The sequence below is a fragment of the Trifolium pratense genome, linkage group LG4 (genome assembly GCF_020283565.1).
Source record: "Trifolium pratense cultivar HEN17-A07 linkage group LG4, ARS_RC_1.1, whole genome shotgun sequence".
Classification (NCBI taxonomy): domain Eukaryota; kingdom Viridiplantae; phylum Streptophyta; class Magnoliopsida; order Fabales; family Fabaceae; genus Trifolium; species Trifolium pratense.
Genome location: NC_060062.1, coordinates 17394159 through 17679353, shown reverse-complemented (window position 1 = coordinate 17679353; position 285195 = coordinate 17394159). Strand labels below are relative to the sequence as shown.

The 285195-nt window shown below is 34.2% G+C and overlaps 30 protein-coding genes, 5 long non-coding RNA genes and 1 pseudogene across 47 annotated transcripts; 18 read left to right on the top strand and 18 right to left on the bottom strand.

The window, feature by feature from the left end:
- Positions 1–1955: 1955 nt before the first annotated feature.
- Positions 1956–3273, bottom strand: LOC123922198 (probable glutathione S-transferase). The gene is made up of 2 exons (XM_045974944.1): positions 2965–3273; positions 1956–2075 (listed from the first exon to the last, which is right to left on the bottom strand). The coding sequence occupies exons 1-2, from the start codon at positions 3271–3273 to the stop codon at positions 1956–1958; spliced, it is 429 nt and encodes a 142-aa protein (XP_045830900.1).
- A 7331-nt stretch (positions 3274–10604) lies between these two features.
- On the top strand, positions 10605–11710 carry LOC123919979. The gene is made up of 2 exons (XR_006813373.1): positions 10605–10786; positions 11534–11710. It is a non-coding gene; the product is annotated as an uncharacterized LOC123919979 (long non-coding RNA).
- Positions 11711–12653: 943 nt separating this feature from the next.
- Positions 12654–14221, bottom strand: LOC123919978 (fasciclin-like arabinogalactan protein 12). The gene has a single exon (XM_045972044.1). The coding sequence runs from the start codon at positions 14011–14013 to the stop codon at positions 13171–13173; it is 843 nt and encodes a 280-aa protein (XP_045828000.1). The 5' UTR covers positions 14014–14221; the 3' UTR covers positions 12654–13170.
- Positions 14222–17294: 3073 nt separating this feature from the next.
- Positions 17295–20422, bottom strand: LOC123919977 (chromatin accessibility complex 16kD protein). The gene is made up of 4 exons (XM_045972043.1): positions 19974–20422; positions 19798–19882; positions 17668–17709; positions 17295–17547 (listed from the first exon to the last, which is right to left on the bottom strand). The coding sequence occupies exons 1-4, from the start codon at positions 20340–20342 to the stop codon at positions 17474–17476; spliced, it is 570 nt and encodes a 189-aa protein (XP_045827999.1). The 5' UTR covers positions 20343–20422; the 3' UTR covers positions 17295–17473.
- Positions 20423–39425: 19003 nt separating this feature from the next.
- On the top strand, positions 39426–50367 carry LOC123919976 (beta-galactosidase 8-like). Its single transcript, XM_045972041.1, has 18 exons — positions 39426–40234; positions 40535–40630; positions 41007–41119; positions 41210–41369; positions 41448–41591; positions 46653–46741; positions 46880–46985; positions 47275–47362; positions 47514–47632; positions 47739–47897; positions 47972–48174; positions 48267–48361; positions 48470–48579; positions 48712–48825; positions 48974–49075; positions 49157–49368; positions 49527–49863; positions 50094–50367. Exons 1-18 carry the CDS (start codon positions 40070–40072, stop codon positions 50199–50201), a joined length of 2520 nt encoding a protein of 839 aa, XP_045827997.1. The 5' UTR covers positions 39426–40069; the 3' UTR covers positions 50202–50367.
- A 17186-nt stretch (positions 50368–67553) lies between these two features.
- Positions 67554–73209, top strand: LOC123919970 (beta-galactosidase 8-like). 2 transcript variants are annotated; one of them, XM_045972036.1, is made up of 18 exons: positions 67554–67998; positions 68293–68388; positions 68765–68877; positions 68968–69127; positions 69206–69349; positions 69485–69573; positions 69714–69819; positions 70109–70196; positions 70348–70466; positions 70573–70731; positions 70806–71008; positions 71101–71195; positions 71304–71413; positions 71546–71659; positions 71808–71909; positions 71991–72202; positions 72361–72697; positions 72928–73209. In XM_045972036.1, exons 1-18 carry the CDS (start codon positions 67834–67836, stop codon positions 73033–73035), a joined length of 2520 nt encoding a protein of 839 aa, XP_045827992.1. In that variant the 5' UTR covers positions 67554–67833; the 3' UTR covers positions 73036–73209. The 2 variants fall into 2 exon arrangements, with proteins under 2 accessions (XP_045827992.1, XP_045827991.1); XM_045972035.1 differs by having other exon boundaries at positions 67780–67998; positions 69206–69573.
- A 468-nt stretch (positions 73210–73677) lies between these two features.
- Positions 73678–75312, bottom strand: LOC123919973. The gene is made up of 2 exons (XM_045972040.1): positions 74768–75312; positions 73678–74584 (listed from the first exon to the last, which is right to left on the bottom strand). Exons 1-2 carry the CDS (start codon positions 75198–75200, stop codon positions 73854–73856), a joined length of 1164 nt encoding a protein of 387 aa, XP_045827996.1. The 5' UTR covers positions 75201–75312; the 3' UTR covers positions 73678–73853.
- A 6981-nt stretch (positions 75313–82293) lies between these two features.
- LOC123919972 (serine/threonine-protein kinase GRIK1-like) lies at positions 82294–86847 on the top strand. 2 transcript variants are annotated; one of them, XM_045972039.1, is made up of 13 exons: positions 82294–82732; positions 82925–83078; positions 83410–83787; positions 83879–83953; positions 84029–84073; positions 84205–84279; positions 84615–84702; positions 84822–84946; positions 85217–85312; positions 85748–85814; positions 85913–86028; positions 86226–86304; positions 86378–86847. In XM_045972039.1, the coding sequence occupies exons 3-13, from the start codon at positions 83470–83472 to the stop codon at positions 86539–86541; spliced, it is 1248 nt and encodes a 415-aa protein (XP_045827995.1). In that variant the 5' UTR covers positions 82294–82732; positions 82925–83078; positions 83410–83469; the 3' UTR covers positions 86542–86847. The 2 variants fall into 2 exon arrangements, with proteins under 2 accessions (XP_045827995.1, XP_045827994.1); XM_045972038.1 differs by having other exon boundaries at positions 82304–82732; positions 83879–84073.
- A 4822-nt stretch (positions 86848–91669) lies between these two features.
- Positions 91670–97455, top strand: LOC123919971 (zinc finger CCCH domain-containing protein 24). Its single transcript, XM_045972037.1, has 14 exons — positions 91670–92296; positions 92857–92949; positions 93066–93326; positions 93418–93490; positions 93718–93850; positions 93925–94078; positions 94192–94272; positions 94586–94708; positions 95042–95209; positions 95293–95427; positions 95612–95707; positions 95874–96128; positions 96797–96840; positions 96930–97455. The coding sequence occupies exons 1-14, from the start codon at positions 91766–91768 to the stop codon at positions 97174–97176; spliced, it is 2394 nt and encodes a 797-aa protein (XP_045827993.1). The 5' UTR covers positions 91670–91765; the 3' UTR covers positions 97177–97455.
- A 10933-nt stretch (positions 97456–108388) lies between these two features.
- LOC123919975 lies at positions 108389–111631 on the top strand. Its single transcript, XR_006813372.1, has 5 exons — positions 108389–108656; positions 109370–109537; positions 109988–110056; positions 111031–111159; positions 111269–111631. It is a non-coding gene; the product is annotated as an uncharacterized LOC123919975 (long non-coding RNA).
- Positions 111632–119992: 8361 nt separating this feature from the next.
- LOC123919966 lies at positions 119993–135463 on the top strand. 7 transcript variants are annotated; one of them, XM_045972023.1, is made up of 9 exons: positions 120140–120480; positions 121717–122235; positions 122319–122484; positions 122590–122890; positions 123126–123198; positions 123357–123447; positions 123860–123939; positions 124153–124247; positions 134716–135463. In XM_045972023.1, the coding sequence occupies exons 1-9, from the start codon at positions 120382–120384 to the stop codon at positions 134873–134875; spliced, it is 1584 nt and encodes a 527-aa protein (XP_045827979.1). In that variant the 5' UTR covers positions 120140–120381; the 3' UTR covers positions 134876–135463. The 7 variants fall into 7 exon arrangements, with proteins under 7 accessions (XP_045827984.1, XP_045827980.1, XP_045827978.1 ...); XM_045972028.1 differs by lacking the exon at positions 134716–135463 and having other exon boundaries at positions 119993–120480; positions 122593–122884; positions 124153–125023; XM_045972024.1 differs by lacking the exon at positions 134716–135463 and having other exon boundaries at positions 119993–120480; positions 122593–122890; positions 124153–125023.
- On the bottom strand, positions 126204–129145 carry LOC123919964 (pentatricopeptide repeat-containing protein At3g16610). Its single transcript, XM_045972020.1, has 2 exons — positions 126560–129145; positions 126204–126441 (listed from the first exon to the last, which is right to left on the bottom strand). The coding sequence occupies exon 1, from the start codon at positions 129010–129012 to the stop codon at positions 126646–126648; it is 2367 nt and encodes a 788-aa protein (XP_045827976.1). The 5' UTR covers positions 129013–129145; the 3' UTR covers positions 126204–126441; positions 126560–126645.
- LOC123919968 (yrdC domain-containing protein, mitochondrial) lies at positions 129598–133968 on the top strand. 4 transcript variants are annotated; one of them, XM_045972029.1, is made up of 5 exons: positions 129598–129754; positions 130527–130761; positions 132542–132717; positions 132932–133223; positions 133601–133968. In XM_045972029.1, the coding sequence occupies exons 1-5, from the start codon at positions 129673–129675 to the stop codon at positions 133662–133664; spliced, it is 849 nt and encodes a 282-aa protein (XP_045827985.1). In that variant the 5' UTR covers positions 129598–129672; the 3' UTR covers positions 133665–133968. The 4 variants fall into 4 exon arrangements, with proteins under 4 accessions (XP_045827985.1, XP_045827989.1, XP_045827986.1 ...); XM_045972033.1 differs by having other exon boundaries at positions 129605–129778; XM_045972030.1 differs by having other exon boundaries at positions 129605–129778; positions 130519–130761.
- A 4393-nt stretch (positions 135464–139856) lies between the features above and the next one.
- Positions 139857–140720, bottom strand: LOC123919969 (early nodulin-20-like). The gene is made up of 2 exons (XM_045972034.1): positions 140604–140720; positions 139857–140571 (listed from the first exon to the last, which is right to left on the bottom strand). Exon 2 carries the CDS (start codon positions 140565–140567, stop codon positions 140097–140099), a length of 471 nt encoding a protein of 156 aa, XP_045827990.1. The 5' UTR covers positions 140568–140571; positions 140604–140720; the 3' UTR covers positions 139857–140096.
- Positions 140721–142712: 1992 nt separating this feature from the next.
- Positions 142713–147969, bottom strand: LOC123919965 (protein disulfide isomerase-like 1-4). Its single transcript, XM_045972021.1, has 12 exons — positions 147259–147969; positions 146565–146694; positions 146198–146363; positions 145987–146105; positions 145793–145873; positions 144228–144314; positions 144034–144105; positions 143853–143921; positions 143696–143776; positions 143471–143605; positions 143305–143361; positions 142713–143191 (listed from the first exon to the last, which is right to left on the bottom strand). Exons 1-12 carry the CDS (start codon positions 147819–147821, stop codon positions 143018–143020), a joined length of 1734 nt encoding a protein of 577 aa, XP_045827977.1. The 5' UTR covers positions 147822–147969; the 3' UTR covers positions 142713–143017.
- Positions 147970–149912: 1943 nt separating this feature from the next.
- LOC123919963 lies at positions 149913–152525 on the top strand (annotated as a pseudogene).
- Positions 152526–154072: 1547 nt separating this feature from the next.
- LOC123919962 lies at positions 154073–157091 on the top strand. The gene is made up of 3 exons (XM_045972018.1): positions 154073–154215; positions 154325–154432; positions 156792–157091. Exons 1-3 carry the CDS (start codon positions 154195–154197, stop codon positions 156906–156908), a joined length of 246 nt encoding a protein of 81 aa, XP_045827974.1. The 5' UTR covers positions 154073–154194; the 3' UTR covers positions 156909–157091.
- Positions 157092–158073: 982 nt separating this feature from the next.
- Positions 158074–159231, bottom strand: LOC123922196 (UDP-glycosyltransferase 79A6-like). The gene is made up of 2 exons (XM_045974943.1): positions 159225–159231; positions 158074–158501 (listed from the first exon to the last, which is right to left on the bottom strand). The coding sequence occupies exons 1-2, from the start codon at positions 159229–159231 to the stop codon at positions 158074–158076; spliced, it is 435 nt and encodes a 144-aa protein (XP_045830899.1).
- Positions 159109–161161, bottom strand: LOC123919961 (agamous-like MADS-box protein AGL29). Its single transcript, XM_045972017.1, has 2 exons — positions 159785–161161; positions 159109–159712 (listed from the first exon to the last, which is right to left on the bottom strand). The coding sequence occupies exon 1, from the start codon at positions 161159–161161 to the stop codon at positions 160646–160648; it is 516 nt and encodes a 171-aa protein (XP_045827973.1). The 3' UTR covers positions 159109–159712; positions 159785–160645.
- A 2993-nt stretch (positions 161162–164154) lies between these two features.
- On the bottom strand, positions 164155–164768 carry LOC123919960. The gene has a single exon (XM_045972016.1). The coding sequence runs from the start codon at positions 164631–164633 to the stop codon at positions 164220–164222; it is 414 nt and encodes a 137-aa protein (XP_045827972.1). The 5' UTR covers positions 164634–164768; the 3' UTR covers positions 164155–164219.
- A 6876-nt stretch (positions 164769–171644) lies between these two features.
- LOC123919958 lies at positions 171645–175391 on the bottom strand. Its single transcript, XR_006813371.1, has 2 exons — positions 172019–175391; positions 171645–171926 (listed from the first exon to the last, which is right to left on the bottom strand). It is a non-coding gene; the product is annotated as an uncharacterized LOC123919958 (long non-coding RNA).
- A 3-nt stretch (positions 175392–175394) lies between these two features.
- LOC123922195 lies at positions 175395–176337 on the top strand (the record flags this gene model as incomplete). The annotated part of the gene is made up of 1 exon (XM_045974941.1): positions 175395–176337. A coding segment is annotated over one exon (882 nt), but the record flags the coding sequence as incomplete, so codon positions are not given.
- Positions 176282–178193, top strand: LOC123922194. Its single transcript, XM_045974940.1, has 2 exons — positions 176282–176309; positions 176401–178193. The coding sequence occupies exons 1-2, from the start codon at positions 176282–176284 to the stop codon at positions 178191–178193; spliced, it is 1821 nt and encodes a 606-aa protein (XP_045830896.1).
- Positions 178194–183831: 5638 nt separating this feature from the next.
- On the bottom strand, positions 183832–185150 carry LOC123919957. Its single transcript, XR_006813370.1, has 2 exons — positions 184206–185150; positions 183832–184113 (listed from the first exon to the last, which is right to left on the bottom strand). It is a non-coding gene; the product is annotated as an uncharacterized LOC123919957 (long non-coding RNA).
- Positions 185151–190553: 5403 nt separating this feature from the next.
- Positions 190554–191676, top strand: LOC123922193. The gene is made up of 4 exons (XM_045974939.1): positions 190554–190723; positions 190906–191038; positions 191135–191539; positions 191659–191676. The coding sequence occupies exons 1-4, from the start codon at positions 190554–190556 to the stop codon at positions 191674–191676; spliced, it is 726 nt and encodes a 241-aa protein (XP_045830895.1).
- Positions 191677–196082: 4406 nt separating this feature from the next.
- On the bottom strand, positions 196083–198141 carry LOC123919956 (aquaporin PIP2-7-like). Its single transcript, XM_045972015.1, has 3 exons — positions 197745–198141; positions 196945–197381; positions 196083–196595 (listed from the first exon to the last, which is right to left on the bottom strand). Exons 1-3 carry the CDS (start codon positions 198049–198051, stop codon positions 196482–196484), a joined length of 858 nt encoding a protein of 285 aa, XP_045827971.1. The 5' UTR covers positions 198052–198141; the 3' UTR covers positions 196083–196481.
- A 12370-nt stretch (positions 198142–210511) lies between these two features.
- On the bottom strand, positions 210512–211252 carry LOC123919955 (60S ribosomal protein L12-3). Its single transcript, XM_045972014.1, has one exon. The coding sequence runs from the start codon at positions 211176–211178 to the stop codon at positions 210678–210680; it is 501 nt and encodes a 166-aa protein (XP_045827970.1). The 5' UTR covers positions 211179–211252; the 3' UTR covers positions 210512–210677.
- A 4860-nt stretch (positions 211253–216112) lies between these two features.
- LOC123919954 (60S ribosomal protein L12-3) lies at positions 216113–216804 on the bottom strand. The gene has a single exon (XM_045972013.1). The coding sequence runs from the start codon at positions 216731–216733 to the stop codon at positions 216233–216235; it is 501 nt and encodes a 166-aa protein (XP_045827969.1). The 5' UTR covers positions 216734–216804; the 3' UTR covers positions 216113–216232.
- A 2777-nt stretch (positions 216805–219581) lies between these two features.
- LOC123919953 lies at positions 219582–220477 on the top strand. Its single transcript, XM_045972012.1, has one exon. The coding sequence runs from the start codon at positions 219774–219776 to the stop codon at positions 220278–220280; it is 507 nt and encodes a 168-aa protein (XP_045827968.1). The 5' UTR covers positions 219582–219773; the 3' UTR covers positions 220281–220477.
- A 4296-nt stretch (positions 220478–224773) lies between these two features.
- Positions 224774–227225, bottom strand: LOC123919952. Its single transcript, XR_006813369.1, has 3 exons — positions 226923–227225; positions 225913–226080; positions 224774–225145 (listed from the first exon to the last, which is right to left on the bottom strand). It is a non-coding gene; the product is annotated as an uncharacterized LOC123919952 (long non-coding RNA).
- Positions 227226–228698: 1473 nt separating this feature from the next.
- Positions 228699–234335, top strand: LOC123919951 (vacuolar fusion protein MON1 homolog). The gene is made up of 14 exons (XM_045972010.1): positions 228699–229345; positions 229429–229508; positions 229601–229672; positions 229777–229816; positions 229908–230009; positions 230183–230304; positions 230393–230525; positions 230598–230689; positions 231100–231181; positions 231274–231338; positions 231453–231743; positions 231868–231959; positions 233695–233759; positions 234104–234335. The coding sequence occupies exons 1-14, from the start codon at positions 229001–229003 to the stop codon at positions 234197–234199; spliced, it is 1677 nt and encodes a 558-aa protein (XP_045827966.1). The 5' UTR covers positions 228699–229000; the 3' UTR covers positions 234200–234335.
- Positions 234336–245882: 11547 nt separating this feature from the next.
- LOC123919950 (double-stranded RNA-binding protein 2-like) lies at positions 245883–250171 on the top strand. The gene is made up of 3 exons (XM_045972009.1): positions 245883–246581; positions 247974–248193; positions 248964–250171. The coding sequence occupies exons 1-3, from the start codon at positions 246336–246338 to the stop codon at positions 249875–249877; spliced, it is 1380 nt and encodes a 459-aa protein (XP_045827965.1). The 5' UTR covers positions 245883–246335; the 3' UTR covers positions 249878–250171.
- A 1047-nt stretch (positions 250172–251218) lies between these two features.
- Positions 251219–252107, bottom strand: LOC123922192 (aluminum-activated malate transporter 12-like). The gene is made up of 2 exons (XM_045974937.1): positions 251723–252107; positions 251219–251575 (listed from the first exon to the last, which is right to left on the bottom strand). Exons 1-2 carry the CDS (start codon positions 251765–251767, stop codon positions 251219–251221), a joined length of 402 nt encoding a protein of 133 aa, XP_045830893.1. The 5' UTR covers positions 251768–252107.
- LOC123922191 (aluminum-activated malate transporter 12-like) lies at positions 251766–263278 on the top strand. The gene is made up of 3 exons (XM_045974936.1): positions 251766–251781; positions 252316–252716; positions 263066–263278. The coding sequence occupies exons 1-3, from the start codon at positions 251766–251768 to the stop codon at positions 263276–263278; spliced, it is 630 nt and encodes a 209-aa protein (XP_045830892.1).
- A 1675-nt stretch (positions 263279–264953) lies between these two features.
- On the top strand, positions 264954–272073 carry LOC123919949 (homeobox-leucine zipper protein REVOLUTA-like). 2 transcript variants are annotated; one of them, XM_045972008.1, is made up of 18 exons: positions 264954–265936; positions 266027–266186; positions 266568–266653; positions 266749–266839; positions 267201–267296; positions 267371–267484; positions 267562–267645; positions 267778–267933; positions 268010–268084; positions 268167–268273; positions 268406–268589; positions 268680–268868; positions 270270–270350; positions 270511–270645; positions 270894–271231; positions 271334–271439; positions 271573–271722; positions 271837–272073. In XM_045972008.1, the coding sequence occupies exons 1-18, from the start codon at positions 265701–265703 to the stop codon at positions 271984–271986; spliced, it is 2538 nt and encodes an 845-aa protein (XP_045827964.1). In that variant the 5' UTR covers positions 264954–265700; the 3' UTR covers positions 271987–272073. The 2 variants fall into 2 exon arrangements, with proteins under 2 accessions (XP_045827964.1, XP_045827963.1); XM_045972007.1 differs by having other exon boundaries at positions 265056–265936; positions 270894–271439.
- A 2034-nt stretch (positions 272074–274107) lies between these two features.
- On the bottom strand, positions 274108–278493 carry LOC123919948 (CASP-like protein 5A2). The gene is made up of 4 exons (XM_045972006.1): positions 278333–278493; positions 277707–277999; positions 274720–274852; positions 274108–274565 (listed from the first exon to the last, which is right to left on the bottom strand). The coding sequence occupies exons 2-4, from the start codon at positions 277937–277939 to the stop codon at positions 274374–274376; spliced, it is 558 nt and encodes a 185-aa protein (XP_045827962.1). The 5' UTR covers positions 277940–277999; positions 278333–278493; the 3' UTR covers positions 274108–274373.
- Positions 278494–285195: the final 6702 nt, after the last annotated feature.

Below are 285195 nucleotides of genomic sequence, written 5' to 3'. Positions count from 1 at the left end.
ATGATTCTTCAAAGAAGTCAACAATTCGATTTGCTGATAGTAGAACAGTAAAATCAGAAGGAATTGGTGATATGTCAATCAAGGGAAAGGATGGTAATCAAGCATTAATTACTGGTGTAATGTATGTACCAAGTGTGCATACAAATGTCCTCAACATTGGACAATTGGTTGAGAAAGGTTTCACAATGACCTTAGGAAACAATCAAATGAATGTGTACAATGAGGAAAGTAAGTTGGTACTGTGTGCAACATTATCACAAAGCAGAACATTCCAAGTGAAACTTGAGAGTTCAAATTCACATTGTCCTGCTAGTGAAGCTATCCATGACGCAGCTTGGTTATGGCATCTAAGGTATGGACATTTAAATTTCAAAGGCCTCAGTAATTTGAAAAATAAAGAGATGGTCCATGGATTACCAGAAATTAGAGTGTCTAAGGATATGTGCAGAAATTGCTTGGTTGACAAGCAAGCTAGAAAATCCTTTGCTGATCATATAGCAGTGAGAGCTAGGGGAAAGCTTGATATAGTACACAGTGATGTATGTGGTCCTTTTACTGAATCATTAGGAGGAAATAGATACTATGTGTCTTTTGTTGATGAATTCAGTGGAATGATGTGGGTGTATCCCATAAAAACCAAAGATGAGGTGCTGGTAGTTTTTCAAAGGTTTAAAGCAGTAGTTGAAAAACAAGCAGGAAGGAAGATAAAGGTATTGAGAAGTGATGGAGGTGGTGAGTATACATCTCATAACTTCAGAAAGTTTTGCAAAGAGGAAAGTATCTCACATGAATTTACACCTCATCATAATGGAGTATGTGAAAGCAGAAACACAACCATTATGGAAATGACAAGGTGCATGTTGAAAGAGAAGAAGCTACCTAAGTCATTTTGGGGAGAAGCAGTGACAACTACCTGTTATGTGTTGAACAGAAGTGCTACCAAATGCTTAGACAAAGTGCCAGAGGCTGTATGGAGTGGTTTAACTCCATCTGTGAAACACTTGAAGGTGTTTGGTTCCCTGAGTTACAAGCATGTGCCAGATTCAAAGAGAAAGAAACTAGATGAAAAAAGTGAACCTGTGATATTTGTTGGATATCATAGAACTGGTGCATATAGACTGTACAATCCAATTACTAAGAAGACCACAGTCAGCAGAGATGTGTCAATCAGTGAAGAAGAGCAATGGGATTGGGAAGTCTGCAGTAGCACAAGGTCAGAACATGTCTTACTACATGCTAAGAAGAAGCCAATAGCAGCAAAATGGGTGCATAAAGGGAATCACTTACCTAATGGCTCAAGTGTAAAGGCAAGATCTGTGGCCAGGGGACTCTCACAAAAGTCTGGCATTGATTCCAATGAAATGTTCTGTCAATCAGGTGTAGTGACAAATGCTGAAGCAAGATGTGGAGTATATGTTCATAGTGTACCAGAAGTTCAATTGGAAAACTTAGCACCAGCTGCAAGACTGGAAATAGTAAGACCTGTGGTGGCAATAGAAAACCAAGTGAATTGTCAAAGTGTTCAACTAGATTTCAAGTCTGCAGTAGAGAATGGCAAACTTGAGAATGAAGTATATGTTGAACAACCACAAAGTTTCAAGGTTGAAGGTACAGATGATAAAGTACCTAAGGAACAAGAAGAACTTGAGTTGATGGTTGATATATTGACCAAGCTACTGAATATTGAGAGATTTAAAGACCTGAAGAAAATGCTGAAGCTCACAAGTTTGGAGCATTTGAATAAAGGGGGTGTGTTGAAATGTAATTCAAATGCCCTATCAGATGTTGAAAATAAGACAAGGTTAAATTGTCAGCTTTGACAGTTTGATTTAAGGAGGAGTATTGGTTCAGGAAGAGTTTGAATTAAGGAGGAGTATTGGTTTTGTAATTCAAACTCAGAACATGTTCATCCTCTGAAGATGTAGAGCCTCTGAAGTGCTTCAGCCTCTGAAGCATTATAACCTCTGAACCAGCGCTTCAGCCTCTGAAGCAACATAGCCTTTGAACCTCACAACCTCTGAAGCTGATATAAGTTCTGAAGCTCTGAAGCTCTGTTTTGGTTCTGATACGCGTTTCTGTTTTACTTAGCTTTTTAGAGTTAGTTAGTTAGTTTTGTACAGTTGTAATTCAGTTACGTTTTGTTTGTCCTAGGTAGTTATGCAGTTACTTGCATTTGAAGTAACCACCTATTGTATATAAACAATTAAGGCCCTTTGTGGAAGAATAAGATTTTTTTTTTCCTTTATTCAATTTCTGCTTATTCTAAATTCATTCTTCATTCATCTTTCATCCTTCAGTGCTCTTTGTTTTGGGTTAATCTCCAACATTTATGTGGTCTAGATCAAGTTAGGGTGGACCGTTATTATATAATTTGAGTATTAAAAAAATGGTATTACACAAAAAATTATACATATCATATGAGAGTGCGCCTAATATTTATAGAGTTATATTCTGCTTAATAACTCATAATAAATATTAAATTTTACTAATTTAACCGTTAAAATTAAAAGTATCTAGTGTACTATACAAACTTTTAAAAAAATTCAAAACATTTTTTTTTTGTTTTACAAATAGAATTGAGAATCGAACTCATAACCTCTAGCATACTATTCATCTCAAATCTCTTATCGCTAGACTAAACCTAGTGGCTTAAATTTCAAAACTATTTGATAATTTCATTCCATTAATAACTTCAATTGAACGTACATAAAACATTTTATAAATACTATTAAATGTCGACTGTTAGGACCAACAATGAATTAGTCCAAATGGTAATGTCTTGGTTTCCTTAAGTATATGTTCAGAGGTTCGATTTATGCCTCATACATATGGAGAGAAAAAAATGTCGACTATTAGGTATAATCAATCAATTAAGTAAAAGTAGACCAAATGAAAATGAGTGCAAATGATCAAGGATTCAAAATTGAAAAGTTTTAAAAATATGCATATAATTAATAAACTTACAATATCATCAGCATATTTAACCCAAAACCGTGCCTGAGCTCTCTCATAAGGATCAATAGGAAGCAATGGATATTGTGGCCATATCTCATCAATATATTCAACAATTATCATAGACTCACATAGAGGTTTTCCATCATGAACAAGCACTGGAGTTTTCTTGTGCACTGGATTGTATTCAAGAAGTTGAGGACTTTTGTTGAAACGATCTTCTTCTATGTTCTCATATAGTATACCTTTTAGCTTAAGGGTCAATACTACCCTCAAAGTAAAGGGACTATACCAAAATCCATGTAGCTTTACCTCTGCCATTTTAATTAATTTGTGTTATCTTATAAGTTGATTCTGTCTGTCTTTATATAGATATAATTAAATTAATTGGTCAATATGCCTTGTTCAACAAGCTCAAAATTTTGGAAATTTTGGAAATAAAATATTCATTGCCTATAAAGAATTGATAACTTGTTGGTATAGTTATCAAAAGTAGGACAGATTCAATATATTCAAGAAGCTTCTTTCTTGCACCAAGGTGCCTTGCGGACCGCATAATTTGATGCAATCATATCAGACCGCATTTGTGATGTAAAGTGAAATCACATACCATGATCATACGTAGTATAATCATTGATTTAGTCCCTAAACTGTTAAAATTAATTAAAAGATCTTTAAATTATTTCTCTCATCCAATCGACCGCATTGACACCACCACAGACCAACAATCTCGAATATGACATTTTATCTCGCGTAATTATTCTCGGGTCATTCTCAGCCCTAGTAGTAGTTAATTAAATAATTTATACAGGAGGTATTATTAAGATATAGTATTTACTATTACACATTTTAATCGATGAATGAAAAATGAAGAACTATGTATATTTTCTTAGATAGATTTTATTGCATTTCTTAGTGATAGTATAGTTTTCGTAGTTTCCTAGCTTAGTAGGTTTAGCAACCTATCACATGGATTATTTTCTCCTCCCGCTACGTTGAATGATAATATTTTTAATAATAATTGTTGGAACAAAGAACACATTATGTGTGAATTGAAAATAAAATGTTTGAGTCCCAAATCGGGTACAAGAGCATACTAGTATGTATTATATACTAGTGTGTATTTTGAGAATAAAAATAATGGAAATAGACTATGTTGCAGAAACTCACTTAAGTTACTAGATAATAGGAAGAGCAGTAGAAAAGGTCACAACATATTTTCCTATTTACACGACCACCTCACTGATTTTTGAGTCATTAGCATCATCACCTTTTTTATAGGAAATAAGTTGGTATTAGAAGCACATGTTATATTCTCTTGATATAAAATAAGTCTCTTAAGAAATAACCCTTAAGTTACAACTGCCGCCAAACCTCAACATATACATATGAACACTCATGTAGACCTTTTGAATAAGATGAACAATGAAGTGAATAGAAATCCTTCAAACATACTTATAGTGGCTTGTGAAAAGAGTTCATCACATTAACGATGAGATGTACATGGCATGAGATCGACTAGGCTTGAAAGAATGCGTTCATGTGAGGAACAAAGTGTCAAAGTTGCAGAAACATCAATATTAAGAGAGGTTTTGTTTTCTTTACCTTATTGCACTTAATACCACAAGATTTTATATGTCTCTTAATTGTGTTCAAAGAAATTATGTGCAATTTCCTTTTGGCCGAGCTGTCAACAAAGTTGTGACAACAATAATTATCTTATTGTTATTGTTGGAATTGTGTTATTTTAAAATCAGAATTAGTATGAATCAATTAAACATATTAATTGGTTTCTTTATTTGGATATGCAAATTAGAAAGATTTGTTTTAAACTGTGTTCATAATTATATAGAAAAGAATAAAGTCTATTCTTTGTATTGTGCGATACTAATACAAGTTTAGTATTAATTTGTTTTGAGAAGTGATCATAATATCACTAGTTCCTTCAAATTAAGAATGATGATAGTATCATTATCCCTTTGATTTAAGAATGGTCCAAGTACCATATAAGAATGGTCTCAGTACCATATTAGAATGGTCACATAGTACCATATCAGAATGGACTTAAAACCATAGCACAATGATTTTAGTACCATATTTGAGGGTGTAATTCTTGCCTGATATCTACAGTGCAGTATTTATCGGTATCAGTAGAACTGGGCTGTTTTATCCTGGGGACTTCGTGGTTGATCGTCTGCCTTGCACAATTTTGGGCAGTGCCACGAAACGTCTTAAAGAAAGCGTATCGACCCGCGACTCAATCCAGTAATATCTTCGGTGGCTGAAAATTATTTTTAACGATTTTGAACCACGGAAACAACAATTTTAAGACGTTTCTTTTCTACCATGTCTACCGAAGAAATTACTGGCTCAGATTATGATATTGCGGACTAGAACAAACCGTTTCGGTTTGATGTAAATCACTTCAAATATAGGCAACAAAAATTATGGTTTTATAATAACAAAAGAGTTGCTACTTTTGAAGAAAGTGATTTCAATTTTACTTTAAAATTGAATAAGCTATAAGGATAAAATGACTAAACGATATTCCCTCGAATTTCTGATAACATGTCTTCGTTTTGAAGAAGAAGCTAGAAAGCAAAATCAGAAAAATGAAGTGCTTGTTGTCTTGAACAACAACACTAGAAAGAAATTCACAGGTCTGAAGCCAACTGGCAAATTATTCAAGAATCAGATACACAATGTGAATTAAAACTCTATTAGAAACAGAAAATATCATCACTTTTATTGATGACTGTTCAAGTTATATTTTCATACATCTTATGAAAAATTAAAATGAGTGATGTTTTTGACATGTTCCAATTATATGGAACTGAAATTGAAAAGTAATTCAATGAGAAAATCAAATGATTTTGATAGAGGCACAAAAGTATGATTCCCACAATTTTCAATGAGTATGAAATTATCTTGAAACAACTGCACTTTACTCTTTTGAGATGAACGGTAAAGCAAAAGAAAAATTTTATTAATTGATTGTTTTGTGCTATGTAAAGTGCCTAAGCACAGGAACAAAATTTCTACTTTTGAAATTTTGAAGAAAAGACAATTTAATTTGTCTTATTTTTGAACTTGGAGTAGTTTGACGTATGTTCAAATTCCTAACTCCAAGAGAGTCAAACTCACTAGTAGAGCCTATGAATGTGTACTCGTTGAGTATATAATTAAAAGTAAAGCTTATAGGTTTTATGACCTATATGCTAAAGTGATCATAAAATCAAATGAAATTGATTTCTATGAAAATGAATTTCTCTTTAAATTGAGAAATAGTGGGGGCACTAGTGGGGGTATTGCAACTTATCACACTCTAGTGATCAGAAGCAATGATGAGAACATCGAACAAGATGTTATGAACCTCGAAGAGGTAAGATAGCAATAGTTGCTAAAGAGTGTGAACCTTGTTACATGGTTTATACATTAGAAGAGAATCTATAACTAGTTTTCAAGAAGTGTTGTCTTCCTTGAAGGCTTATATATGGCAAGAGGCCATAAAAGAGAAGATAGATTCTTTAGGGTCTAACAAGACCTGACATTTGATAGACTTGCCTCCTGATTACAAACTAATGGGTTGTAAATGAATTTTGAAAAAAAAATCTAAAACATTATGGAACTTTTGATAAATACAAGGCTCACCTTGTAGCCAAGGGTTTTAGATAAAAGAAAAAATATAGATTTCTTCAAAAAAATTTCTCATGTCACAAGAATAACATCCATAATGGTACTAAAATCTCTTGATTCTATTTATAACTTAATAGTACACCAAATGGATGTCCAAAACTGTTTTTCCATTGTTTTTACGGTGAGTGGAAGAAGAAATTTATTTAGAACAACCTGAATATTTTGTAACTTATGGGTGGCAAGAAAAAATTTAAGTCTATAGTCATATAGTACTTTATATGGTCTTAAATAAGCCATAAGAAATGTCATGAAGAGTTTGACAATTTGATGATATCAAATGAATTAAAAGTGAATGAAAGTGACAAATATATTTACTATAAACCGGTAAATAGCATTTGCATTATCATACGTCTCTATGTAAATAATTTACATGTTTAGAGCAAACATTCATATTGTGAATAGATTGGAATCATTGTTGTCTAACAACTTTGATAAGAAAGAGTTCGAAAAGGTAGATGTAATCTTAGTCATTAAGATTACTAATTCATAAATGAGAATTTCCTTAAATCAATCTCGCAATGATGAGAAAGTTTTAAAGAAATATATTTACTGACTGCAAACTTGTTTGCATACTATATGATCCAAGTGTAAAAACTATGGAAGAACACTGTTGAAAGTGTAAGACAATCAGAATATGAAAGCATTGCCGACTGCATTCGGTATGTCCTTGATTGTACTAGACCCGACATTGCATACGTTGTGGTACAGTTGTGTAGGTTATGTAAACCTTATAATGAGCATTGGTGTGCTATTGAGAGGTTCATGAAATACCTTAAAAGGGTCATGAATCTCAGATTACATTTGCAGAGATTCTCTGTCGTGTTTGAAGAATACAGTGATGTAGATTGGAATATATTATCATATGATTCCAAAACAACTAGTAACTATATTTATTATAGTAGAGAAACTGTATCTTGGAAATAAAAGAAATAGACCATATTGGCTCAGTCCACTATGGAAGTCTGAAATGATAACATTAACGATTGTTAGTGAAGGAGCAAGGTAGTTAAAATACTTGCTAGCTGAAATTCCTTTAAGGAATAATTTATGCCAGATGTGTTGATCCATTGTGATAGTACCGCGGCTATTGCATAAATTGAGAATCGTTATTATAACGATAAGAGACGTCAAATAAGAAGTAAACACAGCGTAGTGAGAGAGTTACTCTCAAAAGGAGCTGTAAGAATGGGTCATGTACACACTGATGAAAGTTTAGCAGATCCTTTGACGAAAGGAATAGCTAAAATGAAGTCCATAATACATCCAAGAAGATGAGACTAATGCCTACTGCGAATTACTTATGATGGTAACCCAACCTAAAAGACTGGAGATCCCAAGAATTAGGTTTCAATGGGTAAACAACAAGTCGTGAGTAATAGGGAATGATCATGCAAATAAGAGGCATGAATCCTGAAGCGAAAAGGATGAGGTAATAGAAACTCTTAATGAGATCTATACTCTGGATCAGAGGAGTACCTAGCTTCAGGGGTACTTTAGATAGACTCACCTATATGAATGTGGAACTGAGGCCGGTTCCTATGGAGTTTTGGGGCGAACTCCTAGAGCGTTCATGAAACTGGGATAGACGTGCAGGGCCATTAAAGCACGGGCTTTTAAGATACACCTTAGGAAAGGTTGTGTGCGGGTTTGAGAAAAATCTGAGATAGAGTTCAAGACAAGCGTCACTCTTGTTAAATCGGGCTCTTACTCGCTATGTGAAGGTTCAAGACAAGCGTCACCTTTGCTTATGCACAATCTTATAGAAGCATTATATGCTACTTTGGAATTTTCTTTCAAATTCAAGTGGGGGATTGTTGGAACAAAGAACACATTATGTGTGAATTGAAAATAAAATGTTTGAGTCCCAAATCGGGTACAAGAGCATACTAGTATGTATTATATACTAGTGTGTATTTTGAGAATAAAAATAATGGAAATAGACTATGTTGCAGAAACTCACTTAAGTTACTAGATAATAGGAAGAGCAGTAGAAAAGGTCACAACATATTTTCCTATTTACACGACCACCTCACTGATTTTTGAGTCATTAGCATCATCTCCTTTTTTATAGGAAATAAGTTGGTATTAGAAGCACATGTTATATTCTCTTGATATAAAATAAGTCTCTTAAGAAATAACCCTTAAGTTACAACTACCGCCAAACCTCAACATATACATATGAACACTCATGTAGACCTTTTGAATAAGATGAACAATGAAGTGAATAGAAATCCTTCAAACATACTTATAGTGGCTTGTGAAAAGAGTTCATCACATTAACGATGAGATGTACATGGCATGAGATCGACTAGGCTTGAAAGAATGCGTTCATGTGAGGAACAAAGTGTCAAAGTTGCAGAAACATCAATATTAAGAGAGGTTTTGTTTTCTTTACCTTATTGCACTTAATACCACAAGATTTTATATGTCTCTTAATTGTGTTCAAAGAAATTATGTGCAATTTCCTTTTGGCCGAGCTGTCAACAAAGTTGTGACAACAATAATTATCTTATTGTTATTGTTGGAATTGTGTTATTTTAAAATCAGAATTAGTATGAATCAATTAAACATATTAATTGGTTTCTTTATTTGGATATGCAAATTAGAAAGATTTGTTTTAAACTGTGTTCATAATTATATAGAAAAGAATAAAGTCTATTCTTTGTATTGTGCGATACTAATACAAGTTTAGTATTAATTTGTTTTGAGAAATGATCATAATATCACTAGTTCCTTCAAATTAAGAATGATGATAGTATCATTATCCCTTTGATTTAAGAATGGTCCAAGTACCATATAAGAATGGTCTCAGTACCATATTAGAATGGTCACATAGTACCATATCAGAATGGACTTAAAACCATAGCACAATGATTTTAGTACCATATTTGAGGGTGTAATTCTTGCCCGATATCTACAGTGCAGTATTTATCGGTATCAGTAGAACTGTGCTGTTTTATCCTGGGGACTTCGTGGTTATTTTGGGCAGTGCCACGAAACGTCTTAAAGAAAGCGTATCGACCCGCGACTCAATCCAGTAATATCTTCGGTGGCTGAAAATTATTTTTAACGATTTTGAACCACGGAAACAACAATAATAATAACTAATTAATTTTACCTGCTAATGTATAGAAGAATATTTAATGTTTAATTCAAAACCTACTACTTTTACGTGTAAATAAATAGAAGAAAAATCAACGTTGAAAAGTATACAAAATCTACTACAGTTTTTTTTACGAATTTTTATTTTTGACTTAATCGTAGTATTTTTTTTTACAAAACTTAATTGTAGTGTTAATCTTCTTATTTTTATCATTTTACAGATTTTGTCCTCTATTTTAAATTAAGACGGTTCTGATTCATCCATCATTTTTTTTAACAAAAAAAAATTTTGTGATATGATATGTTGTGCTATTTTATATATAGATGAGGGCAAAGACCAATAAAGAAAAAGAAACTACACATAAATCATCCTAGTGAGTGGTGGTAATTCCTATTGCATCAGCTAGCGATAAGTCCCTAATTTAAATCAGACAATCATCATAGAGAATAACACATTGTGATCAACCGAGCAACCAATAGATGTCAACTCAATTGATCACTAACGTTAGTAAAAAAGATGAAGTCGAATTAAGAAATTAATGGACTTTGATGATCATCAAAATTCAAAAGTATCATATTTATGAATATTTTACTAACGTTAGTGATCAATTGAGTGAGCTAAAGGGATACACACAACATTTTTTTATTTTACTTTTTATACACTGATAAATCACTTAATTTTTTTATTAAAGTTAACTAAGTGATCAATTGAGTGAACTAAAGGGATAAACACATTTAAAATCAATACAAATTATATAAATGACTTCTAGCAACTCCTAAGTACTAAAAGCTATTTATGTTTCGTAAAAAAAAAAAAAAAATTATGTTATTGCCTTTTAAAAAATTATTTATCTGAGATGTAGACAAGCATGAATTTTTCGGTTATATAGTGATAAAAAAGTTTATATTTATTACATGCAAATCAGAAAAAATATGGGTCAAAATATCATGTTTGTTTATTTTTTCATCATTTTTCTTTCTTTATTTCTTTTTGTAAACAATGCCTTTGGTATCCCATTTGGTTTTCCACCTCCAGGTAAGATTTTTAATACCGCATCCACATGCAGTTGATGTATAATCTCTTGATTGCTATAATGGGTTTTGGTCTAGTTCTTCAAGAGTTCATGTTATAGAGCTCCTCTGTTCTAGATTTTTTGAAGAATGATTTTTATAGTGTATTGTTTTCTTGTTAAAAAAATTAATAAATAATTTTTTTTATAAAAGTTTCAAATGAGAAATTGGTTTAAATTTTTTTTTTTGACATATGGTTTAAATAATTCTTAAATTATCTTATTTCATCATTTTTTACAAAAGCTTTTGGATGATGAATAGTTCTCTAAAATAAGAAGCTTTAAATAGTTTTTCATAAAATTCATTTTTCAGAGATATCCCTTTTAAAAAAGTGTGATTTTTATTAAGCTAAAATCACTAACATCGATATTTAAGTTACTAAATATCTTTGTCTTAAAAAAAATTACTAAATATCAAAATCACTCTTTTAATTTGTAAAATGATGAATTTAAAATAACTTTTACTATTTTTAATTAAGTTATCATAAAATGTATTTTTTTTAAAATACGAGGTTTTTTTTTTAAAGCTAAAACAAAAGGGCTCATTATATCATTGTTTTATTTTATTTTAATAAATTTATTAAATGATATATAGTGATTTTGAGGTGCCAATATAGTTGAAATCTGAAAGCTCATTTTTCACACCATTTTTTAATTTATTTTATACACAATATTATTAATTAACCTTTCTTTTTCCTTATTTGACAATGCAGCTCCAACTTCCTGCAATTCTGATGATGATTGTATAGACGGCATTAATAGGCATTGCGTTGATAATATATGTCAGATGATACTTATTTATGCAGATTAAAAATAATTATGTTACTACTAAGTGCAATTTTATTTATATGTAAGTTGTTTTATATATAGCGTTTCTATTTTGTAGACAATCTCATATGGTCACTTACTATTCGTTCGCCCGAGCCAAAAGTCAAAATTTTGATAGATAGATAGGAATCCCATAAAAACTTGTTTCGAGCAATGGGCAAAACTTAGTCATTTCTCGAGAACAATAGCTAAGAGACCTGATACTACTACTTGGATCTGGAACCTACATCCTGATGCTCATGATTTCGATAGCCATACTAGCAGTAACGGAGCCAGAAATTTTGCAAAGTGGGGGCACCATAGATACAAATTTATAGCACTAAATGTATAAATTATTTCATTTTTGAGAGAATATATATGAAAGGCTTAATTACATATATATTTGATCATTTAGGTTTGTTTTAGGTTTCAATTTGGTCCCTTAAGTTTAAAAAGTTTTAAGTCAGTCATTTTAGTCAAATTTTGGTTTAAATCGTCCATTTAGCTAACAAATTTGTATACGTGGACAACTTAGGAGGGTGTCACGTGGAAGTTTTAGACGAAATTAACTCAAAATTTAATAAAAAGAACCAACTTAAGTTGAAATAAGTAATGCATGGGATTAAATTGAAACTTTTAAAACATAAAGGACCAATTTAAAATCTAAAATAAAGATATAAGATACCAAATATGCAATTAAGCCTACATTGAAATATATACTTGACCTTAAACCATGAGTGAAAGAGACAGTGGAGCGTGTTTGATTTCTGTTGTAGTGAGAAAGAATGAGTGAGGGGTGTGGTTTGTGTGTTGAGTCAAAATGAATGAAACTTTGTATTCGGTGATATGTTGATCTGCCAAGCCAAATATTTACATATATTGTTATATATAGAAAAATACTTCCTCAAAAATTAGTGCAGGCATGAGCCCCCACATCCTTGTATGTGGCTCCGTCCCTGCATACTAGTATCATTACATAATGCAAATTTGTACTTATTGTTTAGTAAATTCATAAAAGTAAACAAGGACTCTAAACCAATTCATATATATATGAAATCACAATATAAACACAAGAAAACCAATATTCTAAAGTAGCTGAATTAACAAAAATAAAACATGCAACATAATCAAAGTAAACAACTCATATATGGTCACTTACTTTGTATCATTACATAGTTAAACAAATACCATACAGAATTTCAAACATAATTGGTCTTGGAATCAATTCATCCCACTCCTACTCTCATAAGATTTTAGCATAATGTAGTGGTGGTCTTGTACAAAATCAAAAAAAACATATATATCATTGAGATGATTTTTCCTAATAACATAGGTTCTAGATATTTAATTTTTTCATATGAAGCTTTCTCAATTTTGCATAGATTCATTTTTTCTTATAACACCAGCATACATATGAGAAATAAGAAATAAAGAAAAATTAACAACACAATCATTGAAAGAGCATTATATATAAATCTGCAAAATGTAGATCAATTAATCCACCCCAGTTGCATGATCTTTAAACTTTGATATATAATCTTCTTCACCATGAAAATAATGCTACTATAATTGTAGCAACTGCAACAGGAACAGAAATGAGACACCGCTGTTTCACACTAGCAGCAGAAGTAGAATCATCGTCTCCTGCAACTACATCGTTATCAGCAGATTTCTTCTTAGACGACGATGCCTTAGCTTTTTCAGGTGCTGGAGCCGGTGCTGGAGGTTTAGCAACAAAGAAATCGCGAGGAAGAAGCACTTTGTCGACTTCATAAACCGCGAGCTGGCGATCGGTGTAAACAGTGCCGCCAACCGTGGCATTCACAATACCTGTTGTTAAGTTCACTTGGTTTCCTGAACTTGTTACATTCAGTCCCAACCTAAAAGTGTCATCACCAGCTTGTGTTCTCACAGGGTTGCTCAAAGTATCGAAATTTGCCGTGGATACAAATGTAGGTAGCAAGTGGAATTGGATCAACTTGTTCTTTTGTTCATCGCTAAGCGAATTGAGAAAACCAGGTTTAAGGCTCGAAAAAGAATTGTCATTCGGCGCAAACAAGGTTAAACCACCGTTCGAGTTTAAGAGTTGAGAGTCGATTTGGGTGGACACTTGTGTTGTCTGGAGAAGACGGATTAGCGTGGTGTACCCTCCGGCCTTTTTGAGGATTCTGATAATGTCTGTTGGGCCTGCATCCTCTGGTGCCGGAGCAGGTGTTTTCTGAGCTAAAATGGTAGTGGAAGAGCAAAAAATCATTACAAGAAGTGGGAGAGAAAGAATATGATGTTTCATCATCACCATATTTTGTGAGAAAGGAGTGGAAAATAGAAGGGTGATTTTTAAAGTGAGTGTGTTGATGCATGTAGTAGTATAAATATAAGTAAACATGAAAGGTTTTTTTTCTTGAAGTTTGGTGAAAAGTTTCTTTAGAAGCTTAAATTTTCAGCATACATGTTTATACATCAATGAAATGAAAGGTAGTGTGTCAAAGGCTACTTTAATTGGATATTTTGCTTGGGAAGGAAGGAAAAACAGTGAGATCTAAATTGTGTGTGTGTGTGTGTGTGTGTGTGTGTGTGTGTGTGTGAGGAGGCAAAAAATAAAAGAAGAAAAAATGAGCATTATTGCTTAGCATCTATGAAGCACAGACACTCTTCGGATTAGGCGTGTCTTCGTGCCGGACACGCATTGTTGTCCACCACCGACACTTATGATTATATTAAACTATGTCATTTTTTCAAATTATTATCGGCGTGTTAGGGTCCGTATTGCGTTCGGTATCTATGGCTTCATAGCTTAGCATTTACTTGTAAATTGTAATTCAAGTACTTGCTTCTAACTCAAGGAACAAGTCTCTAGAATTTTACTTTTAAAATTTTGAGTAATTAAGTTTCATGATGTTTATTAGGTTTGTGTGAGAAACTTGATGTTGGTTACTTGAATAAACTCTGTTGATGTTAGCCTCTGAACTACGATGCATTAGTAGTGCTTCTTGGTTGGTGTTTATTGCTTGTGGGATTCTGCTAATTATGTTTATTGCCATTAATGTTTGTTGTGGAAGAGTGATGGATTAACAGATGATTACTTTAGAGGTGATAGAAATTTCTCTTACTGTTTAGTTTCTAAAAAGAACTGTGTTACTATAATAGTTAGATGTTTTTAATTAATTTCATGAGGAATTGTGAATGGATGTAATTAACTTCAAAATGAATGATGGCTATTTTAATCCACACATGATTTTATTTTATTCTATTTTTACTTTGATGCATAATATAATATGATTTGTTTTATTATATCATCATAAAATATCAAGTTAGATTCTCTTTGATTGTGTTCCCATGCTCTTCAATTCTCTGATATTTCAGTTCTATTGAGATCTGCAAGTCTCAAGGCATCAAGCCTACCTCCACTCCGGCACCAACTTCATATTTGTCTCAGTCCCTGTGGTACTGCTTGGACTGTTATGCTCGAAAGAGCTACTATGCATGTTGCTTTGTTCATGAGATTGTTTGTACATGGATCTTGTTTTCGTGTTGGCGATCGATTCATTTCCATGTTTTGAACCCTTTTTGATCCTTACAGATTCTCACTCTTCATCTTTTTTTTGTAACCTAGTTTTGCACCCGTACACGGGTTTGCTGGGTTGTGCTCGTGATGAGTGCTTATTTTGTTAGAATTGATTAGGGCTGATCCACCTGGTTTGTATTATCACGATGTATTCTCGATTGAGTTGTACCTGAGTCAAGTCTAATGTCCCCAGGCTCTGTATCTCTTTATTTTTATTTAATATATATTTTCCCTTTTGTTTTAAAAAATAAAATCAGGTTAGTTATTTTTGTTCCCCTGTTTGTTGTGGCCATGAAACCAATGAATGTGAAATTATGAATCTATCTTAAAACTACCAGTAGATTAATTGCATTAAATTCCTAAACTCATTCACACATAATTTTTTATTTTCACTACGGTATGTGAGAACTGCTGAAAGGTCTACTTCAAGTATAAATAGCTATTATTCAATTAAGAAATTGGTTGCAGAAAGCCATCACCATTGACATTTAACAATCTTCCAATCTGGACCACAGTCTCTATCTCATTTTTCAGGTCTGGTTGAATATCAAAGTTGATTGATAGGCTTAATTTGAAAGAAGCTTCGAAAGAGCAAACTTATGGTTTAGCAGTTCATGTTCTGGAGGGAGCGGATATGCTTTACTTAGTCTATTTTTCTTCTTTATTAGAGGGAGACATAACTAAGCACAACATCATGATTCTGATTTATCGATGAAAATGGAATTTTCACAAACAAGAAAAATAAAGAGAAATGTATCTTCATTTTTGTGAAAATGGAAAGGGCAAATGAGCTTTCCAAAACTTGTAAAATTGTGTGAAGTCCCCATACCGGATATGTACCAAGTACCGGTACACGTACCGTAAGTCTGTAACTGTCGAATACTCAATTTTCTCTCATTATTTTGTTAAAAGTTGGAATATATGTAAAACTTTGTATCTAGAAGATCACAGACCTATTTATAATGATGCTACAATAATTACATTAAATGTTTAGGAAGTTGTAATAACTAGGAATACTAACAAATAGCCTAAGATGTTGTAACGTACGTCAAGGAATAGTAAAAACACACTGACTTTTAACACTCCTCCACAATATGCTTTAAGCTTGTTACATCAAAACATTTTCTCACAAAAAAATGAAAATAAGTTTGACAACTACTAGGTTTATGGAGGCAGTGGTAGATCTGGCGCTAGACATGACCATCTAGGCAAAAGAACAAAGATTGTTGGAAAATCACCAAAAAGTTTAAAAGTACCTCTGAATGTGGCAGAGGGAGTCCTGCAGTGACTTCCCTGAAAGAGAGAAGCTTACACGCGGATTTGGGAGTTGCGTGTGGGACCCACTTGCACGAAAGGCATTGGCGCACAGAAGCACTGGTGGAGGCGGTTGGTGACAGGAAAAGCACCGTCAGGCTCGGTGGACTATTCTGTGGCAGTTAGTGGTTGTGTGTAGCTAGCAGACGGAAAATCTATTTGAACATGGAGATGACAAAGGAAGGTTGCTGGAAAGAGGGTGCCGCCGGTGGAAAATCTATTTGAACATCCTAATGTTTGTTTTGTGAATTGAACAGTTTAATTATCGCATGTTATATAAAAAATAAAATAAAAACTCGTGATTTTTATCGGCGTACCGTACCTTGATTTTTTTTTCAAACGGTTGTGTCTCATACCAGTACCTATGCATCCTAGATTAACACCATTGGAAGATGTGAAAGTGTTTCTACATGACTGCAAGGTCATATTGGCATACTAATAAATAATATAAGTAATCAGCACAAAAATATAAAACTTCCCATACAAAGTACAAACTCCTCTAGAAGACCACTGCACTAACTGTCTAATTCGGTAATTCCTGCTAATGTTGTACATGGTACACCTGGTGGAAGATATTGATTTTGAGGGTCGGAAACAAGTCATTTTATTCTAAAGCTTACTGAAAATAACAGTTCAACTCTTAATTTAACTTCAACTCCTAACCAAGGGAAAAAAAATTCGCCGCTTTTTCCTTTCCTTAAACATCTAACTCTATATATATGTTTTTTATCTTCCCATGGAAAGTGTAAATGAAAATAACAGTTGCAGCACGCTGACAAAGCAAAGTCGAACACTAAGAATGCACAGTAACTAAAAACAATCAAGCCATATGGGAATGGGAGCTGTAAATACACTACAGAAATGTAAAACAGTGCATTACTCACCATGATTCATGTTTCCATTTCAGAATGTGACAGATTAAACAAAAGTACAGACATAGATTCTTCACTATTTTACTTTACATTCCCTAACCTCCTCTATTTCCTCTTAAGTTTGTCTCTCTTAATGCATCCTCAGCTTTCACTTTCTCAGGAACAAAATCTGAACAAGCAAATGAAATGCATAAACTCTTTCAATTAGTGTTAAATAGATACATGGAAATGTGAACTTCAAATATTTCAACGGTTACTGGATAGCGTTTCAACAGGGATAAGAAATTACCAGACAGAAAGTCGTATCTACTTTGCTTACTGACAACACGTGCTGAAACACAGAGCAATGTCTAATCAGTAATTGGGAAATATTTAATTGTCTCAATGCACAAGCAAGCAAGCAAGCACACAAATAAACATGCACAAGGATCAATTCCCGTGGACATACAAAGTAGCAATTCTACAACCCACTTGGGCCATAGGTCAAATATTAAACACATCCAATTGCAGACCAGAAACAGAAAAGGTTATACAAAATGGAGTACAGGGAAACTTAAGGCAATATTTGCAATAGCTTGGAATGACAACGAAATTCTACAAAAGCAGGGATAAGCCATTCCATTTTCTATTTCAAAGCACTGACGAAGTTGAATGATATCACATACCTCTGTAAATCAGAATATAGGTTTCTGGAACCAAGTGTTTGGTGATATATTTATAAGTGAAAGGGTTGAAAACTATTCAGAAATGAATAGAGGAAACAGGCCAAGAAGAGAGTTATACATCATAACTGAAAATTCCTCACACTTTCATCAGATGGAGAGAAACTCAACATAAAAAGCAAATTGCTAAATAATATGAACAGAATTGATACTACTATCCCACGACATGTTTTTCTCCTTGTTTCTTATCACACATGCCTCCTAGGCCCCCCATGAATTGATAGGCTTAATGTGATTGGTTGAATAGATTCCGTAACATTTTTGTGTGGGAAAAAACTCCCTAGTGAATTCACTCAATATTTACTATTACTGGATTTTATTTGGGACGGCTGCTAGATTGTAAGCCTCACTGTACCAGAACAAGACAAGTCTGATATATCCCCTACCTTAGAAGCCAAACCCGTATAAAAAATTCACCTCACACACACACATTATTCACCTCAGAAGTGAAACCACAAATGCCTAAAAATTCTACTCAAGCAGTTCAATTTCAAAATTACAAAACAACAATGTCAAGCTATAATTACATTGTCATGAATGACAAACATGTTTGCAGAAAAACACAACAAAATTGGTAAAGGGCCAATCACAAGGTAGAAAATGGTCAAATACAATAAATGGACAGATAAAATCATACATAAAGAGGTAAAAAAATTGATAATTGATTGTCACGTATCAATTTGCAACTGTTCAAGCAGAGTACATCTTGCCCACTCAACAAAAAGTAGGTGACTATAATTATGGTCATTGATGTGTGAGTCTTGTTACCGTGAAATTAAAGAAGCTATAAACTGCAGCTTGAATTCGTCGCGCATCTAATATTATTCCACCATGAAAACATGTACATAGCCTAATAGTTACAAAACCTAAATGTCGAAGTCAAAACTATTCAAAGAAAAACATCCTTCAAGTTCACAGAATACAGATATATAGATATAAATACAAATTTTAACAGTGGATAAGCCACTAGATTTGGGCTAGTGCTAGTGTGGCGAGGATTTTGACTGGTGTGTATGAGGTTATAGATTACAATAGCAACAAAAAATTCTAGTAGCGGATACATGCAGTAAAACAAAATTGATTATGGCTAAAATTGAGTTAAATTTGAAGTTATTTATGTTTGCATACATTCATGTAAAAGCGAGTTGAACAATAATTTGAGACTAAAAAGCAATTGTAGAAGCAAAAACTTCAAATTCTAGCTATAAGTTATAATCAATTATCGACTTTAATCAGTTACAAATGTCATGCACTTCAACTTCTACTCCATTGCTTGAAGACTAACCCTAACCTCCTATGAACCACAGACACTCCTCGGATTAGACATGTCCCAATATCGGACACGCATCGGTGTTCAATACTGACACATATAATTACATTGAATTATGTTATTTTCTCAAATTATTATCGATGTCGACTGTCGGTGTCCGTGCCATATCGGTGTTTTTTATACTAGCTAACCCTAACCTCACTAAACTCACTAATTGATTAAAAATCAAATCAAACATATCATAGAAAAAGGCAATCACATAATTTCAAACAACAATAAGCAACAAGCACAAATGTAACGAGTTGAGATCCTCTCCATTTCTTATGTTTTCCATTTCTTCCATTACCAAAGTTTTTAAATATTTTGGGGTGTATAAATGACATTTGGACAATAAAAAAAAAAAAAGACAAAAAGAAAGGAACATTACATAAATGATTGTAACTCAGATATTTCTTACGATCCTGAACAGAGTAAACATAAGCTTCCTCCGCCAATTGTTCAAGAAACTTCTCCTACAAACATAAACACTGAATTAAAAACACATAAAAATAATCATTAAAAACTATAACAAACAAAAAAATACACAAATGTTGATAAATCTACCGCAGCATTGTTAATAGCCAATACAGCTTCCTGAGAAACACGCAAATCGGTAATTTCTCCTTTTAAAATCGTTCTGATTCGACTCATTGGAAACACGTTCGTTTTCGCTGCTTCTTCATTTTCGTCATCGTCGTTGTTGTTCTTATGATGTTTCTTTCCATTGACTTGTTTTTCTTTGGAATTTCCATTTGTGAAATTCAGCTTCTTCTTATTCTTATTATTCTTGTTGTTGTTGTTCTCTTCGTTCTTCTTCTTCTCTTTGGATTTTTGTATGGATTTTTCCTTTTTGATTTTACTAGTAGGTGTTGAGGTTTGTGGTTTTTTTGTTTTCTTGTTGTTTTTAGCTATGGAATTATTTGAGGAAGCCATTGTGTGTTGATAAGTGATTATGGAGTAAAAGCACTTTCCTTTTAAACTTACTGATTCTAGTTCTTAGTTCTTTCTCTCACGGTTTCAGACACGGTTTATTTTGTTTTTCATATTCCGACCGAACCGGGTTTGAAATGAAGTGTATGGGTACCCGTTTGAATTAATGCGGCCCAATTCGACCCGAAATTCGGTTACAGGCTTATTATAGGAATGTTGCTTTCAAACTTGTTTTATTTGGGAATGCTATTAGCACCCTCTTTTTGTTAGCTTTTGTTTTCCAGGAATGCCTTACAAACTCCATACAATCCCATAAAAATAAAAAATATAAAACTCTAACTAAATCCAGGGAGTATAAACTAAATACTAAATATTGTAAGATAAGGTGTAGAGTCTTGAGTCTTCAACTCTATTATCCCAAAACAATTTACAACTTACAACGTGGAACCAGAAAAAATTAATTGGATGGGTGACTATAAAATTTATGGCTTATAATTTGTAAGTTAGTATTGAAAAAATAATTAGGTAACATTTTTTCATGAACTTATAGTTTTTACTAGTTTATATATTAGGGATGGCAATGGGTGTCCATGAGTGCGGGTTTGATACTATCCAAATCTACACTCATATATTCGGGTGCCATCCAAACCCAAACTCAAATGTTGTTCGGGTGGAAAAAAGAAACTCGCACCCACTGGGTTCGGATTTTTTCACCCAAACCTGAAACCCGTAACAAGACAACGCATAATTGATTATCTGCTCAAACCCGATCCAAACTATATTTGATAAAATACAAAATGTACCATAATTTGGTAATATAGTTTGTAAATTTCAAAATAGGTTTTTTTTTTGCTAAACAATTCATCAAATGTTATCATCACTACATCATGCACCAGTACAACATTCAAAAACTTAAAATGGACCAAAATACATAGGGGTAAATAGGTAATTTAATATATAAACGGGTGGGTGAATGAGTTTCGGGTGTGGGTTTGATACTACTCAAACCCACATCAATATATTCGGGTGCCACCCGAACCCAAACTCAAACACAATCAACTCGGTTTCGCCCATTGATCTTAACTGTTGATCAGAACAGGTAGAAGGCCAGCTGGAAGTCCGTTGAGCAGCAGAGAGCAGACGGGCTTCAAAATTGGTCGACCCGTATACCCGGGGAGGGTGAACGGGTGTGCTCGTCTTTTGGCGGGCATGATTTCGCTATGTACGAATTTGTATTTAAGGAGATGGGGCTCAGATTGCCGTTCAGCCCCTTTGCGGCCAGCGTGCTTAAAGCCTTGCAGGTGGCTCCGTCGCAGCTGCATCCAAACTCGTGGTCTTTTATTATGGGGTTCGAGCACCTCTGTACGTATAAAGGCGTTCTTCCCACTCTTCCCCTTTTCTTTAGAATCTTCAAGATTCAGCGTAAACCGACGAGGGAGGTTGGGCGAGCACCTCGTCAGAATTGGGTTTCATTAAAGCATCACGAGGATGTTAAATTATTCAACTGATCTTAACTGTTGATCAGAACAGGTAGAAGGCCAGCTGGAAGTCCGTTGAGCAGGTGATAGGCAGCAGGTCCGAGCAGATGATCCACGGAGGGGGGGGTTGTACCTGCAGGTGCTCCGATGCCTAAGTCAGTAAAGGTAGAGAGCAAAAGAGATACTAGAGAGAAGTTAGAGAGAGAGAGTAATTGTGATAATGAATAGTGTTCTACCTTGCTCTCCCAAGAGGGAGAGTATTTATAGCCCCCAGCTCTGGGCCAAAGGTCCTCTTAGTGGGCTGGACTAGCCAAGGCCCATTAAGAGGGACTGCCAAGATATTACCCTTAGATAGTGGGTAGAGTAGTAATTTTACCCTATCTTGGTGGAGAGGTTGTGCCATGCTGACATGGAGGTGGTTAGGCAAGCCATGTGGACTTTGTGAGGGTCTAGGTGGACTAGCATTAGTCTAGTCCAGAACAGGAGCCCCCCAAGTCGTTGCTCCTAGGCATAGGAGTGATGACTTTTAGATGTGTGCCCAATCGCAGAAGGAAATCTCCTTGCAACCTCTCTTGAACAAATGTGGACGAGGAAGGTGCTCGTCAAAGCCTTGCTCGTAGCAAGTACTTGCAATGTTTTGCTCAAATGTGTTGCTCGTATCTCCTGCGAGGAGATACTGTACAAGATGGAATAGCTGCTCGTATCTCCTGCGAGGAAATACTGCACAAGATGGAATAATTGCTCGTTGTCATGGCGAAGAGATAACAACGAGAAGTATACCTGCTCGCGACTATGACGAGGAGATAATATCGATTGTTGCTCGTTGCTGCACCTAAGAAGTTAGCAACGAGGAGGTTTTTGTAAATATAGCCCTTTTGCTTGAGGGCTTGCTCGAGTGAAATTCGAGGAGCTTTTTTCATTGGGGATGTGAAAGGGTGCATTTACTGCTTTGATTTTTACGAGGGAGTGTATGGACCATTGGATCAAAGCGTCTCTTCACTCCCCTGGCTTGATCTATATAATAGAGGGGAGTGAATTTCATTTTTACTTTTCACTCTCTCTCTACAATTGTGATTCTCTCTGAAGTTCTAATTTACTAGTCAAATCGTTCTTCAGATTTTCTTCATATTCAAGGTAATTCTTCCAAATTTTCTTGCTTAGATCTATCTTTTGTCATTTCTGCCCAGTTTTGGGCGTTTTTTCATGAAGAATGTATGAATTTATGAACATTAGGATGAATATGCCGGGCACCATATGAACTTGGTACCGGGGAGGTTTCCTCCCCTTTGAAACTCTAGGTTAGATAACTAGTGACGGGGAGCCTATCTCCCCGTTTCAAACTTTAGATAGTTTATTTAAGAGCCGGGGAGCCTATCTCCCCGTTTGAAACTTTTAGATAGTTTGTTTAGGTGACGGGGAGCCTATCTCCCCGTTTGAAATTTTAGATAGTTTGTATTGCTGGGGAGCATGTTCTCCCTTTTTAACTTAGGAATTTTTTCATGAAATTCGTTGTTTGAAATTCAAACTGGGAAGCTTATCTCCCCGTCTTTCACCTGGGCTACCCTCCTCGGTTTGATTTTAATTGCCATTTGAAAAGGGCTTTGGTCGGGGACAGCGTCCTCGTCCTATCCTGCGCCCTTTCACTTGATTTGCGGTGAAAGGGTGAATTTGATCATCGAATTCACTTTGTTTTTGCTGCATTTCAGGTTGTAAAATGTCAGAAACCGAGGAGGTTGTGGAAACGCAGGGTGCGGAGAAGTATACATTGGTCGACTGCATAACCGATCCTGCGCTGGATTGGGTTGCTCCAGAACCCCGGGGAATAGCCTCGTCGCTTACTTCCCAGGATCCAAGATTATATATGACCGTCGAGCAGCAGAGAGCAGACGGGCTTCAAAATTGGTCGACCCGTATACCCGGGGAGGGTGAACGGGTGTGCTCGTCTTTTGGCGGGCATGATTTCGCTATGTACGAATTTGTATTTAAGGAGATGGGGCTCAGATTGCCGTTCAGCCCCTTTGCGGCCAGCGTGCTTAAAGCCTTGCAGGTGGCTCCGTCGCAGCTGCATCCAAACTCGTGGTCTTTTATTATGGGGTTCGAGCACCTCTGTACGTATAAAGGCGTTCTTCCCACTCTTCCCCTTTTCTTTAGAATCTTCAAGATTCAGCGTAAACCGACGAGGGAGGTTGGGCGAGCACCTCGTCAGAATTGGGTTTCATTAAAGCATCACGAGGATGTTAAATTATTCAAAATGTTTGTGGATTCCGTTAAGGATTTCAAAGAGAGGTATTATGTTGTCCGGCCAGAGTCTTCATCTGCCCGGGAGAGTTTAATGGAGCTGGAGGAAGATAGGGACGAGCAAGGTGTTGCCCGTAAGGATGCCAGCGGGCAAGTTATAGTTCGGGCAGTCCTTAAATTCCCGTTAAGCTGGTCGTACACCCATTTCCTGAAGGAGCCTAAGGAATATACAACCGGGGACGCAGACTTGTCTCCCGAGGACATGGCTGCCTTCGAAAGTCTGAAGACCTTTGTGGCCGGTTTTACTCCCGGGGTCTGGACGACTCGTAAGGGAGTTACCATAAGAGATGAACACGGGGTGCCTAAGGCCTCTCCTCGTCTTATTAATACTAGGACCCTCCTCAAGTGCAGAAATGCCGGGGAGGTCAAACTGTGCTTGGGTATTGCTTCCTTTCTTTTTAACTTAGAAAAATTTATGTTATTGTTGTGCGTATTCCTCGTCTTTTACTAACTTGCTCGTCATTTGTTTGCAGACGAAATGGAAACTATTGCCGAGCGCATGCTGAAGGCCAAGCAGGATGAGAAGGCGAGCAGGTCTGGCCGAGGAAAAAAGAAGGTTGTTGCCAGAGCTTCCCAGGAAGTGAGACCGGGGACCCCCTCCGTGCAGGTCATTGGGACCTCGGCGGGCACCCCCTCCTCAGCTTCCCGGCCTCCTCCAGCAAAGAGGATAAGAGAAGAAGATTCCCCGGTTGAGGAGGCGGGCATGGGTGCATGCAGCAAGTTTCCAGTTCCTCGGTGCTTTACCGTGGATAAATTTTTTGAGAAGTATCCTCCGGAGGTCTTTGAATCTGAAAGGGCTGCTATTCTCAACCAAGAGCCTGAGGTCCGTAAGCAGCAGCATGCTCGTGATATGGCTGCTATGGTGCGGATGGTTTCGAGCTCCCTTGTCCTTGGTGACGAGCGAGAATCCTTAGTCGAGCAGCTGAACACCGCCCAGGCCAGGCACGAGCGGGCCAAAGGTCGGATCAACCAGCTCAAAATTGTTGTGGATGACCTCAAGGAGAAGCAACAACACTGGGGTGACCAGCTGGATGAGCATCGTAAAAGGGGAGAGGAGTTGGAAGCTGCTCGGGTTGAGATTGAAAGGCTTAATGCTGCCATGGCTCCGGGTGAGAATGAGCACAAGGCTGCTGAGGGGTTGACCACCCGAGCAGACTTGGTCAAGGTGATTGCTCAACTGTCCCATGATTTTGTAGAGGGCACTGAGTACGCCTTTGAGAATGTCGTGCAGCAAATTAAGTGTCTTAATCCTGACGTGGAGCTGGTGATCCGGGGAATGCATGTGAACGGGCAGGTTAAGGATGGTCAGATTGTTATCCCGGCTGGCCTGGCCGACTCTGATGAAGAGGAGGAAGATGCTGAGGGGGTGTTCGAGGAGGGTCAAGAAGACGAGCAAGGCGACGGGCACGAGCAGGAGGATAGGTGCGAGGAGTAGATGTCCCCGGCCTTCTATTGTAATTTATTTTGTCTTTTTGAATTTTGGGGCCCTTGAGCCATGGTTTGTAATATTGGAACAAGTGGGCTTTTGTCCCCGTTATTTATTTTTATGACAATTCTGGGCAGGTGCCCGTTTTATTATCTATGCTTGTTTATAACTGCTCGTCTATACCTGCTCGCATGTATGTTTACATTTTCTGCTCGCGTGTATGTTTCCTCCTTTTTTTAACTTAGAAAATTTTACAAAATTTTGTTGTTTAAAATTTCAACCGGGGAGCCTCCCCGTCTAATGACTCAGAAAATTTTTGATGAAAATTTGTTGTTTAAAATTTCAACTGGGGAGCCTCCCCGTCTAATGACTTAGAAAATTTTTGATGAAATTTGTTGTTTAAAATTTCAACCGGGGAGGTCTGGTCCCTACTTTTGGTTTAGCCAAATTTTATGCTAATTTCTTGCTCAAAATCTGAGCCGGGGAGCTTGTCCCCATTTTTAACTTAACGAAATTTTGCTGTTAAAACTTTTGTGCCGGGGAGCCTACCTCCCCGTTATTGAGGTGCTCGTTTGGGCATGCTGGTATGCTTATTCGAGCAAGTTGGTGTGCTAAGTTTTGCCTGTTTATTTTTATGCCTGTTTTGTATACTTATCATATTTTTGCATGTATGAATGCTGCGCTCGTTGTTATTTTGCCGGGGAGGTTTCCCCTGCTTGATACTGAGCATGTTTTATTGAGGGTAGTCTCCTCCGTTTTGACTTAAACAGTTTAGGGAACTGTATAAGCACTTAGAGTTGTTTCTAAGTTACGCGAATACAAGCACGCTAGTGTACCCTTCTTCGCAACCTGAACCTCCCATCGCGAGCTGGGTGCTAGGTCGTGGCACGGGGACGATGGGCTCGTTTCAAGAGTTATCCTCGTCTAGCAGGAGTTCCATTTCCCTTATGGTGAATTAGTTCCCCTGCTATGGTTTTAGATGAGCACGTGTGCCATGGTGCCCTCCGTTGTTTAAGGTGCTCGATTCGTTGTGTTCTGAAGTGCGAGCAGCCTTTTAGTGTGGCAATAACTTAGCTGTAATATTGTTTCAATTTCTGGGTATTCCAAGGTCGAGGAAGTTTCTTTCCTCGAAGGTCCTCGAGATAGTATGCACCATTCTCTGTTTTGTCAATGACGCGGTATGGTCCTTCCCAATTGGGTGCAAGTTTGCCATCCTGGGAGTCTGCATTGCGTCTTAGGACGAGGCTGCCCACCTCGAATTCTCTTTTGATGACTTTGGTGTCATGACGGGCAGCTATTTTCTGCTTCAGGGTGGCCTCCTTTAAAGAAGCTCCTGTTCGAATTTCTTCGACGAGGTCAAGCTCCTCTCGAAGTGCTTCGTCATTTTGCTCCTCGTCAAGAGGCTGCTCAGTCCGACGAGATGGTTCCCCAATCTCTACGGGGATAACTGCCTCCGTTCCATATACCATTCGGAAGGGGGTTTCTCCAGTTGTGGAGTGTGGGGTTGTTCGATAGGCCCAGAGTACATTGTCAAGCTCTTCGACCCATTTCTTTTTGTTTTGGTCAAGTCTTCTTCGTAACCCTCTCAGGATCACTCTGTTGGCTGCTTCAGCTTGCCCGTTGGTTTGGGGGTGCTCGACCGATGTGAAGTGCTGCTTGGTGCCCAGGGCAACAAGGAATGCTTGAAAATCTTTGTCTGTAAACTGTGTTCCGTTGTCTGTGACTACCACCTGTGGTATTCCGAATCTAGCTAGCACATTTCTTTTGAAGAAGCGCAGGACTCTGAGTGATGTGATGTCGGAGAGGGGTTCGGCTTCCACCCACTTCGTGAAGTAGTCCACTGCTACTATTAGGTAGCGATTTTGATAAAGTCCTTTGGTAAAAGGACCAAGTAAGTCCATGCCCCACCAGGCGAAGGGCCAGGGGGAAGACAAAGATTTTAGTTCTCGAGGGGGAGCTAAGTGCATATCCCCATGCCTTTGGCATTTGTCACATTTTTTTACGTGGTCTTTGGCGTCCTGTTGCATAGTAGGCCAATAGTACCCTGCTCGTAGAGCTTTCCTGGCAAGTGACCTTCCTCCCAGGTGTTGGGCGTTAATGCCCTCATGGACTTCGCGCAGTATGTAATCTGCTGTGTCCTCGTCCACACATTTTAGGAGAGGAATGGAAAATCCTCTCCTGTATAATTTTCCATCAAGGATGACATAGGAGCAGGCTCTTCGTCTGACTACAGTTGCTTGTTTCTGGTCGTCAGGGAGAGTTCCGTGCTCGAGGAAGTTGTATACTGGAGTCATCCAGCAGTCTTTGTCGCCAATGACGTTTATGTCCACAACCTTGCTTGGTTTTTCTATGCTTGGACGAGGGAGTATCTCTTGGATGACAGATTTGTTTCCGCCCTTCCTTTTTGTGCTTGCCAGCTTGGACAGGATATCTGCCCTTTTGTTATGCTCGCGGGGAACATGTAATATTTCAACAGAGTTGAACTTGGTGATCTTTTCCTTTACTAGCACTAGGTATTCAGAGAGGTTATCATTCTTGGTCTGATACTCTCCTAGCACCTGTGAGGCGACCAGTTGCGAATCTGTGTAGATTTTTATCTCCTTGGCTTGCAAGTCCTCGGCCAAACGTAGTCCAGCGAGGAATGCTTCATACTCTGCTTGGTTGTTTGAAGTTGGGAATGATAGTGCTAGGGAGACCTCGATTAGTAAGCCATTCTCATTTTCAAGAATGATGCCTGCACCTGCTCCTGTAGCGCTTGATGCTCCGTCCACAAAGATTGTCCACTTATCTGCTCCGTCCACTGTAGGGGAGGAGCTCGTCATCTCTGCGACGAAGTCAGCTAGGACTTGGGCTTTTAGAGCTTTTCTGCTCTCGTAACGAATGTCGAATTCTGAGAGTTCGAGGGACCATTTGAGCATCCTGGCCGCCATATCTGGTCGACCAAGCAAAGACTTGATTGGTTGGTCTGTTCGGACCACAATTGTATGGGCCAAGAAATAATGTCTTAGTCTCCTTGCAGCATAAACTAGTGCAAGGGCTATTTTTTCAATTTGTTGGTACCTTAGTTCAGGACCCTGCAAGGCTTTACTCGTAAAGTATACTGGTTTCTGCCCTTCGTTTGTCTCACGAATAAGAGCTGCACTTACAGCCTCTGAGGCGACGGAAAGGTACAGGTATAATACCTCCTCGTCACTTGGTCGTGAGAGGACAGGTGGCTCTGATAAGGCCTTTTTCAGATGTTGGAGAGCTTGCTCGCATTCATCTGTCCATTCGAAGACTGCTTCTTTCTTTAGTAGTTTGAAAAAGGGGAGTGCATGTTGTGCTGATTTGGATACAAATCTGGAAAGCGATGTTAGCATTCCATTAAGAGTTTGTATGGACTTCTTATCGCTCGGAGTGGGGAGCTCGGCAAAAGCTCTGCACTTGTCAGGGTTGGCTTCAATTCCTCGCTCGGTTAGGTAAAATCCCAGGAATTTACCTGCTCGGACCCCGAAGGTGCACTTTTCTGGGTTGAATCTCATGTTGTATTTCCTGGCCTGCTCGAACACCTTTCGAAGGTGCACGACATGGTCGAGTTCCTCGGGGGATTTTACGATCATGTCGTCCATGTATACCTCGAGCATGTCTCCTATTTGTCCTCGGAAGACTTTGTTCATCATTCGCTGGTATGTAGCTCCTGCATTTTTGAGACCGAAGGGCATTACGTTGTAGTAATAGTTGCCCGACTCGGTCATGAAAGCTGTTTTTTCTCTATCTGCTACTGCCATCGGAATTTGGTTATAACCTGAATAAGCATCCATAAAAGACAATAATTTAAAGCCAGAAGAATTATCAACAAGTCTATCAATGCAAGGTAAGGGATAAGAGTCTTTAGGGCAAGCCCTGTTAAGATCGGTATAGTCGCAACACATCCTCCACTTTCCATTAGATTTTTTGACGAGTACAACGTTGGACAGCCAGGTTGTATACCTGGCCTCCGAAATAAAATTTGCCTCTAGGAGGTCTTTTACACATTTTTCTGCAGCCTCCGATTTCTCAGGAGACTGCCTACGCCTACGTTGTACAATGGGAAGTGCAGTGGGATCAATGGTCAGCTGGTGACATGCTATGTTGGGGTCCAAGCCGGGCATCTCGGAAGCGTGCCAGGCGAACAGATCAGCATTTTCCTTCAAGCAGGCTTCAAGTTGCTTCCTAGCAAGTTCGGGGAGCCCGGTCCCAATCTTCACTGCCCTGCTCGGGTCTTCTCCGAAGGGCATCAGCTCGAACTCGCCGTCTGGAACTGGACGACGGTGCTCTTGTCTTGCCTCGTCGTCTTCCTTCTTCTCCTTGCGGAGCTTCTTCTCATCTTTGTTTTCCTGTTTGGAAAAGCGGCTGTCGAGGTCAATGGAGCTGATTTCTGGCAAGGGCAGGGAAGTTGTTGCCTTGGACTTCTTGGACTCGGGGAGCTGCCCGATATATTCATTTCCTTTGGAGGATGCATTGAAGACTCTCCTTGCAGCTTCAATGTCTCCATGCAGTGTCGCAACTTGGCCTTTATGAGTATAGTACTTCATCTTGAGGTGGGCGGTTGAAGGGACAGCCATTAAGTCAGCAATAACTGTTCGGCCCAGGATGCACTGGTAGAGAGAAGGGCAGTCTACTACCAGGAATTTCACTTTGATAGTTTTTGCAGTTTCTTCAGAGCCAACGGTGACTAGCAGGTCTACATAGCCCCATGGCTTAGTTGTTGCTCCGTTAAATCCGGAGAGATCAGATCCAAAATAAGGAGTGAGGTAGGTTTCATCTAGTTGCAGAGTCTTGAAAAGTTGGGAATACATGATATCACAGGAGCTTCCTTGGTCGACCAGTACCCTGCGGACGTCCATATTTGCCATGTCCACTCTGATGAGCAGGGGTATCTGGGAGTTTGCAGTTCCACCGGGCAGCTCTTCCATATAGAAGGCTAAGGGCTTTGATTGCCCTTTCGGTTTATCCAAAGTTGCACTCAGGTTGGAGGAGCCATCTATCAATTCTTCAAATTTTCTCTTGATGGATCCCACAGTCTGTTTGTCAAAACCTCCACCAGAGATGACTATAGCGTGGGCAAGTGCGTCCCATTTGCTCAGCGTGGGAGCAACATAGGTGTCGTCCAAGTAGTCAGGGACAAAGAAGTCTTCAGTTCTGGAGATGGCAAGGGCAACTGGCTTGTGCCCGGATTTTTCTGGTGCAGCTTCTTCAGTGTTGCTGGTCTCAGCAGCTTCTGCCCGGGGAGCATTGCCCCTCTTCACGTACTGTTTGATTTGCCCATTTCTAATCAAAATTTCAATGGCATCCTTCAATTGGATGCAGTCGTCAGTCAGATGGCCGTAACCTTTGTGGTACTTGCAGTACCTGCTCTTGTCTTGGCCAGGCTTTGTGGGTTGTTGTCTTGGAAATTTAATTCCTGCTTTAGTGAACTCAGCTGAGTTGCACTCTTTCCAAATTTCTTCCTGAGTTTTGCTAAGGGGAGTATAGTTGCTAAACGTGCTGGGAGGTCCACGGGGTTCCCTAGGCCTTTCGCCTCTTCGTCTTCCTCCTCCTCGGCTGGACTGTTCAGCATTTGAACGAGGAGCAGGTTGACTGTTTCCTGCTCGCCCATAACGGGCAGCATCTGCAGCTTGTTGCTCTTCATATTGGATATAGGGTTGAGATTTGAGGAGGAGGTCGCTAAAGGTGCGCGGTTTTTCGATTCCAACGGCTTTTGCAAAGTCAGAGTTTGGCCTAAGGCCCCTTTGGAGCAAGTATTTCTTCATATCATCAGTTGTTTCTACCTGGACGGCTTCTTTGTTGAACCTCTCTATGAAACTGCGGAGAGATTCATTATCAGCTTGGAAGATGGCATCCAGGACTGCCTCGGTTTTTGGTTGCTTGCGGGAAGCAGTGAAGTGCCTGCGGAATTGGTCGGACAGATCCATCCATGAGGTTATGGAGCGAGGAGCTAGGCTGTGGTACCAAGCCATAGCTCCCTTTCTCAGAGTAGTTGGGAATATTCTGCATCTAATTGCTCCGCTGACCCTTAAGAAGTTCAGGGTAGCATTGACTGATGCAATGTGTTCATCTGGGTCAGTAAGTCCATCATAAGCAGGGAGAGGAGGTGGTCGCTCACATCCCTTTGGAACGGGTGCTTGAAGTATGTCGTGAGATAAAGGGCAGCGGGGATCATCCTCGTCACTCTCATGTGAGTTTAGGGGAGGTGAGCCCTCACGATCAGGAGTTGGGCTCCTGGAGAATTGGTCAGTGTGATGGCTGCGGCTTGCTGGCTGCCCTTGTTTGGTCATCAAGCTGAGTCCCTGGGGAGAATGACGACGAGGAGGTGTTCGGTCCACAATTTTTCCTTTTTTCACATTTGGAGAAGATATACCCTCGCGGGGAGGGGAGACATGGTCTCTTTTCCTGCCAGGTTGCTCAATCCTCTCAAGGGCAGGTCGTCGTTGTCTGACAGTTTCCTGACGAGGAGGGGATTGAGAAGTAGGAGTTCTCCTCGGGGGAGAGTTGTTCCTTGAGAGTCGCTGATTCCTTTCCAAGCGATCGAGTCTCAGATTCTGCTCGTCCATTCGGCGATTCTGGCCTTGGAGAGCCTCGGTGGTTTGTTTCAGGACAGCTATGAGTGCTGCTAGTTCAGCATTGGTAACTGAAGCAGCGGACAAGTCGGTCTCTGCTGATTTGCCCTGCTCGGACTGAGGGCGTTTGCCTACCTGCTTCTCAGTCAAGACGACCAAGTCGCCATCCTCAGAAGTCCAGGAAGTGGCCTGCCCGTCTCTAGGGTCTGACTCGGGGAGGGCCTGGAGGTCAGTGATGAGAGCAGGAGACAGACGGGGAGAAGATGGAGGAGCAGCGTCCTCAACGTCATTGTTGAAATGAGATGAACTGGCCATGACGAAGAAGTGATTGATTGGTTTTGTTCTTTGGTTTTCTTGCTCGAAACAAAGAAGGGGAGAACTCAGATCCCCACAGTCGGCGCCACTGATCTTAACTGTTGATCAGAACAGGTAGAAGGCCAGCTGGAAGTCCGTTGAGCAGGTGATAGGCAGCAGGTCCGAGCAGATGATCCACGGAGGGGGGGGTTGTACCTGCAGGTGCTCCGATGCCTAAGTCAGTAAAGGTAGAGAGCAAAAGAGATACTAGAGAGAAGTTAGAGAGAGAGAGTAATTGTGATAATGAATAGTGTTCTACCTTGCTCTCCCAAGAGGGAGAGTATTTATAGCCCCCAGCTCTGGGCCAAAGGTCCTCTTAGTGGGCTGGACTAGCCAAGGCCCATTAAGAGGGACTGCCAAGATATTACCCTTAGATAGTGGGTAGAGTAGTAATTTTACCCTATCTTGGTGGAGAGGTTGTGCCATGCTGACATGGAGGTGGTTAGGCAAGCCATGTGGACTTTGTGAGGGTCTAGGTGGACTAGCATTAGTCTAGTCCAGAACACCCATTGACTTGAGTTTGGGTTCGAGTGGGTCTATCGAATTTGAGTTTTCCTGTCATCCCTATTATATATAACTTATAAACTAATATTTTTATTTACACTTGAACTAATATGTGCACTGAGTGACTTACAATTATTAATAATAAACTTTAAACTAATATTTACATTAATATTTGTAACATGTATATCGAATAACTTAAAATAAATAATACAATAATACACTTAAACTAATATTTCACCTATAAAAAAAATTGGGGGTGGATCGTGACCCACTTTAGCCGCCCCTAGTACACACACTACAACTTACAATTAAGTGATTTTATTTTAGTGGTTAATAAATTTTCTCAAAATTATAACATGTCACCTTTTAGAATTGAATTAAAATCAATCAAAATTTTAACAACACCATGTACGTAACTACTAATTTCTAAAGAATCTAGAATAATAGTAGATTTTCTAATCTCCAACATATCTACAGTTATATCTTCAATATAACCTATTCACATAGTACATCCTTCGACTTCGAGTAGGATATCCAAGTAGGTTTAAGTTCCCTTTATGTTTTAGATTTTTATGCTATCCATTCTCTCGTCTCACACTAATGCATTTAATATTTTTTTATTATTACTATCCATCTTAACTAATTAAGACAAGTGGTTAATGAGTTTTCTTCAAGACGAATCGTAACATCGTTTGAAAAATTTGAGTTTGATTTCTCGTGGAAATACTTCTTGACCAAACTTTATTTATTTTACGGCCGAACTTTCTCTGAGTTACGGCGTCCTTCTCCTAAGAATTTGATGGTTAAAAGAAAATTAATACTAGTATATTCTCTATTTTCCTTTGTAAAGAAATAATGTGTATCGCGAGACACCACTTAGGAGATTTTTCTCCCACCAAAGAATAAAGGACAGAAGACAAACTTTTTTGGTTTATAACCCTCTTGTTCCTAGGAGAAAGGGGTCATAGGAGTCCAGAATTCGGCCGTAAGGTAAGTAAAACCTGACTAAGAAATTATTCTATCCAGGAATCGAACCCGAGTTGATTACGTTTTCTTGGCAAATTGTTCACCAAATGCGGTATAGCTTGTTTGAATCGCATAATGGAGCAATTAGGAATGGTTTACTACGTACCTACTACCAACCTTCATTTTTGGAATGAACGAGTGTCCAATAGCACTATGCATTTACTATATCATTCATTCACTATCACATGTTAATGCTTCCCCACTTTCATTTGTTTGGGATAAGTTGGAGCACATAATTCGCGCATGGTGTGTCTTAATGTTTGGTAGACATGATGGCTCTATTTAGCAAAATTAAGTTATAAGCTAGCTGATAGTTGAAAAGTTACAATATAAGGACATAAAAGGATTGATAAATATAAAAAGACATAAAAAGACGTGTTTAGTGGGTAGATTTTCTCTTTAGTGGGTAGTTTTTTTATTTTATAGAAAATAATAAAATTAAATTAAAGGTTATAAATTGAAAAAACTGTAAAAACTATAAGATATAAGATCAAACGCTACTTGAAATAGCATTTCAAAAAAAGCTATAAGTTAATGAGAAATTTTTTTTACAAAACACATTTATTTTTTCCAAACAAGCTTATAAGCTAGTCCAATAAGCTAGGAGCTAGCCTATTGGCCTTACCAAACACCCCGATATCGTTTTTTTATAAATTTGAAATTATCGGATCGTAGTTGTGAAGATTAATTTTTTAAGTCGGATAAAATTGAGAGGGCGACAAAATTTTCTATCAAGAGATTTAACACTTACATTCTCATGATATTAGATTCCAACATATGATCTTTAGTTAAGCTCAAATTCTTCTTTCTTTTTTTTTTTTATTGAAAGAGAGCTAACGCCCAAATAAAAAATAAAAGAATTATAGAGTTATATGAATATTTTTAGGCATGCAATAAGTCCTAGAAAAGTCGTCAAAAAGAAGACTCGAAACCTCATTTGGAGGAGTCTCCATAATATGAATGTTAAAAGAATTCAGAGAAAAACTAAAGTTAGCCAGCCAATCAACACTTATTTCCCTCCGCCAAGTATGATTAAACTGCACCTGCCAGTTCAACTTTAAAAGCTCTTGTGTATGGCAAGGTAGGCAGATTACCATTGAATTTAACTTTTCCCGTGATCATGTCAATCAGACTTTTTGAGTCACTTTCCACTTGAAGATTGTGGAAACCTTGTCTCCAAGCAAGTTGCATTTTCCACGTTTCAGCGGAGAGAGCGTCACAAATTCCTATTTTACGCGAGTATCCTTTAATCCATCTATCATATGATTTTCGAAAGAATTCACAACAACCGGCTAAGGCCAAAGAATCCTTATAGGCTCTATCACAGGTAAGCTTAATCCACTCTTCTTTTAGATCATTTCATCCAAGTGTTGTTGGATGGTACACATGAACATGATATCTATTAATCCATATCTACATCTTAAAAAAATACGGCCGGAAAATTATTATTAATCACAAGGATATCATTAACTATTATTGTTTTAAATGACATTTGAACATTATTTATTATTGAGTGGACATGTCTTAGACTCTATATCTACAACTATATATAAAGAGAATATCAAATTTTGATGTAATGTTTTTTTCCTTCTAATTTTACTTTTTATTTTAATTGTTTTGCTTACAATTTTATATAACCACTAGTTTAAAGATCCGTGCATTCGCATGGGTCATTGACTTTTATTCGATATTTTAGTTTGTCATTATATTATGGTAGAAAATTTATTTAGAATAAAATATTTAATTTTTTATATATAATATTGTTAAAATATAAGTGAAACTATTGTACTATTTTTTGTACAACTTATTAAATCAATAAATTTGATTATAATTATCAATGATAAAGTATCCAATTTTTATGCATATGTCACAAATAATAGTCCCGTATCTATTTTTTAATAAAAAATTATAAATATTTAGGATAATTTAGTAAATTTGATAGTAATTAACTTTATTGTATTATCATTATTAATAGTTAATATTATTTTATTTTTTTAATGAAAAATATTGTTTATGTTTCTATTTCTATATTCCTAATTCTATGTATATTTATCTTATTTTTTCTATAACTTTTTTTATTGACTATTTATTCTCTTTTTTCTTTTAATATATTGTTGAGTTGATCGTATTAATTTGTTTTGTTGCTATTTTTACGAGTATTGTATAGATTATTCTGTTTTGTTCCCATCTATAATCTATTTTATTTATATTTTTAAGCATTTTTTTTTTGTATTTATCTTATATTCTTTCTATATTTTTTATTTTTATTTTTTTAGTGAAATTACAATGAAGGATATAAAATTTGCAACATGGTTAAAAGCAATAAGGATAAATTAGTAACTTTGATGGTAATTGATAATATAAAATTTGCAACGTGGTTAAAAGCAATAAGGATAAATTAGTAACTTTGGTGGTAATTGATTTTAATATATTAGTAATAGATATGCATACTATAAAAAATGAAAAAAAAAAAATGAAAAAAATATAGGAACCGTCTGGGAGGTGAGGACTTCATAGGGCTAAATCCATATTTTAAAAATATATTTTTAATGAAGAAATAATCAAATAATATTTCGAAGCAATCACACCTATAAATTGAATTTGAAAAATATATTTTATGTAGTTTCAATAATTTGAGAGAGAAAAGTAAGTTTTTTCATCCAATATGATCAACTTTAGGGTCTTCTACTTCTATCTAATATATTAAAATTAATTACCACCAACTTTACTAATTTATCTTTATTAGTTTTAACCAAGTTATAGATTTTATATCTTTCATTGTAATTTTACTAAAAAAATATATATAAATTATAAGATAAGTACAATAAAAAGATGAACAAAACAGAACAATCTATACACATAAAAAGATGATATGCTTAAAAATATGAACAAAACAGAACAATCTATACACATAAAAATAGGAAGAAAAAAATATTAATAAAAAGATTATATATATAGAAAGATTGATCAATAAAAAAATAATTATAAAAAAATATAGAAAAAATAAAAAGAAACTGCATAAAAGTAGGAATAAAAAAAACAATGCACTCTATAAGTCTATATAAAAAAAAAAGAAACACAAAAAATATTTTTAACATTCAAAACATGGTCGACGATTTAACGTCATGCTTTACTTCTACTAATGGTGATGCACCGATTGACAGATTCATTAAATGAAATAACAATAACCATTCGGTTATCTTGAATACCAAAATTACTGGTGATAAAATTTTATGTGAATACAAAATTTACTCTTGAATACCAAAATATTCGTCATAAAATTTTACATAATGTTTTCTAGATTACAAATTTACAACTATAATTTTATAAGGAAAATGAGAAAATCATTTTTTATCTACCCTACCTACCCAACTCCACTTTAGGATAAGAATTTACTAGTCAAGATATCAAGATATTAAAGTGAAAGAATTGACTCGTTATATTTTGGTAGCTCCACGAACACTAAATTTAGAATTTTAATTTACAAAAATTAAGATGGGAATGGAATATCATAAATAGGGGAGTACTTACTACTTGCTAACTACCCTAACAACATTCATTTATTAAACCCGATAACGAAATTAATAAAAAAATGGGTCATGCTAACCGGTGCCCCCGGGCACTGGTTAAGGAAACCAAAAAATAAAATTTTAAAATTAAAAATAACATTATTTACATTTTCGAGACGTTGACTGCACAAACTTCAATGTGATATTACTATATTTGGTTCCTTAAACAGTGCCCCGGGGGCACCGTTTAGCATTTTCCTAAAAAAATCCAGTACAATAGCTATACTAAAATGCGACAAAAACAGTGACCGGGTAGGCAAGAATCATAGGAAGAAGACAGCACCAGATCTGAGGAAGACGACGATGACACTGACAATTATTTTTCATTTTTCTTTCGGTTAGATACTTTATAGTATTGTTACAATATATACTATTATTAGACGTGCCGTGCCCTACTATACGGAGAATAAAAACTCCATGTATTAATCACGTTAGCATCACTTAGTTGACATAGATATTGCACATAATATGTACGAATTTATTTTATATGTGAAGTATTGGACAAAACAATACATGATAAGAGAGAGCAATATAGAACAAGTGTTTAAGGTATTGAACAAATTTTGTGTTGTAGGATGTTTGTTGGACAAAATGTTATTTTTATATTTTAGACAACTTGTGCAGAAGACACAAAGTTGTCTCGTGGTTTAGTGAGGGACAAAAATTTCAGTTTTTGTTCTGTCCCTTGACCTACAGTTTGTCCAGTACTAAAAACAGTTTTAAAATCAAACAGAGTACTGCTGTAGTTGTACTATTCAGCCTCTTATTTCTTAGTCGATCAAACGCACTCATAGTGATCAGGGTTTAAATTTTGATATTCTTACTTATTCACTTTAAATGATGAAATTTTAACTATTAAACTACTTTAAAAAATACTCCATATGTTAGTGGCGGAACTAGGGGTGGTTGTGGTGGGTCACGACCACCCCAAAAAAGGAAAATTACTTAAATACTTGTATTTATACCTATAATATAAAGAGAATTTAATACAAAAAAATTTGGTGTGGACTTTTCATAATACCAACAATACCCTTAACTTTTTTTTAGCAACAAAAAACTTTTATTAACAAACTCACCACCTATAAATAAAGAGGATACACAAATTTTTAGTGTGGACTTTTTATAATACCAACAATACCTTTGATTTTTTTTTTAGCAGTAAAAAACTTTTATTAACAAACTCACCATAACATAAGGCATGTCTTTTTATTTTTTGGGCAGCAAAAATCTTTTATTAACAAACTCAGCATAACATGAGACATGCATTTCTTTTTTGACATAAATTTACATAATAGACACAGACAGTCTAACCGCTAGTTTTTATAAAGTTACAAGTAAGAAAATTAAGTTTGTTGTTTTAACAAACTCATGATTTTTTTTGTAAAAAAAAAAAAACAAACTCATGATTTTGTTATGTTATACCTGTAATATATACCTTTGATTTGTTATCAATTGTTAAAATTATTCACTTTAGACTCTACTCTAAAGTGAATTGCGCACTTTAAATGAGTCGGATTTTCAATTAGTAAACACCACTTAAAATTTACATACACAATTGTAGAAGATTTCGAGTTCACATTCGAACAAAAATATTCAGTTTAATAATATAGACTTTCTTAATTTGGTTGGATTTTTATAGACCATAACTTTACTGCTCAACCTAAAAATCTATTACTTAAATATAAAAGGAATATTTTGTCCGGTGTAGCAGTGTTTTTTATTATACTACTCATTTAAACTATTACATTTAAAATTGTATCTTTTTTATAATATTATTTAAATTTTGATTAAAAAATTAAGTTTTTTTTTTTTACTTAAAAAAATTAAGTTAAAATTCGTTACAATTATGCGATAATACCTTAGTGAAATGAAAATAAATGGAAAAACTTATGTATTTAATTAGCTTTCTCTTCTCTCATTTGGTATGATTCTGTTCCCACTCTCCAAGTTTTATATGAATTTGAAGCTACAATCACTTTTAATTCCATAGTTATCTTTTTCACAAAGCGGTTAAGCAACAACCTCTTACACTTACACGCATGTGATGATAAAAAAGACACCACAAACTGATCAATAAATCCAACTTGCGAGGCATTCTCGTGCAAGATTTTATTTTTGTACCAAGAAAGCAACATTTTTTTATCATTTTTATTTTATTTTTGTATTAAGAAAGCAACCTCATTTAATATTTATTTTTGTTGTTTTCTCCACAACTGTGTCTCAAACCCAATCTCTGTAAAAATCATTATAAACTCACACACATAAATGGAAGAGCCGGAGTTCGAACCCCCAATTATGACTTTTAGTCTAACAATTTCCACATTTATTATCGGTTGAGATATGAGTTGTGGATATTTTTATTGCATTTACTTAAAGATAAATGTGTCTTAAGAACACAACTTTAGGCCTTTAAATACAAGAAGCAAGAACAAAGGTGGAATCATTCTTTCATTTACTTGTGTTTGTTTTTGTTTCTAAACTTCAAAAAATAATAATTATGAGAGTGACACAAATTGTGTTGGGTTTGGTTTGGTTTCTTGGTGTTTATGTACTTGCTTCTTTTTGTTCCAATGTTACCTATGATCATAGAGCATTGGTCATTGATGGCAAACGCAGGGTCTTAATCTCTGGTTCTATTCATTATCCTCGTAGCACTCCACAGGTTTCTTTCTCTTTCAGTTTTTTTTTCTGTATATACACATGTTTAACAAAGACACTTCAAATTGAAGACGTATCTGATATCAGGAGTCATGTTTGGTGTCGTGTCCGAATATGTGTCTGTGTCAGATACCAACAAGACACGACACGACACAAATGGTTACATTTAATCACTTTGATTTTTCAAACTATTATCTGTAGTGTCAGGAGTTTGTGTCTGTGCTTCGTAAATATACACTCCTCAATGGATTTGTCTTTGATGTTTGAACTTAATTATCAACAATGGTAGTATTTGTTATTGTAGATGTGGCCAGACCTTATTCAGAAATCCAAAGATGGAGGAATTGATGTGATTGAGACTTATGTTTTTTGGAACTTACATGAACCGGTTCGAGGCCAGGTTCTAATCTTTTCCATTTTCATATTGTTCTTCTGTCTTCCCTTTTTTTGTCTCTTACATTGCATTATGTGAGTTTTGCAAACTTCAAAAGCATAAAAGAGAGTTCTTTTAAGAATGAGATGTTTATTGGCTACTCTCTCTAGTCTCATATATAAAAGATTTTGTTTTCAGGTATATTGAATAACTGATGTATCTGATTCATATTATGGACCAGATACATCAATTATTGAATGAACCTGAAAAAAGAATCTTTGTTTATATATGAGAACGGAGGGAGTAGTTTCTTAGAACTTAAAAGCATGAATTTGTGAAGACTAGTTCTCAATTATTCAAAAGGCATCAAATTAATGATGGAATATATATTTTGCATTGGCAGTATAATTTTGAAGGAAGGGGGGATTTGGTTGGATTTGTGAAAGCAGTAGCAGCAGCAGGTCTATATGTTCATCTCCGGATCGGTCCATACGCGTGTGCTGAATGGAATTACGGGTAAAATTGGATCTTTCAAATATATATTAAGGAAAGTTTCATAATCATATCTAATCCTTGACTTTAATTTATTTTTTCCTTCTTAAACAGTGGTTTCCCTCTTTGGTTGCATTTTATTCCTGGAATTAAGTTCAGAACTGATAATGAACCATTCAAGGCAGAAATGAAGCGATTTACCGCGAAGATTGTGGATTTAATGAAGCAAGAGAATCTCTATGCATCACAAGGTGGACCAATTATTTTATCTCAGGTTAGTACATGGCAATTCTGGTGTGGATTCTTAATTTGGTAGATTCTTAATTTGAAAATTTATACTTTTTTATTTCAGATTGAAAACGAGTATGGAGACGTCGATTCACACTATGGTCCTGCGGCTAAACCCTACATCAATTGGGCAGCATCAATGGCTACATCTCTTGATACAGGTGTTCCTTGGGTTATGTGCCAGCAGGCAAATGCACCTGATCCAATTGTATGTTTTATCCTTTTAGTTATCTGCGCCGTTTTATGCAGTTTATGTTTTACTCGATTATCTTATTTCTTTTTAGTAAAACGCGAAAGAATAGTTTGCTATGTGATTATCACTCGGTTTTCTCTATGCTCACAGTGTTAACTATCAATAAAAATGATCTAACCAATGAGAAATTGGAGAAATATGTACACAGTTAGTTAGGATTTGTAACTGACTTGTAGTGTAAGTCTTAGTTTTGATAACTAACTTGTAGAATAAGTTAGTGTATGTTAGCTTCACATTAGCTTACAGTAGATCCTAGATCACAGTATATAAGGATGCTATTGCTGTATTAACATTCATTCAGTTCAATAATAATGAATCCTTCTTTCCAATTTTCCTTTTCTCTTCTATCTTAACATGGTATCAACCGCCTTAAGATCCACCGTAACCGTTTTTCCGCTGCCATAACCGTTTTCTGTTAGCTGTTTCCGATCGTCTTCTCCGACGGAATCATGCCTCCTCGCAATGCTACCGATCCCGTTCTCGATAATTCTTCTCCCTACTTCGTTCATCCTGGTGATGGACCGAGTTCCGTCGTTGTTACGCCACTTCTCACCGGTTCCAACTACCAGTCTTGGGCTCGTTCAATGAAACGTGCGCTCGGAGCTAAAATGAAGCTTGAATTCGTTGATGGTTCACTTCCTCAGCCGGAAGATGACTTTGATCCGGCGTTTCGCGCGTGGCATCGTTGCAATCAACTAGTTTCTTCATGGATCTTGAATTCAATTTCACCTTCAATTGCTCAATCGGTTGTTTTTCTTGAAAACGCCATTGACATTTGGAATGATCTTCGCGAACGCTTCTCTCAAGGTGATCTGATTCGTATTTCTGAATTGCAGCAAGAAATCCATGCTTTGAGGCAAGAAAATCGTTCAGTCATTGATTTCTACTCTGAACTCAGAGTTCTTTGGGAAGAATTGGAGTTGTATCTTCCTTTTCCTACTTGTACTTGTCGCCAACGATGTGCTTGTGAGGCTATGCGTTCCGCACGCAGGAATCACACTCTCCTTCAAACAATTCGTTTCATTACTGGCTTGAATGATCACTTTTCTACTGTGAAGTCACAGATCTTGCTCCTTGATCCTCTTCCTCCAATTAACAAAGTTTTTCATATGGTGATTCAGCATGAACGCCAAGGTAATTTCACTGAGCCTGATGAATCTAAGATTCTTGTCAATGCAGCTAGGTCCAATAAACCTACTTCTGGCTCCAAGCCTCCTCGTAATTGCACTTTCTGTGGTAAGGATAATCATTTTGTTGAAAACTGCTTCAAGAAGAATGGTGTTCCTCCACATATGAAGAAGTATGCTTCTGCTAATGCTGCAACTGAGGGAGCCTCCTCTGAGCCAATTGCAGCTACTCCTCCTTCAATTTCTCAAGAGCAGTATGATAAGCTAATGTCACTACTTCAGCATTCTAACCTTGCTTCCACTTCTGCATCTGCAAGCTCAGTAAAGGTTGGTTCTTCTATGGTCACTGATCATACATCAGTGATTCACAAAGGTATATCTCATTCCCTTCATAATGCATGTGTTCTTGGCACTTGGATCATTGATTCAGGTGCTAGTCACCACATATGTAGTTCTTTGTCTTGGTTTCAATCATATATTGAAATCAATCCTATCAATATTACTCTTCCAAATGGAAATTTTGCTATTGCCAAGCTTTCTGGTACAGTTCAATTTTCACCACAATTTGTCATTACTAATGTTCTATTTGTTCCCAATTTCTCTATTAATTTGATAGTAGTTTCAAAATTGTGCCAATCACCTCATTATATAGTCAATTTTACTAATACACACTGTATCATTCAGGACAAGAAGAATTTGAAGATGATTGGTTCAGCTGATGAACATGATGGATTGTATCATCTGAAGCTTACAGATAAAGTGGCTCATGTGGCATCTATTGATGGTTCTAACCACAAATCTATCCCTAAGTCTGCCCTTTGGCATTTTAGATTAGGACACCCTTCCCACCTTAGACTAGCTAGCTTGCACAATAAGTTTCCCTATGTAACAGCTGATCCAAATGGAATATGTGATGTTTGCCACCTTGCTAAGCACAAGAAACTTCCCTATAATACTAGTTTTAATAAAGCAGCTCATGCTTATGATGTAATTCACTTTGATATTTGGGGTCCTATTTCAATAAAATCTTTTCATCATCATTCTTATTTTCTTACTGCTGTAGATGATTATAGCAGATATACTTGGATTGTTTTAATGAAATCCAAAGCTGAAACAAGGAATCATGTTATAAATTTGATAAAAATGATTCAGACTCAATTTAATCATCAAGTCAAAATAGTAAGGTCAGATAATGGCCCTGAGTTTCTTATCAATGAATTTTATACTTCTAAAGGAATTTTACACCAAACTAGCTGTGTTGAATCCCCACAGCAGAATGGTAGAGTAGAGAGAAAGCATCAGCACATTTTAAATATTGCTAGAGCTCTATTATACCATTCAAATTTGCCTAAAAATTTTTGGTCATATGCAGTTTTACATGCTACATATATCATAAACAGAATTTCCACTCCTGTACTTCAAAATAAATCTCCCTATGAAATGCTTTATCAATCCTTACCAAATTTGCATGAATTAAAGGTTTTTGGCTCTCTTGCATATGCATCTACTTTAAACATCAACAGATCTAAACTGTCACCAAGAGGCAGAAAATGTGTTTTCTTAGGCTACAAGCAAGGTGTCAAGGGTTCTATTCTCTTTGATCTAGATAGTAAAACCATTTTCATTTCTAGAAATGTCACCCATTTTGATCATATTTTACCATATACTGCCACTAACTCACCCATTCATTGGCATTATCATTCTACTTTTGATTCTACACCTTCAGAAAATCATATACCTGCTGATTCTCCTAATGAATTATCCATAAGGCCATTAACCACACTTCTAACTGACTTCACCACCAATGAAGCCATTCAACCCATTGACATTCCTTCCCCTTCATCACCATCACTTTCACCACAAAACACTTCACCCCCACCTTCACCACCAAATGTTAGACCAGCAAGAGTGAAACATAAGCCAACTCATCTGTCTGACTATGTGTGCAATTCATCAAGTGCTTCACTGCAATCTTCATCTTCAGGTACACTCTATCCTATCTCCTCTTTTCATTCTTTAGATCATTTATCTCCTTCACATAGTGTCTACACTTTGTCTCTCACACAACACACAGAACCACAGACCTATAGTGAAGCTTGTAAATCAGAACACTGGATTCAAGCTATGAATTCTGAGCTAGAGGCCTTGGCTCGTACTGGTACTTGGAAGATTGTTGACTTACCACCCAATATCAGGCCTATTGGGAGTAAGTGGGTGTACAAAATCAAACATAAGTCTGATGGAACTGTTGAAAGATATAAGGCCAGACTTGTAGCTAAAGGTTACAATCAGATAGAGGGACTGGATTTTTTTGATACTTTCTCACCAGTTGCAAAGCTTACTACTGTCAGGATGTTACTTGCCATAGCATCAATTAAGGGATGGATTGTGCATCAACTTGATGTCAACAATGCTTTCCTGCATGGAGACCTGCAAGAGGATGTGTATATGAAAGTCCCAGATGGTGTTCAGTGTGCTAAGCCTAATCAAGTTTGTAAGTTACTCAAAAGCTTATATGGCTTGAAACAGGCTAGTCGCAAATGGTATGAGAAACTCACATCCTTGTTAGTCAAGGAGGGATATACACAGTCCACATCTGACTATTCTCTATTCACAATCAATCAACAAAGTCACTTTACTGCATTGTTAATATATGTTGATGATGTGATTTTGACTGGTACTGATATACAAGAGATAACTAGAATTAAAACTATCTTGGATAACAATTTCAAAATTAAGGATTTAGGTGTTGTGAAATATTTCCTTGGTTTAGAAGTTGCTCACTCCAAAGAAGGGATAAGTATATCTCAGAGAAAGTATTGCCTGGATTTGCTTCATGATTCTGGTTTGCTTGGATCTAAACCTGCCTCCACACCATTAGATCCATCCATTAAACTGCATCAAGATAATGGTAAGCCATTTGAGGACATAAGTTTGTATAGAAGACTTGTTGGTAAACTGCTGTACCTCACCAACACCAGACCAGATATCACATTTGCTACACAACAGTTGAGCCAATTTCTACATAATCCAACTGTTACTCACTACAAAGCAGCATGTAGGGTTATTAGATACCTCAAACATAATCCAGGAAGAGGCCTTCTCTTTCACAGAAATTCAGATTTGCAGATACTTGGATACTCAGATGCAGATTGGGCTGGATGCTTAGATACTAGAAGATCCACCAGTGGTTATTGTTTCTTTCTTGGTTCATCTCTTGTGTCATGGAAGGCAAAGAAACAGTCAACCATCTCCAAGTCTTCATCTGAAGCTGAATATAGAGCTCTTTCATCAGCAACTTGTGAATTGACTTGGCTCCTATACTTGTTGAAAGACTTGCAGATAGAATGTACAAAGCAGCCAGTCTTGTTTTGTGATAATCAAAGTGCATTGCATATAGCTTCAAATCCAGTTTTTCATGAAAGAACTAAGCACATAGAGATAGACTGTCACATTGTTAGGGAAAAGGTGCAGAATGGAATGATGAGACTGCTTCCCATAGCAACACAAGATCAGCTAGCAGATTTCTTGACAAAGGCTCTGCCAGTGCCAAAGTTTAACCATTTCATGTCCAAGCTTGGATTGCTCGATATATATCAAGCATCAGCTTGTGGGAGGATGTTAACTATCAATAAAAATGATCTAACCAATGAGAAATTGGAGAAATATGTACACAGTTAGTTAGGATTTGTAACTGACTTGTAGTGTAAGTCTTAGTTTTGATAACTAACTTGTAGAATAAGTTAGTGTATGTTAGCTTCACATTAGCTTACAGTAGATCCTAGATCACAGTATATAAGGATGCTATTGCTGTATTAACATTCATTCAGTTCAATAATAATGAATCCTTCTTTCCAATTTTCCTTTTCTCTTCTATCTTAACACACAGATAAACACATGCAATGATTTTTACTGCGATCAATTCACGCCAAACTCTGACAAGAAACCAAAAATGTGGACCGAGAATTGGAGTGGATGGTTAGTAGTGTCCTTTTTCTATTTAAATCATTTAGTTATTTGAATTGCTTACTCAAAATATGATATGATTGATTATCTATCTCCTTTTTCCATTCAAATTTTACCGTCTTGTAACCTTTTGAATTCTTTGAACAACAGGTTTCTTGCATTTGGAGGTGCTGTACCTTATAGACCTGTGGAAGATCTTGCATTTGCTGTTGCACGTTTTTTTCAACGGGGTGGAACTTTTCAAAATTACTACATGGTAATATAACCTCCCATATAGTCAGTGTTGTCAAATAACGGCTATAGCGGTACTATAGGATAGCGAAATTTGAACAAATTGTTATTGTTCCGTGATATTCTATTTAGTACAAAATGCTGTCAAATAACGGCTGCTGCAGCGCTATAGCATTGTAGCATAGAAAAACTTGAACAAACTGCTGTTTTCTATGATTTTGACAATATTGCATGTAATTTAAGGTCAAAGTTACTAAGCAATATAGTAGACCAACTGATACCACACCATTTTTTCGTTTCTTGCTCCGAAATAGTACCATGGAGGGACTAACTTTGGTCGAACAACCGGTGGACCTTTTATTTCTACGAGTTATGATTATGATGCACCCATCGATGAGTATGGTATGCAATCTTTCAACTCTCATATTTATTTTGTTGGTATAGAAATGTAGAAAATAGTTAACCTTGCTTCCATATAAAAAGGATTGCAACTCGACATTATACGATTATTTTATATATAGAAGAATATAAAATGCGTCATTGCTTGATGCAGGAATTATTAGACAGCCCAAATGGGGCCATCTTAAAGATTTGCATAAGGCCATAAAGCTTTGTGAAGAAGCACTGGTAGCTACTGATCCAACAATTTCATCTCCTGGTCCAAATCTAGAGGTAGAAAGAGACCCTTTTAAGTTTTGAATTTGTGGTTTAACTTTTAAGCTACTCAGTGACATGAATTGTTTTTCTATATTTCTTAACATATACTATTCAATCTCAGACTGCAGTTTACAAGACAGGATCTGTATGTGCTTCCTTCCTTGCCAACACCGGCACGTCTGATGCAACGGTTACCTTTAATGGAAATTCATATCACTTGCCTGGATGGTCTGTGAGCATCTTACCGGACTGCAAGAATGTTGTACTCAATACTGCAAAGGTCTGTCGTTATCTTTTCTTCTATTTTCTTGGTCAAGAAGTAGCATAAACTTAAGCTGTTTTATTATACGACAGATTAATTCTGCATCTACGATTTCGAGTTTCGCAACTGAATCCTCCAAAGAAGAGGTTGATTCTTTGGACGGTTCAAGTTCAGGATGGAGTTGGATTAGTGAACCGGTTGGTATTTCAAAGGCTGATGCATTCGCAAAACCTGGACTACTCGAGCAAATAAATACGACGGCTGATAGAAGTGACTACTTGTGGTACTCATTAAGGTATATGAGTTTCCATAATCGAGAACTGAGATTGCTTTATTTTGACGAGTATATCTCCGGCCAATGTTAACCTTTTTCAATTTGTTTCGAAGCCTTGTTGCTGAAGAAGATGCCGGTGAACAACCTGTACTTCACATTGAATCCCTTGGTCATGCCCTTCATGCTTTTATAAATGGGAAACTTGCAGGTAAGAATTTTTTTTTAAAAGATGATATATCTTTATTTACTTCAAATGAAATATTTTATGAATTATGTAATGAAATTTCGATATGTTATAACCGAGAACTTTTTTCAGGGAGTAAAGCAGGCAACAGCGGAAACGCTAAGGTCAATGTGGACATCCCTATTACAGTTGTAGTTGGAAAGAACACGATCGATCTCCTGAGTTTAACAGTGGGATTACAGGTTCATATATTTTCTGATTATAAAATACATAACTAAGCATCTACTACAACTACAATATCTTGGTTTTATTATGCATCATCTTGTCATTTCTCATTACTATATATCAGCTAATGTGAATTTTATGCACCGCAGAACTATGGAGCTTTTTATGACACAGTAGGTGCGGGGATCACTGGTCCGGTAATATTGAAATTTCCGAAAAATGGCAGTACCGCTGATCTCTCGTCACTGCCGTGGACATATCAGGTTAGTCTCAGTGGAACTTAAGGCCTGTTTTTGTTCCTCCTTTTGAGTTTTGGTGAATTAACTAACTGAAGAGATACAAATGAAATGAATTCAATTTTTCAATTTTATTGAAGTCGTAGATTACATCGCTGTATTTGTGTGAATGCAGGTTGGCCTTCAAGGTGAAGATTTAGGTCTGTCTAGTGGAAGTGTTGGACAGTGGAATTCACAATCCACCTTACCTACAAATCAACCTTTGACTTGGTACAAGGTAATCTTATTATGAATAGAGCATTTATTAAAATACTCGACTTTTTCTACAGTTATCTAATGTTGATACTTGCTGTTTCAGACGAATTTTGTTGCTCCCTCCGGCAGTAACCCGGTTGCAATTGACTTCACGGGGATGGGAAAAGGCGAAGCTTGGGTGAACGGACAGAGCATCGGGAGATATTGGCCAACATATGTCGCACCAAATTCTGGTTGTACCGACTCATGCAATTATAGAGGAGCCTATTCTGCAAACAAATGTCTCAAGAACTGTGGAAAACCATCACAGACATTGTAAGTGTTTGATATTCTATTCTACATGAAAGAACTTGAAAAGAAATTAATTAATGCTGGTATGATCGCACCTGAAAACTAATGTGCTTTGATTGATATATGTAATTGTTTGAATAAAGCAAACCTTTTAGATACTCATTGAGTCACTGATCTTGCAGATATCATGTACCGCGGTCATGGTTGAAACCAGACAGCAACACTCTTGTATTGTTTGAGGAAAGCGGAGGCGACCCTACAAAAATATCTTTCGCTACAAAACAAATAGAAAGTGTTTGTTCACATGTATCCGAATCTCACCCTCCACCTGTAGACACGTGGAATTCGGATACAGATTCAGTAAGAAAGGTAGGTCCTGTACTGTCACTCGAATGCCCTTATCCTAATCAGGTGATCTCTTCCATTAAATTTGCAAGCTTTGGAACGCCCCTTGGAACTTGCGGAAACTTCAACCATGGACACTGCAATAGCAATAGGGCTTTATCCATTGTGCAGAAGGTATTATTATATGAGTTTAGTTTCTATATACAATCGGTGCAAAAAAATTTACACTGTCAACAAATCATAAGTTTGACTTTAGAAGTAATTAGTTACTATTAAAGTCAAAACGTTTTTAGTGATCTGATGGTTATGATTGATTGACAATATAAAACAATCTTAACACCGACGGTGTATATGATGATTATATTGCGTTTTGGGCTAAACTGAATGTGGTGAACATTTAACAGGCCTGCATTGGATCAAGCAGTTGTAGTATTGGAGTATCAATTAATACATTTGGAAATCCATGTAGAGGAGTAACAAAGAGTTTAGCTGTTGAAGCTGCTTGTACATAGACATGTTGCTTCTCTAGCCTTCCTACTATTTAGCTAGGACTCATCTAAAAGATCAAGATGATTCTTAATTAGCACCAGTAAAATGGTATTATAATTGTAAACTAGAGGGGAATGTAAATGCAAAACAATGCATTGTTGATTGCAATAAAAGAAGATTTAAAAAGAAGAAAAAAAGTGATCTATAATATATGCCTATGTATTATGATGCTATTTTTACTCAAAAGTTTGGTTTCTAACTTACAATACAAGAAGTCGTTCTCAATTCTCACAAATCAATGAAATGAACAACTGAGCTTTTTCTTATAAGACAAGTCAGATTAATTTACAAGTAAATTGCTCGTTCATTGTGTTTTGGTTGCTTCAATTCATTTGCCTCACACACTAAAGATAGTTGGTTCTACTATTGATTATTGGTGTGATTTTCGATTCGAATTGACAGCAAAAATCAATCAAAATTTTAACAACACCATGTACGTAACTACTAATTTCTAAAGAAATCTAAAATAATAGTAGATTTTCTAATCTCCAACATATCCACAGTTATATCTTCAATATAACCTATTCACATAGTACATCCTTCGACTTCGAGTAGGATATCCAAGTAGGTTTTAAGTTCCCTTCATGTTTTAGATTTTTATGCTATCCATTCTCTCGTCTCACACTAATGCATTTAATATTTTTTTATTTTTTTTTATTTTTTTGGTTACACATATTTTTTTATTATTACTATCCATCTTAACTAATTAATTGTGAACTAAGACAAGTGGTTAATGAGTTTTCTTCAAGACGAATCGTTTGGAAAACTTGAGTTTGATTCCTCGTGGAAATACTTCTTGACCAAACTTTATTTATTTTACGGCTGAACTTTCTCTGAGTTACAACGTCCTTCTCCTAAGAATTTGATGGTTAAAAGAAAATTAATACTAGTATATTCTCTATTTTCCTTTGTAAAGAAATAATGTGTATCGCGAGACACCACTTAGGAGATTTTTCTCCCACCAAAGAATAAAGGACAGAAGACAAACCTTTTTTGGTTTATAATCCTCTGGTTCCTAGGGGAAAGGGACCCTAGGAGTCCGGAGTTCGGCCGCAAGGTAAGTAAAATCTGATCAAAAAATTGTTCCACCTAAGAATCGAATCCGGGTTGATCACGTTTTCTTGGTAAATTGTTCACCAAATGCGGTATAGCTTGTTTGAATTGCATAATGGAGCAATTAGGAATGGTTTACTACGTACCTACTACCAACCATCATTTTTGGAATGAACGAGTGTCCAATAGCACTATGCATTTACTATATCATTCATTCACTATCACATGTTATTGCTTCCCCACTTTCATTTGTTTGAGATAAGTTGGAGCACATAATTCGCGCATGGTGTGTGTGTCTTAATGTTTGGTACACACGATGGCTCTATTTAGTAAAATTAAGTTATAAGTTAGCTGATAGCTGAAAAGTTATAATATAAGGACATAAAAAAATTGATAAATATAAAAAGACATGCATGTTTAGTGGGTAGTTTTCCTCTTTAGTGGGTAGTTTTTTTTTATTTTATAGAAAATAAGAAAATTAAATTAAAGGTTAGAAATTGAAAAAACCGTAAAAATTATAAGTTATAAGATCAAACGCTACTTGAAATAGCATTTCAAAAAAAACTATAAGCTAATGAGAAAAACTTTTTACAAAACACATTTATTTTTTCCAAACAAGCTTATAAGCTAGTCTAATAAGTTAGGAGCTAGCCTATTGGCCTTACCAAACACCTCGATATCGTTTTTTATAAATTTGAAATTATTGGATCGTAGTTGTGAAGATTAATTTTTTAAGTCGGATAAAATTGAGAGGGCGACAAAATTTTCTATCTAAGAGATTTAACACTATTACATTCTCATGATATTAGATTCCAACATATGATCTTTAGTTAAGCTGAAATTATTCTTTCTTTTTTTAGTGAAAGAGAGCTAACGCCCAAATAAAATTAAAAAAAAAAAAGAATTATAGAGTTATATGAATATTTTTAGGCATGTAAGTCCTAGAAATGTCGTCAAAAAGAAGACTCGAAACCTCATTTGGAGAAGTCTCCATAATATGAATGTTAAAAGAATTCAGAGAAAAACTAAAGTTAGCAAGCCAATCAACACTTATTTCCCTCCGCCAAGTATGATTAAACTGCACCTGCCAGTTCAACTTTAAAAGCTCTTGTATATGACAAGGTAGGCAGATTACCATTGAATTTAACTTTTATCGTGATCATGTGTCAACCAGACTTTTTAAGTCACTTTCCACTTGAAGATGGTGGAAACCTTGTCTCCAAGCAAGTTGCATTTCCCACATTTCAGCGAAGAGAGCATCACAAATTCCTATTTTGCGCGAGTATCCTTTAATCATCTATCATATGATTTTCGAAAGAGTTCACAACAACCGGCTAAAGCCAAAGAATCCTTATAGGCTCTATCACAGTTAAACTTAATCCACTCTTCTCGAGATCTTTTTCAACGTCCAGCTGACCCAACTTACATGATTATCGAGCTGAAATTCTTTTAGATCATTTCATCCAAGTGTTGTTGGATGGTACACATGATATCTATTAATCCATATCTACATCTTAAAAAAAAATGGCCGGAAAATTATTATTAATCACAAGGATATCATTAACTATTATTGTTTTAAATGACATTTGAACATTATTTATTATTGAGTGGACATGTCTTAGACTCTATATCTACAACTATATATAAAGAGAATATCAAATTTTGATGTAAAGTTTTTTTCCTTCTAATTTTACTTTTTATTTTAATTATTTTGCTTACAATTTTATATAACCAGTAGTTTAAAGACCCGTGCGACCCGTGCATTCGTATGGTCATTGACTTTTATTCGATATTTAAGTTTGTCATTATATTATGGTAGAAAATTTATTTAGAATAAAATATTTAATTTTTTTATATAATATTGTTAAAAAATAAGGGCTTAACTATACATTTGGTCCCTTACGTTTATTTTAGGTTTCAATTTGGTCCCTTACGTTTAAAAAGTATCAATTTGGTCCCTTACGTTTATTTTAGGTTTCAAGTTGGTCCTTTCCGTCAATTTTGTCACATGTGGCAGTCAATTTGCATACGTGGACTGACACGTGGCACTTGGACACGCTGACACGTGTACTGTTCAAACGGTGTTAGTGGCAAAACTAACGGAAAGGACTAACTTGAAACATAAAATAAACGTAAGGGACCAAATTGATACTTTTTAAACGTAAGGGACCAAATTGAAACCTAAAATAAACGTAAGGGACCAAATGTGTAGTTAAGCCAAAAATAAGGAAAGTATTGTACTATTTTTTGTACAACTTATTAAATCAATAAATTTGATTATAATTATCAATGATAAAGTATCCAATTTTTATGTATCTGTCACAAATAATAGTCCTGTATCTATTTTTTAAAGTAATTAACTTTATTGTATTATTATTATTATTAATAGTAAACTAGCAGGACACCCGTGCGTCCGCACGGGAGTCGCGACGTTGCCGCTCCTCACTTGGTAAGATGAAAGGATATAATATTTGGTAAAAAAATAGAAAAAGAACAATGGTAAATCGACCGTATTAATTTAGTAATATAAATATAGATAATGTAGAAATTATGAAGAAAAAAAATAGGCTACCTTATTAATATATTAGTAAAAACATAGGTGTTGAAAAATCACAAAAAAAACTTATGTTCGTGTATTAATATATGAGTATAAATATAGTCCCGTAAAAATTATTAAAAAATAGGCAATCATATTAAAATGTTAGTGAAAATATAGGATAGGTCTCGCCATAGTCATCAAAATAATTAGGTCAGCGTATTAAATATGAGTATAACCAGAAAAATTGTAAAAAAAATAGACAACTTAATTTTTATTTTATTTTTGTTTCAAACAACTTAATTAATATATAATTAAAAGTATAAGTCCCGTAGAAACCACACAAACAAAAAAGTTTCCATATTAATATATGAATTTAAATATAGGTTCCGCATATGTTATAAAAGAATGAGCAAACTTATTAATATGAGTAAAACACATAGGTCCCCATGTACCAAAAAAAAACACATAGGTCCCCAGAAATCACACAAAAGATTAGGATCTCGTATTAATATATAATTATAAATATAGGTCTAAAAAAAATAGTAAAAAATTGAAAACTTCACATGATAACATAAAATAGTAATTTATTGGGAAGTAGATTAAAAGATTAAAAAAATAGAAAGATATAATATTTGGTAAAAAAATAGAAAAAGAACAATGGTAAAACTATCACAAAAAAACCTTATGTCTCCGTATTAATATTTGAATATAAATGATAATGTAGAAATTATGGAAAAATAGGTTACCTTATTAATATATTAGTAAAAACACAGGCCTTGTAAAAACCACCAAAAAATTAGGTCTCTGTATTAAATATATGAGTATAAATATATCCTTTTAAAATTATTAAAAATAGGTAACCTTGTTAATATGTTAGTGAAAATATAGGTCTCACAAAAATCATCAAAATAATTAGTTCACCGTATTAAATATGAGTATAACCCGTAAAATTGTAAAACAAAATAGGCAACTTAATTAATATAATAAAAGTATAAGTCCCGTATAAATCACAAAAAAAAAAGTTTCCATATTAATATATGAGTATTTTATAGGTTCCGTATATGTTATAAAAGAACGGACAAACGTATTTGTACCGGGCTATAGACCAAGGTGTGCTTTGTTAAGGCCCAATACGAAAAAGCCCAATGGGAACATCTAAAGGAGAAGCGTGAAAACAACCAAGAAAAACACATGATAAGCATGATCCACCATGACTTGGAGAAGAAGGAAGAGGCTTGGAGAAGAAGGAAGAAGCTTGGAGAAGAAGGAAAATAAACCACCCACTACCCATGAATTCCTCTCCAAGCAAGGCAGTTACTTAAGAAACAAGAGGAGATTTTTTGCCTATAAATAGGGTCTGTTTCAAGAGAAGAGGGGAGAATTATTTTTTCACTGATTCTACAGGGACTCTCTCATTCTGAAAAACCACCATACTTTCATTCTTGTAAAGAGACAACTCTTTAATTCTTGTAAAGTCAATCAATTTTTTCTCTGATCATACTTGTATCAATTATCAATCATCAATAATACAACCCCCTTTGTTTTTTACCAGAACATTTTGGCGCCCACCGTGGGGCTGCGGTAAAAACATTTGATCCCAGCCTACCACATTGAACTAGACAAAAATCAAACATCTCCACAAACACACGGTGATACTACTTTGCCGTCATACCAATTTTTCCATTTGAATTCTGATGATGTCACCGTCGTTGTCAATCAATTTGGGAAGTCATGGTTGATTCACGAAATCCTTGTTCTCATGATACTCTCTGGAAGCCATTATAGAAACAAAGAAAAACACCCACCGCGTGTTTTGTTGCTTCAAATTAAGTTATCATCTGGGAGTGTGTTGTTTTCTCCCCCAGCATAGTATGGTCGCCGCTGGCCAAGCTTCATGTGGCAACAACGAAGCCGCCGCCGCAGTCGGTTGTGGAGAAAATGGCATCGCCGCAGTCAGACTTGTGAAGGAACCGTCGCGTCGCCGTCGGATTTGTGAAGGAATCGCCGTGTCATAGTTTGATTCGTATAGGAAACACCACATCGTCGCCAGGTTTATGAGGAAATCACTCCTGCGAGCACATGGGGTTCTCAACTTAGAAGTCAATTTGAAAGGACCAACAAGCGACATGGAGAATACGAATGAAACGGTTCTGACTTCTCTTTCATGCCTACTTATATGAAATTATGATGCATATTCAGTTTTAAAATACTTAATCGAATTTGGTTTATGAATTAACCTAAGAAAATATTTTATAATGACATGAGGTAATGGCAGTGCCGCAAAGTTTGCCGACTTGTATTGTGCTTTTGCTAACAAAGAAGTATGATTCAGTCTAATAATTATTCAAATCTTAATTAGCATAAGATGTGTTCACATAAATTAGTCATGATACAACACATATGTAAAATGAAGAGAAAAATTATGGCTTACCGCACCGAATGAATCTTAATTATTGCTTTAATGGGCTACTATGAAATATCAATCCTACCAATATAGACTAAGTTAGTTTTTATAATAGAGATACTTGTTATATGTAAGTATTACCCTTTCAAGGGAAATGAAGAAAAAGTTATAATTTGGATAACATAGTCAATTATTATATGTACTTCCCGTGAAACGACTATTAGCTTAGTTACTTTGTCAATTGCAATTCTCACTATCCCCTGCAATTTGAACATGATACTGCTTTCTGATGAGGAAAAGAGAAATGAATGATTTATCTAAACTAGAATTTAAAAGTGTAAATAATAATGATTTATCTAGTTTGGTTCAAACAAAGGTTTGAATTCCAAGTCATATTTCAAATCTGCGGTGCTCTAACTAAGTATGAGGATAGTTTGCTATAATATGTAAATATGTGATCACTATTAGATTATAGAATCTGCATAATACATATATTCCTCTTCTTCCCTCAATTGTGTTATAGGGTTTCGGTCTCTAACTCTCATTATCTTGTCCAACATTATGTTATTCTTTGTTTATTATTGAATGGCTTGATATATTGTCTTTTCATATTGATTTTTTCCAATTGGTGATGCTCATTTTGGACATTATAATTGCTGATTTGGATACAATTTTGAGTCTGCACAATTTGTGGACAAATACTACTTGATAAAGCTTGGAATAAGAAAAGGTCAAATACAACTTAGAAGATCGGATCCGTCACGTTTGAATTGAAATGATGTCGCCATAGTTGTTGTGAATCTAACTCGCCGAACTGTCGCCACCGAATTACCGTCCAACATCATCGCCTCGCCGTCGATCATTTTGTTGCTAGGCACTTCCAACCCAGCAAAAGAGGGAGATTGATACCATCATTCGAGAAGTGCAAGAGAGGCGTCTAAATTTGCAGTTGGGTCACTGGTTGTTGGCATTGACGAAGCAGGCGACCATGGAAAAGAAAACAAGTTCGTTAACTCAAAACACAAGCAGTTGGTCATTGTTGCCACTCGGCGAGATAGAAGCCGCCAACTAATATTTCAGGTTGAAGCATATTCCGCAATGACTACCGCAAAGGAACTCAGTCTCGCCACGCCAAAACATAATTGGTTTTCTTGCTAGGCGAGGAGCGCCGCAACAAACCGCCCATGACGCAATCATGATTAAGTTGCGGGCGCTGAACCATAATGAAGCCAGCCGGCTCTAAGACCAATAAAGGTTAACCGGTGATGGAATAAAGGTCAACCCGATTAAGTTACGGGCTCTGAATAAAAAATAAAAAAAATAAAAAAAAACAGGGTTGAGAGGCTTTGGCGTCACCCGTAGGGGGCGTCAAAAACAGAAAATAAAACAAGGTTGAAAGGCCCTGGCGTTACCTGTAAACCTTACGAGTAGGGGGCGTCAAAAACAGAAAACAAAACAAGGTTGAAAGGCCTTGGCGTCACCCGTAGGGGGCGTCAGAAACAGAAAATAAATCAGGGTTGAGAGGCCTTGGCGTCACCCGTAGGGGGCGTCAGAAACAGAAAATAAATCAGGGTTGAGAGGCATTGGCGTCACCCGTAGGGGGCGTCAGAAACAGAAAATAAACCAAGGTTGAAAGGCCCTGGCGTCACCCGTAGGGGGCGTCAGAAACAGAAAATAAATCAGGGTTGAGAGGCCTTGGCGTCACCCGTAGGGGGCGTCAGAAACAGAAAATAAATCAGGGTTGAGAGGCCTTGGCGTCACCCGTAGGGGGCGTCAGAAACAGAAAATAAACCAAGGTTGAAAGGCCCTGGCGTCACCCGTAGGGGGCGTCAGAAACAGAAAATAAATCAGGGTTGAGAGGCCTTGGCGTCACCCGTAGGGGGCGTCAGAAACAGAAAATAAATCAGGGTTGAGAGGCCTTGGCGTCACCCGTAGGGGGCGTCAGAAACAGAAAATAAACCAGGGTTGAGAGGCCCTGGCGTCACCCGTAGGGGGCGTCAGAAACAGAAAATAAATCAGGGTTAAGAGGCCTTGGCGTCACCCGTAGGGGGCGTCAGAAACAGAAAATAAATCAGGGTTGAGAGGCCTTGGCGTCACCCGTAGGGGGCGTCACCCGTAGGGGGCGTCAGAAACAGAAAATAAATCAGGGTTGAGAGGCCTTGGCGTCACCCGTAGGGGGCGTCAGAAACAAAAAATAAACCAAGGTTGAAAGGCCCTGGCGTCACCCGTAGGGGGCGTCAGAAACAAAAAATAAATCAGGGTTGAGAGGCCTTGGCGTCACCCGTAGGGGGCGTCAGAAACAGAAAATAAATCAGGGTTGAGAGGCCTTGGCGTCACCCGTAGGGGGCGTCAGAAACAGAAAATAAACCAAGGTTGAAAGGCCCTGGCGTTACCTGTAAACCTTACGAGTAGGGTACGTCAAAAACAGAAAATAAACCAAGGTTGAAAGGCCCTGGCGTCACCCGTAGGGGGCGTCAGAAACAGAAAATAAATCAGGGTTGAGAGGCCTTGGCGTCACCCGTAGGGGGCGTCAGAAACAGAAAATAAATCAGGGTTGAGAGGCCTTGGCATCACCCGTAGGGGGCGTCAGAAACAGAAAATAAATCAGGGTTGAGAGGCCTTGGCGTCACCCGTAGGGGGCGTCAGAAACAGAAAATAAACCAAGGTTGAAAGGCCCTGGCGTTACCTGTAAACCTTACGAGTAGGGTACGTCAAAAATAGAAAATAAACCAAGGTTGAAAGGCCCTGGCGTTACCTGTAAACCTTACGAGTAGGGGGCGTCAGAAACAGAAAATAAAACAGGGTTGAGAGGCCTTGGCGTCACCCGTAGGGGGCGTCAGAAACAGAAAATATACAGCGAAGAAAGGCAGGATTATCAACACCACCAACAGAAAAAGCTTACACACAGTCAAAACAAGGCAATTCACCATAACGTCAAGCCATAAGATTCTAAAAGCAAGAAGGACACAACCAAGTCGTTCGTCATACAGCGAAACAAGGCGACATATCGCCATACCAGCTACAACCGCCAAAAGGCAACAGGTATAAAGTTATTCACAAATGATATATAATTATATTTAAAGAGCTAAAGACATTGCAGGTGTAAAGTTAAAAATTTTCAAAGGCGAGATTATTTTCAACACCAGACACAAAGTATAGTGGAAGGGCGAATCCGAGCAGCGCCAATTCTTTCTAAATCGCCAAGAAACAACAGTTACCAAATAAGGCGTGCAAGCCTGACAGTACGAAAATCAACTACAACAAAGAAGCAGAAGTACAAACCAACAAAGTTACTAGCCTCAAAGTTTCAATTTAATTTTAAGAAGACAAGGAGGGACGAATCGCGAAAGATGAAGAGGCGAGATTGGTGACAACGCTAGCTTGAAAATGTAAATACAACGAAAAAAAGAGGAAGGGCGACTTGCCAACTTGCTCAAAGTCGCCAAGAAACAATGACAACAATATTCAAAGCCACAAATGGCGTACATCAAGATATTCAAAAGTCATAGAAGGGCGAACAAATTACCTAAGAAATATCAACAACAAAAAGAAGGACAAGGCGACAAGCAGACAAATAGTATGAGTCAGCAACAAATAGGCGACATAGAACAACATCGAGGCATAATAATTGCCAAGTGATTTTGATCAAAAGCACTTCGCCTTCTTGAAGCCTCGTGCTTGGGGGGCTGTGTACCGGGCTATGGACCAAGGTGTGCTTTGTTAAGGCCCAATACGAAAAAGCCCAATGGGAACATCTAAAGGAGAAGCGTGAAAACAACCAAGAAAAACACATGATAAGCATGATCCACCATGACTTGGAGAAGAAGGAAGAGGCTTGGAGAAGAAGGAAGAAGCTTGGAGAAGAAGGAAAATAAACCACCCACTACACATGAATTCCTCTCCAAGCAAGGCAGTTACTTAAGAAACAAGAGGAGATTTTTTGCCTATAAATAGGGTCTGTTTCAAGAGAAGAGGGGAGAATTATTTTTTCACTGATTCTACAGGGACTCTCTCATTCTGAAAAACCACCATACTTTCATTCTTGTAAAGAGACAACTCTTTAATTCTTGTAAAGTCAATCAATTTTTTCTCTGATCATACTTGTATCAATTATCAATCATCAATAATACAACCCCCTTTGTTTTTTACCAGAACAGTATTAATCATATTAATATGAGTAAAAAACATAGGTCCCGCATAAACCACATAGAAGATCAGGTTATCGTATATTAATATATGAGTATAAATTTAAGTTCACAAAAAATAGTTAAAAACTGTAAATTTTATTAATAAGAGTAAAAACATAGGCCCTGCGTACGTGTATGATATAAACTGTTGTTGTTTTGTTTGGCACACCTTGTGTCAATCAGGACTCATTATTAATAATAAAATTCATTTTAGTTTGTTCAAAAAAAAAAACATAGGCACCGCAGAAATCACACAAAAGATTATATCCTTCTGTTAATGCATGAGTATAAATATATGTCAAGAATGAGCAACCTTATTAATATATTAATAAAAAAAAAATATGGCTCGTAAAAATGAACAAAATAATTAGGTCCTTGTATTAATATTTGATCTAGTATAACCCGTAAAATTATAAAAAAATAAACAACTTTATTAATATATGATTAAAATTATAAGTCTCGTACAAATAAAAAAAAAAGTTATCTTATTAATTGATGAGTATAAATATATATAGTCCTACATAAATTATTAAAGAACATGAAATCTTATTAATAAGAGGAAAAACATATGCCACTTTTTGCTTTTTCATAGCCGCCCCACAACAACAACATAGTAAACCCTACTTTTTGCTTTTTATTCTTGTTCATCTTTCAATGAGGGGTGATTTTGGATCAATTTTGATCTAAAATCACCCCTTTTTGATTGTTTTATATTTTTTTTATTTAAATAAGTGATTTTTCACACATTCTTATGTTTCATTTGAGTTTTCTTTTGTTGTTCGTGTCTGATGTTGCTTTAATCCCGTCTTAGTGCAAAGTTTTTTTGTCTTGAGTTCGCGTCTTGGTACGGTGTCCGGTTTAATTCCGTTGTAGTACAATGTTTGTTTTGTTCAGATTTGCAGATTTGCTCCGATTCAGATTCAGTGCAGATTCACACGTACTCTACTTACTTGAATAAATGAATATTGTTTGTTGTTAGTCTAAAAAAAAAAAGAAAAACATAGGTCCCGTAGAATTCACACGAAAGATTATGTCCCCATATTAATATATGACTATAACTTGTAAAATTATAAAAAAAAAATAAACAACTTTACTAATATATGAGTAAAAATATAAGACCCGTAGATATATCCAAAAAAATTAGGTTCCCGTATTAATTTGAATATAACCCGTAAAATTATTTAAAAAAAAATAGGCAACATAATATTTTAGTCCTTTTTTTCTCCAATAATTTTCTTCCGCATAGAAAAATCTCATAAGAATGAAAGTCATATCTTTCTTATTATATCTTTCTTGTGTGATTTGTTTATGGTTTTGTTTCTCTGACTCTTTGTAAACTTTTGTAGTCTACATCGGTACGTCTTGTGTTGGGGAGGTTTTCTATGTTAATATATCTCATTTTGGTTTGTTAAAAAAAATATTAGTCCTTATATCAAAAACAAAAAATCTTTAAAAAAAAAAACTTCTAAAAAATGTCTTTTATTTTTCAACTATTTTCAACTTTGTATTTAATTTTTACTGTTTTTTTTTAAATTAAATGTATCATTCATGCGCAACTGTAGAGAATAATCCTCTTGAGGTAACTGAGAATTTTTATTATTTTTGTCTCACCATTTTTTTACGGGAGTTTTTCAGTTTTTCTCCCACCATATTCTTGTATTAAATTAATTAAATTTATTGAGTTGAACTACAAATTGAAAATTAACTTAATTAAATATTGGATTTAAGTCCATAAATCAAGTTGAGTGAATCTAAAATAACGAAACATAAACAATAAATGATAAAATTACACTAAAGAAAGGGTTGAACTCAAATAAAATATCATAAATAAATGGAAACAACACCATGTACCTCTATATTGTAAAAAAAAAAACCATACATTTGTTGTCTTATTTGGTATAATGCACTTATGACGTTGAAATAAAGAATTTCATTGAATCTCTCCTTTTATTTGTACATGAATTTTACTCTCTTATTATAAAAAAGAAAAAATAAATAAACACTTCCCCTTTCTTCTTTAAACTTAACTCATGTTGATTATATGTTGATTCCAAAAATATAACAAATTAATTCATATGGCTTAGTGGTAAATCTAATAAGAATTGTAAGTAAAAGGTTAAGAGTTCGATTCCTACTAAGAAATTTTTTAGCATTTTTCTACTAACGTTTTTTAATAAAGACACAAAATAACCCTGAATTGATTATGTGTCAAAAAATGAAAAAGGGGCAAATTAGAAATTTCTTAGGTACTTTCTTTTCTTATATAGCTTGTATTAAATTAATTAAATTTATTGAGTTGAACTACAAATTGAAAATTAACTTAATTAAATATTGGATTTAAGTCCATAAATCAAGTTGAGTGAATCTAAAATAACGAAACATAAACAATAAATGATAAAATTACACTAAAGAAAGGGTTGAAATCAAATAAAATATCATAAATAAATGGAAACAACACCATGTACCTCTATATTGTAAAAAAAAAACCATACATTTGTTGTCTTATTTGGTATAATGCACTTATGACGTTGAAATAAAGAATTTCATTGAATCTCTCCTTTTATTTGTACATGAATTTTACTCTCTTATTATAAAAAAGAAAAAATAAATAAACACTTCCCCTTTCTTCTTTAAACTTAACTCATGTTGATTATATGTTGATTCCAAAAATATAACAAATTAATTCATATGGCTTAGTGGTAAATCTAATAAGAATTGTAAGTAAAAGGTTAAGAGTTCGATTCCTACTAAGAAATTTTTTAGCATTTTTCTACTAACGTTTTTTTAATAAAGACACAAAATAACCCTGAATTGATTATGTGTCAAAAAATGAAAAAGGGGCAAATTAGAAATTTCTTAGGTACTTTCTTTTCTTATATAGTAGATAGTATGTTTTTTTTTTATGAAAAATATTGTTTATGTTTCTATTTCTATATTCCTAATTCTATGTATATTTATCTTATTTTTTCTATAACTTTTTTTATTGCCTATTTATTCTCTTTTTTCTTTTAATATATTATTGAGTTGGTCGTATTAATCTGTTTTGTTGTTATTTTTATGAGTATTGTATAGATTATTCTGTTTTGGCCCAATTTATAATATGTTTTGTTTCTATTTTTAAGCTTTTTTTTTTATTTATCTTATATTCTTTCTATATTTTTTATTTTTGTTTTTTTTAGTAAAATTACAATAAAGAATATAAATTTTGCAACGTGATTAAAAACAATAAGGATAAATTAGTAACTTTGGTGGTAATTAATTTTAATATATTAGTAATAGATATGGACAGTGGCGACTCCAGGAATAATATTAAGCCTAGGCACAATTTTAACCGCAAATGCACGAATGTTTATTGGTTTAAAGTTTTCCGATTGGGATTCAACCGGATCGGACCGTTTTTAACTAATAAAATATATATTATTTATATACTGAAATTATAATAAAAATAATTAATTTTAAGGAATTAATCTAAATATTTGATAGTCATAAACAAATAAAGAAAATAAAAACAAAAAAGAAAAGAAAATAAACGATTCAGGTGGGAGTTGAACACAAATCCCCTATGTGAGAAACAAATCACAATGCCACTGGGCCAGGTTGCACATTTTGTTTAAGATCATGCTTCTTTAATATATATATATAGGCTTTTATTAAAATAACCTTAAAAATTACTGTTCATCATCTTCAACCTCTAAACCAAAATAAAAAAACGATATTTTTCATTCTTGCACTAAACTGGACAAGTAAATATACCATTTTGCTCAGAATTTCATGAGGATTATGAATATGCACTTAAATTTTATTAATTCTTACTCAAACATTCAAATTTTCAGATTAAAATAAGAACCCTAAAAAAAAATTATATAATTGGGAGCCCAGGCACATGCTGGGCATGCCTGGCGGCATAATCGCCCCTGGATATGGATACTATAAAAAATGAAGAAAAAAATAAAAAAAAAATATAGGGACCGTCTGGGAGGTGAGGACTTCGGAGGGCTAAATCCATATTTTAAAAATATATGACATTTTTAATGAAAAAAAAATGAAGAAATAATCAAATAATATTCGTCAAAAAATTTTACATAATGTTTTCTAGATTACAAATTTACAACTATATATAATTTTATAAGGAAAATGAGAAAATCATTTTTTATCTAACCTACCTACCCAACTCCAGTTTAGGATAAGAATTTACTAGTCAAGATATCAAGATATTAAAGTGAAAGAATTGACTCGTTATATTTTGGTAGCTCCACGAACACTAAATTTAGAATTTTAATTTACAAAAATTAAGATGGGAATGGAATATCATAAATAGGGGAGTACTTACTACTTGCTAACTACCCTAACAACATTCATTTATTAAACTCGATAACGAAATTAATAAAAATTCAAGTACAATAGCTACTAAAATGAGACAAAAACAGTGACCGGGTAGGCAAGAATCATAGGAAGAAGACAGCACCAGATCTGAGGAAGACGACGATGACACTGACAATTTTTTTTCATTTTTCTTTCGGTTACATACTTTATAGTATTGTTACCATATATACTATTATTAGACGTGCCGTGCCCTACTATACGGAAAATAAAAACCCCATGTATTAATCACGTTAGCATAACTTAGTTGACATAAATATTGCACATAATATGTACGAGTTTATTTTATATGTAAAGTATTGGACAAAACAATACATGACAAGACAAAGTAATATAGAACAAATGTTTAATGTATTGAACAAATTTTGTGTTGTATAATGTTTGTTGGACACAATGTTATTTTGATATTTTAGACAACTTGTGCAGAAGACACAAAGTTGTCTCGTGGTTCAGTGAGGAACAAAAATTTCAGTTTTTGTACCGTCCCTTGACCTACAGTTTGTCCAATACCAAAAACAGTTTTAAAATCTCAAACAGAGTACTGTTGTAGTTGTACTGTTCAGCCTCTTATTTCTTAGCCGATCAAATGCACTCATAGTGATCAGGGTTTAAATTTTGATATTCTTACTTATTCACTTTAAATGATGAAATTTTAACCATGAGGAGTGCTAGCAACACACTCTTTAACAAACACACTCTAACACATTCTCTTCTATTGGTTAAAATTTATATGGGTCCCATAAAAGTTATATGAGTCCAGATTTTTTTATGAGACCCATGTGAATTTCAACCAATAAAAAAGAGTGTGTTGGAGTGTGTTTGTTAAAGAGTGTGTTGCTAGCATTATTCTTTAACCATTAAACTACTTTAAAAAATACTCCATATGTTAGTGGCGGAACTAGGGGTGGTTGTGGTGGGTCACGACCACCCCAAAAATGGGAAATTAACAAAAAAATATAAAGAGAATTTAATACAAAAAAAATTGGTGTGGACTTTTCATAATACCAACAATACCCTTAACTTTTTTTTAGCAGCAAAAAACTTTTATTAAAAAATTTACCACCTATGAATAAAGAGGATACACAAATTTTTAGTGTGAACTTTTTATAATACCAACAATACCCTTGATTGTTTTTTTAGCAGCAAAAAACTTTTATTAACAAACTCACCATAACATAAAGCATATCTTTTTATTTTTTGAGCAGCAAAAATCTTTTATTAACAAACCCAGCATAACATGAGACATGCATTTCTTTTTTGACATAAATTTACATAATAGACACAGAGAGTCTGACCACTAGTTTTTATAAAGTTACAAGTAAAAAAATTAAGTTTGTTGTTTTAACAAACTCATGATTTTTTTTGTAAAAAAAAAAAAAACAAACTCATGATTTTGTTATGGTATACCTGTAATATATACCTTTAATTTGTTATCAATTGTTAAAATTATTCACTTTACACTTTAAAGTGAATTTCGCACTTTAAATGAGTCGGATTTTCAATTAGTAAACACCACTTAAAATTTACATACACAATTGTAGAAGATTTCGAGTTCACATTCGAACAAAAATATTCAGTTTAATAATATAGACTTTCTTAATTGGGTTGGATTTATATAGACCATAACTTTACTGCTCAACCTAAAAATCTATTACTTAAATATAAAAGGAATATTTTGTCCGGTGTAGCAGTGTTTTTTATTATACTACTCATTTAAACTATTACATTTAAAATTGTATCTTTTTTATAATATTATTTAAATTTTGATTAAACAATTAAGTTTCTTTTTTTTTTACTTAAAAAAATTAAGTTAAAATTCGTTACAATTATGCGATAATACCTTAGTGAAATGAAAATAAATGGAAAAACTTATGTATTTAATTAGCTTTCTCTTCTCTCATTTGGTATGATTCTGTTCCCACTCTCCAAGTTTTATATGAATTTGAAGCTACAATCACTTTTAATTCCATAGTTATCTTTTTCACAAAGCGGTTAAGCAACAACCTCTTACACTTACACGCATGTGATGATAAAAAAGACACCACAAACTGATCAATAAATCCAACTTGCGAGGCATTCTCGTGCAAGATTTTATTTTTGTACCAAGAAAGCAACATTTTTTTGTCATTTTTATTTTATTTTTGTATTAAGAAAGCAACCTCATTTTTTTTTGACAATAACAAAATGATATTCATTCATTCAAATTGATAGATTACATCAAATACAACCACATAATCAACATCGCTAAAAACGTAAAGGATGAATCTGCGAACAAAACTCACAACATCCGAGTTAATAGCATACAACGGCAAAATGCCTACGACAAATAATATGATAAAGTTAAAGTCACCGAAGTATCCATGCCTCCGGATCTGCAGCGTTGAAGCCCAAATCATTGGTTGAATCTGTAATTGACTGAAGTCGATCTTTTCAATAGAAATCAAATGAACACCGCGCAATACGAGATAACAAAAACGTCGCACAAGACGACGAACAACACAACGCCGCACTCAGACGGCGAAATCACAGAAAAGAAAACACAAAAGAAAAACTTGATCAACGTGAAGATCACTTATTTAAATAAAGAAGAAAAAGAAAAACAATTATGAGGGGTGATTTTGAGTCAAAAATTGACCCTAAAACCACCCCTCCTTGATAGATCAAGAAGAAAAAAACTAGGTTAAGGTGGGGGCGACGGCTATAGAAAGCAACCTCATTTAATATTTATTTTTGTTGTTTTCTCCTCAAGTGTGTCTCAAACCCAATCTCTATCAAAATCATTATAAACTCACGCACATAAATGGAAGAGCTGGAGTTCGAACCCCCAATCATGACTTTCGATCTAACAATTTCGACATTTATTATCAGTTGAGATATGAGTTGTGGATATTTTTATTGCATTTACTTAAAGATAAATGTGTCTTAAAAACACAACTTTAGGCCTTTAAATACAAGAAGCAAGAACAAAGGTGGAATCATTCTTTCATTTACTTGTGTTTGTTTTTGTTTCTAAACTTCAAAAAATAGTAATTATGAGAGTGACACAAATTGTGTTGGGTTTGGTTTGGTTTCTTGGTGTTTATGTACTTGCTTCTTTTTGTTCCAATGTTACCTATGATCATAGAGCATTGGTCATTGATGGCAAACGCAGGGTCTTAATCTCTGGTTCTATTCATTATCCTCGTAGCACTCCACAGGTTTCTTTCTCTTTCATTTTTTTTCCTGTATATACACATGTTTAACAAATACACTTCAAATTGAAGACGTGTCTAATGTCAGGAGTCATGTTTAGTGTCGTGTCCGAATATGTGTCTGTGTCAGATACCAACAAGACACGACACAAATGGTTACATTTAATCACTTTGATTTTTCAAACTATTATCTGTAGTGTCAGGAGTTTGTGTCTGTGCTTCGTAAATATACACTCCTCAATGGATTTGTCTTTGATGTTTGAACTTAATTATCAACAATGGTAGTATTTGTTATTGTAGATGTGGCCAGACCTTATTCAGAAATCCAAAGATGGAGGAATTGATGTGATTGAGACTTATGTTTTTTGGAACTTACATGAATCGGTTCGAGGCCAGGTTCTAATCTTTTCCATTTTCATATTGTTCTTCTGTCTTCCCTTTTTTTGTCTCTTACATTGCATTATGTGAGTTTTGCAAACTTCAAAAGCATAAAAGATAGTTCTTTTAAGAATGAGATGTTTATTGGATACTCTCTCTAGTCTCATATATAAAAGATTTTGTTTTCAGGTATATTGAATAACTGATGTATCTGATTCATATTATGGACCAGATACATCAATTATTGAATGAACCTGAAAAAAGAATCTTTGTTTATATATGAGAACGGAGGGAGTAGTTTCTTAGAACTTAAAAGCATGAATTTGTGAAGACTAGTTCTCAATTATTCAAAAGGCATCAAATTAATGATGGAATATATATTTTGCATTGGCAGTATAATTTTGAAGGAAGGGGGGATTTGGTTGGATTTGTGAAAGCAGTAGCAGCAGCAGGTCTATATGTTCATCTCCGGATCGGTCCATACGCGTGTGCTGAATGGAATTACGGGTAAAATTGGATCTTTAAAATATATATTAAGGAAAGTTTCATAATCATATCTAATCCTTGACTTTAATTTATTTTTTCCTTCTTAAACAGTGGTTTCCCTCTTTGGTTGCATTTTATTCCTGGAATTAAGTTCAGAACTGATAATGAACCATTCAAGGCAGAAATGAAGCGATTTACCGCGAAGATTGTGGATTTAATGAAGCAAGAGAATCTCTATGCATCACAAGGTGGACCAATTATTTTATCTCAGGTTAGTACATGGCAATTCTGGTGTGGATTCTTAATTTGGTAGATTCTTAATTTGAAAATTTATACTTTTTTATTTCAGATTGAAAACGAGTATGGAGACGTCGATTCACACTATGGTCCTGCGGCTAAGCCCTACATCAATTGGGCAGCATCAATGGCTACATCTCTTGATACAGGTGTTCCTTGGGTTATGTGCCAGCAGGCAAATGCACCTGATCCAATTGTATGTTTTATCCTTTTAGTTATCTGCGCCGTTTTATGCAGTTTATGTTTTACTCGATTATCTTATTTCTTTTTAGTAAAACGCGAAAGAATAGTTTGCTATGTGATTATCACTCGGTTTTCTCTATGCTCACAGATAAACACATGCAATGATTTTTACTGCGATCAATTCACGCCAAACTCTGACAAGAAACCAAAAATGTGGACCGAGAATTGGAGTGGATGGTTAGTATAGTGTCCTTTTTCTATTTAAATCATTTAGTTATTTGAATTGCTTACTCAAAATATGATATGATCGATTATCTATCCCCTTTTTCCATTCAAATTTTACCGTCTTGTAACCTTTTGAATTCTTTGAACAACAGGTTTCTTGCATTTGGAGGTGCTGTACCTTATAGACCTGTGGAAGATCTTGCATTTGCTGTTGCACGTTTTTTTCAACGGGGTGGAACTTTTCAAAATTACTACATGGTAATATAACCTCCCATATAGTCAGTATTGTCAAATAACAGCTATAGCGGTACTATAGGATAGCGAAATTTGAACCAATTGTTATTGTTCCGTGATATTCTATTTAGTACAAAATGCTGTCAAATAACGGCTGCTGCAGCGCTATAGCATTGCAGCATAGAAAAATTTGAACAAGCTGCTGTTTTCTATGATTTTGACAATATTGCATGTAATTTAAGCTCAAAGTTACTAAGCAATATAGTAAACCAACTGATACCACACCATTTTTTCGTTTCTTGCTCCGAAATAGTACCATGGAGGGACTAACTTTGGTCGAACAACCGGTGGACCTTTTATTTCTACGAGTTATGATTATGATGCACCCATCGATGAGTATGGTATGCAATCTTTCAACTCTCATATTTATTTTGTTGGTATAGAAATGTAGAAAATAGTTAACCTTGCTTCCATATAAAAAGGATTGCAACTCGACATTATACGATTATTTTATATATAGAAGAATATAAAATGCGTCATTGCTTGATGCAGGAATTATTAGACAGCCCAAATGGGGCCATCTTAAAGATTTGCATAAGGCCATAAAGCTTTGTGAAGAAGCACTGGTAGCTACTGATCCAACAATTTCATCTCCTGGTCCAAATCTAGAGGTAGAAAGAGACCCTTTTAAGTTTTGAATTTGTGGTTTAACTTTTAAGCTACTCAGTGACATGAATTGTTTTTCTATATTTCTTAACATATACTATTCAATCTCAGACTGCAGTTTACAAGACAGGATCTGTATGTGCTTCCTTCCTTGCCAACACCGGCACGTCTGATGCAACGGTTACCTTTACTGGAAATTCATATCACTTGCCTGGATGGTCTGTGAGCATCTTACCGGACTGCAAGAATGTTGTACTCAATACTGCAAAGGTCTGTCGTTATCTTTTCTTCTATTTTCTTGGTCAAGAAGTAGCATAAACTTAAGCTGTTTTATTGTACGACAGATTAATTCTGCATCTATGATTTCGAGTTTCGCAACTGAATCCTCCAAAGAAGAGGTTGATTCTTTGGACGGTTCAAGTTCAGGATGGAGTTGGATTAGTGAACCGGTTGGTATTTCAAAGGCTGATGCATTCGCAAAACCTGGACTACTCGAGCAAATAAATACGACGGCTGATAGAAGTGACTACTTGTGGTACTCATTAAGGTATATGAGTTTCCATAATCGAGAACTGAGATTGCTTTATTTTGACGAGTATATCTCCGGCCAATGTTAACCTTTTTCAATTTGTTTCGAAGCCTTGTTGCTGAAGAAGATGCCGGTGAACAACCTGTACTTCACATTGAATCCCTTGGTCATGCCCTTCATGCTTTTATAAATGGGAAACTTGCAGGTAAGAATTTTTTTTTAAAAGATGATATATCTTTATTTACTTCAAATGAAATATTTTATGAATTATGTAATGAAATTTCGATATGTTATAACCGAGAACTTTTTTCAGGGAGTAAAGCAGGCAACAGCGGAAACGCTAAGGTTAATGTGGACATCCCTATTACAGTTGTAGTTGGAAAGAACACGATCGATCTCCTGAGTTTAACAGTGGGATTACAGGTTCATATATTTTTTGATTATAAAATACATAACTAAGCATCTACTACAACAACAATGTCTTGGTTTTATTATGCATCATCTTGTCATTTCTCATTACTATATATCAGCTAATGTGAATTGTATGCACCGCAGAACTATGGAGCTTTTTATGACACAGTAGGTGCGGGGATCACTGGTCCGGTAATATTGAAATTTTCGAAAAATGGCAGTACCGCTGATCTCTCGTCACTGCCGTGGACATATCAGGTTAGTCTCAGTGGAACTTAAGGCCTGTTTTTGTTCCTCCTTTTGAGTTTTGGTGAATTAACTAACTGAAGAGATACAAATGAAATGAATTCAATTTTTCAATTTTATTGAAGTCGTAGATTACATCGCTGTATTTGTGTGAATGCAGGTTGGCCTTCAAGGTGAAGATTTAGGTCTGTCTAGTGGAAGTGTTGGACAGTGGAATTCACAATCCACCTTACCTACAAATCAACCTTTGACTTGGTACAAGGTAATCTTATTATGAATAGAGCATTTATTAAAATACTCGACTTTTTCTACAGTTATCTAATGTTGATACTTGCTGTTTCAGACGAATTTTGTTGCTCCCTCCGGCAGTAACCCGGTTGCAATTGACTTCACGGGGATGGGAAAAGGCGAAGCTTGGGTGAACGGACAGAGCATCGGGAGATATTGGCCAACATATGTCGCACCAAATTCTGGTTGTACCGACTCATGCAATTATAGAGGAGCCTATTCTGCAAACAAATGTCTCAAGAACTGTGGAAAACCATCACAGACATTGTAAGTGTTTGATATTCTATTCTACATGAAAGAACTTGAAAAGAAATTAATTAATGCTGGTATGATCGCACCTGAAAACTAATGTGCTTTGATTGATATATGTAATTGTTTGAATAAAGCAAACCTTTTAGATACTCATTGAGTCACTGATCTTGCAGATATCATGTACCGCGGTCATGGTTGAAACCAGACAGCAACACTCTTGTATTGTTTGAGGAAAGCGGAGGCGACCCTACAAAAATATCTTTCGCTACAAAACAAATAGAAAGTGTTTGTTCACATGTATCCGAATCTCACCCTCCACCTGTAGACACGTGGAATTCGGATACAGATTCAGTAAGAAAGGTAGGTCCTGTACTGTCACTCGAATGCCCTTATCCTAATCAGGTGATCTCTTCCATTAAATTTGCAAGCTTTGGAACTCCCCTTGGAACTTGCGGAAACTTCAACCATGGACACTGCAATAGCAATAGGGCTTTATCCATTGTGCAGAAGGTATTATTATATGAGTTTAGTTTCTATATACAATCCGTGCAAAAAAATTTACACTGTCAACAAATCATAAGTTTGACTTTAGAAGTAATTAGTTACTATTAAAGTCAAAACGTTTTTAGTGATCTGATGGTTATGATTGATTGACAATATAAAACAATCTTAACACCGACGGTGTATATGATGATTATATTGCGTTTTGGGCTAAACTGAATGTGGTGAACATTTAACAGGCCTGCATTGGATCAAGCAGTTGTAGTATTGGAGTATCAATCAATACATTTGGAAATCCATGTAGAGGAGTAACAAAGAGTTTAGCTGTTGAAGCTGCTTGTACATAGACATGTTGCTTCTCTAGCCTTCCTAGTATTTAGCTAGGACTCATCTAAAAGATCAAGATGATTCTTAATTAGCACCAGTAAAATGGTATTATAGTTGTAAACTAGAGGGGAATGTAAATGCAAAACAATGCATTGTTGATTGCAATAAAAGAAGATTTAAAAAGAAGAAGAAAAGTGATCTATAATATATGCCTATGTATTATGATGCTATTTTTACTCAAAAGTTTGGTTTCTAACTTACAATACAAGAAGTCGTTCTCAATTCTCACAAATCAATGAAATGAACAACTGAGCTTTTTCTTATAAGACAAGTCAGATTAATTTACAAGTAATTGCAACTTTTCTTAAAAAAAAAGTTCCTCGCGGATTTGGATCCTCTGCAATGGTTGTACCGTGCAACATGCTATCAGGTTAGCACTTAGTATTACACTTACATATATGTCTTATCAAAGTGTGAGAGCTTGGATGGCCGTGGTGAGGGTTTGCACGCTACATATGTGTAAGGACTAAAAACATATTTAAGCATTAACTTTTTTCATTAAGAAATAAGTACCTCTTTGAACAAATTGAACCTCCATTCTTGTTGGACAAGAGTGGGTCAGTCACGGAACGAAACATCAAAATAAATTATTCTTCATGATACAAAACAAAGAAGACATTAACATTAATTAACAACAAATATCGACGAAAATAACAATCATGGGCAACATTTTAGGCCCTTATTTATCCAGAAACAATACAATACAATGAAACCAAAATAAAACATGTAACAAATTCTACCACAAAGAATCTCTTATTTTTCATGATTAATAATATTATCAGTATTGAGCAATTAGTCCTTGGCTAGTTGAAGGCCTTTGGAATCTGCAAAGTTTGCAGGATGTTGAAAAGAGAGATGGAGTTTGGTACTTGTCTTCTCCTCCCATCATTGGCATAGCAACACCTCTTTTCACAGGACTAACATAACTTGGCCTATAAGTTTGACCTAAAACTCCTTCAATAAAATCTGTAGGTTTCTTAAACTTGAACTGTGTCTCCAAATGAGCAAAAGCATCATCTGATGGTAATTGGTAATTGTGAGCTTTGTTTTCTTTTTCTCCAATAGGTCTTACCCTAATGTCCATTTCAAGTAAACCAGAAACTGTGACTCTAACACTGTTTGTATCATCTGTTCTCTCCACAACCACTTCTCTTTCATCGGTTGTAATCTTCCATTCAGCGTCACCGTCGGTAGGAATGGTTACTGATTCACCGTCCCATTTTACTGTAAGAGAGTCAACATTGTCATTCCATTGAGTTACTCTATTGGCTGCAATAACAAGAGTGTGTGTATCGAACATGACAGAAAGTGCTTGCACCCATGTGTAGTCGCGAGTCCTTCCCTGTGGTCGAGTACCGATGAAGTGTGCGTTGATTTGGAATTCGTCATCTGAAACTATGGCAAAGTTTCTTCCCTTGGCTCCGTGGAAATAGAACATCACACCGTCTCCACCAACAAATCGAGGATCATAGCACAATGAACCATAGCCGTCACAGTTTGCTCTTCTAACTGCAAAAGAAACAATAACGTCGTCATGATTCATGTATACAAGTCAAGTCCAAAATATAAAGTTAGAGCACGAATCGTCCAATCTTAATCTAACAATTCAGAAGGGTAGCTGCGTTATTGCTTGAATGCAGAGAATCCAAATCGTATATTATACTATAAAGACGAATATAAATGTAAACTTACACTTGCAAGTGGCTTCACATTTGCTGCTGCAATCAATGAAACAACCTTTCGCCTTCTTGTTCTTCTTTGGCTTCCTAGTTTGGCACTCGGCTGGACACACAAGAGTCGCGAAATGACAAGTAGTGTTTGCTTTGCAAAACGCTCGCTCCTGTCCTGATGGCAGATTCGGCAACTGTTGATAATTTGACGATTCCTCTTTTGGACTCTTCTTCTTTTTCGGTTCTTTCTCCTTTTTCTCCTTCTTCTCCTTCTCCTTCTTCCCTTCTTCCTTATCATCTCCCTTACCATTACCATTGTTACCGTTATTATTACCATTACCATTACCATTGTTTCCGTTACCGTTACCATTTCCTTGGCCTTGAGCAATGGCAGCATCCATAGAGATAAGTATGATAACTAAGGCCACCAAGATGCTCCATTTTCTTCCAGCCATCTTGGTGAACTTTCTAATGATATATCTTTTGTTACTTTTTTAGTGATTTTCAATTGCTTCAATGATGATGATATATAGATTGATGGAAAGGTGCATGAATTGAAGAAAATATATATAGGGAATTTGGTATATGCATGTTGAAGGACTTGAATTTAGGCTTAAGATTTGGTTGTATCCTTTTTCTATATGTACGTTTGTGGTTGCTTGGTTTAGTGATATGAAGGCTATTCAAAGCTTAATATTTTAAATGCCAACTTGATATTGACCAAATTAATTAACACACTAACTTGATGTTTAAAGAAGTTCTTCCTTAATCATAGCCTATATATGTTAAGTAGCCTAACGCTAAAAATTCTACCTTTGAATAAGCGGAGTGTTCGGAGTTCGAACCCCAACTCCTACATATATATAATGCGATGTTCCTACCAACTGAATTAAGTTCATGGGGACCATAAGCTCATATGTTACTCGCACATTAAGTGTGATGATGAGAGGTATTTTCCATATTCAAATTTATGTACAACATATTAAATGTATTTCAACGTTTTATCATCTAAAAGAGTGTCCATAATCGAACTCTCCATTTAAAAGTCTAACCATCTAAGTGAACCGCACAAGAAACGTTACTTGTTTTGTAATTTTTTAATGTCACTTAATAGACACCAAATTCCTCTAACTCAACACCTAATAAAAATTTACTAGATGAGTCTCACTAATAACTTTAGGGTAAAATATGTTTTTAATCCTTCTAGATATATCAACTTTCATTTTTTTTAGCCCTCTAAAACAACATTTCAAATTTTAGTCCCTTTAAATTTTCTATTTTCTATTTTAATCCCAATTTTTTTATAATAGAGATATTTTAGTGGAGTATCAATTTGTGATTTCTCAATCTATGTGCTAATGCTATCAACTTTAAAAAGTACATAAATAAAGGCATTAAAAATAAAAATTAAAGAGTCATTAAAAATGGAACTTAATTTAATCCCGAGGTTGAATTATACAGTACGATACTCGTTAACTTTATGACTACGATTATGTCGCATAACTAAATTTAGATTGGTAGATTGTGACTTAAGATATTCTCTTATATTGTAACCTTTGACGGTGAGACTTGAGAGCATAAGCAATCAATTTAGCTGTAGTAACGTGCTTTTATGTGTAAAGTTGAGAACAAGAAGCTTGAATAATTGATGGCATGTGAGTTTTATATTGGAATTTTGAATACACTATCAAATTAGTTTTTATTTTTAAAATAAGCAATTAAATTAATCTATGTTTTTATAAGACACTCTCAAATAAGTTAATGATTTTTTTTCTTTCTTTCGCTGCAAGTTTAATCTGGTTCGATGATCAGTTATAATATCCAGTGGTTTCAGTCCCCCGATCGCAATTGCACGAGATTGAACTGTGGTTCTTCCTACTAAGTTCAGCGTCAATTATCATTGAACCAACTAACGATTGGTAGTTCATGATTTTATGAATACTTAAAAAAAATTGACTATTAAAATGTTAAGTTAGTCCTTTATAATATTACTCATTCGATTCTAAATATAAGCAAAAAAAACTATGAATTTAAAAAGTAATTTTTTACTTATATTTAAAATCAAAGGAGTATTTTTTTTTTTTGAGGTAAAATCAAAGGAGTATTAGTAATTTAGTATCACTTAAGTTTTTATATTTTACAATTTATTTAGTATCAATTTGTTCTCTAATTTTATCTATTTATTCTTATTTAATACCTAACATATCATTTGAAAGATTAATATATGATCTATTTGAGAGTATCTTATAAGGAACTAGTTTAGTTTTTTACTCTTTTATAAGGAACACCTCCACCAGTTGTTGATGCAGCTGAAAAGCCGTTGACCTTTGCAAACTAAGCTTAAGTGGTCAAAAGGTTAGAAGACTAATTCAAAAGATTCAAACTAGCCAATGGATTCTATTTCTCTTTGTTTATAAATACTACTTTAGTAGGGGATTCTCTATTTTATCTATATGAAATTTAGAAGTGTACTACAGATGTTCATTACAAAGAAAAAGAACAGGCTTGGGAAAAAAAATAGACTATGTGCATTTTGGGTTTTCTTTCATCACTAGTATCCGGTCCACTGGACTGTCCAATTTGGTTTATGGGTCAGTTCTAAGCATCAAAGTGTTTACAATCTCCTCCCTACCAAATTCAATGTCAATCACCAATGGACCAACTAACGATTGATAGACTATGTGCATGTTTACGGTGTTTTTTAGTTAACTCTAATCGTCGTGTTAAATCAATCACAAATGTTTTAAAGAAAAAGTAATTAATCGGTGCGATTACAAGTTAATAAGTTAATTGGTAATTTGGACAACTTGTACATGTGTGTTTTTATAAAGTATTTTGGTTTGAAAAAGGGTGTGAGCTCGGTTGTGACTTGTGAATTTCAAAAGAACAAACATAAATATAAAATCAAAATTGCAAGAAAATTAAATTGACGTAAAAAGTGCGATGTGAAATGTAAACAATTGAAAATTAAAAGCTTTAGAAGTAAATGCTCTAGATGAATTATCAATGGAGGTTGAGTTTAATAGAAAGAGCTAGATTCAGATAATGTGACGAACTGTAACATTCTAAACGACTTTTAAATATTACTGATTGACTCACAAACTAACACGAGTCCTTTTTAGCCTATTTTGTCCTCACTCTCACAATTCATGAGAACTTCCTAGCTAGAAGGTCGTCCATCTCAAAATGGCTTTTAAGTCGAGAATCTTTAACTATGAAGTGCTTATGGTATGGCTAAAAGAAGATGCATTTTGTTTCTATAGGTGGTATTGGTCAATTCTTATAAGTCATATTTCAACCACAAGTCTCATACCTTACACAACCGGCAAAAGTTATGGTGCATAAGCCATTTCCTTATGCATAGTGTATAAGGACTTCACAACCATCAGATTTGGTTTCCACGTGTTATAATCCTAGCCCCTCTCAGCTCACATATTTATCCTTCTTTTTCTTCACACTCTACAGTACAGCGACCTCATCTCAACACAACCATGTCTTCTTCCTTCATTACTTCAAATCGCTTAACCCCTACCCTATCAAACCTTCCCCCTCGTAACCGCCGTAATCACTCGACCTTCTTCCCTCAAATGCCACCTCTCCTTTTCTTCTTCTCCCTCCGACAATAACCACAACAATGATTCCTCCAACTCTAATGTTTGTTTGTATTGCTTTGTTTTCCAACATTGAGGTGAATCCAAGGCCTGATGAGAAGAATGAGGGAAGCATAATTGTTGAAATAAATAAAAGGGGACCGACGGGTTTACATCCGCTCATCCCTTGAATGATCGAACACAACACTACCTAATCCAATGTTATAAAGCCATACCTCCAATCCACAACAACTTAGGTGAAATTTGATATATTAATATACATACGCAGGAAAAAAAGAGTCTAATCACCCTCAAAGGAGATACAACAAATGGCATAATCAGTCCTAACTTTTTTCCGTAACTATGAGACATACTCAACAAATTATTTTCTTGTAGAAGAGTTTAGTCAAGCACATGAATTAGCAATGAAGCTATATATAATATTGTTAAATGGTTTTAAATAATGATTATTAATGAAACCATAAGTATGGTTTAATGGTTTTGATAGTATTCTATGTGAAACCAACATAATTGTCTAATGGTTTTGTAATAAAACAAAAGATCAAATGTGATAAACATTGAAACCATTATTCACAAACTATAGTACACACTTATAACATAAAAACAATTAACAAATGTGAATCAATCAATCAGTGACCACTTTTTTTGTAAAGCCTCATCATCTCTCTTTTGTTTCTTCCGTTGTAAAACAAATTTCTGTCGTTGTCTAGTTTTTTCAAAATCACTTTGAAACCAAAATAATTGTGGTTTAATGGTTTTGATAGTCTTGTATGTGAAACCAAAATAATTGTCTAATGAGTTCTAATAAAATAAAAGAACGATGAAATTATTATGAAGAATTGATATACTATTAAGAAACCATTTTCAATCACTAATCTCGAACTTGGCGATGAATGATGATTCCCGTGATGTTGTGATGTGGCCGGCGATGGTGATGAGCTCAGTGATGACGATGAATGATGATTTCAGTGACGATGATGATGATTTCAGTGACAGTGATGATGATTTCTGTGATGGTGATGAATGGTGAGTGGTTATGGTACATAAGACATGTTTATGCATGGTGATTTCGTGTTGTTATTGGTGTTGGTGTGATTTTGGACAGAAAAGTGAATTAGAAATGATAATTGTTAGTTGCAATTATTTTGGAGATGGGCTTGGGGGGTGTATGACGAAATGGGTTGGGGTGTACGAAGCAATTATGTTGGGGGTTTATGGCGTAATGGGTTGGGTGTACGAAACAATTATGTTGGGGGGGTTGTATGACGAAATGGTTGGGGTGTACGAAGCAATTATGTTGGGGGTGTATGACGAAATGAGCTGGAGTGTACGAAGTAATTATGTTGAGGGGTGTATGACAAAATGGGTTGGGGTGTACGAAGCAATTATGTTGGGATTTATGCATGGTGCATAAACATGTCTTATGCACCATAACCACTCCTGGGTATAGGACGATGACCTAAATATGCTACATGGTGATTGGTGTGTGTGGTTGTGATAGAATATAAAATGAATGAAGAGAGGTATAGAGGTTAACATGAATGAATGAAGAAGAAAGAGCTAAGACTTCTAATCACGTGTTTATGTGCATCTTCCATTACACATTCAAAGTCTTAACCATCATTCAACATGAAGCTACATGTTGAAGCTTCAGTTTTGACATCTAGTTACCATATCCATAGTTCTAACACTATTTTATGTTCGGAAAAATTTTATCTCTATTTATTTAACTTAATTTCAGATAACAGTTTAATATTTACTAACTAAAAGTATAACTCACTTTCACATTGGTTCATATTTCTAATGTATCGAAATTGCAAATACATCCGCAACCTCTCATTTAATAGTAATTTCATAGACTAATTGACCAACAAAGTACACATTCTAGCACTAAATTGACTACCTAAAAACAAATTCAAGGACCAAAACGATTAAGAAAAGAGACAGACATTTAAGGATTGGTTTGCACTTTTAATACAATCAGGGACTAATGTGACAGTGAGTTGCATATTCGAGCACCAAAACGGTGATTTGACAACAAATACCAGAATGTGAGAGAGATCGATTTAAAAATTTGAATTTGAGTTTCCTCCAATTACTATTATTTGTTGACTATAATCTATTTAGAGAGAGATCGATATGATTAAAGATTAATGAAACACATTTTTATAAATGAAACACATTTGTTGACGCTGGATTTGGTAGGGAATATCACGGTTCGATCCCCACAATTGTGATTGAGAGGGAACTGGAACCACTTTATGTCAAAAATGACCCTCGAACCATATTAGACAATCCAATCGATCAGATACGATGATGGATGAAAAAACACAATTTCCAATATCCAATTTCTATCTACAATACTTTAAAACTAAGAAACCGAAGTTTAAGAGTTTGAAATTAAAAATAAAAATTACAATAATAAAAACTTTAAATTTATTTAAAAATCTTTTAGAAAAAATCACTAGATCTTTCCAAAACAAAACCATTTTTATGTCTCTGCAATTGCGATCGGAAGGGGGCTGGAACCACTTGATGCCAGAACTGACCCTCAAACCAGATTCAACTAGTGGTGAAAAACAAAAAAAAACCATTTTTATGTCACATAAGTAGAGCTGTCAAAAAGGGCCGGGCTATCGGACCGGCCCATTAGCCCTATTCTTTTACATGGGCCCGACTTCATAAAAAGGGGGTTGGACCTTATTGGGCCGGACCTTATCGGGTCAGGTTTTTTCATGGGCCGTCATGGGTCGGCCCACAGGCTTTTGGGCCGGCCCTTAAAGAATTAAAAAAATTATTTAAAAAAATTCTATAATCTTTTTATTGTTATATTTTGGTCTATTTTTTATGCATAAATTCATATATAATTTTTATTTTTATTATTTTTGTTGTTTTATTTTTATTATTTGTGTTTTGTTCCTATCTATAATCTGTTTTATTCCTATTTTTGAGCATATCATCTTTTTATTTTAATTTTTTTTGTGAAATTACAACGAAGGATATAAAACTTGGAATATGATTATTTTAAGCCTATCATCTTTTTATTGTATTTATTTTATATTCTTTCTATATTCTTTTTTTTTTACTTAAATTACAATTGATGAATGAAAGATATAAAACTTGGAATTTTTTTGGTAGTAATAATAATAATATGACAAAAAACTTATTGGATTAGAATGAGATTATTTGTTAGAGATTTGTTTGTTTGTTTGATGAGGATAAAGAGGAATATATTTTTGTTTGGGAGATTATGTGAGAAAATATAGGGATACGAATTACCTTCTTGAAGATTTAGATGAGAAATATAACATAAATTTAGTGAAATGTTTTTTTTTTTCAAAAAAAAATACTATGAAAATTAGTGGGCCGACCCATCGGACCCATCGGACCATGTAGGTTTTTGCTTATCGGGCCGACATGAGCGGGACGGGCCATGAAGTTAATGGGTCGAGCTAGGTCGGCCCCTTTATTTGGCCTGAGCCCTCCAGGCCGGGCCAGGCCGGACCGGGTCAGCCCCTTTGATAACTCTACTCATAAGTGTAGCTCAAATGATAGCTACTAGGAATATTATGGGAATAGTCAGGGTTTGAATCCTGAATTCCACATTTCTCCACATTTAAATGTGTCAGACTTTTGTTAGGGTGGCCAATGTTTTGGCTAGTTTCCATAGATTTGAGATTATTTTCTTATGTATTGAACATTTATTAGTTAATGATATGAATTAAATTTGTTTGGTTCAAAAAAAAAAATGTATCAGACTCTAGCCACTAGGCTACTTAAAAAGAAAAAAAGAAAAAAAAAACCATTTTTGTAAAGGTTAAACAAATCCACCCATAAATTAACAACAAATAGATGATGATAAAATAAAACAAACTCAATTATCAAAAAATAAAAAATAAAATAAAAAACAAAGAAAAAAAAATAAAAAAAATAAAAACAAACTCAAACTCTAAAAACGAATGTTACCCGGGAAGAGAGGAACTGAGGGAGTAGAGTATATTAGTTCTCTCCCGATCGGAAGGAATTTCAGTTCAGTTCAGTTCATTCATAATCCTAAATCCTAAATTATTATTATTTACTTTAATTATGTTTTGACTAATACTCCCATCTTTGAATTAATTTATTTATTCCATCATTTTAGGTTGTCTAGATTCAGTCAAATTCAAAAAAGATTAAAAATTTAAGCGTTTCTAGATTCAGTTTCCAATTTACAAATTCATTTCAGTTAGGGTTTCTCACTCTATAGTCTCTCACTATTAGAGTAGAAACCCTTAGATTCATACAAAAATTCCACCTTTTCTTCTTCTTCTTCTTCTTCTTCTCAACCCCAGCTTACAGAACCAATCCAATTCATCATTTTCACCCTAAAAAACAAGGTAAATTATCCATCACTTTTGTTTCTCCTTCATGTTTTCTCAATTTTCTATGTAAATTTGGTATCTTTATTATTATCAATGTTGACCCATTTGTTTTTTATTTAATGGGTGTGTGTAATTTTTATTTTTTATTTTTTTTTACTTTTGATTGAAAAAGTCAATGAATTGTGTTCCTGTGAGCTGAATTTGCAGCAAATGTTATAAACTGGAGGTATTACAATGTTGGCTGTGAATTTTAGTATTGGATTCCATGTCTGCTGTTTTCTCCACTTAGCTCAATGGCACCCTTTGGAATAGCAGCTTGATTAGGGTTTCAAGCTCACTTACTTACTACCTCTTAAATCAGGTATGAATATCTTAGGTTTCATCAATTTTTATTAGGTTAGAGAATTTGAAGATTAGGGTCTGTTTGGATTGACTTATCTGAATATATCTACTAGTGTGATTACTTGTGAAAACAATTTATGACATGTCCATAAGCTGTTTTTAGTTTACTTTCGTAAGCTTTCTAGAATAGCTTAAGGAAACAGCTTATAGGTTATATGAAAACAATTTGACTTGATTTTACCTTTTGTTATAGAGATAAGCACTTATTTAATGAGTGCTTAGTTAAGTTGTTTATTCAAACCGGTCTCTGATGTGTAATTGATTTTGACATGATGAAATTTTTTGTACAGATTTGCAATTTTTTATTTTGTCTGGAAGATTTTTCAATCAACTTAAGGTCTAAGTTCAAGATGTTAGATAAGACTCTTTCTTATGTGAGAGATATTTTGACCTGTAACTGCTTCGGGTTTTTGAAGAAACGGAACCCTCGAAAGGTTACGCCTACCATCTACAATAGTAATCTCTCTCATGAGCTGTTGTTAGATACTGATTTTGATGATGAAGATTCCTTCTTTAATGATGAGATTATTAACAACACTAGTGGAGATGATGAGGAGGAGCAAAGTCGTCCCAAGCGATCGGAGGAAATTTTGGTTTTTAGAGTAGAGAATGGTATGATCTGTAGACAATTTCCTGTTAAAGAAACTCACAAAATTGATCGCACAGAGGTAATTGGAACAAAAAGTTATTCCTATATAAGTTTGTGTTTTTTTATTAATAATGTTGTATCTGAGTAGTTATTTTTATAATTCTGTTCAGGATGAGAATGGAAACAAGGCCGTAAATGAGTATGTTCGTGAGTATAAGATTGGTTCTGGTAGCTACGGGAAAGTGGTAAGCATAGTATTTAGTATACTGTCTCTCAAGGAAAACAGTTTTCCTGACCCTCTTTCCATGAATGTTTGGCAGGCTCTTTATCGAAGCTCCATCGATGGAAAACATTATGCAATTAAGGTAAGATTATTTTTCAGTTTGGAAAGACAGATTACTTTATGGTAGGAAAATATGGCTATTAATTTGTAATGTGTTCTGAATCTTTTGATAGCTGCTAATTCCTTAATGATCTGAAAATCTTCTGAATATAGGCCTTTCATAAGTCTCATTTACTGAAGCTTCGAGTTGCACCCTCAGAAACGGCCATGACTGATGTTCTTCGTGAGGTATATTTCTTCATTATATCTTGATTTTTTTCATAGTCTGGATTGATAGTGGAAATATGATTCAGATTTTCATGCCAAATTTGTTAAATATATTGGATATTCCTTCACACTTGCAACTTTATGGGAACTCCTCCTATAGCAGGGAACTTTTAGAAAGGATACATATTCTTTCCTTACCAAAGTGTTACCTTAAGGAAATTCCTTTTCCAAGAATTCACATCTTATTTTGCTTCTAGTTTGTGTATTTATATGATATATTACATTGTCTACCTTGATTGTTCTAGATGTTATGCTATTGTCCCTGTAGTTTGTTAACAGAAAAATTTTCTTTTCAGGTTTTCATTATGAAAATGCTGCAACATCCTAATATAGTTAATCTCATTGAAGTGATTGATGACCCAGAATCGGATAATTTCTACATGGGTACTGTTGGCTTAGTTTTTCTTTCTTGGTTCTGTTGTTTAGTTATTGACTGCTACTCGAACAAGAATCTCCTTTTGCTCCTATGCTTAACTAGCTTTTTTATTTCCTTTTCCATACAGTACTTGAATATGTAGAAGACAAATGGGTTTGCGATGGTTCAGGTCGAGCTTGTAGCTTAGGTGAAGAGACTGCTAGGAGATACTTGCGTGACATAGTTTCTGGATTAATGTATCTCCATGCTCATGTAAAATTTCTTTACCAATCTTTTTATGTGTTATGTTAACTAAGTCTCTCTCTCTCTCTTGCGCACACATGCACGTACACATAATCACATCTTTTGCATATCAATGGAAATATATGATATTATATATTCATGCTAGATAAAATGCAAAAATAACTTGTACAACATCATATTGTTTATGTTAAATGCTCATCCTCTTATTCATTAAATGCTTTGAAATAGTTTGTTCATGTTACTGTGATTTTTAACTTTCTTTTTTTTTTTTGAAAGCAGAATATAGTTCATGGGGATATCAAACCTGACAATCTGTTGATTACTCGTCATGGTACAGTGAAGATAGGGGATTTCAGTGTCAGCCAGGCTTTTGAGGTAATGCAACTACCGAGCCTTTAAATGTTAATGTAAAATTGTAAATACTTGAAATAAAACATAAGCTACCACTTTACTTAGACAATCGTGTATCTTCAACTGCAGCTTAGGACAAAACTTTTTGTTTGTGATAGTGCAAAATTGCACACCATTTTGAAAAATAAGAAATGTGATTACCTATTTGGTTACCGATTTACCTGGATGATATGGAACTACGAAAGCTGATTGATGCACTCTGATAACACCTGAAATGAAACACCTTGACTTTATCATTTTGCAATATGATTATCATTTTTTTCCTTTTGTTTGTTACATGGTTACCGTCACCCCTTTTGACGCATTCCATAGAGAGCTTTTGATAAAGTGTGTAATATTAGACAGGTATTAGGATGTCCTTGGAACTAATATGGAGCCTGTTTTGTTTGCATTTTGTAGGATGATAATGATATGCTTCGACGATCACCTGGCACTCCTGTTTTCACTGCACCTGAATGTATTTTAGGTTGGTATATTCATTTTATCCTTGTAAAATACTTTTTAGAGAACGGTGTTTATGAAATGCAGGTTCTAATTATTTTATGTCTGTTGATATGTTTTTAGATATTACTTACAGTGGTAAAGCCGCTGACACATGGGCTGTAGGAGTTACTTTATACTGTATGGTATTGGGTGATTACCCTTTTCTTGGTGACACACTTCAAGATACATATGACAGAGTAAGAAATTTCGTTTGCTTTCTATTTTTATTTTGAGCATGTGATTTTGTTAATTTTGAATTGTTTTGCTTTTATTCTTCTTTTGAAACATGTTTTCTATAAGGAAAGCATATCCAACTAGAAAAGGAAAGATTGTGTAAAAACAAGGAAACATGGCATTTTCAAAATTTTCTCATTTTTTTTCTTTTTCAATCCAGATAGTCAATACTCTGATAGTACTCCCAAATGATCTGAATCCGCGGTTGAAGAACTTGATAGAAGGACTACTTTGCAAAGGTAAACGACATTCACCATTTTCTTATATTACATGACATTATATTTCCTTTGTTAATCCCCAATGGAATTGCAGACCCAAGACAAAGGATGACGTTGGCTGATGTTGCGGCTGATAGCTGGGTTATTGGAAAAGATGGGCCGATTCCTGAGTACTTTTGTTGGTGCAAAAGGAAGAACTCGGAGAAGGAAGACAATGATGAGAGCACGCAGGATGCTTCCCTTACCTATACTGACTGAATTTATTCTTAGGTTACATTTGTATATCTACAGTGGAAACCTCAGATATTGTTTTTGCCTTCTGACTGTACACCAGAATGGTATGATTATAGAGGTAGGCTTGAAAGAATGTTAATTTATGCCTCATGTTTGTAGGAATGATTAGAGGCTTGTGTTTATTTTTGAAAATGATTTTATGGCTGGAAACATGTGAGGTTTTGTACTACACAACTACAAGCTTCTGCTTGTAGGCATATAGATAGATAGATAGACAGATAGATACATAATCTAAATCTATACTCTAATATCATGCGGGTTGTTTTGTTACATACATTCTTTGTGAACACTATATTTCCACTTTGTAGCATGCCAATGCCAAATGATGTGTTGCGGCATCAGCTCGTAGATGACAATTTGAAGGCTTTGACCGTCTGTGAGAAGAAAAGGGGAAAAGAGTGAAGTGGGAAATAGTATGATATCAGAGAAAAGAATATAGGATTAAAATGGATTTGGTGTATTGTTTGATATAAGGAAATGAGAGGGGTGTGTAAGCAGTCGACAACCAATTCAAACTTTGTCAAATATCTGACATGGATCAGATACGTAATAGTGTAAATGTTAGGTTGTTGCCTAGAAGCAACACGCTGTATAGCTCGAGTACAATGTCAAATGAGAAAGTAAAGTTGCATCGTTGTCTAGATGTAGTGAAAAATAAGCAACGGTTTTCACTTCTTCATGAACAGGTGTGGGTAAAGAAGTCAGTTCATCAGAGTAGGATTCGTTTTGGAACATGGCATATAGGCACTCTTACAAGCAAATAGTGGAAACTGGTTAGGGTTAGAATATACCTTTGATCTGTTCATGCTTCGTAGTCTTAAAATTTGTAGTGGAACAAGATACCTTTAATATTGTTACTGATTATGCACCTCAGGTAGGGTTAGAAGAACACCTTAATGTACAATTTTGGGAGAATTTAAAAGGCTTAAATTAGGATATACCACTAGGAGAAAATATTTTTCTAGGAGACCTAAATGGGCATGTAGGGAGTATATTGAGTGAGAGGTTTTGACTTTTGAGGGCTTGCATGAACTACTACTATGGGCATGGTATACATCCTAGATTTTTTGTCAAGTTTTTCATCTTACTATTAGCTAGTACTTGGAGAGAGAAAATTTCTCAACGCACCTCAACATTTTTCCCGCACTCCCTAGCGCACTTAAAAAAATTTGGAAAATACGTTCCGAACTGTTTTTTAGTGTAAAATTTACACTAAAAAAAATTCGGAAAACGTTTTCCGAATTTTTTGGGGAGTGGGGGAGAAAGTGGGTGGGTGCGTTGAGAAATTTTCTTGGAGAGAGCATGACTACTACCCAACATAGAAGAAGCCACATTGGAACTGCACGAATCAAGAGTGGACCTTAGGGGTGAAGAATCTTGGTGGTGGAATGAAAGTGTTCAAAGTAAAGTTAGAATCAAAATGGATTGTTTTAAACCTTAAGGTCTAGGTGTATAAATGCTGAATGCGCAAACATGGGAAAATTATAAGGAAGCCAAGAAAGAGACCAGGAAGTTGGTGTGTGAAGCAAGAACTCAAGTTTTTCCTACAATTACTTTTATTTTTAAATAGTTTCCTTTTTATTGTAAAAAAAAAAAAAATAGTTTCCTTTTTAGCGTATCACAATTAGAAGATGTAAAAGAAAGAATTGTGCTTTTAAATTTCTTTGTTTGAGTGGATAGTAAATAGGTAAAGAAAAAAAGTAATTAGTTTCGGAAAAGTTCAATTAAAATAAAGTATATTAGATCTTGCAACTAGATAGGAGGATCCAAGCAAAAATATAGTTTGATATCAAGCAGATTTAGCATTTTTCTTCCAATTTTACCCTATCATCTTACTTGAAAAAAATTAAATATTAATTAAACAAATTTTTTTTATGTCATTTCATACTTAAATGCTAATTCAACTGCTAATTTTACTAAACACTGCAAATTTAATCAGCTAGCTTATTCGCTATAAACTAAAAGCTAACTTATAAATTATCCGCTATAAGCTAGCTTATCAGCTATCCACAATTTTTTACCGAACAGAGCTTAAATTGGAGAATTGACGATCTTTCTCATCTAGAATTTCTCTTTCTCTTTTCCTTATTATCTATTATCTATTATTACTTATTTTTCTTCACAAACATGCTAAAAAAAACACATACGCCAAATGTTTTCAATTTTTTTTTTGTATAATAGCAAATGTTTTTAATTTTATTATGAAATGAAATCATATGATATGAATAATATTTTAGCTTCAATGGTGTACCCAAAAAAAATTAGCTTCAATGGTGCATGTGTTTTGGTTTCACAAATTAATTTTGAATTATAAAATTGAGCAAAAATTCTAACTTTAAATGACCTCCTTTAAATGAACAGTGAGATTGATTTCCTTTAAATTAGTTAATTTTTGGGTTGGATATTAAATCTTCAAAAAAAAAAATTACTTTGGACTTGACAAATATGTATAACCAATGAATAAATTTTATATTACTCTTTTTGAGATTTTTAGTTTTTGTTATTACTATAATTTATTTCTCACCTTTTCAAATTGTTTTATCTTAAACTTGACAATATAATATTTCAAAATTTATTTTTGATTTTTAAAATTGGCCGATCTATTTTATTTTGATAAAAGTTTTTAAGATTCCCTCACCTTTATAATTTAGGAAAATGCTAACATGTGATATATGTGGGCACAAGTTAGTGAATCGAAAAAACAAAATTTATAAATTTTTTTTTGGAAAAAAGTATTCAAGTATGTAAAATTTTTCTAAAAACTTGCGACTCTTCTCGGCAAACATGTCCGCTTGTGATGCCGCAAACTTCGAACTTACGAGAGTAATTTCTTGCAAGGCCGATTCACCTCCTTCATGTGAAACCTATGTGACAAATCGTTGAGTCTTGCTTCAATATCCTTCAATCCATACTTAATAGTATAGCTATCGGCATGCTTTCCAAGTTCCAGAACACTCTGGAACCTTTGAATGAAGTTTCTGTAGGCTGGCAACAAGATTTCCCCAATGGAAGTTATTATTTCTTTCCTAAACTCTTTTTCCAAGACAAACCACAAAGTTTGAACCCTGCATATTTCCTCAAACATTATGTTGAAAGATTCTAGCTTCTCCTCCATTGACTTATCTACCGTATCAGGAAGCATTAATCCGTTGTTGTCCAAGTTTAGAAACCCTTGCATCTTATTCCATGAGATTATTAGATATTGCTCATAGTTGTGCCTAAATTTTGCTCGGTGTCTTTCAAACAAGCCATTCGCAAAAAGAGCCCTTATATCGTGTTGATCTTTTTTGTGTATGCAAATTGTTGAAGGTAATTTTTGTGTCGTGTACTTGTTAAAATATGGCTTAATTATTAAATTGGTCCCTTAAAGACATTTTTTGTTTTAAATTGGTCCCTTAAAGAAAAAAAGACCCAAATTGGTCCCTTAAAGACTTTGCCGTTAAACATTTTGGTCCTTTCCGTCCAGAAACTGTTAATTTGCACATGTGGCAAACTAAGTGCTTACATGGCTGCTTACATGGTTGCTTACATGGATGCTTCCTAGGTAAATCATTTAGGGTGCACAAATTGTAATGCACAAAGTTTCAAAACATAAGATGGAGGGTTGGATTAAGTGGAAGCATATTCTGCCCACACTATATCTTTTTCACATTTTCTTCAAATCGTATTAACTTCATCCGACTCAGTAAACTCACTCACCAACCCACTGAGTCAACTCGCTGGAAACATGTTCAACAACAACTAACATCATGCTTGAATCAACTTGCCCCTCAACCCGCAGTTTCTCTCCTCTTAGTAATCATCATGTCCTCCTCCACAAAGGGCAAGAATCAGTTGTTGCAAATAAACAATCTTTGATACTAAAATTGAACTTTGAGTTGCCGATGAAAGTAGGAATGTTGGTGAGAAAAAGATGATGAAGTTCTTCATTAAAAATTGAAAGTAGGAAATGTTGAGAAGAAGACGATGAAGTTCTTCATTAAAAATTGTAATTTTATTCTTATTTGAGAATTTTTTTGTTATATTAATGTCACAAAAAAAAAAGCCTCAGATTAAGATAATTTCCGGTGTTTATTTATTTTTTTAAAAAAAATTCAGATCTAAAAATTGTTCTTTTTTAAGTCCTTTTGAAATCATGGGTTTGAGAAAAAATTTACTTTTTTCATGTTCTGAAATTCATCTACACTCTTTCAACACAACATAGATCCTTCATTTTCACACTAACTCTCTCTCTCACTCACTCACTCCTTTCTCACCAACTCACAATTTCACACCAAACCAATCCAATCCAATCCAATCCATGTTTTCCAAATTTGTAACCTGCTAAATCCAACTCCATTTCACAACTACTTCATCGAATGATGGTGGAAGCCTCAACATTAGGATTTGAATGTAGAAGATGATTGAATAATAATGAGAGAATGGATGAAGATGAAGATGAAGAACCCTAATGTTTCTTATGTTTTGTTTGTATAATTTTTTTAATTTTAAATTTTAACTTTAAGTTTTTTTTTTTTTTAACTTAAATGATTTACCTAGTAAGCATTCATGTAAGCAACCATGTAAGCAGCCATGTAAGCACTCAGTTTGCCACATGTACAAATTAACAGTTTCTGGACGGAAAGGACCAAAATGTTTAACGGCAAAGTCTTTAAGGGACCAATTTGAGTGTTTTTTTCTTTAAGGGATCAATTTGAAACTAAAAATATCTTTAAGGGACCAATTTAGTAATTAAGCCTTAAAATATTACATACCTGAACACTTTTTTCCAAAGTGTTCCGGTAATAAAAAAAAATTAGAAAAATTTTATATACCTGAACACTTTCCAAAGTGTTCCGGTAAACAAAAAAAAATTAGAAAAATTTCATATACCTGAACACTTTTTTCCAAAGTGTTCCGGTAACCAAAAATATTTTTACTTACCAGAACACTTTTTTCGAAAGTGTTTCGGTAACCAAATTTTTTTCCAAGGTTTTAGTTTATATATGAGGACAAATTTGTCCATTCAAAATTAATGTTGGGATAGAAAAAAAAAATTTGATTAACAGATTAATAGATGGGCCTATAAGGGCCCATAACATTGGGCTAAAGCGAAGAACAGTTACCACTCTGATCAACCCATTACCATTACCGTTACCAGTCGAAAGCATAACAGAACAATTCATCGGAGCAAAAAATACAGTAAACAATGGCGGCGAGTGCTAAACTAACTGAAGTCCTACAAACACTCAGCGCTCAGGATTCAACCATAGAATCAAATCCAACGGTTCCACAACACGCACAAATTCACGAACTAAACGACGACGTTGTAACGACTGAGAAACGGAAAAGAGAAGACGCCGACGAAAACGCCGACGCCGATGGAAAACCTTCTCTCCATCCGATGTGGAAGACTAGTCTCTGTTCTTACTTCAGGAAACATGCTTCATGTAGTCACGGTGATACTTGCCGTTACGCGCATAGCGAAGAGGAGCTCCGGCAACGTCCGGATAACACGTGGGACCCGACTTCGGAGCGAGGGAAAAAGGCATTGAAAACTGTGACAGGAGAGAAAATTGCTGTTAAAGACGGTGTTATGATGACGGAGCTTGTTGGTGATGACGTTGATGGTGAAGGTGGTGATGACGGTTTTGCAACTAACCAAGCGCTCAGTAAATGTTTAGTGCATTTGCCGATGAAATGGAGTTCTGAGAATTTGAGGAATTTCCTCAATGAGCAGGTAAGCGTGTTTTTGGGTTTTGTTTTTTTTTTTACTTTGGTTTCACCTTGCCAAAATGGAAATGTAGAATTAATTTTGACATGTTCAATGTTCTCAAGTATAATTATTTTGCATCCAACAATGTAATTGGGCACAAGTGGTTAATAAGCTTCCCCAGACACGAATTCGGAGTATGATTCAATTCTAGGCTTTACCTCGCGACCGAACTCTAGATTATGTTCTCCCAGGAACCTGAGGGCTAATACAAAAAAAATAATTATATTTTGCATCCAAAATTAATGCTAACTTAGAATCTAGTATTTGTACATGTGCTAACTTATTGTTCAATCCACTTTTACATGATTATATATTCAAACATAAATAACTTTACATTCAGCTCGTTTTAGGTCATGATCAATTTTACAAAATCAATTTGTCATCATAGAACTAAACTACCTCACTAAAGTTCGCGTAACAATGATATATAATTAGTAGAAAAAGGATGTATGGAAAGTAGTAAGAAAGTCTTGAAAAGGCTCAACGATGATGCGTCGATTGATCTTTTTGTTCACTTTCTCTAGGGTATACCTTTTAAGCATGCAAAGACAAAGAAAGGTATGGCAATTGGTTTCGTTACTTTTGAAGATGAAGAACAATTGAAGAGTTCGTCTGAGGTATATTTGTTATAAATTATGATAATGACTAATAACCCATATGTATATACTCTTTTGATTTGTTGTTCTTAAAACCGAACTTTGCAATGGATGATTGATCATTGTTGATTTAATAGGCTTTACAAGGAAAACAAATTGGTAACAAAACGTTAGAGGTAGCTGATGTTAATCCTCGATCATTTGAGAAGATAAGTAACGCTAACATTCCTTCAAGTGGGACATTGGGTGATGTCACAAATGATGATAATTTGGTAGTTGATGGTTCCGAGTCAAAAAAAAGAAGCTCACGTGAAGTTGTGACTCCTCTGGCGCATTTATCCTATGCTGATCAGTTGGAACAGAAAAAATACTCTCTCATGCAGCTTCTCAAAAAACTTGTTAGTCATGATTGTTTCTATTTTATCATTGTAGTTTTATATATATTCCTATATACATTTCTTCGACTGAACTATTAAATTGTTTTGGCAGCCTAGAAATGCTCGTAAAGCTTGTCCAAATGGTGTTCCAGTTCCTGAATGGATTCTCAAGTCTAGGGAAATAGGTAGTGTTTATATCTGTGAATTTTGTTCAAATCTTCAAGAATAATTTCAATTTAAAATGTTCTGGAGTTTAAGATGTAGGGGCTAGTTTTGAAATATCTGATTTAGATTTGTCTTCATGATTTCACTCCCTATGTTATCATTTCTGTAATCTGGTTTACTGTAAAAAGTACAGGAAGAAATTTAGTGGATACAGTTCTTTACTCACTCCTTTCTCACACTCTTGCAGGTGGTCTTCCATGCAATCTGGAGGGTATTATTGAATCACCAATTGTAAATGGATATCGTAATAAATGTGAATTTTCAATTGGATATTCTATGGAAGGCAAAGCAACAGTGGGCTTCAGCCTTGGAAATTTTAGGTATTCTGCACCTTCTCTGTTTGTAGAGTGGTTTGCTTGTAAGTTCTTAATTGTATACTAAAATATTTTAATAGGGAAGGTGTAACAGCAGTTGAAGAACCAGTAGACTGCCCAAATATTTCTACCATTGCGTGTAAATATGCTGCTATCTTCCAAGAATTTCTACAGCACACTGATTTACCAGTTTGGAACAGATTTAAAAACTGTGGATTTTGGCGTCAATTGACGGTATACTTTCTGGATTCTGTGTTGCAAATTATGGTCATGTTGATTATTTTTTTTAGATATTTTTAATTTATTATGTATTTTTAACATTTTCTGAAACTAATTGGTTTTGCAAGGTTCGAGAAGGGAGGTCAAACGGGAATGTTGTTGATGGTGAAACTTTTGACGGTATTGCAGAAGTCATGCTTATTGTGCAGGTTATTTATGAACTTTTTGGTGAATGTGCTGGTTATTATCTTATAAAAATATTGTTGGCAAGGGCAACACCCTTTTAGTGTAAGGTTGGTGGGGGCAGGGGGTGATGGTTTATTCTTTAATAAAGGCTCAATCTGTTTGGAAACATTTAGATTGAAACTGATTGGCCTCTGCTGGTATGTAAACATCGTAAATTTTGGGGTATGGTTTAGATAGAGAGACAATACCCCAGATTACTTGGAGCTTATGTTTATGAGTATCCCTTCTTTCTTTTGTATGCAATTCATAACTTGTTGCCTTTGTTCTTGATTTTAGGTTTCTACTGCAAGTTTTGATGATGCACAAGTAGATGCTGAATTTAAGAGGCTTGCTCAGGCATTTGTTACAGGAGCTACCTCTCATTGTCCAACTTTACCCCTTACAGCTCTGATTGTTCAGGTATCTGCCTGTTTAATCCAAGTTTCTTTTGTCAAAGGTTGTATATTAATATAAATTAGAATGATACAATGATTTTACTGTTCCAATGTTTATCACTCTTTCTCTCCCTCTCCCAACATCAGTAGATTAGGTTCTTTTTTTGAGGGAAAAAATCCATAACATTGCGATCTATATCAAATATCTGAAGTGTTAGATATTTTATGGTTCCATTATAAATTTGGGCAGATCTAAAGTGTTAGATATTTTATGGTTTGCTTTCAATTTTGATTGCATGTTATGGTGTAACTTAATTTTCTGAATGACTTCTGATGTGGAAATTGATCTTTCATGTAGGATCACCAAGGAATATCCAATGTAGCACCATCTGATGCACCATTGCATTCACTTCCCATAGCAGCTGGTGATCCTGAGAGGGATGTAAACATTAGTGCAGCAGATGTGAGAATCCATGATTATATTAGCAGTCTCCGGTTCTCTATATCTCCAACCTCATTTTTTCAGGTTTGAATGGCAATTATTGTTTTGCACTGGTTTCAACAGCATATATTTTCCTGGAATATGAATTTTGGAGTCTACTGCTGCAGGTTAACACACTTGCTGCCGAGAAATTATACTCCCTTGCTGGAGATTGGGCATGCTTAGGTCCTGATACATTGCTATTCGATGTTTGCTGTGGGACTGGAGCAATTGGCTTGACATTAGCACATCGTGTTGGAATGGTAATAATCACCATTTTATTTAGGAAATTTGTTGTTCAATATGCCCCTTTGGTGGTATTATATGATGTAATCATAACTTTTGCATTGGTTGAAAAAAAAAAAAAATCTCTATAATTTACCAGCTTATTTTCCTACTTTTTTTTTTTGGATTTGCTTTAATAAGATTTGTTTTGGGTTTTTTAAGGTGATTGGAATAGAAATGAACGCTGCTGCTGTATCTGATGCTCATAAGAATGCCGAGAATAATGGCATAAAAAACTGTAGATTTATTTGTTCAAAGGTGAGATAAGCCGTCTTGATTTTTCAAATACTGGTTGAATTTATATTTAGCATCACATATTGACTATGGATTTTTTCACCCATGGGAAAATTTTCAATTTGCTTTATTTTTTTTTCCTTGTATTAAAAATTGTAACTTTTGCATGCTTGCTTATATGAGGAAACAGGCAGAGCAAGTTATGGGATCTCTGTTAAAGGAATACCTTGAAGTGCCCAAGGAACAAGATGACGTTCCTGAAAACAATGCCTGCCCAGAACCCGAAAATGGTGAAAGCGCATCTCACCGTTCTGAAAATAACAATTCAGAAATTGAAAATGATGTTCCAACGGGTAGCACTTCTGAAAATGGGAATACTTCCATGAAACAGTTTAAAAATGTTGTTGCCATTGTTGATCCTCCTCGTGCTGGACTTCATCCAACTGTAAGAATCACTCTATAGTTTCTTCATTATATTTACACTAGTGATTACTACCATAACTCTAGTAATACATTTGTCCAAAATATGATAGAATTTCCATGCATTTTTCTTTTTCTTGTTTTGTCTAGCTGTCTACCTTTTTCGTAAGACCGCATAGAGACTTGTAGAGCAATTTTATTCGTCCTTGAAGTACGTACAACATATATCAAATTTCAATTGCAGTGACTGAAACTGAAATCCCTCCTTTAATTAAGATTATGCGGTGGTTCCCCACATCCCCATTGCTCCTTTTGGTCCAAGATTTCCCTCCCTAGAACAAAAAAGAAAATCATGTCCATGCTTTTGCTTAAAATTCAAGTATGTACTATTGTGATCATTGAGTTGTTCACTGTGTGGTTTCTCATTGGGTCCTGTTCCACAATTCCTAGAGATGATCATTTATAGTTACCTTCTTTACACGGCATCGGTATCACATGTCTTTTATCATAATATTTGTCATCTTTTTTTATGTGATTATTGGAATATTTCTCGTTCTATTTGCTTGAAGAATATTTATTATATTATACTCTTCTATATTGTTGGGCAGATTTAGTTTATTTATTTATTTATTTTAAAATGTTATGCTTTCTCTCAAGAGCTGAATTTCTGACTTTTGAATTGTGAGCTTGCAGGTATTAAAAGCTTTAAGAACTCATACACTCCTGCGGAGGCTCGTGTTAGTTCCTGTTCTTAATTATGCTATACTCTTATTAGTATGTTATTTTCATTTTTCTAGGCAATCTAATTGTGTACCTTTAAATGCAGTTATATATCATGTAATCCTGAAAGTTTGGTGGCAAATGCTATTGAGCTTTGTACGCCATCCCCAACAGAAATTGAGAGAGGAAATAAAGACAACAGAGGATGGAGACGGATGAGTAGTGCTGGTCTAGCTCGGCATAGGGCAAAGTCCATGCCCATTTCAGAAGCCTTCAAACCCGTAAAAGCCATGGCTGTTGATCTTTTTCCACATACTCCACATTGCGAATTGGTTATGCTCCTTGAGAGGTAGGTGGACCAGAGTTTGGGTTGAAGTCTATTTTATTTGCTAGGGCTTCAAATTCAATTGTCCAACAAAATTTTGGCTGCTTTACAAGCTGCTATGAATGTTAGTTAGTTCTTATATATTTTGATATTGTGCTCTTTTCTTTAACCGCACTATAACTTCCTTTTTGATGTATGTAATCATGAAGCATTATCTACATCTTTGTATTTTTCTTGAACTTGATTACTGCTGTGAAACTTCTTTGGGGTTATAGTTAATCTGACATTTGTTCTAATTCTAGTATGATACCTAATAGCGAAAATTCATTGTATTTTCTTTGAGCAACATACCTCAAGATCTCCATTGTTCATTGTAGATAAAGTATAGGTTTGATATCACGGTGGGTATGACACACCGTGATTTTTCAAAAACTACACTCTGTAGCTTCTTCAAAATCACGGCGAGTCATCGTAATAATAGCATACTCACCGTGATACCAAACAAACATACACAAAGTTAGTTAGCCGTAATTGCTTATTCCAAAAATGAAAACTTACTCACGTCAAATATTTTCCTTTTTTTATTTATTTCAGAACTTAGCTGACTCCCTTTAGTAGTATAAGGCTTGACTGATTTCTTTATTTATTTTTTCTTTTTTAGAACCTATTCTATCCTGACAAGAACACCGAATAAATTCCGTTTTCTTTTTGGGGGTTTTTAAAGAATATTTTTTTTTATCAAGTTACTTAATTATTAGAAATTCATCTTTTGAGGTGATTAAGTAGGAGATTCCGAATTTGAACTCCGGCCTACATATAAAATGTAATATCTCTACTAATTGAATGATTTGCTATTGGGGACATAATAAACTTTTCTAACCGTTCCTTTCTAGACATTTATTTGTTTATTTTTGAAAAGTCTAGACATTTATGAATTAGAAAACTATGTTCCTTGAATAAAATACATAGTGGTGGAAATGCTTTTTTCGCATTCAATAATGTTGCTCCACAAATACAGAATACTAGATTATTTAGGTAGCACCTGTTCTGTTGTCTAGCTTTATGAAAGATAATTCTTACACGTTGGAGTACACATTTGTAAAAGAAAAAATTTCTACAAACGGAAAAGAAGTACAAAAATTCATATGTACTACTCACTCATGATGCAAATTTTCAACTTATGCTGCCAAATACATATAGTACTACTACTTTATAACAAAAGTAACTGCCGCAATTGTGTAAGCTTGTAATAGGTGAAGGATGCTAAATCTGCATTCAACTGTTATTGACTGTTGGCTATTTGATTTCATACTACTTAGTACTATGTTGAGTATTGTTGACTGAGCAGTCAAAGATTGAGTGGTTTAAATTGGCAATGGTGGTAGTGGCGACACATGGTCATCACTAAGTAGTACTGTACTTTGTTGGAGATGAGTCATCCCCAAACACTTTTCACAGAACCAATTAGCTGACATATCCATTTTTCAATTCAAAATTTGTAGACTTCATTTCATTGGCACCACTTTACCTGGACAGTTGGACTAGTACTAGTAGCATCTCCCCACTTTGTTATTTTCTGCTTACTTTAAATTAGAAATGAATTTCTTTTAGAGTGTTTAGATGAAATAACATAATTTTTTGTAAAAAAATTTAACCAATGTTAATTTGATCTTTGACTTAAACATATTGCAATATTAAAACTTTTAGAAAGAGTTTATATTCATTTAGCTAGGAGTTTTTCTATGTATAAGTAAAGAAGAAGGAATATGCAATGACAATGTAAACTAATTTTACATTGTCAACCAATAACAACCATGTTTTTCATCACAATCACTTAACCCCACTTTTTTTTATATGACATGATAAATTGATAATTTTTATTAGATGATTATGTAAAACTATTTTACACTATCGTACATCTCCATTAAACTTCTAAAAATATTAGGGCATAATACTTTTAGATAGATGAAATGCTCATTTTCTCGGTTGTATACCGGATTAGTAATTAGTAATGATTACTACTTCCATTTTAAAATGAATGTCACTAGGAAAAAAGTTTGTTTCAAAATGAATGTTTATTTACATATTTCAAGATAGAACTTCTCTTATTATTTTACTTCTAATTGTACCTTTCAATTAATCAAGTGTACACTACTTTCAAAGCATTGCACTAATATTCTCTGAGTCACAATTTGAAATGATTTTTTTGTGTTTTTCTTAAAATAAGTTTTATAGGAAGATATAAAAATAATTTTTATTGGTTATTGATTATGAGAAAAAAAAAGAAAGAAAACAAATTAAATATAATTTATATTTAATTTTATGAGAATGTTGAAAGTTGATCTTTTTTCTTATAATTTGAGCCAAAAAAATTGGTATTTTTTGTTTATAAATTGAGACAGAGTAGTAAATAAAGTTATTTTAATAAAATTGTCATATTTTTTTATAACATTATTGCATTTTTTTTTTGTACATAGACGAATGACAAAATCATCATAAGCTCACACACACACGAGTGAGGGAGTTAAGATTCGAACCTCAATCATAACACCAGGTTTAGCATTATTGCATTTCTTAATTTACATTGAAAAAATTAAAACGACACCCAATTTAAAACGGATAGACAACCTTTTTTTTTTTTGTCAAGTACGTAGTCTAGTGGCAAGCTAAAAATTCTATTCATAAAATGGATAAGTTGAATAATCGGGATTCGAATCTCGGCTCCATACATATACAAGTAAAATGCAATGTTCCTATCAAATGAATTAAAAGTCATGGACTACGGATAGACAACTTTAGTGGCTGATAATTTCTTTCTTGGAATATAATTAGTGGCTGCTACTTTAATGATGGTTTTTTATGACTTTGATCTGCTGGTAGTGTGTACGTCACTATCAATAAAACGGATCAAATTTGTCTCAGGATCAAGAAACACGACGTGAACTTAACTCAATGATTTTATAAGGAGATTTCGGGGATAAAAACCAAGTGAATTACTACTACTAAATTTTAATGGAATAATTAAAAGGTGAGGCCTACCGCTCTTCATAATTTGAGGATATTTATCCATTAATCGATGAAAACAAATCACATAAGTGAATTTGTATGTGATAGTCACAACTAACTTGTAAATTTGCATATGTGAATTTGCATATGACTTATTCTTATTGGTTGGTGGATAAATACACTCAAATTATGAAAAGGTAAATTTAAAAAAATCTAATTAAAATTACTAAACTTTAATTGAATTATTAAAATTTAGACTAAAGAGTCAACTCGATATCTTGTAATTTTCTTACACTCCATGGAATAATAAACTACTTTTTACTTGAAACATATGCCGAAATTGTTTTTCGTTAAACGTAATCATTTTCTTTTCTCGTATTTTTTGGGAGGATAATTCGTGTGCGGATAAGTTAGCGAATTATGAGCATCATTTTCATGATTTTAATTGATAGATTTCGTTGTTTCATTTATTTACGAGAATTTTGCTAAAGATAGACGTGGTTTGACTTCCTTTCAGTTTACTTAGTTTGATTTTTTTTCAGTTTGTTTGCCTTGGAGATATATTTTCTCTAATCTTTTTTTATAAGAAATACTTTTTAGGTTAATTGAATATTTGATGTATTTAGTTCATAATATAGACTAAATACATAAATTATTCAATGAATTTATATCGCTTCTTATGAAAAGGACTGGAATTAGTAATATTTCTTTAGCACGAGATATATACTAATATTTACTTGAATCATACATTTTCTTTTTTTATAAATATACTGTAATTGTTATAAGGGTCATGCTAAACGGTGCCCCCGGGGCACTTGTTAAGTATACCTAAAAAGGAAATAAAAAATAAAATTTATATTGAAAAGTTATATAAAAAATAATGGGATGACGTTTTTTTTTTTTTGAAGTTGTGAATTAATCTGCTACTAGGGAATGAACGATGAAAATAGAGCATTTATGGTCGCATGACATCTCAACAAACATGAATCCCCATTTCTTTATCACTGGAAAAATGGATTGAGTCGGTGATAGTGGCAAGGCAGGCTTCATATTATGACCTATAATGCTTGATTGCTTGTCATCCATAAATTTATGCTTCATTGCTTGCATGTCATCCATAAATTTAAGAGACACATCAATTATAAATATCTAAATCTAGATTATTAATCAAGTAATTCGATTCAAGTAGTTGAAAGAACTCAAATTTAATTTTTAATGGAATAATTTTTTATCAGATTTCATTTATCTCGCCGTTGAATTCCATGTTACCAAAATTTAATTGTTTTAAAATTAGAGGATTAATACTAAAAGAAAAAAAAAATTAGACTAACTACCACTTCATTTTCTGCTTTATACTTTTCGATTTTGAAAGAATTTTTCTTTTTTTATTTATACTTCGGAATGGGCCATGTGCACATGGCTTAATCCTACTCGAACTCTTCACCCTTCTCTACGTATTTGGCTTATGAACTACAATGGCTATACACTCATACTAGTATTTCCTTATCCGAAATGTCCAGTTTGTTGAATATTGCCTTGAAATAATGTAAAAATCAGAAAATCATGTTTTCGTAGTTTCTGCCTGCTCACGCCCAGGCGTGAAAAAACTGGGTTGAACTCTGCCTGCTCACGCCCAGCCGTGGGAGGCTGCGCCCAGGCGTAGTGTTTGCGGGCCTATATATATGTTATGCGTTTTCTGACTTTTTTAAGGTGTTTTTAGGGTTTCAAAGGCTAACAAAAAGGCTAGGGTTGAGAGATTTCATCTTGGGAAGACTCTAGGGTTAGGGAAACATTCTATCACCTTGGGAAACACTTTCATATTGAATTTCTTGGTCACGGGAAGAAATTCGGGCTTAGGGTAGATTTAGGAAAAACTCTAAATCTTGTAACTCTTGTGGTGAATTTCATTGTAATCAAGGAACAAGTTTGATAGTGGATCGGAGAGCTGCTCTCTCCCCTAGAGTAGGTCACATTGACTGAACTGGGTAAACAATTCTCTTGTGTTCCTTTTTTCTTTATCGCTTTATCTTTTGATTTGTGATTATTATTGCCGATCTCATTATTTGATTGCTTAATCGTTATTTGCTCCACACATCAATTATTTTATTGGTGTGATTCAATCCGAATTCACAACAATTGGCGCCCACCGTGGGGCAAAGGATCAAATGATTTAAGTATCATGGGTTCTAAGTGGGACATTGAGAAGTTCACCGGGAGTAACGACTTTGGGTTGTGGAAGGTGAAGGTGAGGGCAATATTAACACAACAGAAGTGTTCAGAAGCATTGTTAGGAATTGCGAACATGCCTAATACTTTCTCAGCAGCAGAGAAGAACGAGATGAATGATAAGGCATTGAGTGCCATTATCTTGTACCTCGCGGATAATGTGTTGAGAGAAGTAGCAAAGGAGATGACTGCTGCAGGGATGTGGTCGAAGCTTGATGCATTGTATATGACCAAGTCCTTGGCACATAAGCAGTGTCTGAAAGAACGGTTGTTCTTCTATCGTATGTCGGAGAACAAGTCCGTGGTTGAGCAGCTTTCGGAGTTCAATAAGATTATTGACGATTTGGCGAACATTGATGTGAATTTGGAGGACGAGGACAAAGCTTTCCACCTATTGTGTGCTTTACCTAAGTCATTTGAAAATCTCAAGGATGCATTGCTTTATGGCAAAGAAGGTACTATCACCTTGGATGAAGTCCAATCGGCTTTGAGAACCAAGGAGATGACTAAGATGAGAGACTTGAGGATTGATGACAGCGGAGAAGGGCTGAATGTGGCGAGAGGAAGAAGCGAGAACAAAAGTAAGGGGAAGGGAAAGAAGCATAGGTCCAAGTCTAGGTCAAAGGGTGATGGTGGTAGCAAGTTAAGATGCTATCATTGTCATGAACCAGGTCACTTCAAGAAGGACTGCCCTGAGAGAAGGGGTGGTGGTAGTTCGTCAGCTCAAACTGCCGTTAGTGAAGAGGAAGGTTATGAGAGTGCAGGAGCATTGACAGTTACAAGTTGGGAACCTGAGAAGAGCTGGGTCGTGGACTCGGGGTGCTCATATCACATTTGTCCAAGAAAGGAGTACTTTGAAACTTTGGAGCTTAAAGAAGGTGGAGTCGTCCGTCTAGGTAACAATAAAGCGTGCAAGGTTCAAGGTATGGGTACTATTCGTCTTAAAATGTATGACGATCGTGATTTCCTTTTGAAGAATGTGAGGTATATTCCTGAACTTAAAAGAAATTTAATTTCCATAAGCATGTTTGATAATCTAGGGTATTGTACTAGGATTGAACGTGGGGTAATGAGAATTTCTAATGGTGCATTAGTAATTGCTAAGGGGTCTAAAATGAATGGTCTTTACATTTTAGAAGGTTCAACTGTTATTTCTAATGCATTAGTAACTAGTGTTGAAAATGTAGACATAACTAAACTATGGCATTTGAGGTTAGGTCATGTTAGTGAAAGGAGTTTAGTTGAACTAGCTAAACAAGGTTTACTAGGGAAAGAAAAATTGAACAAACTAGACTTTTGTGATAATTGTACTCTAGGAAAACAACATAAGGTTAAGTTTGGGGTGGGAGTGCATAAGTCTACTAGGCCATTCGAGTATGTTCACTCGGATCTTTGGGGTCCAGCATCTGTGTCTACTCATGGGGGAGGTTCATATTTTCTTTCAATAATTGATGATTACTCTAGGAGGGTATGGGTTTACATAATAAAGAATAAAAGTGACACTTTTGAAAAATTCAAAGAATGACATACCTTAATAGAAAATCAAACAGGAAGTAAACTAAAACTTTTAAGGACTGACAATGGCCTGGAGTTTGTTTCAGAGCAGTTTAATGAGTTTTGCAGGAAACTAGGTATAAAGAGGCATAAGACTGTTGCATACACACCGCATCAGAATGGACTGGCTGAAAGGATGAACAGGACCTTGCTGGAGCGCGTGAGATGTATGCTGTTGGGAGCTGGATTACCCAAGAGTTTCTGGGGAGAGGTAGTTAACACTGCTGCATATTTGATCAACAGATGTCCATCAACAGGAATTGATCTAAAGACACCTATGGAGGTTTGGAGTGGCAAGCCGGCAGACTACTCTAACTTGAAAATCTTTGGAGCTTTAGCATTTGCACATGTCAAGCAAGATAAGCTTGATGCTAGAGCTGTGAAGTGTGTTTTCATTGGTTACCCTAAAGGTGTGAAAGGTTACAAACTGTGGAAGATGGAGCCTGGAGGATCAAAGTTTATCATAAGCAGGGATGTCACTTTTGATGAGACCCGAATGGGGATGAAGTGCAAAGACCTTGAGAAAAGACCAGAAACGGGGGTGGAGAGAATTCAGTTTGAGGTGGAGCCTTCCACAAATGAGAGGGAAAAGGAGGATGAGACTCAAGTACCTGATGTAAGTGGAAGTGATTAAACAACTGTTCCTCACTATCAGCTAGCAAGAGATAGGGATAGGAGAGTTATTCGTCCACCTAATAGACTCGGTTATGCTGACCTTATTTGTTATGCTTTGAATGCAGCTGAAGAAGTGCAAGACTCGGAACCAAAGAACTTCAGGGAAGCATCAGAAAGCATACATAGTCAAGACTGGTTGAAGGCAATGAATGAGGAAATGCTTTCATTGGAGAAGAACCAGACTTGGAAGCTTGTGTCATTACCTAAAAATAAAAGGGTAGTTGGTAGCAAGTGGGTGTTCAAAAGAAAAGAAGGTATACCAGGGGTCGAAGCTCCAAGGTATAAGGCAAGACTTGTAGCAAAGGGTTTTACTCAGGTTGAGGGGATTGATTACAACGAAATCTTCTCACCTGTGGTGAAACATTGTTCTATAAGGGTACTTATGGCGATTGTTAACATGTATGATCTTGAGTTAGAACAAATGGATGTGAAGACCACATTCTTACATGGAGAGTTAGAAGAAACTATCTACATGCAACAACCTGAAGGTTTTGTGAAAGACAATTCAAAAGTGTGTTTGTTAAAGAAATCTTTGTATGGGTTGAAGCAGAGTCCAAGGCAGTGGTATCGTCGATTTGATGATTTCTTATTGAAGACTGGATTTGTGAGAAGCAACTATGAGAGTTGTGTGTACATGATGAAGAGGAATGAGAAAGTCATTCTCTACCTTCTTCTTTATGTAGATGATATTCTTATGGCAAGTTCTGACAAGCAAGAGATTCAACAGCTCAAGGAGAAACTAAATGGTGAATTTGAGATGAAGGATCTTGGCAATGCGAAGAGGATACTTGGTATGGATATCTTGAGAGACCAGAGTAAAGGTGAGTTGTTCTTATCTCAACATGATTATTTGAAGAAAGTGGTGGAGCAGTTTAGAATGACAGATTCTAAGGTAGTGAATACGCCACTTGGTCACCATTCAAAGTTGTCGATAAAATAGTGTCCTCAATCCGAGGATGAGAGAAAAAAGATGGAGAGTACTCCCTATGCAAGTGGGGTTGGAAGCATCATGTATGGCATGGTTTGTAGTAGGCCTGATTTATCATATGCAATTAGCGTAGTAAGTCGGTTTATGGCAAATTCGGGCCAAGTTCATTGGCAAGCTTTGAAGTGGGTTCTGAGGTATTTGAATGGTTCTTTGAAGGGTGGTCTGAAGTACACAAGAACTGATCCAGGAAGAGATGCTTTGGAGGGATATGTGGATGCGGACTATGCAGGTAACATAGACACTAGAAAATCCTTATCGGGTTTTGTGTTTACTTTGTTCGGTACGGCGGTAACGTGGAAGGCCAATCAACAATATGTTGTAGCCTTGTCAACAACTCAAGCAGAATACATAGCTCTCGTTGAAGGGGTCAAGGAAGCCATATGGTTGAAGGGTATGATTGGAGAAATGGGGATTAGTCAAGGATGTGTGAAGATACATTGTGACAGTCAGAGTGCCATTCATTTGGCAAATCACCAGGTGTATCATGAAAGGACAAAACACATTGACATTCGGTTGCATTTTGTAAGAGACATGATTGAGACAAAAGAGATCATGGTGGAGAAAATTGCATCGAAGGAGAATCCAGCTGACATGTTCACCAAATCGTTACCTAGAGCTAAGTTCAAGCATTGCTTGGACTTGATTAACTTCGTTGAAGAGTAGACGGAGGTTGGAGAGAGCAGCACGGTGGTTGATGAGAAGTCGGCATCACCATTGATTTAAAGGCAAGGTGGAGAATTGTTGAATATTGCCTTGAAATAATGTAAAAATCAGAAAATCATGTTTTCGTAGTTTCTGCCTGCTCACGCCTAGGCGTGGGAGCTGGCGTCCAGGCGTGAAAAAACTGGGTTGAACTCTGCCTGCTCACGCCCAGGCGTGGGAGGCTGCGCCCAGGCGTAGTGTCTGCGGGCCTATATATATGTTATGCGTTTTCTGACTTTTTTAAGGTGTTTTTAGGGTTTCAAAGGCTAACAAAAAGGCTAGGGTTGAGAGATTTCATCTTGGGAAGACTCTAGGGTTAGGGAAACATTCTATCACCTTGGGAAACACTTTCATATTGAATTTCTTGGTCACGGGAAGAAATTCGGGCTTAGGGTAGATTTAGGAAAAACTCTAAATCTTGTAACTCTTGTGGTGAATTTCATTGTAATCAAGGAACAAGTTTGATAGTGGATCGGAGAGCTGCTCTCTCCCCAAGAGTAGGTCACATTGACTGAACTGGGTAAACAATTCTCTTGTGTTCCTTTTTTCTTTATCGCTTTATCTTTTGATTTGTGATTATTATTGCCGATCTCATTATTTGATTGCTTAATCGTTATTTGCTCAACACATCAATTATTTTATTGGTGTGATTCAATCCGAATTCACAACACAATTATCAATAGCCATCAACTGTCGCCAATTTCTGTCATAAAATATAAAAGGCTTAACTACATATTTGGTCCCTTACGTTTATTTTAGGTTTCAATTTGATCCCTTACGTTTAAAAATTATCAATTTGGTCTCTTACGTTTATTTTAGGTTTCGAGTTAGTCCTTTCCGTTAGTTTTGTCACTAACACCGTTTGAACAGTACACGTGTCACTGTGTCTAAGTGCCATGTGTCAGTCCACATATGCAAATTGGCTGCCACGTGACAAAATTGACGGAAAGGACTAACTTGAAACCTAAAATAAACGTAAGAGACCAAATTGATACTTTTTAAACGTAAGAGACCAAATTAAAACCTAAAATAAACGTAAGGGACCAAAATGTGTAGTTAAGCCTATTTTGTGTTTTCTTTTCTTTCCATTTTCTTAGTCTCGATTCATCGATTGGTTTTCGTATTTTTCTTTCTTCTCATTTTCTTTCCTTTCAATCAAACGCTGGGAGTTGATCGACTCATAAGCTTCAAATCTATGACATATATAGAATGTTGTGTGTCTCTAAAGTAATCGATAAAACTCTTGACTCTAGGCTTGAGTTATTTAAATTTAATTTAGTCAAATAAAAATACAATATGATAAGGATCTCTCAAGGCATAAAAGTAAAAGTAAAAGGTTTGATTATACTTCATAGATAATCATATGGGCATCTACTCAAAATGCTTCTTACCAGCACCTTGTTTGATACTTTAATTCAAAACAGTGGGGGAAGCAAGAAAAGGAGAAAGGTAAAAGGGACAATCTGTCTTTATAATAATAATAATAATAATAATAATAATAATAATAATAATAATAATAATAATAATAATAATAATAATAATAATAATAATGCATGGATAAAAGAATTAAGAAAACATGATTTTTGCTCAATGTATGAAAAAATATTTGTAGAAAGTTAATAACCCTTTAAATAGATTTAATGTTTTTGTTTTTGTTGTTGCATGCCTAGAATTAGCCCCATGAGAGGTTCATGCCTCCACTTATGAACATATATATTAATTATCCCATTATGTTAATATATATACTGAATACAAAATACCACTAGTAGAAAAATGACTTATTAAACACGTTTTTATATCTGTGAAAGAAATACCAGATGTGAAAAGGAGTACGGAGTATTGTTTACATCTGACTTTCAATGTTACCAGAAGTAAAAAATACATAGACACAAGTTTTTACATCTGGCTCTAATATTCCCAGATGCAAAACTAAACGCGGTGGCAATCTTGTAATTATGGCAAACATTGTCTAAAATAATATTGTCTCTGACCATAATATCCCCAGATGTAAAAAGTCTTCAAGGGAAATTTTTTTTAATTGAAATTAAGTGAGGAGAGTAACTCAAAAGAAAAAACCCTATCTCACTTAAGATCTCCATTCCTCGCACTCACAACGCTCGATCTCTCTCTTTCTCACTCGTGGTCGCGAATTCGAATTCTTCATCTCTCTCAGTGATGAATCGCGAATTCGAACCCTAGCCTCCAATCCCTTTCACTGAATCACAAAATCTAATTCCTAATTGCAGATTCGAGGCTCACTGAACCCTAAAATTCAACTCAGTGAACACGAATTGAAGCTCTCTCTCCTCACAAATCGAAGCTCTCTCAGTGGAAATCTGCTGTTTAAAATCTGTCTGGTATAGTTTTTATTTCATTTAAAGTTTCAGTGATTTTTTGAATGAAAAATTACATTATCAATTCCATAAACTTATTATAGTTGTAGGGTTTTACTCCAAAATTGAAATTGAGAAATTAATCTATAAATCTCTGAAATCTGTAGGGTCTTATGTGCACATTTTTCTTGTATAGGTAATGATAATTGATACTGAACAATAATCAATGTCTATTTTTTGTTATTCTGATTGTTTTTTTTTTGTTATTCTGATTGTTTTTAATTGTATAGAAACTTGTAAGCATAGATACTTTTCCTGATTTTTTTTTTGTCTGGTATAGTGGTTGTTTGTTGGAACTTAATTAAATCTCATCAAAGCTGGGTATGTATGTTAATTACTAGACATAAGTTTGTTAGTAGTTAGTTTAAAGTTAGTTATCATTATCCCGAGATTGGGTCCTAGAGGAATTAGTCCTCGCAGTTTCGCGTGGAGGATAACTGGTTTATATAAAAAAGTTAGTTATCATTGTTAGTTGTTATCTTCTCATTTTCATATGGACTTATATGTATAAATAGGATCCATTAAATTGATCAAACTATCAATAATATATGTTCACTACTATTCTTTACTTTTCTCTCATCTATGAGTTATATTAAGAATTGTAATATTAATATCACATTTCTGCTAACTAATTTCTAATGTTTTATGCATCCATATATATGGATTTCTGGATGCAGATATCTGAGGCAATGGATATTAGAACAAAACAAGGGTTGCTAAATGCTCTTGTGGGAAAGGCAGGGAAACGGATGGATACTCTTTTGGTTCCTTTGGAGTTGCTTTGCTTTTTTGCACGCACAAAATTTTCTGATAAGAAGGATTTTATTTGTTGGTAAAAGAGGCAGGTAGTGAAATATGTTCTAAACAATTTTTCCAAAAAGTCATTAGTATCACTAAATCTCACTGCAAACTTTGGTGAAATAACTGTGAGTGAGATAACTGTTAAATTTGCAGCCACACTTGTGAGAGAGGACGAAAGAATTACAGATCTGAACTTCCTAATTTGGTCATTATTTTGCATGATAGGTTGCAGCTTCTGTTTAGGTTGTCTTGATTATTAAACTAACTGAAATATCATTATCAAAATTTTAATTGCTCAATTGTGGTCTTATATTTAATTTGTTCCTCAAGATTGAAAATGTAATAGGATTTGCCTCTAGTATCGTCAATATTTGACATGTTTTTCACAAGTGAGACAATGTGTTTTCACTAATAAAGCTTTTACAATACCAACCATATTCATTTTGAAATGAATATCATTGAACTTGTCTTAACTCGATTATCTTAATGGATAGATCAAATGTAAGATAACATGGCAAAAGCAATGATGTTTTCACCGAGGCCTGAGTGTCCGCTCTACGCTGGTAAGTTCTTGTCATCTACTTTTGCTGTTCTGCTGCCACAACTTCTCGGCAGAGGTAAGTTTCATTTTGTTTTCTTTTCACTTCAGTATTTGCTTATTCTCTGCATCTCTTCACTTTCCCATTTGCAAATCTCTCACTTTGAAAGCTTCCTCATTTTTGTTCAATATCTTCTTATGTAAAAAACATTATGTCATCTTATTCCTTACTAGTGTTGATATTCCTTATTCTTCCTTCATTGTTTTGTTCAATAATCGCCTTCTTGCAGCTGGTTGGGTCCATGTGCTTCTAATTATGATGATTCTAACTATCAACCTGATTTATATGCCACTTTCTAATGTAATGAATCTATTTGGTTAGTGAATATTCTTCCACATTCACTAACCTCTTAATTGGGTGGTTCTAATGCATATTAATTTCTTTCACTATAAGAGTCTGTTCCTGTTTTTGTTTCATAACAAAAAAAATTTGTCATATGACATTTTCTTTAAGAAGTATAGTAATTTATACATATTTTCAACAACAAGAAGAGAGGTGAACCAGTAAATATTTTTATAAAATCATAGATTTGGAGGGCCACTAAGCATTCGTGTCTCCCACAATTCTTTATGTGTTTTTATTAGAATTGTGATATTTTCTTTATGTGCATGTATCCATCTAAATCCTCGATCAACTACGTTCATGGATAGACATTTTGAGAGGCACATATAAGTTTGATAACATACTTATATTTTTTTAAAAATTTTGGAGTGCGATTAAACCATTTTTTCCTGTAGATGAAATTGTCATTGAGGCATGTACATGTGTAGGGTTTTTCAATTGATTTTTCAAATTTGGTTCTTTGATTTGCAATGTAATATATGTTAATTTTAATAGAGGTGTTATTGATTGATCCAACTGGTTTTATGAAAATTAGAAAAATCTTCTCCCTTTTTTGTTGTTGATTTTTTTAATTGGATTATTTGACTTTTATATAGGCAAGATGTAGGCTGAGGAAGAAGTGAAGGCAGTGAGTGCAAAGAAGCAAAAGTTAGAAGAGGTTAAGCTAAAGAAGGAAGGAGGAAAGTAGTTCAGATGAAGATTCCTCTGATGATTATGAGGACGAGGTACTATTATATTCACTGTATATGCTTTGATGTATTTTTTGTGATTATTGATCGAGGTCTATTTTATTATTGTTATTGATTATGTCATGTTAAATTTATTTGGGCACAGAAACCTGTTGCAAAGTCTGCTGCTCCCAAAAAATAAAAGACCGCAGCTATTTAGGAGCATGGCCGGGTTTCTCTCTTATTTGACGATGTACGTTGTTTAGCTTGAGTTTTGGTAAGTTGCTATATAGGGGAGCTCTTAGGCCTTGTGAACTGTCTTGATTTTGATGACAATGTTGGTGATGCAATTTAGGAAAGGGATGTATGGTGCTATTGTACAAAATATATTGTGATTTGAATTTAGTAAGTATTAGGCTTTGGCGTTTTAGTCATGTTAGTGGTGAACTATCTTGATTTAGGAAGGGAGCTAGGTATGTGTAAAGTTATTGTGTGGTGAAATGTTTTGATTTTAATTTTGGATGTTGAATGGTTGTATTAATGAAATTATTACTATTTGCCTTAATTCGGATGTTGAATGGTTTTATTAATGACATTATTACTATTTGCCTTAATTCAGATTTTGAATGCTATGAAATTTGTAGTATATGTTCTTGATTTTTAATTTTAGATGGTGTTTGTTGTGAAGTTATGTTTTGGATGTTGGCATGTGGGTAAAAAAATGCAGGATTTAAAAAGAAAAACAAAATGCAGGATTTAAAAAAAAATGCAAGATTATTAAAAAAAATGAAGATTTCACATCTGGTGAAAAGTGCACATTTTACATCTGACGGGATCCAGATGTGAAAATTTTGAAAAACGTGCACATTTTACATCTGACACTGTCAGATGTAAAATGTGTCCAGCTTACTATATCTCGTGCGTCTACATCTGACGCGGGCCAGATGTAAAATGTGCTTTTCGCCAGATGTAAAAAGACTTTTCTGTACTAGTGTACGTAACCATTCATCAATGAGAGATAGAAGCATTCTCTCAACCTTTTTTCAATCTCAATCAATTGATTTATCTGATGTTCAGGTACATGGTTCCAGTAAATTCTTATTTACAATTATGATATGCTTCATATCTATATAACATGATCTACATCAAGTTCATCAATTGGTATTAGAGCTCTCATATCAATTGATGAAAATTTTAATGTGAGGCGTGAATTATTAGACACAAGATTATAACATATTTACTTTATTTAATTAATTAATAGTGCATATGTCTATTACTGATTATTACTATTAGAGTGTTAATATAAGAATAAAAATTATTAGTTACATACAACCTGAAGATATGAGGATATATATTTTAAATCTTAAAAAGATGGATGCAAGTACAACTTGATATGAGAATGTATATGTTTAAATTAAAATATTAAAAAGAGAAATTGTGGGCGCAGTTAAATGATGGTCAATCATAAGGTTCCAAGTAAAAAGTTTATTTATGTGCTGATTGATCATATAAATCCACTAATAACTACTCTATGTGGGGTTGGAGTAGACACCACTTTTCCTAATAATTTTTCTTAAAAGATCTCAAATTGATTTTTTGTTCTTCTTTTTAGCTGTTCCTTAAGTTGGCACAATTGATGGATTCTTTTGATAAAGCAATGAAAACTCAAAGCAAAGAGGCGGGGTCTGTAATAACTTAATGAACAAAGTTCTTATTTTTAATGAAAACATTTGATTTGTGACTAGCCATGGTGACCGGATACATCATACTCCCTCGGGTTTTAAATACATAGTATAAAAAAAAATTATTTTTTTAGATTGATTGAGAATTTAATGTATCAGGTTCATATATGAAACAGATACATTATAGATTCTCAATGAATCTAAAAAATAAACTTTATCTTATTTAGAATAGGAGGAATGCATTTTTAACTTATTGGAAAAGGAAAAAAGTGATAAAATAGTACTTATTTACTCATTATTTTACCTTATTACATTTTATTTTCTTTTTTATAAAAAATCATATTATTTTTTTTAGTACATTAAAAAATCATATTATTATTACCTACTATCATTCTACACTCGTCCTCCCTCCGAATCACGAAACGTGGACGCACACAATTTTTCACCCATTTGTCGGAATCTATCTATACTATATATAAAGATAATACATGAGTTTTGGTGTGAATTTTTCATAATACCAACAATACTCTTGATTTTTTAGCAGTAACAAAAAAAATTTATTAACAAAATCACTATAATATAAGGTACATTTTTTTTTAGCAGCAAAAATATTTTATTAACAAACTGACCATAACATAAAATATATCTTTTTTTTTTGGACATAAATTAGACACCAGCAGACGCGGAACTAGTCGCTAGTAATAATAATACTAGTATGTCGCACGATAATTGCGTGAATACAAATCAAAGTGTGAATGAATAATTCCAAAAACAGTTGCCAAAATATGGCAAGTTGCGTAACTCAGCTGCTGACACCAATTTATTGGAAAAGATTTATTCATACTAAAACACCCATGGAGTATGATATTGTTCATATGAGAGTTTTACTGGTAGAATTTTGAAGCTAAAAAAAAAATCTAATGAACAATTATTTACTTCAAACAAATAAATGGTTATTTAAACTTTAATTATAGTTGCACAATATATTTTCAAATCAAATAAAAAAACTCTTGCCACTTTTCAAGATAAACTCATCTAAAAAATTTGGAAAAAAACAATTAACTCATCTAATAGATCATAGATGATTAATGAGGACTGTTTTATCATGAGAAGTTGAAATAGACACAATTGTGAGACTGTTGGATTGTAAGCTAAGCAGCTAAGCAGGCCTGGCTTGCCAAGCCCACAGGCGCGCGCGCAGGTTGGCTTGAGCCAACTAGTTGCTTGTTGTTCAAGCTAGTGTTAAATCTCCTTGTGTACTTGCCTATATAAGGTGCATTGCCTTATGTGAATAATAGAGAACACCGTTTTACCTAACATTTGGTATCAGTGAGCCCACAAGGGTCCTGATAACTGCAAATCGCAGATTTTGCAAATTCAGTTACAATTCCGTTACAAACCGTTACAAATCGCTCTTCCCAAACTTCATCTTCTTCCTCGATTGATCGCTTTCTTTTGCCCTCTAATGGCTGATTCTGATTATCTTCGTCCATCAATTCCAAAGTTTGATGGACACTATGATCATTGGGCAATGCTTATGGAAAATTTGCTTCGATCGAAAGAATATTGGTCCCTAATTGAAGATGGCATCATTGTTGCGCCTGCAAACGCAACTGCAGAACAAAGACAACTTGCAGCGGAAAGCAAACTCAAAGATCTGAAGGCCAAGAACTTTCTCTTTCAATCAATTGAAAGATCAATCTTGGAAACTATTCTTGAACGCAACACAGCTCGTGACATTTGGGAATCAATGCGCAAGAAATATCAAGGTTCGACCAAAGTGAAGAGAGCTCAGCTTCAAGCATTGCGAAAGGAATTTGAAATCTTGCAGATGAAAGATAATGAGTCTGTAAGTGATTTTTTTCTCAAGAACTTTAGCAATTGCAAACAAGATGAGTGCTTCAGGTGAAACCTTGACTCAGACCATAGTTGTAGAAAAGGTGTTGCGATCCATGAGTGAAAAATTCAATTACGTTGTGTGTTCCATAGAAGAGTCTAATGATGTCACCACCCTTACAATTGATGAATTACAAAGCAGCTTGTTGGTCCATGAGAAAAGAATGAAGCCTACCCTAGTGAAAGATGAAGAGCAGGCCTTGCAGGCTTCACATGGTAGAGGTGGGGGTAGGGGGAGAGGAAGAAACGGTTCAAGAGGTGGAAGAGGCAGAGGTAGACAACAAAGTAGAGAGCTTGTTGAGTGTTACAGATGCCACAAGCTTGGACATTACCAGAGTGAATGTCCAACTTGGGAAGAAGCAAACTATGCAGAGTTTGATGAACATGGTGAAGTCTTGCTTATGGCGCAAGAAAAGCTTAAAGAACCAGTCAAAAGTGAATTGAAAGATGAGATCTGGTTTCTTGATTCTGGCTGCAGCAATCATATGGTTGGAAAGAAAGAATGGCTGTTTGAATTTGATTCAGAGTTTAGAGAAACTGTGAAATTGGGTGACAATTCAAGAATGCAAGTCATGGGAAAGGGCAATTTGAGATTGCAAATTGGAGGAATAGTGCAGGTCATAACTAGTGTGTATTATCTTCCTGAGTTGAAGAATAATCTGCTGAGTATTGGCCAATTACAACAGAAAAACTTGACAATTGTCTTCTCCAATAACAGTTGCAAGGTGTATCATGAAAGCAGAGGTTTGCTTATGTCCACTGAGATGTCAGCTAATAGAATGTACATGATACATGCTTCAGTGATCACTCCAATGTGCTTCAAGACTACAAGTTCATATCTTACACAACTGTGGCATTGCAGATATGGCCACTTGAATCTTAAAGGGTTGAACATTTTAGCAAGGAAATCCATGGTTAAGGGATTGCCTGTTTTACAAGAAACTGCAGAAACTTGTGAAAGCTGCATTATAGGCAAGCAACATAGGGATTCTATTCCTAAAACTTCAAATTGGAGAGCTACAGAAAGACTTCAACTGATACATTCTGACATCTGTGGCCCTATCAACCCTACATCAAATGGAGGAAGCAGGTACTTCATTACCTTCACTGATGATTTTAGCAGGAAAACATGGACCTATCCTCTCATAGAAAAATCTAGTGCACTATCTACTTTCAAAAAATTCAAAGCAATAGTAGAAAAAGAGTCAAGTTGTCAAATTGAATGTCTAAGAACTGATAGAGGAGGTGAATTCACTTCAAATGAATTTAATGATTTTTGCAGTCAACATGGAATCAAAAGGCAACTCACTGCAGCCTATACTCCACAACAGAATGGAGTATCTGAGAGAAAGAATAGAACTATTCTGAATATGGTCAGGAGTATGTTGACTGAGAGAGGGGTACCTAAGAGATTTTGGCCTGAAGCAGTCATTTGGGCAACTTATGTGTTGAATAGAAGTCCAACCATGTCAGTGAAGGAAGTAACACCAGAAGAGGCTTGGAGTAAAGTGAAGCCAGCAGTTCACTACTTCAAGATCTTTGGTTGTGTGGCCTATGCACATGTATCTGACACTCAAAGGAAGAAATTAGATTCAAAAAGCATTAAGTGTATTCATCTTGGTGTGAGTGAAGAATCAAAAGCATACAAACTTTATGATCCAGCCAATAAAAGGATAATTGTTAGCAGGGATGTAATCTTTGATGAGTCAAAAGGATGGGAAATGAAAGACAATAAGCCTGCAAAGGCTCAAGCAACTGATCTAGATGATATTGAAGCTCTAAGCAACAATGATGAAAAAGATCAAGTGAGTAATGATGGGCCAATGGAGGTTGGAGAAAGCAGCCAACAAAGTCCTGATGTTGAACATGTTAGTGACACTGAAAGTTCTGATGAAGATCTACATGGTAATCCCATTATCTCTCCCAGACCAAGGAGACCACCTGGTTGGATGAGAGACTATGTGACTGGACAAGAGCAAATTGAGGATGATGGTTTGCACAATTTAGCTGTTTTCTGCAATGATGATCCAGACACATATGAAGAAGCTGCAAAGCATGAAGTGTGGAGAAAAGCAATGGATCAAGAAATTGAAGCCATTGAAAAAATGGAACCTGGGAATTGACTGAATTACCAGAAGGAAGTAAAAGAATTGGAGTGAAATGGATCTTCAAAACTAAATACAATGAGAATGGAAAGGTTGAGAAGTATAAGGCTAGACTAGTAGCTAAAGGTTACAGTCAGCAGCATGGTGTTGATTACAGAGAGGTTTTTGCACCTGTTGCCAGATGGGATACAATAAGGTGTATATTGGCCTTATCTGCTAGCAAGGGATGGAAAGTGTATCAGCTTGATGTAAAGAGTGCTTTCTTACATGGTGAATTGACTGAAGATGTGTATGTTGAGCAGCCATGTGGCTACCAGACCAATGATAAGTATAAGGTGTACAAGCTCAAAAAGGCCCTATATGGCTTGAAGCAGGCTCCCAGGGCTTGGTACAGCAAGATTGAGTCATACTTTGTGCAGGAATCATTCACCAAATGTCCATATGAGCACACTCTTTTTATCAAACATGAAAAAGAAGGAAAAATTCTGATAGTAAGTCTATATGTTGATGATCTGATATACACAGGTAATGATGAGGAGATGTTTGAAAGTTTCAAAAGATCAATGAAAAGCAAGTTTGCAATGACAGATTTAGGGAGGATGAGGTATTTTTTGGGTGTTGAAATCAAACAAGCTGAAAATGGGATATTCATCTATCAACAAAAATATGCTCAAGATATATTGATGAGGTTTGGTATGGAGAACTGTAACAAAGTATGCAGTCCAATTGTCACTGGCTGCAAGTTAACAAAGAATGAAGGTGGGAAGCTTGTTGATGCTACTGAATATAGGCAAATGATAGGTTGTCTAATGTATCTTTTGGCCACAAGACCTGATCTTGCATTCTCTGTATGTTTAGTAGCAAGATATATGGATAGGCCTACTGAACTACATTTGGCTGCTGTGAAAAGGATTCTGAGGTATCTGAAGGGTACAATCAATTTAGGGATATTGTATCAAAAGAATCAAGGTGAATTGAAACTGCAAGGCTGGACAGATTCTGACTATGCAGGTGATTTGGATGACAGAAAATCCACATCTGGATATGTGTTCATGTATGGAAATGGACCAATCTCATGGTCTTCAAAAAAACAAGCTATAATGACTCTTTCCACTACTGAAGCTGAGTTTGTAGCTGCAGCATCTAGTGCCTGTCAAGCAGTATGGCTGAGAAGGATACTTGATCAACTTGGTCAAGCACAGGTGGGAGAAACTGTGATACTTTGTGATAACAGCTCTTCCATTAAGCTGTCAAAGAATCCAGTTTTACATGGTAAATGCAAACACATAGATGTTAGATACCACTTTCTGAGGGATCTTACCAAAGAGAAGATTGTTGAGTTGGAGCACTGCAGCACTCAAGATCAAGTTGCAGACATTATGACCAAGGCACTAAAGCTTGAGAGCTTTTGTAAATTGAGAGATAGACTTAGCATTTGTGATGTCATTACTGTTGTTTAGAATTTGTAATTCATACTTGTATTAGAGGTTTAGCTTAAGGGAGGGTTTGTTGGATTGTAAGCTAAGCAGCTAAGCAGGCCTGGCTTGCCAAGCCCACAGGCGCGCGCGCAGGTTGGCTTGAGCCAACTAGTTGCTTGTTGTTCAAGCTAGTGTTAAATCTCCTTGTGTACTTGCCTATATAAGGTGCATTGCCTTATGTGAATAATAGAGAACACCGTTTTACCTAACAGAGACTGCATCCTACACGACAGTTATGTCTTAGATTCAATGGTCATGCGGCTACTGTACTATGTGTACAAACATGAGATCCAAACACACCTACTAGATAGAGAGACGGATTAACTCTTCTTTTACCGGTCTTTGCTCGTCTTATACATTGTAGAGAGACTAGATTTATATGAATAATATTTTTGCAGTTAAAAAAAATAGAGAGATAGATTCAATAAAAAAATTATTTTAATTTGTTTGGTATAGTAACTTAATAACTAGTCTCTAACACTATAAATTGTTCTATCTTTACAAGTAGCATGGAAGATTTAAAATAAATATGCTAGATTTCTTTGTACACAAGACCTTTTTGATTAATACAAAAAATAAATTTTTATTGAAGACCTAAATCAAGGACTTAAGTAATCGACCATGAGAGCTAGCTAGTGTGAATATGATTCAAAGCTTGCATCTTTTATTATTTTTCTTTCCTCCTATACTTTCTCTATCCTCCCACCTTTATCATTTTGACTCTTAATTTGAATAAAGCTACACAAGAATAAATCCTTCTTCTTTTTTTACAAAACATAAGAATATATCATTTTTCCTATTAAATAGCGATGATATTTGAACAACTATTTCATAATTTTGAAATAAGTCATTTCTTTATCTTTAGTTCAATAATTTCATTCTAATCATACGTATTAATAATATCAAATTCGAATTTCAAAATCATATAATTTAAAATAAGGGAATCCTAATATGATTATTGATGTAATTTTTAGACAATTTTGTTAACAATTTGATGATTATAATTTATTAACAGTATCATTTTTACATAATATATATAAATTAAACTCACAATGATGGTACAAAAAATACATTGAATATAGCTCAGTCATGCATGATAGATGCACCATGTGTTCAATTGTAAATTGGGGCATAGATATATATATATTTTTTTATCTGGATTTCAATTTGTGATAATGCGAAACAACATTCTTTTTGTCCGTTCTGGTTGATAAAATTCATTGTAAATTGTCTCTGTGAAAAAGTCATCACTTATCTATGGGTGGTTGACCGGTCTTACTCAAATATGTTTTGTCCTCAATTCCAATTTACTTCATTTCCTTCTTCAAAGCTCCAACAAGTATCATTTCTTTAATCGAATATATTTTTAAAGCTTTTTTGTGGGGTGAAAGTAACGAATCTAAAAAAATTAATTGGATTAAATGAGATAAAATTTGTCTTGATAAGTAGCATGGAGGTATGGAGGTCGTAGAGTGCGGGAATTTAATCTTTCTCCTGATAAGTGGTGTCAGAGACAGTTGCAAAAATGTGAGAGTTTGTGGGTTAAGGTATTGACAGCTAAATATGGGATGTGGGATGGTCAGGTGAATAGTGCGGATAGTAGAGCGTCTATTTGGTGGCAAAATTACATTTTTCAGATTCATTGAATAACTAATGTATCTAGACTATACAGACCAAAATATACTAGTTATTCAATAAATATGAAAGTATCGCTATTAGTTACTAAGACTTTTTGGGTGTTGAGAGAATGAGGTACAAAGTCCGCGCGCACTGGAGACTCAAAAGAGTGGCAGCAGCAGGCTACCCCACACACAACATCAGTACTGATGAAGTGTGTCATTAATTCAAAAGCTTGGTTTGTGTGCTTAATCACATTCATATTCATTATTATTCTTACTCATTTTTCTCTTATCTATCTAACTCCATTTCCGCCACTCCTTGTCTCTTTCACTACTATTATTACTCATTCATCTCTATCAATTACTACCATCCACTAACCAACAATAACTAAGTGGCAACATGCCTATTATTATTATTGCTTCTTATAAATTCTTATAAATTCCACCTTCTTGCTTTTCCTTTTATTTCTATTTTCTTCTCTTTGCAAATACCAAAATCATGAGTTCTCAACCAAATAAACATGTCACTCAGAAAGAACATGATGCTGATGATACCATTTCTTGCAGAACAACAGTTTCTCTTCCTGTTGTTCATAAGGTACTTTTTCTCAACTTTGCTTTCACCTTCTCTTTCTTTTTCTTCTTTTGGTTCATGTTTCTTTTTTGGTGTACCCTTTTCTTTGTTTTGAAATTTAAATATTTTCTTGTTTTTTGGAGAAAAAATTGGAGCTTGATGTATTTTTTGTTTCCTTTACTTTGAATTATGTTGTTTAAAACCTTTGTTTCCACTATTTATGTTTGTTTGATAAAAGATATCAGCTAGAAAGACAAAACTACTAATCTAAAATAAATGATCTCTAACCGATATATGTTATCAAACATTATTGGTTTGGTTTTCTGACAGTATATTTGATTTTTTGTTACTAATTCATTTGATTAATGTACCATCATGCTTTTAATTTATAACAATAACTTTTTGCATTGTTCTTTTTATTCATTACATAATATATAACTATAGTACCAACAATGAATTGGTCCAAGTGGTAAGGGTCTTGGTCTCCTTAAGCATGTGGTCAGGGGTTCGATTCTTGGCTCATGCGTATGGAGAAAATTTGGTTGGGAGGGGAGAACCCACCTTGTGTGCCCCACGGGTTCCCGACGGAGATTAGTCATCGCTTACGGCGGTGGAAACTTCGTAACAATATCATGGTAACCAATATATATATATATATATATATATATATATATATATATATATATATATATATATATATATATATATATATATATATATAGTACTTTTTTGGTGAAGAGGAATGGTAAAGTCTCCTTTGTTTAAGCTTATTTACCGCTAACCGGTTGAATTAGTAGTGTTTGATAAAATGTGCGGTTAAATTAGTTGATAAGTATGAAATGACAAAAAAATATTTATAATTAATATTTATTTTTTGTTCAATTACGATAGTAAATGTAAAATTGACAGAAAAAATGATAAGCCATAGATTTAAATGCTACTTGAAGTAGTTTTTCAAAAAAGTTATAAGTTCGTGAGAAAAAATTGTTACCAAACAGATCTATTTTGTCCATATGAGCTTATAAGCTATCTGCTATAAGTTTGTAAATATGTTTTGCCTAATAGAGCCTTATTTCATTTTTGTTATAGAAATAGGCGCTTAATTAAATTGCTTATGGAAACAGAATTGTATTATAGTTCATGGATTTCAAGCTAACACTAGGAAATAAATAGAGGGTGATACTTGGATTTTGTAATGTAACTCACTTATATTTCTGTGCCTGCATCACTTATTGTGTTCATTTGAATTTATATTTATAGGATGATGATGATGATGATCCAATCGGGATAACCGAAGAAACCGCGCATGTTCCTCCAAGGAAGAAACAGAATCTTCTCCTAGAAATACCATCAAGAACACCAGAAGAATGTTCACAAGATTTTGTTTCAATCAAAATGCCAATGACACCGAGTCCTACTCCAACTCCTACTCCCAAGAGAGTGAATTTTCTAATGACTTCTCGCTCGGTCGATGCTCCGATAAATAATTCTCCTGGATCAGCATCATCAAAAGGCAAATCATCCATAAGAAACTTGCTACCAAAATTGAGCTTTCGGTATAGGACAGCAGCAGCAGATATTGAAAAGGCGAATACGCCAACTCCGGAAGTTTCCTCTTCAGGTCATCGAGAAAAGCCTTCGATCTCAAGATCATTGTCCCTTAGTAAAATATTTACTCCTAGGATGAAACGAACTTCATCATTGCCATTAGAAGAAATTGGACATTCAAACCCCGAATCAACTCATGGTGGAAATGGAAGTGTTGGTGGTCCTCTGAGTGTAAGATTTTAAGCATTGCTTTCAACTTCGCTTATAAAATTAATAATGTTACCATCATTTTAACCTGTTAGTTTCTTTTGCAGAAAAAAGAGACTCGGCAAAAGATAGCGCGTTCTCTTTCAATGCCTGCCAACAACAACAAAGACAAAAGTATAAGGAGGATGGATTCATTTTTCCGTGTGGTGCCTTCTACTCCTCGAGTAAAGGAAATAAATGAATTGTTGAGCACGTCCCCGACAAAGGATACTGGTATATACTCTCTCTAGACTCAATTATAAGAAGAAAAAAAATACCTACTTTCACATTTATACTATGCCTAGTTAGTAACTTGTTTCAAATGTTTTCTTGGTTAAGAAGACGAAGATTCTGATGGCGGTGAAGATATACCTGAAGAGGAGGCAGTGTGTAGAATCTGTTTGGATGAATTATGTGAAGGAGGCGAGACATTCAAATTGGAATGTAGCTGTAAAGGTGAACTTGCTTTGGCTCACCAAGAATGTGCGATTAAATGGTTTAGTATAAAGGGTAACAAGACATGTGATGTCTGCAAAAATGAAGTTACAAACCTTCCAGTCACTCTATTACGGATCCAAAGTGCTCGAAATCGAATTAATGGAACAAGTAGAGCTCAGCTCGAAGATATAAACGGGTACAGGCATGTCTACTTAAATTTTCTTTCATTTTTTATGAGTAGGAATCAAACTTGGTACTCTGGAATTTACAACACTCTCACATACTACGCACCAACCACTTGTTTCATAAGATAAAGATCTTTACTTATTTTTCATCAATGAATGAGTTATTGTTATGTGCTTCAATTGCGACTTTCATGGATATCACAGAATCTTCAAGAATCATTAACCATTTTATTTGTCTGCTCAATTTTATAGGGTTTGGCAGGAAGTTCCGGTGCTTGTCATTGTCAGCATGTTGGCCTATTTTTGTTTTCTTGAGCAACTATTGGTAAGAATAACAATCCTCGATTCAAATTTGCAATTTTCTTAATAATTTTCTTAGAAGACTATTACACAAAATAGTTTCTGCTATTATTAAAAATCTCAAAAAAATAATCTCTGAATTATTGAATACCAAAATAGCTTCTGATTTTCTCCCCTTTGCAGGTTACAAAAATGGGAACCGGTGCAATTGCCATATCTCTTCCATTTTCTTGTGTACTTGGTCTTCTCTCCTCCATGACATCGTCAACCATGGGTAAGTCTGCAAAACATTGATAAATATTATCAATATAGTTTTTCTGACAATCCATTTTGATCGATGCGAGTCGTATCTTGATTCAATACTAAATTGAATCCAATTGATAGGAATCTCTAGCGCGTGTCTATTTGGACACGAATCTCGATTCATTCTAATGGATCACTACCTAAAATTAGTGTAGTTAAGTTAACTACTTTTTTTTTTGTCAACTTTGTATAACCGACCACTTTTCTTTTGTCACTTGATATTTGACTTGAATTATAATGAATCACTACCTAAACTTAGTGTAGGTTTTTCTTTTGTGCTTATACATAACTTTTCTAAATTCAATATTTTCACGATGCTACTGCTAAGTTGGGTTTCATTCATTTATGAGACAATGACATTTTGTTTAAATTTTGGTGTTCAGTGATGAGCAGGTTCATATGGATTTATGCATCTTGCCAGTTTGCTATGGTGGTTCTTTTCGCGCATATATTTTACTCCTTGGTAACCGATTTCTATGTGAACTATATATTCTTGTTACCTGTACTTCTCACTTCAGAAAACAAATTGATCATACTCATCTTGAATCCTGATTCATTACGATGAATCTCCATTCATTCTAACGAATCACTATCACTTGAGAAAATTTCCTACATGAAAAAAGCATTAGCATTCTGAATTCTGATTACTGATAATATTGGTCACTTGCACTTGCAGGTTCATGTGCAAGCAGTTCTTTCGATCCTTCTTGCAACATTTGCTGGATTTGGTGTGGTAATGAGTGGAAGTTCTATCCTTGTGGAGTTTTTCAGATGGAGAAGGAGATGGCAGGCTTCATCAGAGCAGCAACATGGCCCTCTACCGATAACACAACCAGGACAGCATCCACAAACTGTAAGCACGCCACGTTCGGACCAATCCAACCATAGTCATCCCGTGGTTCAAGATCTGCAAAACTCACATCAGAGCTGAGTTGATATTTTCGTGCTTCTCATGACTAAGCTAGTGGCTGGATTTGGTTGCTTTTCATTCCGGATTTGGAAGATCTTATTGAATTTGGTTTTTAGTAGTCAGGGGATTCCACATTCACGCATTCGGGATATTATTAGCCAATTAGCCATTTGATACCGTCCGAAAACTGCATATCTTAATTTTTATTTTATAATTTAAAATACCGAACTTGAATCTGGACTATACAGTAACTGATCAAACGACCCCAAATCTCGACTACATGAATATGGAGAATCCCTGACTGTAGTGGAGCTGGATCCGAACTTATTGTGTATAGAGTAGGGAGTTTAACCTTTATTACTACTCATCTGCATGAGATTTCATTGTACAGTTTATGAATATAGCTTTTCTTTGCTATGGCATTTCTGTTAGTTTATTTGTGCAGAATATTTCAGCACATGAAAACCAGAAGGCTTTTTTGGCTTTGTATTTTTTGTAGGCTTGGGTGAGAGAGTGACTTTGTTTTAGGTCAAAGTGAGAGTGAAGGATTAATGAAGAAATGTGTTTGTTATACTTTTTCTTAGAGTTTGATCATTGATGAGCATTGCCAAATCAAATGCAATGATGTGGTTACTTACATGGAGATGTATTTTATTTCCCAATATTTTCTAGGACAAGAGCTGATTTTCAACATCTACATTGTGGAATGTTGCATATGGAAAAATATAATACATTACTATTAAATCATTCCAATCTATCAAAACTATTCATTGCAAACTCATAGCACCAATACGACACTGACACATGATTACATTTAATTACTTTATTTTTTTAAATTATTATTGGTGTCGATGTACCGTGTCTGTATTTATGTTGGTGCTTCATATATAATTGCATTCAATCAGTTTTTGTTTTTTTTTTAAATTATTATGAGTTTGCATGTCAGTAATCAGTATCGTATGAACCAAGATTGTCTGTTTTGCTTTCACGCAGTTGACAATCTTGGTCATAGAAAGATAATCATATGGCCCTGATTAATCTAGAATAATTCAATTAATATTTTACAGTGTCAATTTCAATTGTTAACTTTGGACTGGATGGTATTTGGCGATTACTTCTTTAACGCAGTAACTGCATTAAATCTATTTCCCGTATCGTATTTGGCGTTTGTGTTAGTTTTATTGATGACAAGACCATTGCCTAACTTATGTGACAGGTTGAGTTTGCCATATTATATAGCCAACATAAAGAAGATTGCTTTATATTCAAGCTGACAATGAATTGTGTTGTAAACTTTATCTAATAAAACTATGCTTTCCCTTTATTATGGGAGAAATAAAAAATTCGTATCCGCGCTTCACAATGACAACAACTTTGGTTCCATCTTTTTGGTTAAACAATGAATGTGGACCAGAAAAACTAAATCTGATAAGTTTCTTTCAATTACAAAGAATTGCTTTAAGCATTTCTTCTGCTGTAAGCATTTCTTGTTTCTTTAACATCACGTACATGTTTCAAATTTCAACAAAAGCTGTTATTTAAGTTTTCTTTTATCACAACTATTGACAATTACACTAAAATTACTCCTATTTTTATTTTTTTTTGGTTTATCATGATCTACATGCTAAGTTCCATAAAAAAATAAGATTATAATAAAATTAAGGATCATGTTAACAAGTACTTCCAAGACACTAGTTAAATATACCAAAAAAATAAATCGAAGACAAAATTAATGTTGGAAAGATAACTTTTTACATTTTTAAGATATTAAATGCACATGTTTCAAGATAAAATTTCATTATTAATATGCTTAACCTGAACTATGTATCTGGGCTTCATTGATAGCATCCTATAGAACCATTTAAATCTTCAAAAAACATATGGGAAATTCAGTTATGATGATAACATTTGTTTTTAATACATGTGAAAACTCACTTGATGTCTTAAATGAATTGCTTAATATATTGCAAACAGTACACTTTTCTATTGTACTAGTAGTTGGTTAGCTTTCTTGCTTTGATGTCCACACGAGAGGCCACAGAGGACTTTAGAATACTGCTCAAATCCATATAACTTAATGTTCATCAATTTTTTACTCAAACTTTAGTGAAATTATATGTTTAATTTTAAAGTTTGAGTAAAACAAACTAATAAAAGGACAAAATGACAGTACCTGGTTAAATGAAAGTGGTTCAAGAGGGTGAATACTTGCCAGTGGGTGATTATAACCAGACCCGCAAATCCGCCTTTGCCTTTTTCTTACCAGAAATCCTGACAATTGCACATTCCATTCTTAAAATGATGAAACCGACTTACATCTCTTACTGTTATCTCCCTTTTTGTTAAGAGAGTAATGAATTTTATTGCAGAGTGGCAGTCCGCACAAATCCGCAGATTTTTTGTAACTAGAATGCGGTCACTGGGACTATTGTGTAGAATTCCAAATGCAATGGCTATTTTTTCACTATGATAGAGGAGAATCTGCTCCTTCTCCTCTTCTTCAACATCATGAAGAGCAAAACTAGAATCTGCACGATATCCCAATTTTTTCATCCCCACCAACAGTTCCTGTAACTTGTTATTTATGGATGCTGATTGTGGATGATATTGATGGCCCCCAATAAATGCATGGATTACCCCAGAGATCTCAACCCAACTGCACCCTGGGCTTTTCTTGTAACCATGATGCCTTTGTATACTTCTAATATGTGCTGCATCATTCCATCTTCCTACAGAACTATATATGTTTGACATAAGAACAAAATTTCCAGTACCTTCAGGTCCCAGCAGCTGGATCTTCTTTGACACTTGTTCACCCATTTCAATATTTTTGTGCGTCCTACATGCAGCAAGCAATGCACCCCATACACGAACATCAGGCACAAATGGCATCCTTTGAATGAAGGTGTATGCCTCATCCAAATTTCCCGCTCTGGCCAGAAGGTCAACCATGCATATATAATGTGCCATCCTTGGTTTGATATTGAAGTCTTGGCTCATGGAACTGAACCAATATTTCCCTTCTGTGACAAGTCCTGAATGACTACATGCAGATAAAACAGCAATAAAGGTCACATCATCAGGTTTCGAGCCTGACGCCATTATTTCATGGAATAGTGAAAGTGCCTCCACGCATAGGCCATGAATGCCATAACCAATTATCATTGTATTCCATGAAATTATGTCTCTGTTCTGCATCCTATCAAAAATCTCCCTACTGATTGTAATCTTTCCACACTTTGAGTACATGTCAATAATGGCGTTGCAAATGGAGGTGTCATTACTGAAGCCACGAACAACTGCATATCCATGGCAGCTTTTCCCGTGTTGTAGAGCGGCCAAATGTGAACAAGCTGGAAGTAGAGCTATCATGGTTTCCAAATGTGGTTCGATCCCCAATGACTGCATTTGGCGAAAAATAAGTAAAGCTTTCTCAGCATAGCCATTTTGCACACATCCTGAAATAATAGCACTATAAGAAACTGGGTCTTTTGAGGTCATTTCATCAAGAAACCCCGCTGCATCGTCCATAATGCCACACTTGGCATACATTGATATCAATGAGTTTCCTACTGTTGTATCTAGGTGTATTCCTGACTTAATGATGTGACAATGCAAGTTTTTCCCCCTTTTGAGATCAGTGAGTTGTGCACAAGCTCGAAGCACGGTTGCTAGAGTGGCTGGTGTGGGATTCAAGTTGTATATACATAGCATGTCATCATAAAGGGCCAATGCATCTGGCATGCAATGATGAAGGACATAACCTGCAATCATAGCGGTACAACATATCTCATTTTTTTTATTGACAGTATTAAAGATTTTTCTGGCATAAGATAAGTGATTACACTTAGCATACATATCCAAAAGTGCAGTTGCAAGAACGACGTTGTCACAAAAGAATTTCCTCCTGAGACAGTGAGAGTGAATAGCCTTCCCCTGGCGTAGTGCATTAGCTTGTCCAATTGTGGGTAGAACAGATACAAAAGTCGAAGAATTAGGAGAAATTCCATCTTGCAGCATTTGGGAAAGCAGCTGCATTGTTTCAGCATGAAGTGCATGAAACGAAAATGCAGCTATCATGGCATTCCAGGCGACAATATCCCTATCGACGTGGGACATAGTATTAAATAGTGTTTGTGCTTCAAACAAATTGCCACACTTAGAGTACATATCAAGCAACGCCGTGGAAACATAGACATCCATCGAGAGACCAAGTAAGTGTGCATGGTTATGTATAAGTCTCCCAAGTTGTAATGCTTGTAGAGCGGAGCAAGCTTTGAGAACAAAAGGGAAGGTGAACTTGGTGGGTGTCAAGCCAAGATGCAACATTTGAAGATACAAATGAATGGATTGTTGAAATGGGCCAGCCCAAGCATAAGCTCGGATCATCATGTTCCACAAAACAATACTCGGGTTTGGAATTTTGTCGAACATGTGACGTGCAAGTTTGATTTCATTACGTGAAATATAGTCACGGACAAGCTGTGGTGCATTAGAAGAATTAGAAGGAGAAGGAGACCGAGGAGGATGAGAAATATAATGACAACTCTGAATCTGAATATGTCTGTGCCTTTGCCAATTGGTTAGGAAGATCGAAGCTTCTTCACGTTTCAAACATCTTCGCATATTTGCTAACAATAATAAACTTAGTTCGACTCTTGTCACCAAAACAAACTTTGTGCACTGGAAAGAAGAAGGAAAGTGCTATAACTTTCTCGCATAAAAGAGTACATATAAAGTTGTTCACGGACTAAATTGTCATATATTCGGCTGAAATTTTAAAATTCGTCACCTCCCTGAAATTTGGAAATAGGTAAATATTTTCTGAAATTTTAAAAAGTCAATCAAATTGCCCCGTGACACTACTGGTCAGAGTCCATAACAGGGGCAACTTGATTGGTTTTTTAAAATTTCAGGGATACATTTACCTATTTTAAAATTTCATGGGGGTATTTGACGAATTTTAAAATTTCAGGGGTATTTGATAATTTACTCGTTGTTCTCGATTATTATGAGTTGAGATCTGCTCCAGTGGCTTATGCTCCATTTGCTACGGTCTATTATCTAGATGTGTAACATTTGGCAAAAAAATAATCTAATGATCCAGATTTAAAATTGGTCTTCTTGACACATGATATGGTGTTAGTGCTTTGATTAATCTGATGGTCCAAAACATTTGAAATTCATGGTGCAAGTTCCTGCAATAAAGTTAGAGATTTTATCTGCTCCCGTTACAATAGCAATATCACAGTGAGTGTTATGGAACATTGGTCAACATAGAAGAAGATGATGATAAGCAACATATCTATACAACAAGGACGGTTTCTTCTCAACAATTCATTCTTCTTATCGAATTTCTCCTTTCGAGGTGCAGTTTAGTCACACAATCACTGTTAGTTTCTTCTTCTCCTTCTTGTCTTTCTTTGAAGCATTTAATCAAACATTTGGTGGGTCATTATAACTAACCAAATTTGTGTTGTTATTAACCTTTTTACATATGTCCACTTCAATTTCATGCTTAAAAATGCTTCCTTTGATGATATTCAGCAACAAAAATGTTTACTTTATGTGGTATTGTATTTTTAGTGGTTAAATTTATACCAAATTTAGTTCTATACTATGAAGAAGAAGAAGGGAACATAAAAATATATCCACAAGTAATTGTTAAAATAGAAGAATGAGAAGAAAAAGTAGAATTTAGACTTGGATAAGCGCGTCGGCATCTCCACCATTAGAGGAGGAGGAGGCACATCTGAGAAGAAAGAAGATAGTGTCCAATAATTAGGATTAGGGTTGTCATTTTGAAAATTAAGAGTTTGGGCTTATCATTTTTTATTTTCCACTATTACTTTTTCATGGTCAAATTTGAAAAATTAAAAGACATTATGTATAAAAAGAGATTTAAAATATTAAAGGATTAGTTCATATATTGTATTGAACTATTGGTGCATATCATATTTGATACATATATTGTGTCCGTGCATCATAGATTCAACATGTTGAAGTTTGAGATGGGTCTTGATTTTATTCTCTTTAATTTTATTGTTGCGTTGTTGTTTTAGGATGCCAAGTGTTGGTTGTTATTTTATTGTTGTTGTTAGTACTTAGTACTGATTGAACCAATGACATTAGTATTTCAGGGGTTTGCAAGTTGGCACTTGTTCGACGTTTGCAACAGAATCAAAGGATTAAAAGGGGTTTCTCCAAAAACATGGCTTGGAGTATGGATAGTGGTGACTTGGGTCTTGAAGTCAAGATCGGGGTTGTTCATCCTGCAACAGATGCTTATGCTGCAGAGGCAGTTGAAGCTTTGAAAGCCGGGAAGGTCATCGCAGTTCCGACCGATACACTATATGGATTTGCTTGTGATGCCTGGTATGCTATTTTAGTTTTTGCATAAAATCTATTGCATGTAGCATTGAAATCCTTCGCAGTTCTTTTATCATGCTTCCTATCATAACTTGATGATCGATGTACGAAGTAATTAGGTACTGAAATACACAATAACAATTAAGGAGGGAATAAGCATACCAAACAACTTAGAGTATAAATGTGTGCTTTGCACATGTTAACCGTGTATGCTGCACAATCTTTTACGTTGGTGGAATGAAAATAATTGGCAACCACAGAACAATGAAATCTAAAAAGGAAAATAATTGAGTGTACAACTAGAGTTACTCTTATGGAAATGAAGATGATAATGAAAGAGAGTTTATTCACCTTAGCATTTGCAATCATGTTATATATTATCTAAACTAAATCATGGTCCAAACCATTTTCCTATACCATTCAAGTTGCAGAGTTTTAAATGTGACCAAGAAGGGAGAAGACAAAGATTACCATAAAATGAATAATGAAATTAGTAGCTGTGAACGAAAAAGGCCCAAAAACTCCTACACACATACACAGCAGGACCGAAATCTCTAACTTTTCGCACAAAAAATCTAAAGAACTAGAATAGGAAGAAATAGCAGAGTGAGCTGCAAAATCTGAACAGTGGAGAGAAGAAATTGTAAGTTTGTAACCATAGTATAGGCTTGGTGTGCTAAGAAAGCTGCACATTTTGCAGAAAAACTGCATAGTAGTGAGAGACTGGCATTTGGTCCGTTTACGTTGAAGGTGCATGGTTGAGAGAAAAGCAACTTGTTGACAGAAATAGAATTTGGTTGTATGCTGCAGCTTTGGGGTGAGATGCAATTAATTTTTTATATGGTTGTGTTGTGGGAGAACTAAGCAAGTAGGCTGAACAACATTGATAGAACCCGATTAAAGAATGAAGGCCCAAAGAGTGAAATTGCATTAGTAGTAAATACTAAATACGGAGAAAATATTTTCTTAGAAATAAATATGGAGAAAATATATAATGAAGATATTCTTTGAATAATATCTTGTTTGTAAAGATATTATTCAATATTATCTCCTTAGTACTATATTAGAATAATATTTTCTCAGTAAAGATATCTGATTTTAATTTTTCAGTAGTAGTATTTTTATCATAAGTTTTAGGGTTTTTGAGGCAATGATGGGAATAGTTTGTCTGTTAGGGCCAGAGTAGGATTCTTCTCTGAGTTGTGTCGGAGCTTTGCTCTAGGAGTAGTTAGAGAAAGTCTCTCATCATCAATAAACACTATTAGTTATCCATTGTTATCATTTATTTTGATTATTGTTCCTTATTTACTTTGGTGTTCCCATCAAACATCATGGCATTGGATAAAACTGTGAAGAGAAAGTTTACTTGCATAGTAAAAATGCTGGAGTGAAGGCTTAAGTGAGACTAGACTAGAGTAATAGAGTATGTGATAAAAAACATTTGATAATAACTAAAAACTGTAAGACAGGACAACTGTAATATGCGATACAAGGAAGCCATTTTTCCTTGAGTGAATTAAGTGAATGCAAACTTAGCCACACATTTTAAGCAACCATGCTCAATGGACAGAGAGTGGTCGTTATTGTTAAAGTTTGACATTATGTGATGAAATATGTTCTTTTCTAAAAATTAAAAAAAAAAAAAAAAAAAGTTTTATGTGTTCAGCCAGTATATATATAATCTCATTTGCATTGGTACAGTTTCCTATATTTAGACCTATTATTGTTCAGTTTATTTTTGAATGATAGCTACTAATTGCTTGTTACCTTTGGGTAATAATGGCAGCTCATTGGAAGCAGTTAACAGGATTTATGAGATTAAAGGCCGTAAACATACAAGTCCGTTAGCTATTTGTGTTGGAGATGTATCAGACATAGACCGTTTCGCCCTCACTGATCATTTACCTCATGGCCTGCTTGATTCCCTACTACCAGGGCCTGTTACAGTTATACTAAGACGAGGTTTGTATGTCAAATGTCTTTTTTGTGCGAGTGTTTGTGCAATGGAAAATTAATTTACGGATAAGTATGTAAAAAATCAATTAACTCACAAAACTTGTTTAACACAACAATAGTCCTATTTCTTCAATCCCTTTGTACAAGGTTTCTTCTATGAACCTTTGATTTTATTTTAAATATCCTATGTAATGTATGATTGTATGCTTGAATATTGCAGGAGAGTCAAGTGCTCTTGAACGATCTTTGAACCCGGGATTTGATAGTATAGGAGTTAGAGTCCCTGATTGCAATTTCATTAGGCTCATTGCCCGTGGTTCGGGAACGGCGTTGGCCCTTACTAGTGCAAACCTAAGTGGACAACCAAGTAGTGTTTGCATCAAAGATTTTGAAAAACTATGGGAACACTGTGCTTCTGTTTATGATGGTGGTACGCTTCCATCCGGTCGTGCAGGTTCAACCGTTGTGGATCTCACTACGCCATACAAATATAAGATTCTTAGGCCTGGAAGGTAACTCGTCTAATCTTCTTTTCTGCTGCATTGTTTAAAACATAGACTGTACTATTATGTCAGATGTAAATGCTACAATCTAGGATTGAAGTGGCAGGATTTTATGTTATAATATTTCACCATGGATATCTTAAAAAAAAAAAAAAAGGGTGATCCTACGTTACAATAGATATTGAATTGCCGCTGTGCTGGTCAACTTGATTTTCGTTTGAAGAAAATAAATAACTCAAAACTGCAAAAACAATTAGCGTCGAGGAGGTTACTTATTCGAGAGAAACCAGTTCTTGGATTACTATGTACATTCTAAATTTTACAAATATGAATTTTATGTTGCATAAAAATCATTGATTGTGTGCATGTTCACCTGCTATATGTAGTGCGAAGGAGGAGACAGTTGCCATCTTGGAGAAGCATTCGTTTGTTGAGACAGCGTTAAGTTAGTTCAAACCTTTCTGCAGTGCCACGTTCTAGGCATATTCCTTAGCTTGGAAAAACCAATTCCTTAGCTTGGACATGCGAGGAATTATCTCCAAGCTTACTTATTTCTATTAATTTTCTATTAGTTATGCCACAGACACATGTTGTCATGAGTTGCACTAGGCTCTGTGTCATGTGTATGTTTAAAAGCTCATTATGTTCTGTTATAGTTAAATTGGGTTTTTGAGAACCTAACATTTTGTTTTTTGAGAACCTAACATGTTACAAGGTAATAGTGATAATGATAATTATCTTAATTTAAGGAAAATGATAGAACTTGTGATGTTGTTCTTTACGGTTAACCAGATAAGATGCATACCATGCCAAATTATGAATTGTGCATCATGAATTATGTTACTAGTTTGTCAAAATTTTGCTTTTGTAATAGAATTTATCCCATCTCAATATGATTAAAGAAGCATGTCTATTTCACACTCTAGCTGCAATAATGCAGGCCTAAGGGGTAAACTTTGTTTACTCCAAAAAGTTTTTTAAATATGGGACGTTATTTTCTTTTTCTAGAAAAAATTTTAAAAAATAAACTTAAAGCAAAAATACACCGGGGTTCTTTATCTTATTTATTTGTAACACTTTTGTCTTTTATCTTTTATTTGTAACTTATAAGTCCTATATTGTATTTATATGTTACACTTTGGTCATTTATTTATTTATTTATTTTCATATAAGTCATTTATCTTTTATAACTCGCTCAATATAAGCCCTTATCTCATTTTTTTAATTAAAAAAAAATGTTGATATATATATTTTTTTTTTAATATTATGGATTTTTTAAAATAAAAGAAATAAAAATCTAAACAATATTCATCTTCTTCTCTCTCCATCAAACTCTAAAAGCTTCTAACATCAAATTCTCCTTGTATATTACTTGTTCCAATTGCCTCCCTAAAGATCTTCTCAAGGTCTCCATAGCCATACTCTTTTGGTACAACAATATCAGTCTCCATATCTCATACTGGATAGCAGCATGGCCCTCTATCCTTGTGGAGTTTTTCAGATGGAGAAGGAGATGGCAGGCTTCATCAGAGCAGCAACATGGCCCTCTACCGATAACACAAGCAGAACCGCATCCACAAACTGTAAACACACCATGTTCGGACCAATCCAACCATAGTCATCCCGTAGCTCAAGATCTGCAAAACTCACATCAGAGCTGAGTTGATAATTTTGTGCTTCTCATGACAAAGCTAGCGGCTGGATTTGGTTGCTTTTCATTTCGGATTTGGAAGAACTTATTGAATTTGGTTTTTTGTAGTCCGGGATTCCACATTCACGCATGATCGGGATATTAATAGCTATTTATACAGTCCAAAAATGCATATTTTAATTTTGTAATTTAAAACACCGAACTTGAATATGGACTATACGGTCATTGATCGAACGGCCCCAAATCTCCTGACTGCATGAATGCAAAGAATCCCTGACTATAGTTGAGCCGGTTCCGAACTTATTTTGTATATAGAGTAGGGAGTTTAACCTTTATTACTACACATCTGCATGCGATTTCATTGTACAGTTTATGAATATAGCTTTTCTTTGCTATGGCATTTCTGTTAGTTTATTTGTACCGATGAATATTTCAGCACATGAAAACCAGAAGGCTTTTGGCTTTAATTTTTTGTAGGCTTGGGTGAGACAGAGTGATTTTGTTTTAGGTCAAAGTGAGAGTGAAGGATTAACGAAGAAATGTGTTTGTTGTACTTTGTCTTAGAGTTACTTACATGGAGATGTATTTTATTTCCTAATATTTTCTAGGACGAAGAGCAGATTTTCTACATCTAACATTGTGGAATGTTGCATATGGAAAAATTATATAAATATAGCAAAACTATTCATTGCACACTCTCTAGCACCGATGCTTGTTCCAATGAGTGGAAGTTCTGAAAACTGCTAATTTGGATTGGCAAGAGCTAATGTTGATTATCTTTTTCTAGTCCCACTAGTAAAAGATTCCACATCAAACTGAATTTCCTCCACCAAAGTCTCGAAAGAAGTATCTCTACTCTGCCCTCCACCTTGTAACTTGCAAAACCTCTCAAACTCCTCTGAAACAAACCTTAGACCATTGTTAGTCTCCAACAATTACAGTTCTATCACCTAGTCCAAGTAAGCTCATGTCACTAATAGGTCCCATCCTGAAATCCCCTAATTGCAGCAACTGAGCTAGGATCTTACAAATCGAGCTATGATCCCAATCTTACGATTCTCAACCAAGCTACCGATCCTGCGTAAGATCTCGAATCTGACTACATTGGTCTCCACCAACTGAGCTAAACACAGATAGACATAATATTGTATTTTCTAATTTGTGTTCCAATCAAAATTAACCATTTATTAGTACCCTTAAGGCTATGTTTGGATTGATGGAAAGTGGTGGAATGAAATGGAATGGAGTGGGATAGAGTCAGATACCATTGTTTGGTCTTATAAAAACTTAATGGAATGGAATGGAGTAGGATGTAACCCATTCCATCCAATACCACTCATTCATCCAATTTTTCATTCCCTCCAATTTGGGGTGTATGCAATGGAATGGAACACATTAATAAAATAATTACAATTTTATCCTATTACAATTTTGTTCTTCCCATCTTTTCTGTTCGCCATTCATTCCTCATATTCTCTTCTTCAACTCTTAACCGGACTTCTTGCAGAAAGGCGTTCCTCTAATATGTCAGTGAAACTACAAACATTACTAATCACTGTGTTTGGTTTTTTTTCCTTCTTAGATTACAAAAAGTTACTACTGTGTTCGGTTAGATATAATCTAAATTAATAAAAGTAGCCATAAAACTCTATCAATCAAAGTAGTCTTCTAGGGTCTATCGATCCAAAAAAAAAGTAGTCTTCTAGGAGTATAGCAAAGTCATTTCCGTATAGTTTTTATGAAGTTGATAAATAAATGTTGTTTGACTCGATTTAATTTGTTTCTTTTAAACATGGTTTGATTTGTTTATGTATGAATTCATAATTGAAGTTGATCTTATTCTTTGATAGTTATTAAGAATGTCGATTAAATATGTATTTGGATTTTGGAGTGTTGAAGAAGAGATTTTCAAAAAATTCAACATATCAATGTTTTATAAATAAAGGGTAAAATTAGAATAAAAAATTATAATTCATTCCATTCCGTCCACTTTCCAAACAATAGAGCAGGATATTAGTTATGTTCCGTCACAAAATATCCAAATGATGGAATGAAATCTCTCTTCCATTCTGTTCGATTCCGTTTTATTTCATTCCGCTCCGCTCCATCGTGTACTATCAATCCAAACAGAGCTTAAAAGGTTAGACCATAGTAGGGTTTTTTAATTTGTGTTCTAGTCAAATTAAGCATTTATTAGTACCCCTAAAATTTTGGATCATAATATTGTGTTTTTTTTTTTATAACATAATATTGTGTTTTTAATTTGTGTTATAGTCAAATTAAGCATTTCTTCCTCAACGTCAGATTTTGGACGGTGTAGTGGTCCTTAATGAAGTTATTGATCTTGCTAAAAGAAGGAAAGACAGCAACTTGTTGTTCAAAGTGGACTTTGAGCGCGCTTATGATACTGTTAGTTAGAGTTTCCTGGAACGTATGATGATTAAAATGGATTTTTCTGAAGGCTGGTTAACGTGGATGCGAGCTTGCATCTTTGAGAGTTCGATGTCCGTTCTGATTAATGGCAGTCCGACAGAGGATTTTGTGGTGGGTAGAGGTATTCGTCAAGGTGATCCACTATCTCCTTTTTTATTTTTGATTGTTGCGGAAGGTTTGACAGGGATGATACGTAAAGCGGTTGATATAGGAAAATTCAAGGGCTTCAAGATTAATGTCAACCTACAATTTTCATTATTACAGTTTGCCAATGACACAATTATTATGGGAGAAGACAGTTGGGAGAATTTTTGGACTATCAAATCTTTACTTAGAGGCTTTGAATTGGTATCCGGGCTAAAGATTAACTTTGTGAAGAGCAAACTGTTTGGTATTAATATTGATATGAGTTTTCTGAAAGCGGGGGCTGCGTTTTTATCATGCAATACAGCAGCTGTACCTTTTAAATTCTTAGTCATTCCGGTTGGTGCTAATCCGCGTCGACGAGAGACTTGGAATCCAATAATGGAGGCTTTGAATAAGCGGTTACATTCATGGACTAGTCGTCATCTTTCTTTCGGTGGTAGTGTCACTCTTATCAACTCGGTCCTGACAAGTATGCCTTTATATTTTTTCTCATTCTTCAAGGCTCCTCGATGTGTACTAAAAGGTATAGAGAAAATTCAGAGGAATTTTTTGTGGGATGGCGGTGTAGAAGATAAAGCAGATTTGTTTACCCAAGGTGAAAGGGGGTTTAGGGGTAAAAAATCTCGAACTCTTTAATTTGGCCTTGTTGAGCAAATGGAAGTAGCGGTTCTTGAATCATGATAATGCCATTTGGACCGAGTTGCTGTGTCATAGGTATGGTCACTTACCTTCTCCGCTATTGGGCTGTCATGATATTATAGCAGGTCGTAATTCATCCTTATGGTGGCGTGATATCATCGGTTCGGGGAAAAGTTGTAGTTCTAGTTGGTTTAAGTCCAACATCGGTTGTTGTGTTGGTAATGGTAATGATATAGAATTCTGGAATTTCAAATGGTTTGGGTCTCAAGCATTGTGTGATTTGTTTCCTGATTTGTATGTTCATGAAGCGGACAAATATGCAAAGGTGACTGAGCGTTTGGATAGCTCTGTTACGGTACCACGATGGAGATAGAGTTGGCTTGCTCCGTTGGATGAGAATGATGAGCAGCGGCTTTTGGAACTTGAAGGGCTTTTTTTTGGTTTTTCTTTCCAGTCGACCGCTCTAGACCATTGGTGTTGGATACCAGACGTTAACGGTATTTTTTTCGGTGAAATCCAGCTATACTTTGGATAACAAGGTGTTTGGTGCTATACAACAGTTATGGAGAACTGATGTGCCATCTAAAATTAGTTTTTTTTGGTGGAGGCTAATTTTAAACAAATTACCAACAAGGGTCGCTCTTCATCGTAGAGGTATATTATTTAATCCCCATGATATGTCATGTGTTTTTTGTTTCCTGCATATTGAGGATAGTGCACACCTTTTCTTCTCGTGCCATTTTAGTAATGGAGTATGGAAACAAAGTTTTATCTTGGTTTCAAAACTCTCTTCCTTTGGGAGCGGCAGGAATCGACTATTTTATGGCGTTTGGCGAGTTGTTCAATGTTAAAGATAAGGGGTGTATTCGACATTTGGTTTGGTTGGCCACCACTTGGAATTTATGGAAAGTCCGAAACAACGTCATTTTCAACGGTGGCATTATGGATGCGTCAGCGCTTTTGGAAGAGATTAAACTTACTTCTTGGTTATGGTTCTCCCGTCGGTTTGGTCGTAAAGCATGTATTCCTTTTTCTAGTTGGTGTTTAGATCCGTTGTCGTGTATCCATAACTCTTGAGTTACTTGTTCTTTATTGTAAGGGTTTGAGCACCCCTTATATTATAATATAATATGATTTGATTATAAAAAAAAAATAGTCAAATTAAGCATTTATTACTACCCCTAAAATAGCTTTGCAATACGTATTTATTTTCAGTTTTTTTTTTCAAGTTCTTCTCTTAGGGCTTAACCGATAGTGAATTTCATTAAAAAATGAAAATTTGTAGTGAATTTCATTCAAATTTTTTACAATTCAAATAAGTAAACATTAATTTTTGGTATTTAACTTATAGTTCACGCTAACACAAATTATAAGAAAAACAAATTTCTTAAACTTTAAAAAAAATTAATTAAAAATTAACCAAAATAAATTTTTTTTGAAGAAACTTAACCAAAATAAATTTAATTAAATTAGTCCAAAAAAAATTAATTAAACAATATTCCTACATAATATTTCTATATATCTATTTTTTTTACTAATATTGTAAAGAGTAATATTTTCCTAACTTGAAATAAACAATGTAGATGTAATTACAATGTTGCTTAATTATTATTATTATTATTATTATTATTATTATTATTATTATTATTATTTAAATGAATATCACGCATGGAAATATTTTACTAACCTGGACCGAATCAATTTACAATGGTGAAATTAATTAAAATACAAAAAAAATAAAAATAAAAAATACAAAACGATAGGATCCAGAGCAATTAAAATTCATGACTACAACGGATAAATTTCCAAGATCTAGTACGATTGAGAACGGAAAGAAATTTGCAATTCCTAAAATTGTAACAGTATCAAATCATTCAGAGATTATTGCGAATAATCAATAATAATCAAATTAAGGAAAAAATAAATCTAGATTCTAGAATAGTATACGAATGCTATTATGCTAATTACTACACCTTCGGCAAAAACTCAGAGATGCAAAACCATTGAAGCTTCTACAGGAGTTCTCTCCTTGCTGTATATCCATACTCAGATCTCTGAATGTTTTGCCGGCGCTTCTTATACACCATCGCTCCAACTGCAACCACACCTACAGCAGCGATCACTCCAAGCGCTATCCCTGCTTTCTTGCCAGCACTAGTTCCTCCGCCGGATGATTTTTTGTCCACATCTCCGATGCCGGTGTGACTAACTCCTGTATCATCCGCCTCATCTGGAGAAGGAGATGGAGAAGGAGAGTTTTCCGGTGAAGGTGCTGGAGGCGAATCGGAATGAGGAGAGTTCGCCGGAGTTGGAGTTGGAGCTGGCGGTGAACTTATCGGAGAAGAATTCGGAGCAGGAGTTGGAGAAGGAGAAGATGATTTAACGGATGAATGCGGCGCCGGTGCCGGCGAATCGGCGGATGAAGCGATGTTGACTAACAAAGAAATGAGTATAAGAAGAACAGAGAATCTTGTAACTGCCATTTAAAGAATGAATTTGAATTTTGAATCGAAATTGGATCTAGAAATTGAAATGGCGGTTATCGTTACGGTTACGAATGAATGAGACGGAAACCGTTTGAAGAAAACGGGAAAGAATGAAATGGATCTGAAAATGGGAAAGAGAAGAGTAAGACAGAAACGAATGAATGATCGTGGGGTTTATAAAGGGTGTAGATTTAGATACGGGGTGAATCGGAGGGTGGTGATTGAATGGAAGTTTTGTTGAGCGGTTATGGATTTAAGACACGTGGAAAGTGTGTAAATTTAGGAAGGTATAACGTAGTGTAGCTGAAAGTTGGAAGTTTCGTGAAGAAGTGAACGTGAAAATGGGACGCACTTGTGTAGCTTGATACAGCTATCACTACTTCTGTGGCCTTTTTCTATTTTTGATAGGAAAACGAATTTTGTACATAAGAAATGTGTTAATAAAACAAAAGACCATTTTATCTATTAATTATTCTCTCTGATACTGTACTTTTTAGATTTATTGGGAATCTAATGTATCTGGTCCATATTATAGACTAAATACATTAGATTTTTAATGAATCTAAAAAGTAAAATATCTCTTATATTAAGGATCGGAGGGAGTATGTCCATTTAAGTGTGTAGATATGAGTAATACTACTATTAAAAAGAAGAAATTGAATTAAAGTTTTTCTTTAAGTATTCTCAGGATCTTTTACACAAAAAGGATCGAGGTAAAATCCGTTCTCATCCTCTATAAGCAACATATAGTTACGTAAAATCTTCGAACGTTGATTTTTTAATTTATTTTAGAAACAGCAAAATATTTAATAAACTACCATAGAGTATAAGAGGTACTCAGTGGAAGATGACAAAGAGTTACATATTTAATAAACTACCATAGAGTATGGTACTCAGTGGAAGATGACAAAGAGTTACACAGCCTTGTAAAAAAAAAGAGTTGCAAAGCCTGTCTAAAATTAACAGTGCAGCAAACAAAACCTACCAGAGCTAGTAATTCAACAAGCTAGAAAAAGACACCTAATCCACCAATGCAATGCAAAACCAGACAAACACGATCACACAGGGGCAGCAACAACACAAAAACTATACACCCTACCACACAACCCAACAAAACAGTCCACGAACCTCCACACCACCATCACAGGAAAAACGAGACCACAGAGGACCATAGCAGCCGCATCCAAAACAAAAATTAGAGGCGGAAAACTCCGTCTCCTTAACGCGCAAAACAAATCCACGGTTCCCAAAGACCATTCATAAAATAAGCAAGGCTCAATCTTCAAACGTTGCTCACTCCGGTTCCAAGATAACACCTTAGGCTCTGTTTGGTAACACAAATAAGCTAGCTTATAGCTTATTATATGAGCTTATAAGTTTGTTTTAAAAAATTAGAGGTGTTTGGTAACAAGCTTTTTGTACTAGCTTATAGCTTTTTTTCAGATGCTATTTCAAGTAGCATTTAAGCTTATAGCTTATAGCTTTTTACACTTTATTCCATTTTTACCCTTTAATTTAATAACTACTCACTCTAAAAAATAAACTACCCACTATCAATTATGTAATTTTATATTTAATAACCACTTTAAAAGCTAATTTTACCAAACACTTTAATTTCAATAAGCTAGCTTTTCAGCTATCAGCTATAAGCTAGTTTTTCAGCTATCAGCTAGCTTATCAGCTATCAGCTAACTTATAGCTTATTTTTACCAAACAGACCCTTAATCTCATCCACCAACTCAATGGCATTTTTTATCACACCATTAAATATTTTTTATCAAACACTGATAAATTTGATTTGTTTTTCATCAGTTACTTATGTAGCAAACTTTGACCGCTAGGAAAGACGAGAGAAGGCTTAAAATCTTGGAATCAGGGCAGACAGGCAGAAGAGTATAGGTTTTGATCCCAGTGATCCTCTCAACTCATACCCGCGGGTCGGAAGGCGGCGGGGGAAGGAGGAGGACACAGGGCGGGACGGGATCTATCAGCAGAGAAGATAGGGCCTCGAAATCTAATTTCCTCTCCTAAGTGCTTGCTGGTTCGATTGCCTTTTTGACGACAAATTTTAAGTCTTAATGCAGGCAAGGTATTTACGTACCTACTGAAGAAGCTTTATCAACTATTTATAAAGATTAAAACTAAGGATAAAAGAAACCAACAATCTAATACAAAAAATAAATAGATGGCTTACAAAGTAAAATTTCGGGCCACTTTTTAGTTCAGTCTCACAAAATTCTAATACAAAAATATTTGAAGTTGAAGACGCTAATACATATATATCACTTTTCCACTTCCCTCTCTTTAGCTATTTTATCTTTTGGCCAGGTTAGGGAAAGTAGAAGGCTTTTCTCACTCAACCATTGTGCAATTTTCTTTGCTGAGCAGCCAGTAACTCCTCTTATCATTTAAGTCATACCTCTATAAATAGAACTGTCCTTTACCTCTCATAATTCATCCTTCACATCTGTGCTGCTACTTTGACTCTCCTTGACATCAGAACTCCCACTATCCTTGGTTTTAGAAGTTGAGGTTGGTTTCTGGAGTTGGAATGGGATTGATGCGTGTTTCTTGAGGAACTTATAAAAGGCCACCACTGTGCGATCCGCGTCAACAGTAATCTGTATACACAATGAACCGCATACATATTATTAGATCATCGAAGGATAAATTTAGGTTATGTTGAACTGGGATAGAATGGAGAACTCGTGTGCTGTGTTTAATATTCACTTACAGGGTCAGAACTCTTTTTTCCTGCTGGGTAAAAGAGGAGAGTAGGGAACCCATCAGACTGCAAAAGTGAACAAATCTCGGTGAGTACACATTTAATGCTTAAATGAAAAATCCAAAACTTAGCGAGATACGACCAAATGTCACTTCTAGTTTAAATAGGGTTTTACCTTTGCCCTAGGATGCTCATTTGTTGTTCCATCCATCTTGGCTATTACAATAGAATCAATGCTATGAAGATGTTTTGCTAGCTTGTTGTATGCTGGTTCCAAGGCTTGGCAATGGCCACACCAGGGAGCATAAACCTAAGATTACAACAACCATTACATTAACACAAACAACTAAACAGGCTGCACAAGAAAATATGACTTGAAACTAGTAGACTAAAATTATACCTCAAGTAGAACATCCTTCGATTCATCCAATACAATTTCGTCGAAGTTATTGCCAACAACTATTTTCACATCACCATCATTCTGCCATCAAGTTACCAGTTTGTTAGAGATAAAAAAACATAGCCAGCAGGATATATATGGAAATAGAATGACTTACACTTTCAGGAATTGGATCTGACTTGAGGAAAGGTTTTAGCTTGTCTACAAGGAAATCTTCTCCAAATGCCTGAAAAAAAAAACAATGAAGACTTCAAACTTTTAGCCACGATCTCTTTAAAGCTTTACTAAAACATAGAAGAAAGCATTCATGCATATTCCAGAACATTAGAAAAGAGTACCTTAATATTGTCAACGGTCACCTCTCCATCAAGCAAAAATTTTCTGGCATCATTTGCGGTGAATGCAAGTACCTATATTCAAATTTTCATCTGTTATCTTAGTTACTATAAATTAAATTTAAATTATGCAATATGTCAAGAATCTCAAGACCCTCATCCACACACAGAAAGAAAAGGAAAGGGGGAATTATTACTTTGGGAGTATTCCCAGAGATACCAAAATAATCTGCAACAGGCTTTCCATCATCTTCATTATCCATTTCCACGTGAACAAAGACCAGCTGCAAAGGATCATTGTACAGTAGAAATATGTTATTGTCTGGCAATCAAGATTCTTTGAGGGAAGTGTGGAAACTAAAATTTATTCTTTCTTAAATGATGCATAGGATTTTTTTACAGGATGGTGCATAGGATTATTGTGAGCAAATTGTATGAACAACAAAGTTTATCAAATTTGAAACATCAGAAGATTCAGCATAGGCAAATATCGAATGCTATATTCTGATAATTTACAAATAAGGACAGAGTTATTAATCATAGAGTGAGGTGTACACCCAGGGAAATTTCAGTAAAATTAAAAACTACTCCCTCCGGTCAATATTTTAAACAAATTTGACTTTGTTGGTACATTGAAAAATTGATGTATTTAGTTCATATTATGGACCAAATACATCAGTCTTTGAACGTACCAAAAAAGTAAAAAAAATTTATAATAGTGACCGAAGGGAGTATTTCACAAGTCACAACTCAAATTCACAGAGATTATATCCAAGACACTAACAGTGTAAATGATTTTAGACATCCATCCAATCAAACCACACATGATGCCACTTTGTTGTGTTCTTCCTAAACATCTCCACAAATATCTACATGGTATGATATGATTAGATGTATGTGTAAAAAAAATTTACACCAACGGTGTATACAAATTAAATTCATTCACAAACCTATATAACTTTAAGCTGGTTTCAAAATGTGTTGATTTGTTAAAAACTTGAATCTGAATATTTCTCTCTAACTGATATCAAAGTTTGTACAAGTATTATATACATGAGGGGAATAATCTAAATACTACCGTAATCCATAACTCTGGAATCAAATCAAATATCCCTATAAATAAGAAAACTAATAATCGAAAGAGGATAGTAAGAAATCTGCTTACAATCAATAATAATATATCAACAAAAAGAGAAGATTTTGAACCAGCATTATACATAATAGTGCATCCATTTTAAGAATATAAAAGAGACAGAAACAGGAAACATGATATGAAACAAAAAAGTGGTTAGTTTAAGAATCAACTCTATGATGTACTATCCATTAAACTCCTTAGGACTTGAAAGCTAATAAAACTAGAACTAGTTTTCATTAAAGCCCAGAAATTACACACACGAGATTTCACTGTTCTACTGAACCTGGTTACGGGAAAAAAGAAAGAAAAAAAAGTCTTTTTCCAACAAGTGGAATCAGCTATATGTGGAGCAAATCACAGAATTATGTTATTTAACCTACTCAGCCTCAAATGTCGCCGCTGGGCATATACAGACTAAGTTTGGCAAACAGCACCATAGGAACGTACATACAACATTCATTAAATCAATTACATGCCTTGCAAACTAATACTTTGTCTACCCTTACTTTCACCCAATTTATTTCCAAGATCCACTTGGCCGCACACTTAATCCTAATTCCAAATTATAATAAACAGCAAAATATTCTACTTAATTTCCATTTTTTGGTGAAACAAAGGCAAACATACCTTCCCCTTGAAAAACTTTGCTGCTTCTTGAAATACTGAAATGAACTTTGCTGTATCATTTTTAGTCACAAACAGCAACAACTAAATGCAAAGTTGAAAATACAACAATGTTAGAGGTTTGTTAAGATCCCATTTTCAAGGAAAAATTCTTCCTAGATTAACAATATAAACCGATAAGAGATATAAGCAGTTACCTGTTTCTTAATTGGACTTTCAAAAATCACCGGGGCACTTTCCCTTGTAAAAGTTGAGACCAATGGAAGCTTGTTGGAGGATACAAAGTTGGCTATTGCAGCTTTTTCAAATTGGCCATCTGCAGATAAAATATATTAAGTTTACATCAAAATCTTAACGATTTGATTTCATTATTCTTGAGAGAGAAAAGAGTGGAACAAGAAAACAAACCAAAATGGTTCAGTTTCTCCTCCTCTTTCTTGAGCAAGACCAGAGCAGGGCGCTTGACATTTGGGTCAATATGGAAAAGCTTAGCCACATTAGGAATCACAGTTTGGTAAAAGTTTACGCCGTCCTCAAGTTTTGATGCTGCAGCTAGCTCATCACTCTCAGCACCCTACAAATTATGACAGGAAAAATGAGGCATGAAACCTAACACTAACAGCGGGTCGACCAACACTTTCATGAACTGAACCATCAAAGTTCAGATCCATTAGTTTAACTTAAATTACAAAAAGTTGAATAAAATATACTCCTAAATTGTGTTTGATAAAAGATGGACAATGCAAACAAATTAGACAAAAATAAAAAAACTTACAACTAAAGAATCAAGGAAGCCCAAAACAACTTTAGTTTCCGAGGTCAATATGCGTTCAGCATCATCCAATGTAGTTATGTTGTATACACCAGGTCCTATCTTCTTCTTAATCCATGTCACTATAGCATCTCTGCACAAAGCAAAATTGCAATTCATAAGTCAGTTTTAAAATACAGGCTAAATTGTATGTTTGGTCCCTTACACTTATTCTAGATTTCAATATGATCCCCTACGTTTAAAAAGTTTCAAGTTGATCCCTTACATTAGTTGCATATGTCGATGACTTAAGGGATGCACATGGAAGTTTTAGACCAAATTAACTCAAAATTTGATGGAAAGGACAAACTTATGATAAATTTATGCAGTAAGAGACCAACTTAAAACCTAAAATAAATGTAAGGAACCAAACATGCAATTAAACCAAAATAGGTGTCACATTAATTGAAAGCAGAGTTTGATAATTATAACTTATGGAGCTCTATGCTTCAAACTATAAGTGTCAACACCGACACAACATCATATATAATATTATATTCAATCAATCACTACCATTTTCGCAAATTATTATCGGTATCAGTCTCATATTCATATATGTGTAAGTGTAAGGGTGCATCATACATTATACTTTTCTTTTCTAATCGCAATTGAGGAAAAAACAGAAAATCAAAATTTGGATTGAAGGATAGAAAGTTACTTGGTTCTTTGGCCATTGTAAGGTTTATGAACTCCATCGATGAAAAAGTAAACAGTAGGAAAACCTTGAACATCATACTCATGAGCCAATTCATTTTCCTGAGAAGCATCCACCTTAGCCAAAACAACACCCTCGTTCTTCAACTCAGTGGCTGCTGCAGCATACTCCGGCGCCAGAGCTTGACAATGACCACACCATGGAGCATAGAATTCAACCATCACGAATTTATTATTTTCAATTACTGTTGTGAAATTTCGCTCCTTCAAAACGACGACGTCTTTGTCATCCACTTCTGGTTCATTGAACTCTTCCGAGTTAGGATCAAAGCCGGAGAAATCACCGTCGCCGAAGTCTTCGTCGTCGTCTTCGAATTGATCGGGATCTGGGAAATTGCCGTGGTCGTGGTGTGTTGTTGATGCGTCGTCTTCTGGTTCTTCGAGGAAGCTGAGATCTTCATCTTCGTCGTTTTTAGAGGCTTTTTCGCAGAGAGTGAGAGAGAATGAAGAGAGGAGAAGAAGAGTGGTGAGGGAGAGGAAAACGACGTGTCGTTTATGGTTTAGCATTGTGAAGTTTGGATTGAGATTGTTTGGGTGAGTTGGGGTTGTAGCTTTGAGGTTTTGACTAAAGTTAGTGACAGAATTAGTAAACACTGTGTGTTGTTGATATGTGACACAGACAGATCTGCAGTAGTAAGTTGTACTATTGGATTGAGATTTTGAATCACTAAAAAGTCTCGAAGATTTTAAAAAAATTTGTGGAATCATATCGATTTTGTACAATTTAAAAATAGTTGTTTTAAATGTTTTTTTACAATCAAGATTTCTAACGTAAGATTTCAATGGATTTTTAAGACATATTTCAAAATATTTATGAGTTTTTAGCATCTTGTAGATGCTTTTGATATGGTTTTTTGTGTTTTTGTATTGCGGAATTTGGTGAGATATAAATTTAGGGAGAAAACTCTCCTCAAATATAGGGTTATATGAAGAATACTAAAGTTCTTGTTTTATTCATTATGCTTATGACTCTATATATAGAGCTACATAAAAACAAATCATATATTTTTAAAACAAAACTAATCCTATAATAAATTCTAAACAAATCTTAAATATTCTAAATAGAAATATAAATCATAAAACCTAATATTATCATATTTTAAATATAAATCTAAATAATATTTAAATCTAAGATCTTTCAAAAAAGATATTTAGGCATTATTCCCAACAGCTTTTATATTTGAATAACAAGTTCATAATCATTGTTTTCGTAATTTGGTAACACTAAGATCAACACTCGTCAAAATAGGTAATTTGGTAACACTTGTAGATGATGTTTGTACATCTCAACATCGGGCTAAAATCGATTCATGGTGCGTAAATAATTATCGTGTATTTCGATATTTTCAATATTGTAGCATGAACAATAGTATTGTCATTCTAAAGAAAATAGGTAAAATCGATTGAAAAGTTGAGAGAAAGAACCTGGAAGTAGTCTGTCCTGTTCGACAAAAAAGAAAAATAAAATTTAAAAGATGATTTCAAAGGTTTGAGTGAAATTGTTGGATTAGTGTTTTATGTGTTCTACTATCAATATATGTCCTTGTCAATTTTAATAATATTTTAAAACTTTTACTCTTTAATGTAATTTTACATATTTTTTTCCTCAAAAAATCTACACGTAAAAATATGAACCAAATATAATAACATAAATAAGTTATTCTATAAAAGAAAAATATATCAATGGATGCACAAAAATAGCATCTCAATCTTCTTGTAAAAAAAAAACTCAATCTTATGTTACCAGTCATTTGCCCAATGTTGTTGATCAACATGTGATGCAATTTTGTAATGTTTGTGCTTTGTGTAAAGATATTGGGGTTTACTAATAATTTGGTTAACTTTGTTAGTGCAGTGTTAGACTACCTTATTCTTAGCATAAGATTTACCGTTCGAATTTTATTTAAAACTATAATTCTATTTTTTTTAAAACAAACACAAATTTTATTAAGAAATGAGACCATAATACAATTTGGAATCTTGTAAAAAAAAAAATACAATTGGACTAAAAAAAGCCAACGAGGTACCTCATTTATCCAAATCGGCAAATCCGATTAAGTTCTTGAAAGAGTACTCTCTCCGTCCCAAAATATAAGCAAAAAGTGGTCAACCAAAGTGGATATATTTGGACTAAATTTTTAATCAAATACATCCACTTTAGTTGACCACTTTTGCTTATATTTTGGGACGGAGGGAGTATTTGTTTTGGCGTCTCCGAAGTTTCTAGCGTGCCATAAACATAAACACCATCCGATCCTATATATTTGTTGGGTCTTGCTAACGAGTGCCCCCGGGGCACTCTTTAAGTATTCTATTTAAAGAAACTTTTTATTCAAAAAGTTAAACACTACAATTTTCAATGCATTGACTTTACGCATTCCGATATAAATTCTATAAAAAACTTACTATTTAAGGGCTTAAAGAGTGCCCCAGGGGCACTATTTAGCATTTGCCATATTTGTTTTATAACCTCTTCATTTTTTTACCTTTTTCATTTAGTAATACTCCATCCGATTCTATATATATAAGAAGAAATTTGTTTTTTAAATTTATCGTAAAGTTGACGTAACTTTACAATAAATCTGTAGAGTATAGAGAGTACAATGGAAAGAAAAATGGAGAGTGAAAATGAAGAGATCCCAACTCCCAAAATATCCTCTTTTCTTGAAGAGCGTAGTGGACTAAAAGCTACAGTCAACTAGAATTTTGAGTCCCTAAAACTAAATTTCCCTGCGCCATCGACGCAGACAAGAGTATAACAATCACTTTCAAAAAAGACTTATGCGAAACAAAAGTGCCGAGCGAGTTTCATCGCCTTGTAGATCACCATAGCTTCACCCATCTTCCACGTAGCAGCGGCGAGAGCATTACCCTTGTCAAACCCCAGGTACCTTCTTCTGTTAAATTTAATATAATACACCCTAGGCTTAGTCCACTTAGCTTTTCTGTTCTGATTGTGATTGTTACAATGAATAATAATATTAGGGGAAACATTTTCAGAGTTGAAATTGATTTTATCTGCTTGTTTCAAATCTTGTATAGTATGCCAGCCTGTGTTTATAGTGTCTTCAGCTGTTTGTTTCTAGCAAACCAAATGCCATACGCAATCGCAGCGATATAGCTAATAATGTGTTCCTCAGTATTGTTAATCATGTAAACCAGACATTCTTTGAACTGAATACTAGAAATAGCTTGAGGGTTTTCATGTGATTGCAACCTCTTAGGCAAAATATAGGGCAATTTATACTTCTTTTTCTGATTTCACTTCTAACAGGTAGAGCATCATTGAGAATACGCCATAGGAAGGTTTGGTGTCTCGGCATACATTTCATTAGCTTCCCATTGTCTATGACTGTTATAACCAGATTTCACAGTGTACTGGCCAGTTTTAGTGTACATCAACATAAACAGGTTACACCGACATCTCTCGCCCAATTTGGACATGACACTGCTTTTAGTGCTTTCCATAGTCTATCCATAATTTGGAATGACGGTTTGACTTTGCTAATTATATACAAGGAAATACAATTTTTCTTGCTCTGCGTATTTATACGTAGCACTTGGTGATTTTGTGTCGTAAAATTGTAATTAGTCTTAACAACTCTGGCATTTCAAAGCTTGATGATAAATAGACTCACTTAGATTTTGATTTAGCGTTGTCGTAAACCAATGGAAGAAAGGCAACTAGAGTGCTTGTGGTTTCATCCACTTTATAGTTTGTGATGCTTAAGGTTAAGCGCTCAACAAAAATATCATCTGTTGAATGGTATGTCATGTTTGTGAATAATTCAATCAAGAAGGTCATAATACGAATTTTAACTTATATTCTTATTACATATTGACCAGACAACTAATTGCACAAGCTTAACTTATTGCATTGCTGATTGTTATGGAACTTTATTTTTCAATACTTTTTTCAATGATGCAGCTGTTTCTTTGAACATATATTTTGTTGTTCAGCTGTTGTTGTTTCAACTTTTTTCTAAGGCTTATTTTTGAATGAAATTTTCTTCTCATACAGGTTTATCTCAGACCCTACAAGTTTCGTTACTGAACACACCAATGCAGAAAAGTTCAGGAGGTATAACAAGCCACTTGCTTGGAGGTTTATGTTGTTATCTAAGAAGATGCATATTTTCCGTTTTATCGGTAGGTCCTTTGCCAAATCATATTACTTTTATCATGGATGGGAATCGAAGGTTTGCAAAAAAGAGAAACTTGGGAGAAGGTGATGGCCATAAGGCTGGATTTTCAGCTCTCTTGTCCATCCTTAGATACTGTTATGAATTGGGAATTAAGTATGTATCTGTCTATGCATTTAGCATTGATAACTTCAGAAGGAAGCCTAAAGAGGTTCAATCAGTCATGGACTTGATGCGAGAAAAGATTGAGGAGTTGCTGCAACAGGAAAGCATTATTAACGAATATGGCATTCGAATACATTTCATTGGAAACATGCAACTATTGACCGAGCCTGTCAGGGTTGCTGCAGAGAAGGCAATGAGAGTTACCGCCAACAACCAAGAGAGAGTTCTTTTAATCTGCATTGCTTATACTTCAACTGATGAGATTGTGCATGCTGTTCAAGAGTCCTGCAAGGATAAATGGAATCAAATTCAAGCATCCAAGGAAGGTAAGGTTTCCAACGGGGGCTCGAAAATAAATGGTCTTGATTTGCATTTTCGCGATTCATGTAGAGATAATGCAACCGAAGCTTGTAGTAGTCTACATAAAGGAGTCAAAGATGCTGGAGAGAAAGATGCTTTGTTAGAGCAAAACAGTGAAAAACACAGCGATAATTACAGTGAAGGTGAAATCACATCTTGTAACGGGATTGTTGAAATAACTGAAGAGAGAAAGTACAAGTAGGGTGAGACTGCTTCTATAAAACTAGTTGATATCGAAAAGCACATGTATATGGCAGTGGCACCTGATCCAGATATCTTGATCAGAACTTCTGGAGAGGATCGTCTCAGTAATTTTCTTCTTTGGCAGACCAGTGCATGCCCTTTGTATGCACCAAAAGTACTATGGCCTGAAATTGGTCTGAGACACCTGGTGTGGGTAGTATTGAACTTTCAGAGGCATCATTTTTACTTGGAAAAGAAAAAGAAACAATTTTGATTGTAACATTACTCAGCCATAATTCAGAGTATAATTTGTGATAATATAATAGATTGTTTTTCTATCTTGGGTCATTTTATGTTTTTATTTTACTTTGGTTAGAGTTGTTGAAATTATAGGAGTTAGATCAAATTTTATTTTAACTTTGCTAACTGTCATTGCATAAACAGATGGGTGTAGGTTAGGGAAGTCATCAGAGCTGAAATTGAGAGGATGATACTTTCTCACTCTGTTCTCCACCATCTACTATATTTTCCAGTCCCGTCCTCATTTTCCACTTCGGGAGTATTCTTTCCCCCATCCCTTTTCCCACGGAGATCCCTTAATATTAAAAATATATATCAAATTTGTATTATTTTAAATCAAACTTGTTGTAAAAAATATAAAACTTTAATCATAAAGCAAATAAAAATTATGAAATTATTGCGAGTCTTGTGACAATAATAAACATCACATATAAAAAAATTATACACATTATGGGTTCGTTTGATTCGCTAAAAATAAGGGACTGGACAGGACAACTGTAGTTGTACTGTGTTTGATTGTAAAACTGTTTCAGGAACTGGACAAACTAGGAAGCAATGGACAAGACAAAAACAGAATTTTTTGTACCTCACTAAACCACAACACAACTTTTTGTCCGCAGTACAAGTTGTCTAAAATGTCAAAATACCATTTTATTAACAAAATATCGTACAAGACAAAAAAATGTTCAATATCCCAAAAGTTTGTTCTGTGCTGTTCTGTCATGTGTTGTGCTGTTCTGTCTTGTACTGTTCTGTCCAGTACTTACCCTTTAACAAATCAAACACACCCTATGGGGACGTTTGTTTCAAGGTTGTTAATTTTACTATCAGGAATCATATTCCCAGGAAATAATAATGGGAACTTTATTCCCAGGTATTTTAAAAAAAACATGTTTGGTTCATATTAACTACATTCCTAGGAATTATTGATAAAAGTGGGTAAAAGAGAAGTTATTGTAAGTTATTTAAAATGTAATCCCATTTTCATGGGAACTTTTCTTTCCCACCCATTTCCTTGGGAATAAAATCATGGGAATAAGAGAAGTTATTGAAAGTTATTTTATTCCAAGGAAACTTCATATCCAGGAATAATTTCATGTCAATCTTGTAACAAACATGGGTATATTTATTCCAACTCATATATTCCCAGGAATATCATTCCTAACCTTGAAACAAACACCCCTTATATAAAAATATAATAACAACTTAAAAAAGATAATTATCATAAGTTCTTTTTTTAAAGTCACTTATATTGTGTTTCTTCATTACTAAAAACACACTTATCTTATTTTAAGAATTTTATCAAAATTGTGTTTGACCTCATTTCTCCCGAAAGAAATAGAGAAGTAGAAAATAAGTAGGATCAAACGCAACCTAAAGCACATGACCCCGACCACATTCACATTTTAAAATGCAAACACGAGCAAACACTATTTTTCTAAATTTTGTGTTTTTACAACGCCCGCACTCTTAAATGCCATGGGTCATATTTGAAAAAATAGGGGGTGCGAAAACAAAGGATCCAGAGTTGAGTCCAACAATAGGGCCCGTGACCAAAGAAGCCTTTGTCAAAACGACGTCGTTGGAAGCACAAAGCGTTTTGGAGAAGCAAATAGAAAAATGCACAGTGAATTGAGGAAATGCAATTGAAAATAGGGAAGAAGAAAAAGAAGTGAAGAAAACATTGTTCCGACAAATTCTGTCGCCGGAAAACAAAATCAAACGAAAAAATGATTAGCATTCTCGCCCAGGTAATCGTTTCTCCTCGGAATTTCAATTTAGGATTATGTTTTCCGTGTTTTGTTTCAATTGATGAATTTTGTTTCTTTGAATTGTTGAAATAATGGATGCTATACACAGGAGCGGTTATTAGGAGCATCATTGGGTGTGATATTGACGAGTGTTGTTGTATTCGAGCAACGCAGATACATCTTCGCTTCTATATCCGATTCCCAATCTCACTCTCAGGTCAGTTCCATGTTTTTTCTCTCAAAAGTTTTATGTGTTTGTGATATGTTGATAAGATGTTTTCACCTTATTTTCATAAAGTCTCTAAGTTAACTTATGAAATCAACTTATAGCTTATAAGAAAACAATTTGACTTTATTTTGTCTTTGTTATTACAAGAGTTTTTTTTTTTAATACTTATTATATGGTAAGTAGTAGTGTTTATGCTATGAATGCTTAATTAAGTTGTATATCCAAATAGGACCTTTGTCTTTGTGCATGATTCTAAGTTTTCCAAGGCTCGATTATAATGAGCTATAAGGTGCCAGGCACATAAGCCGCCACTTATATGTATTGCAAAGTAGCACCATTTGCTTTTCTAGATAGCTGAATGATATGTTCCGTATCTACATCCATAGGCTCACTTAAGCGGGGAATTAGGAAAGGCGGAAGAATTTGTTATGTGAGAGAGAAAGAAGGGTGAGCTTGTTATATAGAGTTGTTCTTGCGTGAGTTATTTGAGTGGTATCAGGCTAGTAGGAGGATGCCAGACACTAATCTTAGAAGAAGCACTGTAGCGTGAAACGTGAATGAATCTCCTAATAAGGTGGATTCGTGGGTGAGTCCTCTCCCATGATCTCCAACTAATTTCCCCCATTCTCTCAAGGGCGGTTCCACCTTTTTCTCCTGTTGGGTATCACTCGCCTAGTCAGCTATCAGCCGCTTCCTCGTGATACTCGCCCTGTGCTCATCCCAAGCTCTAGAAGACCAGTTGGGGTATTGGGCCGCATCTAACATGACCCAAGCGATCTCTTGTTGGGCCTAAAATATGTTGACGGTACAAGAGTGTATGATAGAATAATAGGGGAGTCACTTATCTTTTCAGTTAGGAACCTTTTTAGGTTGGGCAGAGCGAAAATAAAAATTATCTCATCTTTGAGGAGTTTTGCTCTGGGATTATAGGGGATCTCTTCTGTAATATTTTTTTTCCCCATTAATAATACAGTTTTTTATTCTTTTGAGTTCAGGTTCCTATTAGTGAACATACAAAATTATATTGGAAATTTATGACTGCCAAATATGGATTTGTTTCTAACTTATAGGAGTTTTGAAATAAGCATTTTGTTGTTGTTTCGTGTGTGTAGCTCAGTTGGTAGGTGCTAAGGAAACCAATAGTTGGTACGGGATGAACCCCACAATGTGCTGCATTCTTGATCCCCATTTCCCCATATGTGGCCATTGAATCAGCCTTTGAATAAAAAAAAAAAGAAGAAATAAGCATTTAGTATCTAACTAAAAATAAATAAATAGTAAGTTTTTATGGAGAAGCCAAATGAGACAGAGATATGTTTTGAAAATTTGAGGTGCTGTAGTCAATTTTAACTTGGGGAAAAGTTCATCCTAACTAGCTCAAAGCCCAACTATCCTATACTCCCTTTAATCAATAACTTTAAGGTCAATGTGTTCCGTTTATATTTTCGGACTTGGATCCTCTCAATCCGTTATTACCTCAATCCCTCTCAACGTTGAATCCTGACAATTAAATTAATCTAAGGGCTGCAAAATCAAAGCTCAATTACTAATAGGAATACTTAGTAACCAAATGCTGTGAAATTTGCAAATGTTATCAAAAATAAAAAATAATGGCCATGTTTTTTTTTCTCTGAAACGAAAAACAACAAATAACCATTTTTATTTACCAAAATTGTGTCTTCTTCATCCTGTATTCCCATCTATATTATTTTGTTTTTTTATTATAAACACAGATTCAACCAACCAATTATCTTAAGTTTTCTCACAACATCTCTTCAAGTAACATATATGAGCAAATCTGCTTGAATCTGATCCAATAAATCAATCACGAGGTGCTTAGTTCCTGAGGCAATTCGTTATTGCTTAACCGGGTTCTTTCACAAATTTAAGGAACGAGAGATAAATAAGCTCCAGCAAAAACAAAATGCAGCACCGACAACAAATATGTGGGCAGCTATCGCAATTTGCTTAACTCTCGGCGGGTATGTACGACCACTAAAAGATGCGAGCAGAGAGACGATTCTCTTGTTCTTGTTCGTCCACGCGCCCCTGCTCGCGCCGCATTGTTCTGTTTTAGCTTCCGGAATTTTGTTACCGTGCATTTCTTTTAACAATTATGCTTTTATCATATTGACGTTAGATTAATCATGGACAATATTTATTGTTGAGAGAGATTGAGGTAATAACGGATTGAGAGGATCCAAACCAAATCCTTTATTTTCAGAATCCGCAGGCTTGAGTAAACTCTGTTTTTTGAAATAAGAATCAGTGTTGCCGCTCGCTAACAAATTTCATGTTTGATTTGCTACTTTTAGATTCTAACCTTTCAGCTTTCATGCTCAACCAGGCCAGAGAACCAATATTTGGGAAGAAATCACGTTCTGAATTTGCACATTCATGGAACAAAACTGTGGATCAGACATTCGGACCTTTGATAAAGTCTCTCAGCTCACGTGGATGGTAGAAATGTTATAAATTTTTATATTTTCAATACTAGTGTGATTGTGATATCAGAACATGCATTAATTTGCCTTCACATTCTAAATTGTTTGTCAAACTGGCAGTGCCGACGAATGTAATCTTTTCTTCAACACTGATATTTTCCTTCAGTATATGCATCAAAATACCTGATTTTTCTTCTTTGTAACACTACTATATTCTGAATATTAGAATTTACTACTGCTACCTGTTGTCAATAAAACCCACTTGATGATTCACTTACTGGTCATCATTGTGCTAATACATGATTCTTTTGCTTTGGACTTTGGGCAGTTCTTAGTTTAGAAACAGCTGCAGATCTGCTGCAGTAAATTTTAACAGTTTCCCACTGTTTTGAATCACAGCCGCTGATTTTAGAGTGGACGGCTGTGATTAATCTGCCACCAATAAATCTCAACCACTGATTCAGATCAGAGGGCTCCGTCAACACAGTTAGTACACTTAATCCTATTCCTTTGGAACTTCAATACTGTCTTATGTTTTGGTTCAAATAACTCTCGATTAGAAACAATTCCCTTTTGAAATTCAATTACCGTAAGGCGAATAATACAGTACACCAGCTTTATAGGTGGTGTAACTGTGCACCACAAGATTATATTATTATAGCATTGCTTACATCAAGATCTCCCTTTTGGACAACTAGATAGCACATGGCCAAGAGTTCTTACACCCATAAGCCAAGGCATCCCCCCCTTGGTTCCGACCCGGAACCTCATTAGGGTTTGCTCCTTCATCTTGCTCCAAAAATCAGTCTACGTTCAACTCAAGTTTAATTAATTTTTGTCACATAGAATGGAATACATGCTAAACAATAAATACATAATAGCCAGTCAATGAATGACTTATTCTGAAACACGATAAAATCTAACACATCAAAATTCAAAACACTTGCAACAACTTAAAAAGGGAAAACGTAAAGAAGAAAGAAAGTAAAGGTCAATCAAGTCTTCAGCAAAACTTTATTTTGCAAGGGAAGGGAGTGAACAAAGTTTATGTTTGGTATCGCAATGAGTTTGGCGAAATCATAGTGACATTGTGATTTTCATAAAACCATTAAAGTGTAGTTTGATCAAAATCACAGTGGTACACATGATTATGCCTAATGCGATCAGCATCAATCCAAACATGCACTAAGCCAAAGACTTCAATTGTGCAACCAGATCAGGGATGAATTTGTCCTGAATTTCCTTATTCAACAGAAACTCCCTCCATTTCTTATGATTTTCTCTTATCTGTTTCCCTGGTTCTTTATCAACTTCCACCATAACAGCTTTCACAGCCTCCAACAATTCCTCTTTCTCAAAAAACCCATCTTCATCTTTCCTATTGTTCACCTCTATCCCTGCCTTCAAATCATCAGCAATGAGCTTAGAATTGAAAAACTGGTCACCCTTCAAAGGTAACAATACCAACGGACAACCATTAACAATAGCTTCTATGACAGAACTAAAACCAGCATGACACACATAACACCCTACACTTGAGTGCTCCAAAATAAGTAACTGCTGCAACCAACCGCTATGCACAATTCCCCTATTCTTCACTCTTTCTAAGAAACCTTTTGGTAATAATGCAAATTAAAAATTATTCAAATTAAAAATTTAAAAGTATAAGAATAATGAAAAATAGCATGGATTTTTCGGTGTAAGAAAACATATTTAATTCTTGAATTGAATGTAATAATGCATATGTAGCATAATCCCTTCATATGTAGCATATAGAGTTTTGTAAGAGAACTTATGTCCTCATCCCTAAAAATTAACCAATGAAATAAGTGATGAGAGCGAGACATCAATTTTAAGAACTCCAACAAATAATAACAATTATAGGTTATAGCTCTTAAAAAATTTTAAATTTTAAATATAAAATATAAATTATAAATTATTGTCTGCCAGAAATTAAATTTGGCACACAATTTTTAATATGTTTTGTAAGAGAAGAATACATAATTTTTAGCATTGTTTTTCAAAAACCCAGACTCAAATATTCGAGTAGCTAGTATCAATTTAATAGATGAGTGCATTACAATTTTAAAAATTGCAATTAATTAATGTAAAATTGAATGGGCAATTAGTTATTATATATATATATATATATATATATATATATATATATATATATATATATATATATATATATAAATTAAGAGCATCTAGATATCACGGTAGGGATTCATATGTCAACTATGTCGGCACTCATATCCTTTCCCGTCTTCCACCTATAGCTCATATTATTATTAAAAAAGAAAAATAAGATAATTACAAGGGGGACTAGGTCTTGCCCCCCATCGGAATGAACGTAGAACAACAAAACATACAAACTCATATTGAATCCTAATAAACAAAATAGAAGTCCTTGGTAACTTAAGGCGAATGAACTGACCGTCAACACAGAACAGCTCACTCACGTACCTACTACACCCTGCAACAAGCAACAAGTGATGATGGCTTTTTCAAGCTAAACAGTCTGAAATCATAGAATGATACAAATATTGAGATAGACCCGTAAAGGTTAGACCTCTGTATCAACCTTCGACGAAATAAGTCTTGTTAAAGCAACTTAGAAATCAATTGAACATCAGATCGAGGGATGATCAGTCAGCAGGACCGAGCCCACGAGCACAGAAAATACCAAAGACACCATCAACTACTACCGTAACACAGAGTACCTACGCACCTAGCCCTTTCGAGCAAATTAGGCCGACTTGGGTATTGAAGAGTCTAGCTCATTAGTAGACTCCAACAAAACAACGCACAGAGGTGTGAATGACTCCCAATACAGAAACAATTCAATTAAAACTCCCTATAAGAACGACAACGGAGACGACAGAGGCAACCTTACCAAGTCCAAAACCACAGTGAAAAGAATGTAGAATCAGAAACCACTGCCTTACATGAGTCAAAGTGTTGTTCCCTCAACAATTTATGGAACCTTTCCAACCACCGGTGATTTTCGGCGATTTCACGGTGGTAGAAACCACCCACACATATCACAATGCGTGTTCTGTTGCAACCATTGTTGCCGAGTACCGGCGAGCAAAGAACCCGCAAAAACGCGTTTGAAGAACGCCAAAGTAGACTGCGGCGGCGGCTGCGTGAACCACCTTTGAAGGGTGGAAACGTGGTGGTGTCGTGACGCCAAGGTCGATCGCACCACTAGACGGAGATGCTACATCTTAACGGAACAGATCGGGACGAAAAGGAGGAGGGACGGTGGCTGTGTTGTGAGGGTGAGCAGCGGTGTGATGGTAGGAAAGATAGGCGGCGGCTGATTCTTGCAAACCCTAGCAGACCGAAAAAAGGCTTATGCACTTTTTTTATAAGAACTTATGCACTTTTTGAATATCAAAATTAATTATGCCTTGAATTTGTATGAATTGAATGAATGGGCAATTTGTAATTGAATCATTGGAAGAAAAAAAAAAACAATCTTAAAAATGAGCAATTGGTAATCTTGAAATTGAATGGATGCATCAAATGAATTAAAGGAGAGAGGAGCAATTAAGGATGGTAAATCTTGAATCATGTATTGAAAAGTTAAACAATCATAAGACACAAAACTTTATTAATCACTCATAAATTTCAAAGACACAAAACTACACGGGCAATCAGATTTCAAAGAGACAAGGGAATATAAATTATTCATAAAAAAGCGAGCATAAACTAAAATTAGTTTTCATGCTAAAAAACATAAAATTTTCTTCTACTCTTGTTCTGCAGAGTTAGCCTTAACTCCCACAACTGGCTCCTTAGCAAGAAACATCAAATATTCTGATATCTCGATATCACTAAGACGCAATTTTATCCAATCTTGAAGCTCTTTATATGCACATCTCAATTCTTCAAGGTTAGAGAGTGTTGTCACATCATTTTGCTTCAGGATCTCATCATAAGTCTCAGCCTGCTTTTCACCTTCACGAATTTGAGCCAACACCTCAGCAAGTTCCAGATTCAGCTCATCCATATTGGAAGCATCAGAAGAGGGGTATCTTGGTTTAGGCTCTTGTTGAAGATACTTGGCCGCAACAGCATCAACTCCTGGGTGACCAAAAGAGTATGGCTTATTCCCTGGAGAAAACACGACAATAGCGACTTCTCCGCCACATAAAATAGACAATTCATTTGCTTTCTTGAATAAGCCTGTTCGACGCTTTGAGAATGTGACCTGCCTTGTGTTGGAGTTTTTCACCCTCTCGATCTCAATTTTGCGGCGGCCCATGATTCTTTCACTCGTTTCACACAATTACCTACTAATTTATTATTAGGATTTTTACATATTCTCTTAAATTTAATAATAAAATAATTAATTTAATAATATATTTTATTAATTTAATGTTATTGTTATTAATGTTTGGTTTGACTAAATAATTATTAATATATTAAAAGTTGCAAAAATAATATTTAAATAAAGGTTTAATTGCATATTTGGTCCCTTAAAAGTATATTTTAGATTTCAATTTGATCTCTTATGTTTAAAAAGCTTCAAGTTAGTCATTTTAGACAAATATCTAATAAAATCGTCCACGTAACTAACATATTTGCATACATGGACAATTTGGGAAGGTATCACGTGGAACCTTCCAAAGTTGTCCTTGCATGTAAATTAAACCTAAAATAAATTTAGGGGACAAAATATACAATCACACCTTAAATTAAATAAATATCGCAAATTTTAATTAATTACGTAGAGAGTCTTAAAAAGAAGTCAAAATAATTATAAAAAAAGTAATAAAATGAGTCAAAGTAAAATTATGTCACTTAAATTATATAATAATTTTTATCATTTATTAATTTAAATTAACATATTTTTTAATATAAATTATATAATAATATAATATTCAATAAATCAATTTAATAATATATTTTATCTATTTAATGATAGAATTTTTTTTCAATGTTTTAAAAATCGGACCGGTCATCGAACCAGTGAGGGTACTGAGTTAATGGTTCATTGGTCGAACCACCGGATCATCGGTCGAACCACATGACTAAACTGGATCAAATCGGATAAACTGGCGGAATGAACTGGTCTCTGTAATAAAATTATATAGTTATTAAACTTGATGACTCGGTCTCTTAAAAAGTTCATGACACTTAAAAAATTTGAAAATGTCATAATGTCACAACTCACACAGGTTCTTAAATTCAAATCCTAAACATTGTTATAACGCACAATAAAATAGTACAAATTACAAACCCAAATAAGTTTTAAACAAAGTCCAATTGCAACATAAACAGAATAACAAAGAGTCTAATAATAAATTTAATTCCAAGGAGGCATAATTGTTTCAATGTTGGACTCTTCTACATCAAAGCATCCATATAAAAAAAACAACAAGCGCAATCAAACCGGTAGTTCGGTCTAACTACATGTCCGATCCAACAATTGAACCAGACAGGCGACCCCTCTAGTTCGTGGTCCGACCGGTTTGTTCGGTCCGATTTTTAAAACACTATTTTTTTTGTTAAGTAGCCTAGTGGGTTAAAAGCATTCGACAAATCTACTATGAATATAGTCAAAGAATCATCTTCATGCAGCTGACTCGGCACCCTATTAACACTATGCAAAATGGTCTCTGAACCACGTGAAATGTCAACCCTAAACTGAAAATCGTTGAGATATTTAGTCACATCTTTGCTGACTTCTTTCATAGCGACCTTTTATACCGAACACCTCCTAGTATCATCTACTACAATAAGGTGTGTCCAGCAATCAAGCTTTAGTAACTGTGTCAAGGCTGCAGAAACTACAAACTCAATGGGCATCTAATATATGGGTCCCACAAACATCTCTATCATACGTCGCCCTTTAGGAAAAAATTTAATGCACCTCCTCTGCTTCATATTTAACTCTTTTTGATTAAACAGATACTTCAAACTCTTGTGATCACTGAACACCTCAAATCTCGAACCATACAAGTAATGCCTCCACACTTTAAGTGCAAACACCACGGCCGCTAACTCCAAATCATGACTTGGATAATTCCTCTCATGAACTTTCAATTGTCTAGAAGCATAAGCCACAACTTGTCCATTCTGCATAAGCACACCACCCAATCCAATCTTCGATGCATCACAATAAACCACAAAGGACTCACTTGGATTCGGTAAAATCAAAACAGGTGCAGATGTCAATCTTTTCTCGAGTTCTTGAAAACTCTCTTCACAGTGAACATCCCACACAAAAACATGTTCCTTCCGGGTCAACTGAGTCAAAGGCAATGCTAAGTTCGAAAAGCATTCAATAAACCTCCGATAATAACCAGCCAATCCCAAAAAACTTCTAATCTTGTTAACTGATTTTGGAGTCTCCCATTGCAACACGGCGTCAACCTTAGACAGATCGACGACTATCCCACCACTAGATATCACGTGACCAAGAAAACGACTATCAGGTAAGGGGAAACATATCAGAGAGAATCATATGAAATGGAAGCAGTTTTTGTTGAATAAGGAAATTCAAAACAAATTCATCATAAATTTGGTTGCGAAGTTGAAGTCTTCGGCTTAGCAAATGTTTGAATTGACTGTGAATTTGATAGAATCGTGTGTGTTAGTCTTATTTTGACAAAAGTTACAATTTGATACTTCAACAAAATCAAAGAGGAGCCTCATTATGACTCACTCTGTTAGTTCTATAAGAAAACATGGTTCAGTTTAATGTATAATAATATATTGTTCATTATGTTACGTAATAATATTCAGTTTAATCTAGAAAACAATCAAGTATTGTCTGATATCATAATGTGTGTGTCATTGTATGAACTATGAATAAGATATCATAATGAGTATGATTGTACTATGAACTATGAATGAAGAAAATAGTCAATTTTACTTAATTTCGTTTAGCTCTAATTTATCTCTCTTAATTTTAGACGCCACCTTACACAAATTGGGTGTAAGAGTCACTTTCCTTCACTTGAAATAAAAGTTTGTGTGTTATGGTTTGTTGAGAGAATAATTTTAGATTTTTGTCTGGTCTCTTTTTCAGTTATATCATCATTCAAAAATTGAACGAAACCAGATACGTTAGTATCAAAATTAACACATCAGATCAATCGTTAGTTGGTCCAGTGGTGACACAAACTTTTAAAGGGAACCACTTGATGTCAGAGCTGATCCTCGAACCAGATTAAGCTGTTCAGTTGGCCGGATACCGATGGTGAAAACAAAACAAAAAAATTAACACATATCGGACACCAGAGACATGTCTTTTAATCTAAAATGTTACATAGAAGAAAATTATAATGACTAAGAAAGTGAAATATGAATACACATTAAGCATGAGATTGAACATTATTGATGGTTCTACTCATGTTAGATTGTCTAGTGACCTTAACATAATAAACTCCAATTGCTAAAACAACAACAAAAGTAACAACAATGATAATGCCAGCCACAGCACCAACTCCAATTTGTTTCTTCCCACCTTTTAGTGATGCTTCATTGTTTTCATATTTCTGATTGGTTTCAACTTTAGCTGCCATAGGCAATGGTGAACATTTTGATGTAATACAAGAGTTTTTGGTCTCAGGAGTTTTTGCATTTGGGTGAAAGAAGAGATATGCTGATGGTGGAAAAGCTATAGGATTTTCATAAATGAGTCCATGAGGTGCTCTTTCTTGGGATGTTGATGTAGAGAGAAGTGTTAAGGAAAGGAGGAAGAGGAAGGACAAGTTAGAGGGATTCATGTTTGTAATTTTGGGCTTGTGTAAATAATTTTGAAGAAGGAAAGTGTTTGTAGCTTTTTGGTGAGAAGTTGTGGGATATTGCTTTGGCCTTTTATAATGTTTTTAGGTCTTTGAGGAATTTGTTGGTTGTGAAAAGGTGGCTTGGATTTCTGATCCTGGAATTATTTCATTTATAAGTGCAGTCACACAATATATGTGTTTTGTTTAATTAACATCTTTTTGTCAATGGCGGAGTTAAAAAAATTATAAAGTTTAGGTAAAATATCAATTTTAAATAAAAATCTCAATTTCAAACAAAAAAAATTTCAATTTTACCATAAATTAACCTTTGAAAATCTCAATTTTACATTAAATTAAATCCTAAAATACCAATTTTATTTTACCAAAATTGGGCAAGTGGTCGGGCGATGGATCCGCCACTGTTTTTGGTGACTCATATTCAAATCTAACTTTGTAAAATTAGTCTACTCAACTGCAAAGCTAGCCATTCTATCACGAGGGGGTAAATCTAAAAATATATATTTTGAGTGTTGACTTGACAATTTTTATTGTTAATAAAAAATTTCATAGTTTTTTTTTTTACTTAATAAAAAATTTCATAGTTGTTTAATGTGTGAGTTGAGTGAGTATTATAAATCTCAGGGTACTAAATCGATTCTAAAAATTTTAAATTAAAAACAAACAAGGCTCCATATATAGTGCCTATATGCATAATTAAAGTGTGTGGGGTTGGCTTAGCTTAGAAGGGTAGCAAATGCTCTCTGGCTGCAGGCATGCCCTGCCACATTATTGCCAAGGCACAAAGCGCATGCAATGAAAGAGCTCAGTACATAGCAAATGCGTTAGCATAGTGTTTTTTTTTTAATATTTCACTGATGAAAAATTTATTTTTTAAGATGAATAAATAGGAGATTAATAAGAAAAAGTAAGTGTATTACGGTTAAACTTACATATATTATACGTTAATAGGAAGTAATTTTTTCTTTTGTCTAGTAGCTTAGTGACTAGAAATTTCACATTAGAAATGAATATATTGAGTACTTGAGGTTCGAACTCCGACTCCTACGTAATATATGTAATGTCCCTACTCCCTACTAACTGAATTAAGCTCCCTGAGACTCACCTGAAATGTTTTAATAGTAAGTGTTATATGATGTGAATATGTTAAAATCATGTCAGTCTTCATACTTTCTTACTTTTATTTATATTCACATCAATTTCATGATAGTGGACAGTTACTGTGACTCACTTTAATTCTTCACCACGGCAGCGCCAATATTGTTTTACATCCAGATGAGGGACAATTCTTTTTCTTGCATAAGATAACATCAAATGTTATCATTTTGAAACAATTAATGTTGTTTGAATAAATTTTTGTCCAATTAAGAAAGAAACTTTAGAAATAAAGGAAAGAGGACACGTCTTTTTTCATCCACCCGTGGAAGAAATTTTCAAACGTAACTAATTTGTGTTTAATTAAGAATAAATAAAATCATAAAAGAAAAAAAGCCGGAAAAGGGGCAAAAAAAAGGCTCGACACACCAATTTATTCTTCAGCAAAGATGAGATCAGATCAACATGCAATAATGGATTAGAACTTGCTTAGATCAAGTCTCATGCTTCAGCAAGATGGAATACAATGTTATATATATATATATATGGGGAGAGATCAAATTAAACCGGTGTAACATTTGAGTAATGTTACACCGCTCAATAACGCTTTAACGAATTCAAATTTTACAAAATCCACCGTTGGATTGAAAGCTTATATCGTATAGATCATCCATGTTGAATTTTACAAAAATCTAAAATCGTTTGATATGTTATTGAGACCGATCAAGATTAATGTTTTATGTGTTTTTATTGAATACCGTTAAGCTTGATCAATCTCAATAACATATCAAATGATTTTAGATTTTTATAGAATTGAACATGAATGATCTATATGATATAAACTTTCAATCCAACGGTGGATTTTGTAAAATTTGTATTCGTTGGAGCGTTATTGAGCGGTGTAACATTACTCAAATATTACACCGGTGTAATTTGATCCCTCCCTATATATATATATATATATATATATATATATATATATATATATATGTTTTACGTTTTGTAGGTCTAAATGCACGAATAAGAGGAAAAGTGCACAAATAATACAAATTTTGATGACTTATGGACTAAGGAACTTTATGAAGTCATTGGGTTATTTTCATGGGTTAAAGCCATAAAACCGTCACTAAATGGAAGAAAATGTGAAAAGTCAAATTTCCAACACTCTGGGGAGTATGTCACGATCGTGCCACCCTGGTTACGGTCGTGTCAGGCCATGCAGAAGCAAGAAAGTCACACCCTGAAGTCTGTCATGGTCGTGTTTCCCCTGTCATGGCCGTGACAGACCCTGCTGTCAACAAAGCTCAACTTTGGCCTTCTATTTCCCTCATAATTGCCACTTATTATTGTATTGTAACCCTTAGCCATTAGAATGCCATGAAATTTAAGTGTTCTATTGCTATATAAAGGTCTCATTCCTTTGTAAAAATCATTAAGCATTGCTTTTTTTAGGGAAGACGTGATTTTCTTATAATGCAAATACAATATAATTATGGAAGACGTGAATTCTTAGAGTTTAGGAAATAGTCCATAATTTTCTAAAAAAAAAAAAAGAAAAGGAAATAGTCCATAATTAAAATTAAAAATATAAATCATCACAAACTTAAACAATAATTCAATTTACTTTATTTCAAATTCGGGTGTCTTTAAATAGACTTACAATAGAAATCCTAGTTAAAATAAGTTAATAACTATAACTTATCATAAATTCATTATCATCTAAATTTAAAAGATAATTATCCTAATAATAACAAAGTTAAAAAAGTTTTCTTAAAAGTGTCAAGTTCTATCATATTTAGCGTTTTTAATGAACTGTCCAGTTTATGTTTTAAGGATATGATTTGTCAATTATACCCTTTATCAATTATTGTTATCTTTTTCAATATATTTTTTTATATATATTTGAAAAAATAAAGTTTTTTTTTTAAAAAAAAAGGAAAGTTTGTTCTTCTTTTTTTACGATAGGAAAGTTTGTTGCTTCCTTGTTATATTCAGATTTAATAATAATGGTTCGTTGAAGATTTAAATAAGATTAGTACTAGGTGCAAAAAAATAGGAATTTATTGGTGAATTAAGATGGGGTATAATAGTGTCACACCCAAACCCCTTAACGCGTATTTAATTACATATAAATAAATAAAACACTTAAGAAAATCTAGGCGTCACATGTTATAATACAAAATCACGGCATAATTAAAATCTTGCTAGCACAGCGGAGATTAAAAGCAATATAGATCATAGTGTATATCATACAATATCATAATTGTTCACACAATATCCCTAGGCTCTAGGCCATATCAACAAAGGATATTATGTTTACAACAAAAGAGTAAGGATTAGTAAAGTCAAATATGTCATCACGGGCTTAATACAATGCAATCGAATAACCCGACCCGGTAAATACCTAATCAGAACAATTCTATACAACCCAATCAAAAAGACATACAAAATATATCTAAGGAGTAGTCTACGCTAAACTCCTCACCAAAAAGCACACTACCACGAGCACGAGCAGTCCTCTAACTCTGATCGGGATCCTCAACCTGAGAATCTGAACCCCCAACGGTCCAGCACATAACACAAAGCATGAGAGTTAGATCACATAATCACAATACAAGTGCAAGTAAAAGGGTACTTAAACACTTCTTCAATATTCATGCATATATCATACATTTATACATATTCATCAACATCTATCATTCAATTATAAGTTCTTAAAACACATATAATCGAATACTCAACAATCAATTATCAATTATCACAATTAGCCAAACATGTGTCACATATCACTTATCCATAAATGTACACATAACCTAATGCATTCTAATGCTTCAACTTCATGCAATGTCACCCTAGACATATCTAATGCATGTGGTACCATTTCTTCTTTATTAGAGTATCTCACCTCTAATATTCGTCTTTATCGGATAAATATAATCCGATATCCGTCTTTATTGGAATATCCAATATACAACAACAATTCATGAATGCATGTATACGTTTTTCATGAATTCACCAACAATTATTTAGCATAAAGCTCGTCATTTACTATGTGGAACACTATCCAACATACGTCATTATTAAGATTAACAAAACCTTAATATTCTTCATTTACAACTTCATACATGATTAACAATCGTTATAAGCATCAACAAGCATCAACAATCATGTAAGAATATCATTAAATCATGTTACAAGTGTCTAATTACACTTACAATCATCAACAAAAAATTGATGTCACAGTGTTGTTCGCTGAGCGAAGGCTTAGCGAGCCTCAACGAACAACGCCAGGAAGACACTGACTCATGGCGAGCAGTAGCGAGCATCAGCGAGCCGTTCGCTGAGCGAAGGCTTAGCGAGCCTAAGCGAACCACACCAGTGGATCACCTGCTCGTGGCGAGCTGTTCGCCACACGTTCGCTGAGCGAAGGCCTAGCGAGTGCCTTCTGTCAGGACAGTTCAAAACCAGCGTTTTCCACTCTAATCACCCAAAAAAAAAATCTCATTTTTCATGTTATAAATCCCAAAAGAGTTTGTATTCAAGCATAACAAACATGGATAAACACAAAAGGACAGTTCATTTCTTAGATCTACATCATAAACATCGAAAAAGTAAGGATTGAACACTTTTTCATCAAAACTCTCAAGAACACAAAGTTCTTGAGTTTAATCTTTCATAAAAACTCATTTTTAACCATTAAATTCGTTCATTAATCATGTTAAAAGCATGTTAAACATATTAAGAACCTTAGGAACGATTTCCATCAAGAAAATTCATTCCAAGCTAAAACGAAAATGGGGTGGAGGAAGTTCAGGTGAGGAGAAATCGACATTCTCCCCTTACTCGAGTCACCCACGATTATGGAACCTACTCTCATACCTGGATTCGAAAAAAAACTCGATGAAAAGATCTTGAATCTCTAGCTCTCCCCTTGCCCTAGCTCTCAAGCTCTCTTCCTTCTCACTATCTTCAAGAACCAAAAGAGAATAATGAATTCTCTCTTCCCTCATGGCCATATGGCGCCCCACACACCTCACACAAGGCCCATTGGGCCTCAAGCCCAATTGGCTTGGCCCAATAACACGTTAACTCACTCTATTCGCTTAATAACTAAAGTGCTCGATAAATAACTCAAGTTATTAACTTAATTAAAATGCCACGTTAATAAAATATTTTTAACACACAAAGATTAATAATTTGAAAATTGGGTCGTTACAAATAGGAAGATAGGGTGCAAAAATCTACTTTCTTAATTTGGTGTTATCATTCTAATTGGACACTTTAAAGAAAACGGAGGGAGTAATAACAACTTAAAAAAAATAATTATCGTAAATTCATTTTTTTAAGTTACTTATATTGTGTTTTCTTCATTAAAAAAGACACTTCTTATTTTAAGAATTTTATCAAAATTGTGTTTGGTCCTACTTCTCCTTAAAAGAATAAGTTACTTATATTGTGTTTTCTTCATTAAAAAAGACACGTTTTATTTGAGTAAACTGTCAAATACCCCCTTGAAAATTTAAAATTCGTCAAATACCCCATTAAATTTGGAAATAGGCAAATATCCCCCCTGAAATTTTAAAAAGTCAATCAAATTGACCCATGACGTGGACTCTGACTGGTAGTGCTAGGGGGCAATTTGATTGACTTTTAAAAATTTCAGGAGGTATTTGTCTATTTTCAAATTTCAGAGGAGTATTTGACGAATTTTAAAATTACAGGGGGTATTTGACAATTTACTCCTTATTTTAAGAATTTTTATCGAAATTGTATTTGGCCCTACTTCTGCGAAGTAGAAAAGTAAAAAATAAGTAGGGTCAAACGGCTAGTTCATCAAGTCTTCTATGGTGTACAAATTGTCAATATTATTATAACGAATATGAATTTTACAAAATTCACTTTTGGATTGAAAGTTTATATCATATATGTTAGAATCAGAGATACACAAATAGGAAAAGAGAAAGACGGCTAGGGTTTCAATATAATACCAATAGCTTAACATTACAAAAGAGTTATTAGAGAATATATATATAAAACCTAATGGACTCTAAACTAACAGGCCCAATAACATAGACTATTATTTTATTATCTAACACCTACTCTCAAACTCATGATGCATTAACAAGAAACATTATGAGTTTGTCAAACAAAATACAAAAATAAAATAAACTACCAAATAAAATAAACTTCTAACATCACCCCTCAAGCTAAAGCTTACTAAGCTTTAAGCTTGTTACAAATTAGCCCTGACAATAAATCAACCCAATTACGATCATGATCAATTGAGAGCAATCATTCGCAGTCAATACAGAAATCATCAAAGAAGGGAGAAACAAATCAAATTAATCCAACATCCAATCTAGTCCGGTCCAAAGTCAACAAATCCAAATAGTACCAAATCAAACAAAAGAAGTGCAATAGGGAGAAGTGCAATGCAATCAGAAGAGAAGTGCAATAGGGGGAGAAGTGCAATACAATCAGAAGAAGTGCAATAGGGGAGAAGTACAATACAATCAGAAGTGCAATAGGGAGAAGTGCAATGCAATCAGAAGAGAAGTGCAATGCAATCAGAAGAGAAGTGCAATTGGGGGAGAAGTGCAATACTGTTGTACCCTAAATTTTGACTACGATGTTTCTCGTCTATTTTATTTTTCTGTCGTCTTTTTTTTAATCAGTCGCGACGTTCTAACGAAATTTCGGCAGAGAGGTATTTTAAAATACCTCATTTGTTTGTTCAAGTACTTTTTTTTTTATTTATTTTATTATTTATTCTTTTTTTATTTATTATTATTTATCAATATTATTATTATTATTATTATTTATATTTATTTTATTTTATTTCTCAAAAAAAAGCAACCCTTTCTCTTCCTTTTTTCTTTACGTTTTCTTTCTTCTTCATTTTTTTTTATTATTTATTTTATTCATCTTTTTTTTTTATTAAAAAAAATCAAAAAAAATCAAATTTGTTCAAAAACAGCAACAGCACGCTCCCCTCCCTTTTATCTTATTTTATTATTTGTTATTTTTTTTTTCTTCTTTAATTTTAAACAATACAAAAAAAAAAAAGAAAAAAAAACACGCAACAGTACTGCAACCGGTACTGCTGCGCCTCCTTGCCTCCTCTTTCTCTTCACCTTTTGCTGCAACTTTAACTACAACAAGCAACAGTACATCCCTTTCCTGCAAAAAATCTCACTTTAATCAACAAGTTCAAACAGCAGCAGACCAAACATTTTGCTTTTGTAATTTTCCATAAAACTTTGTTCACTCACACACTCTAGATCAAAGGTCAACTTTGATCTTGAGAGCTCTATAAATAGAGCGAAAACACACGCGGAAAAAAAAAAAAAGGGGAAGAGAAAATTTCAATTGAGAGAAAACACATAAAATTTTCACAAGAGTAAAAACATATCAAAGAAAGAAAGCAGGGAAGAAGAGGAGTCCGAATCTTTTGGTCTTCAAGGGTTAGTTCGACCTTAACTTATCTTTTTTTTTTTTTTTTTTTTTCCTATTTTGTTTAAAAGTCTTCCTTTTGGGTTTGTTTTGATTTTTGTGTGTTTACCAGAATAAAAAACGAATCACAGAACTTAGATCAAATATTTTGAATAATTGCTTTTTGTCTTGGTTCGGATTTGGATTCGAAAAACAGTTTCTTGGGTTTGATTTTGGGTGTTTTGAGGGTGGATTTAGTGTTTAACACAAAAAAAAAAAATAAAAAAAATAAAAAAGAAGAAAAGTGTTCCGGCGGCGCCGTCGTACTGTTACGGCAGCCGCCGCGCCGGAATCTAAGCTCCGTGGTGGCAGCCCACCGGAGAAGATGAAGATTCATCTCTCCTTATGAACCCTAGCAGAGAAGAGGGAACTGAGAAAGAGAGAAGAAAGATAATGAAAGAATAAACGTTTTCTCTGCTAACAAAGTGCTATTTATAGCAATTTCTTTTTTCTAAAAAAAAACCTGTTTTAAGTATTAGTTAGTGAGGCTTTAATCACAAAACCTGTTTTTCCTATTTCGCTTTTTTTTGTTTTTGGTTGATCTGCTGGTTGGGCGTTGGGCCTTAAGCCCAGAACCCATTGTCTGCTATTCACACCCCCTGTGCAGCCCAGATCTGCTATTTACACCCCCTGACCTAAAAAATGTGTTTTTATCCTTTTTTTAGTGTTTTATCTTTCGTATTTTTATTTCTTTTAGTGTAAAAAGGTGGAAATATGTTAGATTTTTTTTAGGGTTTAGTATGCTAGAATAGTTTATCCTTTTTTGTTGAGTTATTTGTGTGAAATATGTTAGAATAGTTTATCTCTTTTGTTAAGTTATTTGTGTGATAAAAAAGAAACTTGTCTTTTTTCAATAAAAATAGAATGGAAAAGGATCGGTTTGTCATGTGGCTCTCCGGTTCTCTGGTTATTCGTATTCTTGGTGATTACCTCGAAATGCGGATAACCGGCGTTCTTTTAATTATTTCTTTTTTCAAAAAAGTAATAAAAACCATAAAATGAACGCAACGCACTAAACTGAGTCTTTTTTGTGAGAAATGTTTAACTGAGTCTTATGTGTTTAAGAAATGTTTTTGAGAGTCTCATGTGTTTAAGAAATACTTTGAGTAAGTGAAAAGGAGTCTTATGTGTTTTTTTTCATGTGTTTAAAAAAGAGTCCCATGTGTTTAAAAAAGTATTTTGTGTAGTTAAGAGTATATTATGTGTTTAAAAAGAGTGTTTGTGTAAAAGAGTCCTTTTTGTGAATTAAAATCAACCAACAAACACATATTTTCTACCCTAGAACTGCGTGTAGCTTTGAATTTCCCATCGCACCAGGGAATACGTAGGAGCGAGATGGTGTATCTCGTCAAGCACATTAATAAAAAAAACCTTTTTGTGTCAAAAAATGTTAAGAGTCTTTAGTGTCTTTTAATGTCTTTTCTTTGATTAAATAGTATAGAACAAATAATAAAGCATCATTACACAAGCGCGAGAACTAATTTTAATCCTAGATCTAAAGAGAAGGTTCCCGTTGAGTACAACGGATGCGAGGGGTGCTAATACCTTCCCTTCGCATAACCGACTCCCGAACCCGGAATTTTGGTTGCGATGACCACCCTTTCCACTTAAAGGTTTTATCGATATTTTCCTTTTCCGCGTGGCCGCGTGGGATAAATAAAATTCGGTGGCGACTTTACTGTTTTAGCGAGCGTTTATCGCTTCGCGCAGTTTTTGTATTAGCTAGTTGAGTAGATTAGCAGTTCATCCTTAGAATTAGCCTTAATTTTTAGGGAGGGCGCTACAGCTGGCGACTCCACTGGGGACTGGTTAATTAAGAGAGTCGAGCCCACTCTCTTTAGATTTAGGTTTTTGGGTTTTTGCGCTTGTTTGTGTTTATTGTGTATTATTTTTTATGCTTTATTCAGTCATGTGCTTTATTTGCCGTAATATTTGCATGTGTTGTATTTGTTTATTACTTGTATAAATATATCTGTTATATATATATATATGTGGGGTTGTGATGTTGGGTTACATGTGGATAAAGCTCTACACCCGAGCTTCGAGAGAAACTAAGTTAAGTTAGGGGTTTAGTATTGGCCTGCTTGGCGTGTGCCTCGAGAGGACCAATACGAAAACTCCGCCTAGAGTAGATTCCTTCGAAGGATGTGTTACCTTGCGAAATTTCGTAATGGGAACAAGTATCTTTCTAGGGATCCGTGACTCTAGGGACCTTTTAAAGTAGAACCTAAACGTGTTAGAAGGCCTCTACTAGTACATAATGAGGGGTACGCAATGTTGACTCTCTTGGCGTTTGTCTTGTAAAGTCAACGCGTAAACCTCACCTAAAGGAGACCTTATTTGGAAATATTATTGTCTTGCGAGTTTTTGCAATGTTAATATTTTCAAATAAGGGTTTACGATCTTAGGAACCTTGAGAAACTCTAGAACCACATGTGAGATGGGATGGGACATATACAAACACATGATTTACTATCTCTACCCTAAACATCACTTCCACATACCATGATATTCAAAAACTGATTTTCTTGCATATTCATTGTTGCTTATAGGAAGGAAAAGACATTGATTTGAGAAAATGGCACCTGACAAAAGATTACCTATTCTCAAATCTATGTCATAAAAGGCCTATAAGCAAAAATGATAATAAAAATGTTTTTTTGTGCATCGCATTCCCACATTCATGCATTACCTTTTTTCAATAATAAAACGAAAAAAACACACTCATACCTTCTCGAAACTTCAGGAGACTTGCCCTTCACCATAGCGAGGAAATCGAAGAAGAAATCGGCTCAAGAGCCCCTTCCCCCACATTCATACCCTACGCGTGCAAACATCCACAGACTCATGGATCAAGAAGGACAGAATCAAGCGGCCTTAAGAGAGGACGTTGACGCAATGAAAGTCAAGATGGACAAGATGCTCGAGCTTGTCCAAGCTTTGGTAAACAACTCTCAGCCTGCTGCGATCGCTACGAATGCAAACTGGCCTGAATACGGTCTTCCCCCTGGCTACACTCCACCCGAAGAGGATGGTGGCGTACCTCCCCCTCAAGAGCCTGTTGTCATCCCTGTTCCGAATGAAGTTCCATCCGCTCAAGGAGCTTGCGCCAACACCGAGCCAAATACCTCGGGGATTGTTCAGCCTACTCAGACCCCACCAACGCTTGAGGCTGATCAAGGAGATAAGTATAAGGTCTTAGAAGAAAGGTTGAAGGCTATTGAAGGTGTTAGTGCCTTCGGGTTTGATGCTTCAAACATGTGCTTAGTTCCAGATGTGGTGGTCCCACCAAAGTTCAAAGCCCCAGATTTTGATAAGTACAAGGGCACTGGCTGTCCAAAAATCCACATCAAGAGGTTCTATACCAAGATGGCTGCTCATGCTTCGAATGAAAAACTGCTCATTCACATCTTCCAAGACAGTTTAAGTGGAGCTTCACTTGATTGGTACATGCAATTGGAAAGAGCTCAGATCAAAACTTGGAAAGATCTTGTGGATGCTTTCCTTACTCAATACAGTTACAATCTGAATATTGCTCCCAACCGCATGCAACTACAAAACCTGTCTCAAAGGAGTAATGAAGCATTCAAGGAATATGCCCAGCGTTGGAGGGAGTTGGCCGCTCAAGTCCAACCTCCCTTGATGGATCGCGAATTGGTAGACACTTTCATGAGCACTCTGCAAGGACCCTACTATGAAAAAATGATAGGGAGTATTTCATCCAATTTCGCAGATTTGGTCATCATAGGAGAGCGTGTGGAAGCAGGAATTAAGAATGGAAAGATTCAGAAGTTCACTAAGGATCAGACTGGTGGAAGGAGGTCCTTCAATGCGAATCCAAGGAAGAAAGAGGAGGAAACTAATGCCATCACCACAAGTGCACCAGCTCAAATATCATACTCGGCAATGGTTCCTCCACAACCACAACAAAGGAACCAATCTAATGGCCGAAACAACTTTGAAAAGAGGGTTGTGCAATTAGACCGCGTGCCTGTGCCATACGGTCAAATCCTCCCTTATCTGCTACAAAAAGGATAAGAGTGATGTCAACTTTGAAAGCAGCTTCCACCGGTAGTACCTCCTTACCCAGCTCATTTTAAGAGTGATGTCAAGTGCGATTACCACTCTGGGGCACTTGGGCATACTATTGAAAATTGCAAAGCCTTTAAGTATAAGGTACAAGAATTGATTGATCAGAAGCTGTTAACCTTTAAGGAGGAGGGACCCAATGTGAAGACCAATCCGCTGCCTGGCCATGCTGGCCCATCTGTGAATGCTGTGGAGGATGATGGAGGAATTCAATTGATAAATGAAGTTTCTAAGATCCGAACTCCACTAGCAATAGTTAGAGAAAAGCTAATTGGTTATGAAGAATTTGAGATGATGCACTCTAACTGTGAGGAGTGTGCAAGGAAACCTGAGAATTGTAAGAAGATGAGGATGTGTTTACAACAGTTGGTGGATCAAGGCTTGGTCCAGATTGGCTACTCAGTAGTAAACCCCGTCATTGCGGCATTAGAGGACTTCACGCCAATTGAGATCCCATTCAAAAGGGCCCCTATACCAAATAAGGAGGTCCACCCACTAGTCTTCAGGGTGCCTAAGTCTTTTCCATTCGAGAGCACTCAAAAGGTATCATGGAATTATCAACCTACTGTTTCCATGGGCCAAGAGCAAGTAACACTTGAAAATCCCTCCGTTGACAGCATTGCGGGGATAGGAGGGATGACAAGAAGTGGGAGGATCTTTTCTCATGATCAGTCAAGCAAAGTTATTGAGAAGCCCCTGTTGGATCTAGCTAAAGGGAAGCATGTAGAAGAGATGGGTAAAGAGCAGCCCCATAAGGTGGCACCTAAAGGGGATGCCGAAGAATTTTTAAAGATCATTCGCAAGAGTGATTATCAAGTGGTTGATCAGTTAGGGCAAACTCCATCTAAAATCTCTATGCTATCATTATTGCTATCCTCAGAAATCCATAGGAATGCCTTAATGAAAGTGTTGGGAGAAGCCCATGTTGAGAAAGACGTCACCGTGAATCAATTTGACGGGATAATAGCCAACATCGCTTCAAGCAGATATCTCGGGTTTAATGATGAAGAATTACCTGCCAAAGGTTGTGACCACAACAAGGCATTGTATATATCTGTCAAGTGTTTGGGCAACATCTTGTCCAAAGTATTGATAGATAATGGTTCGTCCCTGAATGTCATGCCCAAGAGGACCTTCGATAAGTTAAATAGCGAAGGGGCAGTAATGAGGCCTAGCACACTTGTTGTCAAAGCCTTCGATGGCTCAGAAAGGACGGTCATGGGAGAGATAGACCTTCCAGTTTTGGTTGGTCCCCAGCTCTTCACGATCACTTTCCAAGTCATGGATATTAATCCTGCTTATAGTTGCCTCCTTGGAAGACCATGGATTCATTCGGCTGGCGTTGTCACATCCACCCTACATCAAAAGCTCAAGTTCATGTCCAACGGCAAGATCATCATAGTATCCAGTCAAGAGGATATTATGGTGAGTCATTTGTCCGCCTTTCAGTACATTGAGGAAGATGAGCAAGCAGTGGAAATTCAGTTTCAGGCTCTGGAGGTCGCAACTGTCACCATGAAGCGAAAGAAGAAAGCTAAACCTGCCTTCACTTCATGGCAAGCAATGAAGGAAGCATTGAACGAATCAAGTCTAGAGGGTTGGGGGAAGGTGCCTGTGGTTCAAGAAAAGAAGGATCGCTTTGGGCTAGGATATCGACCATCAACAAAGGGATCGACCAGTTCTAACTACAAGGGTGGTCGTTCCCTCCAAGAAATGTTTCGCAGTGCGGGGTTCAACAACAAAAAGCAAGTGAACATGATTGGGGATAATGAGGAAGATGCACCTAACCTAGTGCGAAGCTGTGCTAATGAAGAGCCCCTCAACAATTGGAAGGCCGAGGAGATTTCTGAAGTTTCTTTTAAGTAATATGCCTGTTCTTCTTAAGAAAATGAAAATACATTTGCTCTGCCCAAGGCAAATGAATATCTTTTAAAGGGCCCCTCTTGTTTTAAAAGTTTATCATGAATAAAAGTGCATTTTATGTTGAATAAGAACTTTTTGTTTTTCGCTCCATGTTTTTCAAAATGGCAACTCTTTTCTAAAAAAGACTTTTACAGTTTAAGCTTTTGTTCAGTTTGCATTGTTTCCTAAAAAATGAAAACATCCTCATGCAGATCCATAGAAATACCCATTGAAACCTACCCCGCTAGTTTCCCTTTTGACTTCGAACATCCGGTAAACCAAGCCGAAGGAGTTGACGAGGATGATTGTGAACTTCCTGAAGGACTAGCTCGCCTGTTGAAACAAGAAGAAAAGGCCATTCAGCCGCATCAAGAGCAAGTTGAGACAATCAACTTGGGGAGCGAGTCAGATGTAAAAGAGGTCAAAGTAGGGGCATCATTGCAAGAAGATGTAAAGAAGGATCTGGTCAGTTTGTTGCAAGAATACGTCGATGTGTTTGCTTGGTCTTATCAAGATATGCCAGGATTGGATACCGACATAGTTGTGCACAAGCTCCCACTCAAGCCTGAATGTGCACCTGTAAAACAGAAGATGAGGAGAACAAGACCTGATATGGCTCTCAAGATCAGAAAAGAAGTGAAGAAGCAATTTGATGCAGGATTTCTAGCTGTGGCCAAGTACCCGCAATGGGTTGCCAACATTGTACCCGTCCCAAAGAAAGATGGCAAGGTACGAATGTGTGTGGATTACCGAGACTTGAACCGAGCAAGTCCAAAGGATGACTTCCCGTTGCCCCACATAGATGTGTTGGTGGATAATACCGCTCAGTCCTCAGTGTTTTCTTTCATGGATGGTTTCTCCGGATATAATCAGATCAAGATGAATCCTGAAGACATGGAAAAAACTACTTTCATTACTCCGTGGGGAACTTTCTGCTACAAAGTCATGCCTTTTGGTTTGAAGAATGCTGGAGCAACATATCAAAGAGCGATGGTGACCCTCTTTCATGATATGATTCACAAGGAGATAGAGGTGTACGTGGATGATATGATTGCCAAGTCTCAAGGAGAAGAAGAGCACCTGGTCCACCTGCGTAAGTTGTTCGCACGTTTAAGGAAGTTCAGATTGCGACTAAATCCTAACAAGTGTACATTCGGGGTCAGATCAGGAAAACTGTTAGGGTTCATAGTCAGCCAAAGAGGAATTGAGGTAGACCCAGATAAGGTTAGGGCTATACAAGAAATGCCTGCGCCCAAATCTGAAAAGGAGGTGCGTGGTTTCTTGGGAAGACTGAATTACATCGCCCGCTTCATCTCGCATCTCACATCTACCTGTGAACCAATCTTCAAGTTATTAAGGAAGGATCAAGCTGCTGAATGGAATGACGACTGTCAAAAGGCATTTGATAAGATCAAGGAATATCTGCAAGAGCCGCCCATTCTGATTCCACCTGTGCCCGGTAGGCCGCTCTTAATGTACATGACTGTGCTTGAAGATTCAATGGGTTGTGTGTTGGGTCAACAAGATGAAACCGGTAAAAAGGAGCATGCCATCTATTTCCTAAGCAAGAAGTTCACAGATTGTGAATCAAGGTACACTGCCCTTGAGAAGACCTGTTGCGCGCTAGCATGGGCTGCTCGACGTCTAAGGCAGTACATGCTAACTCACACTACGCATTTGATTTCCAAGATGGATCCTATCAAGTACATCTTTGAAAAACCTGCCGTTACCGGAAAGATTGCGCGCTGGCAGATGTTGCTGTCTGAGTACGATATCCAGTATGTCGCTCAAAAGGCAATCAAAGGAAGTGTGTTGGCGGAGTATCTTGCTCACCAACCTCTAGAAGAGCATCAGCCGGTTCCATCCGATTTTCCTGATGAAGATGTCATGATCTTAGAGAAAGTTATAGGAGATGAAGAAGGGCCCGAACCAGGCGCTCGTTGGAAACTAGTCTTCGATGGAGCTTCCAATGCCATGGGGCACGGAGTCGGGGCAGTTTTGATATCACCAAGAGGTGGATATAGACCTCTTGCAGCCAGATTGTGTTTTGAGTGTACAAACAACATAGCAGAATATGAAGCCTGCATCATGGGTCTCGAGGCAGCCATCGATCTAAGGATCAAAATCTTAGAAGTATATGGAGACTCAGCGTTAGTCATCTGTCAAGAAAAAGGGGAATGGGAAGCACGGCACCCAAAGATAATCCCATATTGCACTCAAGTCAAGAAGCTAGCAGAGTACTTCGATGAGATCACTTTCCATCACATTCCAAGGGAAGAGAATCAGGTGGCCGATGCTTTAGCTACATTATCTTCAATGTACAAAGTAAGGTTCCACAACGAAGCGCCTCTCATAGTATTGGAACGTAAGGATGAACCAGCTGTATGCGCGGTGGCTTCAAAGGAATGTGATGACAAACCATGGTTCCATGATATCAAACGATATTTGGAAAAACAAGAATATCCCGAAGGCGCGTCAATCAATGACAGAAAGACATTGAGAAGGTTGGCCACACAGTTCTTCTTAGATGGGGAAGTACTCTACAAAAGAAACTATGACATGGTGTTGCTTAGATGTGTAGACCGACAAGAAGCGGATCATCTTCTGGCAGAAATCCATGCAGGAACTTTCGGGACTCACGCCAATGGGCATGCAATGGCGAGGAAGATCTTGAGGGCAGGGTATTATTGGCTGACCATGGAAGCAGACTGCTACCGTTATGTCAAAACATGTCATAAGTGCCAAATATATGCCGACAAGGTGCATGTGCCACCAAACCCGTTGAATGTGTTAACGGCACCTTGGCCGTTCTCTATGTGGGGCATTGATGTAATTGGAATGATTGAGCCGAAAGCTTCTAATGGACACAGGTTCATCTTGGTTGCTATTGATTACTTCACCAAATGGGTTGAAGCTGCTTCATATGCGAATGTGACACAACAAGTAGTAGCCCGATTCATCAAGAAAGAAATAATTTGTCGTTACGGGATTCCTAACAAAATTATCACAGATAATGGGTCAAACCTAAACAACAAGTTAGTGAAAGAATTATGCGATGGTTTCAAGATTGAGCACCATAACTCTTCGCCGTATCGACCACAGATGAACGGCGCCGTGGAAGCAGCCAACAAGAATATCAAGAGGATTATTCAGAAGATGGTCAAGACGTATAAAGATTGGCATGAGATGCTCCCGTATGCATTGCATGGATATAGGACGACTATCCGTACCTCAACCGGGGCAACCCCTTTTTCTCTGGTATATGGCATGGAGGCAGTACTTCCCGTAGAGGTGGAAATACCTTCATTGAGAGTGTTGATGGAGACCAAACTAGAAGAGGCGGAGTGGGCCCAAACAAGGTTTGACCAGTTGAACCTCATAGAGGAAAAGCGCTTAACGGCACTCTGCCATGGTCAGCTGTATCAACAACGACGCAAGAAGGCCTTTGACAAGAAAGTGTGCCCCCGTGAGTTTCGAGAAGGCGAGCTAGTATTGAAGAAGATCTTGCCCATCCACAAAGATTCCCGAGGCAAATGGACCCCTAACTATGAGGGACCATATGTGGTGAAGAAAGCATTTTCAGGAGGAGCCTTAATCCTCGCCACTATGGATGAAGAAGAACTTCCACTCCCAGTGAATGCTGACGCGGTCAAGAAGTATTATGCCTAAGAAAAAAAAGAGAAATAAAAATAAAGGCTCGCTAGATTGAAAACCCGAAAGGGCAATCTAGGCAATAGAGAGCGTCCCGGTAGACTGAAAACCTGAAAGGGCAGTCTAGGCAAAAATTAGGGACACCAAAAAAGGAAATGTAATCCCGGTGGATTGAAAACCCGAAAGGGCGATCCAGGCAAAAGTTAGGGATATGTGAAAAAAGGAAAATAGAAGGCAAAAGACCCGAGGCGTCAGCATTGTAGTAGAAGGCTCAAGTGGAAGTGATCGGTCTAATTGTCAGCTTCGAGGTTAAAGTTTGTGTATGTTGGAAGTCACGAGGGGAACGGTGGATGAGGTGTTGTTGACCTTTTGTTTTTGTTGCCATTCCCAAAATTAGTAATCTCCTCTTATAGGAATTGCTTTCCTATGTATTGACACCCCTTCGAGGGTCAATATTTCAGCTTTCCTATGTATTGACACCCCTTCGAGGGTCAATATTTCATCAATAAAATCCCTTTTGTCTATTTGTTTTAGGTCTTGTTTCTCATAAAATGCATTCTTTTCTTCTTGATAGTGCATAAAAAATGTGAGGGCTCATAAAAGGATATAGTTAAGACTTTTCCGAGAAAAATGGTATTTATTTATGAGAAAAGATGATCCTCGGTTTTTAACCTTGCACCCGCAGTACAAACTCGTAGCAAGCAAAGAGATCGTTTTCCTTGAAAGAAAAATAAGTATTGTGTGGGAGGAGATAATAGGGGCATTACCTGTGGAGAGAGGAGAAGGATGACGTGCATTAATGTTTTAATTCATACACCTCAAAAGAAATCATGCATTTGGCTTAAAAAGTTTTTCTGCATAAATAAACATGCTCGCATATAGAATTCATGGTATGTGGAAACCCGATGGCTTAGAAGTTGTTTAACCCTCTCCCCCAGTTAGCTTGAGGTAACGAGATGATATTTCTCGAATGTGTGTTTGCCTGCCCCGCAGGACCTCGATAGTAGTTTACCCAGAGGGCTAGTGTGTATGTATGAGTGCATATCGAGTCCTATGTGAAGTGAATGTTATTTCGAGTTCTATGTGAAGTGAATGTTATTGAGCCCTATGTATAATTATGGATCGAGTCTTATGTGAAACGAATGTTTTTGAGTCCTGTGTGAAGTAAGTGAGTCTTATCTGTATGAGTGGAAATTTAGTCTTATGTGAAGTGTAGAATGAGTCTTATGTGAAGTAAACCTTGAGTCTTATGTGAATTGAGCCCCATCTATATGAATGTAATTGAGTCCTACCTTGTGGATGTTGAGGTTTTTAATGAGTCTTACCTGTGTGGATGTAATTCGAGTCTTACCTTGAGTTGTTGATGAGTTTTATCTGTATACATGAAGTTGAGTCTTACTGGCGAAGATGATAAGGGTGGTATTATCTGAGTCTTGCTGGATTGTTGGGGTCTTACCCGTGCGAGTATAGAGTTTCAAATGAGTCTCATCCGGGTCATAGTGCAAACAGAGTATCATGTAATTGAAGTAATCGTAGAGGTCCGTTCTTGCTGTCTGGTCAAAATTCGGGTCCTTAAGTATTTAATCGTCTTCCACCATGAGTATGCAAAGATGTAGTCAATGCACTCTTGGGTGAAAGTCAATTAAATAGGGGCAGCTGTTGTACCCTAAATTTTGACTACGATGTTTCTCGTCTATTTTATTTTTCTGTCGTCTTTTTTTTAATCAGTCGCGACGTTCTAACGAAATTTCGGCAGAGAGGTATTTTAAAATACCTCATTTGTTTGTTCAAGTACTTTTTTTTTTATTTATTTTATTATTTATTCTTTTTTTATTTATTATTATTTATCAATATTATTATTATTATTATTATTTATATTTATTTTATTTTATTTCTCAAAAAAAAGCAACCCTTTCTCTTCCTTTTTTCTTTACGTTTTCTTTCTTCTTCATTTTTTTTTATTATTTATTTTATTCATCTTTTTTTTTTATTAAAAAAAATCAAAAAAAATCAAATTTGTTCAAAAACAGCAACAGCACGCTCCCCTCCCTTTTATCTTATTTTATTATTTGTTATTTTTTTTTTCTTCTTTAATTTTAAACAATACAAAAAAAAAAAAGAAAAAAAAACACGCAACAGTACTGCAACCGGTACTGCTGCGCCTCCTTGCCTCCTCTTTCTCTTCACCTTTTGCTGCAACTTTAACTACAACAAGCAACAGTACATCCCTTTCCTGCAAAAAATCTCACTTTAATCAACAAGTTCAAACAGCAGCAGACCAAACATTTTGCTTTTGTAATTTTCCATAAAACTTTGTTCACTCACACACTCTAGATCAAAGGTCAACTTTGATCTTGAGAGCTCTATAAATAGAGCGAAAACACACGCGGAAAAAAAAAAAAAGGGGAAGAGAAAATTTCAATTGAGAGAAAACACATAAAATTTTCACAAGAGTAAAAACATATCAAAGAAAGAAAGCAGGGAAGAAGAGGAGTCCGAATCTTTTGGTCTTCAAGGGTTAGTTCGACCTTAACTTATCTTTTTTTTTTTTTTTTTTTTTTCCTATTTTGTTTAAAAGTCTTCCTTTTGGGTTTGTTTTGATTTTTGTGTGTTTACCAGAATAAAAAACGAATCACAGAACTTAGATCAAATATTTTGAATAATTGCTTTTTGTCTTGGTTCGGATTTGGATTCGAAAAACAGTTTCTTGGGTTTGATTTTGGGTGTTTTGAGGGTGGATTTAGTGTTTAACACAAAAAAAAAAAATAAAAAAAATAAAAAAGAAGAAAAGTGTTCCGGCGGCGCCGTCGTACTGTTACGGCAGCCGCCGCGCCGGAATCTAAGCTCCGTGGTGGCAGCCCACCGGAGAAGATGAAGATTCATCTCTCCTTATGAACCCTAGCAGAGAAGAGGGAACTGAGAAAGAGAGAAGAAAGATAATGAAAGAATAAACGTTTTCTCTGCTAACAAAGTGCTATTTATAGCAATTTCTTTTTTCTAAAAAAAAACCTGTTTTAAGTATTAGTTAGTGAGGCTTTAATCACAAAACCTGTTTTTCCTATTTCGCTTTTTTTTGTTTTTGGTTGATCTGCTGGTTGGGCGTTGGGCCTTAAGCCCAGAACCCATTGTCTGCTATTCACACCCCCTGTGCAGCCCAGATCTGCTATTTACACCCCCTGACCTAAAAAATGTGTTTTTATCCTTTTTTTAGTGTTTTATCTTTCGTATTTTTATTTCTTTTAGTGTAAAAAGGTGGAAATATGTTAGATTTTTTTTAGGGTTTAGTATGCTAGAATAGTTTATCCTTTTTTGTTGAGTTATTTGTGTGAAATATGTTAGAATAGTTTATCTCTTTTGTTAAGTTATTTGTGTGATAAAAAAGAAACTTGTCTTTTTTCAATAAAAATAGAATGGAAAAGGATCGGTTTGTCATGTGGCTCTCCGGTTCTCTGGTTATTCGTATTCTTGGTGATTACCTCGAAATGCGGATAACCGGCGTTCTTTTAATTATTTCTTTTTTCAAAAAAGTAATAAAAACCATAAAATGAACGCAACGCACTAAACTGAGTCTTTTTTGTGAGAAATGTTTAACTGAGTCTTATGTGTTTAAGAAATGTTTTTGAGAGTCTCATGTGTTTAAGAAATACTTTGAGTAAGTGAAAAGGAGTCTTATGTGTTTTTTTTCATGTGTTTAAAAAAGAGTCCCATGTGTTTAAAAAAGTATTTTGTGTAGTTAAGAGTATATTATGTGTTTAAAAAGAGTGTTTGTGTAAAAGAGTCCTTTTTGTGAATTAAAATCAACCAACAAACACATATTTTCTACCCTAGAACTGCGTGTAGCTTTGAATTTCCCATCGCACCAGGGAATACGTAGGAGCGAGATGGTGTATCTCGTCAAGCACATTAATAAAAAAAACCTTTTTGTGTCAAAAAATGTTAAGAGTCTTTAGTGTCTTTTAATGTCTTTTCTTTGATTAAATAGTATAGAACAAATAATAAAGCATCATTACACAAGCGCGAGAACTAATTTTAATCCTAGATCTAAAGAGAAGGTTCCCGTTGAGTACAACGGATGCGAGGGGTGCTAATACCTTCCCTTCGCATAACCGACTCCCGAACCCGGAATTTTGGTTGCGATGACCACCCTTTCCACTTAAAGGTTTTATCGATATTTTCCTTTTCCGCGTGGCCGCGTGGGATAAATAAAATTCGGTGGCGACTTTACTGTTTTAGCGAGCGTTTATCGCTTCGCGCAGTTTTTGTATTAGCTAGTTGAGTAGATTAGCAGTTCATCCTTAAAATTAGCCTTAATTTTTAGGGAGGGCGCTACAAATACAATCTGAGAGAAGTGCAATAGGGAGAAGTTCAATGCAATCAGAAGTGCAATTGGGGGAGAAGTGCAATACAATCAGAGAGAAGTGCAATTGGGGGAGAAGTGCAATACAATCAGAGAGAAGTGCAATAGGGAGAAGTGCAATCAGAAGAAGTCAGGGAGAAGAATTGCAATGCAATCAATCAAAAGAAACCAAATTGTGAGCACTCGACTCAGCAAACAACCAAATTGTGAGCACTTTGACTCACCAAATGTGAGCACTCGACTCACGAAACAAATCAATCTAAACGAATCAAACCAAAACCAACTAAACCCAAATCAAACCAAATCAAACTGAACCAACTAGATCAATCTGTAACTTGCAAGTGCACACATGGTTAATACCAATCATTGAACATAAAAACCAACAATAAGCAACAAATCACTTGTGTTTATAACCTCGTACGTGTGAGCAAAGTGAACGCTACCATCTACAAAGATATTTTGCAATCTTCTCAATCCAACAAAACAATAGAGACAATGAAAGCAAATCAAAAGATGATCATACCAATTGCAATATTGAAATCGGATAAGCGAGGCACCGTTCCAAACAAAATATTCCCAAGTTGAAATTGAAAGAAAAACAAACAATCAAAATAGCTGCTCCAAACTTGCAAAATCAGTAGACCACGTAGTTCCCAAAATCAAATAAAAACATGTTACCTTCACCGTTCAATTGCAAAGCTAGATCCCATCAATACTAAATCAAAATTCGTACTCACAACAACCAATATGCCTTTCACGTCAAAATGCATCAATAGCAACCAAACCAAATGAAACATCCAACAATCAAATCGAACAGCGGAAGGATTTTTATTTTCTTTCTTCAATACCACTAATCAACAAAAAACAAAACAATCATATTCCCAAATTTTTTTGGGAACTCGGCAGCGGAATAACAACATACAGTCTAAGGAGGATCGAAACAAGCTCTCGATACCATGTTAGAATCAGAGATACACAAATAGGAAAAGAGAAAGACGGCTAGGGTTTCAATATAATACCAATAGCTTAACATTACAAAAGAGTTATTAGAGAATATATATATAAAACCTAATGGACTCTAAACTAACAGGCCCAATAACATAGACTATTATTTTATTATCTAACAATATAGATCATCCATAATTTTTTTTAAAGAAATTAAAAATCATTTGATATGTTATTGGGATCAATCAAGATTAACGGTCACTACAAGAAAACATGATATTGTTGACCAAATTTATTGAGGGCTAAAAGCCCTCAGTAATGTATTTTTACGTTAGTGAAGGCTTTCATCCGTCAGTAATGCATTTTTCCTTTCTTGAAGAACGAAAAAATTCTGACTGGTCATTAGTGACGGCTACAGGCCGTCAGTATTGCAAAAAAGCGCGTAGGCATTAGTGACGGCTACAGGTCGTCAGTATTTCCTGTAACCGTTGAGCATTTATGGCGCATCATGGCCGTCAGTAATGCATGAAACTTTATGACGGCTACAGGCCGTCAGTATTGTTTGACCGTTGTGCATTATTGGCGCCTGCTGGCCGCCAGTAATGCATGTTCGAAATTTGAAAAAGAATGCAACGGTCACTTGCACTTACACTTAATAATTTATTCACTTCTCCTACTTCTCCTATATATAACTCATTCCACTTTCACTTCATTTTTACATTTTCATTCTCTCTCTAAATTTTCTCTAACTTCTCTCTTAAATTTCATACTTTCAACTTTCATATTTTCATCCAAAAAGTGGTAAGTGTTGTGTTTTACTTTTCCAAAGTTAAAATTTTTGTTTTGTTATTTAAATGTATATGTTCTAATATTCGTTGTTTACCATTTTTATTAGCAAGTCTTATTATCGTGGTCGTCGGAGGTTGTGGGTTAGGAGCGGAGTTCGTGGGCTAGGAGCGCGCCAAGTAAGAATCTACTCGGCACCTAAGTAAGTAACGTAATTTTAATTTATAATACTTAGTGATAGTTTTTTTTTACCGTATGCTTAGTAATAGTTATTAATTAGTATTTTGTAATTTGTTACTAATATTTTCTTATCACTATGTATAAAAATTATTGTTTTTGAAAAAAAAATAAAACAAATATATTTAAATTTGATTATTTCGAAAAAAGTAAAAAAAAAATTAAAAAAAGTTTTTTTTTTTTTTAAAAAAACAGTATATTTATATTCTTTTTTTAAAACCGAAATTTTTAAAAAATTCTTTTTTAAAAAGATAAATTTTAACAGTTTGTGTATTTTTAAAAAGAAAAAGTTAAATTTTTTGCTTTGTTATTTAAATGTATATGTTCTAATATTTGTTGTTTACCATTTTTATTAGCAAGTCTTATTATCGTGGTCGTCGGAGGTTGTGGGTTAGGAGCGGAGTTCGTGGGCTAGGAGCGCGCCAAATAAGAATCTACTCGGCACCCAAGTAAGTAACGTAATTTTAATTTATAATACTTAGTGATAGTTTTTTTTACCGTATGCTTAGTAATAGTTATTAATTAGTATTTTGTAATTTGTTATTAATATTTTCTTATCACTATGTATAAAAATTATTGTTTTTGAAAAAAAAATAAAACAAATATATTTAAATTTGATTATTTCGAAAAAAGTAAAAAAAAATTAAAAAAAGTTTTTTTTTTAAAAATAAAAACAGTATATTAATATTCTTTTTTCTAAAACCGAAATTTTTAAAAAATTCTTTTTTAAAAAGATAAATTTTAACAGTTTGTGTATTTTTAAAAAGAAAAAGTTAAAATTTTTGCTTTGTTATTTAAATGTATATGTTCTAATATTTGTTGTTTACCATTTTTATTAGCAAATTCTCGTGGTCATCGGAGGTCGTGGGTTAGGAGCGGAGTTTGTGGTTAATTAGGAGCGCGCCAAGTAAGACTCTACCCGGCACCCAAGTAAGTAATGTAATTTTAATTTATAATACTTAGTGATAGTTTTTTTTTACCGTATACTTAGTAATAGTTATTAATTAGTACTTGGTAATTTGTTACTAACATTTTGTTATTACTATGTATAAAAATTATTGTTTTTGTAAAAAAAAAAAGTATATTTAAATTTGAAAATTTCGAAAACAGTAAATATTTATTTAAAAAAAAAATTATTTATTTTTTTCAAAAAAATAGTATTTTGTGAAATAATAATCCATAAAAGAAAAATATTAAATTTAAAAAAAGATAATATATATGTTAAAAGTCGGTAGTTTTGTCAACTAAAAAACTTAGTATTTTAAAATATTAAAAATAAACCATAAACTTAGTATTTTAAAATATTAAAAAACTTACTATTTTAGATTTAATAAACCATAAACTTTAAAAATAAAATGTTAAAAGTTTATAATTTGCGTCAAAAAATAAAAATAAAAAGTTAGTATTCTTTGAAATCATAAAACACCGATAAATATATGTTATTGTTGAGTAGACATATATATATGTCCAAAATACTTTTGAAAAATAAAGTAATAAATTTAATACATTGATCTAATTATATATTAATTAAACTACGCAGATATGGATTTTACCAATCGTAATTGGATGTACGATAGACATAATCCTGGAAAGAGGGGCCGGGTTAAAGAGGAATTTAAAATAGGGGTCGAAATGTTTATCAATACAGTAAAATATAAAGACATTGTGATACGTGAAGGGGGAATTAGATGTCCGTGTGTACTTTGTCGATGTACAAGAATACGCAGCGAAGATGAAATTAGGTCTCATTTATATAAAAAGGGATTCCAACCTAATTATTGGATTTGGTCAAGTCATGGCGAGGGATGTTCCACGACTGTTCCCGTGAATCAAAATCGTGCTTCAAGCAGTGTTTTTCAGCCCGTTGTTGTTCCCGAATATTATCATCAGCATTATGATCCGTTTAATGAGATGGACAATATGATAACTAATGCCCTTGGGTTTAATACGCCGATTTATGTGCCAAATGATGTCGACGACCCTGCTGATGATGAATATAACGCTGATGTTAATCGTTTAATGATGATGAATTATAAAACAATATATATATATATATATATATATATGTCATGTATTTCTTAATTAATTATATATATATATATATATTTGTCATGTATTTCTTAATTATATATATATTTGTCATGTATTTCTTAATTATATAAATATATTTGTCATATATTTTTTTATTATAGATGAATCCAGATGAAGAAAATTTCGATGATGACAATGTCGATGATGACATTGATGATATTCCACCACCACCGGGTGTCGGACGCGGAGGACGCTGACGCGGGGGACGTAGACGTGCTTTACCCCGCCGCGTTGTTCGGAATCGATGGTTGGAGGGTATGCCCAAGTCTCGAACTGTAGATGGTGTGGAAGAGGAGTACGACTCCTACGACGACGATGATGACCACGAGGAAGAGGAAATTGCCGATATTGCACTTCTAGCTCCTCAAAATGAATTGTTGGTTGACCGGTATGGTAGACCCATCATCATGCCATATACCACCACAGAGTAAGTTAATTATTATTAAGAATTTGTGTTTAATAAATTAATTGGATATATATGATTATTATTCTTAACTAATATATATATATATATATATATATATATATATATATATATATATATATATATATATATATATATATATATATATATATATATATATATATATATATATATATATTGTGCAGTTTGCAACCCCAAAATGCGGCGACGAAGGCAATCAATAATGCATTGAAATCCAAATTCCAGGCTCCATATCTCAACTGGACGGAGGTCAGGGCAGATGAGCGTGGATATCAACAATTTTGGAATGGCTTCAGGGTACGTTTTTATTTATAATTACTTTTTTATCCAATCAATTTTGTTACTAAACATATATTTACTAATTTATTAACAATTTTTCTTTATTTTTCGTAGTCGCAAGTAACTTGGCTAAATCACCACACAGCGGCTATTGAGGCTATATTCAACAAAAAAGCCACCAAGCGTCTGTCGACCTTACTTTTTGAAGCGCGGAAAAAGGTTAAAAAGGATCCTTCAAAACCACCACTTTGGCTCGCTGGTAATTCATACCCTATGTTGTGCCTCAGATGGGAAGAGGAAGAGTATAAGGCAAAGTGTATAAAGAACAAAGCCAACAGAAATACCGATGAAGCCAATCGTGCGTGCGTACACTCTAGAGGGTCGAAATCTGCCGGAACGCTTCGTCTTGAGTTCATTCAACAATTTGGTCGTCCACCCACCTTTATGGAAATGAATGACATGATGCACAAGTATGCAGATTCCGGTGAATGGACGGGGGCAAGGGCGCAAGAAGTTTCGGTAAGTATTTATATATATATTATTTATTATTTATTTCTTATAACATTATTTTTTAAACATTATAATTATATTTAAACATTATAATTAATTAATTATAATTATTTTTTAATTTATTGTAGAGGTTGACGCAAATTTGAGCTGAAGAATATAATGCCAGCCAACTATGACTACCACCTCATAGGCGAGATAATGAGGAGGTTCGTCGAAACAAGATGTCGTTGGCTTTTGTTAAGAATGCTGGTGGTGCGAATCGAGGTCGCAAATTCGATGCTGGGTGTACATCTTCTTTATATGCAAGTGATCCAACTGGTTTGAGAGATGTCACTTACACATCTTCATCTTCATCTAGTACAGGACGCTCTCGTCCAGCTCAAAGAGAGGAAACCGATGATGAGTATGAAGCGCGGATGAGGGCCACGTATCGAGAAGAATTCCGCGAAGAGTACGAAGCAACATTTGATCAGCGGGTGGACCAACAGGTCCAACATGTATTGCAGAAATTCTTTGCGCAGCAGAGGGCGCCGGCGCCGGCGGGGGTTGGATCATCATCTCAGGGATCGGCACGACAAAATCAAAATGCCGGTGAACAAGAATATCGACCGGATTTGAATAGCATGGTCAATTTGAATCAGCTGCCGGAGTATCGAGAGGGTGATCCAGTACTGAGTATGAGCATAGAGGATATGAGTCAAATGCTTAATGAACCAATTCATTTACAATTTTTTGATCCTGTTGGGCAAACAAGTGGAAGCAGTAGTGGCGGAAGCGGTAGAAATAATCAACAAACTGCTTTCACCGAATACCATCGACAGAGATCATCAAATCCATATCAACAAGACTTCATAATCCCACATGACAACCCCAATCAACCCCAAGACAACTTCTTCCCGAATCAAGCCAGCTTTGATCCCAATCAAGCCCCAATTAACTTCGTTCATAGGCCTGTGGCACGACCTCCGCGAACGTCACTCCCCTAGTCATAATAAATGAGGGAGGTAGAGGCCGAGGCCGAGGAAGGTCGCGTCAGCCAACATACAGTGGCAAGGGGAAGCGACCACTATATCAGCCGCCTGACCAACCTTGATGTGTAATTTTAATTATCTGTTGTTGATTTAATTATTTGTATAACATAATGACAATTTATATTATGTTTAATTGTTTTCTTTTTGTAATGACAATATTATTATTATGTTTAATTATGCTTATGTTAAGTATTTTTATTATGCTTTTAATTAAATTTTAATATTTTTTTGTAAAAATAAAATTATATTTAATATTTTTTAATTATTTATTATGCAGTATATTTTTTTAAAAAAATTAAATTATTAAAACTAGAATTTTTTTTAAAAAAATTAATAATTTAATTATTTAAAAATCAATAATTGATTTTTAAATAATTAAATTATTATTTTTTTTTTTAATTCGTTTAACATTACTGACGGCTGCAGGCCGTCACAATATTCAAACGGCCATGCATTACTGACGGCTGCAGGCCGTCGTAAATGAGGAAGTCTTTTGAATTGACCGTTGGACATTATTGACGGCTCCAGGCCGTCAGTAACGTTATTGACGGTCCTGGGCCGTCAGTAAACATTACTGGCGAGCTAATTGCAGAGGGCCCAAGGCCGTCAGTAATGCATGCATTTTAGACGAAATTTGTGCATTACAGAGGGCTTTTGGCCGCCAGTAAATGCATGTTTTCTTGTAGTGGGTATTCAATAAAAGTCCATAAACCATTAATTTTAATGGGTCTCAATAACATATCAAATTACTTACAATTTCTTTAAAAAAAATTATAGCCGATCTATACGATATAAACTTCCAATTCAACAGTGAATTTCATAAAATTCATATTCGTTATAATAATATTAATAACTTGTGCACCATATAAGACTTAACGAAGATTTCCTGGTTAAACTTGGCCCTAGTAAGATGGTATTAGTGACTTGTGGACATAAAACGATAGTGATTGTTTCGCTAAAATAATCATGAATGTTCCCTCACCTTCTAGTTCCTTAAAAGTTAAAAATGAATATCCGCTTCAGAATAGAATATGCGTCAATGTAACAAAAAAATATATATATGCGTCAAAACCTCATCTTTTATTTTCTTTCTTTCTTTTGCTTTGTTTTTCTTTTTAAACATCCTTTGCTTCTTTTGTGAATCGTGACATTATAGATAAGGGTAATAGGCAATATGAAGCCAACGGTCGTTTTCTGTAATTTCCTTCATCTTTCACAATTGTATTGTTTTTGCTAACTCGATGAACAACAAACAAATAGTCTAATATTGCTTAAGAATTAAAAGTGTAGTAGTTTATGAACATTTAGACACCCCCTCTCCTCACCCTTTAATTTTCTCGCAACCAGAGACTGATCGAGAAACTTATTATTTGGAGCTGAAAATAATAATATAAAAATAATTATATTAATCCTTAAATATGTTTTTTTGTTAGTAGTCATGTTGATCTCAAATGTCTTTGCATTTGTAAGTTTAATTTTCAAATGTGTTTTATGTTTGTCAATTTATCCAAAAATATTACTAATAAAAGATACATTTGAGAATGTTTTTGTAATTTTAATATACTATATATTGACAACATCTCACATATTTAGGAACTAAATCACTATTTACTCTCCACAAATATATGTACTATATTTTTGTGCGTATATTATGATATTAATTTATACATGTGTTATATTAAAATGTATGAATGAATAGTTAACACTTGAGAGTATAGCATACATATGAGAGGGGAGGGGAGGGCCTTGGCCACTTCCTGCCCCGCTCTGAGTCGTCCCTACTTGCAGCCTCCTGAAAGACCTAAAGCAATGTTGTGAACTTGATGTCAGAATATTACACACACCGAGTAAAATCTAAGCAACAAAGACTTTTTTGTTTTGTCGAATAACATAGTATCTAGAACTTTACACTTAAGATAAATAAATAAAGTGTTTGAAAATCAAACAATATCTCTATCAACTAATATATATATATATATATATATATATATATATATATATATATATATATACGGGATTCTGTGCAACAAGTCTTTAATCCCCTTCTCTTCAACTAAGAGCTATTTTTTCATTTTATTTTATTTTTCGTTTACAATTGAGTCAGTGAGGATCAAACTTAAAATCTCATGCATATTGTTGAAATTCTTCACTAATATTAAACCAAATCTAGTAATTTTCATTTCTTTTAAGAAAATGAATTTCATCAGCGCTAATACGGCCGGGTTTTCCAAATAGTGTTAACAAAGAAATGGTTGTAATTTTTATCAAGATGAAATGGCTATATATTTAAAATTTATGCCCATTTTCAAATTAACAAGAAGAAATAGTACACTCAAATCAACTACATGGCGATGGTTACATAATCATTAAGACATAAAATATGGTGAAGATAAGGTGTTACCTCACCAATTTATAGAGTATTATCTATTCATTCATATGAAATAATAAAGGATCGATGCACATGTAAGGAATCCAAAGTCATCAACCTAACTTGTTTACTTTTGCCTTTCTTACCATTTTTTTCTCTATTTTTTTTATCACTTATATACTATGCTGTCCCTAGCAACTATAATGAATTTCATTTTTAATCCAAAGTTTTAGTCACGTCAACCACCACCACAAAGCCAATCTATCTATTATATATAGTGTCAGCTAGCTTTTAGGGTTTTGGATTCATGCAGTCAAAATTACATGTGGTCATGCAATGAAAAAAAAAAACTTAGTTGTTTGATCTAAAGCAGACGGTTCAGATATAAAATAGTTAGACGATTTAATTAAATTTTCTGTATATTTGGATCGTCCGATCTTAATCGAACAACCAAATCTTTTCTAACAATATAACTACATTCAGTTTTAACTCCATACAATCCGGGTCCTAAATTTTAGTGATGCTCACTATTTTGCAATAGTTTAATATACATTAGGATAAGCATCCCAACAGAAATTTATCATCACATTTATCACAGTTGTCAAGATAAGTTATTCATTCCCCAATCATATTGAAAACTCTAAGTGCATGTATAGAAAAAAATTGTTATGTTAGGGATAACGTATAAATATGAAGGTCCATGTAACCATTAACCAACCATATTTAGTATAAGGAGTAATGGCACACCATATTTTTTCCTAATCAATCCAATTCTTGTTTTTAAGATGATGTGATGTGATATACTTGTACCTAATTCTAATTAACAATAGGAATCCAAAGGAATTCTTAAGCATTAGGTATTTGTTCTTCTTTTTTATTTTTTCTCTTAAATGATGAATTTTTAACTCTAGGGTAAATATATTGTACTTTTCTAACTTATTGCAAGTAAATTCTTCGACTCTGACTTATTTTCGAGTAGGCATTGTGCTACCTTTTAAATTGGCAGCCTACGAGTCGAGTTATATTATAAAGTGACAGTCATGTTGTCAATTTTTTCAATACTATCAAGTCTTTGATCGGTATTTTAACAATTGAATGATCGCGTAATTTTTTTTAGCTAATTTAGCTAGACTAATAGAATGAAGTACAAATATTGAAAGAAAAATAGTTGAGTAACGTTTTACTACGTGAATAGATTGACCAGCAAATTTTGACACACTGAAATTGAAATTGAAAACAGGAGATGGAAGATAAATATGGCACTTAATTATGAAAGAAAACATGAAAAATGACACAAAACGGAAAGAAAAAAAAACACAAAAGGGATACAAAATACACCCTTGAAACACAAGCCATAACGTTATCTACAATTTCATGGTCCCATATTTTGGTTTTTTTACTCCAAACCCTTTCCACTAAAGCTGCAGCTGAAAAGGAAAAGACGAAAAAGCCAATAGAGGACCACTTTGCACTCTTCAACATTATTCTTCTTGGGAAATTAACACCATATAGCTTTTGTTGGCATAGAAATCAATTGAGCTAGCTTAATTAATTAAGCATTGCTTCTGAAGGATCCAAGTGCTTTAATGGCTGATCCTCTTAGAATGTATTGATGGTAAATTGCAGCTATAGTTGCTCCAATAATTGGTCCAACCCAGAATATCCACTGTTCATCACATAAACAATTTAACAAAAAAATTAGTTATGTATAATTCCAAAAAATATAGTTATATATATTAGTAAAAATTTATTGCCTCAACAAAAAATAATATTAAAATTTTATTATCAACATATAAATAAAAAACTTTCAACACTTGTAAAATTCAAGAGAGCAAAAAATCGGTAGAATATTGCATTTTATATGCAGGGCCAAAGTTCGAACCCGAAATCTCTCGTTTATTTATTTTAACACGTGAATTTCTAGTCATTAAGTTACTTGACAAAAAAAATTCAGGAGAATAATCGGTTGTAAAATGGTTATTAACGTCAATCAGTTTAATAGTATAGTGATATACCTGATCATCCCAAATTTTGTCTTCGTTGTAGATTACGGCTGATCCGAAACTTCTTGCCGGGTTAATACCGGTACCGGTAATTGGGATAGTAGCCAAGTGAACCATGAAAACAGCAAATCCAATAGGAAGTGGTGCCAAAACAGGAACATGAGAGTCTCTAGCATTCCTCTTAGGATCAGTGGCAGAGAAGACAGTGTACACAAGAACAAAGGTACCAATAATTTCAGCACCTAAAGCTGTACCTTTGTTGTAACCATCATGGATAAAGTTGGCACCACCTCCATACCTGTCAAAGTATGCCTTTTGGAAACCTTTGGCAAGTCCGGTACCGCAGATTGCTCCGGCAGACTGTGCTGCTATGTAGAATATTGCCCTTATCAAGGATATTTTTCGTCCAACAAGTAGCCCGAATGTCACGGCAGGGTTTATGTGTCCTCCTGCAATCACAATTCCACACATAAACTCAGTAACGTAATAAACTAACAACTAACATTTATCTATATAAAACGTGTAAACTTTTAAAATAAAATAGCTCGCCACATTTTCATAAACCTCTTCTTAGCTTATTTTAGTAAATTTTTCGTCATAGCTTATGAAAGTAACTTAAAAACATATTTTTAGTTGCAGTTACAGTTAGGTTGTGAACTTTTATATTATAGTAAAATATAGACAAATATGACTCAGACTCAGAGAGTCAGAGTCATGATTATGGTTACTATTTTGTTACAAAAATCTCTAAAACTGCAGTCTGCAACGACAATTATAGTTGCAGACAGTAGTTTAAAGAGAAGATAGCATACCTGAGATACCGGCGGTGCAGTAAACAAGGATGAAAATCATGCCACCAAAAGCCCAAGCAATACCCAAAATGCCAACACCATCACAGTCAGTACCACCAGCATTAGGATCAGACTGGTGGCTATAACCAATGATGGTCAAAATAGTGACATAAAGGAAAAGAAGTGTTGCTACAAATTCAGCTATAAGAGCTCTATAAAAAGACCACTTTGTTAATTCCTCAACATCTATCAATGGTGCTGGAGGTGGGTCTTGGTAATCTTTAGCTGAGTATTCTCCATGTTCTTGAACCTCAACATCTTTAGCCATTGCTCTGTTTACTCTGTTTTTTTTTTTTTCTTTCTAAAGTAGTGGATGATTGAATTGAGTATGGTTTGAGTAATAAGATGTGGTATTTATGTAACAAAAGAAAGGAAAAGTAATCAAATAATTAAATGTGTAATTTTGTTTGTTTATGGACAATGACATGATTAAAGATTAAACACAATTTTTTTTTGCCGTCCTAATTAGCTTGATTTAGCTTGCATGGGCCCCACATTTGGGCCTACATTACAACGGGACTATGCATGTGATATGGCCCAATGTGACCTAAAAAGGTTAGTGTAGAGCAACGGCTACATGTGATTATGGGGAAGGGTAGGATTTGAAAAGAGATTGTGTGTAGATAGATATAGAATTCTGTGGCAAATTAAGCATCAACAACAGGTTGTACTTGCTTTTGCTCTTCTGTCTGTCACTACTTTGGGAATGTCTTATTAATGATTATGGTCCCCATTTTATATTTTTTTACTTAATTTTTGGTCCCCTTTTGTTTTTGGTTTTCACTTACACAATTTTAGGTTAATATGAGAGTTACATAAGATTAGTAAATTTTATGGTTCAATTGTACCCTTTTAAAATTGGAAGTCGAATCTAACTTAATGTCTCTACTTATAAAGTCTGTTCAAATCATCTCATATTCAATGTGAAATTCTTAAGATACTCTCTCATGTCCAGCATTATTGGCTTGATGCGCCATAAACCTGATAGCAGGTGATCCAATAGATATATAAGTTTTAATGTATGAATTGAGAGTTGAACCTAACTCAACCTAATGTGAGACTCTTAATATACCTGAATCCTGAGAATCAATGTAGTTAAGTCCTAACAATATATATAGTTCAAATCTCGGATTATTGATGATCGATTAATAGAGATTAAATTCACATACTCTTAAGAGTCTTTATATCCCTTTAGATGAATATTATATGAATATTATATTACTCGTTGCTTGTTGTTACTATGGTGCCTAGTGTTTTATCAATGTTACTTCTCTTTTGTGCATTTAATCATATCCTCATGCAAACTAACAATTATATATTGTGCAAATCTAACTCATCCCGTCAAACTCAATCCAAATAGATATAGATAAGGTATACTATTCTTCCGTTCAAAAATATAAGAAAAAACGGTCCAACAAAAATTAATGTATTTGATCTTAATTTTACACAAAATTTTTGTTGACTATTTTTACTTATATTTTGAGACAAAAAATACTTCATTGAATATAAAAGAGTTGATAAAATTTAAATTATAAAGACGTGATTACATATGAGAATCTTCTAGAGTTGAGATCTAGTACAACGCTAAATAAATGGTTGGACATGTATATGCTGAAAAGGAAAGGGAGAAAAGATTTGATCAAATATGATTAAGATGTGATTACTCGAACAAAATAGAATTCTCTAGAGTTTGTTGAGAAATGAATTACCTCAACTCTGTCGTATTACATTTGATTTCACCCTGGTGGTAATAATAATACTTCGGTTAAGTGACCCCAAACATCCAAGTTTGTGGCTAAGAAATATTCGCATAATAAAAAAAGCGTCATGCTAACTAGTGTTTCTGAGACACTAATTAAAGAACTAAAAAGAGAAAGAAAAGAAAAAAATTACATTGAAAAAACAAAAATTTAAACTTTTAAGATGTTGACTTCACAAATTTTAAGATAATAATATTATCTTTAGTTACCTTAATCAGTGCCTCGAGGACACCGGTTAGCATTTTCCATAAAAAAATAGCAAGAGATTAAGATATATTATCCTAAAAATTTAAAATTAAGTTATCACAATTATTTTCAATACTACAATTATGATTAATGAATTTTATTAAAATAGTTGTTGGATCGATGACGAAGGCGTGCCAGATGAACCTATCTGGACTTACCTAAAATTAAATGGGTTTTGAACACACTGCGGCTTCAAATCACTAATTTATTCTTAGCCACTAATTCTTTTATTTTTATTTTTTTCTAGCCACTAATTATAATCAAAACTGTGTATGGTTCTGGTTGGATGAACAGTTAATTTAATGTTTATGGAATCAAATATTATATTGAATGTTTTCAGTCGGATTCAAATCAAAGAATTCACAATTTTGTGAGAATTAAATAGTGTTTACAATGTTTTCGTGGGTTTAACTCAGTTGGTAGGAACATCGCATATATTATACAGGGATTTGAATTTCGGATACTCCACTTATTCATTTTTAATGTGAAATTTTTAACTACTAGACTACTAAATCCAAAAAAAATAAAAATAGTATTTACCACTTTGTTAATAGGAAAAAAAATAGCATATCACAATTGTTAGCGCAGCACACAATATAGACAAGTTTTGCAATGTTGTAGGTTTGGTGCTCATAGACGCGTTCCAAACTTATGAGCAAGAACACAACAAATTGAGGCAAGATAAGAAAAACCAGAAAACTGAATGAATGATGAAAGAATGAAGAAGATGGTTGAAAGCAAAGTAAAAATTTAATTTATTCATCCACACGGGCCAAAGAAATCTATATACAAAGTATACATTTGACCTTTATTTATACTAGCTACACTACTGACTTGTGGACTAAGTTAGGGATGGCAAAAAAACCCAAACCCGAGAGACCCACCCGAACCCAAACCCAAGTCAACAGGTGAAACCCGATTTGACTGGGTTTGGGTGACACCCGAAAATATGGGTGTGGGTTTGGTATCAGTCAAACCCACACCCGAAACCCATACACCCACCCGAAACATTTTATAATTACTTAATTACCCCCATAGTCTCCCTCAATTTCCTTGAAAGACCTTAAATTTTAGTTGTAATTTAATTTCTTGAAAGTCTATGTTGTAATTTCTTGAAAGTCTATGTTTGAATTTCCTTGGAAGACCTTAATTTTAGTTGTAATTTAATTCAAAGTCTATGTTGGAATTTAATTTCTTAAATTTGCAAATTATTTTCAAATGTGCTGCGGGTTTGGGTTTGGGTGGAAAAAACCCGAACCCAATGGGTGTGGGCGTGGGTGTTGTTTTGCCACCCGAACAGTCTTTGGGTTTGGGTTTGGGTGATGATTTCGGGTGTGGGTTTGGTAAGTGTCAAACCCGCACCCGTGGGCGCCCGTTGCCATCCCTAGACTAAGTCACTTACACATAAAACAACTAACTTCACAATTGATTGTAATTAACTGACAGGTTATTGTAACCAACTTATTAACAAACTACAACTAACTTCCAAACTAACAAAGTATCAAAGTTGTAAACATTTGTACTCTGCAATGCTACAACAACTATTAGCACATTTGAATTACACTTAAACAATAATTCACTCTATTTCTAAGGATTTGTTTGGCAATTACATTTACAATAAACAAGCTTAAAAAGGACTAATTTCATAATTCTCATTTAAACATTTGTCATGTAATAAATAAAAGTGGAATTCATTAAGCACTTACTCCCTCCGTCCCAAAAAGAATGACCCATTTTGAATATATGCACTATTCATATATATTGTTTTGACCATATTTTTCTACTAATAAATAAAAATAAATATTAACATATAAGATGTTGTTAGATTCGTCTCGATGAGTATTTTCAAAATATCAATTTTTTATAATTTTTACTATTATACAATTAAAGATATTAGTCGCCAAAGTTATGCATTGGCATGCGTGTTTCGGTCAACTGGGTCATTCTTTTTGGGACGGAGGGAGTAATTTTCATCACTTGCTTACTTTTTGCGCCATGTAGACTTCATATCACACTCACCACAATATAAACAAATAATTGTATTAAAAAACTCGGAAGTATAAACAAATAAGTTAGAAACCTTTAAACAAAAAGAATGTCCAAATTCTTTGTCTTATTTGATTTGATAATAAGCTGTTATAAAAGTCATCCACTCAAAAAATAATATATTTGCCTTATTCTTTTCTTTCTAAATAAAAATACAGTATGTAGTTTAAATTTCTAACGTGTTATCTTAAATCCTTATACCTTTAAGTTTATATTTAATTTAATGGTGAGAAAAATTGATTTTGAGTGAATTAATTCTGTAAAATTAATTCTGGTTAAAATTAAGTTGAAAGTAAAACTATTTATATTTTGATACACTCATATAAAAGTGAGTTGAAAAAAAAAATTGAGTGTAAAAATCAATTTTAAAATTAGAAGCTACAATTAATAGTTTTAGAAATGTGTGTCATTTATTGACTTCTTTGATGTTAGATTCTTATATACTACTCCGTTCCAAAATATAAGTAAAAGGAGGTCAACAAAAGTGAATGTATCTAGACTAAATTTTAAATCAAATACATCAACTTTTATTGACCAATTTTTGTTTATATTTTGGAACGGAGGGAGTATGGTGGTTAAACTTTGTTGCTTTTATTAAGTGGTTAAACCCTTAGTTGTGACTTCTTTAATACTACTTAAGTGTTTTGACTTATGGCTTTGATTTCTGAAAATGCATTTCTGGCATGTCTCAGTATTCCCTTTATAAGCTACAAAATTTATAATTGGCTAAACTGGGTGTTCATCCAAGAAGTCTCACATCGAGTAGTTGGAAGAAAAAAAAAAGAAGTAGAAAGTTATTATAAATATGGAGAGTTATATTGAGTTTTGCTAACCACAACAACTCTATTCTTATAGGTTTACGGTTAGGGTAGTTGTGAGTCATGAGAGGAGGGTTTGTAATTTTTCCGTGCAAAAATTGCAGTTGAGGATGGTTTGCAATTTTTCCGTGCAAAAGTTGTAATTGGGATGGTTTGCAATTTTAGTCCTGGTAAAAAATTGCAATTAGTGTGTGAGAGTTTGATAGATTGCAATTTCGCCTTGTAAAAATTGCAAATTTAGTATTATATTATTGCAGATTTGGTAGTAAAATATTATTATGAGTTGATTTTGATTTGCTTTTATTTATTTGTTGAAAATTCAGTTTGTTTTTATGTATTGTGGGAATTTTTATGATTATTTTTCCCGATAGGAAGTGTTGTAAACATCTTTCAGCTTGCCAAAGGCTATTGAGATGTAATTAGTTGTAATTAACCGTTATAATTACTAATTAGTTAGTCTTGTTAGTTAGCCTATAAATAGACCTTTTTTTTTTTACAAAAGCCTATAAATAGACTTTGTTGAGTTGTTCTATTCATTATACATTTTTTTTAACTTGGTATTCGATCCTAAGACCGACTAATCCGATGGGACCAATCTCATCATCCACTTGCTGGAGCCCCATTTAAAGTCATAGTATTTTTTGCTCTGTACGGACTAGTCACCGAAATTGGCACCAAGGATGAACCTGAAACCTTAAGAGAAGCATACTTCAATGACTCAAGCCAACACCACTAAACCAGCATTCGTTTATACTTATCTTCATTATATCATGTGGTTTTTTTTTTCTCGATATCAAATCTCAAACTGAATCCTTCTAGATCAAAGAACAAATCATTAACCAAATGACCTCTCAAAGACCGATTTACCTTGTGGTATTTACCAATTTGTATTTTGTTGACTTAAAGTTTTGTAATGTTATTGGAAGAAAAAACATAATACTAATAATTTCAGAGGCACCAATTGGGAAAGAAATGGGAAAATTACTGAATCATTTTATATGCACATGACATATCCTCCACTTATAAACAAATAAATAAATTAACTAATGTGACTTGGCTAGCCCAAATAAATTAGAATGACCAATAATTGTATCGAACCAAAATAGTTGGTCCTCTTTACATAATGACCTTAATTTTCCAACCACTCTCTTAACATGGACTAGCAAATAATAATATTTATTCTATCTTTATCATGAGAAATTTAGGGTAAAAATTTAAGAGAATGAGGAATATTTTCAATCACTTACATAGCCATCGATCTCAGCATTGAAGTTATAATATGTATATATTATTCTATTCTATGATGAATATAATGAGTGATTTGTGATCGTCACAAAAATGTGGACATTTTTTTAACACAAATTAGTATGATGTTATGGCTGAGAGAGCACCACATTTTTTATGATCAATAACAAAAGTGATGGATATATAATATTTTTTTGTTTTAGCCGGTGTAGCATGATAATGACTCTTACACTGGACGGTGGCTGCCTTTGTTTTATATTGAATATTGAATACTACAATTTCATAATCTTAACTTTGCATTTTAGCAACGGTTGATAGTGTTGATTCAAAGAAAAAATAAATTAATCAAGTCATTGAGCTCAAGTGGTTAATGACCTTCACCAAAAATGACGGATTTCGGGAGAATACGGATTAGATTCCTGGGTCTGGGTGGAACAATTTCTTGGTCAGACTTTACTTACCTCACGGTCGGACTCTGGACTACTAGGGTCTCTTTCTCCTAGGAACAGAGAGTTATAAACAAAAAAAAAATATTATAGAAGTTTTAGAATTAAAATTAAACTTTGTGGTTGAAATTTCTCATACTCTTTTGTTTGGTTTCCTATAATTTCTCACTATTGAAGGTTTGCATATACTATACATGTGATGCTTTTTCTATAAACCGATTTTGTCTTCCTGAATATAAATTTTGTTGAACTTTGGATTACTCTACTCTTTTTCACTTCACCTAGTTTTTTCTTTGGGTTTTATAAGTACGTTATTTAGTTCTTACTTAGGTTTTAGTCTAGTCCCCCCAAATTTTGTATTCTTTTTTTTTTTCTTCTCATTTTTATAATATTTGTGTGATGGCTCGCTTTTTAAAATAATTGAAAGGGTGCCAACATAGTTAAGATGTCTTTGTTTATCTTTTCTGAGTCATCATTATTGCTTAAAAAAATAATAATTCTATTTAAAACGTGTTGGACATTGATACTATTAGAATATTATAATAATTCTATTAGAATAATGTCCTCTTGCAAGTCATCGCCCACCCCAGTCGACACCAAGGCAAAACTCAGTGGTTCTTCTGGGAATTCATATCATGACCCAACTGAATATCGAAGTCTTGCAGGAGCATTACAATATTTAACTTTCACAAGACCAGATATTTCTTATGCAATACATCAGGTATGCCTATTCATGCATGACCCTAAAACACAACATATGTCAACATTGAAGCGTATAATTCGGTATATTCACGACATTATTGATTTCGGCCTTCACTTGTATCCCTCATTTGTCAGCAAATTGGTTTCCTACACTGATGCAGATTGGGTTGGTTGCCCAGACACCAGGCGTTCAACCTCTGGTTACTGTGTCTATCTTGGTGACAATTTAATCTCATGGTCTGCCAAACGCCGGCACACCCTCTCTCTCGGTCAAGTGCAAAAGCCGAGTATCGCGGAGTCGCTAATGTAGTATCTGAATCGTGTTGGATTAGAAACTTACTATTAGAACTACATTGCCCAGTCACCACCGCCACTTTGGTCTATTGTGACAATGTGAGTGTTGTTTATCTATCCAGCAACCCAGTTCAACATCAGCGGACCAAACACATCGAGATGGATATACATTTCGTATGTGAAAAAGTTGCCCGCGGCCAAGTACGAGTCTTGCATGTTCCTTCACATTACCAAATCGCTGACTTCTTCACCAAAGGACTTTCGTCGCCACTCTTTGATGATTTTCGTGATAGTTTCAACATTCGTCAGCCTCCCGTTTCGACCACAGGGGTGTATTAGACTATTATTTGTCATTATTAAAATATTCTAGTTATTATTAGTCATGATTATATAGCAAATAAATATAGAAACCATCATTGTATATATAGGATTGAAAAATCAATAGAAAGGCAAGGTCTATTATTCTTACGGATACACATTTGGTTCATCGCATTGTGGAAGTCTAAAACCCTTCCACAAATTCTTTAGACCTAACTCCGTTAGTTTTGTGGTTGAAATTATACTTCTATACAACAATATTATATGTTTTTTGAGAAACAATATTATATGTTGTCATTAAAATTTGGGTAAATAGGGTTTTACCCCCTGCAAAATAGGTCAGTTTTGCGTTACCCCCCCTGCAAATTTTTTTTTTGTGATTACCCCCTGTAAAATGAAGATTCCATCATTTACCCCCTCAGTCGACAACATGGATGTTGACTGGACAAAATTGATGACGTTGGATGCATGTGTGGCTTTTCATTCATTTTTTATTAAAGTTTTTGTGCCACGTAGATAAATAACTTAATATAATTATTAATTTTTCAAAAAGAAAAAGAAATTAAAAAAAATTGTTAATAGAATTTATTTATAAACATTCTTGTTCTTCTTCTTCTCGGTATAATCACAAATCAAATCCCACACAATCAACAAAATCTTCTTACCCAAATTTCTCTCAAATTTCACATCTTATTAACAACCTTAAATTATTTCTCTTCTATAACCACAACTATACGATACAAAACTAAGCCAAAGTAACAAAAAATTTAAACTTTCCAAAACTCTTCGATTCTTGGATGAAGGTTTGAGTTATTAATTTAAGTTTAATGAATATTTTTCAGATCTGCAGTTTGATGAACTTTTTTGTGTTAACAAGGAATATTTTCCGGAACTTTAGGTTTAATGAATATTTTCCAGATCTGAAAACAAAAATCAAAGGTGACGATGAAGGTTTCTGTGGGTTTCGGCGAAGGTGACGATGAAGGTTTATGTTGGTTTCGTTCAAGATGACAGGTTTATGTTGTTTTTGATTTTTTTTGGAGAGAATGATGAAATTATAGCAATATTGAAGAAGATGAACCTTCAACCCCAATTACTATCGTTTTTTTCTTCTTTTTTTTCAGTTTTTTTTTTTAATTAAAAAAAAATAATTATACAATCATTAATGAATTGACAATAAAAAAATAAATATAAAATGAATTCATTCCACTTGTATGTGCCACGTCATCAATTTTGTCCAGTCAACATCCATGTTATCGACTGAGGGGGGTAAATGATGGAATCTTCATTTTACATGGGGGTAATCACAAAAAAAAATTTGCAGGGGGGTAACGCAAAACTGACCTATTTTGCAGGGGGTAAAACCCTATTTACCCTTAAAATTTTATATACTTTTTACAATAATGATCCACAATGGACTGCTCGTGGTGGTGATCGATATAAATTTTTCCAATATTAAGGTATTCATATATGTTTGGAATCTAAATTGTAGGTTTAATATAGGAGTGTGGTTTGTTATTCGGATTCTCTCCCAGTCTCCCTGCTATTTATTTGAAAATATTATTAGGTAGCTCTTGAAAAATTGTGGATAAGTTGCTACAAAATCAATTAAAACCAATCATATGTATTCCACTAACTATGTTTAGAATTTTAATTTGACATAGTTACTCGAGTTAAATGTTGCTGATTTTTAATTGATTATAGATAACTTACTCATAATTTTTAACGGTAACATAAATTTTATCTTTGATTTTTTTTTACGCAATCTCCTTCACAAATGGCTTCCATTTTACTATTGGATGTCATGGGAGTCTCTTTTGCTAGAAGTGAAGTTGCCAAGTTGGTTGTCTTTTTTTTTTTTTTTTTCTTTCTGTTTTTTCACTTTCCTTAATCTTTTATTAAATAATCTTGTAATAGATACATATTTCTTAAACATATCTTATAATAATATTGACATACATGTCACACAAAATATAGTCGGTTGGCCTTTACTGCTTAGTCATAATTGTTGAAATTTTGATACATGGAGCACTAGATATCCCACTTCGTTTTTTTAACAAAACAAAACACGACTCTCAACTTAAAATGGAAGAAATCAATATGATAAATTGACGAGAGATTAATGGCGCACTTGCACAATTAAATTCTATCACATGTCGACATTAGATAGTAATACTAACATACAATACGATGTGGTACAAGACAAAGGGGTCATTTGTGAGGTCATTCTACATACAAAGGGTATTTGGGGGTGTGCTTGGAGTGAGGTTCACAAAAAAATTGTATAATTATCAATGTTTATGCACCGTATGACTTATTTAGAAAGAAAAAAAAGACTTTAGTTGGAGATTTTAGTGGCAAAACATGGGAAGGTAGCCGATTTTTGGTGTGTGTTGGAAGATTTTAATTCGGTAAGGAAAAGGGAGGAAACGAGAAGGGTTGGAATATCACCATTCCCTTTGGTGATTGTTGATGACTTTATGTGGTTCAATTTATTCATTCAAAGGTTGGGACTTTTTCATATACCTCTCTTCAGATTGGATTGGATGTTAGTTTCTCCAAATTGGCTGATTGAAGTGAAGAGATACAAATCTTTAGGCATTATCGAGGATATTTCGGATCATTGTCCTATCATTTTAAGATACTCTAACTATGATAGTTAGAGTATTCCCACTCTGCCCTTCTTTTATTATACTATTTTTTATCATTTTTTATTTTATCATTTTCTAACTTTTCGGGTGAATTTTGTACACGCCTTTAAACCCACAATTCTGATAAACTCTTCTACTTTTTCGGTTTGTTAAATTTACCGGAACACTTTTCAAAGGTGTTCCAGTTTGTATAATTTTAAGATTTGTTTAAAGGTTTTTTTTTTACCAGAACACTTGAAAAAAGTGTTCAGGTTGTAAAAACAAATCTGAAATTTTATTTTGGTTAGGAGAAATGTTCCGGTTAACAAAACTGATAAACATTAAAAACAGGAACACTTTCGTTCTGGTTGTTATCATCTTTGAAAAGATCTTCTCTATAGCGTTTTCTCATATAATTCTCATTCGAAAGTGCTTCACCGATTTGATCGGCGTTCATGAGCTGTTGTTTGTGTTGATGTGGATGAAACCCTAACAGTGGCGCGTGTTGGTACGAAGATTCTTCATAAGGATGATGAGCCAGTGCAAGCGTGTAGTTTTTTCATAGTGTAAGCAATGGACAAGGGGTGAAGAGCACTCAAGCTATATAATGCACTCCTATTCATATTTCATTTTGACAACGGTTGTTTGGTATGGAAATTTTTTGATAATATGAGGACATCGTAAACATTTTCATAAAGGGGTGGGTTGATTGCTTGCTAAAACAACAGAATTGAAGGAAATTGGATAATAATGAAACAAAGATTAACCCTAAAAAGTATTAGTGATACAGGGACAATCATGGCAGCAGCTTATATACATCTCTTTTATAACGCAAAAACACTAAAAGAGAAAATCAATCTGCTAAAATCAAGGTTTGGTTTGGAAACAGAAGTCAGCAATTCACATTGCTTGCATTTTGTTACAAAAAATGCCCCAATTTATGCATACAAAACCTACTCCACTTAAAAATAAAAACTGGTTTATGAACATAACCACAATAAGATAACAGGAACTTCACTTTTTTAATTGACAAACAAAATCTGTACTTCTTGAACACCTATAGATCCGGCACAAAATATGTCCATTAACTTAAACTCTGTGTAGTGATTAAATTGAGCGAATTCACAAACCACTTTCCATCAACCAATTTGTAAGTGAATAAATGTTTAAAAATCTTACAAAAAGCAAACAATTACAACAGCATTATATATAATCTAAATATATCTCATTATATCTCGATTATTTGCTAATCACATCCACAAAATTAGAGATTGTATAAGACTATATTATGTGGTTATTATATACAACAACACACACTTTTATGATTAGCAAAACGAGAAGTTTAAATAAAGATGTACATATAGTAATAGAAACAGCTATCCTCAACAATGGAGACAAGTTATAAATCAGAACAATGAGAAATATATACAAAAACATGATAATGCACAATCACAGAAACAAAGATAATCAAATATCAATATATATCATCAATTTTCAAAGATATGTTAGAGAAAAACTAGTTTTTGAATTGATTATTGAGTGGTACAACTTAATTATCTAACTTAATTAAAAATTAATCAAAATATTAAAACCCATCATCCTCCAACTTCTGTCTATTGTAAAGAGGATGGCACAAGTCCTAACGACAATTGGCAATTTTTGCTATAAACTTAATGTTAAAATTATCTAACGATATGAGCCAAAATAACTAAAACGCAGAAAACAATACACAAACATCAGCACAACAAATATGTTATTTGTACAATCAACAATTTAACAAGAGCAACTTTAACTAACCTATAAACATAATAATTTCAACAAATAAATGTAGTAAAATATAATTTACTAATTACCCAACAGAGTGACCATACACACAGAACACACTACCTAATTAAACCTATATACACAGGTGCCCGATTCTCCGCACAAAAGTGACAACAAATCGAACATTAAATACTGATTTCAAAAAGCAAAACATGAATACCAATTTCAACGAGCAAATGTAGTAAAATTCAAGCTACCAATCATCCAATCCAACAAAGTGACCTTACACGCAGAACGAACTACTTAATTAAACATATAAAAACACAGGTGCCCAGTTTTCGGTGACAACAAATCCGAAGAACATGAAATACCAATGTAGTAAACTTCAAGCAACCAATCATACAACAGAATGACTATACTAATATAGGCATAACAATTAAAAACCAACAAAATTATATGGAAATAACATATGCCATAACGATAATTTAACTAAGCTGGTAAAATCTGTCACAAAATGATCTAAATTATCCAAAACAGTAAATTACCAAACAAAAAAGTTCAACAAATCCTCAAAATTATATCAAAGAACCACAAATAAAACAAAACAGATAACAGAGTTTAAAAATCAATCCTGAGGAATTTCAACATCACCATCATTGATCTCCTGCTGCAAATCCTTAGGATCCTTTCCATCAACAGTGCAACCAACAGAAACACAAGTCCCAAGAATCTCCTTCACAGTACCAGAAAGTTCCTTCGCCATAGACCTTGGCTTCATAATCCTCGCAATCTCAACAACATCATCAAGCAAAATATTACCATTATGCTTGATATTCTTCACCTTTTTCCGATCACGTTCAGGTTCCTTCAAAGCCTTGATAACAAGCGCCGCAGCAGAAGGAACAACGGAGACCTTAGCCTGACGATTCTGAACGGTGAGCTTGACGGTAACCCTAAGACCCTTCCAATCTTTTGCGGTTTCTTTGGCTATGTCTTCTCCGATCTTTTTTGGAGAAAGACCGAGTGGACCGATCTTTGGAGCGAGTGAACTCGCTGCTCCGACTTCACCTCCGGTGACACGGACGTAAACATCGACGACCTGAGATGGATCGAGCTTTGGCGGCATTGTGGAAGGGTTTGGAGAGAATTAGGGTTTCAGAGGTGAAATGAGAAGAAGCCGCAGCAACTAAGTGTGAGAAAAATGGTTAGTGAGATATTATATATGTGTAGGGTTTTTGCTCTATTGGGCCTTTGTATATTTTATGGAAACTGTTAATGGGCCTTTCGACTAATCATTACTAGAATGAGTTAATTGGGAATATTGTTTGTCATAAAAAAAATAAAAAATAAAATAAAATTCTGACTCGTGGGTATATAATATGATATCTATACCAATTGAGATATGCTCAGAAAGCTGATTGCCATAAAATTTACGAGGGTTTTCTTATACGATACGAGTGTGACATAATTCATTACTAGTAAATAGTATAAAGACTTATATTGGTTGCATGGTAAATAACCAAATAGGGGAGTATTGTTGGAGATATTAAACAGAGGTCGAATATGCTTATATCTGATGTTCATTGAACAACCTCGTCTAGTGGTTATTATAAGCTTGATGTTGATACAGTAGATTCGATAGAGGGAGATAGATGAGATATTGGTGTTGTGGTGAGAGATGTTGATGGTGTCGTGGTTGCTTTAGATATGCATAATGATTTGGAATTTGCAAAAGATGTGTATTTCCTAAATCTTATAGTAGAATCAGATGTTTCAAATGTGGTTTTAGCGCTAAATAGTTATCAACAATCTCCCTATTGTGTTAGTTTTATTATTGAAAATTGTAGTAGTTTTAACGTTTGTTTTCATAATTTAAATAAGCGATGAATCTGATGTTCATTGAACAACCTCGTATAGTGGTTATTATAAGCTTGATGTTGTTACAGTAGATCCGATAGAGGGAGACATATGGGGTATTGGTGTTTGTGATGAGAGATGATGATGGTGTCACAGTTGCTTTAGCTATGCATAAGGATTTGGAATTTGCAAAAGATGTGTATTTCCTGAATCTTGTAGCAGAATCAGATGTTTCAAATGTGGTTTTGGCGCTAAAAAGTCATCAACAATCTCCCTATTGTGTTAGTTTTATTATTGAAAATTGTATTAATTTTAATGTTTGTTTTTATAGTTTAAATTTTGTTCATGTCAAATGTGAGGTCAACCAAAGCATCCATTATTTACATGGTCGTCCCAATTAAATTAGAGGCCCGACTCTCATATTTAAATGGCCCTCCTAATAAAAGAAAATAAAAAAATTTATATAAAAGATCAATTTTGCTATTTAAATTGTAAATAAATATCAAATAAATAATTTACCTAAGGGATGCAAACATTAATTGGTGTAGCCTAGGTGGTGTAAAAAGCAAGTCAGCAATATACTTCCACCAGCCGCACATCCCTAGGCTATACATGTTATTTGCACCCCTTGAGTATATTAGTAGTAGTAGTAATAATAATAATAATAATAATAATAATAATAATAATAATAATAATAATAATAATAATAATAAGGCTCAAATATGCAAAAGGTCCCTGCACTTATAGTTCATTTGAGTTTTAGTCCCTACATTTTAAAATCCTTTCATTTTGTCAATGCACTTTCATTTTACTTTAAAAATGGTCCCTGAACCCATTTTTTGTTGAAGTGACACATTTTCTTACAATGTGTCAATTTTATTTTACTTTTAAAAAATTACTTATTTAAGGGTATTTTTATCGATTCACTGCAAAATTAAATTAGTCATCAACTCTAAAGTTCAGTCAACAATGACAGATCAGCAAAAATGTGTCATTTCAACAACAAAAAAAAGGTCTGGGGACCATTTTTAAAGTAAAATGAAAGTACAGTGGCAAAATGAAATATTTTTAAAATACAGAGACTAAAACTCAAATGACTTGTAAGTACAAGGACCTTATGCATATTTAACCCTAATAATAATAATAATAATAATAATTTGATGTTCAAAATTTTTTAGGCCAAGTAGAGTTGTTTGCATCTCTTTGAGGCTGATCCTGAACTTGGACTAAAGTTAGTCTAAATTCATGCATTCATCTGCGTAATTTTTTTTTATCTCACTTTTTTTTCATAGAACCAAACGGACCATGATTATTTAGCTAAATATGCTCTTTATTATTCAGATTATATGTAGATTGAAGAGACACTACCATGTATTTTTTGCTTTTGAATTTATTTATTTTTTTACAAATGTCTTGCTTTTGATTTGTTGTGAGAGTTTCTTGTTTTTGATTTGCTGTCAGAGTTTCTTTAATGAACTTATCTGGACTTACCTAAAATCAAATGGGTTTTGAACACACTGCGGTTTCAAATCACTAATTTATTCTTAGCCACTAAATCTTTTATTTTTATTTTTTTTCTAGCCACTAATTATAATCAAAACTGTGTATGGTTCTGGTTGGATGAACAGTTAATTTAATGTTTATGGAATCAAATATTATATTGAGTGTTTTCAGTCGGATTCAAATCAAAGAATTCACAATTTTGTGAGAATTAAATAGTGTTTACAACGTACTTGTGGGTTTAACTCAATTGGTAGGGACATCATCACATATATTATATAGGGGTTTGAATTTCGGATAATCCACTTATTCATTTTTAATGTGAAATTTTTAACTACTTGACTACTAAATCCAAAAAAAATATAGTATTTACCACTTTGTTAATAGGAAAAAAAATAGCATATCACAATTGTTAGCGCATAACACAATCTAGGCAAGCTTTGCAATGTTGCAGGTTTGGTGCTCATAGATGCATTCCAAACTTATGAGCAAGAACACGGAAAATTGAGGCAAGATAAGAAAAATCAGAAAACTGAATGAATGATGAAAGAATGAAAGATGGTTGAAAGCAAAGTAAAAATTTAATTTATTCATCCACACAGGGCCAATGAAATCTATATACAAAGTATACACTTGACCTTTATTTATACTAGCTACACTACTGACTTGTGAACTAAGTCACTTACACATAAAACAACTAACTTCACAATTGATTGTAACTAACTGACAGGTTATTGTAACCAACTTATTAACAAACTACAACTAACTTCCAAACTAAAAAAGTATCAAAGTTGTGAATATTTATACTCTGCAATGCTCCAAGAACTATTAGCACATTTGAATTATACTTAAACAATAATTCACTCTATTTCTAAGGATTTGTTTGGCAATTACATTTACAATAAACAAGCTTAAAAAGGACTAATTTCATAATTCTCATTTAAACATTTGTCATGTAATAAATAAAAGTGGAATTCATTAAGCACTTAATTTTCATCACTTGCTTACTTTTTGCGCCATGTAGACTTCGTATCACACTCACCACAATATAAACAAATAATTGTATTAAAAAACTCAGAAGTATAAACAAATAAGTTAGAAACCTTTAAACAAAAAGAATGTCCAAATTCTTTGTCTTATTTGATTTGATAATAAGCTGTTATAAAAGTCACCCACTCAAAAAAGAATATATTTGCCTTATTCTTTTCTTTCTAAATAAAAATACAGTATGTAGTTTAAATTTCTAACGTGTTATCTTAAATCCTTATACCTTTAAGTGTATATTTAATTTAATGCTGAGAAAAATTAATTTTAAGTGAATTAATTCTGTAAAAAAAATTAATTCTGGTTAAAATTGAGTTGAAAGTAAAACTATTTATATTTTGATACACTCATATAAAAGTGAGTTGAAAAAAAAAAATTGAGTGTAAAAATCAATTTTAAAATTAGAAGCTACAATTTATAGTTTTAGAAATGTGTAACATTTATTGACTTCGTTGGTGTTAGACTCTTATATATGGTGGTTAAACTTTGTTGCTTCTATTAAATGGTTAAACCCTTAGTACTACTTAAGTGTTTTGACTTATGGCTTTGATTTCTGAAAATGCATTTCTGGCATGTTTCATTGTATTCTCTTTATAAGCTACAAAATTTATAATTCGCTAAAGTGGGTATTCATCCAAGAAGTCCCACATCGAGTAGTTGGAAGAAAAAAAAAAGAAGTAGAAAGTTATTATAAATATGGAGAGTTATATTGAGTTTTGAGTTTTGCTCACCACAACAACTCTATTCTTATAGGTTTTGGGTTAGGGTAGTTGTGAGTCATGAGAGGAGGGTTTGCAATTTTTCCATGCAAAAAATGCAGTTGATCGATGGTTTGCAATTTTTCCGTGCAAAAGTTGTAATTGAGATGGTTTGCAATTTTAGTCCTTGTAAAAAATTGCAATTAGTGTGTGAGAGTTTGATAGGTTGCAATTTCGCGTTGTAAAAATTACTATGAGTTGATTTTGAGTTATATAATGCACTCAAGCTATGGACAAGGGGTGTAGTTTTTTCATATTGTAAGCAATGGACAAGGGGTGAAGAGCACTCAAGCTATATAATGCACTCCTATTCATATTTCATTTTGACAACGGTTGTTTGGTATGGAAATTTTTTGATAATATGAGGACATCGTAAACATTTTCATAAAGGGGTGGGTTGATTGCTTGCTAAAACAACAGAATTGAAGGAAATAGGATAATAATGAAACAAAGATTAACCCTAAAAAGTATTAGTGATACAGGGACAATCATGGCAGCAGCTTATATACATCTCTTTTATAACGCAAAAACACTAAAAGAGAAAATCAATCTGCTAAAATCAAGGTTTGGTTTGGAAACAGAAGTCAGCAATTCACATTGCTTTGCATTTTGTTACAAAAAATGCCCCAATTTATGCATACAAAACCTACTCCACTTAAAAATAAAAACTGGTTTATGAACATAACCACAATAAGATAACAGGAAGTTCACTTTTTTAATTGACAAACAAAATCTGTACTTATTGAACACCTATAGATCAAGCACAAAATATGTCCATTAACTTAAACTGTGTAGTGATTAAATTGAGCGAATTCACAAACCACTTTGTCAGTGAATAAATGTTTAAAAATCTTACAAAAATTAGAGATTGTATAAGACTATTATCCAAGCTGATAAAATCTGTCACAAAATGATCTAAATTATCCAAAACAGTAAATTACCAAACAAAAAAGTTCAACAAATCCTCAAAATTATATCAAAGAACCACAAATAAAACAAAACAGATAACAGAGTTTAAAAATCAATCCTGAGGAATTTCAACATCACCATCATTGATCTCCTGCTGCAAATCCTTAGGATCCTTTCCATCAACAGTGCAACCAACAGAAACACAAGTCCCAAGAATCTCCTTCACAGTACCAGAAAGTTCCTTCGCCATAGACCTTGGCTTCATAATCCTCGCAATCTCAACAACATCATCAAGCAAAATATTACCATTATGCTTGATATTCTTCACCTTTTTTCGATCACGTTCAGGTTCCTTCAAAGCCTTGATAACAAGCGCCGCAGCAGAAGGAACAACGGAGACCTTAGCCTGACGATTCTGAACGGTGAGCTTGACGGTAACCCTAAGACCCTTCCAATCTTTTGCGGTTTCTTTGGCTATGTCTTCTCCGATCTTTTTTGGAGAAAGACCGAGTGGACCGATCTTTGGAGCGAGTGAACTCGCTGCTCCGACTTCACCTCCAGTGACTCGGACGTAAACATCGACGACCTGAGATGGATCGAGCTTTGGCGGCATTGTGGAAGGGTTTGGAGAGAATTAGGGTTTCAGAGATGAAATGAGAAGAAGCCGCAGCAACTAAGTGTGAGAAAAATGGTTAGTGGGATCTTATATATGTGTAGGGTTTTTGCTCTATTGGGCCTTTGCTTTATTTTATGGAAACTGTTAATGGGCCTTTCGACTAATCATTACTAAAATGAGTTAATTGGGAATATCGGTTGTCATAAAAAAATTTAAAAAAAAAAAAAAAAGTAGTTTAGATAAAAATTTACGTCTTTAAATGAATAAGCGGTGAATTTGATTTCGAATTCTGACTCATGCATATATAATATGATATCTCTATTAGTTGAGATATGCTCGGAAAGATGATTGTCATAAAATTTATGAGAGTTTTCTTCTACGATATGGGTTGACATAATTCATTATTGGTAAATAGTATAAAGACTTTCGTAAAAATAAAAAAGTATAAAGACTTATATCTGATGTTCATTGAACAACCTCGTCTAGTGGTTATTATAAGCTTGATGTTGTTACAGTAGATCTGATAGAGGGAGACGGATGGGGTATTGATGTTTGTGATGAGGGTATTGATGTTTGTGATGAGAGGTGATGATAGTGTTACAGTTGTTTTAGCTATGCATAAGGATTTGGAATTTGCAAAAGATGTGTATTTCCTGAATCTTATAGCGGAATAAGATGTTTTAAATGTGGTTTTGGCGCTAAAATGTCATCAACAATCTCCCTATTATGTTAGTTTTATTATTGAAAATTATATTAATTTTAATGTTTGTTTTTATAGTTTAAATTTTGTTCATGTCAAACGTGAGGTCAACCAAAACATCCATTATTTACATGGTCGTCCCAATTAAATTAGAGGCCTGACTCTCATATTTAAATGCCCTCCTAATAAAATAAAAATATTTTTTTTATATAAAAGATCAATTTTGCTATTTAAAATGTCAACAAATATCAAATAAATAATTTACCTAAGGGATGCAAACATTAATTGGTGTAGCCTAGGTGGTGTAAAAAGCAAGTCAGCAATATACTTCCACCAGCCGCACATCCCTAGGCTATACATGTTATTTGCACCCCCTGAGTATATTAGTAGTAGTAATAATATAATAATAATAATAATAATAATAATTTGATGTTCAAATTTTTTTAGGCCAAGTAGAGTTGTTTGCATCTCCTTGAGGCTAATCCTGAACTTGGACTAAAGTTAGTCTAAATTCATGCATTTACCTGCGTAATTTTTTTTCATCTCACTTTCTTTCTATAGAACCAAACGGACCATGATTATTTAGCTAAATATGCTCTTTATTATTCAGATTATATGATTGAAGAGACACTACCATGTATTTTTGCTTTTGATTTTTTTTTTTTTTTTTACAAATGTCTTGCTTTTGATTTGTTGTGAGAGTTTCTTGTTTTTGATTTGCTGTCAGAGTTTCTTTAATGAAATTATTTTTAATTTTAAAATATAAAATAAATAGATAACTAAATAGTGGATGACAATTTTAGAAGGTGGTCAGGTGGCGAGTCTCCTTGAGCAAACCGACGGGTATAATTGTAAGCATGAAAACAAAACATTCCACTTGAGGGGAAGCTGAATTGAATGACTCACAATTAGGAAGATTGTTGTGGTAATCGTAAGATGAATTAAGTTCCAAAATATTACTTAAAGGAAAATGTTAACTAGTGTCCCTGGGGCACTGATTAAAGAGCTAAATAAGGTATGAATGTATTGAAAATTGTGTAATCTACTTTTTATAAGTATAAAAAATACTCTTTTCAATGCAAAAATTACTTCTTTTGGTATCCTTAACTAGTGCTCCGGGGACACTAGTTAGCATGACCCTTACTTAAAAAGTGAATATTAGACACTTTATAAGTGAAAAAATCCACGAGCACAAACTTAGGACATAGGCACCATCTGAATCTATCGCTGGCTTAACCACAAGGTACGAGCAGATAAGCTCAACCTGAGCTCAACATCAACCTAACAATCTAAGCATCATAACTTGTATGAATTGTGTTGACGATTTTACTTGATCGATGGTGCTCTTTGTTGGAGCTGTATATATATTTACTATAGTACCTCGTTACTTATTAATGGTGGAAAAAAAATTAGTTCAAAATAAGTTTTTTTTTAATAAACCAATACCAGTTTTAAGTTATGAAAAATTAAAATAAAACTGAATTATTATATCCAAAATCTATATATATTTTTTAGTTATAACGATAACTTATGGTTATAACTAAATGTATTTTTATTATTAGCTATTTTTATTTTTATAATTAGTTCATTATTTTTATAATTAGCTCATTTTCTCTGAGAAGGTAACTTCTATGTGGATTTTATTGCCAAACTTAGTGCTTCTTCTAATGTTGAGGTCCTCGTTTATTCCTCTCCTCCTTCGGGACTTCGGGATTTTCTCTCAGCCGAGCCGACTCTAGTTGCGTCTTTTTTTTAAGAGCTTATGCTCTCTCTCTTTTTTTTTTTTTTTTAACTTTGTAACAAAAAAAAAAGTGTAGTTATAGCTATAACTTTTTTTTTACTTAAGCTATAACTTATATAATAAACAAAACCATTTATATAGAATATTGGTTATCCTTGACCAAAAAAAAAAAGAATATTGGTTATCATATCTGGTTATAAATGTACCAAAAAAAAAATCTGGTTATAAGTTATAACAAGTAGTTGGAAATTGATTATGTGGACAATCCAACCATGAGCAACCCACCATCGACGTGAGATTGGAATTTTCTTGTAAAATTGGTGGATGATTATTCACAAAACCACAAATTGACGAACTAAATATATTGAACCTTATCCACAATGCTACCCACCTATTATTTTCTTCTTTTTATTAACAACAAAAATAAATAAAAGCTTCATTGATAACTCTTTATAAAAGCAAGACAAATTAACGTGTGTCATTGTAGAACCATATAACAACGTAGGAGAAAGAAGAAAAAAAAACATTGATCATAGTCAACTATAAACATAGATACTATATATTAGAAGTGATCACAAATCACAACAAGCATCAACATGGAGAACAATAAGAATAATTACTTTGCAAGAAGAAACCACTTCTTTCTTTCAGTTTCTAACGATAGAGACTCTTCTTTATCATTAACAACGGATTCAGATTCCGTGTTTGAATTCGAGGAATCGGACATTTACACTTCCAATCATGCTAACTCGACCGAGTTTCACAAATCCATTCATGGCTCTCGCTCGGTCAAGAAGCAGCCTTCATCAAAGGTAAAGGACGCTGGAGCTTATGTTGGAGGAGCTCCAGCGTCCATGCCAGTAAACATCCCTGATTGGTCGAAGATCCTCGGGGATGAGTACACAAATAATTACATGAAGAAAAATGGTATGGAAGAGGATGAAGACGAGGATGAGGACGATGGATGGTTACCACCGCACGAGTTTTTGGCGAGGACAAGGGTGGCTTCGTTCTCGGTACATGAGGGTATTGGAAGGACTCTTAAGGGAAGAGATCTAAGCAGACTTAGAAATGAAATTTGGGCAAAAACTGGGTTCCAATAATTTAACTACATTTTTTTTTGTTACATTTGTTTTGTTTTTCTCTTATTTGTACTACATGTGTTTTTTTGTTTTGATTTCGGTGATTGTACTTTACAGTATGTGTTTATAATTGAGTGAAATATAGTAATTTTTCTTTTTTGGTATGAGATGATCATGTATGAGGTTTCAATCATTAATTTGAAAGGCTATGTTCTCTTGTTGTGTTTTTGTTTTCTGGATAATTGTTGTTTCATTTTCACGATTAATAACTGGAGAGTGTCATCCAATGGACAATTGCAATTTGGAGATTAATAATTGAAAATAATAAAATATCATTTTAGTCCCACATAAAATATGCAAATTGCATTTTAGTCCCTCACAAAATTAAATAAAAAGTCATTTTAGTTTCTCAGAAGCGAATAATCTAATAACATCAAAGTCTGTTTGAATTGACTTATTTTAAGCTTATATATTGGTATTTGGGTAAATTAATAAAAAGTATTTATCACAATTTCATAAGCTACATATGTCATATTTTAATAAGCTCTCACAATATGCTTATCATTGGGCTTAATAAGGAACTTATGAAAAAATATCCCACTTTGATTCTCGTCTGCTACATTCTACACAATATTAGCATTTTTTTTTAAAATTTTTTTTTGAGTCAATCTTAATTAAATTTATCTTTTTATTTCTATACGGTTATCTTTTTCATCTTCACACTTATCTTATTAAAAATATTCCACTTCTTTTTTAGTCGATCTTAAATTTATTTATTTTTATCATTATGCAAAGTCATTCTTAACTTCATAATTGCTTATATAATGACACATCTCCAAACACTTTAATTTATGTAAGTACTTTTTAATATACATATCCAAGCATAAAGAGCTTATTGAATATAAGAGCTTATGTTTTAAGCTCTCTTATTATAAACTCTAATGCTATAAGCATTCGTATAAACTATATATCCAAACAAGACTCAAGTCTTCATATTCATAATGTTTAGGACTCAAGTCTTCATAGTGTTTGCCGTTCAAAAAAAAAGTCTTCATAGTGATTAGGAAGAAAGAAACAAAAGATTTACTTTTTTAATTTAGAGATTTGAAAAAAAATATTGATCAAATTGTCTCTAAATATTTTTGTGGCGGAAACCTAAAAATCTCTTACATGGCAATGGGTAGGGTATGGGTACTATAGTACTCATTCTCATACCCTCAGTTTGAAAGAAATACTCATACTCATCCTCATACCTCGCATGGGTAACAATCTTTGTACTCGTTCTCATACCCTATGGGTATCTAGGTACCCATACCCATACTTGTTACCCGCACTTTTGTTAAAAGTAAATAGATCAATTATAAAATATCATATCATTTTAATAAAATTAAAAAAATTTAAAGATTTTAATATTGACTCATGAAAATTATAAACAAAATTATTACTATGGGTAAAGTTCATATTTTTTATGACATATTCACATTTTGTTTGCATTATGTTATAAATAAACATTTTTTATTAAAAATGTGTGATAGTTTAATAGTGTTGTAATTTATTTAAATTGATATCCATATATTATTATATAATAATATAAATAAAATAAATAAATATATACTTTTTTCGAAGAAGCCAAAATGGAATATATTAAATAAATATATATCACGATGGCATGCACGCCGATAGGTGATCAATTAAAATGTTTAGCTCTTCTTCGTGATGCGCTCGTAATTCTTGCGTTATTAAGCTTTCTTAGTTTTAAATACATGTGATCGATCACATAATAGAGCGTTACATCATCCTTATCGCACTTCAACTTATGCCCAAGAGAACTAATTGTATAAATTTTATCGACTAAATGACTAATATTTACATTTTATTTTGTCAAAGACTAAAAATGACTTCTTTTGTTTTCTTCTTAGAGAATAAACTTGATTCGATATTTTTTATAAATTATCAAAATGAAATTTCACTAAATAAAAAAAAAAAAAATCAACATGAGAGTGGAGGTTAGAGGCTTAGAGCAAGGGGAGGAGGGTGTGGGGTCATTATAGGAGCAAAAATGGGAAATAGGTTAGCTGGTTTTATGATTGGTGCATGCATGCTTCATCATGGTGGTGGTGGGGTTTTGGATGTGATTTGGGTTTTGGCAGTTTAGGTTTGGGAGTAATGACCACATGGAGATCATTCTCTACCACAATCCTAAACAAATATCCCGTTGATGGTTTATTATAAAGTAAACATAAACATTGTAGTGGCAGTTAAATTTAAAAAAATAATAATAATAATTAAGGGCTTAAACCGGTGTTGAGAAAACCATGAGACTTATTTTGTTCATGCAAAATAAAAAATATCAATTTGATTCTAAAAAATATCAGATGTCATCAAATTAAAGTAGCTATGTTTGAGAATTGAGATAAGTGTTAAAGATATTTTTGTGCTAATAGCCTCCCGTGGACCGAAACAAATAAAGAAAGTTACTTTCAGTTTTATCAAAGACAACATGTGGAAGTTTTGGTGGAAGCACGTAAACTCTTTGTAGTGCTGGGAAATCACTTGAAAATTTAGATTAGTTAATATATATTTATATATAACCAACTAGTTTTTGATATCAAATGTTACACCTCTCAATAACGTTTTAATCGATATAAATTTTATAAAATTCACTGTTTGATTGAAAGTTTGCAAAATATTTTAATTTATTTTAATTGATGTATATTTGTTCTCCACACACACACGCACATATTTGTACATTTTGAATAAATAGTCAGCACTTTGCGGTTTGGGTCTTGCAGTGGCGAGCAATGAGTTCGTCCTTTACACCAAACATTCATGTCATGATGGGTATCTTTAACTTAACATGATCAATTATTTATGTAATATTAAGTCTTTCTATCAACACTAATATTATCAATTAATTTTAACAACTGAAAGAATATGTTGTATGAATGAATGCGACAATGGATTTGTTGTTGGGTGATCATAACGAACACAGACATCCTATTGAAAAATGCTAGAAAGGCTTGGCATAATAATATGAATAATGCCTAGAAATCCAAAAGTTTCGATTAGTTTTTGGTATGACATTGTAGGCATGTCTACAAAGTTTCGATTAGTTTTTTGTTTTTCGATTACTTTGATTAGTTTTGCTTACTGTTGTTTCATACTGCACTCTTTTTTCTTCAACATGGTTTAAACTTTGAGTTTCTTTAGTGAAGTTTTTAACAATGTCATTGTTTTTGAGGATGAGGTGTTGTTTGATGTTTAGCAGTCTTGGATGTATCATTGTACTTTTGTTTATTGACACTTATGGTGCATAATCATTGACCGTATTTGCTTTATGGCTAAAGAGTTGAGTTATATATAAGTATTTAAAATAAACAATTCTCTTGATGTTTTGGTATATCAATGTCAATTAGGCAACAACAATGTTCGATCTTTGGAAATGTATTACAAAAATTGTTTATGTCTCCTGTGTATCTTATTATTAGAAGCTACTATGAGATTTTAAATCACATCTTCAACGTTGGTGCTCTCAAATCATATTATACCTTAAGAATTTGACAGAAATGTCTACTAATTAAATCAAATAAAAGAGCCTAAAATTAACAACTTGTTGAATGTCTATGAAATTCTCTAAATTTTGTGAAAAATCAACTTGGTTATTATTTATAAATCATCTTTCAACACTACATGTACACTAATTCCCCAAGATTTGAACATCGATCAAATTGTAGTTGCTAAATTTGCTTCATCAAGTCCTCAATTTATTTTCTAAGACGCTCATTTTCTTGGTTCACAACAATAGTAAGGATTTGCGTAGAATTGAATCTTCGAGTCAAGTTAGAAATTTCTAAGTGCAATCTTGAGTTACATGTCTCAACATTTCTACTTCCAACTCAAGAACCTTTAGTTTTTGCAGCTTAATTACTTTAATATCTTGATCACAAGCACCAATTTTGCATTATTGGTCTAACAAACTGGCCACTCTTTGTTAATGAGTAATATGATTTGATCCTTATTATGTTTAGTTTCACACCTAATATCCTTATTGAAAAGTTTGATTTTTGCTCTTGTGGTGTCAAGCTCAGCCAACACCTTTGCATGATCAGCAACCTCTTCTTTGAATCTCTGATTCTCAGCCTTCAACGTTGGTGTTCTCAAATCATATTATACCTTAAGAATTTGACAGAAATGTCTACTAATTAAATCAAATAAAAGAGCCCACACTAGTACAGAAAACACATTTTACATCTAGCCAAAATCCCATTTTACATCTGAACCCAGTCAGAGGTAGACGTATAAGATGTAGTAAGTTTACGCTTTTTACATCTGACTTTCGCCAGATGTAAAATTATCCCCTTTTACCTCTGTTCTCGTGTTTCAGCTGACCAATTTTTTTTTTAATTAAATTGACCCTTTTACATCTGACCAAGTCCACCAGATGTGAAATAGTAGCTTTATTTAATTATTTTTTTTTCAAAATCCTGCGTTTTTTTTTTTATATATATTTTAAATCCTATTTTGTAATTAAAAAAAACTAAAATAGCATTACAATTCAACATTCAACCAAAATACAATTACATAATATGATCAAATGTCATTAAAATTCAACATCATCCAAAATACCAAATGTCATACAATATCTCAACATTCATCCAAAATGTTAATTCAACATTCAAGCAAAATACTAAGTCATTACAATTCAAAACATCATAATTAATATGAATCCATTGTAACATCACACAAATTAACCTAGCTAGCTCCTAAGCCTCGTCATCGGCATCATAATCTACCTCGGGATTATATAGGTCAAGAAAACAATTTGCCCAGCTGTTTCGCAATTCATACAGCTCCTCCTTTGTTAATGACGTGGGATCATCGAACACCTACAATATGTAATATATAATTACTTATACATACATGGCTCAAATCCATTACGTATACATGATCAACTTATTCATATATATATATATATATATATATATATATATATATATATATATATATATATATATATATATATATATATATATATATATATATATATATATATATATATATATATAAATTAACATACATTCAGGTAGTATCATACTATATGATCTAAAATCGAACAAAATGCAACACAAAGTGAGCTAAAGGCTGCTGCCTCGAGCGCCCCACGAAGGGTGTGGTGCGCCCGCGCAATTGGCAGCATGCAACCTGCAGAATTCTGTAGAAAAGAAACAAAGAAAACAGTCCCCTTTATGCAGAAAAATGCAGCAAACCGACCATTCTTTTTATGCAGAAAATTATAGCAAAACAGTCCCGTTGTTATGCAGAAAAATCCATCAAACCAGTCCCAATTTCATGCAGAAATTTACAGCAAAACAGTCTCATTCTTATGCATGAATATACAGAAAACCAGTCTCATTTATGCAGAAAAAATGCAGCAATCAATACTTCTTTTTATGCAGAAAAAATGCAGCAATCAATACTTCTGTCTCATAATCTAACATGTGGTTCCACTATCTACACTATTTGTATGTTAATTTCACTTATTAAGTGCCAACCAAACCTATACAGATTTACCATAAAAGCATAAGCAGTCTGCTAAACATCAAGAGAGGTTAACGAAAAATACATATAATGTCGATAAAGAAAAATATAATACCTCCATCAATTCTTTGTAATACTAGCTGAGACAATGTCAATCATATTCTTCATTACATAATATCTACAGTCATTGCTGTTAGGCTGTACCCAAAATATGTTGCATAAACCAGTCCCAAAACTTGAAGCAAATCTTACATAAAGCAGTGTCAACTTAACATGTAGCAACCTTATTAAAGATCAAAAGGCTCGTGTAAACAATCACTTACTAATCACAATGAGAAATAATTATACATGTTGCAATGAAAAAGTTTCTAGTTTCATCTCCAAACAAAGTAAATTTAATTGAGTTACTAAATAATTGTTTTCTTCTAAACCATGATCATTCTCTTTTTAAAATAGCATGAAAGTTTTGAAAAGAAGCATGATACATATACTATACATGCCTCTGCCTCTCAATAAAACATGGCTAGTTCAAACATTTCATTCCCAAAACCAATAATCTACTTGTATAAAACAATCATCAAAAGCTTATCTTAACTTAAAAATTTCTTTTCCAAAGTAACTCAAAATTTTAAGCTAAGTAGATTTAAACCCTCACTGTTTTTATTCTTCAAAATTAGACCACATCAATACATGTTTTCAAAAGCTACAGAGGGTCTAATTTCAAAGCAGCAGAAGCAACTCTCATGTCTTTGATAAATTGTAAATTTTCTTTTAAAGAAGACATGACTTACACAAATAAATTAGGGCTTTTCTCTTTAAGTTAAACACAAGAAAAGTGCAAGTACCACAAGTCATAGAATAGTTTTAATTTTAATAAAACCATGACAAACTTCAAGTTCTTGATCAATTGGAATTTTCTCAAATGCCTAGCTACTGACTATTGTGAAAGCCATGTTTTCAACCATGAATATCCATCTAACTACTCTTAACACACTAGTTTCATAATAGCTACTACAAGACTTCCATTAGGAGTTAACTAAATCATAAATATGAAAAAGACATAAAACCATTCTTCAAGCTCTAAGAGCTTGACCTGCTATGGAGAAGAAAAGAAGTTTTAGTTACCTTAGAAGAGGAAGCTCACAACTCCTAGCTTTCAAACAAGCTTCGAAAGGATGAAAATGGTGGAGAGATGAATTTTGAGTGATGTATAGTGATGGTGGAGTGTGTGGTTCGGCCATGGAAGAAAGATGAGTGAGTTTCCAATTTATCCTAAACCTTCTACTTAATAGCTAAGCTAAGGATCATGGCCATTGTTCAGAATTCAGAACAACAAATTAAATTCTAATAATCATAATAAAGGCATAAAAATCAACCATAAAGAGGAACCTTGTTAAGTGTTAACCATTAAACACAAAGATAAATTATGTTTCAAATACATAATAATTGAGATGAAATGAAGCCACCCTTTTCAAAGTAGTCTTCTTGCTAAGCAATTCTGGCACAACAGAGGCCACGACTGTATAAAGAGTTGAATTATATATAAGTATTTAAAATTAACAATTCTCTTGATGTTTTGGTATATCAATGTCAATTAGGCAACAACAATGTTCGATCTTTGGAAATGTATTACAAAAATTGTGTATGTCTCCTGTGTATCTTATTATTAGAAGCTACTATGAGATTTTGAATCACATCTTCAACGTTGGTGCTCTCAAATCATATTATACCTTAAGAATTTGACAGAAATGTCTACTAATTAAATCAAATAAAAGGGCCCAAAATTAACAACTTGTTGAATGTCTATGAAATTCTCTAAATTTTGTCAAAAATCAACTTGGTTATTGTTTATAAATCATCTTTCAACACTACATGTACACTAATTCCTCAAGATTTGAACATCGATCAAATTGTAGTTGCTAAATTTGCTTCATCAAGTCCTCAATTTCTTTTCTAAGACGCTCATTTTCTTGGTTCACAACAATAGTAAGGATTTGTGTAGAATTGAATCTTCGAGTCAAGTTAGAAATCTCTAAATGCAATCTTGAATTACATGTCTCAACATTTCTACTTCCAACTCAAGAACCTTTAGTTTTTGCAGCTTACTTTAATATCTTCATCACAAGCACCAACTTTGCATTATTGGTCTAGCAAACTGGCCACTCTTTGTTAATGAGTAATATGATTTGATCCTTATTATGTTCAGTTTCACACCTAATATCCTTATTGAAAAGTTCGATTTTCGCTCTTGTGGTGTCAAGCTCAGCCAACACCTTTGCATGATCAGCAACCTCTTCTTTGAATCTCTAATTCTCAGCCTTCAGATTGAACTAGTTTTTTTAATAGTGAAATTAATAGTACTACAATATTATATTGGGTGGTATATTTTCAAATAAAATACACAACATAAAACATGATTCCGAAAAAATGCCCAATTTTAGGGGTTGAAGGAGCAATACACACCAATTATGAGTATGTATATGAGCAACTCCATTGGTGATCTTCACCCTAAGGTGTCCCATGAAACCACACCATCTTGAAGCAACTCACTAATTATTTACTCCAATAGTACAACCCTTAAAAACTCATATTGGGTCCTACAACTCTACCTCCTATATTAATATTAATATGTTACTCTTACTTATCTAAAACAAAGGACAATAATACTATTTTATTGTCAAATTTGGACAAAATTATGTTGCTTCAGGAAGCAACCATAATTCCAGTTGGCGAAATTCATTTTCTCTCAAATTGTGAATAGCTACCTTTTTTTATGACACACACACACACACACTCTTTTATCCACCGAAATCACTTTTTTGCCCTTCCAAAAAACTTCGGAATGTATTTTTCAAAAAAAATATACTGTTAAAAATAATATTTAAACTAAAAAAAGTTTGAGAAGTTTTGCACGGGCAAAAAAGAATTTTCTGGGAGGGGGGTACTAGTAGTATTGGGCTTTGAAAAGAAATATCTTAGCCTGGTCCAGAAAATATCATGACACGAGCATAGTAGTAGCCTCGTCTGAACGCACCAAGTCACCGACCAACCAACCGGTCAGACTGAGCCACGGCAATCAACGACTGACAGACAGCGTAAATAACAAACAACAAACAAACTAACAAAACAAATTTCAAAACTCCAAATTCCTCACTTCACTCTCTCTCTCTCTCTCTCTCTCTCTCTCTCTCTCTCTTTACACAATGGAATCATCATCATCTCAATCCAACGAACCAGAACCAATAGTAGTAGTAGAAGAAAAACAAAGAGATATAGATATAACAACTTCAACCGAACCCGGTTCAGATATCACTTGGAGAAGAACAACCGGTTCAGACCAAGATATGGATCTCCCTTCAAGCCCTAGTAGTAGCGGTTACGCCGGTGAAGGAGGTGGTAGCACTAGTGCCACCACTGGTTCCTTAATTGAGATCGAACACGATGAAATTGAAGAAGAACAACAATTGAGGATTCAAAATCAAATCGATGAAATCTCGATCACTGATTCCAATTCCTCTTGGATTCCTGGAAAACGACACCAAAATGAGGTGCATACATTGATTTTATCACTATGTCGGTGCATTTCTATATCTATCTATCATATTGTGTTTGATTGATGAATAAAGTGCAGGATGATGGTTCTATATCATGGAGAAAAAGGAAGAAGCATTTCTTTATTCTTAGCAATTCTGGAAAACCTATATATTCTAGGTTAGTTTTTTTTTTTTTTGCTTTGTTTATTAATTCATTCATCACTTAACAATCACATGAACTTGTTATTGATTTTTTTTGTTTACTTTTAGGTATGGAGATGAACACAAGCTTGCAGGATTTTCAGCTACTTTGCAAGCAATTGTTTCCTTTGTCGAGAACGAGTATTAATTTAATGGCTCTTAATGTTTCTTGTTAATTAACTGAATAATAATTGAATAATAACACTAATGTACATTAATATGATTTTGCAATTGACACTTGTTAGGGGTGATTCTGTCAAATGGGTGAGGGCTGGAAAGCATCAGGTTTGATCGGATGCATGCTTTTTATTGTTTTTATTATGCTTGAGTTTTTTATGCTTTATTATTAATATTATGGTTTGAAAATATGGTGTAGGTGGTTTTTCTTGTGAAAGGACCAATTTACTTGGTCTGCATTAGCTCCACGGAAGAACCTTATGAGTCGTTAAGGGGACAGTTGGAACTAATTTATGGGCAGGTATAATTTAGTTGTTTTGCGAAATTACTGGATTTGATTACTTCTGAAATTGCTATTGCTTAATTAGGACATTTAAATGGACATATTATGTTGTTGTGGTTATAGGACATTTAAATGGACATATTATGTTGTTGTGGTTGTATGACATTTTCGTATTATCCGCGCGTGTGCAGATGCTTGTTATATTAACAAGATCAGTAAACAGATGTTTTGAGAAGAATCCGAAGTTTGATATGACACCCTTACTTGGTGGAACAGACGCCGTCTTCTCTTCTCTAATCCACTCTTTCAGTTGGTTTGTTACTCTGCTCTTAGCATGCCTTGTTTCCGACGTTCTATTTTATGTCTTCGTAGTAAATACTGTTAGTGTCTGGCTATTTCAGGAATCCAGCTACATTTCTTCATGCCTATACTTGCCTTCCTCTTTCTTATGCAACAAGGCAAGCTGCCGGTGCTGTCTTGCAAGACATTGCTGATTCTGGTGTTTTGTTTGCAACACTGATGTGCAGGCACAAGGTGTGATTCTACTTAATTTTTACTATTTGTTTATAAAATGACTTAGAATAACACATTGAAGGTTGAATGCAGGTGATTAGTCTTGTTGGCGCTCAGAAAGCTTCCCTTCATCCAGATGATATGCTGTTGCTGGCCAACTTTGTTATGTCATCAGAATCGTTCAGGCAAGTAGACCTGGTTTTATTTAGATTTAGTACTCACTGACAGATGGTTCAATTTGACTGTATAAGTTTCCAATATAGGATCAAGATGATCCTCCAGTTCTCATGAATCTTATTTTTATCGGAAAGTAATTTATATTCACGTGTGAAGTTCGGCCAAAATTTTCCACAACTAAATAGCTTTTGAATAGTCTTCCATTATAAAATGGTCATTTTTTAGATAGGGGAACAATATTTTGATGCCTCACAAATTTCATTCTCATTTAGCTATAACATTGTGTAAATATCCAGTCTGGCTCATTTACTGTTGCCATTGATTATTAATCGTTTACTGTTGCTATGGATTCCTTATTGAGCATTATTTCGGCATGTTCAGATGTTCTTACTCAATTTCATGGGCTATAATTATGCAGGATGTCAGAATCATTTTCTCCAATTTGCTTGCCAAGATATAACCCTTCAGCATTTCTGTATGCTTATATCCACTATTTTGATGTGAGTTAGATTTTATTACATGTAGCATTGGTCATATTTTTATTATTTTAACATTAGGACACACGTGACGGTGCTTTGTATATCTGTGGCAGGCCGACACATACTTGATGTTGCTAACCACTAATTCAGATGCATTTTATCATCTTAAGGATTGCCGGTAAATTATGAGTTATAATCCAATCTTACTATTGTTGGTGGTGGTGCAAACCTTAATTTTACAAAGAGATCACATGTTTCTGTTTATCAATTATATTTGTATGGACATTTGTAGGATTCGTATTGAAACGGTCCTTTTGAAGTCACATGTCCTTAGTGAAGTTCAGAGGTCCTTGCTAGATGGAGGAATGCATGTTGAGGATCTACCACCAATACCTCAGCCTGGAGTATCTCATTTGGGCCAGCACATGCTTCCATCAGATTCTCCTGAAAGATTTAAGGAAGCTAATCATAGCATTGGAGGTCCTGCTGGGTTGTGGCATTTCATATACCGCAGTATATACCTGGATCAATATGTCTCTTCAGAGTTTTCATCATCAATTAGTACTCGTCAGCAGCAGAAAAGGTATTATTAAACGGTATCTTGACCTTTTCACTTTTTATTCCTCTTGGTACCACGACCTTTTTTATTTTTCGTTGTCTTTATGCGTTTCTCTTGTCAAAAGTATAACTTTTCTTAATTGTTGCAGACTGTATAGAGCTTACCAGAAACTTTTTGCATCAATGCATGATAAAGGAATCGGACCACACAAAACTCAATTTAGAAGAGATGAAAACTATGGTAATAAATATTTTGGCTCTTACCTCATACTTAGTTTCTGTTTAAAATAAAATGGATATCTGCACTGTGCATCTTCATTTTAACTATTTCTCATTTTGGTAGAGATAATATGTATGGGTATGGAAATGGCATAATGCATTTTTGACATTGGTATTTTGTGAAACCCACATTAAACAGGATATAAATTTATTTGTGCCCTATCTCTGTTGTGCCAAAATGCATTGACACACATTGATCATGATTTTACAAATTTGTCCTCATTTATAATACTATTTAACTTTTCTTTTTGGTAATTTTACTTAGGCATAATTAGTATAATGGTCCCTTAAAGACATTTTAGGTTTCAAAATAGTCCCTTAAAGAAAAAAAGTCTCATCTAAGTCCCTTAAAGATACATCTGTTAGTCATAACGGTCCTTTCCGTTACTTTTTAACTTTAAATGTCTTAGGTGGACCAATATTATTGATGGTCCACCATAGACCTCATTAATGTTTTTAATTTAAACCATTTGATTTTTTTTATGAAAAAATACCATTGGATATGTAAGGTGCATTGTATCTACATGTGAACTACCAACACTTTAGTACTTCTTCATCTTCTTCACCCTCCTTCGTCAATTTCATCAAACAACCCCCATTTTTTCAAACAACAAACCCAGGAAAAAAAAAGTAAAACAAATCCAAAATAAAAAAATACAACTCTTTCTCATTTCAGATCTGAATTTCTGGTTTCACTCAAAAAAATTCTGGTTCCAGATCTGAAATTCTGAATTTTGAAACCTTCATCTTGCCCATCCAATGTTAATGCAACCTTTATTGGCTCCCATTCTCTTGGGGTTTTTGTGGATCACTCAAGATAATGTGAGTTCTACAAGTATTATACTTGCTTGTTGTTTTGGTGCTTCTGTTGGATGTATGTATGGTGTACCCTTGTCTTCTTGCATACAAATACACATAATTTGAACGTCCACTGTCTCAGCACACTTGAAGCTTTGCAGGTCCTATATTCAACATACTTGATGATTTATCTGAATTTTCCGAATCTGAATTTATGTGTTTGATTTTAATTTTCTGGGTTGATGAAGATGAAGAACAAATGAAAGAAAAAAAATTGGATGTTGGTGGTACACTGTTAGTAATAGTGGACTTAACAGATTTTTGAAAAAATTGACGGAAAGGATCATTTTGACCGACGGAGATGTCTTTAAGGGACTAAAGTGAACCTTTTTTTCTTTAAGGGACCAATGTGAAACCTAAAATGTCTTTAAAGGACCATTTTACTAATTAAGCCTTTTACTTAATATTACACAGATAAAATTATTTCGGGAAAATTTACATTTGTTGATTATTCTCAAAAAATTATTTCTTTCCAAATACAATCTACTCAAAAAGCCATTCTGCACTGGTAATCCAAACATCCATAGTTACTGAAATCCAATTCACACATATTTTTAATATTCCGAGTCTGCAGTGAGCTGGTACATCCTCATTTGAATTTTATGAGCTAACTTTCTTTTCTCGTGTATGGGAAATTTGGGCAGCTGGGTATTTAAGTTCACGATTTGTTTTATGGCTTTGTTCTCAATTTTAAGAAGCTTGGATGGTTATTTTAGAAAGAGCAGTTATTCTATGGAGAGAATTAGCTTGTGCACCACGACGACGTTTTTTATATATATGCCATAAAAAGATAAACCAAGTGAACATTGATGAAACTCATTCGACCTTTTTCGTGGCAGTTCTTCTATGTTGGGTGACACAGGATTTTGAGCTTTATGCTGCCTTTGATCCCCTTGCAGACAAGGTACAATTTTCTCTTATTTTCTCGATATCTCATATTTCAACTGTCAATGAATACCTGTTAACACAAGTTTGCCTTTGATTCCCTATACGGAACATTCATAATCCATAATTAACTGTCAATGAATACCTGTTAGAAAACAAAATATTACAAATTTGAATCTATCATTACTATCTTTTGCATGTTTCAAATCACATCAATGTTATTCTTCTCTCTTTATTTTTTATAGGAAAAAATTACTAGGATTTTCTGTAATTTTGTGTTTTCCTTTAAACAAATTGCATGTATTTTTGTGCCACTCTGGTTTGACCAGTTCTCAAATGTTTGTACATTATTGAGTAATGCAGGCTTTGGCAATAAAGACATGCAACCGTGTTTGTCAATGGATAAAAGATGTGGAAAATGAAATATTTTTGCTAGGAGCTAGCCCCTTTTCATGGTGATTTCTTTGCAAATACTGTAAACATTGTACTATAATTTTGTTTAATAAAATTCCTCTAGCATTTATTCTTTTTTAAATAATAAACATTGTACTATAAGTTATTCCTTGACATTCTAGCCTCAAATTTTGATCACTAATACTGTTTGGCGCCAAATTTTGGCCACTCTTTTTATTATTATATTGGTTTTTGTCGCGTTTATTTTCAAATATGTGAGTTTGCCCATTTGATAGTGAATAGAGTCATAGAGAAGTTACAAGTGTGAGGTCACGAGTTTGAATCCCTTTTGTGATTTTTTAATTATTATATTTTTATTACTTCTTTATTATTATTAAGCAAAAAAAAAATATCAAAGAGAAAAAAAAATAAAAAAAAGGAAACAAGAAAGGCCGTAGCAATACACAGATATAATTAACTAAGGCGCGCTCCTCCTCCCATGTTTTTTCAACTTCAATCCCCCTTAATTCAAGTATTCCATTTTTGTTTCTTTCCAAATCTGCATCAAAATTAAAGAGGTTGTCCAACATGCTCTTTTATCATTCAAACTCTAATCATTTGGGAGGCAAAAAATTGAGAGAAAGATGAATAAAAGAAAAAAATGTGGCAAGCAGTCCACAAATCCCACAACGACAACATTCAAACACATTTCAATTAAGCTATGTACTATTCCACAAATATTTCAGCTGTCTTTCCACACCAATCAAGCGGTCACCAGAGAAGCAAAATGAAACGACCTTCTCCGCCCAAACCAAGCAAAAAACGCATCATGCCTGAAAAAAAAAGCCAAAACCAATAAGAAGGGTAAAAAGTCTACAAAGACTACAACTCATTATATACAACTTATTGAGCAGTACTCTGAGACTCACAAAAAACACTTCAAATATGAGATTATTGAGATATATATCAACTAGGTAATAACTCATTTCTTATTGTGAACACAAATGAAAACATTGGTGTGTGTTGGTGCCTTTAACTATATAATTAAAGGCACCAACACACATCAATATAGTTAAAGGCACCAACACACACCAATGTTTTCATGCATGTTCACAATAAGAAATGAGTTATTACCTGGATGATATCTCAATAATCTTAGATTTGAAGTGTTTTTGTGAATCTCAGAGTACTGCTCACTAAGTTGTATAGAATGAGTTGTAGTGTTTGCAGACTTTTTACCCTCTTATTAGTTTTTGCTTTTCTTTCTGGCATGATGTGTTTTTTGCTTGGGTGGAGAATGTCGTCTAATTTTGCTTGTTTTGTGACTGCTTGCTAGGTGTTGAAAGACGGCTAAAATGTTTGTGGAGTAGTACTTAGCTTAATTGAAAGATTTTGGAAGGTTGATGTAGGTGTTTGAATGTTGTTGTGGGATTTGTGGAATGCTTCCCGTGTTTTTTCTTTTGTTCCTCTTTCTCTCAATTTGCTGCCTCCCAAAGGATTAGGGTTTGAATGATAAAAGAACGAGGGGGACAACCTCTTTAATTTTGATGCAAATTTGGAAAGAAACAAAAATTGAATGCTTGAATTAAGGGGGAGTTGGAGTTGAAAAAACATGGGAGGAGGAGCGTGCCTTAGCTTATCTGCGTATTGCTACCGCCTTTCTTTCTTGTTTCCTTTTTTTATTTTTTTGTTTTTTTTTGTTTTGCTTAATGATAATAATAATAAAGTAATAAAAATATAACAGTAGTAAAATAACAATATATTTGTTTTCTATTGGGTTTTACTGGTTTTTTTTTTATAATTACCAAGGGTGAACAAAAAAGGGTGGGAATATACAAGTTTTAGTCCCCCTGACAAACTAACAGATCCATTAAAATGATATATAACCAAATAAACTAAAAAAAAAAAAGGCAAAACAAAAAATAAAATAAAACAAAAGAAACAGGTCAACGCGTAAGAGAGAAAGAATATTGACCGATCAAGAGGAAGCTGGCGGTGCGCGGAGGTTCGTCGGTTCTGATTCTTCCTTCTCATTTTTGCTTATTGGTTCTGTCTCTTTGCTGTTTCTTTTTGGTTTAGTTTCTTTTTTTTTGTTTTTGTATGTGTGAATTGGTTTTGTGTGGTGGTGAATGGAGAAGAGAAGATAATGGTGGTGACTGGTGAAGGTTTGTGTTTGTGATAGTGAAGAACGCACTCTATGATTTATACCTAAAGGATTAGGGTTTGAGTACACAAAAAAGGTTAGGAGAAATTCTTGACAAAGATTTGGCTTCAATTATTGGAAACAAATTAAAAATGGAGGTTTCAAAAATGGAAACAATTGGTGCTGCTATTCTGCCTAGGTGCTGGCTGCGTGCGTGTTGCTTTTTTTGTTTGTTTGTTTGACTTTTGAATTTTTTTTTTGTTACTAAAAATAATAATAATAATAATAATAAAAGAAAAAATAATAGTAATATACTACAAGGACAAAACTTAACTACTAAAAATGCGACCAAAACTTATATGATGATAAATGTGGCCAAAATTTAGTGAGCGGCATAATCCTTAGTCAAAGACTAGAGTTAATAGTGCTTCAGTTGAATCGGAGTATAATCTTAAGTGAAATTATATTTTATTTTTAAATTTAGTTTATTTATATAAATTTTAAGTCATTAACTTCAATCGGAATATAACTCTTAGTCAAATACTAGTGCTTCAGATGAACCGAAGTATGATCCTGAGTAAAAGATTTTAATTAATTTAGTACTTCACTTGAACTGGAGTATAACCCTTAGGTGAAATTATATTTTTAAATTTTACTTTATTTATATACTTTTTAAGTTATTAATTCCAATCAGAGTATAACTGTTAGCCAAATAGTAGGGTTACCAGTGCTTCAGTTGAACCGAAGTATAATCCTCGGTCAAAGTCCAGGGTTAATAGTGCTTCAGTTGAACCGGTGTATAATCCCCCGTCAAAAACCAAGATTAATAGTGATTTAGTTGAACCGAAGATAAATTATATTTTATTTTAAAATTTTACTTTTTTTTTATAACTTTTAAGTCATTAACTTAAACTGCAGCATAATAGTAATATACTACAAGGACAAAACTTAAATGAAATATAATCCTCGGTCAAAGTCCCAGGTTAATAATGCTTCAGTTGAACCTGGGTATAATCCTCCGTCAAAAACCAAGGTTAATAGTGATTTAGTTAAACCGAAGTATAATCTTAAGTTCAATTATATTTTATTTTATAATTTTACTTTTTTTTTATAACTCTTAAGTCATTAACTTAAACTGTGGTATAACCCTCGGTCAAATACCAGAGGTAATAGTGCTTTATACATGTACAACGTGCAAAATTTCAAAGAAGATAAGCATAGCATCACAAAAGGAAAGAACTTTCCAAAATATTTAATCTCTAAACAAAGATAGATGAAAAACATTTTCAGCATAGACATTAGTATAACTACTTAGCGCTCCCCCTTAATTTCCTAATTAATTCCCCCCTTTGTCAGCATCTAAAAGGGTAGGAGGAAAACCTTTCTTCTCCTTTTCTTCGTAGTCGCCGCCCCCACCTTAACCTAGTTTTTTTTTTCTTGATCTACTAAGGAGGGGTGGTTTTAGGGTCAATTTTGACCCAAAATCACCCCTCATAATTGTTTTTCCTTTTCTTTTTTATTTAAATAAGTGATCTTCACATTGATCAAGTTTTTCTTTTGTGTTTTCTTTTTTGTGATTTCGCCGTCTGAGTGCGGCGTTGTGTTGTTCGTCGTCTTGTGCGACGTTTTTGTTGTCCCGTATTGTTGCGGTGTTCATTTGATTTCTATTGAAAAGATCGGCTTCAGTCAATTACAGATTCAACCAATGATTTGGGCTTCAACGCTGCAGATCCAGAGGCATGGATACTTCGGTGACTTTAACTTTATCATATTATTTGTTGTAGGCATTTTGACGTTGTATGCTATTAACTCGGATGCTGTGAGTTTTGTTCGCAGATTCATCATTTATGTTTTTAGCGATGTTGATTATGTGGTTATATTTGATGTAATCTATCAATTTGAATGAATGAATATCATTTTGTTATTATAAAAAAAAAGTAGGAGGAGAAGCTTAGTGTTTTGAGTGTCACTTCGACCTGGTTTCAGACCCGTGATACCAGTATGAAACCCGACGGTTTCAAGTTCATTTAATTGTCGAAAATAACAATTAGTTACAAAGAAATGTCATAAAAACTATTTATAATACATTCATGATTTTAATTTTAATTCAAATGGTGTAAAACAAACAACCTAAAATTAAAATTTTCAAACAGCGTTTTTCAATCTTGTTGCTCTATTCCACACATCATCACATCGTTTCTATTTCATTTTTTCTTTACTTTGCTATTTCATTGTGTTCACTGTTGGCGCCAAGATACCAATTGTAACGGGTAAATCGATTTTAGGGACGAAACCGATATAATCAAGTCTCAAAGTAGGAATTCTAATGAATTGAATAGAATTCGGTACAAATTAGATTATGCAAACATAAATGAGAGATTTTTAAGAGAAGAAGATAATTGTTGATTCATTCATTGATTGCTTTTCAAAATGAGGCACAATGCCTAGAGCTGTCAAAACGGACGGTCCGGCCCGGACGAGCTTCGGACTACATCAGGCTGGGCTAAAAAACCCGGATGAAAAATGGGCTGGAAATAATGATGCCCAAGCCCGGCCCGGTACGGGCCGTCGGGCTTTCCGGGTCAGCCATGTTTTTTTTAATTTAATTTTTACTCTTAGTGCTAAATTACATGCGGCAACATTATAAATAATAACTAATAGTCCCAAAAACCAGTTCCTATTATATAAAAATAAAACTGGACTAGTATAAATATCACAACAAAAGGCACAACAATTAAGCAAAGTGCAGTAAATAAAATAATGCTCAATTATATAAAGATATAGCATAAGTAAGGTTAGGCTCAGACAATTTCAAAAACAAAAAAAAGGGTTAGGCTTAGGCACAAAACACCCATATAAGGGCTGCTGGATACAAAACAAAGTGAAATACAAGTTCTAAAAATTCTAATAACAACTCTAAACCACTACACAAGAGGAGAGCTTCTCTATAGTTCCGACATAGTAGTATTAATAATACAAAACAAAGTAAGTTCAAATAGTAATTCCTACACACAATTATATACTTATTAATCAAACACAACAAGATTAACTCTAACAAACAAATACTAGTTGAAAAATGTTTTATATTTATCAAGATATAAGAAAGAATAACATTAATAATAACAACTCCCGTAAAAAAAAAAAAAAACAATATCTATATTATCTTATTGATATGAAAATCAAGTTGTTAGTTCTTAGACATTGATGTGTTCCATTGTGGGATACATTTAGTTTTTATGAATTGCTTTATTGACTCTTTTTAAGTAATGAGAATAATATTTTGAAATAATGGAATAAGCAGTAAAGTTTGTATGTTTATGGAAGCAAAGGACGCAAATCAACTTCCCTTGTGTTGTGTTTGTGTGCGCTATATGTTTTGGATTGGCCCAGTTGAAATGTAACATCATTATTTACTCATAGTTTTTATATATTTTTTTAAAATTATAATTTATTCGGGCTTCGGGCTGCCCGTAGCCCATTCGGGATAGCTCATGTTTTTTACGGGCTTTGTTGGGCTGGGCTAAAAAACTCGGAAATAATTTGGGCTTGAATTCTTAAGGCCCAAGCCTGGAAAAAAAAAATCAGGCCATTCGGGTCGGCCCGTTCGGGCTAGCCCATTTGACAGCTCTAACAATGCCTTTAAATACAATCACAAACGCTAAAAAGGTAAATTGACATAAATAAAACTATTTATTTAAAATAAACTATTAAAATATACTTAATTCCTGTCACAAATTGAGTGTCTCTCTCAACTTTCATTCAACTTTATCACCGCCCACCCGAATGTTTTGGTCTTAGCTTTGCCACTGTGTTAGAATAAACCGCCGAAAGAGTCTTTCTAACACTATTCATGTTAGATATAACTTATAAGACCATGTGCAATGGAAAGAAAAAAGGGTGTTGAAAGAGTGTTTCAACTATTGAAACCATTGGAGAGAGTGTTGAAAAAATGATGTGGAGGAGTTGGGTGATGAAATGCTTCAACTGGTGTTGAATCTGACCCAGGGGGCCACGCGGCGGATTTTGTTTGGTTGCAGCAGGGCGCGTGTGATACACGCGCGGGTGAGGAGAGTGGGCGAGAGTGAAACGCGGAGAGAGAAAGAGATAAGGACACATGTCTTCGTCTGATTGGCTCTCCGGATTCTTATCACATTAATACTTTGAACTCAATTATCTCATTGCAAATTATTTTTTTATTTTTTTACCAAAATTCGTGATTTTTTTCTCTACAAATAGAGACTTGGTTCATTTCATTTGGACACAAAAAAAAAAAACAAGTTTTTCACTATCTTAATCTATTATTATCTTTCTAATTAGTCTTTCTTTTGAAGTTTTAATCTTTTTTTAGTGAAATGGATCCCAACAATTCTTCTAATTATCCCAACAATTCTCAAAATTCCAACAATTCTCAAAATAAATTTTAAATTAAGTTAAGATGATTTGTATTGTATAATTACATTAAATAAATTTTGTTTTTATTACAAAAAAATTTAAAAATAAATCGTTAAGTGTTAATTATTTTAATTTAATTTCAATCGATAATTGTAATTTTATGTAATCATAAAAACAAAAATATAAATTTAAATAAGAATATGAAATAAAAAGTGGTGGGGTAGAGAAAGTGGTGGGATAGAGTGTTGAATAAAAAAACTATTGGAGAGAGTAAAAGTTGAATAAATATTGAATGATTATGTAGAAGAAAGAGAAAATGATGTGGAGTGTTGGGAAGTGAAAAAGTGGTGTTGAATTTGGTTTGCCATTGTATATGGTCTAAGATGATTTATGGATAAAAACAATTATCAGTATCTGTATCTGGTGCACTGAAACTATAATCTGGTTTAGAGGTGATCATGGAATGTTATGTGTACCAAAAATATGATGCTCTATTAAATGCATGGATATCGTCATATCAATGATGATGATAAGGTGGTGACTGTGTTCAATTTAGTTAGATGGGAAAAAGAATAATAATAATAATAATAATAATAACACCAAACATTTTTCTTCCCAAACCTCTTTCATCATTTACTTTGGTCTTCATAGTTCATTGTGGATTCGGTTGCTCCAATTTGTCAAAAGCTATATTCAGCAATTTCGGAGATTACAAAAAGTTATGTTTCCCACTTAAATCCTATCCGAAAATGAAGAACTTTAATAGTACTACTTTCACCCTTTTAAATCGTAAAAATCTTTTATTAAAAAAATGTTTTTAAATACTTCATCCGTCCTAATTTGATTGACACAGTTGGTTGTTTCACGCATGTCGATGCATAATTTTGATGGTTAATATTTTTAATTGTATAATAGTAAAAGTTATAAAAATTTGATATTTTGACAATATTCATCGAGACGAATCAAACAACATCTTATATGTTAATATTTATTTTTGTTTATTAGTAGAAAAACAAGGTCAAAGCAATATGTGTGAATAGTGCACAACAGTCAACTGTGTCAATCAAATTGGGACGGAGGGAGTACTGTAATTTTCTACAAATTTTTAAATGTAATTATATATTATTTAATAATATCACCAATTTACTTTTAATTATGAAAAATTAATATTAAAAACATTTATCATAGATATTAAAGAATAACTTATCACTAATGGTCACAAATATTTAGGTATTTCAACAACTTTTTTTAATATCCAATTTTTTTGTTGTAGATGTTCTTATAATAAAGGACAAAGTAATATTTTCATTCTAATTTTTTGTGTTATTTTATTTTCAAAAGGGGATACTCGTATTTTAGAAATATACTATTATATTATTGTAACTATTTTAAAAAAATCTTAGGTATATTTTACCTGAGATGTAATATTATCCTATGTTAGTATGATTTTTTTTTTAATTAATTATGATAAAAATAAATATATTTTAAAATAAATGTATATTGGTAAAATAACTTTAAATAATCTATGTATTAATAATAATATTGCTTAAAAAAAAACTATGTATTAATACTTTTTTTAAGCAGTATAGTATGTATTAATACTTTAAACCATTAAAGATTTAGAATTAGAATATACTAACATCATCACCACAAAAAAGAAAGAATATACTAGCATAACTTTTTTTATAAGTGGCAACATAACCATCATATCACCTTTTATTATCTCATTTACAAAAAGATGATTGATAGTGCGGAAGCCACCATGGTACGCAACTACGCATTCATATTGAAGAAAACACACCATATTTAACTACTCTATCTCATACTAGATATGATTATATCAATTAGTCCTATAATTTCAACCAAAAGAACAGTGTATTTAATGTTTAACCATGTTTCAAAGTGAGATCATCTCTAGCGGAAGTAAAACATGTAATACAAAACAGAGAATATTATATCCTACTTTTTTAACTCTCTCAATCTAAGAGGAAGAGGTCCGATAATATAAAGTTCGATTGTAAGGTAAGTAAAGTCTGATCAAGTATTGTTTTCATTTGGAATCGAACTCGGATTCTCGCAAACAATTCGTCCTAATTAAAAAAATTAATATAGAAATATTTATTTTTAAAATTATGCATTTAAGTTTTTCCATATATAATAAGAGTGAAAAATTGAACAATTGACCATGTGATTATTATTAAGAGATTATAAGTTGGTCCTCGACTCAATGTATATAAGTCAAATGAAAATTGGAGACATATTTGATATGCAAAAGTGCGAGTTTAAATTAGAGATTCACTATTTTTTAATTTTCATTTTATGTGCGTGAATTTCGTGATTAAGCACTCGGAAACTATATAAAAATGTAAAAATAAATAAAAAGAAGTTGAAGCTCAAACAAACAAACTAAGCAATAAAAAAATAAAAAGAAGTTGAAGCTCAAATAAACACACTAAGCAACGGTAAGTCTAGGAGTGATAATTTGCATAAAATTAATCTTGCCATCAGTGATGTCATAATTAAGGGTATTGTTTAAAGATTCTGCAAAATAAAAATTAATTCTTTATTGAAAAAAATTGTGTATCTCAAAATAAATAACATTATTTAGAGGGACACAATCGCTTCAAAAACAAAATGACACAATGGAAAAATATGCAATTAAAATTACATACAAATGTGACACTTATAATATGACAAAGAGAGTACTATATATTTTAAACTACTATTATTATAGCCTTAATTAATAAAATGGTCCCTTAAAGACATTTTTGGTTTCAGATTGGTCCCTTAAAGAAAAAAAGGTCCAAATAGGTCCCTTAAAGAAAAAAAAAGTCTGAATAGGTCCCTTAAAGACATCTCCGTTAATCAGTTTAGTCCCTAAAAAGAGGTCTAAATAGGACCAAACTGATTAACAGATATGTCTTTAAGGGACCTATTCGGACCTTTTTTTCTTTAAGGGACCTATTTAGACATTTTTTTCTTTAAGGGACCAATATGAAACCAAAAATGTCTTTAAGGGACCATTTTATTAATTAAGCCATTATTATACTATTATTATGCTCTTAGATTGTCCATTAACATCTCCCTAAATTAAAACAGATTTATTTTAATAACTTGGTATTCGGCCTTAGGACCGACTAATTCAAGGGGACCAATCTCATCACCTAGTTGTGGGGGCCCCATTTAAAGCCAGAGTTTTTTTTACTCTGCATGGACTTAACCCACTAAAATTGGCACTAGGAAGAATCGAACCTAATACCTTGAGAGGAGCATACTCAAATGACTCAAGCCAACACCATAAATTAAAACAGATTGATGTTCAATATATAGTGAAAGCATCTTGATGATATGATTTTATATGATGTTTTTAGAATAATTTTAATAGTTATTTTATAGTATTTTAGTAATTTTAGGTAAAAATATATGACAAATACTTGAGGAATTATATTACTTGAAAATTTATCAAGAGTTAGAAGAAATTGCATAAAAAGAGACAAAAATAAAGGAAAAATAGCACTTTTACATTGTGCCACGATCAGAAGCAGAAAATTGAAGCAAATCTCAGACACATATCATGCCACGATGACGCGATTTCATGTGCGCCTTTTTTCCTATAAATGGAGGTTCAGGCAGAAAGACACGAAAATTGGGAGAGCTGAAGATGGCAAAGGTCAAGGAGAGCAAGTTTCCATCATTGAGAATAATTTTCAAGCGCTTAATTTAAGGTTATTCATATGTATAATTTTCTAAATTCTTCTATCATGATTATTATGTCTATGAGTAGTTAAATTCTTTAGGTTAAGTTAAGTAGATGAACTTTCCTATAACTATTTGAGCCATGTAATTTGTTGATATTGTATTAATGTATTCCTCCATTGGCAATAAGAGTTTTAATTTTAAATCTCTTAAGGGTCCGTTTGATTCGCTAAAAATAAGGGACTGGACAGGACAACTGTAGTTGTACTATGTTTGATTGTAAAACTGTTTCAGGAACTGGAAAAACTAGGAAGTAATGGACAGGACAAAAACAGAATTTTTTGTACCTCACTAAACCACAGCACAACTTTTGTCCGCAGTACAAGTTGTCTAAAATGCCAAAATACCATTTTATTAACAAAATATCGTATAAGACAAAAAAATGTTCAATATCCCAAAAGTTTGTTCTGTGCTGTTCTGTCATGTGTTGTGCTGTTCTGTCTTGTACTGTTCTGTCCAGTACTTACCCTTTAACAAATCAAACACACCCTTAATGGTTAATGGTTCAATTTTTCACTCCTATATATGAAAAACATTCAATTGAGTGAAAAAAATCTGATCGTGTTGACCAGAATGATGCGACTTCGCCGGCGTTTGCGGTGGTTGAGAGCGTTTGAGACCCCTGTTGGAGCGGAGGTGGGTTGTGTACCTGCAGGCACTCCGACGCTCAAGTCAGTTTGTGTGTAAAGGTTTTCTTGGCTAAAATTATGCGTACCTTGCAAATGAAGTGAAGTCACATATATATAGCCCCCAGCGCTGGGCCAAGGCCCTTGATGGCATTAATGGCCATCAAGTGGCTGCCGGAAAACGGCTAAGGAGCCATGATGCGCAGTTAATGCTCATCATTCCGGTGTCTAGGCGTTACAGAAGCCATGGGGAAGTAGCCGTTGGTATCCCGAGCATTTATGGTGTGCCCGGTGGGTAAGGGTCAGCTTGACTACACAAGCTCGTTGGCTTGTGTACCGAGCTTCTAAGCTCGGCCCAGAACAAAATCTATCTTATATGTTCTACAGATTCTCCGACAGAGATTAATCATCATTACACATTTACACATATATCATTATAACAAAATAGTAATAACAAATTACCGTTCATTGTATCTAATATGTTTATCATGTCTCCCTTAATAAGACAAAAAAATAAATCATGTCTAAATTAAACTTAAGAATCTTCATTTTTTAAAATTTAAAAGTGAATAAAAACTTTAGTAAAAAAAAAAGTTATCCAAAAAACATTTAAATGAAATGGTAAAAAATCTCTTTCACGGGAAATGACAACTAGAAATCAAACTTATTCTCAATGTCACTAAGCAAGTTGCAACTTAAAGAGTAAAGTACACTTACATAGAAAAAAACAGATTCCGACGAAATAAAAACATTAGAAAATAAGTCAAAAAAACAAAAAAAAAAAACATTAGAAAATCTAACCTAAAGACAAGATCACATCCATCATCCATGCAATGCAACCAAACGTTTTCAGTTGACTCCTAAACAACAAAGCAATAAATAAGTTTCTCATTTTTCAAAATAACCATTATAATATTAATTTATTTTTTTGGTAACAACATTACTACTAATATTTTTATATCATCAAATAAAATAAAAAAAATTTCATTTTCTTCCTTTTTCTGAAACACTTTCATTTTCATCTTCTTCTTCCTTTCTTCTTTTCCTTCTTCACTTTCTCTTTCTTCTCTAAACCCCAAAAAGCCATAACAGTAACAACCCATGATTTCTCCGAAGCTAATTCACCTTCAGAGAAACTAAAGTTTCAACCTTTCAACCCGACCCATAAACCAAAACGGATCGGATCTGTTGTGGGTATACCCGTATAGCATATCATAGCATAGCATTAACCGTTAACCCCACTTTCTTGAGAGAGAAAGTGAGGTGATAGAGATAGAGAGAGAAAATGTACAAGAACCAGCTTCAAGAGCTAGCACAGAGAAGCTGTTTCAATCTTCCTTCGTACACGTGCCTTAGAGAAGGTCCTGATCACGCGCCGCGGTTTAAAGCTACCGTTAACTTTAATGGTGAGATCTTTGAGAGTCCTCAGTATTGTTCAACACTTCGTCAAGCTGAACATTCAGCTGCTGAGGTGGCACTTAGTTCACTCTCTCATCGTGGTCCTTCTCATTCTCTTGCTGCAAAAATCCTTGTGAGTTTTTTTTTTTCTTTTCACTTTTTCTTCTGTCGGTGCTTCTACTTCTGTAGTTTCTTTTCTGTTTTTGCGTTTGTTTTGTGGAATTACATAAATGCCCTTTGTTTCATTTGTTTAGTACTCCTTCCGGTTTTAATTATAGTTATTTAATGAATCTGAAAAGTGTATATTTGCTTATAATTAAGGATAAATGGAGTATTTACTTATTATGGAATGTTTATGTGTTGATTTGTTGGTGTACAATGCTGGTTTCTTTGATGATTTTTTTTAATTTGTTTTGTTGGTTCAATGAAGGTGATGCTGCACTTGATTATTGTCATTGAATAGTGGGGGTAAAATTGGAAATAACTAAAATTGACATAATCATAGCGGTGTTCCGAAGTGTAGCATATGTTTGGTATCACAGCGAGAATATCAGAATCACAATGATCCACCGTGATTTTTCAAAAGCTACACTCTTGCAAAATCACAGGTCACCGTGGTTTTGGCATACTCACCCTGATACCAAATATAAATGTCGTTTTTGTCATAGTCAATGTGGCACACTATGATTTTGCCAAACTAACTATTAATCAAATGTACACTAAGATTTGTTTCTTAAAAGGGGATTGAACTTTCCACTTTTTTGTTGTATATTCTTTGCAAAGAAGTTTTTTTTTCCTCTTTATGTGATTGCTTCTGGCTAACCACCTTTTATTGAGTGTTATCTTGATAATGTGAAATAAAAAAGAAGAGAATAATTGTAAACATAAATAGGCAAGAATAGATTCTGTGGCCTTTTACTTGTCTTCTAAAGTGGAATTTGTAGGATCCCTACCATGTAGTATAGGTTCCAATTTCTTGCCTATGTTTACACTTGCCTCTCTTATTCCCTCACCACAAGTTACAGCCGTTGTTCTAAATTGCAGTTGCGGTTTCTTGCCTATGTTTACACTTGCCTCTCTTATTCCCTCACCACAAGTTACAGCCGTTGTTCTAAATTGCAGTTGCGGTTTCTTGCTTATGTTTACACTTGCCTCTCTTATTCCCTCACCACAAGTTACAGCCGTCGTTCTAAATTGCAGTTGCGGTTACACTGCAAACCTTGACATTGCGGCCAAATGCATACACATGCAGCTAGTAATTGCAGTTGCAATGCCGTTGCAGTGACATCTAAAACCTTTACACTGCGGCTGTGATTGTAGTTGCGGAATGCAATTTAGAAATGTGCTCACGGGATATATTTTGTGCTTATTCTATGAGCATTTTCTTCAAAATATCTTTTGTTATCAGTGTTTTTTTTTGGTTATCAGTGTTAAAAAATGTTTATCTATGAACATTGTGTGGTATGTGTTAATTGTGTAATTGGTGATTTTTCTGCTTGAATACTAATTACTTATGATATTTTAGGATGAGACGGGAGTGTACAAGAATCTCTTACAAGAAATTGCACAAAGGGTAGGGGCTCCGTTGCCGCAATACACAACTTTCCGGTCAGGCCTAGGACATCTACCTGTTTTTACTGGGACGGTAGAGTTAGCTGGAATTACATTTACCGGCGAACATGCTAAGAATAAGAAACAAGCAGAGAAAAATGCAGCTATGGCAGCTTGGTCGTCTCTAAAGCAATGTAAGTGGCTAAATATTATGTGTAAAATATTTTCTTCAATGAAACAAATACGGAACATTACATCAATTGTCTCATGAATATACCATCAAAATAGGCCATAAAATGGAACATCGGCAATACCTAAGATTTAAATATTGGTCTCTATCCTTGATATTGCAGAAAATTGAGGTCAAATATGGTCAATGTAGTCTCAATTGTGGGTGTGTTGTGGTCTGGAGACTTCAAAAACAATGATGCTGTGGCCACAATTGCAGTTGCATAGCAGTATTTTAAAACCCTGCCAATACCCTATCTCACAGCATATAGTTTGCCTGTCTTTATGACACCTTAAACTCCTTTTTAACTCCCCTTGTAAATGTTGTCAAATAGCAGCTCTATAGCGCTATAATGTAGCGGAAATTGATCAAATCACAGCTGAGATGTGGTCCCTATGCAGTGTTCTTCTGATAGTTTTCCAACTACCACACTGCAATTCAATTATTTTCCTGCCTAATTGTTATTTGTTACTGCCTTAAGCAATTGTTTCCGCTATGTGCTCAGTTTCAACAAGCCCCAGCCACCGTTCTAATTCCATCCATGTCCATGTCTTTGCCTAAGTTTTTTTTGTTTGATTGTTAACTTGATAACAATGCCTTATTGATGGTTGTTGTGCGTTCTATTATGATTTATATTATAAATGATAAGTATGTCTTTAATTGGTAGAGTAGCCATCCCATTTCGGAATTGATCGGAACTATAGTAATTTGACTATAATTTTTGTTCATTGACAGTGGCAAAAGAAACTGCAAGCTCTTCAACTGAACCGGAGAACAATGATGAACTAGAACAGATCACCATAGCACGGGCCTTACTGAACTACCGTCTGAAGGAAAAGATGGCAATGTCCAACCCTAATGCTATGATTCCATTTCCAATGAAGTTTCAGTTTCAAAATCCAAGGCCAACCAGTCCTCAACCTCGACCAGCAACATCAAAGATACTTCCCCTAATTTGCCAAAAGACAGCACATCGAAACAGGCACCCCGCAATGGCTTCGGCCAGCGGTGATCACAATTCCATTATGTCACCGCTTTCTTCTACACCAGAAAGCCGATGGGCCCGTCGCCCTAAATTCCCTGCAGCAGGAGCAGCGCCTTATGTGCCCATTCGACATATGCGATCATCTTGCCAGGGAGTTGCACCTCCAGTGACCATAAGGACTGCAATACCTGTATTCTCCCCGCCACCATCGGCAGTGTCCTCTCAAGTAATGCGGCCCCCTCCTATACGAGTTGCTCCTCCGATCAATATTCGGCAGGCAATTCCAGTGTATGCTGCTCCAGCCGTTCGAAAAGATGAACCTGTTCTCATCAGCAAAGACAAACCAGTACCAGTACCAGCACCAGCAGTATATGCTGTTCCATCGATTCGAGTAGACGAATCTGTTCCAAGCAGCAAAGGTGATCCCGCACCGGCAGAAAATGCTGCTCAAGTAGACGAACCTGTTCATATTTGCAAGGATGATCCAGCACCAGCAGTTTATGCTGCTGCAGCAGTTCGAAAAGACGGACCTGTTCCCATCAGCAAAGATGATCCAGTGCCCACTATTGGCGCCCCTGATCAGGAAGATAAAGTTGATACCAAAACTGAGAATATTCCAGCAGAATCTGCAAACATGCAGATGTTGGAGCAGCTGAAAATTTGATTGTGCGAATCTAGAGTTTGTTTCTGATCTCTTATAATGAGTGATGTAATTGTTGATGAAGGTTAGCATGAGCAGTGGAATGAATATATATGTGAAATTGAAGAGCATTTTAGCACATAATTTGCTCATATTTTTGATATTATTATGTATGTTGGTCATATCTTAGTATACCTTGTTCAGCGAGCTTCATTCACTGCTCCTTTCTTGTTGGTCATTCCTACCCCCTAAGTCACTTTGGAACTATACTTCCCATCCAAATGTATACTTCCCAAAATGTATGTGGTTTTTTAGAAACTTTGGAGGTGGGAAAAAAGATGTTGTCTTAGAAGTTTCTTTAGAAGTATAGATGCCGGATGTATAGTAAATATGTTGCTCTGAACGAGTCAGAAAGAGATAATTCCAGTGATGGCGTACATTGCTTGAAGGTTCTAGAACGGTGGAAAGATATCCAAGTCATGACGGAGACTAGTGTTCGACGGTGGTAAAGGTACATGCAAAAGTGGTTAGCACTTTGATGCTCATGTCACTATGTGATAGAAGTCGAGTAAAAGAAACTATGAATGAATCGTACCTTGGCTTGAACCTGAGTTGCACTTAAATAAATGTATATGTTGTAACGACTCCTCTCTAGTGTGGTGAAGAGTGTGGGGAACCGTTGAGATGAAGAATAGGTGATTCAAACTACTTACACAGAGGTATGTGTGCCACTAAAGTAGTTTGAATCCATTGTGAACCGTTGGTATGAGCTTCAGCTTAATTCGGAAATTGAATATTTTTAAGAGAGCTTCTTTTAACGCCCTGAGTTTTCTTGTGCGCCCCCTAAAAATACCAAAATACCCCTTCTGCTACTTAAGTAGCGAACTAGCACCCCTATACATGAAATTTTCAAAATTTTATACGTCTGCTGTTGCTTAAGTAGTGGACGGTGTAAAATCATGAAAATTTTACATTAGGTGTTTTTCTCATATTTCTCATTTTTATAACATCCGTTACTTAAGTAATGAAATGGTATAAATGAAAATGAGAAAGGGTGCGCGAGAAACCCTGGGGCACCAAAAAATATTCTCTATTTTTAAACCTACTAGTTTTTTTTTTGTCATAACTCTGTGTGTGTTCTTCTCTTTCACTCATAGTTCTGTGTCCAGTTCCATTACCATAGAAGGTTAGAACATTGTCTATATTATATCTTTTAGAAACAATTAATACTTGTTACTTCCCGTATTAGGTTTTTATATCCTTAATATTTTATATTTGATGTTATTTAGCATGCAACATAATATTAGTTTTTATTAAACAAGAAAGTTTAGACGAGCTTGTAACATATTAATTGATAGTATAATATTATTTTTTTAAAGCAAAAGGCAATGCTTCAGAAAAATGAAGACTATTGATAGCCATTTTACTCGTCTGGCTCCTCTCCAACACCTTCTGTCTTATAGTTCCTGCTTGTGTAGTAGCAGCTATGGCGGGGGCGGGCTTATTTGCTTGAATTTCATTAGAGCCTAAGAAGAGTCGCAGATGATATTTTATAGCAGCGTCGAGCTCTTCCAATGCTTCATGAAGATAATCAGAAAGAATTTCTGGTGAGCAATGGCGTCGATTCTTTATGCTGTTGGCAAGTTCTATCAACACTTTTGAAACTTCTGCTGCCAGCCTTATGCAAGGGTCCTTGAACTTGACTCGAATTGTTTCTGGTGTCTGCAAAAAATAACTATTATCATTAGCCCTCATGGTTCCTCAATCTGGTTTTACCCCTTTCATAGAGATTAACCATAATATTATCACAAAAATTGTCAAACCTGAATTTCTGTTTTCAAACAGCCATGTAGGGCTACCACTGAATACCTGAATTGTCAAAGAACAGTTCCAACTTCTACATATTGTTGCCATGGAAATTTTTTACGGTACCTACAATACCTTGGCTCCCAACTTGCATATAATGCCTGCACAAATTATTTTTTTTTAAAAAAAAAGAATAATTTGAAGAATAAGTTTTTTTTTTCTTTTTTTTCACACATCTTAGTGCACTATGCAAATACATTTTGAACATTATTCTGATACCTTGTGTTATAAACAACACCTACACTTCTCAACCGTATTATACATCTACTTACAAATGACAAAATAGTAAGAGCTCATACATGGCCTAAAGCGGCCAATACTATTAGAGGTAAGTTTGTTAAGAGTTTGTTATGTTAACTACTCTTCCTATCTTTTTTTTTTAAGATCAAAAGATGGCAGCAAAGAGCTAACCATCACAAAATATATGGTGGGGACTAGACCAAAACTCCATTAAGATGAACGAAGTCTAAAATTAGGCAAGCCTAGTTTGTTTTTAAGCATACAGTCAGTTATAAAAGAAGGAGGATCCAGCCAAGAGGTAGAAGAAGCTAAATTTGTGGTGTGCTATGAATTTGTTGTGTTTGGTATATATGCAGGATTTGCAGCCACATATACGAGGTTTATCCCTTATATAAAGAAGAATCATGATTATGGTGTGGTTATATTTGTCTTGACCTTCAATTTGTTAACTGCTTCAAGTTATGGGGTTGGTGATGTCTTGAAGACTGCATGTGACAGGTTCTACACCATAGTCATAGGTTGTGTTGTTACCCTCTTTATGAGTCTTTTGGTGTTTCCAAATTGGTCAGGGGAAGACCTTCATCATTCCATAATATCCAGACTTGAATGCCTAGCTAAATCTATAGAAGTTTGTGTCAATGAATATTTTGATGGAGAAATACAAGTTTGTGATGGTGATATAAATAAATCATCTGAAGATCAAATATACAAAGGTTATGAGGCAGTTTTGGATTCAAAATCTACTGATGAAAGATTGGTAAGCTATCCATTCATCTTGTAATTAAATGATTCATCAATCTTGTGTATCACATTGTTGTAATATATGTTCCGACCTCAGGTCCAAACAATGTGTTAGAGGTATTGCGTTTAACTCATCCTTACAAAACAGACTTATAAAGTGAAGTTTGCCTCTACTTTATAAACATATATATTCAGGCCATCTCTCGAAACCAATGTGGAACTTCTTAACACACCCCTTTGTGCCCAGGACTATGGGCTTGGGGTGCGGATATAAATGATGGATGACCCGATCAGAAACCTGATAGCAGGTGACACAACAGATTGTGGAGGAGACTTTGATACCATCTTAGAATTGAGAGTTTGATCTAACTCAACTCAACAAAACAGGTTTATAAAGTGAGGATTGTCTTTACTTTATAAACATATATACAGGTTATCTTGCAACGATATATGACTTCTTAACACATGATATCAAAATTATAATGATAAAAAATAACTTACCTATTATAAAAACTGCAACAGCAGAGATAAAAGCTTGAAGGGTCTGACCAGCATTTGCAACATAATGAAGAAGAAATACCAATAATCCTGCTGATAGTGTCCATGTTCCTTATTTTTGTATATAATATACATGAAAGATATATAAGGCTAATCACAGTTTAATAATCCTATTCCTAGTCACGGTTCAAAAACAAGAGAGAAAAATTTGTTGGAGAAAAATATTGACAGAAGGGCTAATGTGACCCGGTTTATTTTTGTAAGGAGACTAAAGATGTTTGTAATTTTTGTCGAGGACTAATCCAAGCCCTATATTTTTTGTGAGGGACTAGAATGGATCTTCATTCCTTAATTAATACTAACCAACTTTTTTTTTGAAGGATAATACTAACCAACTTGTAACTATGTATAATCAACTCCAACTAATTCTAATAATTGTACTTTAAGGAAGGGTGATCGCAGTATGGTTTGAATCAGTTTTGAGGCAGGTATTCAGTTCAATTTTGGAAAAAAAAATTCTCACCGATACATTTAACCCCTCACCCCTACAAACAAACCAATATTTCCATTTTACCCCTTTTATTATTTGACTTTATCCTTACATGTAGTCAAATTACAAACCGAAAAACTTAAAAAATGAGTTCCGAACATTTAGCCACGGTTAAACCGTGACTAAACTGAACATTTTTCGAAAGACTCTACCTTAGTTTTTCGATAATAAATTGCAAACCGGAATAATATGAAAAAAGAATTTCGAAACTCTTTTTTTCAATTGTTCCGGTTTGCAATATTTTAGCGGAAAACTTAGGTAAAGTGTTTCGAAAAATGTTCAATTTAGCCACATTTGAACCGTGACTAACTACATTCCTGAATTTTTTATTTTAATTGTTCTCGTTTGCAATTGTAATTTAGATTGATTTAGAGATTTAATAACCAAATTCGGCGTGACAGTCTTAAATGGAAGTGCAGAATAAGTCATGGAGTGGTAGCTGGTGTTTGTTTAATGAGATTTTAAATTTGGACAGAAATTGTTAAGATTGTCCATGTTATGAGGCAGGTCCTCTTTTCTAGAAAAAAATTACAATCAGAAACTGCAACTATATGTCATAATTGAGTCCACAGGTACCCCAAAACTGTATAACTGCTTGTTTTTATTCATTTATTGCTCTGGAAAACTTGTTTTACCAGTACTTTTATTTATTTGTACTGTGCTATATTGTCACACCTAACTTATCTTTGTGCTTGATATTCAGATGCTTTGGGCCTATTGTTAACAAAATTATAACTCTAAAAAGAAATATTAGAACAAATTTCCATCCTCATCTCATATATACTCCTATATATATATATATATATATATATATATATATATATATATATATATATACAGTGGCGGAACTAGGAAATCAAATCCGGGTGGGCCGCTAAAAAAATATAGTATATAAATTAAATATAAAAATTATATTTTATACAAAAATTTAAGTCATAATAAACACAAATTTGATCATAAATAATTAATGTCATGGCCTAAATAATATACGACGTGTGTCAAGTAACTTAAAATTATCAATGATTTACTTTATGGTTTAAACTAATACTTGCACAAAATTGATCATTAAAAAAATTATATTTTATTATATTACAAGGTATATTTAAAAGAGAATTATTTTTTAATAGAAAATAGTTGCACTTTTTTTTAGAAAAAAAGTTAGAAATTGTCTATTTTGTTTTGATATATATCGATGAAGAAAAGAAAAATAATAAAAAAAACACACTATCTTTGATTAAGTGGCTTGAGGTAAAGTTTTGATGCATGGACTTCAAATCATTAAACATGATTTTTATAAATAAAAAACAGTAAAATGCAAAAATATTGGCCAAGGAGTGTTGAACCCATGACCTCCACAAAAAATAAACATACTCACAACCATTAAGGCACGCCTTGAATTCTAATATATTTATGTCTAAAGAAATACATATAGTTTATACACATAATTTTATAAATACACCGAGGGTATTTTAGTAGTTTCACATTTTTTGGGGGTGGGCCATGGCCCTGCCCAGCCCCTCCCTAGGTCCGCTAGTGTATATATATATATATATATATATATATATATATTAATTACAATAACCTTCGACAAATAGAGAAAATAGAACATGCACCGACAATACAAAATTACATTGTCATTTAATATCAATCATGTATTTCGCCGAATCACGTAACTGGCCATTAAACTCTTCTAAAATAACATTGACAAATAAAAATAACTTCACAATATCTTTTTTTTTTTCATAAATTTTCTGAACTGCCATACTTTATAGCGAGAAGGGGTGGCACCATTGTCAATGGAATTGCCCAAGAAGGGTTGGCGCCATTGACACTATTTATTAATTTTTTTTTCGTTTTTTCTTTGTTTGGAAGGGTTTGGGGGTTTTAAGGGTTTAGGGTTACCGGGTTTTTGGGTTTAGGGTTTGTGGAAAAATATTTTAAAAAATATTATTAATTCATAAATAAATTATAAATATAAAATGTAAAAAATTATTTACAAAGTATTGATTATATATGTGACTCAGTACCGCAACAACGACGAACACGACGTTAGTATCCTCATGATTGTGACACTAAATATGCATGTGAATTCATTATGCTCTTAGTTTAAAAACATATATGCATGCATGGGAACCAAAGAGTAATTAGTATAAGCCGTATTTAACTAGTTACCACTCCTTCTGAATTAAAAATATAAGCAAAATTTGATGAAATTACATTTATTAAAAAATTATAGCTGATCACATTTAATTTATGCAAACTCAATAAAAATAATAAGTCTATCATTTAAATTACCCTATCACAGTAAATTAACATTAATAATATTTTAGAAATATTATCATTAAAATGAGAGAAATAGTTAACATTTACTTATACATATAAAGTGAAATTTCTTTGCAATTTATTTCAGATGGAGTACTAACTATTTATACATTTTTTTTGGCTGATAACTTCGATCTTAAAATTGACATGCAATGAGCCCACAAAAATTGACATATGCAATAATATGCTCAATGGATGGCTTTAGAATTTGGATGTATTGGGAAATTTTCTTTCTCAAACTTGATCGGTTTCCTTTAAGACAAAGAAGTTAAGATTATTAAAGTGATACGTTATCCCACTTTGCATATTTAACAATTTAAGAAAATGATTGAAAAGCACTTACTTAGAAAGAGATAATTACTATTTTACTTGCTTATGGAGCCAAGAAACATAGAGTAAATAAATTAAATAGCATAATTAAAATCTCAAAAATTATTCTTTAACTTTAAATCCTGCCAATTTGTTTGAACTTTTTAATGATAAATGTCAATAATTAATTTTTAGAAATGTTAGTCATAAAATTCAAACTCACAATGTCCTATTATATCTTCAAACCTTTTATACTCATGTCTCCAATCTACCAAACTACCTTATTGTATTGTTTGACCTTGATTGTAAACTTTTTTAATAATTTCAATAATTTATTAGATTGTAGGTCAATTATCAACAAGGTCTCAAATATTAATCAATAGTGTAAAAGGAATAGAAGGATAAGACAACCCATACAATGAGTGACCTTGTCAAAGTATTGGTGATCAGTGATCACATTGATTTGAAGTGACTAATGGGTCCATTGTTCCTTTCCCTTTGGCCTACTAATAGTCCTCTTTGTGACAAGCTAGTGCTAGGTTCTTGAATCAGGTAGTTAAACAATGTCAAATATAACTTTGTCCTTGATTGACACTAACTAATACAGTACTCCAGTTATGAGTTTGTTTAGCATTTGGTAAATTTTCAAAATGCTTTTATATGTGATAGGTAGGTTTTATAAAATGAGCTAATAATTTATTGAAAATCTATTATGTATTTTTAATGTATTAAAAAATAGATTTTTTCTTATAATTAGGACCGAAGGGAGTAATATATACTCAAAATAATTATACATAAATAAAAGATAAACAGATAACAAATTTCACTGCTAATTTTTTTTGAATGAAAAAATCAATTATCTAAAATACTTTATCGAGTAACCTAGGAAAAAAACCACTTATAAGTCTATTTTATAAAGATCGAGCTAAGTTCAACTTAAATTCAAAGATGATATCAATCTATCCAAATCTATTTAATATTTGTTAAATTATCTATTATTAGGTTACTGCTATCAGGCCACTCTTAAGATTGTGAGTAGTTCACACCTCGTGCATGTGAACTCAAATTTTAGACTAGTTAGAAAATGACACCTCAATGAATGGGTCATTTTTTTTCCTAACGGAAGGATAGTGTGTGTGTGTGAGTGTGCTCCATTCGGACCAAAGTACATAGTTTTGCTTAGGCAACACCCTTAACAACCAAGGCACCGAATTGTCATCTTTTATCCATTTGTGGGCTAAAAGCTTTATGGTGAAAACAACAAAGCATGGGGGGTGAAATGATGTGAGAAAATTTATAAAAAATGAAAAATAGGGTAAAGATAATGACAATAAATAATAAGTGTGCCAAACAAGCAATAGTAAGTGAGAGTTGAAAAAGAAAGAAAAAAAAAAAAGTGAGAAGATTCACTGTGTGTCAAAGTGGCTGACTTATGTAGGACCTAGTCTCCACTTCAAAGACACCAACCCCTCAAAGCAAAGGCCACCTCATTATTCTATTCATTTACGCAACAAACCATTTTTCTTTAGGAAAAATAAATTTAATTCAATGAGGGGGGTGTGTAAGTGTATGGGCCCGGCCCAGACAAGATAGGCCCACTTTGATTGGACCACAAATGGGGCCCAAAGGTGCACACTGTCATTATATTCCTTTCCTATGATAAAAGCAATAACTTAGAGAAAAAGGAGATGGGAACCCTCCACCCATTAGGAAGAAGAAGGGGTGAGAACATTAATTAAATCATATAAAGAAAACAAAAATAAAATGGAACAATCAGAGAAAAAAAGGGGGACAAAGTGGAAGAATGTTAATCCCATCACTGTAAAGTTTATAAAAGAAAAATATTCTCAATTTGACTTTGTTATATCTCATCATATGCCATTGATTGTACTATATAATTAGGAGCAAAAAATTTCACATTTGTTCTTTATGTCACCCCTACTGTGCCTCTTGTTCTTTCCTTTGTTGACAAAGGAATGAAATCAAACTTGTTTTTCAACCATGTTTTGTTTTTGCAAGTCCAATGATTTAGTGAATAACTTATTTGTTTTGAAAAATATATATTTAAATTGCAATTTAGATTCTTTCATGAATTCATCAGATCCGACACAAGTGATTGTATGTCGGGGTGTGTGAGTGCTGTATATTCTAAGATATAGATTTAATTTTTAATAATAAAAAATTCTTTCGTAAATTATGTTTAAAAAGATGAGATGAATTTTCTCTTCTTTAATCATTAATTTATTCTCTTCCTCTTAAATTAACAGTTCTTCAAGAAAAATATTTATTTTACACATTTGTCGTTAAATTTCAAAGTGATAATATTTTATTTTAGGCTCTAAGTCGCATATTACTGTCGATCAATAGGTTTTATTTTGAAATTTGAACCTCTTACTCATCTTACTCATTATACTGACTGAAAGTTGGATGCATGCAGATATCATCAACGTCATGAATTCATCCACAATTGTTCTTCATCAACGCCATGGACTCATCGTCATTCGCCAAATCTTTCTTTCCTCAATTTACAATGACTTTGAGGTCCTCTATCTTTCTTTCATAATCTCATATTTGATTATCTGCGAGTCTAAGATGAAATTATACAAATGAATAAAATTATTGTTTTATTTTAGATGGTCAATGTTAATAATTAATTTTGTTAATCTTAGTATTTTCTTTTTACTATAGCCCTTGAGATGCACATAATGAAGCACAAAGTGTTGTCTCTATAGTAATGCTTCTTTTCAAAATTTCTCACAATGTAAAAAGAGAGAAGCAAGAGTGGATTGTTGTCTGGTGTGAGCTTATTGCACCCAAATAATGCCGACAACACAATGGAAGCTAAAAGGACTTTTCCTATGTTGGGAGTCAATTTCTTTTAACTTGTGCTTCTCATTGTCCACGTGGCTATTTGTCATTGGCTTACTTGGAATGTAATTAACGTAAAGTCGTATATTGGAAAATCTTACCTTTTTTAATGTCCTCCTTATATCAAATCCAAACAAAGATCTTGACTATTTTTTTACGTGTATTTTCAACTATTTATAGATACATATGTCAAAATTTCTCTGTTTATGTCATTTTGTAGATTTTCAAATGCCTTTTGCATTCATATTTGTATTCTATGAATTTGTTCTTGTGTTTGAGTATATTAACATTCTTTGTATTGTATGAATTTGTTCACCACCACCGAATGGCGCCGCTGTACATTTTTTTTTGTTTTCCATATTATTATAGTAATTTTCCACCACCGTTTACAATGACTCCTGGAGCATATAAGGTGGATTTTCCTCTTTCAACTGAATTTTTTCTATTTGCATGAGTCGGAAATTGAACCATTGACCACATACTTAAGGCGATCAAGACATTTACCACGTATCACTGTACATTTTTTATTCCAAAAGAACGTTATTTGTATTTTTGTTTTCGGTAAGTTTTTTATCGAGAGATTTGAGACGTATCGGATATTAAATGTAGGGGTGGGCGGGTGGCAAAGCAGAAGGTCTCTCATCCATTTATGCCTGCCATGCTTAAGTCCTTTTAAAAACGGGGCAGAATGGGGCGTGCCAACTTAGGTATTTGAGTTCAAACGTCAAATCCGCCTCATTTACTAATGAATTGGAGGGTTGACGGGCCGGTCCACCAGACAACTTTTTTATTTTTTTTATTTTCTACTTATAAATTTACGATATAATTTATTGTTATTTTGTTAAAAAAATCAACAATGTATAATAGAAAATAACTCAAAAAAATAATAAACGCAAATCATACAATAAATATAAATAATTAATAATTCAACATCGAACTAAATTGCTTCACGTAAACAATTAATTGTTCAAATATTAAAAATTGATATATGTAAAAATTTGAGAGTCCTTAAACATGGTTAACTTAGTCACACTCACAGTTGAAATGTGATAAAATAACCAGGGGATAGTGATGCACAAAAAACATAAATAATTCATCAAAAAGACTAATTTTGAACTCCAGTGTTGAAAAGAAATAAGTTTATGTTATCTTTACCGGTTGCTTGTGATGCAATAATTGAAAAGTTGAACTAAGTATACTATAATTTTTTTCTTTGAAATGATAACAAGTGTTTCCAGGACATTCTTTAAACATCATAAATAGTAAATTTTTGTAAAAAAAAAAATTATGAAAATGTATGAAGTCAACACATTGAAAATTAAAATGTTTTACTTTTAAATAATATTTTTTAAATGAAATATTTAAAGAGTGTTCCAGGAGAAGACTTTTCCTTTTTAACTCTTAACTATTTTTTTAAAAAAAAAAAAACTAAATTAATCCACCTAACTCTTAACTATTAAAGGAGAAATCTAATATAATTCGATTAAAATATAAATAAAATTTGGTAAAATATTATTTTGATTTGAACTCGATTTTTTTCAATTAAAATTCTTGAGTTTAACTAATAGTTATTAATTGAGTAGTAAACAACAAATATTATCCAAGGATATTAATACTATACTTCTTTTTTAGAAGAATATATTTTGTGTTCTTATGAGATTATATTAACTTAGTCGGTAAAAATACCAACATCGCATTATATATGAATGAATTTACTTGGAACATCCCAGATTGTAATGTACTTTCTTTTTAGATATTAATAAATAAAAAATAATATACCTATATGCTGCGTAAGCATTTTATTTATGGGAAGCACGTGACACTACTTTTGGCGCATGCCAAAACCAAAAGCAGGCAAAACATGGAAATGACACGTCATAATTTAATTTGCTATCGAGGGCTATATATGCGTCAATATTCCACTTTCTATTACTTTATTTGTTTTTAAATTTTGTTATTTTAAAAATATAGTGCTAACAATATTCACCTTAACATTTTTTTTTTTATGATAGCATTTTTTTTAGTTTTTCATTAGATTTATTTCTAATTATATACTTAAGACTCGCTCGACATTAAATATTGACACATTTATTAATTGAGATTTGAATATTGATTCTTTTCATTATGAGATTACTTCGTTCGAGTTCAGATATGCTCCATTAGCTTATCCTCCATTAGCTTTCATTACATTGTTCAGATCGTGACACGTGGATAACAATTTATCAATGGTCCAGATTTAATATGTAAGGAAAAATAATAAAAGAACAAAAAGAAAGAAACACGTAAATTGTAAATTTCCCCGTTGCTTGCAATACATTGCTCTTCATCTTCTTCCTTGTTGTTGCAATACCGTCATCTCCTCACACAAATCACTCTCCATCCCAACTCCGTCACCGTCCCATCTCATTGTCAGTACTAACACACTTGCTCACATGTTGTCACCCTTCTCTATCCGTTCAACCGTCGTCGCCGTCATTTTCGCTACTTTCAGTTTTAAAATATCTCTGTTCCTCCGACCACCCAACATCACCGATGCTACTATTTTTGGCCAAGGTATTATTGGTTTTTAAAACTATAACTTTTTGTTCTTGTTCATGTTGTTATTGTTTTGATACATTAATTAGTTAGGAACGGGTATTATGTTGTTATTATAATATTATTGTTTTTGAAGGTATTATTGTTGTTATTATACTATGAATTTTATGCTGTAATGGTTTTTCTAGTTTCATTTTCATTGTTTATTTTTATGCAATTGAAAAGGGAAAGTGGCGGTGAGACACCGCGGCGGCAGCGGTGAGGAAGAAGACGTCTTGTCGGCGACCGTTAGTGAGAGACATTATTGATAGAGAGATGGAGATGCGGCGTAGAGATTGAGAGTTGTTTTATTTTGACTGAGAAGACGAAAATTGAGAGAAAGAAGTAAGATGGGGTTGTTGTGAAAGGAATAAGAAGAATATAATTTTCCAATCTAATCTAAACCAGTGGGGCGACGGCGTTGGGCCGGAGAGAGATTTGACGGCGACCAGTTGTGAGGAAATGTCGAGCAGTGTTGTAGCAACAAGGAAGAAGATGAAGATAGATGTATTGCAAGGAAGAGAGATGTTTACACAGTGTCAGGAAGAGAGAACATTTTAAATTTGGACTATTGATAAATTTTTATCCACGTGTCACGATCTGAACAAGGTAATGGAAGCTAATGGAGGATAAGCTAATGGAGCATATCTGAACTTCGTTCAATGAGTTGGCCTAGTTCCTCTTATTATCATTAATTCTTAAATTGGATAGAATTCATGTAGGCCAACCTTTTAAGAATAAAATCCAATAAAGTGATGGGTTTTACTTGATTAGAGAGTGTATTGAAATAATAGTTTTAAGAGAAATATTAACGTGTGCCCTAAGGGCATATATTAAATAAGTAAATTTGAAAATATTATCTTGGAACTTGTGCCTTTAATGTTTTAAGCATTAAATTTTCTATGTTATTAAATGCTAATTTTTTATATTTGGATATTTTATCATGTGTCATTAGGACACATGTTAACATGACTCATTTAAATGAAGAGTTAAATATATTTTTAGTCTTACATTTTGCTATATAGTCAAGAATGGTCCATATATTTTAAAACTAATGAAAAATAATTCTATAATTTATTTTCGTTAGCAAAATTAATCTCTACCATTGATTTTCTTAACAGTAACATAGTGACACATGTCTTTTCTTATAATCCACTTTTTCACACCAAATCCGTTCGTCTATCTCTCTTCCTCCAACACAAACTAGATGATGATGATGATGATGATTTTATATTGTTGAGCAGGTGAGTGACACAGAAAATTCAGATTATGAGTCTGTAGAACTAACTCCAAGAGTAAGAATACCACTTGTTTGGGTCAAAGATTATACATTGAATCTTAAAAATAGGGAGGGTGGAGAGTTGCATAATCTAGTTGTGTTCAATAGTTATTATGATCCAAACACTTATGTGGAAGCTGCTAAGGATGTGGTGAAAGAAAGTGGATCAAGAGATTGAGCCTATTGAAAGAAATGATACTTAAGACTTTGCTAATTAACTTACCAAGTGGGAGTAAGAAAATTGGTGTGAAGTGGATTTACAAAACTAAGTACAATGAAAGTGGGAAAATAGAAAAGTATAAGGCAAGATTAGTGGCAAAGGGGTGCAGTTAACAATATGGAGTTGACTATAATGAAGTATGTGAACATGAGGGACACTATCAGAGTTATATACTTGTTTTGATAGCTAGCAAAGGGTGGAATGTAGATCAACTTATGTGAATAGTGCTTTCTTACACGATGAATTGGTTGAGGATGTGTATGTAAAGCAACCCCCTGACTATCAGACAGACAGAAGGAATAAAATCTATAAGCTCAGAAAAACTCTATATGGAATAAAGTAGACACCTAGAGTTTGGTATAGCAAAATTGAATCATATTTCACTCAAGAACTATTTTTCAAATGACCTCATGTGAAACAAAATGACAAAGAAATAATGTTAATTGTGAGCATGTATGTTGATGATCATATATACTAGTATTGGTAAAGGTATGTCGGAAAACTTCCAAAAATCCATGAAGAGCAAGTTTGTTATGGCTGAACTTGGTAAGATGAGATATTTTTTAGGATTTGAAATTAAGCAATTTGACAATGATATTTTTATTCATTGGTAAAAATATGCTCAAGATATTCTAATAAGGTTTGGAATGAAGAATTGTAAAAGTTTGTAACTCTATTGTAATTGATAACAAGTTAACTAAAGATGTTGATGCTACTGAATATAAACAAATAATTGGTAGTCTCATGTATCTCTTAGCTACTATACAATAGACATGGTCTCGTCTTCTTAGTGTGTTTGATTGCTAGATATATGGAGAGACCTACTGAAATTCATTTGGCTGTAGCTAAGAGAATTTCGAGATGCCCTAAAGGAAAAGCACATATGGATATGTTTGTATATGGTTAAAGATCTAATTTCATGGTCTTCAAAGAAGCAAACCATTGTCACTTTATCTACCACATAAGCCGAATTTGTTGCCGCAACATCTTGTGCTTGTCAAGCAGTGTGGCTCAAAAGAATATTTTATCAACACAATGGAACTATATTTCTATGTGATAACAGTTCATCCATAAAATTGTCAAGGAATCCTGTTATGCATGGCAGGTTCAACCACATAGATGTGAGATATCATTTCGTAAGAGATCTTACTAAAGAAGGAGTTGTTGATCTGAAGTAAGCACTCAAGAGCAACTAGCATATATAATGACCAAGACCTTGAAGTTTGAAGCCTTCTGAAAACGTATAGACAATCTTGACACATGTGACTGTCTTTAATTAGATTGATTATTCTTAAAGTTTTCTTGTATTTTGTTTATCTGTTAAACTAGCCTATTTGTGTTTGTATATAGTTCATTTCAGGAGAGACTTTATTGAATTTAGCTTATTTTTTTGTTAGCTGCTTGTGGATCAAGTATCAGGCGTGTAATAGGATCGCACTATTAGTGTCGGTTAATTTGTTTAGGCGCAGGCTTGTCGAATTGTGTTATACTCTGAACTAATAACTATATAAAACAGAATCACTCTAATGATCGAATAGTGAAAATATCAATCATCACAGTTATCACAATTAGTGCGTTAAATTCAAAAAAAAAAGTTATTGAAATTAAATGTGTAGGGTAAAATTTGGAAGATGTAAATTGGAAGCAACACGACAAGAATAAGGACAAAGACGTAAATGCTCTGAAAATGTTTATTGTCCTAGTGTTTTATAAACCAAAAAAACATCAGTCTCATGCCATGTTTCTCGATATCCGAGCTCACTTCTATTCTCTTCTATTCTCTCCCTTTATTCCACTCTTCTCTTCAATCTCCCTTTCCTCCATCACCACCAACAATGCTTATTAGGGTTTTTCATCTCCTTGATTCTGATTCAGATGCTTCAAAACAACACTGCAACTAATTAGACAAGACAAAAGACAAAGACAAAGACAAAGACAAGGACAACTTCACTTTCTATTCCAAACAAAGTTATCTTCTTACAAACTCCATATTCCTTCCTTCTACCTCAAGCTCCATTTCAAACTTATCTTGTTCAAAAGAAAGAAAGATTCAATTTTTCAAACCACCCTTCTCTTTCTCTTTCACTTTCATTTTTATGGATTCCACTAACCTTTAAATCAATAATAAATAAATAAAAAAACCCACCTTGGTTCACAAGGTAATGGTGTTGTTAGTGGTCAAAGTTGAAGGAACAGTAGAAGGTGAAGGAACAAAGAAAAAAAAAACCAAACTTTCTTCTTCATTTTCTTTCATTCACACAAACCCATTTTCAATTTTCCTTAAACTTGTCTTTTTTCATTAAATCTCTTCAATTTCTCATATAAAGTTACATTCTTTACTAGACCCAACAATTTTCTTCTTCCTTGGAGTCTGAGAAATATGGCTATGGCTGTGGCTCATCATAGAGAAAGTAGTAGCAGTGGTGGAAGCATTGATAAGCATCTTGATTCAGGAAAATATGTTAGGTACACTTCTGAACAAGTTGAAGCTTTGGAAAGGGTTTATGCTGAGTGTCCTAAACCTAGTTCTATGAGAAGACAACAATTGATTCGTGAGTGTCCTATTCTTTCCAACATTGAACCTAAACAAATCAAGGTTTGGTTCCAAAATCGAAGGTACTTAACCCCTCTTGAAAACTTTGTTTCAAATCTTTGTTTTTTACAAGTTTCAACTTCACTTAGATGTGGTTTTGAATTGTGGTGCAGATGTAGAGAGAAGCAAAGAAAAGAGGCTTCAAGGCTTCAAACTGTGAATAGGAAATTATCTGCAATGAACAAGTTGTTGATGGAGGAAAATGATAGATTACAGAAACAAGTGTCACAGCTTGTGTGTGAGAATGGATTTATGAGACAGCAATTGCATACTGTAAGTGTGTGTGAGGAACATGATGTTTCATGTCATAATTCTACTTTTTGAGGAAGCAAAATTGATTCGATTTTGACATGTTTGGATATTCTCAACTAGTATTGATTCTCTTGAATCAAGAATTAAGAGATTTTGCCTCTACAATTGATTTTTAACTTCAAACTTATTACATGAATGTATTCAAATATAAATCATTTTACATTCAATTAACTTTTAATCGGATTCAAAATTAACGTTGTAACTATGTTTGGTATCACGGTAAGTATGCCAGAATCACGGTGACCTACTGACATATCCACCGTGATATTAATGGATTTTATATTTTTTTTCTTAGTCATGCAATGAAAATAAGTAAAACTTTGGTTGTATTGATCTATGCAGCCATCAGCAGCAAATACTGATGCAAGTTGTGATTCAGTGGTTACAACTCCTCAGAATTCCAAAAGAGATGCTAATAACCCTGCTGGGTAAGTTGAAGGCTTATGAAATGAACTTTTTGTGAATTTTTATTTTTCATCTTGAATGTTTCGTAATTCTTTTTCTATTGTGTAATCCTTTGTAGACTCCTATCAATTGCGGAGGAGACTTTGACAGAGTTCCTTTCAAAGGCTACAGGAACTGCTGTTGATTGGGTCCAGATGCCTGGGATGAAGGTTTGTTATTAGTACTCCTTGCTATAAACTTAGTAATTAAATTAGTGCTCGTGGCTGATATTTTAAAAATTGGAGCGAAGATCAAACCGGTTAGACATTCGGGTCATGGTTCGATCGGTTCAACCAGGATGACAAATAAAAAATAAGAATCAAAACAACTTAAGGTATAATCAGAATCAAAACAACCGGAAAAACTAGCCAGCTGGTTCAGTCCATTTTTAAAAACATTGGTCACGGCTTTTAGAAGATAATTATTATAAGTTTTATTATGATATTATGCTGATTTGAATATGAAGTCTAAGTTTCTTCTACTAAAGTAATGTGGATTACCTCTATTAAATTTTATATTTCTCAATGCCAGCCTGGTCCGGATTCGGTTGGGATCTTTGCTATTTCACAAAGTGGTAGTGGAGTAGCAGCTCGAGCATGTGGTCTTGTTAGTTTAGAACCTACGAAGGTAAATTCACACTTCCAAATAGGATGTAAAAGTGTGGTTTGAATTTGAAATTCTGAATCCCAAATTTTCAACAGATTGCAGAGATCCTTAAAGATCGTTTATCTTGGTTTCGAGAATGTCGGAACCTAGAAGTTTTCACAATGTTTCCTGCCGGAAATGGAGGAACCGTTGAGCTTGTTTACACACAGGTGAGGTTCAAATAACTTTTAACATCTGATTTCTATTTGCTTATAATACCTGTGAGTAACGTTCAAGTCGGCTACAGACATATGCTCCAACAACGCTAGCTCCTGCCCGGGATTTCTGGACTCTGAGATACACTACAACTTTGGAGAACGGTAGTATTGTGGTAAGTATATTTTGTCATCTGATGCATAATAATAGTTGCATAGAAGTTACCTATGAAAGCAGACCTTACTGTGCTGTCGTTATGAGATGATTTAGCATACTTAGCTCATGCATTTTGATTCCCATTTTGAAGGTCTGTGAGAGGTCCCTGTCCGGTTCTGGCACTGGCCCTAATCCGGCTGTTGCTGCTCAGTTTGTAAGGGCCGAAACACTCCCAAGTGGCTACTTGATTCGACCATGCGATGGTGGAGGTTCAATCATCCACATTGTAGACCATTTAAATCTTGAGGTTCGACATCTTAACAATGAGACTTTATATATTTTTCATCCGTTATGTATGTTAATTTGTTTATTCTTGTCTTTAGCCGTGGAGTGTTCCAGAAGTGCTACGGCCACTTTACGAATCACCAAAAGTGGTGGCTCAAAAAATGACCATTGCGGTAAGTTCAGTATTGTTAATTCATAAAGTAGAATTCATTGCAAAATTTTGTTGACTAATGTTATTGGCGTCTTTTATGATAGGCACTTCGATATATTAGGCAAATAGCTCAGGAATCAAGTGGTGAAGTTGTATATGGATTGGGTAGACAGCCTGCTGTTTTGCGAACATTCAGCCAAAGATTGAGCAGGTAACCACATGAAATAATTCGCTTCCTTGAAGGTCATATCTGTCTGCAGTTCTGGAACATTGATTTTTACAATATTGTATTTGATTCGTATTAATGTTATTTTAGCGGAAAACTGATGTATTATATTTGCAGAGGCTTCAATGATGCTGTAAATGGATTCAATGACGATGGTTGGTCTATACTGAACTGTGATGGCGCTGAGGATGTAATTATTGCTGTTAATTCAACCAAGAACTTGAGTAGCACTTCTAATCCAGCAAGTTCCCTTACATTCCTTGGAGGAATTCTCTGTGCAAAAGCTTCTATGTTGCTCCAAGTGAGTCTTGAGAAATCAACGTCGTGTAGTTTCAATAGTGTTTGCCTCTGAAATGTTACATAACAATTTGTTGTACTGCTTTGCTTGCAGAACGTTCCTCCTGCAGTTTTGGTTCGCTTTTTAAGGGAGCACCGCTCGGAATGGGCTGATTTCAATGTCGATGCTTATTGTGCCGCATCATTGAAAGCTGGAAACTATGCCTATCCAGGGATGAGGCCTACAAGATTCACAGGCAATCAAATAATCATGCCTCTTGGCCATACTATTGAACATGAAGAGGTATGTTAATTGTTGAAATTTGGGGAAATTTAGGTGAAAGAATAGGAGAAAATAATAAGGAACAATAAAATATTATTGATAATGATGTCAATAACCCTAATTACAATATTTACATTATTTACATTATCAAATAGTATGATACTACCTTGGTATTTATATCCAAGTGAATAAATTTAAATCTAAACTAAATCCCTTTATTATAGGGCTAAGAATAAACAAACCAAATAATATTATAATATTATAATAAACAAACCAAATCATAGAGATATTTTCTCAACAAATAATATAATATTTTCTATATTCTAACACTCCCCCTCAAGCTAAAGCTTACTAAGCTTTAAGCTTGTTACAAAATTAACCCTAAAATAAATTAAATCCATTGATAGCAAGCCAACGAAGAGCAGCAACCAAAGAAGCAGTAGAGGAGCGGCCGAAGAGATGAATCCATATCAAATTAAGTAAAAATATCCGCAGATTAAAGTATCACAAACGGGGTATGCCCGCGGATTAACGTATCACAAACGGGGTATGCCCGCGGATTAAGGGAAAACAAACGGGGTATGCCCGCAAATTAAGGGATCACAAACGGGGTATGCCCGCGGATTAAGGGATAACAAACGGGGTATGCCCGCAAATTAAGGGATCACAAACGGGGTATGCCCGCGGATTAAGGGAAAACAAACGGGGTATGCCCGCGGATTAAGGTATCACAAACGGGGTATGCCCGCGGATTAAGGGATAACAAACGGGGTATGCCCGCAAATTAAGGGATCACAAACGGGGTATGCCCGCAAATTAAGGGATCACAAACGGGTAACAGAATAAAAAGAAATTTCAATGACGGCTAGGGTTTATATGAAAAAAAGGTTAAGTAAAGCATATATGAACAAAAAGGTAAGTAAAACGAAGAATAATCGAGAGTTAAATCTCGGGGAAAATTGCAGCGGAATTATGTTTCAAGGTGGATACCATGGCTCTGATACCATGTTGAAATTTGGGGAAATTTAGGTGAAAGAATAGGAGAAAATAATAAGGAACAATAAAATATTATTGATAATGATGTCAATAACCCTAATTACAATATTTACATTATTTACATTATCAAATAGTATGATACTACCTTGGTATTTATATCCAAGTGAATAAATTTAAATCTAAACTAAATCCCTTTATTATAGGGCTAAGAATAAACAAACCAAATAATATTATAATATTATAATAAACAAACCAAATCATAGAGATATTTTCTCAACAAATAATATAATATTTTCTATATTCTAACATTAATGTTTGCATTCACATGCAAGATTGAAATGTCTCGTGTCATGAAATAAAAAAGATGTTTGAAGTTATACATTTGTTCATTCAAGCAATGTTCTTGAAATTAAATTTTCGTTGCAGATGCTTGAAGTTATTAGGCTTGAAGGCCACTCTCTTGCTCAAGAAGATGCTTTTGTTTCTAGGGACATTCATCTCTTACAGGTGATGCCTTTGACTCTTGTTCAATCATTGAGCATTATCCCTGTTCATCTCTTTGTATAACCGATGAAATGATTTTTTGTATGTTGTTGTGGTCTATACGCGAACAAATATGATCGATATAGGCATGTACTAATGTTTTTGTTGTGTATTCTTTTTGCAGATATGTAGTGGAACTGATGAGAATGCTGTTGGGACTTGTTCTGAGCTCATATTTGCTCCAATTGATGAAATGTTCCCAGATGACGCTCCATTGGTACCTTCTGGTTTCCGCATCATACCATTGGATTCAAAACCAGTTGAGTTTTGTTCCCTTGTTTTTTTAACTCTCTTTATCAAGCTAGTTTTTCATATATTTTTTTTCTTTCAATTTTTCATTTCCATCGAATATTATCATGTGTCGGTGTCAGACATCAACACTAGTCAGACACCGGACATGTCTTCAATCTAAAGTGTGTCTACATAGGTCTGTTGCTACAAGGAACATACTGTCGTCAACATCCCATTTAGTACCCCTATTGTAACATTACTATTTTCATGTTTTAGGGTGATAAGAAGGATACACCGAATTCAAACCGGACCTTGGATTTGATGACTTCAGGTCTTGAAGTGGGCCCAGCAACAACTCACGGTGGTGCAGATTCATCATCAAGTCAAAACACCCGATCGGTGTTGACTATTGCCTTTCAGTTTCCTTTCGACAGCAATATGCAAAATAATGTTGTAATCATGGCTCGTCAATATGTTCGTAGTGTGATTTCCTCAGTACAAAGGGTTGCCATGGCTATATCACCGTCCGGTATCAACCCAGCTGTTGGTGCAAAACTTTCTCCTGGTTCTCCAGAAGCAGTTACGTTAGCTCACTGGATCTGTCAGAGTTATAGGCAAGTCTACATATTCATCTTGAATATCTCGAGCATTCTAGTTGATGTATTATATATCTTTTCTGAGAAAAGTCTAACGTGTTCATCTTTCGCTTTAATCAGTTACTATTTGGGGTCAGACTTGCTCAGGTCAGATTCTCTAGTCGGCGACTTGATGCTAAAACAGCTGTGGCATCACCCTGACGCCATTCTATGCTGTTCACTGAAGGTATGGTTGTAATTTCAATTCATTTTACGGTGACAAGGTGGTGGTGATTCTTTGGTTTAGAAAGGAATTGTAATTTTGATAGCATTCATAACGCGAGATTTATGTGATTTTTTTCCCATTTGGTGTATTGCAGTCTCAGCCAGTTTTCGTGTTTGCAAATCAAGCTGGCCTTGACATGTTGGAAACAACTCTAGTGGCTTTACAAGACATCACGTTGGATAAAATATTTGACGAGTCGGGTCGCAAGGCATTATGTGGAGATTTTGCTAAGTTAATGCAACAGGTGATTTCCGCAACTTTAACGACTCCCATGTATAAGCTTATGCTATTTATCCAAACAGAATCATAGTTTTTGATTTTTAAAATGGCTAATTTGTGTGTATACTTCTTCCATTAGGGGTTTGCTTATCTGCCAACTGGGATGTGCATGTCGACGATGGGGCGGCACGTTTCTTACGAGCAAGCCATTTCATGGAAAGTGCTTACAGCAGATGATAATAGTGTTCATTGCTTAGCTTTCTCTTTCATAAATTGGTCATTTGTATGAAAATCCAATTATCAGAAATTTTTGTTCATGTAGTACTATATAACACAGGATCAAGTTTGCATTTAATTAGATTTAATTTATTTCTTATTTAATTTGCATTAACCAAGTTGAATTAATCTTGTAAATTGCTGCTAGTGCTAGAGTGAAGTTTAGACTTGTATGGAGTACTTGTTTTTGAGCTAGAACATGTTTGTCCTTAGCATTTCTCAAAAAGTAATTAAGGAAAAAGCTTATCATGAGTGCAAACTGCAAGTGGCGGAAAAGTCAAAATGGAGTTTGAGTAAAAAGTGGGCATGTCTCATATCCTTTTGTCCCACCTAAGCTTGTCTTACTTATTTTCATATGTCAATGTCAATTACAACGCAAAGTAAAAACGTGCACTCCATTTTTTATTTTTTTACATTTTAGTGCACCACTACCTTCAACATAGGACAAACCAAGAGTGTAAGAAAACAAAAGTACAAAACCGTTGACAAACTAGAAGAATAATCCTGAAGCATAATTAATAGATCTAAGTTAATACTCTATTTTCTTAAAAGTGTCAAGTTTTATCATATTTAGCGTTTTTAATTAACTGTCCAGTTTATGTTTTAAGGATACGATTTGTTAATTATACTCTTTATCAATTATTGTTATCTTTTTCAACATATTTTTTTATATACAGTATATTTGAAAAACTAAAGGTTTTTTTTAAAAAAAAGAAAGTTTGTTCCTTTTTTTACGATAGGCAAGTTTGTTGCTTCATTGTTATATTCAGATTTAAATAGAATTTGTTATCTATAATAATAGTTCATTGAAGATTTAAATAAGATCAATACTAGGTGCAAAAAAATAGGAATTTATTGGTGAATTAAGATGAGGATATAATAAAAAGATAGAGTGCAAAAATTCACTTTCTTAATTTGGTGTTATCATTCTAACTGGACATTTTTAAGAAAACGGAAGGAGTAGTATTAAAAATAACATGTGAAAATTAGACGTACGAGAGTTATATCTTTTGAAATGAATCCAATGTTGAGTTATGAGAAAAACTTAATGGATAAGTGTAATCACACATATGACTTCAACATCATATCTTTACTCAAAATATCAAGCATTGAGTTGATGGGTTATTGGTTCTGAAACCACCTTTAGACCATGTGGGGAGTCTGAGGATCATCCCCACTAATTAGATCAAGAGCAATCACATATGTGAGTTTAACATCACATCTTAACTCAAAATCTTAAGTCATTAAGTTTATGGGTCTGTTCCCTTATATATTGTTCAAAGTTCATTTTTTCAACCAATGTAAGACTTCTATCCTCACTTGCTACACATTTACATAATATATGCGATGTCTCTGCCAACTGAGCTAAACTTACTCATACAGAAGATATCTATCTATATAAGAAAAAAAATCAACTTGTTTGTGTGACCTTTTTTTTTTATAGGCGTGACCTTTACCTCTTCAATATATTGCTTCTAACTTTATATCTTCAGGTTACAATATATTACAATAGAGAGAGTAATAGAGGGTGCTAACAAACAAAATAATCAATAGGAAGAGGAGCAATCAAATAAAAGAAATCAATAGAGAATGAAGCAATCAAACAGATCAATCAAATAGAAGAAGAAAGAATCAATCAAATAGAAGAAGAGAGCAATCAAACCAAACAATCAAACATATGAACCAACAGAGAGAAGAACAATCAAAGATGAAGTAACAACTAAAGAGAAGACGACAATCAAAAAGAGAAATTGACGACAAAGAAAGGATCAACCAAAGAAGAAACAATCAAAGAGAGGAACCAACATACCAACAACGAGAGCTCAAAAAAGAATCAATCAAAGAGAGAAATAATCAAAGAAGGAGCACTGATAAAAAATTCAAATCTGTCTAATTAATTACTCACCAAAATATCAAAAGGAAACGCCATAAGGGAGGGACAAACTTTTCCAAACAACAACAAAATCAGTCATACAAATAACCGCAACAGAGAACCAAAAAACATTGCAATAAATCCATATTACTTCAAAAAATTCCCAAATCACGCCTAAAAATCACACTTGGCGAAAGGGAAATTGAGTTGCGGTTTCAGATCGATAGTGTGTATATTTAAGTGAAACCGCCAATAGAATAATGCACATTACTACTATATTGTAATTCCAGTTTACTCATTCCAACACCAAATGTGAATAAACCACAACACATTCCAATATCCAAGTTCAGAATTCTTGTTTGATCAAGTAAAGAGTACATAAATGACACCATTTGGTACAACTACTACTAACACAAGATACAAGCTTAACAAATTCCAAACAACAGTCACAAACCTGATACTAACAATTTAACTTTACAACAAGCTTCCCTTGTTTCTGTCGCTGCTGTGTGTGCCACTGTTTTTAATTACCGCGATGCCAAAGACCAGAAGTTCAGAAGAAACGACGGGACTGTGGTGAACCAACATATGAATGCCATGCCTGTAGCTGTTTCAAACTGCACACAGTGATTCTGTGCACAATTACCAAGATCATTATCAATCAACACTGTGATTCCTGCTGATGCGCAGGCTGCCGCAAATATAAGCGTCGAAGTGACCTGCTTACATGACAAGTGTTCTGAGTTAACTCTTTGTCATTTTCAAATGGGAAAATAATGATAATAGAAGTCAAAATCTACATGTCTACCTTAAGAATGAATGGAATAGTGACAATTGTAGTAAAAAATTATGGAGTCTTAATGGAGATCTTACCCCATCCCCAATTGTAAATGAACTGACAAGTCGGTAGTTCTGCAAAGATCGTCTTACTAAAATGGCATATACATCCGTAATAGCTAATGAAAAGCTCCACAAAGTCTGTAAGCCGGCAGCCGCAACAAGGAAACTGATAAAAAAGTTGAGAGTTGAGACAAGAATTTCATGTAAAGTTGTAGCATTTCATAAACAAAAGAGGGAACTTGAAAAAAGAATATAGCCAAAAAATATAATGACATGTTCAATTAGATAAAAAGCTTACGTAATAGCTTATTGAATAAGTACTTACCGCATAAACGCTTGTAAGATTCATAAGCTATACCGAGAAACGTAATGAAATAAGCTAAAAACATCTAATGGACATGCAATAAGTAATTTTCATAAACTAACTATAACACTTGCACATACATTTATGTTACAACGAAGTCCTGAGATATAGTGTCTAATATCAGAACTATCAAAACCTGTTATCATCTATATATACATCCAATTAGTTAAAAGCGTCCTGTCCATACCAAATGCTTTTAAGCATGGCAATAAGTCATTATCAGAAAAATTTCATTCAATTCTAAGACTCCATACAACAGTTACCGTTCCAGTAGTTAATCTGATATTTTGATAGAAACTGGCATCTCAGAAAATAGCCAATGATTTTCTTAGAATTTGAGTTGAGTCAAACTCAATTCCACAAAATAGCTTATAAGATAAGGGATGTCTCTCACACTTATAAACACTTTCAGGCTCTATCTCATCCAGTGTGAGATTCTCGACATACAACCCTCATGCCCGGACATGATTGGACATCAAAAGTGTGACCTGGGTGGCTCGATAGTAGGTAGCCTAACGAGTCTTGCTTGCATAGGCTATGAATCTATGATACCATCTTAGAATTTGACTTGGTCTAACTCCAGCCTACAAAACCGGCTTGTAGGCCTTATCGCATTCAATGTGGGACTCTAAACAGAATTCTTTAGTTCAATAGCAAAAATCTAGGCTAGATCCAATGTGGGTATGGACCAGAAATTACAAACGGTAAGACCATAGAAATTGAGACTCTTAACTCTCCTACTTCCTTTACAACTTTCCACATACTGTGGGGAATTGTGCAGATGAATTGGACAGGTGTCAACAAATGTGAAGGGCGGGCCCAAGATATGGGAAGTTCATTATAGGAAACAGTTTAAGGATAGTGGGGAAACTGAGTTGGCAATGCAAGAGAATATATGTTTGAGGGGAGAGTTGGTTACATAAGGAGAATAGTAAGTGGAATTTTGGATTCAGTTAGAAGAAATTAGAGGATCACCGAGAACCTTTCTCTGATTGGGATGAGACACAGTGAAAATGAAGCTGAAATTGGGATGTCCCAGAACATTTATCATGTTTGCAACTTTGCCAGCTTGAGATTCGAGTTACAAACCTTAAAAGAATCTAATAGAATACTCGAAGATCAAATACAAAATGATGCATCCATAAATACAGATCTTACCACTCAACTTACAGAAACTGAATTAAAAGAGGTTTATCACAAGATTTTAGCATTGGAAGTGGAACTGTAGAGCAAGAACCACTATTGTGAAGAATTAGACACAATTTGTTGAACTTCAACTCCAGCTTGAAATCAATTTGTGTCAACAAAACCAAGAACACAGATAATTTCTATCCGATTGAGAAAGCTATAGTGTGTCCTATCAGCAGATTATGTAGATGTTAACAAAATGTCAAGACTCCATATGCAAGTCATTGTATGTTATAAGTTATAACAGCTCCATTTTGGACCAAAGAGTAGCATGGATGGCTTCATACAGTAAATTTGATACCACTAGGACCTATAAACATGCAGCTCTATCATATCATACTCAAACTCATTGAATTCACTACCCATAAAAAATTAAAGACATGACAAATGATCTACCAATTGATAACGTTCCAAGCAGCAACACAATCAGACACCTCAAAAACAATTTCATAACCATATATCAGAAGCACATGAAAATTCAGTGATGCAGTCTACTATTACTAGTGCAGACCCAAATGCCACTGATGATGTCTATATCATGCCCATGTGGCAAACTTGAATTAAAATTTATCAGAATCAAGCTCCCAATAGACAAAATCCTGATTCCTTTACACAAATTTCTCTTACCTATATCACTTTATAACTCTTCTCTCTTTATTCTCAATCATATTTCCTATTTTCTCTCTTTCCCCTTTCTATCTCTCACCCAGTTGTCAAATAGTGGCACTAAGCGTAGCAGAATTTGAATAAACCGCAATACACCATACACTATTTAGTACAAAATGCTGTCAAATAGTTGCTATAGCAGCGCTACAACATTACAGCATAGTACATCTTGAATTTATATTTGATGTTTAGAACTAAGTACTTAAGTCTTTGTTTGTTTCTTACTTTCCTTGAATTTTATGTTTTGTTTAAGACTTGTCTTTTATTGGTATTTTGGATTTTGGAATACTACTACTGTGTGTAGTAAGTATTTGGATTTGGATGATTGGTATTTTAATTATGTAAAGGACCTATGCTACTTTTATTAGTATATGTATTTTGATGATTGATTGATAGTTTGATATTTATTATGTAATTTTTATTTTTATTGTCCGTGTCGCGTCACTTAAATAGCGCCCGCGATTCTCCGCATTACTGCATCGCGTCAATTTTGGGTTGTCCGCGTCGCATCAATTTTCCGCTTTGACAACATAGACAACACTACAGCATAGTGCTATTTTTCACGATCTACGATTGACAACACTGTGCTCACCCTATTTAGCATGTGAACAAATCTCAGTATGATGCACAAAAATTTCTCAATTGGAATCTCCTTGATCTAAACATAACAATTTCACCAAATCCAACAACACAATTCTTACAATCACAATCACAAACAAAACAGTATTTTATTTATATGCAATAACGAAAAAACTGAAAACATATATCCAAGGCTAAAGTGAAGATAAACAAAACAAATTACCAGAAAGCAGTGACTGAAGGAAAATCACTAGTAGAAGCCATAATAGAGAGTGCAGCAGCACCAAAAACAAACTGCGAAATACGCAAAGATAGTCCACCAACAGTACCAGGCATGCCTTGAATATCCTTCATCCTCACCACAGGCACATGTAAGTTTTCTCCAGCAACAGGAACAGCTGCCTCAGTAGTTGGAACCTCTTCAACAGGGTGAACCGAAGCATGGCTCACGTTCATTTCTTCACCAAAACACTTCAATTCATAATCACACAACCCAAATTTCTTCTTCAACCAAATCTAATCAAATTTCAATAACCCAATTAATTAATTAACTACCCATGATCTAAAATCGAATCAAAAGTAATAAAAATGTGAACTTTATTATATATTTTTTAGGGTCCCTATTTTTTATTACTACTTTCATATTATTAGTGGGGGATCAGGATTCACTTTGATTGATTATTATAAACTAGTGATTACCCATTGATTTAAATCAATAAAAGATTGTAACTTTATAATCAAAACTAAGAAAACCGAACAGAATCAATTCCTTAGTTTATAGTTAATGAATTAAAGTAAAAAAAAAAAAAAAAAAAAAAAACAGAATAAGGAACAGAAAAAGAGACATACCCAGAAGAAGAATTGCAGTGAGATCTGTGTTAGAAGAAAGGATGAAGATGGAAGGAACGAAAGGTAGAAGAGAGACACAGCAGTGCCTGCAGAGTGCAGTTGTTGTTGAATGTTGGTGGTGTGGTGAACTTTTCTTTTCTATGTTATTTTATTTTTATTTGTTTTTTGTTTTACAATAAACTTTTCTTTATTTTTGACCAACTTAATCACAATACATGATGTGTCAGTATATTATTGGACGCATGTGCAAAATAACTTTAGACTGACGGTGCATATAAATTAAATTCATAATTAATGTAATAGGTGGTAAAAATATTGAACATTATTGTTTTGTCAGAGTTGAAATATTTTTATACAAAAATAAAATATGATAATTTGAAGTGTAATTTTTTGTGTTTTTCTTAAAATAAGTTTCATGGAAATAAGTAAAAAAAGAATTTTTAAGAAAATGCTTATATTTCCGAAACATAGAAACAAGAAAGGCAAGAAACAAATCTTCACCGTTCATTACAACCACCACACCATGTTTTCCGCAAAAAAGGGAGATTAACACATTGACAAATGTTATTCTTGTGTTTCGTTTGCAAAATCCTTCATACTATATAGCACAAAGAAAAAAATAAATTAAATGAGAAGAAAAAAAAAAGATAGAGTAAATTAAATGTAGTTTGTATTTAATTTCATGAAAATAAGTAAAAGTATTTTTTTTTACTAACTAAAAATAAATTTTGAAAATGATAAAAGTTATTTTTTTTTTACTTATAATATGGGACGGAAGGAGTATCATCTTATTCAAGTGCTTTTAATTATCTTTTGTTTTAATTTGGTTTACCGCCTATTAGATGAGCCACTAAAATATAATTTTAAAAAATAAATGAAAATGAAGTAGAAATATACTTCTTTTTATTTAAAACTTACAAAATTAATAATTAATTGTTATTTTTTCTCCTTCACTAGATCTTAAAGTTATAATTTTTAATGGCTAAATGCATCAGGAGCCCTTTACGTTTTGCATTTGTAACAGTTAGGTCTTTAAAAATTTTAGGTAACAAACAGGTCATTTGAATTTCTAACTTGTTGTAGTGTTACTTTTCCAGTTATCTCTGTTATGAAAACTTGTTGCACGTTACCCTTCCACCATGGTGGATATTTTGATGAAAAAGACAATGTTAGAGGAAATTAACCGGAAGGATTGCGGTGCAATAAGTTATAAACTTAAAAGACCTATTTGTTACCTTAAAAAACTTAAAGACCTAATTGTGACAAACGTAAAACTTAAAAGACCTTTGAAAGCATTTAGCCTCTTTTAACTTTTACTTCAAAGCAGGTTAGCTACCCAACTCCAGAGGCAAACTTGCGTTTAACATGTTGCAAATTAAATTTCAAACATATTTTGCTAAGGAAAAATTTCATTAATTATATTCTAATAGGATGGATAAACGGCCATAGTGACTTGACATAAGGTACTCCTACTCTTGAGCACTAGGTTTCTTAAAGATATCAATGAAGCAACTATAATTAAGCTTCGATGAGCACTAGGTCACATTCACACCTCTATTTGGGGCAGAATTAAAAAGCAAATATTTTGAAGTGAATGATAACTCTGGATGGCTTATCGGTGATGAGAGTTCTATTAATTCTTGGTTTGATAATTGGTTAAAGGTTGCTGTTTGTACTTATTCTTGTCTTATTCTCAATGATCAATGACATTCCAAAACATTCCAAATTTGTGAACTTGCTCAGTAAAATAACTATTCCTAAGGTTAAATTTCATGACAAGCTTGTTTGGACTCCTAGTGTGGATGGTTCTCTTAACTTTAAAGAGGCTTATAAGTTTCAAAGGTCTCCTGGTTTGTTGCTTCCTTGGACCAGAATAGTTTGGAACAAATATATTCTTGCTTCTAAATCATTGTTTCGAGACAATCATAATAAATTACCTACTGATGAAAACTTGTGTTGTGTTATTGTTTCTAAATGTGATCTTTGTGGTGCTAGCCTAGAATCCTTTTTGCATCTGTTTTGCCTTTGTCCTTTTGCCAATCAAATCTAGAGTTACTTGCATAATATCATTGGCATGCATATTGACACTAGCTCTGTGCAACATATCCTCACATTTTGGGATATAAGGTTTGGTCTAGCGAGTGCAAGCTTGTCATCCAGAGTGTCATTATTAATATTTTTAACACTATTTGGTTTTGCATGAATAATTGCAAATTTTAAGATAAGAAAGTAGATTGGAGAGTTGCTATTAATTCTATTATTTCTAATGTTTCCCTTAGTGGAAATTATACTAACATTTTAGGTACTCAAATGGTAGAATTCGTGATTCTTAAAAGCTTTTAATGTGAAGATTCATCCTCCCAAGGCTCCTAAAATCAAAGAGATATGTTTATAAAAAAAAAATCAAAGAGTTTTGTGGCATCCTAGTTGTTGTTAGTCTCTTTGCTCGTATTTATAAATTTTGAACCTCTTTTGGTGTGGTTCTATAGTATCCGTTGACGGGGCCGCTGTCGAAGACTACTTTGTTATTGCCAAATACGGATTACAAACGTTGCTGGCTAGGTTCCGGTTTTTCGATCTTGTTTGGTTGGTTGCTTCTTAGGTGATAAGACTCCTTTCAGGTTTGTTCACCGTCATCGGCGTTGTTGTGGTGGTTAGTTCTACCTTCATAGGTTGAGTTGATTTCATTTAATCTGATTAGAAGTTCTTGATTGTTTGGTTTTTATATGTTGGCTACATTTTGCAAAAACAAGGTCTAGCCAAATGTTGGACCAAATGTTGTAACATGTGACTACGACATCAGGTACTTTGTTTGCGTCCTTGAAGTGTTTTATTTTTACGCGCAATCTTTTGAAGATCTGGTTGAAGAATTGTTTCGCGCTAGCTTGTACACCAAGACACACATGGTTTTGGAATCTTCAGAAGACGGTTTACATGGTTACTTGTTCCTTAAGATTATTATAAAATATTAAGGAATCAAAAAAAGATTTGATTTTAAAATATATTTTGTGATATATTTTAAATAAATTTTTGTGCTTCAAAAAGATTGTTACTGAAAATATATTTATATTTATGGACAATAAATATATTTATGGGAGGAATATTTGGTGCAAATATATTTGTGGAAAATATATTTTGCATCTACAAGATTTCTTGGAGCTGAAGTATTGTTTAGCCCGTGTGAAGAAAAGCCCACGTTTAATGGCTATATAAGGAAAACTCAAGACCTAGTTTTATTTATCGAAGCCATTATTCTTTAGAGATGTAGTCTTTTAGGGTTTCGTGACTTTGTAAGCCTTGTGCTTTAAGCCTTGAGCTTTATTTTGTATACCTCTCTAGTGCTGCCATTGATTATAAACGTACATAGATGGCTTGTTGAGTTGTAATTGTGATATACTCTTAAAATTTTAAGTACGGAGTTAGGTTGTTTTATTGGAGTGCGACTCCTTGCAGATTGTTATCGTTGTAAACACGGATTGTGTTGATTGAGGGGAGTGAGATGAGATCTGATATCTAGGAGTTCCTATGTAGAAATTAGCACGGGTAGTGGTTATGTGAGAAGTCGTAAACGGGGTGTTTGCTGAGGGCTTCGAACTAATATTATTATAGTGGATTTCCTCCTGGATTGCTATCCCAGAGTAGGTGAGTTGCACCGAACTGGGTTGTTATTTATCTTTCTGCTGTTTATTATTATCCTGTCTGTACTAGTACGAGATGTTGTAACATTTGTCTCAACATTTATCTATTATCCTAGTGTTGCAACATCTGTCATCAGTCTGCCAGAATTTCATTAATGTTGTGGTATGAATTTGTATGTTGTTCTCTGATGGATTGAAAAGGTTTTGGTTCATGTCCCACTCGTTGGATCTTTAATTATTATTTTTCAAATTTCTTGAAATCTGCAGGGTTTAAGGTATCGGGGTTTTCCATCGACACTTCTTTTAAATATGTATTAGTCCTTTTGATTGAATGTGCTTGTATAAATCGAAGAGTTTTGTGGCACATTCAATCACAAGAATTTTCAATATATAACAACCTACAAAGATTATTCTATGGAAGTCAACGGTCCAAAAATAAAAAGATTTTCAATATATAACAATCTACAAAATTAATATGATGTATATAATAATGTAATAAGGAAGACTTTCGATATCTTCAATAATACCGTATAAATTTTGTTTAGAAAATATTGTAATAAGGAAGACTTTCGATATCTTCAATAATAAAAGTGCATAAAGAACATAAAAAAAATCTTACTTGATGATGATGAACTTTTCTTAAGATGGTCCCTAATCTCTCTTAGTTCTTCTTATTGCCCATTTTATATTATCTACCACTGAATTTGAAATAGTTAAGCACAAAGATTCAAATTCTATTAAATCGTAGAAAGGGGGTTAAAAAAAATCTTTCATTTTAGATTTCAATACTCGAATTTTTTCTTTTCGTACATAGTGTGCAACCATGAAATATGTTGTGCAAACCAAAAATAAATTATTTATTTAGAAAATTAGAAACAAATTGATTCCCACATGTTATTTATATAAATGGTAAAAAAATTATAATCATATTAAATTTTACTCATCCCTTAAAAATGTAAACTCTATGTAGAAAAATCAAATCAATTGAGAAAACTAACCACAATCCTTTAGGTCAAGCTTCATCATCATTACAAGCAAATATTACTACTTACTTTTGCTTTGCTACTTGAAAAAATGTTATATTTTGTGGCATCCTTCTTTAATGTATTGGGCTAAATACAACTCAGATTGAGATGTTCATAGTAATCCTGACAATGTAACTTGTGGTGGTGCGTTCAGAGACTATCAATCAAATTTTTTGTTGGTGTTTTTTTTGCTCTCCATGCTGGATTTATTGGATTTAATCTTATTAGAAGTTCTTGATGTTGTAGTTTGAATTTGTCTGTTGTTCTCTGATAGATTGAAAAGGTTTATGTTCATGTCTCACTCGTTGGATCTTTAATTTTTTTTCTTTTTCAAATTTGTTGAAATCTGCAGGGTTTAAGGTTTTGGGGTTTTTCGTCGTCGGTGCTTCTTTTAAATCTGTATTAGTCCTTGTGATTGATTTCGAACTGGTTTGATATCTCATTCATTCTCTATGTTTGATGTTGGACTGTTTGGCTCGAAAGAGTCGATTTGTTTGCTGCCATTGAAGGGAGTTGTTGGTTCTTTGACTCATTTCGTGTTGATAGTCGATCCATACACAAGTCTTTAAGACCTCTTGGTTTGTGCTTTAAATGTTCACACCATCATCTTATTTTGCAACTTGGTTCTGCACTCATACGCGTGTGTGTTGGGTTGTGCTCGTGACGATTGTTGTTTGTTAGGATGAACTCAAGGGCGGTGCTGCATAGCAATGAGGGGGTGCAGATGCAGACCCCGAAATTCTAAAAATTTCACCCAGTACCCCTATTTTTTTTTGTAACTTTTTGCACCCCCTAATTTTATTTTTTTGCACCACTTCCCTAATACTCAAAACAATTTCACTTGAGTCACTTTTCCTTTTTAACTTCTCTCTAAAACACGTGTAACATCTTTTCTCTCCAACTCAAAAACAAAAACGCGTCCTCCACCACAAACCACCACCGTCCGGAACTAGCACCACACCTCCTTCCCATCTTCGGCCACCCCTCGCGCCTCCTTCTCTTTCTCTCCGTGACACCAGTCCCGACCTCCCTTCTCTAAGGTAATCAATAAAAAATTCTATGGTTATTGGTTAGGGTTTTACAATTTGGGAATTCTTTGTATAACTTCAATTGTGATAAAATTTGTTGTATAACTTCAACATTCTTCTATTTTTCATCTCTTAATCCCTTTGCAATTTGTTGTATATCTCTGCAATTGAAATTAAATTATCATATTTGTATTTTTTTTTGTTTATATTTTGGTGAGTGGTGAAGACTGAAGAAATTGATTATGGTGAAGGAGAATTGTGTGTTTTTTGTTTGCTCCTATTTTGGTTAGGGTGAAACAAGAGTAGTGAAGAACTTGATTGAATGAGGGAGTTTGTGTTTTGGTGAAAACTAGTAAAAAGAAGTGGTGAAGAAGAAGAAGAAGTGGTGAATAACTTATTGAATGAATGAGTTTCTATTTTGACAAAAGTGGTGTGGTGAACTTTAAATTGTTTCTATTTTGTTTTATTGTGATAGCATTGTGTTTCTAGTCTTAAAGTTACCTAGAGAAAGAAATACAACTTGACATTAATTTAATAATCTTGTGTTTTTTAATTGATAGAACTTGTCCAATTTGAGAATTTAATAATCTTCTATAGTGTTTGTGTTTTGTATCTTTGCTTATCACTTGAGTTTTTTTTATTATTCTTAAGTTTGGTTGGAGTCATATTAATGTTTATGACTTGTGCTAGGTTATTGTATTTTATTAATTATGTTTATTTTGGTGTCTGTAGGAGGTTATGGAAAAGTTTTTTAAGAGAAAAGTATCACCTAATGAGGAAGGATCTAGTTCTAATGAACAAGGAACTAGTTCTCAACAACATGTTCAATTTAATTTGGAAGAGTTACCATCGGATCCTGGCAAGCGGTTTAAAATATCAACATATCAATGGTATCATCCGAATCATCAAGAAATAATACAGAGAACATACTTACAAAGAAGACCATGTCAACCTATGCAACATAATTTTCCCCAAAGAAAATTTGGAAATTCAAAGAGAATATTTTGCTCCTCTTGGTATAGTGAATTTGACAATTGGTTAGAATCAGGCACGGATCTACACACAACACATTGGGGTCAGCTGACCCCACTACTTACATATTTTTTCAACTAATAATAACATATGGTTTATGTTATATGGATATTATCATAATAAATAGTGAATGTAAATTG

What these genes read in the sequence shown, in the direction of transcription:
- LOC123919949 (XM_045972007.1), top strand. Translation starts at nt 265,701, where the DNA reads ATGGCTATGGCTGTGGCTCATCATAGAGAAAGTAGTAGCAGTGGTGGA. An exon ending in ATACTATTGAACATGAAGAG is followed by an intron (nt 268,869 to 270,269) that starts GTATGTTAATTG and finishes TTTTCGTTGCAG; the next exon opens with ATGCTTGAAGTTATTAGGCT. An exon ending in TACCATTGGATTCAAAACCA is followed by an intron (nt 270,646 to 270,893) that starts GTTGAGTTTTGT and finishes TTCATGTTTTAG; the next exon opens with GGTGATAAGAAGGATACACC.
- LOC123919976 (XM_045972041.1), top strand. Translation starts at nt 40,070, where the DNA reads ATGAGAGTGACACAAATTGTGTTGGGTTTGGTTTGGTTTCTTGGTGTT. An exon ending in TGTGCTGAATGGAATTACGG is followed by an intron (nt 41,120 to 41,209) that starts GTAAAATTGGAT and finishes CTTCTTAAACAG; the next exon opens with TGGTTTCCCTCTTTGGTTGC. An exon ending in CACTGCCGTGGACATATCAG is followed by an intron (nt 48,826 to 48,973) that starts GTTAGTCTCAGT and finishes GTGTGAATGCAG; the next exon opens with GTTGGCCTTCAAGGTGAAGA.
- LOC123922193 (XM_045974939.1), top strand. Translation starts at nt 190,554, where the DNA reads ATGCCCAAGTCTCGAACTGTAGATGGTGTGGAAGAGGAGTACGACTCC. An exon ending in ATGCCATATACCACCACAGA is followed by an intron (nt 190,724 to 190,905) that starts GTAAGTTAATTA and finishes TATATTGTGCAG; the next exon opens with TTTGCAACCCCAAAATGCGG. An exon ending in AATTTTGGAATGGCTTCAGG is followed by an intron (nt 191,039 to 191,134) that starts GTACGTTTTTAT and finishes TATTTTTCGTAG; the next exon opens with TCGCAAGTAACTTGGCTAAA.
- LOC123919955 (XM_045972014.1), bottom strand. Translation starts at nt 211,178, where the DNA reads ATGCCGCCAAAGCTCGATCCATCTCAGGTCGTCGATGTTTACGTCCGT.
- LOC123919972 (XM_045972038.1), top strand. Translation starts at nt 83,470, where the DNA reads ATGTTAGATAAGACTCTTTCTTATGTGAGAGATATTTTGACCTGTAAC. An exon ending in TAATGTATCTCCATGCTCAT is followed by an intron (nt 84,947 to 85,216) that starts GTAAAATTTCTT and finishes TTTTGAAAGCAG; the next exon opens with AATATAGTTCATGGGGATAT. An exon ending in TGCACCTGAATGTATTTTAG is followed by an intron (nt 85,815 to 85,912) that starts GTTGGTATATTC and finishes ATATGTTTTTAG; the next exon opens with ATATTACTTACAGTGGTAAA.
- LOC123919964 (XM_045972020.1), bottom strand. Translation starts at nt 129,012, where the DNA reads ATGCGAAGATGTTTGAAACGTGAAGAAGCTTCGATCTTCCTAACCAAT.
- LOC123919973 (XM_045972040.1), bottom strand. Translation starts at nt 75,200, where the DNA reads ATGGCTGGAAGAAAATGGAGCATCTTGGTGGCCTTAGTTATCATACTT. An exon ending in ATGTGAAGCCACTTGCAAGT is followed by an intron (nt 74,585 to 74,767) that starts GTAAGTTTACAT and finishes TTTCTTTTGCAG; the next exon opens with TTAGAAGAGCAAACTGTGAC.
- LOC123922191 (XM_045974936.1), top strand. An exon ending in AATCTACTGATGAAAGATTG is followed by an intron (nt 252,717 to 263,065) that starts GTAAGCTATCCA and finishes ATTGTTGAGCAG; the next exon opens with GTGAGTGACACAGAAAATTC.
- LOC123919948 (XM_045972006.1), bottom strand. Translation starts at nt 277,939, where the DNA reads ATGAACGTGAGCCATGCTTCGGTTCACCCTGTTGAAGAGGTTCCAACT. An exon ending in CCTTCAGTCACTGCTTTCTG is followed by an intron (nt 274,853 to 277,706) that starts GTAATTTGTTTT and finishes CTTTTTTATCAG; the next exon opens with TTTCCTTGTTGCGGCTGCCG. An exon ending in CATTTACAATTGGGGATGGG is followed by an intron (nt 274,566 to 274,719) that starts GTAAGATCTCCA and finishes TCATGTAAGCAG; the next exon opens with GTCACTTCGACGCTTATATT.
- LOC123919954 (XM_045972013.1), bottom strand. Translation starts at nt 216,733, where the DNA reads ATGCCGCCAAAGCTCGATCCATCTCAGGTCGTCGATGTTTACGTCCGA.
- LOC123919950 (XM_045972009.1), top strand. Translation starts at nt 246,336, where the DNA reads ATGTACAAGAACCAGCTTCAAGAGCTAGCACAGAGAAGCTGTTTCAAT. An exon ending in CTCTTGCTGCAAAAATCCTT is followed by an intron (nt 246,582 to 247,973) that starts GTGAGTTTTTTT and finishes ATGATATTTTAG; the next exon opens with GATGAGACGGGAGTGTACAA. An exon ending in TTGGTCGTCTCTAAAGCAAT is followed by an intron (nt 248,194 to 248,963) that starts GTAAGTGGCTAA and finishes GTTCATTGACAG; the next exon opens with TGGCAAAAGAAACTGCAAGC.
- LOC123919969 (XM_045972034.1), bottom strand. Translation starts at nt 140,567, where the DNA reads ATGGCAGTTACAAGATTCTCTGTTCTTCTTATACTCATTTCTTTGTTA.
- LOC123919961 (XM_045972017.1), bottom strand. Translation starts at nt 161,161, where the DNA reads ATGGGCCGCCGCAAAATTGAGATCGAGAGGGTGAAAAACTCCAACACA.
- LOC123919960 (XM_045972016.1), bottom strand. Translation starts at nt 164,633, where the DNA reads ATGAATCCCTCTAACTTGTCCTTCCTCTTCCTCCTTTCCTTAACACTT.
- LOC123919970 (XM_045972035.1), top strand. Translation starts at nt 67,834, where the DNA reads ATGAGAGTGACACAAATTGTGTTGGGTTTGGTTTGGTTTCTTGGTGTT. An exon ending in CTTTTCAAAATTACTACATG is followed by an intron (nt 69,820 to 70,108) that starts GTAATATAACCT and finishes GCTCCGAAATAG; the next exon opens with TACCATGGAGGGACTAACTT. An exon ending in TACTTGTGGTACTCATTAAG is followed by an intron (nt 71,009 to 71,100) that starts GTATATGAGTTT and finishes TTTGTTTCGAAG; the next exon opens with CCTTGTTGCTGAAGAAGATG.
- LOC123919978 (XM_045972044.1), bottom strand. Translation starts at nt 14,013, where the DNA reads ATGTTTACTTATATTTATACTACTACATGCATCAACACACTCACTTTA.
- LOC123919956 (XM_045972015.1), bottom strand. Translation starts at nt 198,051, where the DNA reads ATGGCTAAAGATGTTGAGGTTCAAGAACATGGAGAATACTCAGCTAAA. An exon ending in CTGCACCGCCGGTATCTCAG is followed by an intron (nt 197,382 to 197,744) that starts GTATGCTATCTT and finishes TTGTGATTGCAG; the next exon opens with GAGGACACATAAACCCTGCC. An exon ending in ACAAAATTTGGGATGATCAG is followed by an intron (nt 196,596 to 196,944) that starts GTATATCACTAT and finishes TGTGATGAACAG; the next exon opens with TGGATATTCTGGGTTGGACC.
- LOC123919951 (XM_045972010.1), top strand. Translation starts at nt 229,001, where the DNA reads ATGGAATCATCATCATCTCAATCCAACGAACCAGAACCAATAGTAGTA. An exon ending in TGAGGGCTGGAAAGCATCAG is followed by an intron (nt 229,817 to 229,907) that starts GTTTGATCGGAT and finishes AATATGGTGTAG; the next exon opens with GTGGTTTTTCTTGTGAAAGG. An exon ending in ATGTCATCAGAATCGTTCAG is followed by an intron (nt 230,690 to 231,099) that starts GCAAGTAGACCT and finishes ATAATTATGCAG; the next exon opens with GATGTCAGAATCATTTTCTC.
- LOC123919971 (XM_045972037.1), top strand. Translation starts at nt 91,766, where the DNA reads ATGGCGGCGAGTGCTAAACTAACTGAAGTCCTACAAACACTCAGCGCT. An exon ending in TCTCAAGTCTAGGGAAATAG is followed by an intron (nt 93,491 to 93,717) that starts GTAGTGTTTATA and finishes ACACTCTTGCAG; the next exon opens with GTGGTCTTCCATGCAATCTG. An exon ending in GATTTTGGCGTCAATTGACG is followed by an intron (nt 94,079 to 94,191) that starts GTATACTTTCTG and finishes TGGTTTTGCAAG; the next exon opens with GTTCGAGAAGGGAGGTCAAA.
- LOC123919953 (XM_045972012.1), top strand. Translation starts at nt 219,774, where the DNA reads ATGGAGAACAATAAGAATAATTACTTTGCAAGAAGAAACCACTTCTTT.
- LOC123919968 (XM_045972029.1), top strand. Translation starts at nt 129,673, where the DNA reads ATGATGATAAGCAACATATCTATACAACAAGGACGGTTTCTTCTCAAC. An exon ending in GGATTTGCTTGTGATGCCTG is followed by an intron (nt 130,762 to 132,541) that starts GTATGCTATTTT and finishes TAATAATGGCAG; the next exon opens with CTCATTGGAAGCAGTTAACA. An exon ending in TACAGTTATACTAAGACGAG is followed by an intron (nt 132,718 to 132,931) that starts GTTTGTATGTCA and finishes TGAATATTGCAG; the next exon opens with GAGAGTCAAGTGCTCTTGAA.
- LOC123922192 (XM_045974937.1), bottom strand. Translation starts at nt 251,767, where the DNA reads ATGGCAACAATATGTAGAAGTTGGAACTGTTCTTTGACAATTCAG. An exon ending in ACTGTTCTTTGACAATTCAG is followed by an intron (nt 251,576 to 251,722) that starts GTATTCAGTGGT and finishes TATTTTTTGCAG; the next exon opens with ACACCAGAAACAATTCGAGT.
- LOC123919962 (XM_045972018.1), top strand. Translation starts at nt 154,195, where the DNA reads ATGATTAGCATTCTCGCCCAG. An exon ending in TGATTAGCATTCTCGCCCAG is followed by an intron (nt 154,216 to 154,324) that starts GTAATCGTTTCT and finishes TGCTATACACAG; the next exon opens with GAGCGGTTATTAGGAGCATC. An exon ending in ATTCCCAATCTCACTCTCAG is followed by an intron (nt 154,433 to 156,791) that starts GTCAGTTCCATG and finishes ATGCTCAACCAG; the next exon opens with GCCAGAGAACCAATATTTGG.
- LOC123922198 (XM_045974944.1), bottom strand. Translation starts at nt 3,273, where the DNA reads ATGGCAGAGGTAAAGCTACATGGATTTTGGTATAGTCCCTTTACTTTG. An exon ending in TTAAATATGCTGATGATATT is followed by an intron (nt 2,076 to 2,964) that starts GTAAGTTTATTA and finishes TAAGTAAAACAG; the next exon opens with AAACGCGTATCAGAACCAAA.
- LOC123919977 (XM_045972043.1), bottom strand. Translation starts at nt 20,342, where the DNA reads ATGGCTTCCTCAAATAATTCCATAGCTAAAAACAACAAGAAAACAAAA. An exon ending in TGGCTATTAACAATGCTGCG is followed by an intron (nt 19,883 to 19,973) that starts GTAGATTTATCA and finishes TTATGTTTGTAG; the next exon opens with GAGAAGTTTCTTGAACAATT. An exon ending in TAGATACGACTTTCTGTCTG is followed by an intron (nt 17,548 to 17,667) that starts GTAATTTCTTAT and finishes TTGCTTGTTCAG; the next exon opens with ATTTTGTTCCTGAGAAAGTG.
- LOC123922194 (XM_045974940.1), top strand. Translation starts at nt 176,282, where the DNA reads ATGTCAACTTTGAAAGCAGCTTCCACCG. An exon ending in TTTGAAAGCAGCTTCCACCG is followed by an intron (nt 176,310 to 176,400) that starts GTAGTACCTCCT and finishes AAAATTGCAAAG; the next exon opens with CCTTTAAGTATAAGGTACAA.
- LOC123919965 (XM_045972021.1), bottom strand. Translation starts at nt 147,821, where the DNA reads ATGCTAAACCATAAACGACACGTCGTTTTCCTCTCCCTCACCACTCTT. An exon ending in AAAGTCCAATTAAGAAACAG is followed by an intron (nt 145,874 to 145,986) that starts GTAACTGCTTAT and finishes CTTTGCATTTAG; the next exon opens with TTGTTGCTGTTTGTGACTAA. An exon ending in CGAAGGATGTTCTACTTGAG is followed by an intron (nt 143,606 to 143,695) that starts GTATAATTTTAG and finishes TTGTAATCTTAG; the next exon opens with GTTTATGCTCCCTGGTGTGG.
- LOC123919966 (XM_045972023.1), top strand. Translation starts at nt 120,382, where the DNA reads ATGAGTTCTCAACCAAATAAACATGTCACTCAGAAAGAACATGATGCT. An exon ending in GAAGATATAAACGGGTACAG is followed by an intron (nt 122,891 to 123,125) that starts GCATGTCTACTT and finishes TCAATTTTATAG; the next exon opens with GGTTTGGCAGGAAGTTCCGG. An exon ending in CATGACATCGTCAACCATGG is followed by an intron (nt 123,448 to 123,859) that starts GTAAGTCTGCAA and finishes TTTGGTGTTCAG; the next exon opens with TGATGAGCAGGTTCATATGG.